Source organism: Chiloscyllium punctatum, chromosome 27, assembly GCF_047496795.1.
Source record: "Chiloscyllium punctatum isolate Juve2018m chromosome 27, sChiPun1.3, whole genome shotgun sequence".
Lineage (NCBI taxonomy): Eukaryota > Metazoa > Chordata > Chondrichthyes > Orectolobiformes > Hemiscylliidae > Chiloscyllium > Chiloscyllium punctatum.
In genome coordinates this window covers 6,061,420-6,312,647 of record NC_092765.1, presented here as the reverse complement: position 1 = coordinate 6,312,647, position 251,228 = coordinate 6,061,420, and the positions used below count along the sequence as shown (strand labels likewise).

General features: G+C 42.2%; 2 protein-coding genes across 11 annotated transcripts; both read right to left on the bottom strand.

The window, feature by feature from the left end:
- Positions 1-4,699: 4,699 nt before the first annotated feature.
- Positions 4,700-21,870, bottom strand: LOC140453381 (schlafen-like protein 1). Its single transcript, XM_072547980.1, has 3 exons — positions 21,535-21,870; positions 14,522-15,199; positions 4,700-5,196 (listed from the first exon to the last, which is right to left on the bottom strand). The coding sequence occupies exons 1-3, from the start codon at positions 21,868-21,870 to the stop codon at positions 5,011-5,013; spliced, it is 1,200 nt and encodes a 399-aa protein (XP_072404081.1). The 3' UTR covers positions 4,700-5,010.
- Positions 21,871-46,282: 24,412 nt separating this feature from the next.
- On the bottom strand, positions 46,283-244,753 carry scmh1 (Scm polycomb group protein homolog 1). Of its 10 annotated transcripts, none has more exons than XM_072547970.1 (17): positions 244,736-244,753; positions 244,191-244,293; positions 241,588-241,803; positions 233,017-233,089; positions 218,670-218,747; positions 174,361-174,431; positions 152,243-152,477; positions 126,725-126,813; positions 124,681-124,924; positions 65,123-65,373; positions 63,956-64,085; positions 62,409-62,609; positions 61,362-61,550; positions 60,553-60,684; positions 60,226-60,426; positions 55,865-56,010; positions 46,283-52,489 (listed from the first exon to the last, which is right to left on the bottom strand). In XM_072547970.1, the coding sequence occupies exons 4-17, from the start codon at positions 233,039-233,041 to the stop codon at positions 52,364-52,366; spliced, it is 2,118 nt and encodes a 705-aa protein (XP_072404071.1). In that variant the 5' UTR covers positions 233,042-233,089; positions 241,588-241,803; positions 244,191-244,293; positions 244,736-244,753; the 3' UTR covers positions 46,283-52,363. The 10 variants fall into 10 exon arrangements, with proteins under 10 accessions (XP_072404071.1, XP_072404079.1, XP_072404075.1 ...); XM_072547978.1 differs by lacking the exon at positions 244,736-244,753 and adding an exon at positions 219,181-219,279 and having other exon boundaries at positions 244,191-244,358; XM_072547974.1 differs by lacking the exons at positions 174,361-174,431; positions 244,736-244,753 and adding an exon at positions 219,181-219,279 and having other exon boundaries at positions 244,191-244,358.
- Positions 244,754-251,228: the final 6,475 nt, after the last annotated feature.

The following is a 251,228-nucleotide window of genomic DNA, read 5'->3' as shown; positions in this document are numbered from 1 at the left end:
GGCATTTATAGTGGCCTGTCTCTGCCGCTTCCGGTTGTCAGTTCGAGCTGTCCACTGCAGTTGCCGGTATATTGGGTCCAGGTCAATGTGTTTGTTGATAGAGTCTGTGGATGAGTGCCATGCCACTATAAATGCCGGAGGAAACAGCATAGAAGCGCTCCACAGGAGGCTCCCAAGCACTGAGGATGTCACCTAGACAGGGGACGAAACGTTTGCAAGACAAATTCCCAGCTCGGCGAACAAAACCACAACATTCTTTTACAAGTTGTGTTTGCAAGTCAGTGTTGTGGCACCTACTCGTCATTTTACTGCTCTACAGATTGAAGAAAGCATTTTTTTTAATTATTAGTGCAGCTTTTCCCCATTTCAGTTTCCAAATCACTGGGTTATTAATGTGTCCAGTGTGCAGATCATATTAAGATATCTGTACTTAAACTTTGATCTTCTCTGATAGTCACTGGGAGAAAGTGAGGACTGCTGGAGATGAGAGTCGTGAGTGTGGTGCTGGAAAAGCACAGCAGGTCAGGCAGCATCAGAGGAGCAGGAGAATCAAAACTTGGATTCTCCTGCTCCTGAGATGCTGCCTGACCTGCTGTGCTTATCCAGCACCACACTCACGACTGAAATAGTCAGTGGTCTGGGACAGACTTTTATAACCTGATGTGTACCTATCCGTAGCACAAATTTTTAACAGCAGGCATTGACTGGTTACACCATAAGTAATCAACCCTTCAAAATAACACGCTGAATTACAGGCAACATGGAGCACAGAAACAAGATATAACCAGACCCTGTGATGTCAAACCTCCTCCAATGTTTCTGTATCTGAACATTCCCCCTCATGTTTTTCTATTGTTCTCCTTAACTGTATCTCTCCTGTTTATCTTCACTACTGTGTTGGTGAATGTCACATTCTACCTGTTCAAGTAAAGAAGGTTTCTTACACATTTCTTATTTCCTAGGGACTGTATATGTGTACACACCGTTTGAGTTATAAAAAATCCTACTTGGGCCCCATGAAAAGTCAATATAGCTCACTTATAGAGTTATAGAGATGTACTGTGGAACATTCAAGCATGTCATTACTATTGCATACTTCTGATTCAAATCAAATAGTTCCCAATGATGTTTAGGAACCTGACCAGTCAGTATTTAGATTAGAGTGGTGCTGGAAAAGCACACAGCAGATCAGGCAGCATCCGAGGAGCAGGAAAGTCGACGGTTCGGGTAAAAGCCATTCATAAAACTTCTGCTGGACAGGTGCTAGGCAGTGGCCAACTCTAAGTAGAAAGAGTCTTAATCAACTTCACTTGAGGCTCAGGGCCATTAACATCACTTAATTCTCCACCACCAACTTGTTACAACTCCCTCGGAGTGCAGCTCCACCAACACATGAAACTCACAAAGTAACCCATTTGAATGGTATCTTATTCATTCAGCATCTTCAATCTTCACTCTTCCCACCAATGACACTGCAATCTATTCCATCTGCAATTCGGTTATTTTTTCAGTCAGCCTGCTCAGAGATGTTATTACACGCTTTTGGAGCAGGAGGGACTTGAACTGAGGACCAGCCTAAGCCTGAGCTGGAGACGCTAACCCTGAAAGAGCCTTTCTGCAATTCATGTTTGATTGTTAGCCTTGATGTCCAATCGTAACTGCATCACCAGCCTCACAAATAAAAACTAACTTTGAGAATGTACTGCACTGAGACTCCTGAACCCCTCTGTTATTTCTATGCCTTCACTTGCTGGGTCAGTAGTCTGGGACAGTACAGTGGTTGCACCAACACCACACACACTGCAGCAGTTCTCCACTTCAAGAATAATTAGGAATCGACAATAAATATTGACCTTGGAATAATGTCCACCACCAGGAATACATTTCAACAAAGCTCTACTATGCCTTGTGACATGGTAGTCATTATGTGATGTATAAGCGTCACTATCTTAAAAGGCGTATCAGTGTTGCTTTTTGATCATGGTCTTTGCTCGATTCTACTGTTGCATCATTCCGCGAGCCCTGTACTTTTACTTACAGAGATCCTTTTGCAGAAATACATGAAAACACATTTGATCTGCAGTGCATTTTTCTTCCAATAAGCTCCCAGTGTCCTGCTTTCAAACTTCTAACTGTTAAAATCTGTTGCTGCACCTAACTCATCAAATCTCATTCGCTGGTCTCCCTTGTGCTCCCTCACATTTATTATGTCCCATTCCGTCATCATCACAATGTGGAAATTTTCACTCTGTACATTTGACACTTCCATGGCTGCTCCTACCTCTGTGTCCCATCCAGTGCCATGATCTTTGCTCTCTGCCAACTCTGCCCTCTTTCAATCCCTGGTTTTCATCATCGCACCATTGGCAGCTGTGCCTTCACCAATCTCAAAAACTGCATAAATCCATGAGAGATTCTGTACACTGGGACACAGACAGACTTTAACCTAACACCTTCAATCCATTATCTGAGCTGAGATGGCACCTATTGTTAAAGGTATCTTGAGAATGTAACTTTAAAAGAGTTCTGGGATTTACATACAAAAGAACCGAAACTAACATGATCATTCTAAAAGATGAAAGACTTAATCTAAATTTGTTTAATATTACATTCCATGACACTGCAACCCTGTTGCTATAAATCTTGATTTGGAGATGCCGGTGTTGGACTGGGGTGTACAAAGTTAAAAATCACACAACACCAGGTTATAGTCCTACAGGTTTAATTGGAAGCACTAGCTTTCGGAGCGACGCTCCTTCATCAGGTGATTGTGGAGGGCTCGATCGTAACACAGAATCTATAGCAAAAGTTTGCAGTGTGATGTAACTGAAATTATACATTGAAAAATTGATTGTTAAGCCTTTCATCTGTTAGAATACAGTGATAGTTTCACTTCTTTCATGTGTAAATCACAAAACCCTTTTTTTAAAAGTTGCATTCTCGGGTTAGCTGTTAACAATGGTGATAGCTAGACAATATGTTGAAGGTAAAAACAATGACTGCAGATGCTGGAAATCAGATTCTGGATTAGTGGTGCTGGAAGAGCACAGCAGTTCAGGCAGCATCCAAGTAGCTTCGAAATCGACGTTTCGGGCAAAAGCCCTGTGTTAGCCCCCTGTGTTCTCTGTCTATGACCTGATGTTTAGATTGATTCTAATCTAAAAAGTGAGATAACAGAGTTTTACATAAATTCATGCAGTTTTTGAGCTCAGAGATCTACATGAATGTATGCAGTTTTTGAGCAAAGTGCAATGTAACTCTGCAAGTACAAATTCACCCCACAAAATATATGTGTGCATGTGGGTCTTTGTCTTTGTCTGTGTGTGTGTGTGTGTGTGTGTGTCTGGGGTGGGGTTGTGAGTGTGAGAAAGTGTGTGTGTTTGTTTGTGTGTGTGTGTGTGGTAAGTGAAGAGTGTCTTAAGTCTGTGAGGGGGTGCATGTGGGAGTGTGTGTGTCTATAAGGGTGTGTGTGGGTGTCTGTGTGCGCAGCAGAGGAAAGTGGCCGAGCAGAGGCTGATAGCTAAGTTCGGTACCCATAAGGAGGGCCTCAACTGGGGGACCTTGGGTTCATGTCACATTACAGGTGATCACCATTACACTACACACACGCGCACACACACACACACACACACGGACACACAGACGTGCACACAGACACCCACACACACCCTTATTGACACACACAGTGCCACACTCATACATGCACCCCCTCACAGACTTAAGACACTCTGCACTCACTATACACACACACACACTTTCTCACACTCACAACCCCCACCCCAGACAGACAGACACACACACACACAAAGACCCAAATGCACACATATATTTTGTGTGGTGAATTTGTACTTGCAGAATTATATTGCACTTCGCTCAAAAACTGCATACATTCATGTAGAACTCTGAGCTCAAAACTGCATGAATTTATGTAAAACTCTGTTACCTCACTTTTTAGATTAGAATCAATCTAAACATCAGGTCATAGACAGAGAACACAGGGGCTAACACCTTCAACATATTGTCTAATTATCACCATTGTTAACAGCTAACCCGAGAATGCAACTTTTAAAAAAAGGGTTTTGTGATTTACACATGAAAGAAGTGAAACTATCACTGTATTCTAACAGATGAAAGGCTTAACAGACAATCAATTCTTCAATGTATAATTTCAGTTACATCACTGTAAGTTTTTGCTATAAATTCTGAGTTACGATCGAGCCCTCCACAATCACCTGATGAAGGAGCGTCGCTCCGAAAGCTAGTGCTTCCAATTAAACCTGTTGGACCATAACCTGGTGTTGTGTGATTTTTAACGCTATAAACCTTGTGCCTTATGATTCTGCTCCACAACCACCTGATGAAGAAGCAGCGCTTTGAAAGCTAGTGCTTCTAAATAAACCTGTTGGACTATAACCTGGTGTTGTGTAATTTTAACTGACCAATCTAGAGCTTAGACTTGGAATTCCCTCCCTAAACCTGACCATCTCCTCTGAGTTAATCTAAAAATCAAATTCATCTGCATTTTCTCGGTCACGTTTTATCTGCTGAATACTACTGAGAACCACCTCGAGATGTCTTACTGTGTTGAAAGAGTTATAAGTTCAACAAATTCAGCTGGAAAACTATAGAATGCATCTCGATTTGTCTAGGGTTTCTTTTGCCCCTGAGCACGCTGGGGCACTTGCTTTTACTACTAACATCATTGGCAAAATACTGAACCCACTGAGATATAAACAAGTAGAACCACAGTTGCTGGAGAATTAAAGTGACAGGGAGGAAATACAAAGTCTCAATCCCCACATTTGGGCCATCAATCCCCATTATCGATAATGACAAAGCTGGGTATAACTCACTGAAATCTGGAGCATCATATTAATGCTTTGAAGTCTATTGAGAATTTCAGGTCTGCGGCAGAGGTTTTATTAAACTGTCATTTCTGAGTTGCTTGTTTTAAGGCTGTTGCCCCTGATGTCTGCAATGTGCTCTGGGTTGGCCTGATCTCTTGTGCGGTTAAATAACGCAGCACAGATTTGACACAGCGATCTTGTCTGAATTCACTGCCTGTAGTTCTTGCTGCAACTGTTGCAGTTCCAGGATTGACTGTTGCTGCTGACGAAGTTCCTCCTGCAAACGACGTTCCTCTTTGACTAAGTTGTCGATTGTGTCTTGCAGTTTCTTGATTTCCACTGTCCATTTCTTAGGAGCAAACAAAACAAAAATGGTAACGGAATTGCACAAAATAAACACAAATAGACCATTCAACCCATGAGGTTCCTCACCTCCTCCCTCACCTCGAGCTCAACAAAACCCTTGATACTGTTCTGTGCAAACATATCTGGGCTTTCGTTCACATCAAGGCAAAATACTATTTGTCTCAACTGCTCCTATGGCATCAAGTTGCCCCTACTCATTGAAATAAAATATTGGAAATCTGAAATAAAACCAAAGTACATGAAAAAAGAAACAGTCTTAACATTTTGAATTAAATACAACTTCTTCATTTTGGGCAGAGATGATGGCGTTGTGGTATTAGCAGTTGTAGGAGACCACTCATTTCTGGAGTGAGCTAAAAATGGCAGAAGACAGTGCTTTAAACTAAGAAAATGGTGTAAGAATAAACTAAAAACAAATCCTGTGGAAGCTGGAAATCTGAAACAAACAGACAAAGTGCTGGAGAAACTCAACTTATCTGATAGCATCTGTGGAGAGAGAAACAAAGTTAATTTTTTTTGACTCCATTACAACTCCTCTTCATAAGACCATTAAACAAAAATTGGAGGAGTAGGCCATTCGGCCCCTCAAGCCTGCTCCATCATGCATTCGTCATTCTTCATTTCTACTTCCCTACACTATCCCCATAACCCTTGATTCCCAACTGATTAAGAACCTATCTCAGCCTTAAATACACACTGGGACTCTGCCCCCACAGCTCTCTGTGCCCAGGAGTTCCAAAGACACAACCCTCAGAGAAGAAATTCCTCCTCATCAGTCTGAAATTGGTGCCCCTTTATTCTGAGACTATGGTCTCTGGTCCTAGACTTTGCCATGAGGGGTAACATCCTCTCAGCATTTACCCTGTCAAGCCCCTGAACAATTCTATACATTTCAATGAGATCGCCTCTCATTCTTCTAAACTCCAGTAGTCGGCGAGGGTGCAGAATGTTCTCAAGGGGGAAGAGGGGCCAGCAAGAGGTCATTTTCCACAATGGAACCAATGTCATAGGAAGGGAAAGGTTAAGATTCTGAAGGGAGATTACAGAGAGTTAGGCAGGAATTTAAAAAGGAGGACCTCGAGAGTAGTAATATCTGGATTACTCCCGGTGCTACGAGTTAGTGAGGGCAGGAATAGGAGGATAGAGCAGATGAATGCATGGCTGAGGAGCTGGTGTATGGGAGAAAGATTCACATTTTTGGACCATTGGAATCTCTTTTGGGGTAGAACTGACCTGTACAAGAAGGACGGATTGCACCTAAATTAGAAGGGGACTAATATACTGGCAGGGAGATTTGCTAGAACTGCTCAGGAGGATTTAAACTAGTAAGTGGGGGGGGATGGGACCCAGGGAGATAGTGAGGAAAGAGATCAATCTGAGTCTGGTACAGTTGAGAACAGAAGCAAGTCAAACAGTCAGAGCAGGCAGGGACAAGATAGGACTAATAAATTAAACTGCATTTATTTCAATGCAAGGGGCCTAACAGGGAAGACAGATGAACTCAGGGCATGGTTAGGAACATGGGACTGGGATATCACAGCAATTACAGAAACATGGCTCAAGGATGGGCAGACTGGCAGCTTAATGTTCCAGGATACAAATGCTACAGGAAGGATAGAAAGGGAGGCAAGAGAGGAGGGGGAGTGGCGTTTTTGATAAGGGGTAGCATTACAGCTGTGCTGAGGGAGGATATTCCTGGAAATACATCCAGGGAAGTTATTGGGGTGGAACTGAGAAATAAGAAAGGGATGATCAACTTATTGGGACTGTATTATAAACCCCCTAATAGTCAGAGGGAAATTGAGAAACAAACTTGTAAGGAGATCTCAGCTATCTGTAAGAATAATAGGGTGATTATGGTAGGGGATTTTAACTTTCCAAACATCGACTGGGACTGCCATAGTGTTAAGGGTTTAGATGGAGAGGAATTTCTTAAGTGTGTATAAGACAATTTCCTGATTCAGTATGTGGATGTACTTACTAGAGAAGGTGCAAAACTTGACCTACTCTTGGGAAAAAAGGCAGGGCAGGTGACTGAGGTGTCAGTGGGGGAGGACTTTGGGGCCAGCGACCATAATTCTTTAGATTTAAAATAGTGATGGAAAAGGATAGAGCAGATCTAAAAGTTGAAGTTCTAAACTGGAGAAAGGCCAATTTTGATGGTATTAGGCAAGAACTTTCAAAAGCTGATTGGGGGCAGATGTTCGCAGGTAAAGGGACAGCTGGAAAATGGGAAGCCTTCAGAAATGAGATAACAAGAATCCAGAGAAAGTATATTCCTGTTAGGGTGAAAGGGAAGGCTGGTAGATATAGGGAATGCTGGATGACTAAAGAAATTGGAGGGGTTGGTTAATAAAAAGAAGGAAGCATATGTAAGGTATAGACAGGATAGATCAAGTGAATCCTTAGAAGAGTATAAAGGCAGTAGGAGTATACTTAAGAGGGAAATCAGGAGGGCAAAAAGGAGACATGAGATAGCTTTGGCAAATAGAATTAAGGAGAAACCGAAGGGTTTTTACAAATACATTAAGGACAAAAGGGTAACTAGGGGGAGAATAGGGCCCCACAAAGATCAGCAAGGTGGCCTTTGTGTGGTGCCGCAGAAAATGGGGGAGATACTAAATGAGTATTTTGCATCAGTGTTTACTGTGGAAAAGGATATGGAAGCTGTAGAAAGTAGCCAAATAGATGGTGACACTTTGCAAAATGTCCATTTTACAGAGGAGGAAGTGCTGGATGTCTTGAAACGGTTAAAGGTGGATAAATCCCCAAGACCTGATCAGGTGTACCCGAGAACTCTGTGGGAAGTAGGGAAGTGATTTGCTGGGCCTCTTGCTGAGATATGTCACAGGTGAGATGCCGAAAGACTGGAGGTTGGCTAACATGGTGCCACTCTTTAAGGAGGGTGGTAAGGACAAGCCAGGGAACTATAGACCAGTGAGCCTGACATTGGTGGTGGGCAAGTTGTTGGAAGGAATCCTGAGGGACAGGATCTACATGTATTTGGAAAGGCAAGGACTGATTAGAGATAGTCAGCATGGCTTTATGCGTGGGAAATCACGTCTCACAAACTTGATTGAATTTTTTGAAGAAGTAACAAAAAGGATTGATGAGGTCAGAGTGGTAGATGTGATCTATATGGACTTCAGTAAGGCGTTCACTGGAGGCCTGTGACCAGTGGAGTGCCACAAGGATCAGTGCTGGGTCCTCTACTTTTTGTTATTTATATAAATAATTTGGATGCGAGCATAAGAAGTATAGTTAGTAAGTTTGCAGATGACACCAAAATTGGAGGTGTAGTGGACAGCGAAGGAGGTTACCTTAGATTACAACAGGATCTTGATCAAATGGGCTAATGGGCCAAGAAGTGGCAGATGGAGTTTAATTCAGAAAAATATGTGTGGTGCTGCATTTTGGGAAAATAAATCTTAGCAGGATTTATACATTTAATGGTAAGGTCCTAGGGAGTGTTGCTGAACAAAGAGACCTTGGAGTGCAGGTTCAGAGCTCCTTGAAAGTGGAGTCACAGGTGGATAGGATAGTGAAGGCGGCATTTGGTATGCTTTCCTTTATTGGTCAGAGTATTGAGTACAGGAGTTGGGAGGTCATGTTGCGGCTGTACAGGACAACATTGGTTAGGCCACTGTTAGATATTGCGTGCAATTCTGGTCTCCTTCCTATCGGAAAGATGTTGTGAAACTTGAAAGGGTTCAGAAAAGATTTACAAGGATGTTGTCAGGGTTGGAGGATTTGAGCTATGGGGAGATGCTGAACAGGCTGGGGCTGTTTTCCCTGGAGTGTCAGAGGCTGAAGGATGACCTTATAGAAGTTTACAAAATTATGAGGGGCATGGATAGGATAAATAGACAAAGTCTTTTCCCTGGGGTCGGGGAGTCAAAAACTAGAGGGCATAGGTTTAGGGTGAGAGGGGAAAGATATAAAAGAGACCTAAGGGGCAACTTTTTCACGCAGAGGGTGGTACATGTATGGAATAAGCTGCCAGAGGAATTGGTGGAGGCTGGTACAATTGCAACATTTAAGAGGCATTTGGATGGGTATATGAATAGGAAGGGTTTGGAGGGATATGGGCCAGGTGCTGGCAGGTAGGACGAGATGGGTTGGGATATCTGGTCGGCATGGACGGGTTGGACTGAAGGATCTGTTTTCATGCTGTACATCTATGACTCTAAGTACAGTCCCAACCTGTTTAATCTTTGCTCATAAGACCATCCCTCCATACCAGGGATCATTCTTGAGAACCTTCTTTGAACTGCCTCCAATGAACTACTATCTTTCCTTAAATAAAATAGGTTCATCGTTTTATTAGTTAATAAGATATTAGACTATTTTTTCCACCTAACATTTCCTGGGTAACTAGTCAAGTAACCAAGTCAGAAGTCAAAGTTGAAGACTTAGTCAGATGGTCCCATGGAACAGGGTTGTGTAAAGTTCACAGGCAATTCCCACAGAAACAGACTATGGGGACAACTGGGAGATATCAATGTCGATAAGTCTGGTTTCCAACTTTATAAACACTGGAAAATCTTTGTAAACAATAATATAAAACACTCATTAAGTATTTCAGCTTTGCTTTGTGCTTTTGGCATTTTTCTCCCTGCAAGGTTTGTAGCTCAAGTTGAGGTTTAGGGTGTAGGTTTGCTCACTGAGCTGTAGGTTTGATACCCAGACGTTTCATTACCTGGCTAGGTAACATCATCAGTGGTGACCTCCAAGTGAAGCGAAGCTGTTGTCTCCTGCTTTCTATTTATATCTTTCTCCTGGATGGGGTTCCTGGGGTTTGTGGTGATGTCATTTCCGGTTCGTTTTCTGAGGGGTTTTTCTCCCTTTCAGCACCAATTGATCCCATTCAATCTATTGACATGGTATTAGAAGATTTTTGGCTTCGCCTTTATGTAACTGTCACTTATTTTCTTGCATTCTCTCTTTCCCTATTATATTCATAGAACAGTACACTGCAGCACAGGCCCTTCGGCCCTTGATGTTGCACCTACCTGTGAAACTAATCTGAAGCCCATCTAAACTATTCCATTTTCATCCATATGACGATCCAATGACCATTTAAATGCCCCTAAAGTTGGCGAGTCTACTACTGTTCTAGGTAGTGTGTTCCACATCCCGACTACTCTGAGTAAAGAAACTACCTCTAACATCTGTTCTATATCTATCACCCCTCAATTTAAAGCTATGTCCCCTCGTGCTAGCCATCACCATCCGCGGAAAAAGGCTCTCATTGTCCACCCTATCTAACCTTGTGATTATCTTATATGTCTCAATTAAGTCACCTCTCAACCTCTGTAACAAAAACAACCTCAAATTTGTCAGCCTTTCCTCATAAGACCTTCCCTCCGTACCAGGTGACATCCTAGCAAATCTCTCTGAACCCTTTCCAAAGCTCCCACATCCTTCCTATAATGCGGTGACTAGAACTGTATACAATACTCCAAGTGCAGCCACAACAGAGTTTTGCATAGCTACAGCCTGACCTCGTGGTTCTGAACCACAATACCTCGACCAATAAAAGCTAACACAACGTATGTCTTCTTAACAAGCCTATCAACCTGGGTGGGAACTTTTAGGGATCTATGTACATGGACACCAATATCTCTGCTCATCTTCACTGCCACGAATCTTACCATTAGCCCAGTACTCTGCATTGCTGTTACTCCTTTCAGAGTGAATCACCTCACACTTTTCCACATTAAACTCCACTTGCCACCTCTCAGCCCAGCTCTGCAGCTTATTTATGTCCCTCTGTAACCTACAACATCCTTCTGAACTATCCACAACTTTTCCAACTTTAATGTCATCTGCAAATTTACCAACCAATCTTTCTACACCCTCATCCAGGTTATTTATAAAAATGACAAATAACAATGGAGCCAAAACAGATCCTTGCAGTACTCCACAGGTAACTGAACTCCAGGATGAACATTTCCATCAACCACCACCCTCTGTCTTCTTTCCGCTCGCCAATTTCTTATCCAAATTGCTAAATCACCCTTAATTCCACTCCTCCGTATTTTGTGCAATAGCCTACCATGAGGAACCTTATCAAACGCATTACTGAAATCCAAATACACCACATCTACCTGTTTGGTCACTTTCTCAAAGAACTCAATAAAAGTTTTGTGAGGCATGACGTACCCTTCACAAAACCATGTTGACTATCCCTAACCAACTTATTCCTCTCTAGATAATTATAAATCCTATCTCTTATAACCTTTTACCACACTTTACCCACAACGGAAGTAAGACTCACTGATTTGTAATTGCAAGGATTGTCTCCACTCCTTCTTGAACAAGGGAACAACATTTGCTATCCTCCAGTCTTCTAGCACTATTCTTGTAGACAATTATGACATAATGATCAAAGCCAAAGCCTTGGCAATTTCGTCCCTGGCTTCCCAGAGAAGCCTATGATAAATCCCATCCGGCCCAGGGGACTTATCTTTTTTATATTTTCCAGAATTGTTAACACCGCCGCCTTATGAACCTCAATCCCATCTAGTCTAGTAGCCTGTATCTCAGTATTCTTCTTGATAATATTGTCCTTCTAGTGTGAATACTGACAAAAAATATTTGTTTAGCACTTCCCCTATCTCCTTGGACTCCATGCACAGCTTCCCACTACCACCCTTGATTGGCCATAATCTTACTCTAGTCATTATTTTATTCCTGATATACCTATCGAAAATCTTAGGGTTTTCCTTGATCCTATCCACTAATGTCTTCTCATGTTCCCTCCTGGGTCTTCTTAACTCGAATTCTTTAGGTCTTTCCTGGTTAACCTGCAACTTTCAAGCATCTCTTCACTTCTCTTAATTGATTACATTTGGTCTGGTTCTCAAGTGAAGAATTCAGCTGATACGGATCTTACACACTGCATTTATTTGTTTAATTTCATCATAATAGCTTCTTTGTCATCCAGTGAGCCTTACACTTTTGGTTCCACTGTTTTTCCATTGTTGGAATGTGCCAAAACTGCAACTGAAGTGTCACTTTCTCAAAAATTATCTATCTTATGTTACAGTTTTTCCTATTGATCTTTGCTTCCATTTTTCTTTCACCCTTGTTACATTGTGTCTCAACACATTGAAGTTCACCTTCCAGTTGCGTGTGCTACTTTAGGTTGTTCCTTACTCTTCTCTCTTGCTACCCTAAACATCCTTCAGCTTACCCAATTGCTCCCCCAGAAAGAAGTTGTGCTGTCGAAGTCTCCTGAACAGTTTTCAAATTTCCTCCTTATTGAAACCCCCCCCCACAATTTCAACAAGCTTTAGTTGATTTCCCTGCTCATTTTCTCTCTATATATCTGTTCAAGACAATTAGAATATCCTAAACATAATCATTCACTTTTTACTCTTTAACTTCAATCAAATAGATTCTAATCTTTTCTCTCTTCCAGGTCAATCTCTCTTTCCAACACTAAACACCTTCCCAACATGTTACATCATCTCCCTTTTGCTCTTGCCCTATCATTAGAATACTGCGTGCAATTCTGATCTCCTTCCTGTTGGACAGATGATGTGAAACTTGAAAGGGTTCAGAGAAAATTTACAAGGATGTTGCCAGGGTTGGAGGATTTGAGCTATAGGGAGAGGTTGAATTGGCTGGGGCTATTTTCCCTGGAGCGTCGGAGGCTGAGGGGTGACCTGATAGAGGTTTATAAAGTCGTGAAGGGCATAGATAGGATAAATAGACGAAGTCTCTTCCTTGGGGTCGGGGAGTCCAAAACGAGAGGGCATAGGTTTAGGGTGAGAGGGGAAAGATATAAAAGAGACCCAAGGGGCATCTTTTTCACGCAAGGGTGGTACGTGTATGGAATGAGCTGCTAGAGGAATTGGTGGAGACTAGTATAATTGCAATATTTAAGAGGCATTTGGATGGGTATATGAATAGGAAGGGTTTGGAGGTATATGGGCCGGGTGCTGGAAGGTGGGATTAGATTGGGTTGGGATATCTGATAGGCACGGACAAGTTGGACTGAAGGATCTGTTTCTGTGCTGTACATCTCTATGACTTGGGCGAGACTGAACCTTCATTTCCACTTTTGCTTCTTATCTGTCTATTCAGTTACACCTGAGTTTGGAATTCTTACATTTTCCATAACTTGACATTGTCCTTCTTCCCAAGGCAGATTTATTTTTACCAACAACAACAACAACAGAAATTGCTGGAAAATCTCAGCAAGTCAGGCAACATCTTTGGAGCAAAGTCAGAGTTAATGTTTCAAATCCTTCAGGACTGTTTTGAAGAAGAGTCACTGGTTCCTGAAATATTAACTGTGATTTCGCACCACAGATGTTGCCTGACCTGCTGAGATTTTCCAGCAATTTCTGTTTTTGTTTCTGATATCCACCATCCACAGTTTTTTCAGTTTGTTATTTACTTTTACTACTTTGTCTTGCTTAATTCCCTTCAATTATCATACTCTCAATGTATCTTAAGTATAGATTCTCCTTGATTTATCTTCTCTTCACCATATTCATTTATATTAAGTCATTATCTGAAGTTGTATACTTAGGCTCCTTTTATGGATAATTAAATTAAGGCCTTGTTCTGTTATCCTGTTGTGAATGTACTTGCTGTCTGTTTTCTTGCAAACAGCCATCCATCTACTATCCTGGCCTCTCACAGTGGAACGATCATCTCTTGGAATATACGATCCAAGGTCTTTTCAGACTCTAGCTGTGCTGCAAAATAAATGTTAAACAGGACATTGGGAGAGCTCTCCTGTTCTTCAAATTGTGGCAATAGGATCTTCCACATTTCCTGAGATGATAGAACGTGGCATTGATTTAATGCCATTGTCAATTATCTATAAAAAGGAGGCTAAGGATATGACTGAAGGTAACAACTCATTATAAATTAAATGATGGGAAGAAGATAAAACAAGGAGAAAATGAGTTTCGATACATTGAGAGGAGGAGAATTGAAGGAGATTAAACAGTATAAAGTAAAAATAAATCTGACATGGGAAGAGGGACAATGCCAAGTTCTGGAAAATCTAAGAATTCCAAACTCAGTATAACTTGCACATGAATAAACTGAGAAGAAGGAAAACGGGAAATAAAGATTCGGTCTCACCCAAGTTACTATCCCTCACAGTCAGACTGAGTGTTGGGAGACTTTTCAAAAACATCACCCATTCTCAACTCAGATTATTATTATGTAGAATAAGGACTTTGCTTAAAAACAGAAAGCAGTTTACATGGCTAAACCCAATGTAGATCAGTAAAAGGAGGGTAAAATGCTCCCGTAGTAACTCACTGAAGCTTGTGCATTACCTGTCTGCACCATTCCTGAATGGAACTTCCTGATAGTGGACCTTGGATGCTACCATCTCGACGAATGTACACTTCACCCTGGTCAGTCTCGTACAGTAACACATCACCATCCTTCTTGGGCGGATGCACAGTTAACCTCATCACTTTGAGAAACATCCCTGTGTCCCCATCCTTGATGACTGGAAGGAAGGTGATAGAGTAGGAATTGGGGAAGAGTGGTGGTTTAAACCCTTTCACAATTGAATCTATCAGAAGTCTAACCCGGTCTTCATCCTTGTGATTGCATTCGACTCCACACACAGTGCCATCGTCATTCACACCCACATACAAACTGCCCCCTTCACTGTTCAGAAACGCACAGACATATTTCCTAACGTGGTTCTTCAGAGCCATGTTCAGGTATTCTCCTCCTCCACGTTTAAATTCAACATTCCTTGTCTCACTCCCCATCAGTGCCCCATAAAATAAGCGCTCCTGTCCAGCAATCTCTCCACCGATGATAGCACTGTCTGACTTGGTACCACTCAGTGGAGTTGATAAATGGTCCATCACTTTGTTTACGAGGTAGCTGGATTTCCCCGCGGTATATCCCAATGTGTCCTGTGTTTGTTCCAGTCTCCTCTTGTCCTTTTGTCCTTGACTGTGGGATTCGTATTTTGATGTATCTGCAGAACTGTTCTGGGAATAATCAAAATGCAAAGGTAAGTGCAAGACCTATACCCTTCCAGGTCACACCATTTAAGTTTTGGATATCAACTTAAGGCAAGATCGATGAATCACAATTGTATGATAAAACTTTTCTTTAATGTTTCTCAAATACACTCTGAACATAAATGCAGACTTTCAGGATAAATTTCATCCTTAACTTGGGCACATAAAGCTGGGAAAAATAAACTGAAATATAAAAGGAATGGCTGTTGACTGTCTTACGAGGAGAGGTAGTGTAGGCTGGACCGCTGTTCATTTGAATATTGAAAAATGCGAGGCGACCTTATTGAAACATAGGAGGCTTGATAGGATAGATGCAGAGAGATCATTTCCCTTTGTAGCAGAGTTTAGGACTGGAGGGCATTATCTTAGAATAAGGGGTCAAATGTTTAAGAGGATGAGGAGGAGGATTTTCTTCTCTCAAACGGTAGTGTATCTGTAGAATTGTTTCCCACAGATGGCCATTCACTTTGGGTCATTAAATATATTCAAGGCTGAGATGGACAGATTTTTAATCAGGAAGGGAATCAAGAGGGAAAGGAAGGAAAATGGAGTTGAGGATTATCAGATCAGCCATGATCTCTTTGAATGCCTGAATCGGCTTGATGGGCTGAATGGCCTAATTCTGCACTTATGTCTTATGGTAATCAGGGAAACTGGAATAGAAACTAATTCCATACAACAGGATTCAATAAGAATGGACCAAGAATGAAATATGTGGATTTAAAACTTCATCTAATAATTGGAAAATTTGAACTAATGTGGCAAGGAGTTGGGAACCAGAGCAGTAGGTCAGTGTATGGAGTGATCGAGAAAAAGGTAGAGATTAAATCAAGTAGTAAGAATATGCTTGGCCAGGTTAATGAACACAGTGGAGCTAATGGTCTGAAGTGTATTTATTTTAATGCAAGGAGTATAACAAGTAAGGTAAATGCACTTAGAGCCTGTATTTGTACATGGAGCTACAATGTCGAGAGAAGGGCAGGATTGGCAGTTTTTTGTTCCAGGGTTTAGATGGTTCAAGTTTGGTAGAGAGGGATTAAAAGGGACAGGGGAGTTCCATTCCTGAGTATTGAGAGAAGATATCTTGGAGGGCTCATCCAGTGAAGATATGTGGGTAGAAACTCAGGAATAAGAAAGTGCAATCACCATGACGGGGTTATACTATAGGTCACCCAATAGCCAGCAGGTGATAGAGGAACAGATGAGGAAACAGATCATGGAAAGTTGTAAAAACAACATTGTTGTAGTGGGTGATTTTAACTTTCCCAATATTGACTGGTACTCCCTTAGTGACAGGGACTTAGATGGGGGAAGAATTTGTTAGGTGTATTCAGGAGGGTTTCTTGAAACAATATGTTGTGGTTCTGTTCGCCGAGCTGGGAATTTGTGTTTCAGACGTTTTGTCCCCTGTCTAGGTGACATCCTCAGTGCTTGGGAGCCTCCTGTGAAGCGCTTCTGTGATGTTTCCTCCGGCATTTGTAGTGATTTGTATCTGCCGCTTCCGGTTGTCAGTTCCAGCTATCCGCTGCAGTGGCCGGTATATTGGGTCCAGGTCGATGTGCTTGTTGATTGAATCTGTGGATGAATGCCATGCCTCTAGGAATTCCCTGGCTGGTCTCTGTTTTGCTTGTCCTATAATAGTAGTGTTGTCCCAGTCTAATTCATGTTGCTTGTCATCGGAGTGTGTGGCTACTAAGGATAGCTGGTCGTGTCGTTTCGTGGCTAGTGGATGTTCATGGATGCGGATCGTTAGCTGTCTTCCTGTTTGTCCTATGTAGTGTTTTGTGCAGTCCTTGCATGGGATTTTGTACACTACATTGGTATTGCTCATGCTGAGTATCGGGTCCTTCATCCTGGTGAGTTGTTGTCTGAGAGTGGCTGTTGGTTTGTGTGCTGTTATGAGTCCTAGTGGTCGCAGTAGTCTGGCTGTCAGTTCAGAAATGCTCTTGATGTATGGTAGTGTGGCTAGTCCTTTGGGTTGCGGCATGTCCTCGTTCTGTTGTCTTTCCCTTAGGCATCTGTTGATGAAATTGCACGGGTATCAGTTTTTGGCGAATACATTGTATAGGTGTTCTTCTTCCTCTTTTTGCTGTTCTGGTGTGCTGCAGTGTGTTGTGGCCCTTTTGAATAGTGCTTTGATGCAACTTCTTTTGTGTGTGTTGGGGTGGTTGCTTTCGTAGTTCAGGACTTGGTCTGTGTGTATGGCTTTCCTGTATACCTTTGTGGTGAATTCTCAGTCCCATGCAAGGACTGCACAAAACACTACATAGGACAAACAGGAAGAGAGCTAACGATCTGCATCTATGAACACCAACTAGCCACAAATCGACACGACCAGCTATCCTTAGTAGATGACAAGCAACATGAATTCAACTGGGACAACACTACTATTATAGGACAAGCCAAACAGAGAACAGCCAGGGAATTCCTAGAGGCATGGCACTCATCCACAGATTCAAATCAATAAGCACATCGACCTGGACCCCATATACCGACCACTGCAGCGGACAGCTGGAACTGACAACCGGAAGCAGCAGATACAAATCACTACAAATGCCGGAGGAAACATCACAGAAGCGCTTCACAGGAGGCTCCCAAGCACTGAGGATGTCACCCAGACAGGGGACAAAACGTCTGCAACACAAATCCCCAGCTTCGCGAACAGAACCACAACAACGAGTACCCGAGCTACAAATCTTCTCACAAACTTTGAAACAATATGTACATAGTCCAACTAGGGAAAGAGCTGTACTGGACTATGTAATGGGAAATAAGCCTACCCACATGATCAAAGTTACAGTGGGAGTATTTTGGTAATAGTGATCATAATTCCATAAGTTTTAAAGATAGTAATGGATAAGTTTAAGACTCATCCTTGGTTACATTGGGGGAAGGCTAATTACAACAGTATTAAACAAGAACTAAAGAAATTAGATAGGGGTGGCTGTTTGAGGCTAAACCCACATCTGACATGCAGGAGTCTTTTAAAGGCCAGTTGATCACAGTTTAGGACCAGCATGTTCCTGTGAGTATGAAAGAGAAGGACAGCAAGATTCAAATACCCTGGATGACAGGAGTCATAGGAAAAGGACAAACATGCAATGTTTATGGAACTGAAAAAAGACCATATTCTACTTCTGTGTACATAGGCTATTCCAAATGGTACTATAATGATGAGATTGTAAAGTCTTCACTGTACTCATTTGAGTCCATGTGACAATAAAGCTAATTCAAATTCAAGGCACTTGAAGAATGTAAAGAAAACGGGAAACAATGAATCAGGAGGGCTAAAAGATGCCATGAAATGTCCTTGGTAAGTCTTATTAAAGGAGGATCCCACAGCATTTTACACATTTATTAGGAGCAGGAGGGTAGCTAGGGAAAGGGTAGGTCCACTCAAAGACAAAGGAGTGAATTTATGTCTGGAATCTTAATGATGTCTTTGCATCGGTATACACCAAGGGAAAGGGTATGGAAGATGATAAGATTAGGGAGGGGAATGTTGATACTCTAAGGCATGTCAGTATTAAAAAGGTGTTGGGTGTCTTGAAAAGCATTAAGGTAGATAAGTCCCCAGGACCTGATTGAATTTATCCCAGGGTACTGAGAGAGGTAAGGGAGGAGATTTCAGAGGGCCTGTCAGAGATCTTTGCCTCAGCTTGAACCACAGGCAAGGTCCCAGAAGACTGGAGAACAACCAAACTTGTTCCTTTGTTTCAGAAGGGCAACAGGGATAATCCAAGAAATTGTCATCAGTAAGCCACAAGGATGTTTCCAGGATTTGCAAGATTTACTCACATTTGGAAAATAATGAACTTAATAGTTTATGTGGGGGTGGTGCTGTCTCAAACTTTGAGTTTTTTTTGAGGAAGATGATTGATGAGTGTCAGGCAGTGGATGATGTCGACATGGACTTTACTGAAGAATTTAACAAGGGCCCTCATGGGAGGTTGGTCCAGAAGAGTAACTCACATGGGATCCACAGTGCATTAGTAAGTTGAATACAAAATTGGCTTGATCATAGAAGACAGTAGTTGTGGAGGGGTATTTTTCTGACTGGAGGGCTGTGACTAGTGTATTTTTCACAAAGATCATTGCTGGAACCTCTGTTTTTCATATATATTTTATATATATTTAGATGAGATTTGTATTCACAAACCTGAAAATATTTGTGGTATGGTTAGTAAGTTTGAAAATGACACAAAAATTGATGGAATTGTGGACGATGAGGAAGGGTACAACAGGATCAAGATCAGTTGGAAAGGTGGGCAGACAAAATGGCAGATGGAGTATAACTCAGACAAGTGTGAGGTGATGCATTTTGGGAGGTCACATGCAAGAGGAAACTATACAACAAATGGCAGGAGCCTTATAAGCAGTGATATCGAGAAGGAGTTTGGGGTGCCGGTCCACAGCTCTCTGAAAGTGGTAACACAACTGGATAAGATGGTAAAGAAGGTATACAGCATGTTTGCCTTCATCAATCACACATTGATATCAAAGTTGGCAAATTATTGTTGCAGCTGTATTAAACCTTAATGAGCTGAAAATATGTTGCTGGAAAAGCGCAGCAGGTCAGGCAGCATCCAAGGAACAGGAGAATCGACGTTTCGGGCATCAGCCCTATTCGCCAGAGCTTCGGCGATGGGGGTGTGAGTTGGGGTGGGGATGGGGGTGTGAGTTGGGGTGGGGGGGGGGGGGTCCTGACCTGATAGAAGTTTATAAAATTATGACATACATGGATAGTTGGACTCTTTTTGAATTCAACAAAATGAAAAATAATCTGGAATTTGAGCTAGTCTCAGTAATATTAACCATGAATCAACCAATGGTCACAAAAAACACTTATTTATTTGTTCTTGCAAATGGATATGTAACTAGCATTTGCTGCCCATCCATAATTAGGATTAAACTAAATGTCTCACTACAGCCATTACATATCATCCACATTGCTATGTATCTGGAGTCACACATAGGCCAGACCAGTTAAGGACCCTAAAGTGAATCAAGTGTGTAATGATAACAATCATTAGTTAATGGTTGGCATTAGTCAAGTTTTAATCCCAGAATTTTTCTCATTGAATTCAGATTCCAGAATCTGTCATGGTGGGATTCTAATGCAAACCAAGAATTTTGGACTGGGTCTCTGGATTACTGGTCCAGTGACATTACCAGTCCAAGACTTTGGCAAATCCCCTTTTGGGAAGGAAATCTGTTGTCCTGATCTGGTTTAGTCCATACGTAGCTCTAGATCTGCATTCAGCAAGGTGGTTGATATAACTGTTCTCAAGGGCTATTAGAAATTGACAGCAAATGCTGGTTTTTCCATGTACAACCACATTCCATGGACAAGTTAAAAATAATAAAGTCATTGTTAAATCATTGTCTCTCTCATGTATATGTGAAATGTGACTTTTTGCAGTACAGACAAAATAAAATCCATACAACTGAGCTGTACTGTCCAGTGTAAATAACCTTTTATTAGATACAGGAGATGCATTTGCCACAGTGTGGCTCTGTAAACTTGATTTACTTATACAGCCTACAGTCAGAGGGCGCATGCTGTTTAAAGCTCACATTAAAATTTGATACACCCAGTTAATTCCACAAAAAAAACCAATGGAAGTTAAAATCTCATTTATGTCAAATTTTATGTTATTATGAAACAATAAACTGGATTTCATGTTACAAAAGTGATTAAGTCATGATATATTTGTAAGTGCTTAGATTTGATGACAATAAAATATGCCAATATGATGTGGGATTTCATTGAAATTACATCAATGCTATTTATAAACACTGTGGTTTCCTTAGAACATTGAATTAATCAAGCACAACAGACTCTTTAGTAATCTGTGCTGGTTGGTCTATCAGTTTCCAATTTAAAGTTAATAATTGATTATCTACTGTTTTACCAGACTTGGCGTAAACAAATGTTTTCTAACATTTTTCCTGAACTGATTCAACCTGTATTGCTGGGTTCAATGCTGAGATTCTTCAAGTGAATAGAGTAATTAATGCATGGTGCATAGTTTATAGCATAAATGAGTCACCAATGGTTCAGCAATGATGTCAAGTCAAGATAAGACATTTACATAGCAGTGAGGAAAAGCAGCACAGTTGCTTGACATGCTTTCCTTTCCTCTGTCTTGGACAGTATTGTAAACACCTGACCCCTGAATCCTTTGACATCAGTTTCTATTGCAAATCAATTGGACTTTTTCACATTTCTGATACCTACTAGCAAACATTGGAGGAGTTAAAGGAATAGGAAAGCAAATGGATAATGAAATTTCCTTTACCTTATCGAAGGTGTAATCTGAAAAGTCACGGATATCCCTTGCAACTTTTAACGTTTTCCCTTTAACTACTAATCCTTTCATGTGGTTTTGATCCAAAATGGCAGGATCTTGAAGTTGTTTCAAGATATTTTGAACTCCATTCTCCGTCTTCATGTGAATAAATGCATGGGCTCGTTTGTGCTTCTTGAAGACTTCAATGTCATGTCTTTGCAGGACAACGTCGATTGCAGCAAGTAAATCCTTCAGCATGTAACTCAGCAGCTCCTTTGAGTAATCCGGATTTAAGTTACCCACAAATAATGACAAACAAGGAGCCTTGACATTGTTGTCATCCATTGCTTTTCACTAAAAAAACATTTTGCAGATTTTCTCGAGGCTGGAGCAAACACTTACATGTTCGGCACTGTCTGTGGTGTTGCCATTGTCCCACAAGATTTGAAGGTCAAAATTTCTTGCTGGGCTTTTCCCTTAACTAAGGGCAGAAATTCTCTACCTGAAAAGAGTTGCACAAAGAACACAGGTCAGTCAGAACATCATAATCAATGGATTGCATTTCCATTCTCCAATCCAAGGCCATTGGCTTCCATTGCGATAACATCCTCCCTCCTACCTATGTCCATCCATTGCTGTCTATGTCTTTGTCATGTCAAGACTCTATTACTTTAGTAATCTTCTAGTTGGCCTCCCAAACCCTTCTTCCAGCAAGCTGCAACTTATCCAAAATTTTAGTTTCAAAGTTCATAGTCTACCCTGCAGCAAATCCCATATTGAACATGAGAACATGAGAACAATTGTGAAACATCTAACCCCTTTAAGCTTGTAAAACCATTCCGCTGGATCATTGCTGATCTGTAACGCAAGTCCAAAGGGGCCTTTGCTTTATGTTTCTTGACACCTCTGGCTGACAGAAAAACCTATCATTTAACAATTGGTCCAGGATCAACTGCTGATGTGTGAATGAAACTTCTAAACTTCACTCCTGAATGGTCTGGTTTTAATTTTAAACTATGTCACAGTCTTAGATTCCCTGGTCAGCAGAAATAGTTTGTTTTTATTGATCTAATTGGCTCTTATTATCTTGAAAACTTCAGTCAAATCATCTTTTAACCTTCTACATTCTAAGGAGTACAATCTTAGGTGGTGTTAATCACGAAAGGAATTCACTCCTAATTCCTCACTGTCTCAAATATATGACATTTGTGTTGATCTACAACTCCTTCTATAATCTTTCCCTCTCACTCAATGAGTTGCCAAATTGGCATGGTGGAGAGGCTTGTGAGTTCTGATGATCCCTTGAATGATGACATTCTTTGCTCCTTATAGGGTCACCCATGGTGACAAGGTTGGGGAGAAGGGAGGGTGGTCCCAGAAAAAATGTGGTCCAAAATGTCCTCGGTGGCAGAACATGTGAAAGGAGACCAGCTACGTAGATGGAAGGAGCTTACAATGACACAGTGGTTCTCTAGTTGTCATGGGTTGACACCTCAAATTACGATCACTAACCTATTGTCCCAATGATAAACAAAGTCATGCTCAGATTCCTACCAGAATGTATTTGCCAAGTCCTGAGGCAATCAAGAATTGGTGATGGAGGTAGGATTACAAACCTGGGAATTCCCTGTGAAGGATCTGCACACAGTTGATAGATGCATGAACGTTGATGGACACTTGTCCAAATGGAGAAGTTACAAAAATTGGCCCAAAAGATGGCAGTCCCATTTTCTCCTGGAATTCACCACCTGCAGGATCACCATCTTAATGGTGCAAGTAATTGAACTTTTCATTTGCATCATGAATACTTTAAAAGATGGAAATGTGGATTTAATAACCACAATTGTCCAAATAGCTGCAGAAACTTAAAGTGCAGTGACCTGAAAGCTACTTGTCTGAACAAATGAATTTCATAGAAGAGTGGTGTGGAGAAACCCATTCATTTACAAGGAGTTGCCAATTGCTGAATCTTAAACTTTATAATGTTGAAGTCAGCATGGGCCATTTGTGTGGACAATGGACAAACAAATACCGTTGTCACCTGAACAAACCAGCTTGCGATAAGGGACATCTATTCTCTCATGTTTTAAAAGCAGCCTGAGAGACAAGGTGCCTCAGAGGCAAGAGATGCAGCCCAATAAAGAAAGGATCCTGTCTCAAATTGGCTCACAGAAGGGGAGGGAGGCTGGGCATTCACCCACCAATTTGAAGAACCAAATCAGAACTTTGCTACAGTGGCTTGATGCACCTTAACTACAGCAAAGCCAGAGCCAGCTGTTGCCAGTGGGAGATATTACTGTGGATGTTTATGATGAAGTAGTCAATCTCCACTTCCCTAAAAGGGAGTCGTCACACCCACAAAATCTCAATCTTCCATCTCAAAAGTCTCAAGCATAACAAGTGAATACATTATTTGGATTTTCTTAAAAATTAAGTGCATGCTAACTCTTTGTAACATCACCTTTCCTTCAAAGTTTTAGAGAAAACAATGAGCAAGACAACAAACTCACCATCTTTCCTCCTGTACATGTGTGTCCATGTGTATGAGTGTATCTGTGCTGTGGTGAATGCACGGTGCTGTTGACATCTAAACATTTATTCTCCCTTTTCTGAAATAGCAGGAAGAGCTGTTTGTGTCTGCTCTTGACAGTCACAACACTCAGAGTTAAAATACTACTTCTATGTCAAATAGGTATGTTGTTATCAGTCAAAAGATGGAAAAAGAAGATTGTGCCATCTCCCTGTCCCTGTCAGTAACACTCTGTGGGAAATCAAACAGTACTTAACAGTTCAATTGTTTTGTGTCTATTTCACTTTAAACTGTATATTTCAAGGTATCAGAACCATACAGAAAAATCACAAAGAATGTTATTCACTGTTTATTGTTTTGACTGACTGGGAACTCGGAATTAACAAAAGCCACAGCAAATAACTGGTGCTGGTGGAGGCATGATGGGCTGAATGGCCTCTTTTAGCATGGGAACACCTCTGTGCTTCCGTCAACATTGATATTCCCCTCTGAAGGCAGGTTGAATGAGGGCAGGTTGGTCTTAGAGAGGAACTAAGTCCCCACCATTTCGGCAATTAAATTCTGAACAAGAAGTTCCATGGTGACATTTTTGAACCAACACCAAGTAAGACCCTTATGTGGTCGATTAATAGGCACCGAAGGAACCCATCTTGCCCCGGCCCAATCACCGACCTTCCAACCAGGCAAAGGGAAACCAGGGCAAATTTCCAGAAGGAAGCAGGAATGGAGCTTTCCCAATCTGGGAGCAGAGATGGAGGGTGAGAGGAAAGCTGAGCACCCCATTCCTGATCCGCATACTACAATGCCTCCTTAAGTGCCATCTGCTCACCAGTGCAGCCCTTCATGACTGAGCAGCTTGCTCTTGCCCCTCCCCAACCCCCCAAATGTCTCTCCAGATCCCGAAGGCTGCTGGTTTCTGATCCGCTGGGAGCTTCAGGCAGGGAAAGACTGCAGTGGTGAGGTTCCTAAATGGACAGCAAGCTTGGGATCACATTTTAAGCACCTAATCGCTACTTGATTTCAATGAGTTTTCCTGCTATGGCAGCAATGGTGAGGATGCAGAGGGTGGGGGGGGGGGGGGGGGGGTTGTGGAATTAATTTCCCCTGAAGGCATCCACCCCTACTGTTAGTGTACAGAGCACTATGCGTCTGTTCTTAAGATTAATCAATTTGGACAGTCCCAGGTGGGGCACTGTACCCAATCAAATCAATGGGTTAACAGAGACTGCAGAACTGGGGCAGAACCATACCAAAGTCAAAGCAAGATATGGCTTTCCAGAGCAATGACACATTCCCAGTCCCAGTGATACTCACCTGTTAACCTGCTCCCCCCCACTCCCTGCGTAACATGCCCATAGATAAGGAGTGAGAGTGTAAAATACAACCAAATATTTAAAAGCAAATTTTTTTAAGAAACTAAGTAGGAGCTGCAAATGAAAACACTCAATGTAATAGAGTCATACAGCACAGAAACAGCACTTTCAGTCCAACCACTCCATGCCAAACATAATCCCAAACTAAACCAGTCCCACCTAACTGCTGCTGGCCCATATTCCTCCAAACCTTTCCTAATCACGTCCTTATCCAAATGTCTTTTAAATACTGTAACTGTACCCGTATCCACCACTCCCTCAGGAAATTCATTCCACACCCAAACCATCCTCTGTAAAAAATGTGCCCCTCATGTCTTTTTTTAATCTCCCTCCTCTCACCTTAAAAATGAGCCCCCAATCTTGAAATTCCCCATGTTTGGGAAAAGACAACAGCCATTAAATCTATCTATACCTCTCATTATTTTATAAACTTCTATCACGCCTCTCAACCTCCTATGCTCCAGTGAAAAATGTCCCAGCCTATCCAGCCATTCTTTATAATGTAAACCTTCCATTCTTAACAACATCCTGGTCAATCTCTTCTGAACCATCTCCAGCTTAATAATATCCTTCTTATAACTGGGCGACCAGAATTGGACAGAGTATTCCAGAAGAGGCCTCACCAATGTCCTGTACAACCTCAACATGACTTCCAACGTCTATCCTCAAAGGACTGAGCAATAATGGGAAGCATATCCAATTCCTTTTTAACCACCCTGTCTATTTGTGATGGAAACTTCAAAGAATTATGTACCTGCGCCCCTATGTCCCTTTGTTCTACAACACTACCCAAGGCCCTGCCATTAATTGTATAAGGTAAAAACAATGACTGCAGATGCTGAAAACCAAATACTGGATTAGTGGTGCTGGAAGAGCACAGCAGTTCAGGCAGCATCCAACGAGCAGCTGCTCGTTGGATGCTGCCTGAACTGCTGTGCTCTTCCAGCACCACTAATCCAGTAATTAATTGTATAAGTCCCACTCTTGTTTGTTTTACCAAAATGCAATACCTTGCATTTATCCAGATTGAACTCCATCTGCCATTTTTCAGCCCATTGACCCATTTGGTCAAGATCCCTCTGCAATCTTAGAAAATCTTCTTCACTGACTCCTCTGACACTAATTTTGGTGTCATCTACAAACTTACTAACCATGCTTCTAGTTTTTCATCCAAATGATTTATATAAATGACAGACAAAACAGGACCCAGAACAGATCCCCATGGAACATCGCTGGTGACAGGCCTCCAGTCTGAAAAGCAGCACCCCTCCATCACCCGTTGTCTCCTACAGAGAAGCCAGTTATGTATCCAATTGGCAAGCTCACCCTGAATCCATTGTGACCTAACTTTACTAAATTAATCTACCATGTGGAACCTTGTCAAAGGTTTTACTAAAGTCAAAGTAAACGACGTCAACTGCTCTGCCCTCAATCTTTTTGATAACTTCCTCAAAAAAAACTCAATCAAGTTTGCGAGACACAATTTCCCCCATACAACACCATGGTGACTATCCCCAATCAATTAATACTTCTCTGGATGTCCATAAATCCTATTTTTGATAACCACTTTCAGCAATTTACCCACAACTAAAGTAAAACTCATAGGCCTATTGTTTCCTGGGTTTTCCTTACAACCTTTCTTTTAAAAAAGGTACATTAGCCACTCTCCAGTCATCAGTCACCTCACCCATACTTATAGATGACATGATTATGAGTCTATACTCACGACAATTAAACTTGTTTCTGACCATTCTAAACAAAATATGTAGTTTATTGTCCCACAGGCAGTAGCAGTTCAAGATGGATAAGGTGCTCCGTGAAACAGACTTCAGCTTCACCTTCTGCTCCACAGCTACCTGATGAAGGAGCAGCGTTTAGAAAGCTAGTGCTTCCAAACAAACCTGTTGGATTATAATCTGATGATGTGTGATTTTTAACTTAGTCTACTCCAGTCCAACTGCAGCACCCCCCACATCATGGCTCCTCAAGAATAGTTTGCCACACCCCCCTTGAACAAGAAAATAATCCATTTTTTTTCTTAACTAGAGGCTTTGCTGAAAATCACAATCCACTTTCGAATTCCTGCAAAAAAATGTTTTTACAAAGTAAAACGTACTCTGTAGACAAGTGACTTTTTTATTTCTCAAATGTTTATCATTTCCTGACGTGAAGTCATAATTAACACACACTTAGTGCAGAAAGTATCAAACGACTTTTTAAAAAGTATTCCATTCGCATGGTGAGTTTTTTTCTTCGACTTCATTTAAAGTTTCTTCAGCTTCCAGCCAAAGTGTAACAAATGTTTGGAAACCAGCAAAAAAAAACTGAATGGCGGTCCTTCAGATCCACATAAAGGAGGACAGTGTGTCCACCAGAGGGCTCAGTCATAATGATCCATGAGTGTTCTCATTCTAACCATTGTTATAGAGGGTCTAATAGCATGGCGGTAGTGTCCTTTCCTTAGAAACAAGGAAATATGGGTTCAAGTCCCACCTACCCTAGAAGCGTCAAATACATCCTTGAACGAGGAAAATGTCTAAAATTACTGACAATTCATTGGGAACACAGGAGGCCGATTTGAAACTAATCTCCCCTTCCCTCCTCAAAGGGCATGTTGAGACAGATCCAGGTTTAGAGAGAAATAAGTCACTGTATAATAATTGGGAAAAAAATAATCTTATAGCATACAAGGAGCTTAAAGCAGACGAAATTTTAAACAGGTGGAGAGGGAAATGGAACATGAAGCAACTCTGGTTGTGCAATATTGCAGTAAATCAAATAGCTTGAATCAAAGAAATACTGCTACATTTTGTGGTTTTTAAAGAAAGCTTTGCATACGATTGTAGAACTAAATACGTATTTCTCAAACTATCTAAAGCTGTCACTACCCCTGGATCATTCATCCAATTTCCTTAGAATCACCCTGCCGGCTAAATCGTAGTTAAAACAGATAAATTGGTCAATCTGGTAACATTATTAATTAATAACATTCATCTGAGGATATTATTGTCTGAAGTTAGTGCGATCAGAAAATTGCACTTGTACATCCGAGAGAACAAACATACCTTTACCATCGGTGTTTTTTCATTTAAGGTCTGAGTGGTTTTCTTTAATTAAAATTAACCTGCTGATTTGATGTCATAAAGGGCGGTGAGATATGATGTAAAATCCTGATGTAAGGTCAAAACGCGTCTTGGCAGAGTGCAGTTTTCAATTCAGTTTGTTCAGGGCGACCTAACTGCAGTGACCTCCCGATGGAGTCGAGTTGAAACTCATGGGTGAGTGAAATAATCAATAATAAGCTTCAGCCTTAAATCAATGGAATGATGATTCGTTGATAAATTGTTGTTCAAACTGTCGAGTGTTAAGTAAAGCCTCAGGTCAGGGCTATTGTGGTGCAGTGGTAAGGTGCTTGATCCTGGAGATTCTGGTCCAACTCCCACCAGGAGACTCTGTGTCAACAGGTGAATTACAGAAAGTATCCACAGTGGCTTCAGTCCCTTCCCAGTAATATGTTCAATGTAAAATCAGTTTTCTGTTCATTCCTCAAGTCTGAGGACAATTCTTAAGAATGGTGATTTAGTATAGGTATCATCCAAAAATTCTGTCTCAAAATATACAACAATTGTACAGGACAGTTATTAATATTTCAATTTTATAAAAGGATTCATGGACATTCAGAGGGGCAAAAATTGATTGGGGATAGTCACCATGGTTTTGTGCGAGGAAATTACCAAAAAGATTGATGAGGGCGGAGCAGTAGATGTTGTTTACTTGGAACTTTATTAAAGCCTTTGACACAGTTCTACACGGTAGACTAATTGGTAAAGTTAGGTGTCATGGGATTCAGGGTGAGCTGACCAATTGGTTACATAACTGGCTTAACTGTAGAAGACAAAGAATGGTGGTGGAGGGTTGCTTTACTAGAATGTTGCCAGGTATTGAAGGTCTGCGTTATAAGGAAGGACTGGATAGGCTGGGATTTTCGCAGGAGCATAGGAGGTTGAGTGGCAACCTTATGGAAGTTTATAAATAGATAGAGTTAATGGTAGTTGACCTTTCTCTCGGATGGGGGATTTCAAGATGAGGGGCACGTTTTTAAAGTGAGAGAAGAGAGCTTTAAAAAAAGACATGAGGGGCAATTTTTTTTAGAGGGTGGTTTGCATTTGGAATGAACTTGCTGTGAAAGTGATGGATGTGGGCATAATTATGTTTTAAAGATATTTGGATAAGTACACAAATAGGAAAGGTTTGGAGAGATATGTGCCAGGAGCAGGTAGGTGGGACTAGTTTAGTTTGGAATTCTATTTGGCATGGACTGATTGGACCGAGGGGTCTGTTTCCATGCTGTTTGACTCTGTGGCTACATTAATTTTGCTCCAGATATTAATCAACATGGAGACTCGTGTTGCATTGGCTGGTTAAGAGGATTCTGGTTAAATTGTAACAAATACAGACAATGCTGGAAAAACTTAGCAGGTTTGCTAGCATCTGTGGAGATAGAAACAGAGTTCACGTTTAGAGTGTGATATTGTCTTTTTCAGTTCTGAAGAACAGCCCTACCAGATCAACTGAATTTCTCCAGCAATTTCAGTTTAATTTCAGATTCCCAGCATCGGCAGTATTTTGCTGTCAATGTATCGCCCGACTAAAGTTGAATGTGGAGAACGCCATCTGATAGGAATATAGACTGGGCAAGCTCCCCACAGGATATGAACAATCCTGTATAATATTTGATATTCAGGAAAGGTTGTTTGGAGATAAAGGTCACTGCTTTGAGTTTAAACTCTTGCCCTAACGATCTGGGGCTTGTTAATTAAAAAACAAAGATTAAACCACGTTGTTCCCTATGAGTAACGTGCTCCGACACGCCATTCCCATTGTAGTAATATAGTAAGTAAGCATACCTGTCTCATTGAGGGCTTTAAGTTTAATTCCTCCGATTGCTTCTGTTAAGAGATCCTTGCTCTTTCCCATACTCTAAGCGTACTCCTTCGAGAAATTGAAATCTAATACAGGGTTTGCAATAACTTTGGCTGTACCGTGTTCTGATATTAAGTCCCAGTGAGTGTCTGGTACTATAGTTCCCCGAGGATGCTTAAAAAAAATCGATTTAAATAAAAATTGCATCCCTGAAAGTTTTGTTTTAGGTAAATCACGAAATAACCTCAAACTACGATGGTTATAGTCGGCGGACCTCTGAAGGTTTCAATTCAGTTTTAGGTACAGTTATAATTTTACAATTGTAGCACAGAAGCAGCAAGATATTGGGAAGGGTCTCAAAACGTAACTCTGTTTCTCTCTCTCTCCACAGATGCTGCCAGACCCGCTGAGTTTCTCCCGCAATTTCGGTTATTTGTCTGTTTCAGATGTCCAGCATCTGCCGGTCTTTTTGTTATTGTCGGGATTAAAGGCGCCGCCACATAATTCCGCAACAGTTTCATGCGAAATATCAAAACCATATTTATGTTAAGAGACGGGAAACATCAAAAGAGGAACAAAACGCCAGGATGTTGGCTGTTTGTTTGTTTTTCCCCCAATTCCCATTGATTTTTTTTTAACCTCAGCGACAGGCTTCCGGGACTAGTTAATAAATGTAGCGGGTCGCATGGATTCTGTAGTATTGTATGTAACAGCCCTGCACATGTAGCTATCTGGGAATATTCCGAATATTGTCGAGTTAAAATGGGATTCACGGGCTCAGTTAACGAGCCAAAGTTCCACTTCTCGCCAAATCTGTTTTAAATTCTAACATCAAAACAACACCTGCTTCAGACATGGCATTTCGAATCAACAACTAAGCAATGCAGGAATCTTTAAACATCACGCTGGTTGCTTTCAATCTGTGAATCTAAACACATCGTTCACTGACGTGGATTTGGCTATTTCTTTTAGTATTTGGAAGGTTAAGGAGTGATCTGAATGAAGTCTCCAGGGTATTAACCAGAAAAGACAGGGTGAAGACAAGTTATTTCCATTGGTTGGGATTCTAGAACCCTGGGCCCGCTCTGAGAATTAGGGCCAGAGCATTGAGGAGAGATGTTAGGAAGCACTTCTACACACAAAGGCTGGGAGAAGTTTGGAACTCTCTCTCACAAATGACAGTGGATGCTGGATCAGTCCTTAATTTTAAATCTAAGATAGAAATATGTATTTGTTAAGCAAAGGTATTAAGGGAAATGGGCCAAAGGTAGGTATATGGAGTTAGATCATGGATCAGCCATGATCTCATTGAATGATGGAATAAGCTTGAGGGACTGAATGGCCTACTCCTGTTCCTAAGATTATACATTATTTCACAGTGAAAAAAAAATGCTTCAGCAGCTTTCATGCTCTACCTATTCAAATCTCTTTAATCTGAGAAATCCCTTTTCAAAAAAAGACTCAATGGCCTGAAATTTAAGCTCATTGAGAAACAGTTATTAATAAAATTTAAATCACTGAAATAGTAGAAACCCAGGAGTTCAGTCAGTAGTGGATGAAGTTTTCAGTGCTCTGCATCATTTTGTTTCCCAACCTGCCCTTGCAGACTGTGAGTTCTTGTCAGTCAATTCTCACAGTACACACTATCCAAGACAGCGCATTTAGACCCTCAGCCATTTGCGTTGGTCACAGAGTGATGACAGGAACTTTACAATGCAGAAGGAGACCATTTGGCCCATTGTGTCTGCCTTGGCTTTCCCAATTGGGCATCACAGTCCGATATTTTTGAAAGTAATATATTGGCATGGATAGAGAACTGGGACATGTGCAGGAAAAAGCAAGTGGCAATAAGGAGTCCTTTGTCAGACTGGTGACCGGGACCTTTTACCCTGTGGTAAGTTAGCTTCGTAATCTTCACCGAGATCTACCACAGGGGTCAGCACTGGAACCATATCTGTTTACAATATATATTATTGACATGGAAGAAGAAAATTAACATACTATAGCCACATTTGCAAATAAAACAAAATATCAGGAAAGGCAGTTTGTGAGATGAATACAAATAGGTTAAGAAAATGTGTGCAAAAAGGCAAACAGTGTTCCCATGCTGGTTGTTGCACTGCTTTTCAGTTCACTGAACAGAAAGATTTGATGGAAAAACAAAGTGCTGGAGAAACTCAGCAGGTCTGATAGCATCGTAGGGGAAAGGTCAAGATTAGAGTGGTGCGGGAAAAGCACAGCAGATCAGGCAGCATCCGAGAAGCAGGAAAGTCAATGTTTCGGGGAAAGGCCCTTCATCAGGAATGAGAAGGGCTTTTGCTGAAACATTGATTTTCCTGCTCCTCGGTTGCTGCCTGACCTGCTTTGCTTTTCCAGCACCACTCTAATCTTGACTATAATCTCCAGCCTCTGCAGTACCCACTTCCACCTACCATTATAGGGGAGGCAATGGCCTAGTGGTATTATCACTGGAATGTTGATCCAGATAATATTCTGTGGACTCAGGTTCAAATCTCCCTAGGGCAGATGGTTAGAATTTGAATTCAACTATTAAAAGAAATCTGGAATTAAGAATGTAATGATGACCATGAATCCATTGGCAATTGTTGGGGGAAAAAAAACAATCTGGTTCACTAATATCCTTTAGGGAAGGAATCTGCCATCCTTACCTGGTTTGGCCTACATGTAATTCCAGACTCACAGCAATGTGGTTGACTCTGAACTACCATCTGAGCAATAAATGCTGCCCAGTTAATGATGCCCTCTTCACTAGGAACTGGGGAAAAGAGAAATCCCCACATGGAAAGGGAAAGGTAGATCTCAGTGAAGATTACGAAGCTAACTTACCACAGGGTAAAAAGGAAACCCTTGAAGGGGAAAGAGAAGTTAAAAAGCTCTGGTGTTTTCACTACAATAAAGTAGGCCACATGAAATCACAGTGTTGTTGGGTTAGGAAAAGCACTGGGAAACCAAATGTAGGAAAACAGGATAAGCCAGTGAATTTTGTTGGAATGAGAACAGAAAGCACAGTGGAGACTAGAAAAGTGTACAATCTGTTCAGAGGTTGGTTAAGGAAGAAGTGCCAGATCTTCTTCAACCATATTCCTATGAAGGTAAAGTTTACTCACGTAGGCCAGGAGCAACAGATAAAGAGGTTACACTATTAAGAGATACAGGAACCTCTCAATCTGTGAGGTGCAAAGATGAGGAGATATGTACTTCTGAAGGATTATTGCCAGAAAAGGTGCTAGTAATGGGAATTCACGGGACAATTACGAGACAAGAAGCACTTGTAAAGTGAGGTTAGAGGGTCCAGTGAAGAGTGGAGAAGTTGTGGTAGGAGTATTGGACAAACTCTCAGGTCCAGGAATACAATTTGTCCTTGCTAACGATACCTGGTTCACCGGTAGGAGTGCTGCGTACTGTGGTTGAAAAGCCAATGGAAACTCAGGCAACTGAACGATTGCAGGACACGTGTCCTCGGATTTTTCCTGACTGTGTGGTAATGAAAACATAAAATCACCAGTTGAAACAGGAGAGATCAAAGAGTACAGATAAGAAAGTTAAAGTGGAATTAGCAGAGACCCTGATTGCTCAGATGGTTGACACAAACCAGGAGCCAATAAATGACAAAGCAGACATCTTTAGCTCAGATAAATTAAATGAGTTACAGCAGAAAGATGAAATTTAAAGCATTTAGAGTCATAGAGATGTACAGCATGGAAACAGACCCTTCGGTCCAACCCGTCCATGCCAACCAGATATCCCAACCCAATCTAGTCCCACCTGCCAACACCCAACCCATACCCCTCCAAACCCTTCCTATTCATATACCCATCCAAATGCCTCTTAAATGTTGCAATTGTACCAGCCTCCAACACATTCCCTGGCAGCTCATTCCATACATGTACCACTCTCTGCGTGAAAAATTTGCCCCTTAGGTCTCTTTTATATCTTTCCCCTCTCACCCTAAACCTATGCCCTCTAGTTCTGGACTCCCCGACCCAAGGCAAAAGACTTTGACTATTTATCCTATCCATGCCCCTCATAATTTTGTAAACCTCGATAAGGTCACCCCTCAGCCTCCGACGCTCCAGGGAAAACAGCCCCAGTCTGTTCAGCCTCTCCCTGTAGCTCAGATCCTCCAACCCTGGCAACATCCTTGTAAATCTTTTCTGAACCTTTTCAAGTTTCACAACATCTTTCCGATAGGAGGGAGACCAGAATTGCATGCAATATTCCAACAATAGACAATAGGTGCAGGAGTAGGCCATTCTGCCCTCAAGCCTGCACCACCATTCAATATGATCATGGCTGATCATCCTTAATCAGTATCCTGTTCCTGCCTTATCTCCATAACCCTTGATTCCACAATCCGTGAGAGCTGTATCCAACTCTTTCTTAAATGAATCCAGAGACTGGGCCTCCACTGCCCTCTGGCCAGAGCATTCCACACAGCCACCACTCTCTGGGAAAAAAGTTTCTCCTCATCTCTGTCCTAAATGGTCTACCCTGTATTTTTAAGCTGTGTCCTCTGGTTCAGCACTCACCCATCAGCGGAAACATGTTTCCTGCCTCCAGTGTGTCCAATCCTTTAATAATCTTATATGTCTCAATCAGATCCCCTCTTAGTCTTCGAATCTCAAGGGTATACAAGCCCAGTCGCTCCAGTCTTTCAGTGTAAGGTAGTCCCGCCATTCCAGGAATTGACCTCATGAACCTATGCTGCACTCCCTCAATAGCCAGAATGTCTTTCCTCAAATTTGGAGACTAGAACTGCACACAGTACTCCAGGTGTGGTCTCACCAGGGCCCTGTACAACTGCAGAAGAACCTCTTTGCTTCTATACTCAATCCCTCTTGTTATGAAGGGCAGCATGCTATTAGCCTTCTTCACTACCTACTGTACCTGCATGCTTACCTTCATTGACTGGTATACAAGAACACCCAGATCTCTTTGTACTGCCCCTTTACCTCAATTGATTCCATTTAGGTAGCAATCTGCCTTCCTTTTCTTGCCACCAAAGTGGATAACCATACATTTATCCACATTAAACTACATCTGCCATGCATCTGACCACTCACCTAACTTTTCCAGGTCACTCTGTAATCTCCTTACATTCTCATCAAATTTCACCCTGCCACCCAGCTTAGTATCATCAGCAAATGTGCTAATGTTATTGCTAATACCATCTTCTATATCATTAACATATATTGTAAAAAGCTGCGGTACCCCACTGGTCACTTCCTGCCATTCCGAAATGGAGCCGTTTATCACTACTCTTTGTTTCCTATCAGCCAACCAACTTTCAATCCAAATTAGTACAGTGTCCCCAATACCATGCGCCCTAAGTTTGCTCACTAACCTCCTTTGTGGGACTTTATCAAAAGCTTTCTGAAAGTCCAGGTACACTACATCTACTGGATCTCCCTCGTCCATCTTCAGAGTTACATCCTCAAAACATTCCAGAAGATTAGTCAAGCATGATTTCCCCTTCATAAATCCATGCTGACTCTGACCTATCCTGTTACTACTATCCAGATGTGTCGTAATTTCATCCTTTATAATAGACTCCAGCATCTTTCCCACCACTGAGGTCAGACTAACTGGTCTATAATTTCCTGTTTTCTCTCTCCCACCTTTCTTAAAAAGTGGTACAACATTAGCCACCCTCCAATCCGCAGGAGCTGATGCCAAATCTATCGAACTCTAGAAACTAATCACCACCGCATCCATGATTTCTCGAGCCACCTCCTTCAGTACCCTGGGATGTAGACCATTAGGCCCCGGGGACTTATCAACCATCAAACCTAACAGGGTCTCCAACACCAATTCCTGACAAATATAAATTCCCTTCAGTTCAGGTCCTTCAGCCACTGTTGCCTCAGGGAGATTGCTTGTGTCTTCCCCAGTGAACACAGATCTGAAGTACCAATTCAATTTTTCTGCCATTTCTTTGTTCCCCGTAATATATTCCCCTGCTTCTGTCTTCAAGGGCCCAATTTTAGTCTTAACCATTTTTTTGCCTTTCACATTCCTAAAAAAAGCTTTTACTATCCTCCTTTATAATTTTGGCCAGTTTACCTTCGTACCTCATTTTTTCTCTGTGTATTTCCTTCTTAGTAATCCTCTGTTGTTCTTTAAAAGCTTCCCAGTCCACTGTTTTCCCACTTATCTTTGCTGTGTTATACTTTTTCTCTTTTAACTTTATATGTTTCTTAACTTCCCTCGTCAGCCACGGCCACCATGCCTCCTCCAAGGATCTTCCTTCCATTTTGAAAAAGTGGTCTAACCAATGTCCTGTACAGCAGCAAAATGACCTCCCAACTCCTGTACTCAATACAGTGGTAGTAGAAGGAAAATATTCTGCCTGGAAGTCTGTGGTGAGTGGTGTTCCACAGGGCTCTGTCCTTGGGCCTCTACTGTTTGTAATTTTTATTAATGACTTGGATGAGGGGATTGAAGGATGGGTCAGCAAGTTTGCAGACGACACAAAGGTTGGAGGTGTCATTGACAGTATAGAGGGCTGTTGTAGGCTGCAGCAGGACATTGACAGGATGCAGAGATGGGCTGAGAGGTGGCAGATGGAGTTCAACCTGGATAAATGCGAGGTGATGCATTTTGGAAGGTCGAATTTGAAAGCTGAGTACAGGATTAAGGATAGGATTCTTGGCAGTGTGGAGGAACAGAGGGATCTTGGAGTGCAGGTACATAGATCCCTTAAAATAGCCACCCAAGTGGACAGGGTTGTTAAGAAAGCATATGGTGTTTTGGCTTTCATTAACAGGGGGATTGAGTTTAAGAGTCGTGAGATCTTGTTGCAGCTGTATAAAACTTTGGTTAGACCACATGTGGAATACTGCGTCCAGTTTTGATCGCCCTATTATAGGAAAGATGTGGTTGCTTTGGAGAGGGTTCAGAGGAGGTTTACCAGGATGCTGCCTGGACTGGAGGACTTATCTTATGAGGAGAGGTTGACAGAGCTCGGACTTTTTTCATTGTAGAAAAGAAGGAGGAGAGAGGACCTAATTGAGGTATACAAGATAATGAGAGGCATAGATAGAGTCGATAGCCAGAGACTATTTCACAGGGCAGAAATGACTAACACGAGGGGTCATAGTTTTAAGCTGGTTGGAGGAAAGTATAAAGTCAGAGGCAGGTTCTTTACACAGAGAGTTGTGAGAGCATGGAATGCGTTGTCAGCAGCAGTTGTGGAAGCAAGGTCATTGGGGACATTTAAGAAACTACTGGACATGGATATGGTCACAGAAATTTGAGGGTGCATACATGAGGATTAATGGTCGGCACAACATCGTGGGCTGAAGGACCTGTTCTGTGCTGTACTGTTCTATGTTCTATACTCTGACCAATAAAGGAAAGCATACCAAACACCTTCTTCACTATCCTATCTACCTGCGACTCCACTTTCAAGGAGCTATGAACCTGCAGTCCAAGGTCTCTTTGTTCAGCAACACTCCCTAGGACCTTACCATTAAGTGTATAAGTCCTACTAAGATTTGCTTTCCTAAAATGCAGCACCTCACATTTATCTGAATTAAACTCCATCTGTCACTTTTCAGCCCATTGGCCCATCTGGTCCAGATTCTGTTGTAATCTGAGGTAAACTTCTTCGCTGTCCACTGCACCTCCAATTTTGGTGTCATCTGCAAACTTACTAACTGTACCTCTTATGCTCGCATCCAAATCAGTTTTGTAAATGACAAAAAGTAGAGGGCCTAGCACTGATCCTTGTGGCACTCCACTGGTCACAGGCCTCCAGTCTGAAAAACAACCCTCTACCACCACCCTCTGTCTTCTTCCTTTGAGCCAGTTCTGTATCCACATGGCTAGTTCTCCCTGAATTCCATGAGACCTAACCTTGCTAATCAGTCTCCCATGGGGAACCTTGTCGAACGCCTTACTGAAGTCCATATAGATCACATCTACTGCTCTGCCATCATCAATTTTCTTTGTTACTTCTTCAAAAAACTCAATCAAGTTTGTATCAAAATACATACACAGAAAAGAAATCAGAATGTATCCTTGAATGTTATTATCTTAAAAGTGATGTCTTAATGAGGAAATGGAGGCAACCACATATTCAGGCAAATGAGAAATGGGCAGAGGTTCATCAAGTCATATTGCCAGTGGGTTAGAGAAAGAAGGTGTTGTCAGTGGCACATGAGCTACCACTAGGGGGTCATGCAGAACTGAGAAAAAGCTAAAATGCAAAAATATTTTTCCTGGATTGGACTGCATGTGGATGTAGCTGAATTTTGCCAGACATGTCAGACATGTCAGGTAATCAGAAAACAATAGGTAATAATAAAACCTGCACATTTAGAAGCCATTGCTGCATTTGAGGAATTTTTTACAAGAATCTTAATAATTGCATAGCCCCCCTACCTCAAACAAAAAGTGGGAATCAGTATTTGTTACCAATAACAAATGTGTCCACTAGATTTCTAGAGGCCATTCCATTACACAATATCACAGCTAAAAGGATTCTGGAGGAATTACTCAAATGTTTCACGGGATACCATCAATTAATAGTAAGATTCCTAGGGAGTGTTGCTGAACAAAGAGGCCTTGGAGTGCAGGTTCATAGCTCCCTGAATGTAGAGTTGCAGGTAGACCGGATAGTGAAGAAGACATTTGGTATACTTTCCTTTATTGGTCAGAGCACTGAGTATAGGAGTTGGGAGGCCATGTTGCGGCTGTACATGACATTGGTTAGACCACTTTTGCATGCAATTCTGATCTCCTTCCTATTGGAAGGATATTGTGAAATTTGAAAGGGTTCTGAACAGATTTGCAAGGATGTTGCCAGGTTTGGAGGATTAGAGGCTGAGGGGTGACCTGAGGTTTTTAAAATCATGAGGGGCATGGATAAGGTAAATAGACAAGGTCATTATCCTGGGTCGGGGAGTCCAGAACTAGAGGGCATAGGTTTAGGGTGAGAGGGGAAAGATATAAAAGAGACATAAGGGGCAACTTTTTCACGCAGAGGATGGTATGTGTATGGAATAGACTGCCAGAGGAAGTGGTGGAGGCTGGTACAATTATAACATTTAAAAGGTATCTGGATGGGTATATGAATAGGAAGGCTTTTGAGGGATATGGGCCGGGTGCTGGCAGGTGAGACTAGATTGGGTTGAGATATCTGGTCAGCATGGACGGGTTGGACTAAAGGGTCTGTTTCCGGGCTGTACATCTCTATGACTCTATATGGACAGAGATACAATCAGATCAAGGATCAAACTTCACATCAAAATTATTTAAGGATGTTATGAACAACTTAGGAATAAAACAATTCAAATCTACAGTGTACCATCCAGAGTCACAGAAAGCGCTAGAAAGTGGTATCAGACATTAAAGACCATGTTAAGGGCTTATAGTCAGGACTATCCAGATGTTAGGGATAAGCGAATTCCATTTGTGCTTTCTGCGATCAGAGATGCACCAAATGAATTGAACAAATTCAATCCATTTGAATTAGCTTTTGGGCATGAAGAGAGAGTACCACTAAAATTGATTAAGGAGAAATCGGTAAGTCAGAATTCAGAGACCACATATTTGGACTATGTGTCAAATGTTTGGGAATGATTAGATAGAGCAGGGGAGTTGGCTAGGCAATGTTTAAAGAAAAACCTTTACAAGCAAAGTTTAGTGGACCTTATCAAGTCAAAAGGAAATTGAGTGAGGTGAACTATTTGATAAGGACTCCAGACAGAAAGAAATCTCACAGAGTGTGTCATGAGAATATGTTCAAAAGGTATTTTGACGGGGAAAGGAAGCTGACTGAGACTGTGTTATTGGTTATGACAGAGTGAAGAACTAACTTCAAAGGATTCTGAATTGGTCATTCCCCAAATTAAATTGGACAATGTGGAAGTTGTCAAAAATTGGGATAAATCTTTGAGTTACCTTCCAGAGGAAAATCGAAATGACCTGAAAGAGTCATAACTGTCACATGGGGAGATATGTGGAAAAGAGCTGGGAAGTACTAAACTAATTATGCATCATGTAGACATAGGGGATGCTGTTTTCATTAAGCAACATCCTTAAAGGCATAGCCCTCTAAAGTAGGCACAGGTTCAAAAGGCGATTGAACGCATGGTCCAAGATGACGTAATCGAAGTGAGTTCCTGTGACAAGAGCTCAACCACAGTCATGGTGTCAAAACCAACTGGTACCCAACGGTTATGTGTGGACTATTGTAAAGTCAATGCAGTTACAAAGACTGATGCATATCCGATTCCACAGTTTGAAGACTGTGTTGAAAAGATGGGACAAGCAACTTATATTTCTAAGTTGGACTTGCTCAGAGAATACTGGAGGTACCTTTGTCCAAAAAAGTGAAGACAATTTTGGCTTTTGTAATGCAAAATAGACTGTATCAGTTTAAAAAAGTGCCATTTGGTATGAAAAATGTGCCTGCCAATTTCAGAGACTAATCAATAAGGTCATTTCTGGATTACCCAATTGTGTCATATATATAGATGACCTGGTGATTTTTAGTTACGCATGGAGGGAACATTTGCAACATTTGTTGGACTTGTTCAATGGAAGGCAGGCTTGGTGGTAAACCTGGCTAAAAGTTAATTTGTCAAAGCCCAAGTCACCTTCTTGGGCCATATTATTGGATACAGACAAATGGCTCCATAAAAGGTGCTTTTATGACCTTTTTTCAGGAGGTCATAAAAGCACAGGTTCTGAAATGTCTGGGGTTGGAGGGTTTCAGGGCCAATTTGATTATAGCTAACAGATACTGCCTCAGGAAAAAGGCTTTTAAGTTTAAAAAAAACACTTGTACAATGAAAGGGAGAGTGGCCAGTTCTCCCAGCTCAGCGTTTGGTCTGACTATTCACTGAAAACAGTCAGACGAATGCAAAAACAAAGGTAATTGGGGCGTTTTCCATACCACTGACAGAAAGAACAGTACTACATTTGAGTGGATTTTTATCAAAAATTCATACTGAACTTTAGCTGTGTGGTTGATCCACTCACTGAATTGCTGAAGACAGGTAAGAGGTTCCAGTAGACAGCGGGCTATCAGAAGGCATTTGATGGCCTGAAAGCTGTGTTAACCACTGCCTTAGTATTAGCCTCACCTAATGACACAAAGCCATTCTATGTTGCCAACGATGCGAGTGATGAGAGTGTCGGTGCTGTGCTCTTGCCAGAAGATGATGAGAAGATAGATAAACCTATTGGATATTTCTCCAGGAAATTGGACATTCACCACCAGAGATATTCAACAGTTGAGAAGGAGATTTTAACTTGGTGTTGGTGTTACAACATTTCAATGTTTATGTTATCAGTAATGTATCTGATGCACTGATCATAGCCCATTGAAGTTTGTGGAGGAATTTAAGGACAAAAATGCCAGACTGTTTAGATGGAGCTTGTTGTTACAGCCATTTAATTTGAAAGTTGTGCATGTGACAGGATGAGAAAAAGTGATTGCCGGTGTATTGTCGAGAAACGGAGACGTTCAGTGGCAGGAGTAAAACAGACTGAAACAGAATATAGTTGTGCATGTTTGCATGTTTATAGTCAATGTAATATATATGGGTATTGTAGAGTACTAACAGTTTAGGATTAAGGGGTTTTGAATTGAAGCCATCTTTGAATATTAATGGTTCTTTTTTTTAAGGGGGAAGGTGTGCAGATGCTGCTCATTTAACAAGGTTGTGGTTGTCCTTGGTTCTTTTTTCAGGAGGTCATAAAAGCACAGGTTCTGAAATGTCTGGGGTTGGAGGGTTTCAGGGCCAATTTGATTATAGCTAACAGATACTGCCTCAGGAAAAAGGCTTTTAAGTTTAAAAAAAACACTTGTACAATGAAAGGGAGAGTGGCCAGTTCTCCCAGCTCAGCGTTTGGTCTGACTATTCACTGAAAACAGTCAGGCAGTTGTAAAAGCTGCTGGACCCAAAGAAGCAGGTCCATGCTGAACCTCCTCTCTCTCTGACATCTCTCCTGTAAGACCCAGGGTTTGATTTTACCTTTTGTGCCAAGGGATGTTTATGGGGATTGTTGCAAATATTTGGAACAGCATCATTAACTTGGATTTTCTGATAGGTTGAGTTATTCAGCATTCTGTTCTTTTTTGTTTGTGTTCCATTCGGTAATCTTGTAAATACATTGTTTTGTTTAAAACTACGTGGTTTGACCAACTGCATCCCTCCTGGAATATCCGCCATACACCAAAACAACTAGCAAATTTAGGGTCTGGGCTACTTTCTTGAAATGTTTTGAGGAGATAGGCCATGTCTGGAATACTGTGATTAGGTTTGAATCCCCTTATTTAAGCAAAGATATCATTGGAGGTAGTTCTGTTGCCATTTAACACAAACATTGGTCAGCCACATGAATCAATTGGAGTTCTCTTTCAATCTGAGAAGGTAGACATTAATGAAGAAACTTGTGGCAGAACAGCAACTAAAATTAAAGTTGGGAAACGATCCTGAAAGCAGCAGTGAGGGAAAATGTTTCATCCTCGAGGATGACTTTATTGAAGCAGGAATGCTAGAGTATTTATTTATGTTAGAATCACAGAAAGAACTCAATGAATTCAACCCAGAAGCATTGACCTGGGAGCTAAATTAACTCACGACCACTTGACACTGACGTAGAAGAAGTCACTGTAGAACCAAATAAAACCTTTTTTTATTATTTCAAATGAAAATTTGGATACAGATGTTGAGTTTTTATTTTTCCAAGATCAATGTTATTCTTAATTGGAGTCAGAGACTGAGTGCACAGAGCTGACAGAAGATTTTAACACCATCAAGATTTGATGGATTTCCTTAATGTCACAGTACATTTTACAAAGAATCTATAGCCATATGTAAAATTGGAAAATAGGACCAGAGCAGATATATTGTCCAGAGTGTGAAAAATGATTGAACAAGTTAAGAATTTAAGATTAAGATGACAAGGAATTGTTGAAGTCCTGTACAGAAGATGAAGGAAGCTGGATGGATGAATATTTCCTGTTGTGTTGTCTACATGCCATCTGCCTTGGAATGAAATTAATTTATAAACAGCCTGTCATTTCTTTTTCGAGGTATGTAAGAGACCACATCTTCTGATTTTTTTTGCACTATGGATTAAAATGAGCAAATTGGACACTGTCACAGTGCTGTCAAGTTCGGGAGGTGCTGACTTCTGACTGGCTGCTCACTCCAGCTGGAAGGGACAGATTGCTCTGGGATTTTAATTGCGATGATAAAGGCACCACCAGCCAATCAGTACCCAGACTGACAGGCGATCCAGCAGGACTTCTGACACAATAGGCCACAAGTATCTCCTCAAAAACATCTTCTGCTTTTGGACTTAGTCTAAGAACAGGAAAAATCCACCCAGAGTCTGTCTGCAGCGGCATGACAGTGATAAATGATGAACTATTTATTTCCAAATTTCAGCATCTAATTTTAATACCTGGCAATTCCATGGACTAAATGCATTTAAACAGCAGATACTGTATATGGAAACACCACCACCTTCGAGTTCCTTTCCAAGGTGACTCACCATTCTGGCTTGGAAATATATCGCCGTTCCTTCACTGTTGCTGGATCAAAATCCTGGAATTCCCTTCCTAAGGGCATTATGGGTCAACTCAAGCCAGATGGACTGCAGCGGTTCAAGAAGGCAGATCACCATCCACCAGTTTCTCAAGGAGTAACAAGAGATGGGCAATAAATGCTGGCCAGCTGGTGATACCCACATGAATTTTTTAGAAAATTAAAAAGGGAAAAAATGACTTTAAATAACTGCAATCACCTAACCATTGACTGGCTTATGTCAGGAAACGCACACATGGTAAACAAAGACAGTCTGAGACACTGAGACCACTCAGCCCAGTCACTACCCCTGTTCCAATCTACACAGGTTTCGCATAATGGAGATGAAAGAAATCACCTGCACTGACCAAGCTACATTTCTGAACTTCATTCTCCTGCCTTTGACCTGGAACCCTTGATCCTCTTAGTAATCAAGAACTTACCTACCTTTGTCTTAAATAACTCAATGACTTGGTCTCCACACCCTTCTATGGCAATGAGTTCCACAGATCCACCACCCTCTGGTTGAAGAAATTCCTCCTCATCTCACCTTAAGGCTGTGCACTCTGATCCTAGTCTTGCCTATTCATGGAAACATCTTCTGCATGTCCACTCTCACTAATCAGAACTCCCATCATCCTTCTAAACACCCCTCCTCAACCACTACTCCTTTGACAGGCCCTTTATTCCCAGGATCATTCTTGTAAAACTCCTCTGTTCCCCTTCCAACGCTACCACAACTTTTCTTAGCTATGGGGCCCAAAACTGAGCAGAATATTCTAAATGCGATCTAATCACGGCCTTATACAGCCTCAGCATCACATTCCTGCTCTTGTATTCTAGCCCTCATAGAATGAATGTTAACGTTGCATTTACCTTACTAACTGACAACTGAACCTGTATATTAACCTTAAAAGGATCCTGAACTAGGATTCACAAGTTCCTTGGTGCTTCTGATTTCCAAAGCTTCTCCCCATTTAGAAAATAGTGCCTGTATTCTTCTGACCAAAGTGCAAATCTTGCTTTCCCACAGTGTATTCCGTCTGCCAGTTCTTTGCCCACTCTCCTAGCCTGTGCAAGTCCTTCTGCAGCCTCCGCACTTTGTCAGCACTAACTGCTCCTCCACCTCTCTTTGTGTCATCTGCAAACTTAGCAACAATGCCCTCAGTTCATTCATTCAGATCATTAATGTATAGTGTGAATGGTTGTGGTCTCAACATGGACATGTGCAGACCTCCACTAATCACCAGTTGGCACCCTGAAAAAGACTACTTTATCCCTACTGTCTGCCTTCTACTAATCGTCTATCCATGCCAGAACCTTGCCCTCACACTGTGGGCTTAATATTGCATTAAATTGCTCTTTCACACCTTGCAATCGGCTCCTTATTGTTTTTGCTGAGCGAGTTAACTAATTGGGGAGAGTTAAAAATCACACAACACCAGGTTATAGTCCAACAAGTTTATTTGGAAGCACTAACTTTCGGAGCACTGTTCCTTCACATCTACCTGATGAAGAAGCAGCGCTCCGAAAGCTAGTGCTTCCAAATAAACCTGTTGGACTATAATCTGGTGTTGTCTGATTTTTACCTGTCCCCAATTAGTTCTCCTGCTCCTCGAATGCTGCCTGACCTGCTGTGCTTTTCCAGCACCACATTCTCGACCCTGATTTTTAACTTTGCCCACCCAGTTCAACACTGGCTCCTCCAAATCAAAACTGGGGAGAGCTGTAGCCTTGTGCTCGAGAAGAATTTTAGACATTTGTGTGGCCAACCAATGAGGTTGTAAAGAGCTGTGCTGACTCACCTGGTCGTAACAACTGGCATCATTGGCTGCCTTCACCATTGTCTGTAAAAGTGAATACCTTGCACCTTCTTCCTAGTAAAACAATTAGGCTTTCTTCAATCTATAAAGAGTCCCATCACCTAGACCAAGTGAGCGGATAAAGGTCATTGGACAAGAGATCAGAAACACCTCCAGAGGTGTAACTATGTCCGAGTGCAATGATGGATCGTGTCATAAAGGCAGGGAAATGGCAGATTCAGATCTTGGTTTGTACAGAGATGGTTGATGACCACAGTGGAGGTATTGGCATCAAACCATTTGCCATGGTCTGTGAAACTGAGGTGAGTCAGAAGTAACCTTTTGAGGGACACAGTGCCTAATATCTAGCATTCCATGTAGGAAAGTACATTAGGCAAAGACAGTAACTGACTGACTTGTGATCATCGTCCTGCTCACTAGCCTTTGCTACACACAGTTGATCATTGAGGAAATATGCTTACCTGCAAGAATCAATAATCACCCAGAAATCATATACCGCGTCTGGAGCAAATGAGAATATGGACGAATGTCAACTGCAGGTTTTACAATAAATTATTGGTTTATTTAATGACCAAAGTCATGTACTGATAATCAATGTACAACTGACATCTTTGTTAAATCAAGTGCATCACATTGGTAGCCATGCCTGATTGGAGTGCTACATACTGGGGGGGACGGGGGGGAGGGGGGCTGCTGCAAGACTGAGAGAATGTGATACTTCGCTCCTGGGTTAGTGTACTACCACAGACAATGTTTGGCAAACTGTACAAACAAGAAGATTCACAATCATCCTGTCCTTAATGAACCTCAGTTGTATGTAGTCAATAGCTTATTGTTTTATCCCAGGCATCTGGTTTTAAAAGTATCCAGGAATAGGTCTCATTGCCTAGACTGATCTTCATGAATAATTAACGCCGAGAGGCTTTCTGAGCAGTTTATCACATATGGTAGACAATGACACTATCACAAAACCGCAGCAGCAATAAGATTCAGTCTTTTAACAGCTTTTTGTTGGCTATTACAGGTCAGAATTAGTCAGAAAGAAATCTCTCTGATTGGCAATCAAGGCAAAACATCTTTTCCATCCTCCTGGTTGTTCTGTATCACATTGTAACAAAAAGAAACACACTTTGGTACAAATCAAACCTGCAATAGTGAGTCAGGCGCTATGAACGTATCCACAAACTTGGGATAATCATTGAGATTAACTTTACCCCCAGGTGTATACTAGTGTGCTAAAACCAAAACATTTTGTCATTCAGTTTTAAAAAAAGAATTTAACACTGGTGTTAATACTTTCATTATGTTATGCATTTAAGTCCAAATTTAAGGAGGATTGTTTTAGGGACTTTTCCTTCTTCTAGTCGCCCAGCCAGTGATACCCACATCCCATGAATGAATTTTAAAAGAAGGTCATCTCATTGCTATGACAATATTTTTGGTCACATATGATGCATTATCTGGACATTCTTGAGCTAACTCTTTCCTGAGGTGACATTTGTTCTCAATTGGCATTGACTGGGAGTCATGAAAAGAATGTTGTAGGTTTTCGAGGTGTTAACAGCTCACTGGGAAATTCACCCACATGTACACCACAGGGACGGAGAGAATCAAGGTTCTGTCTAAAGTGTGAAGTTCGCCAACTACTTGTATTGTAATTAGTCAATGAATAGAATCATCTGTATTAACACTTTCCACTGGGTACAGCCTGAATAGGAATAATTTCTACAATAAATGGCCTTAAAAATAGGACAAGAAATTGACCAGTTAGCCCACTGATACTGTGTATGGAGTTTATTCACCATGCAAGGCTTCCTGAACTATTTTTCCCCAATACTGGCTCCACCAGACAATCTAGCTATCAGATTCATAATCTCTTCCAGAGAGAATTCCGACTCTGAACTGTCTCTGGTAAAATAAAACACCAAATTTAATTAGTTTCAGTTCTTTGATGGGTTACTTTGCAAGACAGGAATAAAATGAGGGAGGAGGGACAAAGAAGATGGATAAGCTAACCATGGATAATCTTGTAAACAGCCAAACTCATGTTTTATACATGGTGAGTGATTGGAGGCAAAAACCGTATTGAAGATCACATACAGTATAAATTATTTTTTTTCTTCAATTTACTCAAAGATGGTGGCTATTCATTGATCAGAATTTAATATATTATTCCAAGCTTTTGACTTACTGCTGCAAGATAACTTATTTTGTTAACTGCAGCTCTCTCCATCTTGTAGATGATGTATACTACTGCTACTGAGAGTTGGTGGTGGAGGGAGTGGATGTTTCTAGAGAGACTTCGTTTTGTAGGGGTGGCTGGGATAGCAGCTAAACAGTTCAGCAGCTCAACCTGCTTAACACATCATGAGCCCTTGTTCTATTTCTCGATGAACACATTTAAACAACAAACTAGAACATAAACAACCGTTTCCCATTCTGAATGGTGTTCAGGTTATTAAATTGATGATTTAAAAACAAGCTCTTTGTTCTCCTCTGAGAATTAATCGCTGGGACATGTAGCCAAAAGGAAGTGGATTCAACAGGATCCCACGACCTACCCCGCTCCACTCAAGACTTTCCTAAGGGTTGGTCTTGAGGAAGGAAGTGGCCGGTTAGCTGTTCCTTAAGGTGAAAGGTGATGTCAGCCACAGGAGGACCTGCCTCCAATAGAGGGGTCTTGTTGGGGGTCCAGTTGATTGACCTCCACGAGAGGTGGGAAAGTGAGAATGGTGGGGCCGATATTGGAGAAATCATTGTGGGTAGAGGTTGTGATGAAGAGGAAACTAGCCAGGGCCTCCTGAGTAGGGAAGATCCTCCAAAGGGGTGGAGTTTGAGGGCATTTTAAGGAGAAGACCCAGTCTGCCAGACAGTGTTTGGCAAACTGCACGGCCAAGCAGAATGCCAGAACTTTCAGAATCTTCCCGTCCTTAAAGAACTGTGGTCAGTTATTCCCAGTCAATAGTGCAGGACTGCTTGGCAGAAGCCTCTTTCACTATTGGTTAGTGACAGGATGGGCCCCATAAGTGGGTTTTGGCTGACCACATAAGGACTTTAATTGCCCTATGGGTGGGTGACATGCCTCATCCCCCACTAGGGATAAAATAGTTTTTATTTTTATAGTTCATCCATGGGATGTTGGGTGTCACTGTCTGGGCCAGCATTTATTGCCTATTCCTAGTTGCTCTTCAGAAGATGGTGGTGAGCTACCTCCTTGAACCACTGCATGTGTGTGGTAAAAAGCCAGAGTATTGACCCAGTGACAGTGAAGGAGCGACGTATATTTCCAAGTCAGGATGGTGAGTATCTTGGAGGGGAACTTGCAGGGGCTGGTGTTCCCATATATCTGCTGCCCTGGTCCTTCTAGATGGAAGTGATCATGGGTTTGGAAAACACTGTGTCAGAGGCCTTGATGAATTTCTGCAGTCCATCTTGTAGATGGCATACACTAATTGTTGTAAGCGTCAGTGGTGGATGGAGTGGATGTTTTTGGATATGGTGCCAATCAAAGGGGCTGCTTTGTCCTGGATGGTGTCAAACTTCTTGAGTGTTTGAGAGGAACTGCTTTTAACCAGGCAAATGGGAAGTATTCAATTACACTCCTGCCTTATACGTAGTAGAGTGCTCTTGGGGAGTTAGGAGGTGAGGTACTTGCTGCAGATTTCCCGGCCTCTGACCTGCCCTTGAAGCCACTGTATTTATATGGCTAGTCTAGTGCAGTTTCTGGCCAATGGTCACCTCCAAAATCTTGATATTGTTAGGATTCACTGACATTCACCATTGAATGTCAAATAATGATGGTTAGATTCTCTCTTCTCAATCATTTGGCATGCATGCGACGTAGATGTAACTTGCCACTTATCAGCCCAAGCCTGGATATTGTTAGGAATCACTAATGGTGCTGAACATAGCGCAATCATCAGCAAACATCTCAAGTTCTGACATTATGATGGACGGAGGGTCATTGATAAAGCAGCTGAAGATTGTTGGGCTGAGGACACTACCTTGAGGAATCCTGCAGAGTTGTCCTGAAGCTGAGATGACTGACCTCCAACAACCACAAACAATAGGAAGCTATGTGTCAGGCATGACTCCAGCTTGCGGAGAGTTTGCTCCTTGATATCCAGTGATTTCAGTTTTTCTAGGGCTCCTGGGGTCTGGGTGGGTTACCGTTCGGAGGGTCAGTGTGGACTGGTTGGGCCGAAGGGCCGGTTTCCACACTATAGGGAATCTAATCTAATCAACTGTGGCCTTGATGTCAGTGCTGTTATCTCACCTCCCCTCTGGTATTCAGCTCTTTTGTTCTAGTTTGAACAAAGGCTATAATGAGGTCAGGAGCTGAGTGACCCTGGCATTGGTCAGCAGGTAAGTAAGTGCTGCTTGATAGCACTATTGATGACATCACTTTATTAATGATCAAAGGAAGATTGATGGTAATTGGCCAGGTTGAATTTGTCCTGCTTTTACTAAATACCCCTGGGAAATTTTCCACATTGTCAGTAGATGGTGTAGCTGTGCAGGAACAGTTGGGTGAAGGTGCAACAAATTTTGAAGCACAAGTCTTCAATACCATTGCCAGAATGTTGTCAGAGCCCATAGCCTTTGCAGTATCCAGTGCCTGTAACCTCTTAACTTGCCCCTACGTCCCTACTCTGCCTTCAAACCCAACAGCTAGAAGGGAGCATTAAATCTAGGCCATGGAGAAATTGAGGCAAATAGCATAGATGTGTTTAGGGGGAAGCTGGATAAACACATGAGGGAGAAAGCAACGGAGGATAGACTGATGAGTTACAATGAGGCAGATGGGTGGAGACTTGTGTGAACTGTTAGACACTGACCAGGTCAGCTGAATGGCCTGTTCCTGTCCCAGAAAGAAAAACCTATAAAATTGGTAAATGAGATATACTGGTCCAACTCATCTTGTATGACTTAAAATGGAGGAACTAGTATGATTATTAATAAAAGCAGAAAATAGCAGAGAAACTCAGCAGGTCTGGCAGCATCTGTACAGCGAGAAGTAGAACCAACATTTCAAATACCATCTGAGTCTTTAGGCTCTTCTGCAATTTTGAATTCAAAACTTGAACTCGAAACATTAACTCTGCTTTCTCTCCACATATGTTGCCAGACCAGCTGAGTTTCTCCAGCAATTTCTGATTTTATTTCAGATTTCCAGCATTGACAGCGTTTTCCTTTTATTTCAGTCCAAACAATATGATCATTTCCAAGCATTGCTGATCTTTCCCTCTGGGGTACAAACTGCACAATATCGGAACAGTCACATAATTAAATCAACAGTAAAGCCTGTTTTGCCCAATAATCCAGTCTGCACAAGATAAACCAATCTCAGCTTAGATGGTCATCTCTATTTTACAATGAGCTTTCGGTGCTTTGGGCTTGGAGGTTGAAGAGAAGTCAGAATTCCAATTCTCAATTATTAACTGGCATCTCCTCCTGGAGAGGGCATGTGGGCAAAGGCAGGGTTGGGCTTCAATGTAACTTCTCCAAAAGTTTAACCACCTGTCAACTTCACAACTGGCAGAGAGTGACCAGCACCCATTGAAACTGTATCCTAGCAACTGTCTTCAGAAGGGTTTTGGGGGGGGTGGGAGGGGAGTGGATGACCATGAAGTATTGGCAAAGCATACATTTTCCTTTCAAAAAAAGAGGCCATTTAAATTATGGATTTCCTTGGATCGACTTAGTTTGCAGTATTAATTGGACATTTGCAATATGCAAAAATGTAGAAACCACAAATGCCACATGTTCAATTCTGCTAAATAATATTTTGTACAAAACTTCAGAGTTGGTCACAAAAATGAAGAAACAATAAAATACAGCGTGTATTAGCAAAAGAAAAAGGGACTGTACATAGTGTTGCAGTACAGAAATTAGATTCTTGCTACAAAAAGAATACTGACTCTTTTTGTCATTAAAGGAATAACAACACCTTCTCTATTTTTCTCCTCAGAGTCTTAGTTTAGAAGCTTGATTTATAGAATATAAAAAATTCCTTTAACTTACTTTTAAAATTTTCTTCTCTGTTTGGAGCAAACTGAAGAAAAATAAAAGGCATCGCTTCATCACTGCTTTTGAGTCTCACTAACTCCTTCCAGCACTTAAAATGCATGAGAGACGTGACCAAATAGCATAAAGTGATTCTTGGTCACTAGCAGATGCCAATCACAGTGAAATGCTTGTACAACATACAGCCGGTCACACTGTAAGGAGGAATAAGTAATGCATAACTGAAAGAATCTTGTAAAATGAAATACAACTGCTACACAACAGCAATATCGAGAGCATTTTCCTAAAATGTTTCACGTCAGCTGGATAGAGACCTCCCCTATCCAATACTGAAAATTCAGAGTGGCTACATTTCATTGTAGGCTGCAGCCTTTACGTAGAAAATCTGTAAGTCCAAAGCTTTTCCTGTCATCAAGCACTGAAAAATCCTGTTCCGCTGGTATCACTGTTTTGCTGAAAGACACAGAGCATTTGAATGCTGAGCCAGAAGTGAGTAAATCCCCATTAATGTGCTCCTTTCAGTAGGGGGCGGGGAGTGGCTCCTTCTGGAGATTGGTAGTTTCCAAGTACCGTTCCGATACGATGAGTTCAAAATCAGAACTTGCCCTGTTTCAGTCTGTCAATGTGGTAGCAAATCTTCAAGGCTGGCCCCAGCTTCAGTCCCATATATTTCATCACCATATCACTCCGTAACAAAAGCAATGCCTTTCCATCAATTTCCTGCAACGTAAAGTACAATTCAGAGGCACAATTTATCCAAGTGAGCAAGAAATCAACTCATTTTATCCTGCAATAGTTGTCTTCAAAACATACACAATAACCAAACCTTAGATTTAGTTTTAGCGATTTTGACAATACTGATGAGTGTCACTCTCCCAGTGACAACACAAAGTAAAGACCTTGAACAAATGAGCATCATTTTCTAAACTGTAAATGCACTAATCTTTCCAAAGTCTGTTGGAATAATATGGGAAACTGATGTTTTGTACTGGGAGCTTTGGAACACTTTGAAACATTGGGTTCCAATGGAGTTCCATTAAATCAGTGCTCCAGGCAAACAGAACCACCAAAACCTTCCTTGGCACTTCGAATAGAAGTGAAGCATTAGTCACTTTGGTGTAGGATTGGGTTCTCAAAGGGGCTCCAACATGCAGCAGTGACATATTTACTCTTTATGTTTCTACAACAGTCTGACAGCCTCTTAATCGCTATGTCTTTTTTTTTGTAAAAATGCCATCAGCTTTCCATTTAAAGGCTTTTAAAACCAAATTCAAATTTTCAAAGTGTCTTGGGAGGGATTTATTTCATTGTCAATACTATTTGATTCTTCAAAAGGAAATGGAAGCAGAGTTTTGATTACTTTGAAGGCGGAGTTAAATGGATTCTTGATAAGCCAAGGAAATGAAAGTTTATTGGAGGGAAGCAGGAATGGAGATTGATCAGAATGGCCATGATTGTATTAAGTGGTACAGAAGGCTTGATGTATAAAGTACTCCTGCTCCTAACTTTTATGCTCCTATGATTAATGCTCCAGGTCTCTGGGCCTTTAGTTCAATAATAGAACCACTACATCTGTAGAGTCTAATGGTATTAGAAATAATCCCTTAAATCAGCCTATTTGCCAGATTTTCATAAATCCGAGGCAGCTACATAACCAGTGAAATAGGCACAAGATAATGAAACCGTGTGCAGTGCTTATGGGGTCCATACAAGGCAACATTTAGCAATCAAGGGCAGCATATGGGATTAAGCTGAAGGCTGTTATAAAACTAGGTACTCCTCATGTACAAACTTTTACATGAAGATTTGACTCTCAAGTGTCATAAATGTTCTGAACCCAAAGATGATGAAATATTCCACACTCTCACTGAGCCTTTAGTAGTTACAGTGGAAGTATAAAATTATGAGGGGTATAGATAGGGTAGACAGGGAGAAACTTTTCCCCTTCATGGAAAGATCGTTGATTGTGGGGGTGGGCATGCTTTTAAGGAAAAGGGCAGAGGATACAGAGGATGTCCTGATTGGAATGAGCTTGTCCAGGTGGATCTCGTTGACTGTGAGTTCCCTGATTGGGCCTGTTAACCTGGGTCAATCAGGGAGCCCTGGCTGACAGATATAAACAGGAGTCTCAGGGGGTCTTCTCATTCTAGGGACTGGCAATGAGCTGGCTGGTCAGAGCCCATGTACTGTGCACATGTAAATAAAGGGTGACTTGGTAGGATACCAGCCTCTGTGCAGTTTTTTCGGGGGATGAGGAAAAACATCTTCACCTAGATGTTGGTCAGAATGTGGAACTCACTGCCTGTAAGGATGGGACAGGTAAATACCCTCAAAACATTGAAGAAGTATTTCAATGTATGCTTTGGCATCACAAGTGCACAAGGGTATGTGCCAAGTGCTGGAAAATGTGATTCGAATAGTTAGATGGCAACAGACTTGATGGCCCAAGGGCCTTTTTCTGAGCTGTAGACCTTAATGATTCTTGGTAGACTCTTTGAAACAGGATGACCATGAGCAACAACATCACAACATTCCTCCTCACAGCAATTATTCCAAGGAATCACGAATCTGTGGAGTTCACTACACCAGAGTATAGTGACACCACAACATTGTGTATGTTTAAGGAAGAGATGGGCAGAATAGTCACTGTAATTAGTAATGGGTTGAAGGGTTACGGTAGCAGGCAGAAAGGTGGAGCTGAGGCTGAAACGAGAAGATCAGCCACAATTGCTTTAAGTGGAGCAGGCTTGAGGGTCTCAATAGCCTGCTCTTAGTTCTTATGTTCTTATTTAAAGGAGCTTATCACATATACTGCATGGCAAGGTTCATGTGGTACAGTCTAGGATATTCCAGACTTCATAATTTCAAACTATTTTATTACTTAACGACCATGGATGAGGAATGCCATGTAATTCTGAAAAGCAGGCTGAACACAAACAAAGTTTCCAGGAGAATTAAGCACACTTGGGTCCCATTTCCTGCAACACACCCAGAAAATCCAGTGTTTTTTCTAATTCCTTCATGGGATCTGGACTTCATTGGCTGGACCTGGCTTGGGTCCCTTTGGGTAGCAGAGTGGCTCAGTGGTTAGCACTGCTGCCGCACAGCACGAGGACAGAGTTCGATTCTGGCCTTGGGTGACTGTCTGTGAAGTTTGCACGTTCTCCCCGTATCTGCATGGGCTTTTTCTGGGTGCTCCTGTCTCCTCTCACTGTCCAAGGATGTGCAGGTTAGGAGGATTGGCCATGCTAGGTTGCCCTATAGTGTCCAGGGATGTGCAGGCTTAGGTGGGTTAGCCATGGGAAATGTGGGGTTGGGGGAATAAGGTTGGGGTTGTGTGGGATGCTCTTCGTAGTTTCGGTGTGGATTCAATGGGCTGAATGACCTCCTTCTGCACTGTAGAGGTTCTATGACAAAAAACGATTGAAGTAATCTTTTTCAAAAATAAGTGCCTTTAGCTACAATTCCCATGAAAAATTCACCTTTAATGTTCTCCAGGCAATACTAAATCTTTGGATTTTGAATTTATTGCAGCATGCAGACATTTGTCTGATTGGGATCAAGATTCTTTCATCAACTGGCTTCAAAAAAAGTGTAACTTGACACAGATACACACCACGCTTCACTGATCTGACGACGCACTGATATTGTACTGCTACAACAAAGCTCTTTGCAATAAATCATTTCTCTGTCTAAACATGGAAACCAGGGAGAAGCAGAAAGGTTGGACAAAAATCTTTAATAGGATTTCGTACTTTTTAATAAAAGAGAACCATAAATTAGGTAGGGAGGAAAATGTATAAATTAAAATGTACATCAAAATATCAGAATGGGAGGACGGATGAAAGGACTAGGGAGAATGGAAACATAACTTAAAAGAACTTTTTAATTAAAAATGTTATTTTGATACTTATGGGTCACTGCAATAACAAAGACACTTCTGAAAATTGACTTGCTTTATTATTGCAATGTTGGTGTTTGTTCAAGCATGATTTGGCTTCAGTTGAAAGCTTACAGACCAGAGATGGCCAATTTCCTGAACCATGCAACTGTTTAAGTGCAGGGCCAAGTGCCAATCCAGTGCTGTATACATACGTGCTTTCGAAATAGGTCTGCGTGAGGGCCCAGAGACTGTGGGTCTGCATCACGAACAAACTGCATCACGTCCTCTACAGTCCAGCTGGTTGGATCTCTGCTGATCAAACGAGGCGGATCCCTTGCTCCCATAAACCTGTCAGAACCTAGGAAACGGTCACAAAATGACAAGTGATTAGAATATGGGATTCCTCACCCTCTCCTCAAAGCCGTTCTGCAGAAAACGACACATTTTCAATGAAGAGTCCCAGTGCTACATAGAATGAAAACTGTTGCAATTCAACTTCACTTCTACTGTGACTAGGTTGAGATTAACCCTTTGAGTAGGTGAATACAATAACAAAGCACCTCCTGGAGCACATTCAGAGAATCCACTGCTTTTTTAAAATTTCATCATGGGCTGTGGACTTCGCTGACTGGACCTGCATTTATTGAGAGTGACTTGGAGGGGAACTTGTAGATGCGCATCTTCCCACCTATTCATGTAGCCCTGAACAGAGACAATGTATTCCTGCAGACTTGGTCTGAGGATACCTTTGGAGTCAGAGCTAGGTATCATTTAGGATGTTTAGCTGCAGAGAAGATTGTGTATAAAAGGTGCATAAGCAGTTGGAACTGTTAAATAAGGTTGCAAGAAATGTCACATCTGTCAGAGACTTGTCAAATTTATCAAGATTGGTCAGCATGTATTCTTTTTAAATGAGAATGCTTTTCTTGATTAAGTTCAGTCACCTGTATTATAGAACTTGAAGTAACAGAATTTTATTTTTCCTCATGCGTGAGTCCTTTTGGAAAAGCAGGAGAGTTGACATGGAGAGCAAAGAGGGAAAGGGTGGTGGACGGATGTTGATATTAAGTTGGCACAGGGTGTATTAGGGCATTGATAGAGGGGAATAGGGAGGCATAAGGAGTAAGAACTGGAGGAATTGTCTACGTTTTATTATTTTAGTGAGTTTTCAGAAGGTTTGTAGCTCAGGTTGAGGTTCTGGATTTAGGTTTGCTCGCCGAGCTGGAAGGTTCGTTTTCAAACATTTCGTCACCACACTAGGTACCATCAGCCAGCCTCTGGATGAAGCATTGGTGGCCTGGCCCACTTTCTATTTGTGTTTGGGGTTCCGAGGGTTGGTGATGTCATTTCCTGTGGTGACATCATTTCACGCGATGATGTAATTTCCTGTTCTTTTTCGCAGGCGGTGGTAAATGGGATCCAAGTCAATGTGTTTGTTGATAGAGTTCCGGTTGTTATGCCATGCTTCTAGGAATTCTCATGTGTCTCGCTGTTTGGCTTGTCCTAGGATGGATGTGTTGTCCCAGTCGAAGTGGTGTCCTTCCTCATTTATATGTAAGGATACTAGTGAGAATGGGTCATGCCTTTTTGTGGCTAGTTGATGTCCATGTATCCTGGTGGCTAGTTTTCTGTCTGTTTGTGGGCTACCATGATGCCAAGAGGTCTGAGCAGTCTGGCAGTCATTTCCGAGATGTCTTTGATAGAGGGGAGAGTGGCTAGGGTTTCTGGATGTATTTTGTCTGCTTGTTGGGGTTTGTTGTGTAGTCCACAAGCCCACCAACAAACTAAAACAGCAGCTAATGAAAGACCATCTTACAGACAACAGATAAAACTAATATCATTTACAAAATACCTTGCAAGAACTGAAACACACACTACATTGGACAAACAGACAGAAAACTAGTCAGCAGGATACATGAACATCAACTAGCCACAAAGAGACATAACCCACTCTCACTAGCATCCTTACATATGGATGAGGAAGGACACTATTTTGACTGGGACAACCCATCCATCCTAGGACAAGCCACCTAGGACAAGCTAAACAGAGGCACGCAAGAGAATTCCTAGAAGAATGGCTTTCCAGCCGGAACTCTATCAACAAATACATTGACTTGGATCCCATTTACCACCCCTGGGCAAAATAACAGGAAATGATGTCACCACAGGAAATAACATCACCAACCCAAGGACACCTAAACACAAATAGAAAGTGGACCATGCTTTCATTCAAAGGCTCACTGAAGATGTTACCTGGTATGGTGATGAAATGTCTGAAGACAAACCTTCCAGTTCAGTGAGCAAACCTACATCCATTTTATATGAATGTATAGACACAGTGCTGGAGACCAAAGGCAGGTTTTCTGATCAACGGAGAGTCCATTGGACTCGAAACTTTATCTCTACTTTCTCTCTCCAGATGCTGCTAGACATGGCGTGTTTCTCCAGCAATTTCTGTTACTCTTTCTGATCAATCTGCCTCTTCAGCTCTTCCTGCCTGGGGAACCCAACCCAACTTCCAATCCAGCCTCCAACAGCCAGGTGGAAAAATGGAATGCCTGGACTGTTTCCACAGGTCGCGTTTGTAGAATTGGGAACGTTCCTGACTGTCCAGGAATAAAAATCAGGGTCATTGACTACATAAACAAGGAAGCAATGGTGAACCTTCATAAGCACTGACTCAGCCACAGCTGGAGTTCTGTGTCCAGGCCACACTTCAGGATGAATGTGATGGCATTAGAGAGGGTTCAAGAAAGCTTCATGAGAATGACTCCAAAGCTGATGGCATTGATTGATTAGAAAGCTGGGGTTGATCTCCTTAGAGAGGGTAGATCGGAGATTTGATAGAGGTATTAGGAGGGATCTGGACAGCTATGTATGGAGCAACTGTTGGTAGAAATGTGGAGAATCAGAGGACACCAACTCACAGCAGAAAAACAATAGGTTTCATTAGGAAAAGCCATTTTTGTACAGTGAGTGATCTGAATCTAGCCTAAGACTATGGTGGGGGCAGATTGAATCATGGCTTCTAAGAGGGAGTAGGATAATTATCTTAAGTGAACACAATTGTAAAGCCACACTAGGAGAATGCAACGAAGGGGCCTGATTGAAACGATCTCACAGTGAACTGACAATTATTTCCACTTTAATCCATTCACAGGGTATAAGATCCACTGGTCAGCCCAGCATTCCTTGCCCATCACTACATGCCCTTGTGTAGGCAGTGGAAAGCTGTCAAATGGCCTCCGTCTGTCTCATCAGACTAATTCCTAGCTCAGCAGGACTGATGGATCGGTTAGGACTATATTCACTGGATTTTGGAAAAACAAGCAGATATATCATAGAAACCTACAAAATTCTAACAGAACTAGACAGGGCAAACACAGGAAGGATGTTCCCAATGACTGGGGAGTACAGAACCAAGGGTCAGAGTCTAAGGATATGGGATTGGCCATAAGGACTGAGATGAGGAGATATTTCCTCATCCAGAGAGTGGTTAGCCTCTAGAATCCACCACTGAAAAGGGCTGAGACCAAAACAATGAGCATTTTAAAGTGGTTTGATATAGTTCTTAGGGATCAAAGGAGATGGGGAGAAAGCGGGAACAGGGTACTGAGTAGGGTGATCAGCCATGATCATGTTGAATGGCCGAGCCCATGAAGGGCTGAATGGCCTACTCCTGTTCCTATTTTCTATGTTTCTATGTCCTGTAACCAGTTTATGTTGCCAAGGAAGAGTTCAGATATCCCTGATGGTTGTAAGGCTATTAGAGAACAGAGATTGGGAGGGAAGAGGATATAGAGGAATTTGTAAACAAGGGGGAAAATTTTGTAATCACAGTTTGCCTAATGGGGAACTAGTAAGGACAGGGATGGGGACTGAATGGGATTTGCTATGAGTCAGGGTCGACAGACAGTAGAGATTTCGGATGATGGCAAGTTTCCCAAATGTGGAATGGGTTTGACCAACCTGTAGTGCACTGCCACAATCTAAACTTAAGAGTAATGAAAGGCACAGGTATTTATCCTTATGAAATAATTATTGTTTAAATTGTCTGCATGAGCCTTTACCAGAACACAACTTTTAATAAGAAATAGGGACGTCACAGTGGTTCAGTGGTCAGCACTGCTGCCTCACAGTGCCAGGGACCTGGTTTCAATTCCACCCTCAGGCAACTGTCTGCGTGGAGTTTGCACATTCTCCCTGTGTCTGTCTGGGTTTCCTCCCACAGTCCAAGGATGTGTGCGTTAGGTGGATTAGCCGTGGGAAATGCAGGGTTACAGGGATAGGATGGGGTGGGAAGCTCTTCAGAACATCGGTATGGACTTGATGGGCCAAATGCCCTACTTCCACACTGTAGGGAGTCTATGAGGTATGATAGCTTGATGAGAATGGTTTCCTGATAAACCTATTCACTAAAACTCAATTTAACTCTAATCCGAGCGTGCAGCTTTGCTAATGATTAGATGAAATACACACAGATTGTGGGAAGCAGATGAACCAGCCTCCCAAAGGTTAAATGTTGAAAGCAAGCAGAGAAATGAGCCATGGGGAACTGGACAGAACATCTTACCTCCAGAACTAAGCTGTCGCAAGGTTCCTGCACTGCTTTGCGTTAGGCTCATTGAGTGATGCAGAGATCGAAAGGCTCGGAAATCCCTGGAATTCCGACAAGGAAGGCTGGACGAATTTACAGAATTAAGGGCAGAATCCATGGGATCTAGCCGGTGTTCCAGGGGACCTGGGTGCACATCTTCCAGTACAAACGTTTCAGCTGGAAAATTGCATTTGGCATGAAAAGTTAGCTTCATGAAAACACACACAGTATTACTAAGGTGAGACAAAACAAATTTCTAAAGAAGAACAATGAGACGCACAGTAGACCCAGTCAAGAACTTACCTTCTGAAGGATGCCGATCGGTTTTTGGTAGTTTGGGTGATAGAGGTGCGCTGAATGGTGGGGAATCCTGTGTGTATCTTTTTGTCCCTCTGCCTGGGCCCTGAACAGCTGCTCCTGCTGATTCGGTCTTTCCTGGTGAAAGATGAACAGCTATTTACTAAAATTGTGCCGTGCAGTTCCCTGAACCTTTCCTTTTCACTTGCTGGACGGGTTCTACTGCACCACGGTTCCCGACCCGCGGCGCACCCAACACATTTCCACCTCTCTTCAGTTCTGAAGAGTTGGACTCAAAAGTGTTAATTCTCTCCACAGATGCTGACAGCCCTGCTGAGTTTCTCTAGCAATTCCTGCATTGACTTCAAATTTCCAGCATCCACAGCGTTTTGCTTTTTTTTGAGCTGGCTTCGTTGTGGCTTCTCTTCCATGAGCTCTCACTCAATGAGAAGCCTCCTCCTCAGGAGGGAAGTCAACAAGTGAACAAATTCACATCTCTTCTCCCGAGCCACATGCATCCTATCCCAGACCTGGAGTATTTCCTCTGTGGTTGCTTAGTAAGGAATTATGTAATAGAAACAAGGAGATACCAGATTTGGTCCCTGCATTTTTGAATTAATATGCTGGAAATGATGATCGCTTATCTTCACTTCTCTTCTAATATTTAATTTTGATCAAATAGAATCTTGCAAAATGCTTTTTTGGACAAAATAAAGATGTGTCACATTTCCAGCACTTGCACAAATACCTTCAGGGAGAAACTTAATCAAAACGTGCTGGGAAAATCCTGAAGGGATCGTTCTTGCAGGCTGTACCTGGCATGAACCGGTCACTTCCATACTCGGTTGTGCTGTGATTAGCTGCACTGATCTGACTGAAAGGCTGATTCCCAAAGAGGTTGTCACATCGCAGACTGTGACACAGTTTCTCCAGAAAGCGCAGGGCGTAGACAACACTGTTTACAGCTGGCAGGTTTAACGTGTGCTGTTCACAGTCAAATGTGGCTAAGGAAACAGAACAAGGCAAACAAAAAAGAGAAAGAGATGAAATTAAGAATAATTCACTGAATTAAGGAACATCACAACGTATTGGTTATTAGTTCTTGTGGAAGAGGTACATTCTGTTTATCAGCCTAGTGATATTATCACTAGACTACTAATCTAAAAACTCAGCTAATGCTCAAATCCTGCTGTTGCAGATGGTGGAGTTTGAATTCAATAAGGAAGCTGGAATTAAGGGTCTAAAGATCACCATGAAACCCATTGTCGAAGAAACAATCTGGTTCGCTAATGTCCTTTAGCAAGGGAATTTGCCACCCTAAGCTGGTCTGGCCTATATGTGACTCCAGACCCACAGCAATGCAGTTGACTCTTTCCTGCCCTCTGGGCAATTAGGGATGGGCAGTAAATGGTGGCCCAGCCAGTGATGCCCATCCCTTGAGTGAATTAAAAAAAACAGGAATAACTACAGGTTTTCAACATATGTGTGAAGAATTCAATGTTACTTATAGCTTGTTTGTTTTAAATATGAACTCTTTGAGTTCTGCGCTAAAGTGCAAAATCTGCAATTAAATACCTGTCAGAATTCCAAACCCTGGGCTCTCAATGATTGCTTGTTGATGTGGTGGCATGCAACTCAATGCTGACATTTCCAATGGAAACGACCTCACGACAATTCCATGCAAATCTCTGTTGTGTAGAACTGTCCTGAGGATTTATCACCATGTCTGAAAGGAGTCAAATTTAGCACTTGTTCCTTCCAGACTATTTTAGGGGAACTGAGTTGCGTACAGAGTCAAAAGAGCGATGGCTGGAAGCAGAGCTTTCAATGGCATCACACTTTTGCGTCGGGGATTTACTTACCAGATATCACCTCTCCACCATGACCTTGCTTCAGGAAGGAGAACACCATTTTCTGGTTGTATGCACAATCGATGCAGGCTTGAACAGCCTGTTGCAGGACGACTGAAGCCCGAGCAGGTCCAAAGTGATCTGGAAGTTGCTGTACCTTTTTTCTGTCCAGGTGTGGTCCTGCATTGCCATTTTTGTTCAAGTAAACACAGACTGAACAAAACATACAGAAAATAGATCATTACATTCCACATCTTCACACAGAAGTCATAGGCAACCAATACTATACAAAGCTCAACACATTTCGGACAAAATAGGTAAGCACTGCAGGACAGGATCATCAGAGACAAGGGATTGTTCCCAATGTGCATCATCAACCCCCCTCCCCAACCCCTCTATGAACTAGGCCGCTCAGTGTGATAATGCAAAACGTTTGTCAGGCCTGAAAGTGCTCTGCTTAAGAGTCGGAGAGTCACAGGGCACAAGACCTTCAACCTTGTGAGTTTGCACCAACCTTCCTACACTAATCCCACTTTGCAGCACTAGGCCCATAGCCTTGAATGCTATGACCCTTCATTTGCTTATTCATGTACTGTTTAAAGGTCGTGAGGTTTCCCATCTCAATTCCCCTCCTGGGCAGTGCATTCCAGACCCCCCCCTCACTCTCTGAGGGAAATAACTTCTCCTAAAATCCCCTCTAAACTGCTTGACTTTAAAATTATGCTCCATCCATTTAAGGGGAACAGCTGCTTTCTATCTACACTGTATATGTCCCTCATAATCTTATACATCCCTATCAACCCATGTGGCATGGTGGCTCAGTGGTTGGCACTGCTACCTCACAGTACCAAGGACCCAGGTTCGATTCCAGCCTGGGGTGACTGTCTGTGTGGAGTTTGCATGTTCTCCCCATGTCTGCGTGCGTTCCCACCCACAGTCCAAAGATGTGCAGATTAGGGTGGATTGGCCAGTGGAAATAGTGTCCAGGCATGTGTAGGTTAGATGTATTAGCCATGGGTGGGGCAGGGTGAAAGCTCTTCAGAGGGCCAGTGTGGACTTGATGTGCTGAATGGCCTGCTTCCACACTGTAGGGATTCTGTGAACTTGTCCGACCTCTGTGCAAAGCTAAAATATAACATCCTGGTGAATCTCCTCTGCAATGCATTCAATCCTTCCTATTGAGTGGTGATTAGAATTGTACACAGTGCTACAGCTGTGGCCTAACCAAAGTTCTATACAGCTCCAACATAACCATCCCTTTTTCTATTTTTAAATAGTAATGCACCACCCATGGAGAGTATTTACCTCTCCACCCTTACAATCAAGACCACATTGATAAAGGCAAATGTCTTGTATATTTTTGTAACTGCCCTATAAACCTGTCCCGTCACCTTCAGGGATCTGTGGACAAGCATTCCAAGATTGCTCTGTTCCTCTGAGCTTCCTATTGGAACAGTAGGTATTAATACTTTAGTAATCTTGAAGACTCAGTTTAACAAATGGGTACTGCCAGCATTCAGAATCAGTTTGACTTAATGTTGAAGGCACTTTCAGCTTACCTGTTGGAGACTGCATAATGGCTGCACTGGGGATAGTGGCTGCATCTTGAGGAACTGTACTTGTGTCTGGTTCTGGTGTACTCGAGGTAGGGGAAGTTGGCACAGGATTCTGTAGGGCACGGGGTTTCCGCTGACAGAACAGAAAAACAATTTAGGGATCAAATCATTTGGGGCTTAATCAGAATTGCTTCACTGCAAGGACAAAAAGAAAATTCTAGACAACTCAAAATAGTTTAATAAATTTTTTTGCAATCCATTAAAAGTGCTGAAATTGCACAATTTTAAAATGCACATATATTTAAATATATTGGTCATTCTACATGAGAAGATGCATTCAGAACTCATCTCAACGACTAAAGATTAGGATCAAGATTCTCTCCCACACTTACAGTCTGCAACTATCTGCCCAGGTACCAGCCCCTATAATGGATCCTATAATTTGTAACTGTAACAGATATTCTTGGGTGACAAGGGGAGTCGATGGCCTTGGGGTATTATCGCTGGACTGTTAATCCAGAGATCCAGATAATATTCTGGGGACCTGGGTTTCAATCCCACCACAGCAGATAGTGGAAGTTGAATTCAATAAATATCTGAATTAAGAATTTCATGGCCACTGTAAATCCATTGCCAACTGTCAGGCAAAACTCATCTGGTTCACTAATGTCCTTGAGGAAAGAAAACTGCTGTCCTTACCTGGTCTGGCCTACATATGACTCCAGACCCACAGCAATGTGGTTAACTTTCAATTGCCCACTGAGCAATTAGGGATGGGCAATAAATGCTGCCTAGCCAGTGACACCCTCATCCCAGGAATCAATAAAGGAGACAAAGGAACACAGTGAAGTTAGACATGAGCTTGAAGAGTAATCAATGCCACAACTGACTCCATGAAGTGATTTAGCATTAGAAGTAGCCAGAGGCAGTGGCAAAGGGACAGGACAGGTACATGTTCCAAAATAAAAACTATCAAATTAACTACCTAGGAGCAATGTACTGCAGATGCTGGGATCTAGTGAAACCAAAAAATGCTGGAAATCACAGCAGGTCAGGCAGTATCCGTGGATGATTTCCACTCTTTTTTTATTTTCAAATTAAATATTTGGTACATTCAGAATGGATGCGCGGTGTGGCAGGCCAGCTGTCACTCTGATGATGAGGTGCTACCTTGGTCCCAGGCTTTGGGCCTCTCTTCTTTGGGATTTTTAAGGGTTCCACTGGCTTGGTGAGCGAGGGGACAGGGTGCTGCATTTCTGGTTTGTGCACACAAGGTGCCTGGCCCACGCGGCTCCTCTTCCTGCCTGGCTTGCGGCCCCGCTGGACGGTGAGTTGCTCCGAAATGTTTTCCACCGAGGTCTGCATGATCTGTTTCTCTGAATTCACCTCCGACGGCGTGGACAGGTTCTTCGAGATGACCACTGCAGGAATAAAACAATCAACTGAAACTTAATTATCACTCAATTATCCGCTGGCTGTCATGGTGAGAGCTCAGTCATTTTCTGGTGCGTGACAGCACCATTCTTTGAAAGACAGCAATCCAGGCTCCCTCTGCAAATGACGGGACAGGATTCTAGATGAGCAAAATAAAACGACAGTGTAAAATGTCACTCGCTGGTGGTGGTGCCTTACATACTGCTACCAAAGCAATAACAATTTCACCAAGACTTCAGTTTTGAGGGCTTAAGACTTTTCTTTGGTGACAGTATGAAGGGATAGGGAACAAAGGAGGCCAAATGGATCAGGTTTGATCTCATTGAGTGATGGAATTGACTTCAGGAGTGAAGGGTTTTTCCCTGTTCTGTGTCCTGCCAATTGACAGATAAAGAAGAGGCTCCTGCCCAAAGTTCATCGATTCTGAATTAATCACTTCAGCTGCTGTATGGTTAAAACAGCAAATGTGAAATCTGGCCATTCAGCCCATCAATTCCACACCAACCCGCCAAAGTGCATCCTATCCAGATCCACCACAGCCCCAATCTTACTACCATAATCCTGCATTTCACATCCCTGGACACTATGGGGCAATCTTCTACAGTCAATCCACCTAACCTGCACATCTTTGGACCCTGGGAGGAAACCAGAGCACCGAGGAAATCCACGTAGACACAGGGAAAACATGTCAACTCCACACAGACAGTCACCCAAGGGTGGAATCGAACCCGGGTCCCTGACACTGTGAGGCAACAGTGCTATCCACTGAGCCACTGTAACCCTGATGACCGCCCCCCCCCCCCCCCCCCCCCACCAAGGAAATATCACAGGCAAAGCATCAGGAGGTTGCGTTGCCTGCTCTCATTCCTAGTTCTTATGCTTTGATGTTCTAAAAGGTCACAAGGAGATCCAACATGGGATCAATTCAGCTTCCTATAACCACAGGAGGCAGTGTGTGACCAAAAAAGACCTTCATAAGCCAACAGAAGACATACTGTGATGAGCAGGCATCCCACACTATACTGCAATGAGACCTGGACTGTATATTAGTGATTCGGAACAGCACTTGAGAAATTCCACAAGCAATGCCTCTACCATATTCTCCAGACTCAATGGGATGACTGTTCAACCAAAGCTAATGTATTTATTGAAGCTAGCTCCATGAACATTCAGGTCAAAGTGCAAAATTCTCTTTGATAGTCTGAATGCTGTGTCCCGATGGCCAAAAAAAACCATCTCTCCCTGTCAGGTCATGTTTTCTGAACTCTCAAATGACCTGTGTTCTGGGGAAGGACAAAGAAAACACTTCAAAGACACAGTGAAGCCTTCTTTAATGCACAGCAGCATTGACATTAATGACTGAGAGCAGGTTGCTGCTCATTGTTCAAAACAACAATGACTTGTACGGCCAGCTACATTAGGATTTAAGTCACGGCATTTTAATTATGAGGCAGAGCAGCAGGAGAAAAGAACTGAAAACGAATCAAATTCTGCGCTCCAGATCCAACTAAATCCTGGGATATCCTGCCCTTATGTCCCTGAAGATATACAGGTCAGAAGTAACGCCTGCAAAGACATGGCAGGAGCTCAACTCTGAATAAACAGCATCCTCAAATTGAGGGACAGTTGACGACTCCTCTTGAACATTTACATTAGTGCAGTGAAGTATTTGATGCAACGAGAAATTTTAAATTCACCTTTAATAAATAAGTAAAAAGGATGCTTGCAGAGAAGTGGCTGAAAGTTAATATGATCATTCAACACAAATCTAAATCTGGGACTCCTGTGGCACAGTAAGAGTGTTCCTGCCTCTAGGCATGGAGGCCCAGGTTCAAGTCTCACCTCCTCTAGAGGCATAGCCAAACAGCCTGATTTTCACAAACAACTGAATCTACTTATCTGAAACTTCTCTCCCACATCTTTAAACAGCTGATGGCCTGATCCACTATTTATGAAATTGATTTAATTCCCTGGCTGCATCAAATACACAAGTTAGTTTTACCTTCATTACAAACAGCATGAACAATGCTAATACAGCCTCCCCTATCCCGCTTCAAGTTGCCAAGACAACAGACTATTATTTCAGCAAAATTCGGCTCGAAACATCATTAAATGGAGTTCGTGCAAGAGAAATTTCATCGCCAGACTACATTGTGAGTGTGTCATTTAATTAATTCCCAAAGGTACTAGCAGCAACAAAGCAGAGAAAAATAAAGATTGTCCTGTAACACAATTGTTGCAGTGAGATAATAAAATACACTGGATCAAAGGCTTAGGTAGAGCACTTTAAACACTCTAATTAAGTGCTTGGATTTGTGCAGATTGTATTGGAAATTAAAATTAGTACCTTAAATCTGCCACAGTCCAGAAGAATTATAATCATCTTCACACATACATTAGCCTTTTGCCTGACCCTTTGATAGGATTTCTCATTAATTAATGCCCTTTTAAAGGCCTCACTGTACTGTCATTGGTACTGTGTTCACCCAACTGTGGGACATGGGGGACCCAATGAGCAAACCATGGCGTGGTCCCCTGGATAAGGGGGTGGGGTGGAAATCCTCATTCTAACTCACAATGTACTTGACTGTGGGACACAGCATTGATTGTGCTGGCCCCTACACACACAAACAAGATGAGAGACGATGGCATTGTGGCGTTATCCCTATTAATCCAGAGACCCAGGTAAGGTTTTGGGGTCACAGGTTCAAATCCTGTCAAGACAATTAGTGGAATTTGAATTCAATAAATATCTGGAATTAAGAATCTAATGATAAATGTAAATTGATTGTTGGAAAAACCCATCCAGAACAGAGAAAGGAATTTAGTTAACAACGGAAATGATACATTTAGAGAGAGCTTCCAGCTTTGACCCTGTTGAAGGGCATATACTTGTATGTTTTATAGTGCTCTCTGACAGTGCTTCCCTTACCCTTTCCCACTATGACTGCACCTCTCGAGATGGGCATACGCTACAGGGCCTTCAGCGAGAACAGGGGAATGCTGGGAGAACTGGGGCCTGTTAGAGAGCGGCAAGGCGGGAGCCATCACAACTTGGTCACAGCTCAATGGCAACCATTCCTGCCTTAGACCCTGCGACCCTAAGATTTCAGCTCTGCGACCTCACTTGCGGTCCCAACCTCCACTTTGGGAAACCCCACTCGACAAGTTTCCTCAGGTCTGTCCTTGACCAGCCCAGTGTCTGCAGTCACTTCCCATTGGTTTCCACTTGCTGCTCTGCGGGGAACTTAGACACAAATCCCTCAGCAAGGTCAGCATAGAAACTTGTGTAAATGAGATTGGGAAAATTCTGGACCTAGGAATGTAAAGATATTCAAAGCAAGCTTTGTATATTCCCAATTCTCTCAGTCACTAATTCTCAAGTCTCAATGCTAAGATCCCCAACATGCAGGGTATTATTTTCTATAAAAATCATAACATTTGGAAGTGTTTGGCAATGATTCCCTTCTTGTGCATGTGTCCTTTATGGATTTTGGTAATGAGTCCAATGTCTACAAAACAGAATAAATCTCTGATCCAATTAAAGAAACAGGCAAACAATGCAAAAAAGCAGGCCTTATCCTTCCTGTGAGATACTCTCATCTGCAGAAGCATAAGTTTGGAGTCAGTCAAAATGATGCACGCCTCATATTCATAAAAAATATAACATGCCATCAGTCTTGGCTGGAAATGTTCACATTAAAAATCACTGTGCCAATACTGGCAGCTCCAAATAAAACCACATTTCACATTAATAAGGAAAGAACATACCAGCCAAGTGCTCAGCTCCTTCATGCGTAAATCTTCAGGGGAAGGGGGAATAAAGACAGGGACAGCACTTTGATGCATGGATTCTTCAGCTTGCACGTTGCTGTCAATGTTTCAAAACAATCATATTCACGGCAATTCTCCTCTAGCGCTCAGAACAAACTTTTCCTTGTAATGGGCTAGAGGCACAGACACTGTAATAGCTGTTTATACGCACGCGGTATGTTAGAAAATGCCTGCTGGTACATTCCAGAGAGATTTATGTATATACACTACAACTAACAGGTTGGCCCTCTTCTAACTGCCAAAACCTGCAGGGGAACAAAAAAAAGTCCTTCATTAAAAACAGCAAAAGGCCTTGAATAGAAGGGGTCAGAACTGAACATGAAGTTACCAAAATAAGGAAAGCACATCCCAACTGTTTATACAACAGTGCTCCTTCTTTTCTTGTGATTTAGCAAATAGAAGTTTATGAATGTTTCTGAGTACATTTGACAGGGAGTACAAAAGGTAAATCTGTCTCAAGTCAGTGCTTCTCATCCGGATTACAATGCAAACACACAGCAAATCAACTGAAATGATGATTAAATCTGACTGGCAAGTTCAGATATCAACCACAAATAACCAATTTAATTTGTTCCATAGTGGCATACAGCAGCCCCAGCTATCACTACGCCAGCAACATGCTACAAATGAAAGGCTACTGTTTGGGAAAATCTCAGCAAAAGGTGTAAGAATCTCTAACATTAGCATGTCAACAATAGTGTTTGCACCACTAAAGGTTTTTTAAATCTACAGATATGAGTAAATCACTCCACAATTCAGCCTAAAGCACTATCCGTCGAGACTATTCAGAACAGGAAAAATTAGCCAGGCAGTGGGGAAAACGCAAATGACAAGCCTCTTCAGAGTGTCAGTGCAGACACGCTAAGCTGAACAGCTTTCTTCCATGCTGTAAATATTCTGTGACTTGAGAGGAAAAGTTACCTGCAGTGGCCAGGAAGCTTATGAACGGCAGAGACAAGTTTTAGAATGTGCTCAAAATTACAAATGGAGAGGTGAAAAGAGCACTTGATTCTACAAACAGAGGTATGCTAGGATGCAAACTATCCAACTAACAGGAAAAGCGAAGACTTACATTTATGTCGCATTTTTCACAGCCTCAGAATGTCCCACAGGTTACAGCCAATCGTGCACTTTTGAAAGACATAACTTTTGCAACGTTAAGAAGCACAACAGCCGATACGGTTTGTTCAATCACGGGCATGGGGGAGGGGCACGTTGCTGGCTCAGCCAGCCTTTATTGCCCATACCCATAATTCAAAAGTGAGGATGAGCTGCCTTCTAAAGCCCCAAAGTTCTTCGGATGTAAGTTTATGCAAAGTGCTGTTAGAGTGGGGACCCAACGACCATGAACAAATGTTGATATATTTCCAAGTCAGGATGAGGAGTAGCTTAGAGATGAACTTGCAGGTGGTGGTGTTCCTATGTAACTAACGGTCTTTTCCTTCTAGATGGAAGAGATTGTGGTTTTGGATGGTGCTGTTGAAGAAGCCTTGGTGATTTAGAGTCATAGAGATGTACAGCATGGGAACAGACCCTTTGGTTCAACCTGTCCATGCCAACCAGATATCTTAAATTAATCTAGTCCCATTTGCCAGCACTTGGCCCAAATCCCTCTAAACCCTTCCTATTTATATACCCATCCAGATGCCTTTTAAATGTTGTAACTGTACCAGCCTCCACCACTTTCTCTGGCAGCTCACTCCAGACATGCATCACCCTCTGTGTGAAAAAGATGCCCCTTAGGTCCCTTTTAAATCTTTCCCCTCTCACCTTAAATCCATGCCCTCTGCAGTACATCTTGTACTGTTGTTACAGTGAGTTGGTAGTTCGGTGCATATTTAAAATAGTTGATGAAGGGCCAATCATTGGGCTCCTTTGTCCTGGATGGCGTCAAACTTGTTGAGTGTTGTTGGAGCTACACCCATCCAGGCAAGTGGGGAGAATTCCATCACATTCCTGACTTGCGCCTTGTAGATGGTGGACAGGCTTTGGGGAGTTGGGAGGTGAGTTACTCACTACGGGATTCTTACCCTCTGACCTGTTCTTGTATTATATGACCAGCCCAGTTTAGTTCCATGTTAATGGTAACCCTCATGATGTTAAATGTGGGAGGAATCAGTGATGGTAGTATCACTGAATATCAAGGGGTGACAATTAGATTATTTGTTGTTGGAGATGGCTATAGTCTGGCATTTGTGTGGCAAGGAAATTAATTGCCACTTGTCAACACAGAACTCGCTATTGTCTGGGTATTGCTGCATTTGCTATACAAAACTTTGGTTTGACCACAGCTGGAGGACCGTAGAAGTTCTGGTCTCCACATTGGAAGAGTTATACCACTGCGCTGGAGTGGGTGTAGAGAACATTCACCTGGATGTTATCTGGGTTGGAGCAGTTTAACTATGAAGACAGGTTGGATGGGCTCAGGTCATTCTTTAAAGCAGAGAAGATTGAGGGGGACCTGATTGAGGTGTACAAGATTATGAGGGGCATAGACAAGTTGGATAGGAGGCAGCCATTCCTGGGGGAAGCATGGTTTTGGGGTGAAGGATAGAAGACTTGGAGGGAATTTGGGGAAGGGTTTTTCACTTGGAATGTGATGGGAGTGTGGAATGCATTGTCTGGAGGGTGGTGGAGTTATGAGATCTCAGTCTTTTTGGGGTATGTGGATGGGCACTTGAGGTGACATAACATTCAAGGCTCTGGGCCTAGTTCTAGAAACTAGTGCAGATAGGTTTGGGGCAGACTTGATTGGTCAAAGAGCTTCTTCTGTGCTGGATAACTAGATACAACATAGTGACTTACATTTGAGAGAGATCATTTAAGAGTCAACTGCTTCATTTTGGGTCTAGAGTCACTTTGTTGGCCAGACCTGGTAAAGATGGCAGATGCCTTCCCTCAAGGACGTGAATGAACAAATTGGGTCTTTGCAACAATATTTCCATGATCTCCATTTCTGTGGCAAGCTTTTTAATTCCCAATTTTCTTTTGAAAATCAAAGAATTCAAATTCTCCCAGCTGCTCTCATGGGGTGTGAACCCATGACCCTCACAGCACTGTCCTCATCCTCTCGATTAAGTGCATTGACAATACCACCTCAGCAGATAGTGAAAGACCACAAACTGCAAAAGTGGTAACTGCTGGGTGAGAGATAAATATCAACCAGGACCCTGCAGAAGAACCCATCTATTCAGCTTTTACCTATTGCCATGAGACATCTGCATGCCTTGATGACAGCAGTCTGATTTAAAAGCCAACATGCCTAACATCTTATTAAAGAAAGTCTCTGACCCAAGGGTTTATTCCCCATTTGGCTGACTAACTGATTGGTGGACTGCCTTTACCACATCAAAGAAATGAGGTGGCTTCTTCAGTCTTTCTAACCAGTGCCTCCCAGGCAAAAGTAAAATGTTTTTTTGTTGAAGTTTCCTTGGAAATCTACACCAAGGTGAAGATGGGGTTCAAAGTAATTAAGGGGCTGGCTGATTGGATCGCCCTATCACTGGGGCCTATCTCATTGGTTCCTGTTACCTGTGCTTCAATTGAGTATTCTATGAATCACAAGGTTTTAGGTTCTATTTCTACACCAGGACTGGATTACAAAAACCAAGGCCACATTCTATACAGTGCAGAGCAAGTGCTATACTGTCAGGGTCCCTGTCTTTCAAATGAGGTGCTACTCCAAAGAACAAGACATAAATGAAAACCCTTTCAGATGGATGCAGGAGTCACAATATAGGGCAATTATCCATGCTGCCCTGCTCAATATTTAATTCTCCATCAACATCATGAAGCAGGTTATCTGCTCATTATTATATTGCTATCTGTATGAGTCTGCAGTGTGCACACTTTAAAAAAAGGTATTGCATTGGCGATAGTGTAACACATTTTGCGATGTTTGATGGTTGCTACATATATACAGAGTATTTTCCCTCACTCTGTGCAAAAAAAAAGCTTTCTCTGTCATATAACTATTACCAGGCGAAAGTGGGTACTGCAGATGCTGGTGCTGGGAAAGCATAGCAGGTCAGGCAGCATCCGAAGAGGAAAACTGACATTTCGGGCTAAAGCCCTTCATCAGAAATGTTGAAGAGCTTTTGCCTGAAACATTAACTTTCCTGCTCCTCGGACACTACCCAACCTGCTGTGCTTTTCCAGCACTATTCTAATCTTGAGTAAAACTATTACCAGTCAAGTTTCCCCACTCCTGGGACTGTTACTGGGATGGGGCTCAATTTTCCAGAGAGCTCTGCAGTAACTTGTCCAAGGGAGCACTCTTCACACAGGTTAGAATGTAGGCTCAACCATGACAGACATCATTGTCCGATCCTTCAGCTCCACCTCATGTCGACATGTCGACATGTCTGTGGCACTCATTAATGCTGGCTGGAAGCAATTAGGGAGATGATTGGTTGTGAATACTCCTCGCTACGTCATGGATACAGAATTCAATTGTAACCCTCTGGTGAGACCAATTCCTTTTGCTGAACATAACTTTCTGGTCCCGAACATAGTATGAGCAGAAAACACATCCTAACCATTCAGCAGACAGGGAGATCTCTATCTAACCTTTTGGAATATTGAGACATTCATTCATCTCCTAGCCCGAAATGGTCAGTTTCCAGTTCAAATCTCCCTGTTAGCCAATGAAGATTCAATCAACGCAGTGATTTGATGATTTGGAATGCTGAATGTTGGAAAGGAGTTGGGTTTGACGTTGATTATCAAATAACCACTTAAAAGTCCAAAAGTTGTAGAAAATTCAGTCTCTCACTTATTCAGTAAATGTAACTGTAGTTTTTATGCCCCAAGTAAAATTAGAACATTTCATGTCAAACAAGAAATTGTTGTTTGCAACACAATACAATCCCAATATAAGATATTCTTCAGATTCAAATCACTGCTAAACTTCCCTTCCTCTACCTACCCATTTCTCACCTTTCAGCTCCTTGACCTGAAGGAACTGATTTCTTCCCCCCCAAGAGTACGGCTCCATGGTTACCTGTGGTACATCAACCTCAGACCATTATGTACATTTGTACCACAATGTATCTTGATCAGAGAGATATTAGGACTGAATCTAATTCTGATGACACACATGTATTCACTCATACATGAACGAGAGCTGGAAAATGATGTTCTAATTTATCCAGCTAGTGCCATAGTGTACTGTCTACTTATGAAAGCCATGTGATCTCTGATAAAAGAACCAGCAGATTAAAAACCCAGTTCAACTTATCGAATCATACAAGACCAGAAATAGACCCTTTAGTCCAACTTGTCCATGCCAACCAGGTTTCCTAAGTAAACTTGTCCCATTTGCCTGCATATCCATCTAAACCTTTTCTATTCATGTACCCGTCTAAATGGCTTTTAAATGTTGCAACTGTACTTGCATCCACCACTTCTTTTGGCAATTCATTCCACATATGCACCACCCTCTGTGTGAAAAGTTGCCCCTCAGGTCTCTTTTAAATCTTTCTCCTCTCACCTTAAAAATATGCCCCCTCGTTTTGAACTCTCCAAACCTCGGGAAAAGAACTTGCAGGAGAAAGATCTGGAAAATACCTCTCAGGTCCACCGAGATAGTTGAAACTAGTCCAGGATATCAGTCTGCTCAAGTATTGAGTTAAGTATCCACTTCCAATGGGATTGCTTGATATTCATCAGCCTGGGCCGATCTACGGAGTACTAAGCCCATGTGTCACACCTCCCAAATCCAATCTGGCTGAAGTCAGCACAGAAAAAGCATCAACCTCAGTAGCTTTTGTGACCGTATTCTAATCTACTCACTAAATGATTGAAGAAAATTTGTTGCTTCATTAAATACAAGTCATGTGCTGCCTTCAGATCAGTATCAAGATCTGTGAAAGATGCTGAAACGGCACATACTGGAACAGCAATAAGCTGAAACTGACAAGTCAGTTCAAGTACTTTCTTTCAATCTCTAATGTTTGTTTCACAAAATCTAAAAAAAAAGGCTGTGTAGACCATGTATTTTGGTCAGAAATATCTCCTCTCAGGGAAGTGGGTTGGATGTAAAAGACAGTGAGGGGGAAGAATGGGTGATCTGCAGAAAGAAAATGAGAAATGCAAAGAGATCATGTTTTAAATTTCTTGTGTTTTATGTCCCCTCTGACATAGAATGGTGGCTCTCGTTTAATAATCGTTTGCCATTATCCTGCACAAATCTTTCATTTATGTCAAAATGGAGTCATAACCTTTTGGTATTGAAAGAGCAATATTTCAGTTTCAAATGCTAAGAACTTCAGCCATCAAATCACTTTGCAGTATACATGCAGCATATCAACCAAGTTCCTCACAGCCCTTTGCTTGATTTAAAAGCAGCTGTCTCAAACTCCAAACCTGTTGGCTCTCAATTGTTTCTTTTTAAAAAGCGGTCCCCATGTGGACACCACTGATGTCAGCCTCAATTTTTGAGTAGGCTCCGCTGCAAAATCTGGAGTGCACATCAGGGAGCATCGTTTTCTGGGTTACGCTTTTTAATTCTTGGAATTCACATAGCAGTGCATGCAAGAGCTGTAAATGGTCTCACTGTATTAATAACCATCAGTTCTAACTCTTTATGGAGCCCCCAAGAAACATCATTGAGAAATCTAATTAGAATTTTAAAGCAGTTGAATAAACTTAAATAGGAGAACAACACAGGCTACTAACAGACTCACCATGTCCTATATTAGTCAAGTACATTTTTTGCATGCTCTCTGGGGCAAAATGCTTCTCAAGAACAGTGCGTGGCTCAGTTCAATGCCATTTGTCAGTTTCGTAGCTATTGCTAATGTCAAATTTCAGCAGCAACATCCATGAATAATCACAGCAATGAGTGCTACCAATTCCAAACAGCCATGCTCAGGTTCACCCGAAGATCACTTGCCACGACAGACAGAGTTAACTGAGAAGCTCAGTGAAGAAAGCAGGGGAGGGTGTGCAGGACACAAAGATACAACAAGAGCTGAAAATTTGAAGACTGTGAAGGTCATACTGCAGAATTTCAAATGCTTGCCACATCCACATAGAACATAGAACATAGAAGAATACAGCGCAGTACAGGCCCTTTGGCCCTCGATGTTGCGCCGATCCAAGCCCACCTAACCTACACTAGCCCACTATCCTCCATATGCCTATCCAATGCCCGCTTAAATGCCCACCACTGCTACTGGCAGGGCATTCCATGAACTCACGACTCGCTGAGTAAAGAACCTACCCCTAACATCTGTCCTATACCTACCACCCCTTAATTTAAAGCTATGCCCCCTCATAATATCTGACTCCATACGTGGAAAAAGGTTCTCATGGTCAACCCTATCTAAACCCCTAATCATCTTGTACACCTCTATCAAGTCACCCCTAAACCTTCTTTTCTCCAATGAAAACAACCCCGAGTGCCTCAGCCTTTCCTCATACGATCTTCCTACCAGACCAGGCAACATCCTGGTAAACCTCCTCTGCACCCGTTCCAGTGCCTCCACATCCTTCCTATAGTATGGCGACCAAAACTGCACACAATACTCCAGATGTGGCCGCACCAGAGTCTTATACAACTGCAACATGACCTCAGGACTCCGGAATTCAATTCCTCTACCAATAAAAGCCAGTACGCCATATGCCTTCTTCACCGCACTATTTACCTGGGTGGCAACTTTCAAAGATCTGGGGATATTTGGGGATTTCACCATTCAAGTAGAGTGTCACATGCACACACCTCATACACTCTCAAACATATGTACCCGTTAGCATGCGCACACACACACACAAAAACTCACACACAAGCTCTCTCATGTGGTCAGATTCTATCTCATTCACACAATGTCACGCACATACACACTCACAATCGCTTGTACATGTACGCTTGCTCCATCATTAGTGCTTTTACCTATCTTACAATAGTGACTACACTTCAGAAGTATTCAATTGGCTATAAAGTGCTTTGTGACATCCTAATCTCATGACAGGCACTATGGAAATGCAAGTCTTTCTTTTTATTGGTAGGATGTGAGGAATTTGAAGAGAGTGTACTGCTAGGGGTCAGCCTTGGTTCATGCCACTGAGTTTGGGGCTTATGGGTTTGAGTCTCAGTCTCGGACATCATCACATCAGTCAGGGCTGAATGTCCAGTGTAGTAGTGAAGGAGGGATGCTCTGATTCTCTACTGAGATGTTAAATTGGCCTTATCTACCCTCCCAGGTAGATACAAGAGACCCCATCGTGCTTTTCAAAGAAGGTGACAAGAGTTATCATTAATGCCCAATAGACATCCTTCAATTAACAGTGCAGAAGCAGACTGTTTGATCATGACTGTGTGTGCTCACTGACTTCACAGTTCTTATGCTGTAGCAGGAATAATACTTCAAAAGGACATCATTGTCTTTAAAGTGCTTGGAAAGAACATTGGTGAGGCAACGTTTGCAATACTGTGTACAATTCTGCTCGTGCCTCTACAGGAAAAATCTTGTTAAACTTGAAGAGGTGCAGAAAAGATTTAAAAGGATCCTGCTGGGGCTGGAGGTTTTTAGCTACAGGGAGAGGCAGAATAGGCTGGGGCTATTTTCCCTGGAGTATCGGAGGCTGAGGGGTGACCTTACAGAGGTTTATAAATCATGAGAGGCATGAATTAGGTGAATAGCCAAGGTCTTTTCTCCAGGTGGCAGAGTCCAAAGCTAGAGGGCATCACTTTAAGGTGCAGGGGAAAGATTTAAAAAGGACCTGAGGGGTAACCGTTCCACGCAGAGGGTGGTGTGTGTATGGAATGAGCTGCCAGAGGAAGTGATGGAGGCTGGTACAATTACAGCATTTAAAAGTTATTTGAATAGGTATAGAATAGGAAGGTGTAGTGATTGGAACCAGGTGGATCTCATTGACTTTGACCCTTGATTGGAGTGGTTAACCTGGGCCAATCAGGAAAGCCCTGGCTAATCAATATAACCAGGAGAATCAGAATCTCCTCAGTTCAGGGACTGACAGTTCAGTTCCGTGTTGCTGGCCAGACACAGCCAGTGTACTGTTTGCATGTAAATAAAGGATGACTTGGTGATAGGATACTGGCCTCTGTGCAGTTATTTCAGCAGGCTTCAGAGGGATACGGGTCAAATGCTGGTGAATGGCATTAGGTCAGATTGGGATGTCTGGTCGGCGTGGACAAGTTGAACCGAAGGGTCTGTGCTGCATGTCTCTGACATCTTGAGATCATGAAAGGTGCTAGTGAAATGCAAGTCCTTCTCTTTGACTCATCCACCATGGAGTAAGAGCAATTGCTATCTCAAAACCAAAAGCTGCGAAATGGATTCTGTACAAAATTAAAGCTGTCTACATAGTAGCCATGTGTGTGCACTTTGTTTGACATTTTCACAAGTTCTGCTCAAACCCATTCAAGAGCCTCACACATCTGGAATTAAACACTGCATGCATCATACTGAATCTAATGTGCTGTGTGAACTCTGCGAGTAGTTCAACAGCAGACTGATTATACCACTAGAGCTTTCATGTGAGGTAATAACCCAGGGCATTCAATCTGAACAAGAGAAAGTCCCCATAGTATTACTGGACCATAGGGCTACTCTCTCATTAGAGAGAGAGGGAGAGAGAGAGATGACTGGTGGTGGTTTAACCTGAGGGTCACCATTGCCTCAGGCGAGGGGAGAGGTTAAACAGGAGAGTTTTTCATGGTAACCTCAGCTGGTGTGGGAATTGAATTCATGCTATTGGCACAACTCATCAGCCATCTTGCCAACTGAGCTAAATGATCCCCCTGTAACAACATCAGGCACAATGAGTCCCAAGGTTAACATGTGAACAAGCTACAAGGGACAAATTCAAAGTTAAATCGAGGAATCAAAATGTATCTACAACAGAAGTGTAAAGATGTAACTTTAATGTCAATGAATGAGTTTACCACCACATCATAATCTCTTAATTGAGATCCTTCGAGAATTAAAATAGCCAGCTGTACTTTACAGGGTGAGGTAAAGCTGTTTGTAGACGATTTAATCCTCCCCCACCCTTTTAAAACGATGGCACAGCTTAGTTTGCTATTTGGGAAACATAACTCTTTCAAGTGACAAGGTCAAGATGTTCTGTAGCAAAGCAACACTCAGTAAGTGGAGTAAGGAAGCTGACTTAAACGGAGAGAAGATATACAGAATCTAGGTGTAAAGCATTACACATGTTATATATAAAATCTGATGTAAAAATAATCAAATGAATACAAGGCTGGGTGTCTTACAGACTAAAACCAAAGCTGTTCACATTATCCATCACAGGTTGTTAGACATTTTGCTGTGAGCATTTAATTACCAGCATCAAGTCTACTTGATACATCACCTTATGTGGATTTCTGGCTCAAAACATGCATCAACCAGCATCATTCTATAAGATACAAATAGGCAGAGTCTGTGCTGCCAGCTGTTTCCAGATTTAAAAAATGCTATAGTCAGCATGCTTCCATAATCAAATGTCATTGTCTGACTTGCTATTTAATCCTACAATATTGAGAGTTTAATTCACTTCTACACAAGGACAGCACTTCATCTTTGCAAACTTGGTGACAGCTCAAGGTCACTTGAAAATGTCTACACACTGTTCAATTTCTCACTGCACTCTCCTGAACAATGATTTAAATTTAATCCAGAAATAGCAGACTGTGAATGAAACTTAAGTCAAGGAGAGATTGAGAAAGAGTCATAGCAATCGTGTGTAACAAAAAATGTTATTTCTGTCAAATGTGCAAGGCTGTATGGCCCTAGAACTGATAAAGTGAGGGACCACTGGCCTCTGGGATCAGACTGGTCAAAATGACATAGCATCAAACATCCCTAGAGATACCACAGTGAGTCATCAGAAAAATAGTATTTGGGTGAGCAAATGTATGGATCAGCAGATCAGTTGGTGTAGACCTGGGGCTGTTGATAGTTCCTCAGGTACAAACGTGAGGCAACGCAGAGCAACTTTGGAGTTAAGAAAGCCCTTCTAAATGCAAGTAGCAGGATTCATCGCACACAACAGCTGCCTCAGGAACAGTAATTCCACATTGATCTGGCTGAAATGATTCCTCGCGTCAGGAAAATTTAGCTCCCGTCAGTCAGGTCAAACAGAGAGATGCTTTTAAATGATCCTGTTTGTTCTGATGGTACAGGGAGAAACATGATTGTTGCTGCTTCTCCTTAGGATTGGGAATTGCCACCACTTCTGAATATTTTATGCACAGAAAGATCCAAACTGCATCCAAACACATTTCACCTGAGCATGGACCCCAAAGGGAGCAGACTAGATGAACTTTCAACTCTCAAGAGTGCAACAATATTCACACTGGATGGGGATGGCTTTGTGGTATTATCATCAATAGCTTTAAATTGAGGGGTGATAGATATTGGACAGATGTCAGAGGTAGTTTCTTTACTCAGAGAGTAGTAAGGGTTTGGAATGCTTTGCCTGCGACGGTAGTAGATTCACCGACTTTAAGTACATTTAAGTCGTGATTGGACAAGCACATGGACGGACCTGGAATAGTGTAGGTTAGATGGACTTAAGATTGGTATGACAGGTCGGCGCAACATCGAGGGCCGAAGGGCCTGTACTGTGCTGTAATGTAATGTTCTATGTTCTATATGTTCTATGTTCTAATCCAGACACCCAGATAATATTCCGGAGACACGGGTTTGAATCCCACATTTCAATAAAACTTTGAAATTAAGAGGCTAATGATGACCCATTATCGATTGTCAGGAAAAACCCATCTGATTCACTAATGCCCTTGAAGGAAGGAAATCCGCCACCTATTTCTGGTCTGACCTACATGTGGCCCGAGGCCCATAGCAATGTGGTTAACTCTTAATTTCTCTGTGGGAAATTAGGGATGGGCAGTTGAACTCATTAACTATCTCCTCTTTGAGCTATGGGAGTTGTGCATCTACATGACATGGGTCAGAGTAATTGTAAATGATAAACAAACTGAGGCAGACAACTCACTGAGATCATACAGTCGTGTGTAGCCATCACTCTCACAAGACTACGTAGAGTCAGAGAGTCAACAGACCCTTTCGCCTAACCAGTCCACACCAGTCATGTTCCCAAACTAAACTAGTCCCACCTGCCTGTGCTCATCCTATATCCCTTCAAGCCCTTCCTATTCATGTACTTATCCAATTGTCTTTTAAACATTGTAACTGTATCTGCATCCACCACTTTCCCTGGCAGTTCATTCCACACATGAACAATTCTCTGTGTAAAAAGTTTGCCCCTTAACATTCTACACTCCAGTGAAAAAGTCCCAGCCTTTCCAGTCTATTTTTACATCACAATCCCTCCATTCCTGGCAACATCCTGATAAATCTTTTCTGAACCCTCTCCAGTTTAATAATATCTTTCCTATAACAGGACACAGTACCTCAGAAGAGGCCTCACCAATGTCCTGTACAACCTCAACATGACGTCCTAACTCCTATGCTGAAAGGTCTGAGCAATCAAGGCAAGCATGCTAAACAACTTCTTAACCACCCTGTCTACCAGTGTGGCGTTAATTTCAAAGAATTATGTACCTGAACCTGGTTTCTCTGCTCTACAACACTACCCAGGCCCTTCCATTAACTGTATAAGTCCTGCCCTTGTTTTTACCAAAATATAATACCTCCCATTTATCCAAATTGAACTCCATCTGCCACTCCTCAGTCCATTGATCCATTTGATCAAAATCTCTTTGTAATCTTAGATAACCTTCTTCCCTGTCCAGTAGACCACCAATCCTGGCGTTATTTGCAAACTGATTAATAATACAGTCTATATTGTCATCCAAATATCCAACAAAGCAATTCAGCATTTCACTTGTTGGTGACATTGCAAACATTATATGAGATAATAACACTTTATAAAGAGAGTTACTAAATTGATGTTGGTCGACTCTGATATACAGCTGGTAAACTTCCTACCTCCCTTACCAGTACAGCTTTACTCTAAGTGACCGTGCATTCTCTATATTAGATGGGTAGCTTTAACCAAACATAGGTGGACAGTATGGAGTTGCAAATGTGGTGCTGGAAAAACACAGCAGGTCGGGCAGCATCCAAGAAGCAGGAGAATTTACGTTTCGGGCCTTAGCCCTTCATCAGGTGAACAGTACGCGAAAATATAGTCATAGAGATGTAAAGCATGGAAACAGACCCTTCGGTCCAACTCGTCCATGCCGACCAGAAATCCCAACCCAACCTAGTCCCACCTGCCAGCACCCGGCCCATATCCCTCCAAACCCTTCCTATTCATATACCCATCCAAATGCCTCTTAAATGTTGCAATTGTACCAGCCTCCACCACATCCTCTGGCAGCTCATTCCATACACGTACCACTCTCTGCGTGAAAAAGTTGCCCCTTAGGTCTCTTTTATATCTTTCCCCTCTCACCCTAAACCTATGCCCTCTATTTCTGGACTCCCCGACCCCAGGGAAAAGACTTTGCCTATTTATCCTATCCATGCCCCTCGTAATTTTGTAAACCTCTATCAGGTCACCCCTCAGCCTCCGACGCTCCAGGGAAAACAGCCCCAGCCTGTTCAGCCTCTCCCTGTAAGTCAGATCCTCCAACACTGGCAACATAAAAGCATCTTAAAGATTAACACTGTAAAAAACATAGGAAACAGAAGCAGGAGGCCATTCAGCCCTTCAAGTGAACAAACCATTCAGTAAGATTGTGGCTGATCTTCTGTGGGAACACTGTTTTTCGTGCACTATCCCAATATTCCTTGATGTTTTTAAATGTGTCTACCGATTTCAGTTTTAAAAATGGCCAATGACTGAGCATCTACACTCTGGTGTAGAGAACTGGAAATGTTTATAACCCTTTAATTAAAGAGATTCCTCCACATCTCAGTCCTCAATGGCCTGCCTCTTACTCTCCCACTCTATTTTCTGCTCGAGACCATTCTGAGCCAGGGGAAATACCCTTCCTGCATCTACCCTGCTGGAGGCTTTCAAGAATTTATGTTCGTAAGAAATCACACCTCATTCTTCTAAAATCCGGAGAATGTAGTCTCAGTCTATTTAATCTGACTTCAGAGGACAATTCCTCCATTGCAGGAGTTAGTTTGATGAATCTCTATGGAAAAATATCTTTTGGTAAGTAAGGAAGCCAAAACTGTACACAATAGAGTAGCTGTGGTTTTATCAAGTCAGACACCATTACTCCCATACTGAGATCCTCTTATAATAAAGACTGACATACCATCTGCCTATGTTAGCTGAGGCATAGAGTTTAAAAGCAGTGGGGTTATGATGGAATAGTGTAAAATCTTGGTTAGGTCACAGCTAGAGTACTGTGTGCAGTTCTGGAATCCACATAATAGGAGGGATGTGATTGTACCTGATAGAGTACAGAGATTTACCAGGATGTTGCCTGGGCTAGAGGGTTTCAGTTATGAAAAGACATTGGACAGACTGCGATTATTTGCCTCAGAGCAGAAGAGATTGAGAGGAGATGTGATTGAGATGGATACTATTATGAGAGGCATAGATAGAGTAGATAGGAGGAACGTTTCTGTTTGGTGGAGGGATCAATGAGAAGGGAACACAGATTTAAGGTAAGGGACAGGTAGTTTAGAGGGGATGTGAGGAAAGCTTTTTGCACCCAGAGGATGTTTTGAATCTGGAACTAACTGCATGTAAGGGCGGCAGAGGTAGAAATCCTCACAACATTTAAGGAGTAATTAGAATTAGGTTTTATCATCACTTTACTTAGATGCTTCACCTGATGAAGGAGCGTCGCTCCAAAAGCTAGTGTGTTTCCAATTAAACCTGTTGGACTATAACCTGGTGTTGTGTGATCTTTAACTTTGTACACCCTAGTCCAACACCAGCATCTCCAAATCATGATTACTTAGATGCGTATTTGTGATGTCAAAGCTCACAAGACTATGGGCCAAATGCTGGATAATGGGTTAGAATGGTGAGGTGGGTGTTTTTGACGAGCGTGGACATGATGGACTGAAAGACTTTGTTCCGTGCTGTAGACCTCTTTCAACTCTGCCTTCTTATTTATTTGTTGTACCTGCATATTAACTTTCAGTGATTCATGAACAAGGACACCGAGGTCCCTTTGAAAGTCAACACTTCCGTTCCTCTCACCATTTAAGAAATGTTTTGTATTTCTGTTTTCTTAAGGATGTGGATAATCCCACAATTTTCCACATTGAATGCCATTTGCCAAATTCTTGCCCATGCACATAGCCTCTCTAAATCCCCTTGGCTCATCTTTGCATCCTCTTCACAACTCACACATCCCCCCCCTAGTTTTGTGCCATCTGCAAACATGGAAATATTACTTAATCCCCACATCCAAGTTATTGATCTAAACTGCAAACAATTAGGGCCCAAACATTGATGCTTAGAGTTCCTGACTAGTCACAGACTGCCAATCTGAAAATGGCCCATTTATTTCTGTCCACTGACCAGTTCCCAATCCATGTCTCAGTATATATCCCCCCCAATCTTATGTGATTTAATTTTATTTACTAACCTCTTTGGTTAGATGAGAGTAAACCAGTTGATGTGGTGTATATGGATTTCCGCAAGGCATTCGATAAGGTACCCACAATAGGCTATTGTACAAAATGCAGAAGAATGGGATTGTGGGAGGTATAGCAGTTTGGATCAGTAATTGGCTTGCTGACAGAGGGTGGTGGTTGATGGGAAATGTTCATCCTGGAGTCCAGTTACTAGTGGTGTACCGCAAGGGTCGGTGTTGGGTCCATTGCTGTTCGTCATTTTTATAAACGACCTGGGTGACGGCGAAGAAGGGTGGGTTAGTAAATTCGCAGACGACACGAAGGTCAGTGGAGTTGTGGATAGTGACGAAGGATGGTGTAGGTTACAGAGAGACATAGATAAGCTGCAGAGCTGGGCTGAGAGGTGGCAAATGGAGTTTAATGCGGACAAGTGTGAGGTGATTCACTTTGGTCGGAGTAACCGGAATGCAAAGTACTGGGCTAATGGTAAGATTCTTGGTAGTGTAGATGAGCAAAGAGATCTTGGTGTCCATGTACACAGATCCTTGAAAGTTGCCACCCAGGTTGACAGGGTTGTTAAGAAGGCATACAGTGTTTTAGCTTTTATTAATGGAGGGATCGAGTTCTAGAACCATGAGGTTATGCTGCAGCTGTACAAAACTCTGGTGCGGCCGCACTTGGAGTATTGTGTACAGTTTTGATCACCGCATTATAAGAAGGATGTGGAAGCCTTGGAAAGGGTGCAGAGGAGATTTACTAGGATGTTGCCTGGTATGGAGAGAATGTCTTATGAGGAAAGGCTGAGGGACTTGAGACTGTTTTTGTTGGAGAGAAGATAATCAGAGGGTTAGATAGGGTGAAGAGGGAGAGTCTTTTTCCAAGTATGGTGACAGCGAGCACGAGGGGGCATAGCTTTAAATTGAGGGGTGATAGATATAGGACAGATGTCAGGAGGTAGTAAGGGTATGGAATGCTTTGCCTGCAATGGTAATAGATTCGCCAACTTTAAGTACATTTAAGTCATCATTGGACAAGCATATGGATGTACATGGAATAGTGTAGGTTAGATGGGCTTCAGATTGGTATGACAGGTCGGTGCATCATGGAGGGCCGAAGGGCCTGTACTATCCTGTAATGTTCTATGTTCTTTGACCTTATCAAAGACTTTCTAAAGATGTACATATACGGTGGGCTTCCGCTTACCTACACTGACAGTCAAATCCTCAAAACATAACAGACTTGCTAAATATGATTTTTCTTTTATAAATCCCTGTTGAGTCTGTCCAGCTCTACCATTGTAACTGACAGCCTGGATGTTACACCATGTCTACAATTAACAAGATGGGGATTAACCTGAGCTATTTTCATCCCAAGTTTAAACTTCACAAAGAATTCAGAACATTTCCACAACCTCATTCCACACCTCAGAAATCAGGCTGTAGCAGGCACAGTTACACATTAATTTGAATAATGAATTAAATCAAGACGGGTTTTTGTCTAATACAAAAAGCAAAACATGGCAGATGCTGGAAATCTGACATAAAAACCAAAATGCTGGAAATACACAGTACCTCAGAAAAATTCTTTGGACCAAGAAAGGGAGTTAACGTTCTGGGATAATAACCTTTCATCAGAATTGAGAAAAGTGTTTATCTCAAGCTTTTTACTCATTTCAAAAATATATTGGATGACAGAATTGTTACAGGGCAGAAGGAGACCATTGTGCCCATTGTACTCACACCAATTCAGAATACTACACTTTAGATAAGTGAATAAGACTCCGACAGGACATTCTGCTATAATGCGTGTTTCGTCAGTGCGAATTGGCGATAATGCAATTGATGAATTGTGGATGCAGTTTGGATAATGCGAACTAATACTATGGGTACAGCGATTTTCTATTGGTGATCTTCTACCACATGATTTTTTATTGTGGCTTTCCATAGTGCAATTTTCTGTAGCATGAGGTTGCAGTGGAACACAACTGTCACATTATAGCAGAATGACCTGTACCAGATAATGACACTCCTGCCAATCAAAAGACAGGTTTCTGTTGCACACATCTGAAGTTGCACTGTTAGCAAAAAAAAACATTAGCACCTTGTGGCTCTGTTAACAATCCAGCACAGGCAGGAGTCGGGTCAAGGAGGATGAAACAGAACTGAATTGTGAGAAAAGCAAAACAATAGAGTCTGAGGCTGATGAACATTTGCCGCAAAATGTTCTTGGCATATCAAAAAAAGTCTACTTCATGCTCCACTTGAAAGGTAACTGATGGTTTTGCATGCAATACAAGAGATATCCCTCTCAGCTTGGGATGCTGCACACAAGGGAAGAAAATGTTACTGAACTAATTAATAAAAGCAGACTGCGAGACTCCCAATTGACAACAGGCATTTGTTTTGACTTAAAATTGATTTTTGAGAAAAACAAGAGATAAGACACGGAATGGGCATACTTGTCCATGGTATCACAAAACAGCAATGGTTAATGACCCCAGGGCAACAACCTGCCAGGTTCTGGCAACTTTACTTCTTTTTGTGCTGTGTTTGTGGGTTCATGTCCCACTCCAGGTCCTGAGCACAAAAATCGCAGGTTGCTCTCCGACGCACTACTGAGGGGGCACTGGATTGTCACAGATGCTATTTTCTGACTGAGACTTTAATGTGAGACCCTGTGTACATTTTTCAAAGAACAGCAGTGCAGTAATGCCTGATGCCCTGGCTAATATTTAGATCTGAATCAACATCACAAACAAACACTTATCTGGTTGTGCTCAAAATACATGAGGGCGGTGGTGGGACTTGAACTGAAACTGAACTGAACTTGCCACATAAACATTCTGACTGGAAGAGTTGTGTCCAGTGACTGTTCTCCAGAATTGACAGCAGCAAGAAAAGGTGATACTTATACTGACAATAAAGTGTGGGGTGTTAACAAGTGAACGGTTAGGTCAAGACAGAGCTGAGACAGAGAGAAGTAAAAGGTAGGCAGACAGAGGGATTGTTGATAGTAAGCCACAGAAGAGGAGAAGCTATTCAGCTGATAATGGGGGGGGCGGGGGGGGGTATAAGAAGTTGAAAATGGGTTGGCTGTGCTAAAAGCAACCCATTTCATGAGAGAACTCTGGGGGTGTGGGGATGGGTAAGAGACATGGATAGAGATGTTTGTGCTCTGACATTGTTAAACTCAATGTTGGGTTCTAAAGACTGTACTGGATTAGTGGTGCTGGAAGAGCACAGCAGTTCAGGCAGCATCCAACGAGCAGCGAAATCAACGTTTCGGGCAAAAGCCCTTCATCAGGAATAAAGGCAGTGAGCCTGCTGAAGTGGAAGATGGGGTGTTGTTCCTCTAGCCTCACGTTGAGCCTTTATAAAAGTTATAAAAGAGATTAGCGAATACACCTGGTAAACAAGAACCAACTGTTGAGAATGCTTTCCTTTTGACAGGACCTCACCATTCTTTAAAACAAAAGTTTCACAGCTGGGGAGGCAGTAAAGGGGAACAAATCTGTACCGTGCTACTTGGCTGCGGAAAGGTGGTGTTTGTCAATTGTATATAGTACATGGAGGTGATTGGAAGGTAAGAGTTGCACTGACAATCTTGAGTCAGTGAGGCAATGGACCTGGAGGATAAAGTCACTTCTTGCTGCTCGAAATGCTCATTAGGTCAAAACTAATAAAGTTGCAAAGTCTCATTTTGAGCAAGTCTTTATTTTGATAGCAATTATCTTAAAGGGTTATTGTTATTAAAATAGATTGTGCTCTGGAATCCTGATTTTATAAAAACATTCACTTAAAAAAACAACATTCAAATTACTCCTTGATTTTAGCCTGTTTTTGCAATGGGTCTCACACTTGCTAAAGTGGAAAGAACATTGGCACGACAGAGAAGATGGGATGGAAGTGGCTCTTGGACTTGTCTCGTTTATCAGGGTATAAGATTTCTTGTGGTACAGCGGTAGCATCTCTACTTCTGGGTTGGGAGATCTGGGTTCAAATCCCATCTGCTCCAATGATAAGCAACAAAGTCACTGAACAGGTTGATTCAGAAATATCTATGATGGGGGAATACTTATATCAAACCGGCCTCCAGTTGAATAGTTTCAATTGGCTGTGTTCATGGCCATTTCTTCAGTGTTATTGAAGAATTTCATCGAAGGGCACAGAATGGAGTTTCCTCTTTAATTTTCAAGAGACAGGTATGCTAAGTCAGATCAACACCTAAATCATAACAATTGTCAAGACCCACAAGTCAACCACAGAATATAACCCATCCAATTACAAAACAGAACAAGCCCATTCAGCCCAACCAGTCTGTGCTGGTGTTTATACTTCACACAAGTCTCCTCAAAATCCATTTACCTCACTCTACAACAGGTCAGAACTCCAAATACTACAAATGTATGTATTAAACTTTGAATTAAAAACCTGTGCATTTTTTTTAAAAAAAGCCTTATTATTCAGTAGCTGTCTTGAAAAAAACTATGTGTGGGATTATCCCGAGTTTCAAGGGAAAGTACAAAATGTCACATCTGAACTGTCAAGGAAATTTCAAACACTGACAAAGGGAGAGATGTCATTCAAAAACTGAGTAATGAATGGGGGTTTTCAGACAGAGAGCTACCATAGATGCAATGGTATCTCTAGCTTATAACAGCCATTCTAAATAGAAAAAGTTCAAAAGCCCCAGTTACAATCTGGATACTAAGATGAGGGAGGTCATCCATTACTGAAGAAGTTCTCTCTTTTTTTATGGCTACATCCTTCCAAATATTTATTCGGAGGAAATTTCTGACATCAGATGGCAGGCCAATAAGTTAGTAGCAGTTGAGGAATTCGGAGAGGTGAGGATGAACTGTGATCCCCTACATTCCCTTCCAAACATCAACCTTCAACAAAAAAAAACAAAGAAGTGTGGATGCTGGAGATCTGAAACAAAAACAGACAGTGCTGGAGAAACTCAGCAGGTCTGGCAGCATCTGTGGGGAGAGAATGAGAGTTCGAGCTTGAGTCCTGAAATTTGATTCTGATCAACCTTCCACATAAAGGTTCTGCATCAAATGGACTTCACAGTCCCAATTCTGGACAATTTCCAAAGACTGGAAAATATTTCAAGAAGCATTGATCAGAACAAAATCAAAATTCTGACTTTTTCCCATGCGGAAAATGAGTTTGGTTGGCATAGTGGCTCAGTGGTTAGCAGTGCTGCCTCACAGCACCATGAACCCAGGTTCAATACCACCCTCGGGTGACTGTGTGAAATTTACACATTCTCCTCTTGTCTCCATGGGTTTCGTCCGGGTGCTCCACAGTCCAAAGGCAAACAGGTTAGAGTGGATTGGCAATGCTAAATTGTTCATAGTATCCAGGGACATGCAGCCGAGGTAGATTAGCCATGGGAAATACAGGGACAGGATAGGTAGGTGGGTCTGGGCGAGATGCTGTTTGGAGGGTCAGTGTGGACTTGATGGGCCAAATGGCCTGCTTCCACACTGTAGGGATCCTAAGAGTCAGCTTTGGATTTTGGACCTTCCTGCTTTATCCCTTTTGGCCCATTTCACAGCGTCCTCAGGGAAATCTGTCACATGAAGTACTTACTAGGAAGTGACAGTAAGCCATGGATAAAGACTGCTCTCTCAACCTGTTTGGTGTAATAATAATACTGTTCTTTTTCACTCTGATGATATGACTGAGATCAGAGCCTCACTTTGCAGCTCCCACACAAAATGTTTTATCAACAGACTGCCATCAGAACAAAATCCACTTAAATCCCGTTGCCTCATTTGATACCTGAAAGAGAAAAGGTCTCAATTCTTTGCCCACAACATCAGAAAACAGGACCTTCTTTGTCACATGATCTGACCTGAACAAAGAACAGCTTGATTAGAAAAGTCAGGATTTAATAAGGATCATTCTTACCTCAGCCTCTCGGAATCAGAAACTACTGAAGTTCATCTTTCAAAACGTATCCTAAGTGTGCTGCATGGACAGTTTTGGCAGGGGGTTGGTGTGAGGAGAAGGTTGTGTTGTGGTACAGGTATCACCACAACACATGGCCCAAGAACACTGACTGTGTTGCAAAAAATACGTAACATGGTGGACTGCTTTAGATTTATAAGGTACACATAAATGAAATAAAATTGTATTATTTGGCACACTTTGCAATTTTCCATGGCCATTGTTAATTACAGCATTTCTATCACAGAATAGAACAAAAATTGAAGTTCTTCGAAACCACACGTATGATTAGGTATTACCTTTCAAATGTTAAAGAAAAGGTTAAATTCAACATTTGACACAGCAAGAGGGAGAAATGAAAATACAATAAAACATTGCTTACTCTCTAGGTTGTGAAAGACAATTTCATCGGCACAGCTCCTACACAATCATGAGAGTGAATACATGGGCTGTTCTGGGTTGAGATAGAATACAGAGCAGTACAAAGCACTCAAACAATACCTGGAGTTCAACAATGTTGACTGAGAAGATACCAAGAAGTCTGTAGCTGGCGTTTTGCTGAACAATTGGGGGATCATCCAACCATGTTCAGATTGTAATCTGTAAAGCTGCTCTCTCCACCACTTCTTAACAAGAGTGTGACCTGGCTCTTTACATCCCGCACCTCCCCCCCGCCCCCCCACCCCCACCCCTCTCTCTCTCACACACACACATTCTCAGCTGGAAATGTGACAAATCATAAATACTGCAAAACAGCTGGCCGTACTATCCAGCCTCATTTAAAACCACTCCCAGTAGAGCCAGAAACTTTGTTTCCTCAAAACACGAGACAGTGTAAATTTGGCTCAAGTGTATCCAACACCTGGATGAGACCATAATAAAGACTGCCGTTATTTCTAATCTATCCTCACAACTGCCTGTGTTCACAGCAGCTCCTTCTGATACATTGCTAGCCTTGAACTGTCTGCTCTAACTGGAGTTATCCATTGTTCCATAACACCCACCTTTCTGTAACCAGTTCAGCATTTATCCAGCCAACTGATCAAAGACCAAATCTGCAAGGGAGAGTCAGTGACAGTGTCTATGTGACTCCCCCCCCCACCTCGCCTAACACGTACACACACAAATCCTGATTTCTCTCCACAGATCCTGACAGGCCTGCTGAGCTTTTCTAGCAATTTCTCGTTTTATTCAGGAGGCCTTTTGCCCGCTCATATCTTCATTTACAACTGGGGGAAATATGAGACTCTGTCGGAAAGGCGTGAAACAGAGAGCAGCAGGAAAACACAAGCTTGTATTTTAATTAAACATTGGCTGTGTTCCTCAGTCTGCTTCTCTGCTGCAAAAAAATGGTCAAGTTTTTCCAGCTTGGTTTGCTCCCCTTTTGGAGCCTGCAGATAAAGATTTAGATTACATTACAGTGTGGAAACAGGCCCTTCGGCCCAACAAGTCCACACCGACCCGCCGAAGCGCAATCCACCCATACATTTACCCCTTACCTAACACTACAGGCAATTTAGCATGGCTAATTCACCTGCCCTGTACATCTTTGGACTGTGGGAGGAAACCGGAGCACTCAGAGGAAACCCACGCAGACACGGGGAGAATGTGCAAACTCCACACAGTCAGTCGCCTGAGGCAGGAATTGAACCTGGGTCTCTAGCACTAGGAGGTAGCAGTACTAACCACTATGCCACCGTGCCGCCCATGAATGCCTTTTAAAACTTATGTCTTTATGTCTTTAGAACTTATGTCTTTTAAAATTCACTCACTTTATTGTCCTCAAGAAAATGGTGGTGAGCTGTTTTCTTGAGTCAATGCAGCCCATGTGCTGTAGCTAGATGTACAATGCATTAGGAAGCGAGTTCAAGGAAGTTGACCCAGTGACAGTGAAGGAATGGCAATATATTTCCAAATCAGGATGGTGAGTGGGTTGGAGGGGAACTTGCAGGTGGTGGTGTTCCCAAGTATCTGCTGCCCTTGTCCTTAGCAGCCACGGGAGTGCTAAGCCTTGCTGAAAAGCTGTAGTTGGTGGTGGGTGTAGTACCGATCAAGCTGCTGCTTTCTCCTGGATAGTGCCAAGCTTCTAGAGTGTTGTTGGAGCTGCACTCACCCAGGCAAGTGGGCAGTATTCCATCATACTGCTGATTTGTGCCTTGCAGATGGTGGACAGGCTTTGGGGAGTCAGGATGTGAGTTACTCACCACAGATCATTCTATATCTGTTTGAAAACTGCATATTTAACTGAAAGCATTTTTCTCTCTTCTTCATGGCCAACACACCTGGTGCATTGCTAATATTTTCCAGTTCTAAAGAAAGGTCATTGATCTGAAAATGTCAACTGTTTGTCTCTCCACAGATGCTACCAGATCTGAATATTTCCAGCATTGTCTGTGTTACTTCAACTTCCCAAAACTTGCACTATTTTGCTTTAATTGTTTTTTTTTATTTTGATTTTCTGTTTTTTCAATCTTCCCCTGTTTCCCAAAGGGTTTCACAACCAATGAAGCACATTCTTACTCCAATGAAAAAATATAGCAGATAATTTGCACACAGCAAGCTCCCACAAAAGGCAAAGTGAGAATGACCTGGGAATCTGTGTTAGTGATGTTGACAGAGGAACAATTTTGATTAGGACATCAGGGAGAACTCGTCTGCCTTTCATCAAAGTAGCACCAATATAGGATCTTTTATACTAACTTTAGAAGACAGGCATGCACTCAATTCAATGAGGTAAAAACAATGACTGCAGATGCTGGAAACCAGATTCTGGATTAGTGGTGCTGGAAGAGCACAGCAGTTCAGGCAGCATCCAAGGAGCTTCGAAATCAACGTTTCAGGCAAAAGCCCTTCATCAGGAATAAAGGCAGTGAGCCTGAAGCGTAGAGAGATAAGCTAGAGGAGGGTGGAGGTGGGGGGAAAGTAGCATAGAGTATAATGGGTGAGTGGGGGAGGGGATGAAGGTGATAGGTCAGGGAGGAGAGGGTGGAGTGGATAGGTGGAAAAGGAGATAGGCAGGTAGGACAAGTCATGGGGACAGTGCTGAGCTGGAAGTTTGGAACTAGGGTGAGGTGGGGGAAGGGGAAATGAGGAAACTGTTGAAGTCCACATTGATGTGTTGAAGTGTTCCAAGGCGGAAGATGAGGCGTTCTTCCTCCAGGCGTCTGGTGGTGAGGGAGCGGCGGTGAAGGAGGCCCAGGACCTCCATGTCCTCGGCAGAGTGGGAGGGGGAGTTGAAATGTTGGGCCACGGGGCAGTGTGGTTGATTGGTGCGGGTGTCCCGGAGATGTTCCCTAAAGCGCTCTGCTAGGAGGCACCCAGTTTCCCCAATGTAGAGGAGACTGCATCGGGAGCAACGGATACAATAAATGATATTAGTGAATGTGCAAATAAAACTTTGATGGATGTGGAAGGCTCCTTTTGGGCTTTGGATAGAGGTGAGGGAGGTGGTGTGGGCGCAGGTTTTACAGTTCCTGCGGTGGCAGGGGAAAGTGCCAGGATTGGAGGGTGGGTTGTAGGGGGGCGTGGACCTGACCAGGTAGTCACGGAGGGTACGGTCTTTGCGGACTCAATTCAATGCCTCTTCTAAGAAACTGTACCCCTAACAATCCAATACTCCCTCTTTACCACCTAAGTCCAGATCACTGAGCTCCTCTCCTGCAGTGGGATTTGAATGTACAACTTTCTGACTCAAAGGCACAAGTGTTACTCACTGAGCCACAGTAAGTTGGCACAGTGGCTAGCACTGCTGCCTCACAGCGCCAGGAACCTGGGTTCGATTCCTGCCTTGGGTGACTGTCTGTGTGGAGTTTGCACATTCTCCCTATGACTGCAGGGTTTCCTCCGGGTGCTCTAGCTTTCTCCCACAGTTCAAAGATGTGCAGGTTAGGTGGATTGGCCGTGCTAAATTGCCCGTAGTGATAGGTGCATTAGTCAGAGGTAAATATAAGGTCTGGGTGGGTTACTCCTTGGAGGGTCGGTGCGTACCTGTTGGGCCAAATGGCCTGTTTCCATATGGTAAGGAATCTAAGTCAGCAATGTATTTGTTCAAATACAGTTTAAGATCAAAAATCACACAATACTGGATTATAGTCCAACAAGTTTATTGTAAATCAAAAGCTGGGCGGTATGGTGGCACAGTGCCTAGCACTGTTGCCTCACAGCACCAGAGACCTGGGTTCAATTCCCGCCTCAGGCGACTGACTGTGTGGAGGTTGCACATTCTCCCCGTGTCTGCGTGGGTTTCCTCTGGGCACTCTGGTTTCCTCCCACAGTCCAAAAATGTGCAGGTTAAGTGAACTGGCCATGCTAAATTGCCTGTAGTGTTGGGTGAAGGGGTAAAATGTAGGGGAATGGGTCTGGGTGGGTTGCGCTTCAGCAGGTCGGTGTGGACTCGTTGGGCCGAAGGGCCTGTTTCCACACTGTAAGTAATCTAATCTTTTGAAGTGCTGCCTCTTCATCGGAAAGCTTCTAATTTCAAATAAACCTGTTGGACTATAACCTGGTGTCGTGTGACTTCTGACCTTGTCCACCCCAATTCAACACTGGCTCCTCCATGTTAAGACAGTCTAAACAGCTGAAAGAGTAGGATAGAAATTCCAGCAGTAAACTGACAAACCACGGCATTCTAATCGTGTTTTAAAGCAATACACATGCAAGATCAATCACTCCTCAATCTTAAACTGGATAATTCCAGTGAGCTTTGAAAGGAAGTACTATTGCTAATATCATTGCTTTCATAGAAATATTATTAATATATGTATGGAAGCTTCTTTTTAAAACCGTGGAAGGCATCATGAGGGGATAAACTGGATTTTTATGCAATAATTGCACAACCAGCACCAAACAAAAAGCTGGGACTTCCAAAAGATATCAAATGAGCTCACTGCACTGGATGTATTGCTTCATGGCATCTAGCCAGTATCACACGAGTTTCACTCTTTGTATTTGACATCTCAGTCAAGAGTGACTGTCCATCAGAGAAAAGTGTGCTGACACAATAATGGTGTAAATTGGTTAGCCCTGAAGATAAATTCCGAAAGTGCAGGAGTCTCCCATGTGTCTGGCGTGGTCAAGACTCAATAGCAGACATTACAGTTTTTTGCAGCCACACCAGCTGAATTGCTCAATTGTGCTTTTGCAGCTTTCTACCCCTGGGCTATCAGAGCACAGGGAACTCTCCAATGCCTTATCCCCCGACTGGCCGTTCTACTGGGAGCTCTTGGAATTCTCCCTCACAATTCTTTTGTCTTCTTCACCTATTTTAACAACACCTTTCCAACACCTAGTGTCCTCCAACTTATTTACTTAGTTTCCAACTTCAGTCCCTGCCTGAATCATTGATATTTTACAGGACAGCTTTCTACCTCCCACAAAGCACCTTACACAGCCACTGCCAGTGACTGGCATTGCATATATTTGCTAATTAACCTGTTCAGGGATGTTCTCACATACTCTGGAGCAAGTAGGACTTGAACCGGGATCTTCTGGTCCAAAACCAGTGGCTCAGTGGTTAGCACTGCTGCCTCACAGTGCCAGGAACCTGGGTTCAATTCCAGTCTTGGGTGACTGTCTGAGTAGACTTTGCACATTCTCCCCGTGTCTGTGCGGGTTTCCTCTCACAATCCAAAGATGTGCAGTCTAGGTGAAGTGACTGTCCTACATTGCCCATAGCGCTCAGAGATGTATAGGTTAGGTGCATTAGTCAGGGGTAAGTATAGTGTAGGTGAATGGGTCTGGGTGGGTTGCTCTTGGGAGAGCCGGTGTGGATTTGTGGGGCCGAATGGCCTGTTTCCACACTGTAGGGATTCCATTGAGAAGCAGGGATACTACCACTGTGCTATAAGAGCCTCTACATTTGCTAATTGAGTCATTTTCTAACCAACCTGTGCAGACATATGATTACACACCTCTGAAGGAGGTGCGACTTGAACTGGCCCTCCTAGTTCAGAGATAGGGACACTACAACTGCACTTCATGAGCCCCTAACATGGCGAATAAAAAAATTATTAACCTACTTTCTAATATGCTAGTTTTTTTTTGCCTGTCACAGGTTGCACCCTGATACTTTATTAACTCCCCAACCTGCCCCCATTTCTGCCCTTTAACCATCTCTCCTGAATGACAGAAAGTAGCTAATGACAACCCACAGAAATATACCACTTCTACTAATAATTCATTGCTGGAGTTAACAATACACAATATTCCACTACCCTGGTTGGCTTTACTCAGCAGTTTTTATATGTATGCTCCAACAAAACATACCTCTTGAGTAGGGCCTGTAACAACATATCAAGCTTGAGATAGACCTGGAACAGAGACCAAATGAAAAATGTACCCAAAAAGAGGCTTATTAAAGCAGCAGTTACTTCGGCAATAAGGCATTTTCCGTACAGGCTTCCTAAATTGACAGTTTGCAGTTGGCTCTTGGATCAAAACAGAGCATGGTACGGTGGCTCAGTGGTTAGCACTGCTGCCTCACTGCCTCAGGGACTGGGGTTTGATTCCAGTCGCAGGAAATTGTCTATGTGGGTTCCCACAGTCCAAATACGTGCAGGTTAGTTGGACTACCTGTAGTGTTCAGAGATGTGCAGGTTGGCTGGATGAACCATGGGAAATGCAGGGTTACACGGATGGGGTGGGATGCTCATACAACACAAACCTGTGCACTTAGACCATAAGACATAGGAGTGAAAGTAAGGCCATTCAGCCCATCGAGTCCACTCTGCCATTTAATCACAACTCCACTTACCTGCAATCTCCCCATAGCCCTTAATTCCTTGCAAGATCAAGAATTTATCAATCTCTGCCTTGAAGACTTTTAACGTCCTGGCCTCCACTGCGCTCTGTGGTAATGAATTCCACAGGCCCACCACTCTCTGGCTGAAGAAATGTCTCCTCATTTCCATTCTAAATTAACCCCTTCTAACTCTAAGGCAGTGCCCACAGGTCCTAGTCTCCCCGCCTAATGGAAACAATTTCCCAATGTCCACCCTTTCTAAGCCATGCATTATCTCATAATTTTCTATGAGATCTCCCCTCAAACTTCTAAACTCTAATGAATACAATCCCAGGATTCTCAGCCTTCCATCGTATGTTCGGTTTACCATTCCAGGGATCATCCGTTTGAATCTCTGCTCCAGTGCCAGTATGTCCTTCCTGAGGTGTGGGGCCCAAAATTGGACACAGTATTCTAAATAGCTTTATAAAGCTTTATAAACAGCTTTATAAAGTCTCAGAAGCACATCGCTGCCTTTAAATTCCAACCCTCTTGAGATACATGACAACATTACATTTGCTTTCTTAATCACAGACTCAACCTGCAAGTTAACCTTTAGAGAACCCTGGACTAGCGCTCCCAGATCCCTTCGTACTTTGGACTTATCAACTTTCTCACCGTTTAGAAAGTAGTCCATGTCTGTATTCTTTTTTCCGAAGTGCAAGACCTCGCATTTGCTCACATTGAATTTCATCAGCCATTTCCTGGACCACTCTCCTGAACTGTCTAAACCTTTCTGCAGCCTCCCACCTCCTCAGTACTACCTGTCTGTCCACCTAACTTCGTATCATTGGCAAACTTCACCAGAATGCCCCCAGTTCCTTCAACCAGATCATTAATATATAATGTGTACAACTGCGGCCCCAACATTAAACCCTGCGGGATATCACTTTTCACTAGCTGCCATTCCAAAAAAGGATCTTTTAATCTAACTCTCTGCCTTCTGTCACACAGCCAATCCTTAATCAATGCCAGTAGCTTATCTCGAACACCATGGGCCCTCATCTTACTCAGCAGCCTCCCGTGAGGCACCTGATCAAAAGCCTTTTGGAAGTCTAGGTAGATAACATCCACTGGGTTTCCCCGGTTTAATCTACTTGTTACCTCTTCAAAGAATTCTAACAATTTTGTCAGGCCTGACTGCCTCCTACTAAATCCATGCTGACTTGTTCTAATCTGACCCTGCACTTCCAAGAATTTAGAAATGTCATCCTTAACGATGGATTCTAGAATTTTGCCAACAATCAGGGTTAGGCTAATCGGCCGATAATTTTCCATCTTTTGTCTTGATCCTTTATTGAACAAGGGGGTTACAACAGTGATTTTCCAATCATCTAGGACATTCCCTGACTCCAGTGACTTTTGAAAGATCTCAACCAGCGCCTCCGCTATTCCCTCAGCCACCTCACTCAGAACTCTAGGATGTAGCCCATCAGGCTACATTTTAGACTTTTTAGCTTTTCTAGCACTTTCTCTTTTGTAATGGCTACCATACTTGACTCTGCCCAAGTCTCCTTAACTGTTGGGATATTACTCATGTCTTCCACTGTGAAGATTGATGTAAAGTACTTATTATGTTCTTCAGCTATTTCCTTATCTCCCAGCACCAGCCTTCCTGCATCAATTTGAAGTGGCCCAATGTCTACTTTTGCCTCTCATTTGTTTCTTATGTATTGAAAGAAACTTTTACTATCATTTCTAATATTATTGGCCATCCTACCTTCATGTTTGATCCTCTCCTTCCTTATTTCCCTCTTTATTATCCTCTGTTTGTTTTTGTAGTTTTCCCACTTTTTAGGCTCTCTTTCTTTGATACATTTTCTGATTTCCTTTGTCAGCCATGGTTGTCTAATCTCCCGACACAAGTTATCTCTTAGCCACAAGTTTTACTTCCCTAATTTTCTTATCCCTATGCCAATTAGCACGTGGCTCGGGCAGTAGCCCAGAGATTGTGACCTTCGAGGACCTGTTCTTCAATTTCCTTCCGAGTGTTTGATAATCCCCAAACAGGTCCTCCTTCCTAGCCTTGCCTATGTTGTGTGTGCCAACGTGAACCACAACAACTGGATCCTCTCCCTCCCGCTCCAATATCCTTTCAAACCGTTCGGAGACGTCCTGCACCCTGGCACTGGGCAGGCAACACACCATGCAGGACTCCCGATCCGACTCACAAAGGATATTATCTGTCCCTAATTATAGAATCCCCTATAACAACTACTTGTCTTTTTGCTCCCCCTCTTGAATGGCCTTCTGTACCATGGTACCATGGTCAGCTGGTTCATCCTGTCCACAGCCCTTTTCCTCATCCATACAGGGAGCAAAAATCTCATCCATTTCACATCAACATTTGACAGATGATTATTTCACAATTGCAAAGTCACTCACAGTTTAGAGCTTGTTCAGCTTCTGGCTAATGTCAGAACGCCTAGCACTTTGCCTTCAGTGTGTTGCACATTGGCATGTTAGCGAAACACTAGCACGTGAAAGGCAACATCTGCAGAGCCCCACTTACAACAGGTTGTATCATGCACGTCCCCCAAGATTTCATCATGCAAATTCAGCCCTAAAAACAGAATCGTGGCAGCCAAATGTGTTTTGACCATAAATAAAAACAGGAGACAAGTGGAAGGATGCAACTATCATGTTCACACTCCCAGGAGGCTGACCGTTTTGAGGGAGTCATTACAAAGGTTTGAGCTGGCAGTTAGAAGACAATTAACATAAGGCTGCAGGCCTCATTTCCCATAGCTCGGGAGCAAGCCCCACTGATGTCCCTCTGGGATGACAGATGTAAAGAGTAATTTGTCCATCCTGCTACAGTGTGGTTTCCTCCCAAAATATTCCTTCCAACCAGATATCCCAACCCAATCTAGTCCCATTTGCCAGCATTTGGCCCATATCTCGCAAACCCTTCCTATTCACATACCCATCCAGATGCCTTCTAAATGCTGTAATTGTACCAGCCTCCACCACTTCCTCTAGCAGCTCATTCCATACACGCACCGCCCTCTCTGTAAAAACAATTGCCCCGTAGGTCCCTTTTAAATCTTTCCCCTCTCACCCTAAACCTATGTGACCAACATTAAAAAGGCGAGGAAAGAAATCAGGGAGAAGTGACTGGCAGAGCTTGTGTTTTTAAACCTCTATGGATTGTAGGACAAAGAGAAGATTGCAGGTATCAGAAACACTCATATCTTACTGATCAATGAGCTAAATCTAGGATCTGAAGACAGTGAGGACTGCAGATGCTTGAAGCCAGAGTCAATAGATGTGAATCTGGAAAAGCACAGCAAGTCAGACAGCATCAGAAGAGCAGGAAAATCGACGTTTCAGGCAAAAGCCCTTCACCAGGAATCTGACCTAATATCTGGGATCATTCCCTGATTCATTCATTCTTTCATCTTTCATAATTAGTTCAAAGTTGTAAGCAACAGCCGTTGTATATTCACACTTCATAAACCTGGCAACCACTTCTGTCTTTTCAAATCCTCCGCACAAGATTTCTTCCAGTCCATGTAAGAATTGTGAAACAAAAACACAAATTCCTGGAGAAACTCAGCAGATCTGACAGCATCTGTGAAAAGAAAGCAGAGTTATCTATTCGACTCCAGTGACTTGTCATCAGAAACATTAACTCTGCTTTCTTCCCACAGATGTTGCTGAGCTTTACCAGTAATTTCTGGCTTTGTTTCAGATCACCAGCATCCGCAGTTCTCTATTTCATTTTGGGGTATGGATTGTGTTTTCTTACAGCATTCACCCATTCTTGATAGTTTTTAATCACAATTTTCTAAACTGGAAAGTTATAATTTTAAAGATTACTTTATTGTAAAAATAAATGATATGAGTGAACAAATATTTAGATGTACAATTATTAAATACCACAAAACCATGCTGATTTTAAACTGAAACAAGTCGAAGATTTAAAACACTTGAGTAAAAATAACTGCGTAGATGGACAGCACACATTATTTCATAAATTTTACGCTTCAGCTACAGAGCAACTAATTTTACAATACCTCAAAGAAATCAGAGATCCTTTTTGTTCGCTAACAGCAGAGAGGTTATGCTGGAAATGTATGAAATGCTGGCTAGGCCACAACGAGAGAACTGAGTGCAGTTCTAGTCCCCACACTGTTGGAGGATATAGGGGCAGTCAAGAGAGTCCAGAGGAGATTCACCAGGATGCTGCCTGGACTGGAGGGCCTGAGCTCGAAGGAGAGATTGGATAGGTTAGGGTTATTTTCCTTGGAGCGGTGAAGATCAAGAGGGAATCCAATAGAGTTGTATAAGATTATGACGGACATCAATGGTGTGGAGAGGAAGACACTTTTTTTCGTTAGTATAACGGGGAATAACCAGGTGTTAGATGGCTAACCAAGAGATAGATGGCTAAGCAGAGAGTTAAGGAGAATTTGTATCATTTAGAGGGTAGTGGGTGTCTGGAACTCACTACCTGAAAGGATGATTGAATCAGAAACTCTCATAACATTTAACGACTACTTAGAAATTCACTTGTGTTGTCACAGCCTCCAGAGCTATGGGCAAAAAGCTAGAAAATGGGATTCATGCAGTTAAATCTTTGATTACTGACCCGGACATGAAGGGCCATTGTCTTCTACTGTACAGTAAATGATTGTGCTTATATATTGAAATTTAGCTTAACAGGACATTGATCTTAAGTACCATATTACATAGAAGGTGCAGCACAAACTGCCTATTCTGTTGAACTGGTCCAGGCTTTATGTTCCACATTAGCCTTCTCTCCCTCTCTCATTCTCTCTCTCTCTCTCTCTTCGTCCTATCCTATTAGGATCACTTTCCATCCCATTATCCTTCATGTGTTTACGTAGCTTCCTCTGAAAAGTGTGATTACTCCATGTGGAAGCCATTTTCACATTCTAATCTCTCTCCCTTTAAGACATTTCTCTTCAGGATTAATGAGTTACCATGTTATGTTTCATTGGCCTGAGCTTTGATGATACCTGCAAGTGGAAACACCCTATCAAATTCTTCTACAACCTTAACAACATCTACCTAACGGCAGAGGAAAAGGTTTCAGCCATTTCAGTCAGAATTCAGTATTTGCCCTATTCTAATTCCGCACAATAATCCAGGGCAATATAGTGGGCTCAGTGGTCAATAATGCTGCCTCACAAATGCCAGGGACCCAGCTTCAACTCCACCCTCGGGTGATGGTCTGTGTGGAGTTTGTACCTTCTCCCCGTGTCTGTGTGGACTGGCCATGCTAAATTGCTCACAGTGTCCAGGAATATGCATTTTTGATGGATTAGCCATGGGAAACGCTCTTCAGAAAGTCGGAGTAGATCGGTGGGCTGAATGGCCTACTTCCACACTGCAGGGATTTTATGATGCTATGAACATCTGTTTGAATGTGGACAAGAGTAATGTTAATACAGTGACAGTGATAAGCAACATAAGATACAGAAGGATAACTAGCCCTTTGAGTTCTCTCCACCATTCAATGGGATCATGGCTGATCTGATATTCCTCAATCCACTTTCATACCTTTTCCTATAACCCCTGACTCCCTTTTTCATTAACAATCTGTCTATCTTAGCACTAGCACCTGAAGAAGGAGCGAGGCTCTGAAAGCTTGTGATTTCAAATAAACCTGCTGGCTGTAACCCAGTGCCATGTGATTTTTGACTTTACCTTTGCCTTAAGTGTGTTTAATAAAACAAAAACAGAAATTGCTGGAGAAACTCAGCAGGTCTGGCAGAGGATGTGAAAAGAAACAAGAATTAACGTTTTGAGTCTAGTGACTCTTCTTCAGAATTATTCAGAAATATATCACTGTCACTGGGACAAAGTCCTGGAATTCCCTCCCCAAGGGCATTGTGGATCTATCTACAGCACATGGACTGCAGCAGTTCAAGAAGCCAGCTCATCCCCACCTTCTCAAGGACAATTAGAGACGGGCAATAAATTCTGGCCCAGCCAGCGACACCCACATTTCACAGTGACGCCTTCCAAGCTTCACTTCTCAAAGTGGAACCCAGAATGGCCATCCCTCCAAGATGACGTCAGACACTTTGATATTTCAGCCTGAAGGTTATGGACTGAAGCCATTTTAGAACATAAAGAATTGCAGATGCTGGAAATCTGAAACAAAAACAGAAATTGCTGGAGAAACTCAGTGGGTCTGGCAGCATCTGTAGAGAGAAAGCAGAGTCAACGTTTCAGGCCCTGTTCTTAAGAAGGCTCAGTGGATTCAAATGTCAAACTCTGCTTTCTCTGCTGCCAAACCCGCTGAGGTTCTCCAGCGATTTCTGTATTTAAATTATTCTGTTAAGTTGTCTTTCTCTTTTAGATCACTGGGAAACAGAAATTAAATTGGTTTACCTAAACGACAATGAAGAACAGCACCCTCACTGTGTTGCTGGGTTAGGAAAACTTGCGGAAATTCCACTTTAAAGAAAACCACTTCAAATTGTGGAGGGTTCATGAACGATGAAACAGGAAGTCAATAAACAAAACCAAAAGGCAGTCCAACACAAGACTTTGCCTCGACTCGCGGATCTGGGCCCCAAACCTAGTTTATTTGATGAGTCAATCTATTATGATGAACAGATAATTAAAGAATTGTGGCAGATGTTGAAACACTGCAGAGATAATTATCTGTTAAGTGAAGATCAAGGATAAAACTTCAATGGGATTAAGCTAATCAACGGGGAATGATCTTACTGACTGTTCAAATCAACTCCCTCAGGTTGAACAATACAAACTCAATAAATACCACCAATATCGTTCAACAAGCAAGTCCTGTCTTTAAACAAACAAAATAGATCAATTCGCTTTAACTGAAGATTGTAAAAGAATACATTTACTCATTTATACTTTAAGATTTTAATTAGAAATCTGAGCTTAAAAATCTTGGTAATTAGTTTTAAAGACTGGTTTAGGGTGGCTCAGTGGTTAGCACTGCTGCCTCAAAGCACCAGGGACCTGGGTTCAATTCCAGCCTCGGGTGACAGTCTTTGTGAAGTTTGCAAATTCTCCCCTGTGTCTGCGTGGGTTTCCTCCAGGTGCTCCGGTTTCCTCCCACAGTCCGAGGTTAGGTGGATTGGCCATGCTAAATTGTGTTCAGGGATGTGTGGATAAGGTGTGTTAGGCATGGGAAACGCAGGATTTTAGGGGGATGAGTCTGGGTGGAATGCTCTTCAGAGGGTCAGTGTGGACCTGTTGGGCCGAATGGCCTGTTTCCCCACCATAGGGATTGTCTAAATCAAACTTCCTTCATGTGGTTGAAGGAATGTCTGGCTTCAGTTAGTGGTGTACAGGGGCTTGACCAGTTCAGCTGCTATTGTACCTACCATACAGTACTACTACTGTCAAAGCTGTCTAGTATTAAAGTGGCACTCTTGTTTACATAAGCTGCTGCAGTATTTGGAACTTTGTACTCTTGCAAGTTGAGACAAAGGATTGACTTGGCCTGTAACCAGTGAATATGTGATCTGAGTGAGTAGGCTGCATGAATGCTGCCATTGAATACGCAAATGTAGGAACTGACATCCATCAAAAGATGATTCATTTTGGTTAATGAAACCAGTGCCACATATTAAAACTATCTGAAAGCAGTCTCGGTTTTGCAAAACCTGGTCAGTATGTAAGTGCGCTAACGCCAGAGCTACTTGGTTGGCTACTTTCGGAGAAGGTAGCCATGATGTGGAGGTGCTGGTGTTGGACTGGGGGTGCACAAAGTCTGAATTCACGCGACACCAGGTTACAGTTCAACAGGTCTATTTGAACTCACAAGCTTTCGGAGCGCTGCCCCTTCCTTGGATGGAGTCAACACTTCAAAGGAGCAGAGCCCCGAAAGCCTGTGATTTCAAATAAACCTGTTGGGTTATAACCTGCCGTCGTTTGACTTCAGACTTTAGGAAATGACAGGAAAACTTAACTCAGAAGAACAATTCATTATAGACTGCAGTATGTTTTCCTGTATCTGTCTCCCTTTCTCTCAGCCCCACACTCTTTTCATCTCTCTTACATGACCATAACCTCTTTTAACAGGTTGTGCATTTGTATTCTTTTGAGGGAGTGCTGCATTGCTACAGGTAAGCTATCTGCAATCCCCCCCATCCCCCAAGTGAATGAAAAGATCCCATAGCACTATTCCAAGGAGAGTAGGGGAATTCACCACAGTGTCCTGGACAACATTTATGCTCAACTAACATCACTAAATCAGATTTCCTGGTCAGTAGCTCATCGCAGTATGTGGGAGCTGGCAATGTCCAAACTGATACAGGGCCTTCCTTTACAGAAACAGTGATTACATCTTAAAAGTGCTTCATTCAATGTGAACTACTTCAGAATATCCTGACAGGTGATATATCAATGAATGTTATTACTGCTTCCTTCAAATGTTGACATAAAAATATTGCCAGAAATCATGACAAAAGGGAGTAGAACAGGAACTGGTCCAGTTCATTCGGAGTTCAATTGGTGTAGTCTACTTATCAGAACTCTATTATTTTTTTTCCAAATTCATTCGCCTCTCTTTCTTTTAAATTAAAAATCAAGAAGTCTGACCACTTAAGTCAGTTCAGATGCTTCAGACATCTTGTATCAATAAGTGAGGGTAGGCACTGAAGAGACTAAGACAGTCTGGCATGTCTACATACATTATCGATCTTGCGTGGCATTGCTCAGTTGGCATACTAACTCAAAACTTATTGAAACACAGAACATCCGGAAGAGACTTGGCAGAGTGGATGCCAAAAGGATGTTTCTACTTCTGAGAGGCTCAAGCTAGGGAACATAGTTTAAAAATATGCTGTGTCCAATCGAAGACAGAGATGAAGAGTACATCATTCTCAGAAAGTTCTGAGCTTTCAGATTATCTCCCTCAGAGTGGTGACTATTTTTAATGCACAGTTAGATGGCTTCTTGACCAAGCTGGAGAGGGCTCAGAAATGATTTACCAGGATTTTGCTAGGAATGGAGAGTTTGAGTTTTAAGGAAAGGCTGGATAGGCTGGGACTTATTCACTTGGAGTGTAGGAAGTTGAGAGGGGTGACTTATAGCGGTTTATAAAATTGTGAGGGGCACAGATAAGGTGAATGGCAGATGTTTTTTTCCTTAGGGTGCAGGATTTCAAGACTAGGGAATATACTTTTAATGTGAGAGGAGAAAGATTTAAAAAGACACATGAGGCGCAATTTTTTTACACAGAGAATAATTTGTGTTTGGAATGAACTTCCAGAGAAAGTGATGAATGTTACAACATTTAAAAGACATTGAGGTAATTACATGAATAAGAAATATTTGGAGACATGCGGGCCAAACGCAAGTGAGATGAGTTTAGTTTGGGATTATGGTTGGCATGGACTGGATGGACCGAAGGGTCTGTTTCTGTGATGTATGACTCTTTGACTCTGCAATAAGGGCATCGATGGTTATTGAAGATGAGTCAGAATTAAAAACCTTAATCAGATCATGTAAAATCATTTTGATGCAGTTAAGAGGGGCCAAAGGGTCTATTCCATTCCTAATTCATGTGTGCATATAGGAGGATATAGCACCAAAGGAAGCCACTCTGCCCATTTTTGGTAGTGCTATCCAAGTAGTCACACTTCTATTCCCACATAACCTTGTAAACTGTTCTCTCACAAGTTTCCTTTGAAAGTTTGTAAACATCTGAATCCTCTCCACTACCAAGGTTACTAAACACCACGAATATAACAAATCTGTTTTGCCTTTCATTTATTAGCCTGTATTTTCCCACAGACAATTAATGTGCGGTTTTTGATTCTTGTCTCTAAAAACTTTCCCTCCGCCAGCATCAGAGGGACTGACCTGGAAACACCAGGTTAATTCCCTTTCTCTTTTTTTGGCAGAATTTGTAAATCTCCATCACCAAGGAGAACAGGACAATGCTTCAGTGGCCTTCACAGCTTTCACCTTCACTTATCTCAGTGCCATGGGATGCATCTTACCCAGACTTGGGGAGTTATCTCAATCAAGTACGCAAACAACGTTAAATACTTTCTCTTTATCTAGTTTTATCTTGAATTCAGAATGGCCACAACCCCTATTGTTACTGCTACTTTAGTGAAGACAGATGCAATGAACACACCTCAGCCAGCACTGTTGTGCAAGACAGCCTGTACCTGAAAGGGTTAAGTGACATCATAAAATAAGCTCCATTCATCAGTGCATTAAGGACTGTTCCTGCTAGGCACTAACCAGTTGTTAGCGGTTTGATTTCAGTAGCTGTTTTACTACTCAATCCATATCACTAACAGTCATGGTTACCTCCTCATAAGTCTAGCCCTCTTTATTCTTACTCTAATAAGCTACTAAGCAGCTCAGTTGGCTTGACAGCTGTGTTGTAATGTAGGGTAGTGCCACAGAGAGAGCGTGGGCTCAATTCCCACACCAGCTGAGGACTCTCATTCTCAAATCCCCTCACCGAAGGTGTTAAACCACCACCAGATCTCTCTCTCTCCAATGAGAGAGTGAGATTGTGGTGATTTCACTCTTACACTGTTTATCAAGATTGAGTTGTGTTTCTGCTGAAAGTGTTTTCAGGGCATTTTCCAACAAACCCCCTCCTACAACGCCTCCAGTGGCAGTGAACTGACCCAAGGCATCTCAGATGGCTCTGGTGGACATTACCATCTACGTTCTCACAATCTCATTTTCTGTGGCCCTAAATGAATCCACTTTTCTTCTGCCTACCCTTTTATTATTTGATATTAAAGTTAAATCCCCTTTTGTACTGGCACTGATCTACTATGATACACTCGCTTTGTTCTCTCATACTGTTTACTTCCATACTATAATGGTTTTGTACAGCAGGATACTTGTAGCAGCTGGACATACTCCTTTCATTATCAGTCCTTCTCCCCTTTGTGTTTTATTTTGGTTTTTGATCCATGTAACATTCAGTTTGTCCAAAATATCAGTATTTATGTTTTAGATCACCTTTATGAGCTCTTTCAGTTTCTTGCTTTTTCTGTGCTGGGACACAAGGATATTGGAAAGAAACTAACCATCAGCATTTGCAGAAGGTATGAGCTGTGTAAAAAGAAACATGGGGACCCTAAACAGAATTTATCCAACCATCACTAATTTTACCAGCTAATATTCCGATGACACAAGATAAGCAGCCAGATAGACCCAACTTCAAGCTTTGATCTGATATTTGCTGTCACAACAGATCACATCCAGGGTAGAGGCTAGGATGTTGAAGTTGGGGAGCTGATGGTTCAGTCATAACATTCCATCAGGTCAACAAGAAGTGCACATGAACACACAACGCAATATCTGGGAAAGAACAGGGAGGAGCCCTTTCTCCAACAGAATAGCCATGACAGGCCAACTCTACTTGTGACTGCGTCACAACAAAGACCACACACTGGGGCATCCGGAGTCATAAAGGCACTATACAAATGCAAATCTTTTTTTCTCTGGTGTAACCCCAGCTCTTGGAAAAGTCAGCGCATTGAATAGGGAGATGGGGAAACAAATACTACCCAATGAAAATAATTCATTTTGACATTACTGAATGGAAGTCTGTTTGCAAAGTCTACTCAGGTATGATATATATATGTGTCATGATTAGGAGTATTGTTTAAACATACACACCTCATGTTTCAGTCACTCCATCACTGTCTAAACTCCAAACATGTCTCCATAAACCCCTGTGGACCTTCTTTAAGACACTCCTTCAAATGTGCATCCTTTATCACGCCACTGGGGACTGCCCCAACATTTTGTTATGTGGCTCGGCACACAATTTGTGGTGAAAGTGCACACAGAGTGACAAACATAGACAATAAACCCAGACTGTTAAATCAGCAAAAGCTGCAATAATCACTGTGAAGCTTTCAATAGCCATTACTAGATCAGTGAAAAATATTTGATAGAAATTAGCTCTTACCCTACAAACTGTGGTCAGCTGCTCTGCTTCAATAGCGATACTTACAAGTGTGCACTTTAACATCATCTTTTGTGCAGATGAGATGAAGATGAAAAATTAGCTTTAGGAGATGAATACTGGAGAAACAGCTGGAGTATTAATGCACCATATTTGCAACATTTTTCTTGAAAAAGTCAAAACGCTTTGCTTTACTTTTTTATTTTTTCATGAATGTGTGCATCACTAGCTGGGCCAGCCTGTCCCCCTTTGCCCCTTTGATAGTGAGTTGCCTTCTTGAACCACTGCCAGTCCATGTGCTGTGGGTAGATTCTGGGTTTCTGACCCAGAGTCACTGAAGGAACGGTGATATATCTCCAAGTCAAGATGGTGAGTAAATTGGAGGGGAACTTGTAGGGGTGGTGTTTCCATTTATCTTTTGCCCTATCCTATCAGATAGACGTTGTCATACATCTATTGGAGCATTGTGGTGAATTGGGGCTACCACAGTCCCATATTTAGATGTGGGATACAAGCCAAAGGGTGGCCTAGCCATTTCCACCTCTCCTTATGATGCTAGCAGTTCTAGAGGTAGCAGGTGACATTTCTACTTGGCCATACATGTATCTTTCACACAACAAGCCACACGATTAGCCTCAGAAGGTACTTAATTTGCTCTGGGATGAGATAAGTGAGGACTAAAAGGGACATGTCTGCTCGTATACACACCCACATATGTACAGGGCCTGGACACACACACACAAACATACACCTGCCCCATCCCCACACACAATCCTCTCGCTCTCTCAACACTCCCTCCAACCCACCACTACTCCGCCCCCAACCTATCCCGTCCTGCTTTGGAACAACCTATCACTTCAGAGACACACACTCCCCTTCCCTACCACATCCAATCTCCCGCTCCCCCGAAATACTCCCTTCAGAACACACACTCGCCTTCCCTACCACACCCAATCTCCCGCTCCCCCGAAATACTCCCTTCAGAACACACACTCCCCTTCCCTACCACACCTAATCACCCGCACCCCCGAAATACTCCCTTCAGAGGCACACACTCCCCTTCCCTACCACACCCAATCTCCCACTCCCCCGAAATACTCCCTTCAGAACACACACTCCCCTTCCCTACCACACCCAATCTCCCGCTCCCCCGAAATACTTCCTTCTCATACCCACCCCTCTTCCTTCCCCTCACTGGCACACGCACCCACCCCCTCCCTGACACAATCCCCTACCCCCTCCCTGACACATTCCCCCACCCTCCCTAATACACTCCCGAACAAACTCCCCACCCCCTCCCTGACAAACTCCCCCACCTCCTGACAAACTCCCCACCCAATCCCTGACACACTCCCCCACCCCCTCCCTGACACACTCCCGGACACACTCCCCCACCTCCTGACAAACTCCCCCAGCCCATCCCTGACATACTCCCCATCCCCTCCCTGACACACTCCCCACCCCATCCCTGACACACACCCCATCCCCTCCCTGACACACTCCCCCACCCCCTCCCTGACACACTCCCGGACATACTCCCCCACCTCCTGACAAACTTCCCCACCCCATCCCTAACACACTCCCCACCCCCTCCCTGACACACTCCCCACCCCCTGCCCGACACACTCCCCACTCCATCCCTGACATAATCTGCCACCCCCTCCCTGACACACTCCCCACCCCATCCCTGATACACACCCCATCCCCTCCCTGACACACTCCCCCACCCCCTCCCTGACACAGTCCCGGACACACTCCCCCACCTCCTGACAAACTCCCCCAGCCCATCCCTGACACACTCCCCATCCCCTCCCTGACACACACCCCATCCCCTCCCTGACACACTCCCCACCCCATCCCTGACACACTCCCCACCCCCTCCCTGACACAATCCGCCACCCCCTCCCTGACACATGCCCCCACCCTCCCCATACATTCCCCACCCCCTCCCTGAAAACACAGCGTGCTGGAGAAACTCAGCAGGTCTGGCAGCTTCTGGGTAGAGAGAAGCAGAGTTAACGTTGAGTGCGGTGACTCAGAAAAGAAGGGCCATTGGACCCAAAATGTCGACTCTTCTAAATTCAAGTGAATATAGTCCGAACTGACGTATGTCCTTCTCATACATCCCTGCCATCCCAGATGAGAGTCTGGTGGATGAAAGAAAGATCCAAATGGAGAAAGAGTGGGGACAGACTTTTCAAAACTTAGGAACAAGGCAGCTGCTAACATGGTGACCCATCATGGGGGACATACGCATCTTGCATGCCCTCCAACACTGACCAAGGGCATGTATGATCTGCATCATCTGCATTACACACAGGAAAAAGTTGAAACCCACCAGGGCTTACCATCCTACCTTCACTCTGAACAAGCAGACTGTCTTTCTCGCTGTTGCAGCTCCTAAACTTTAAGCAGAGTGTTCATGTAACAAGCATCATTCACAATCGATGACTGTGGCCAATAGAGCAATACGCGTCAATGTACAATGGGAGGAACTGGAGGCTGCGGAAGGGACATGAAAGGATTCTGATTGCGAGTACTGCTGCCATTCCTGTTATGCAATCCACTGGCAACTGCAACTCCTCCAGATTTTAACCATCTCCATCCTCAAAGCAGCTGAAAAGCATTTCCTGAAAGTATATCACTTCTGGGAGAGACCAGGACTTTTAAATTATTTATTCAAAGCAATCTTCTTCCTTTTCACTGACTGTAATAAATCATAGTTTTGTTTCTTGTCACACAGGTTTAGAGCTGCCAAAAGCCTTGACGTTTTGACAGGGACAGGCTTGTAAAACAGACAGGCAAGCAGCAAATTAGCTTTAATAAACGAAATCCAAGGATAACTTATTTTTAGGAAGTTTGAAAAAAGCTGTGATCATGTTTCAGAGCAGCAAGAACACTTACGGAGCACAATTCAAAAGAGGATGTTATATAAAAAACATGTTAAGTCACTATTGTCTTATGCGACCAGAGGGTAACTCTCTCATTAGAAAGAGAGACAATGGTGCTGGTTTAATCTGAGAGTCACCACACCTCAGGCAGGGGGAAGACTGAGAAGGACAGTCCTTCATGGTAACCTCAGCCAGTGCAGGAACTGAACCCATACTTTTGGTGTCACTCTGCCTCAAAATCCAACCATCCAGTCAACTGAGCAAACGAGATTGAAGGAGGTAGGCATGTTGAGACAGTGTTTGAAAACTGTTAAAAGGCAAACTGATCTCTATGGAGACAGACTCTACTAAAGCAAGGCAATCATCTTTAAAACACTGGTTTGACCTCAATTGGAGAAAGTGTGTCCGATTCCAGGCACGAGGTTGGGTGTGGAAGAATGGGAAATCATGCAGAAAAGATCAACACAATGAATTCCAGGGATGACAGACTGCAGTTACACAGAAACATTGTTGCTACTCTACTTCTTGAAGACAGGGTGAAGAGGAAATTTGAAAGAGTAGGTGAAAACCATGATGGGTCTGTCTCGGATATAAAGAAAGAACATTGTCATTGGTGGGAGGATCGATAACACTTTCACTGCTGCCAGTTCCATCTGCTCTTTCTGTCCTATGTTCACAAGTGTGACTGTGTGGGCAGCTGCCCGTGTGATTACAACAATCACTGGACACTGTCATCAGTTTTCAATGATACTTGTGGTTTGATGTTCTCACTAATGTCAGCACCATTGTGGACAGCCATTGAGTTGGAGGCCCAAGTGCAGCGGGGACGGTTGTTGGACTGGGGACTGGTGCAGATGGTTAGTGGCTTGCAAACCTGGTCAGACCACGTGTGGAGGCCCCTGCACTGATCTATTCCAGGCCCTTTACAGAAAGACCCTAACATTTTTCTCATTTTTCTAACATATGCTATGAGTAACTGTAAGATAATGTAACTTTTTTTCTTTATTTCTCTATTTTGTATCTAAGATTTGTACTGAGGTACTTTATACCTGAGATGGTGCCACGTGTGTGAGAAGATTTTTAGCTTGGGTGCTCGGGGTCAGATGAAACCTTTGTAATGATTAAAAACACAGAAATAGAAAACACACACCGGATCATCAATGCCACACTCACAGGAATCCGATTCACTAGAGAGGAAGAAAAGGACAACTAACTCCCATTCCTAGACGTGATGGTACAGAGAACACTAAACGGAGAACTCACCACAAAGGTATACAGGAAAGCCACACACACAGACCAAGTCCTGAACTACGAAAGCAACACACACAAAAGAAGTTGCATCAAGACACTGTTCAAAAGAGCCACAACACACTGCAGTACACCAGAACTGCAAAAAGAGGAAGAAGAACACCTCTACAATGTATTCACCAAAAATGGATACCCCCGCAATTTCATCAACAGATGCCTAAGGGAAAGACAACGGAATGAGGACATGCCACAACCCAAAGGACTAGCCACGTTACCATACATCAGGAACATTTCTGAACTGACAGCCAGACTACTACGACCACTAGGACTCATAACAGCATACAAACCAACAGCCACTCTCAGACAACTCACCAAAACAAAGGACCCGATACCCAGCATGAGCAAAACCAACGTAGTGTACAAAATCCCATGCAACGACTGCACAAAACACATAGGACAAACAGGAAGACAGCTAACGATCCGTATCTATGAACACCAACTAGCCATGAAACGACGTGACCAGCTATCCTTAGTAGCCACACACGCAGATGACAAGCAACATGAGTTCGACTGGGACAACACTACTATTATAGGTCAAGCTAAACAGAGAACAGCCAAGGAATTCCTAGAGGCATGGCACTCATCCACAGATTCTATCAACAAACGCATCGACCTGGAGCCAATATACCGGCCACTGCAGCGGACAGCTGGAACTGACAACCGGAAGCAGCAGAGACAAACCACTATAAATGCCGGAGGAAACAACACAGAAGCGCTTCACAGGAGGCTCCCAAGCACTGAGGATGTCACCTAGACAGGGGACGAAACGTCTGCAACACAAATTCCCAGCTCGGCGAACAGAACCACAACAACATGGTGCCATATGGCATCATATTGTAAACTTTTCACTATACTCCTGTACTTGAGTACACATGACAAGAAAACAGATTCTAATTCTAATCCTAATTAATTTCTAACTCCTCAGATACTAAAGTAATCTGTGTTCAAATGCAGCAAGACCTGGACAATAGCCAGACTTGGACTGGCAGGTGGGAAGTACCATTCACACTGCACAGGTGCCAGTCTATGACCATCTCCACGACAAGAGAATCTAAACATTACCCCTTGAAATTCAATGGTGTTACCATCACTGAATCCTTCACTATCAACATCGTGAGGGTTAGCATTGACCAGAAACTCAACTGGATTAGCCATATAAATACAGTATTTAAAAGGGCAGGTCAGAGGCTGGGAATCTTGCAATGAATAACTCACCTCCTGACTTCCTAAAGCCTGTCCACAATCGAAAAGGCACATGTCAGGAGTGTGATGCAATACTGCCCTGTTTTTGCAGCTCCATTCACTCAAGAAGCTTGATGCCATCCAGAACATTTCATTGGCAACACATCCACAAACATCCACTTCTTCCGTCACCGATGCTCAGAAGCAGTAGTGTGTACCGTCTACAAGATGCACTGCAAAAATTTGCCAAAGATCCATTGACAGCACTTTCTAAACCCACAACCCACAACCACTTCCATCTAGAAGGACAAGGGCAGCAGATACATTGGAGTACTTAGCCCCCTGCAAACTCCCCTCCAAGTACTCACAGAGAACATAGAATATAGAATAATGCAGAGCAGTACAGACCCTTCAGCCCTCGATGTTGCGCCAACCTGTGAAACCAATCTGAAGCTCATCTAACCTGCACTATTCCATTCTCGTCCATTTGTTTATCCAATGACCATTTAAATGCCCTTAAAGTTGGCAGGTCTACTATTGTTGCAGGCAGTGCCTTCCATGCCCTTGCTACTCTCTGAGTAAAGAAACTACCTCTGAGGTATGTCCTATATCTATCATCCTTCAATTTAAAGCTATATCCCCTTGTGCTAGCCATCACCATCTCAGGAAAAAGGCTCTCACTGTCCACCCTAACTAACCCTCTCTTTATCACATATGTCTCACTAAAGTCACCTTTCAATCTTCTTCTCTCTAATGAAAATAGCCTCAACTCCCTCAGCCTTTCCTCATACCAGGCAACATCCTCGTAAATCTCCTCTAAACCCTTTCCAAAGCTTCCACATCTTTTCTATAATGCGATGACCAGAACTGTATGAAATACTCCAAGTGCAGCTGGACCAGAGTTTTGTACAGCTGCAGCATGACCTCATGATTCTGAAACTCAATTCCCCCTACCAATAAAAGCTAACACACCATATGCCTTCTTAACAACCCTACCAACCTGGGTGGCAACTTTCAAAGATCCATGTACCTTGATACCACGTATCAAGGACACCAAGATCTCTCTGCTCATCTACACTACCAAGAATCTTACCATTAGCCCAGTGTTCTTTATTCCTGTTACTCCTTCCAAAGTGAATCACCTCACACTTTTCCACATTAGACTCCTTTTGCCACCTCTCAGCCCAGCACTGCATCTTTTCTATGTTCCTCTGTAACCTACAACATCCTTCATCACTATCCAAAACTCTACTGACCTTAGTGTCATCTGCAAATTTACTAACTCATCCTTCTACACTCTCATCTAGGTCATTTATAAAAATGACAAACAATAGCTTGTGGTACACTGGTAACTGAACGCTAGGATGAACATTTCCTATCAACTACCACCCTCTGTCTTCTTTCAGGTAGCTAATTTCTGATTCAAACCGCTAAATCACCCTCAATCCCGTGTGCTATTTTGTGCAATAGCCTACTGTGTGGAACCTTATCAAACACCTTACTGAAATCCATATACACCACATCAACTGCTTTACCCTCATCAACCTGTTTGATCACCTTCTCAAAGAAGGCATCCTGACTTGGAAACAAATCGCCGTTCCTTCACTGTCGCTGGGTCAAAATTCTTGACATCCCTCCCTTAGGGCATTGTGGGTCTAGCTACATGGGCTGTAGCGGTTCAAGAAGGCAGCTCATCCCCACCTTCTCAAGGGTCAACTGGGGATGGGCAATAAATGCTGGCTCAGCCAGTGGTGCTGATACGCCATGAATAAATTTAAAAATTTGAGGGATAAATAAAAGAAATAAAAGTTGACATGAGAGAAATCCTTTTTTAATCAGTGAGCAACACTCCCTCTAGACTATATTTCTTCTGTGCAGACGTCTGAGATCCAGGTTCAGCAATGGCATCTAGAACTGGAAGAAGTCAATGCTGTAATCGGCATTGGCATACCGATCATCATGCATGGAACATCAGAGCAGCTGAGAGTGGGAACTGGAACCCACTCAATGAGAAAGTGTGGTGGAGGCAAAGTTAATCATTCTTTCCAAAGGAACTTATTAATTATCTGATGAAAGAAGAGAAATATCCATGGTCACAGGGAAAGGAATGGAGGTTGGGATGGATGGAAATTGCTCCTGCTCTGTAACCATCCTCATTGTGAAATTCCCATCCTTACTTTCAAGTCAAACCTTAGTTCCGGCCTTCCCCATTTTTGGGATCTCCTACAACCCTCCAGGACATCTGTTCTCTAACAATCTTGGCTTGGCTCTTACTGTTTCCCCCCCCTCCTCCCCAAAGGGAACTATGCCTGCAGCTGCCAAGGGACTAAGCTCTCGAATTCTCTCCCTAACCATCCAGGCACTATCCCCAAAGAGCAGGAGATTTGCACGATCTAGTGATACTCATTTGAAGAGTCAGTGCAGAGACAATGGGCTGAATGGCCTCCTTCTGCACCTCGACACTTTTGTGAAAGTGCTCATAAAAAATAGAATCTGCCACAATAGCTCCCCATGTGTCCCTGAGGCAAATTTTGTTCCATAACATACCTTTGAAGCACTTTGGAAGTTTAACTACATTGAAGACATTATATACAGAACAACCTCAATTATCCAAACATCAATTACTCAAATTTCGGGTTATCCGAACAAGATCTCAATGTCCTGTAAAAAACGCTGTCCATAATCTGTCCACAATCTTATCAAAACTCTCAGTTATCCGAACTAAATATTCCCCGCCCGTCTCATTCAGATAATCGAGGTTGTTCTGTAATTGAAATGTTTGTGGGGCTAAATTTTTTTAAAACTGCCTTTTTATTTATGTGCCTTTTTAACACTATGGACTGCAATGAAAAGAAATGGCTTTGAAAGCCAGGGATTGACAAGGGTGGTTGTTTTTGAAAGCAAGCAATTTGTGAATCCTGTCCAAGTTGCTGTGGGTCCCCACAACATGCAGACGAACTGGAGCTGTGAGGCTGTTTACAAAGGAATAATTGGTTATTGGTCCACAAGTCAAAGGTCCTCTGCCTGCCAACAGCCACGTGATTGGTTGTCATGTAGCATAACAGCTTGGACTGTGGCTAAGACAGACTGAAGTCAGTCAGACCAGAGAGAAATCAGCATGTCTGCAGCAGCCAAAACCTCTCTCCCTCAGTTCTCACATCTTGAAAATATTGTCTGAGCTGAAATGTTACCTTTTTTTATCCACTGATAAAACCTTAAGTTATCTTGGGGCTATGACTTGAAAGAAATTCTGAGATTTATCTATTAATCAATCAAAACCTGCATCCCCATTCTAAGTCATTACAGATTTAACAGCTTTGTCTAATACATCACATCAGTTGAATGACACTTTGATCTTTTATTTTTAGAATCTATGAGAGAAAGTGAGGACTGCAGATGCTGGAGAGTCAGAGTCGATGTTTTGGGCAAAAGCCCTTCATCAGGAATGTGATCTCTGATGAAGGGCTTTTGGCCAAAACGCTGACTCTCCTGCTCCTCGGATGCTGCCTGACCAGCTGTGCTTTTCCAGCAACACACTTTTCGACTCTTTTAAATTCTGTGTCCTATGTACCTGCCCCACTAGCTACCTGATGAAGGAGCAGCGCTCCGAAAGCTGGTGTTTCCAATTAAACCTGTTGGACTATAACCTGGTGTTATGTGATTTTTAACTTTTTCCACCCCAGTCCAGCGCCAGCACCTACACGTCTTCACTGCAGTGGCCTACTTTAAACCTGCTAAAACCAGCCTATCTTACTTTCAGCAGATGCTGCAAGTTGTGGCTTTGAATCGGATAAGCCTGAGTCCTTTCATCAATGAACCAACCACCCTGTGCCTCTTTCAAACCAGTGAAAGCATCAGAAAAAGGCAAGTCGAGGGGAAATCTTTGGATTTTGGGAACAAAGAATTCAGAACTGTTTTCCCAGTGCTGATTCAGGACTGCTCACACATAAAAACAGCAGCTTGTGAACACGATACCTGAGTCCTAGTCATTGGCTTGTGCAGGCTGGAACCAGTTGGAACTAGCTCGACTCAGTGGAAAATAAGCAAAGTGCACAGGGTATAAATCCTTATTTGAGGAAACAGTACTGAGGTAATATTCCCCATGTCCTTGGGCTGGAGCATATCACAGAGGAGCAGCAGAACCAGCGAGAATAACTCAGCACAGTTAGGAATCTTAACCAAATGATTTGGAGATGCCGGTTTTGGATTGGGGTGCAAAGTTAAAAATCACACAACACCAGGTTATAGTCCAACAGGTTTAATTGGAAGCACTAGCTTTCGGAGCGACGCTCCTTCATTGGGTGGTTGTCCTGATGAAGGAGCAGCGCTCCGAAAGCAAATGCTTCCAATTAAACCTGTTGGACTATAACCTGGTGTTGTGTGATTTTTAACTTTAACCAAATGGTGTGACTTGTTTTAACTAAACTAATAAAGTTGTTAATTGATATACAGCTGAAAATGTGTTACTGGAAAAGCGCAGCAGGTCAGGCAGCATCCAAGGAGCAGGAGAATCGACGTTTCGGGCATCAGCCCTTCTTCAGGCTGATACCCGAAACATCGATTCTCCGGGTCCTTGGATGCTGCCTGACCTGCTGCGCTTTTCCAGCAACACATTTTCAGCTCTGATCTCCAGCATCTGCAGTCCTCACTTTCTCCTGTTAATTGATATAGACTTGGCCCTTCTCCTGTTTGTGAAAGGCCAATAACTGTTGTTGAGGATGGTAACCGAGCAACACCAATTTCATTTCCCGTTTATGTTTGCCTGTCTGCATGTGTAAGGGGGAGTTTATAAGGAGTTTAGAAATTTCATTTATGGAGTTTACTTAATTTTGTTTAACTGTTTACTTGTAGTTAGAATTTAATTGCCTGTAATAAGTAGTGATTCCTGTTCAATAGCGAAACCTGCTTCATGCTTTCTGTTAACCTGGATCTAAAAATGAGTTATTTTAGAATCCCTACTGCGTGGAAATAGGCCCTTCAGCCTAACAAGTCCACACCGACCCTCTGAAGTGTAACCCTCCCAGACTCATTCCCCTACCCTATTACTCTACATTTACTCCTGACCAATGTACCTAACCAACACATCCCTGAACACTATAGACAATTTAGCATGGCCAATCCACCCTAACCTGCACTTCTTGGACTGTGGGAGGAAACCGGAGCACCCGGAGGAGACCCACATGGGGGGGGGGGAGAATGTGCAAACTCCACACCGACAGTCACCCGAGCATGGAATCGAATCAGGGTCCCTGGCGCTGTGAGGCAGCCGTGGTAACCACTGAGCCACTGTGCCACCCAAGATATTTTACATACGTAACCTTTGTGTGACTTTTGTGCACACTCCCCCAGTGAGTCATGACAAGTTTCACACAGGAGTTTACATTTCTTTGGCTTTACCTTAGACCAGGAGTTAGAGGGATAAGAGTTGGTTAATGGACACAGGGTGAATCAGAAATTTTATCTTCTGAACAAAATTAAAATGGTCAATATGGACTTTAGCTTGAAGCAGGAAGTATGGGGATTTGTTGAGCGTAATGCAAAATTAGTCAGGAATTCTGAAGAAATATGATTATCTGAGTACTTGACCTATCGTCAACCATTGCAACCTGTAAAGTGTCATTGATATATCTTGCTGCATTTTCTGGGAACAACAGAAGCCAGCTTCGATTGCCTTTCAGAACAAAACTGAAATGGCGTGAGTGTAACACTTAATTGTCTAATTATAGCATTTAACTGCATTAATTGGTTGCTACCTGCAAGCAGGAACTTGTTTAAACTCCTTTCTGTCTGCAGAAGTAGGCAAATAAAGCCTTAACTCAAAGTGAATTTGAAGAAGCTCCAAGAAAGGGAGTGAAACAAACATTGCCTTTGTTAATCCTGTCAGTTAATGTTCCAAAAGGATCAATGATCAAATCCCACCCTAGTCTCTCAGGGAACTGCAATACAAGATCATAAGAGCAGAAGGAAGCCATTCAGCCCATCGAGTCTGTTCAATGAGATCTGGGTTGATCTGATAATCCTCAACTCCACTTTACTGTCTTTACCCCCATTACCCTTCATTTCCCCGTACTGATTAAAAATCTCTCTCCTTCAGCTTTGAATATATTTACAATCCAGTCTTGACAGCTCCCAGGAAGGAATTCCACAGATTCACAACCTTCTGAGGGAGGGTTCTCCCACTATCAGTTTAGCAGACATTTGAGTTGATGTACGTTCAGATATTGTTCCTAGGGTCACATTGACACATTGCAAGTTACTTATTCGACATAAATGGAAACAGAAACAGTGAACCAAACAAAGCTTTGGTATCCAACCACAGTCTCCCACTCCTCAGTGTGTTGCAATCTGAAAATACTGCATGAGGACCTTCCGTCAGTCAGATAAATAATGATGATGTTACTTGACAGACAAATGTTGCTCTGCAAACCTAGTCTTCTTTAAATAGCATTCATGAATTTTACATCATCTGAACATGCAAATAGAACTAGTTTAACTTCTCATCAGTAAGGATTCAAACATGACCTTTTAAGGAGTTCACTCATCCAATGCTAATTCTGAGCCAAGTCTAAAGCTGACTCTTATTTTGCACAAATGGAAAGATCAGAAATTATATTTCAATCCAAATGGAGCAGTCACCTCTGTGACATCAGAGGATGGTTCATTACGAAGTGTGAGGTGATGCACTTTGGCAGGAGGGACATTGAATGGCAACGTAAAGTAGGAGTATAATTCTAAAGGGGGTGCAGGAGCAGAGAGACCTGGGCACAGCTCATTATAAATGGCAGGACAGCCAGAGGGAATGGGCAATAAAACATACACTGTCTCCATTTGTAGTGTGCCTATCTCTGAGCCAGAAGATCTGGGTTCAAGTCCCATCAGCTCCAGAGGCATGTAATAACCTCTCTGAACTGGCTGATTAGAAAATATTTACGTAAGGCTATTAATAAAGCTGAAGACATAGAGTACAAGAGCACGGAGGTGATGTTGAACTTGTGGAAGACGTATTTTAGACCTCAGCTGCAGTACTGTGTACAGTTGTGACGCCACATTATAGGAAAGTTGTGAATGCATTGGAGAGAGAGTACAGAAGCGGTTTACAAGAATGGTTCCAGGAATGAGAAACCTCGGCGATAAGGACAAATCGAAGAAGTTGTTCTCCTTGGAGAAAAGAAAGCTGACAGGAAGTTTGACAGAGATATGCAAAGTCTTGATTGGGCTGGAGAGAGTAGATGGGGAGAAACAGTTCCTGCCTATTACAGGAGGGCAGAGATTTAGAGTGATGTGCATAAGAAGCAAGGGTGATGTGAGAAGGAAACATTTCCACACCGTGAGCAGTTAGGGTCTGGAATGCACTACTTGGGCGATTCATTTGAGACATTCAAAAGGGTATTGGATGATTATTTGGATAGAAATGTGCAAGGGTATGGGAAAGAAGCTGGAGAATGGCACGAGACCCCATGCAGAAACAATGGGTTGAATGGCCTCCCCTGTGCTAGAACAGTTCTCTGATTGTGAGTAAACAGGAGGAAAAATACAACTCCCTCCATAAATAGAACAAGATTACTGTAACTGTAGCAAAGTGAACAGGCTCAATTTTACACCGACAGTTACAAAATACACAGTGCCTGACTCCTGCACAAAGCAGCATGTTTAACTGGTATCAAATCCTCTATCTTCAATATTTATTCCTTTCAACATCGATGCTCAGTAGCAGCAGCATGTACCATTTACAATGTGCACAGCAGAATTCACCAAGGCCTCTTAGACAGCATCTTCCAAACCTACAACCTCTATCAACGAGAAAGATAAAAGCAGGAGACTCCACCCCCTGCAAATTCCACACCAATCCGCTCACCACCCTGACTTGGAAATATATCACCATTCTTTCAGTGTTGCTGGTTTAAAGCCCTGGAACTCCTCTGGGCCAACCTACAGTACACAAACTTGTTCAAGTTGACAGTTCATCATTTTTTCTTGGGCAATGAGGGATAGACAATTCCTAGCCAGTGACTCCCATGTCCCACACAAACGAAAAAAAATCTGAAGTCCATGTTTGACCTGATCCTAAAGTGAAGATGAGACACACACGTTGGTGTTACACTCTAAATCTTTGCAGATTATCAGCTGGACCTCAGTATCTGAATTATCCTACACGAGCGCTTCACATCAACACTAAACTGGACTGTGCAACTGAAGGAACCCTATGCCTGGAGGAAGAACGCCTCATCTTCTGCCTTGGGACCCTCCAGCCACACTGCATCAACCTCAACTTCACCAGTTCCCTTATCTCCCCTCCTGCACCTCATCCCAGATCCAATCCTCCAACTCAGCACCGCCCTCTTGAACTATCCTACCCGCCATCTTCCTTCCCATCTATCCACTCCAACCTCCCCTCCAAATTATCACTATCAACCCCCACCTGCATCCACCTATCACCTTCCCAGCTATCTTCCCCCCATCCCTACCCCCTTATTTATCTCTCAGCCCTTTCCCCACCTTCCTGATTGAAGGGCTCATGCCCAAAACGTTGACTCTCCTTCTCCTCGGATACTGCCTGTCCTGCTGTGCTTTTTCAGCACCACGCTTTTTGACTCTGACCCTCCAGCATCTGCAGTCCTCACTTTCTTCTGTGCAACTGAAGGGTTAAAATGCTGCTCCCTCCACAAGCAACCAGTACAAACTCTTTATATTCCTTCCGTCTGCTGAGCAGATCTCTCAAAATGATCGTTAAAATTTCTCCTGAAATTCTGGCAAACAAAACTCACAATTAGATCCAGCACCATAAAATGCAAAACAACCCCCTTACAAAGGTTTTGTAGTTAAAACTGCAATTCCAAAATATCATTTTCTTTGCTATTACCACAGCAACAGTGTCATTAAAACACAGGCTGCTACTTGACTGAGAAGTTAATATTGTTAACCTCTTCTGTGCTCTGTCACATCAATCACCTGATGAAGAGTAACCATCGGGGGTAGTGATCTCTTCAGATAGGGCTGACTTCAATGGAACCCCTTTTTTCTTGCTCCACAACTCAGGTTTCTCCTTTATGACATTTGATCAAACATTGCGCTTAGCCTGTGCTCCACCATTGTTCGACCTGAGACTGTGATACTATGAACTCAGACAGTCCATATGCTTTCATGTTCAAGAGTTCCAATTATTGGTCTTAAGTACAAAATGGAGGGCAACTTTGAAGTAGTGCTGTCACACAACTAGGCAAATAGTGACACTTAGTGGTCAGTTCCCAAAATTACAGCAATCACCCTCAGAAAATGCTGGGAGCACTCACTAAGTCAGGCAGCATCTGCAGAGAGAACAGAAGGCTATCTTGTCTGTTTCCCACAGAGAAGTTGCCAGTATGGAATGCTCCCTTTTCTATTTGCTCAACCCAATCGCTGAACAATCTTTATTATTATTGCCATGATTTGGAGATGCCGGTGTTGGACTGGGGTGTACAAAGTTAAAAATCACACAACACCAGGTTATAGTCCAACAGGTTTAATTGGAAGCACACTAGCTTTCGGAGCGACGCTCCTTCATCAGGTGGTAGTGGCATCTGATGAAGGAGCGACGCTCCGAAAGCTAGTGTGCTTCCAATTAAACCTGTTGGACTATAACCTGGTGTTGTGTGATTTTTAACTTTATTATTATTGCAACAGTGTAAATTTTTCTTGCAATGTTAAAAAGGAATATTTCAGGAACTGAAGACAATAAGAACGGAAGTCTGTTTTAAAGTACTTCAATGTCCAGCTCCTGTTGTGTTCAAAAAGATTCAGCTTAAAAGGAGAGTGTCCCAGAGCCGCAGGACCCACTGGCTCTGAATTGCGCAACATTCTTATAAATTCCTTGCAATAAACTTATAGAATATAACTTCCAGAAGTCCCCTTGCAATAATCAAAGCTTTAGTTCAGTGTTTAAATCAATCTTACCCTTTGTGCCTGGTGGCTGCAGGTTGTCTCCGGTCAGAGAACACCATCCCACAGGGAACATGTCCCGAGAGTCATATCGACACCAGTAATCGAAAGCCCCTCGCCATCCGTCAAACGTCACCAACACTTCAGTCCCTCTCACTTCTCCAATCGTTGCTGGGCAAATAAAATGCGGATTCTTCCGGTCGACTGCCTCCAGTTTCATCCCCACTTTGTAAAAGTTCTGGGAAGGTGATGGTGGTTCCTGTTTAATGTAAAGCACTGATCAGTGACTATCAGGACCATGGGCCAGGTCATGTCTGGTCATTTTGAGGATACTGTATACTTGGTTCTGAAAACACTCTCGCTGGAAGGTCACACCATTCTGCCGCTCACTTAAAATGCGACCTGCATTTCTCATAAACAACTAAGGCACACACCAGTTGGGAGCCAGTCAATTTGTGCAGCTTTTATGAAGTACTTGTTGGCAGTGAAGCAGGAATGACATAAAAGTGACTTAAAAAGGGGCCAGTAAAATCACTGAGAAAACTCAGAGGCAATTTTCCAAATCCATAGTAGGGTACTCATCCTTCAAACAAATTGTTTCTCTTCCCAACTTGCCTCTAATTAATTTCTTCCCCCACCACCATGTATCACCCACCCAACCACCCCCCCTGCCCCCGCCTGCTTCCCCCCCCCGCCTCCCCAACCTCACCGGCTCCTCCAGGAACCCCGCCTTGATGATGTCAATAGGCTATTTGACTTTGGGGGGCATCCTGGTCAAACTCAGCACTTTGCTGTGGCCAAAGCCGTTCTAGATTCTGTCAAGAGTCAGAAACATAGGCTGATTCTCCCCTTTCTACTTCACAGTTGAGAGACAATTTTAGTAACTTTATTGTAGACCCATCATCATTCACTGATAAGATGGGGCTCATGGATAAAACATGAGCCCCATCTTATCAATATGGTCCCATATTCGTGGAGAGGTTGGGGAGTGTAGAGGCATTAATAATTATATTTAAACTGGTAACAAGGTAAGGGGCAGGAGATATTGTCAGTTATTTCGCAAGTGTCCTTTAACAGACCAGTCTGCAGCATCAAAAGATCTTCACTCCCAAAACTGCAGTCTGATCGAAGATATTGCAAAATAACTAAAACTCTTTAAGGCTGTACAAAGTTAAAAATCACACAACACCAGGTTATATATGACAGGTTTATTTGGAAGCATTGGCTTTCAAAGCGTTGCTCCTTCATCAGGTGGTTGTCTGAAGTACCTACCTGATGAAGGAGAAGTGCTCCGAACGCTAGTGCTTTCGAACAAACATGTTGGACTATAACCTGGTGTCGTGTGATTTTAAACTTTGTACACCCCAGTCCAACACTGGTGTCTCCAAATCTTTCAGGCTGGTAAAGGAAACTTCTGACCTCAATTTAACACACGCATCTAACAAAACTCAGGAAGAAAGTGTATTGCTCCGATTACCCGAGAGAGAAAGCTCCACATTACAGTAACAATTGACTCAACCCAGACAAGGGTATTTCTCATGAAACATCAATGACCTGAAATGTTAAATTTGTTTCTCTCCCCAAAGATGTTGCTTAACCTGCCGAGCGTTTCCAGCATTTTCCAATTTTATTTAATAATATCTCAGGATTCCCAGTGGGAAAAGGAAGACTGGAGCACATTAAAATCCAACAGTTTCAGGTTCCTCTTGAGGAGGATACAAGGTTTGAGCTGGTAGGTAAAGACCAGGTTTCTCTGCTGTCACGGGAGGTGAGCAGAAACCAAACAGAAACAATGCAATTCCCCTCGGGATAGAAAAACTCAAAGAGGGAGTAATTGCAAATTTGAGGTTCAGGTATCTCCCAAACGCTGAATCAAAATCAGTCCTTAGCCAACCCAAAGCATTCCCAGACACATTCAAGTTCATGAAGATATTCTGTTGGAGCTGATGACGTTAAAAGGAGTTTAACAGCGAGATTTTTTTCCAAAGTGGAAACCCCCCTGTAGAAATGTCAAGGCTCCACACAAAGACAAGGGTGAATTGGAGGAAAGAATGCCTACCTTGTGAAATATTCTGACAGGTGCCATTTCTGCTCCACTTAGAGTTTTCAGCAAGAACATGGGCCATGAAGAGGCATTCAGTCGAAATCCTACAGATGCCATTACAAAGGAAAACACACAAGCAGGTTAGTGTTCACTGCACAGTATTCCACTCACACACTCACACTCGGGATGAATGCAGGAAGCCCCAGTTGGTAAATAACATGACAGCAAAGATAATTCACACCCAACTCTAACCTCGCAACCAAATGGTGCTAGGTCACACCTTGGAAACAGAAGCAGATTCTCAGTCTCACTTCTGCAACAGCCACATCACTGGGACAAGGAGTTTTAGATCTAAATGCTGACGCTCTGATGTCTATGTTACATGTACAAAGTTAAAAATCATATAACACCAGGTTTAACTGGAAACACTAGCTTTTGGAGCACTGCTCCTTCATCAGGTGGTTGTGGGATAAAGGAGCAGAGCTCAGAAAGCTAGTGCTTCCAATTAAACCTGTTGGACTATAACCTGGTGTTGAGTGATCTTTAACCTTGTACACCCCAGTCCAACACCTGCATCTCTAAATTATGTTACATGTGACTACATTTGTAAGCAGCCAGCTTTGACAGAACGGTGAAGAATAGAGTATTATCTTAACCCTTAGAGCCAGGACTAGTATTGGGTGATGGTAGGATGCATTTATTCAAACAGAGGGTCGTGGAGATCTCACACACTTCGCCCTCCAAAAGTATAACTGAATAGTGGGGATTCCACTGAAATGATAAAAATGGAGATTGACAGATTTTTGTTAATGGTTATTGAATCAAAAGTTAAGATACAGTTCAGCCACGGGGTTGATCCGCTTACTGTTGTGTTCATGTTATAATCTTTTTTGAGCTGTTAAAGTTCACAGCATCTTTAAACTGGTTAATGGTTAAGGGAGCTGCTAACTGATTTGAATACAATTACGAGCAGAAACACAGGCTTCTTCCCAATGAGAATACTATGTCTCATTACAGTACTGAAATACAAGGTGATCCTAGAAAGCTGATAGCATGCTACTGTAGCCCACAGCTCTGAATTGCAGAGCCAGACTCCCCCTGGAGCCAACAGGAATTCACAGAAACATAGAATAGTGTGGAAGCAGGCCACTCGGCCCATCAGGTCCACATCGAACCTCTGAAGAGCATCCCATCCAGAACCACCTCATCCCTCTAACCATACATTTCCCACAGCCAGTCCACCTAACCTGCACATCTATGGACTATGGGAAGAAACCGGAGCATTCGGAGGAAACCCGTGCAGACACGCAGAGAATATGCAAACTCCACACACAGTCACTTGAAGGTGGAATCAAACTCAGGTCCCTGGAGCTGTGAGGCAGGGATGCTAACCACTGAGCCACTGTGTTGCCTTTGTAGGTCTCCCACCTTACTTTGAAACAGCAAGAAAAGCAAATAATTTGAAAAAGGAGTTTGGGAAAGTTTATTCAATTTGGGTAAAGTTGCCATAGTCCCAGAGGACCATAGGACTTCTCTCTCATTGACAGAGAGAGAAAACAACAACTTATGGTGGTTTAACTAGGGTCACTGCACCTCAGAGAAGGGGTGAAGATGAGAAGGCAGGATAGGAAATGTTGGTATCACTCTACGTCACAAACCAGCCATCCAACCAACTAAGCAAACTGACAGAGAGGTGCAAAATAACAGGTGCAACATAGAAGGCCTACAGTGTGGAAGCAAACCATTTGGCCCATTGAGCCCACACCAGCCCTCCAAAGAGTGTGATACATGATTGCTGTACACTACTGGACACACATTGTCAGGAGCTTATCCTCCACAACTATTTGAACATTTATAAACAATGAAGTACTTATAAATTTATCCACAGAAGAACATGCCAGCTCTGGATGGCGTGCAATGAGAGCTCATTAGACTTGTTGCTGAGATCAGGTGGTTGTCGTATGAAGTATAGGGAGGTGATGACAAAGCAGTACTGCCAGCAGACCAGTCTTCCAGAAATCCCTGGCTGATATTCTTGGGACAAAGCAGATACTGAGATTTTATATCAAGAAAAGAAAACATGTGGAAGTAAAAGCTAGCTTAATGACAATGATGTCACTATTTAATGAGTAACTGACATTCACTGACTGTTTCAACTAAAATACTTGCAACTATCTGTTTAAAGTTGATACTGTGGGAGATCTTCAGACCATTAAGGACTGCAAGAGTTTCTCTCTATCGCAAACACACTACAGAGGATTTTCCTCAATTTCACCTTTAGTAGAGCACTAAAATGTAAAGAAAACCCCTGAGAGGGCAAGGTTTCAGCAAGACTGCTTACTGTCATTATCAACTGTTATTGTCATTGATTTCTGAACAGGACATGTTAGCATTGTTGCAACCTAATCACTGCTCCTTGATATTCAATGCTGTTACCATCATTGAATCCCTCGTTATCAACATCCTGGGGATTATCGTTGACCAGGAGCTCAACTGGACTCACCATATTAACAAAATGGCTACAAGACCAGGTCAGAGGTAAAGAATATTGCAGCGAGTAACACACCTCCTGACTCCCCAACACCTGTCCACCATCTACAAGGCACAAGTCAGGAGTGTGGTGAAATATTCCACACTTGCAGTTTCAACAACATTCAAGAAGCTTGACACCATCCAGGACAAAGCAGCCCCCTTGATTGGTACCAAATCCACAAGTATTCACGATGTCCACCACCGACACTCAGCGGAAGCAGTGTGTACTATCTACAAGATTCACTGCAGAAATTCACCAAAGATTCTCAGACAGCACTTTCCAAACCCACAACCACCTTCATCTAAAGGACAAGGGCAGCAGATACATGGGAACACAACCCCCTGCAAGTTCCCCTCCAAGTCACTCACCATCCTGATATGGAAATACATCAATACTCCTTCACTGTCACGAGGTCAAAATCCTGGAATTCCCTCACTAATGGCATTGTGGGAGAATCTAAGCAGGTGGACTGCAGCAGTTCAAGAAGGCAGCTCACCACCACCTTCTCAAGGGACAACTCGGGACAGGCAATAAATGCTGGTCAGCCAATGACACCCACATCCGACAAATGAATAAATAAATTCAAAAAAATATATGGTTAGGACACACCAAAATCCAGTTTAGGGATTGGAGAAGGACCAGTAATCATATGAAAATTCCGCAAAGACCATTCTCTCCATGACTACCTGGTCAGGTCCAAACCCCCCAACAACCCTCCCTCTCCTCCTGGCACCTTCCCCTGCCACCGCAGGAATTTCAAAACCCACGCCACACCTCCTCCCTCACCTCCATCTAAGGGCCTTCCACATTCATCAAAGTTTCACCTGCACATCCACAAATGTTACTTATTGTATCTGTTGCTCCCGATGCGGTCTCCTTTACACTGGGGAGACTGGATGCCTTCTCACAGAGCGCTTTTGGGAATATCTCCAGGACACCCGCACCAATCAACCTCACCGCCCCGTGGCCCAACATTTCAACTCCCCATCCCACTCTGCCGAGGACATGCAGGTCCTGGGCCTCCTCCACTGCCACTCACTCACCACCGGACGCCTGGAGAAAGAACGCTTCAACTTCCACCTCCGAACATTTCAACCCCAGTGCATCAATGTGGACTTCACCAGTTTCCTCATTTCCCCTCTACCCACCTTACCCCAGTTCCAACCTTCCAGTTCAGCACCATCCTCATGACCTGTCCTACCTGCCAATCTTTGTTCCCACTATTCACTCCACCCTCCTCTCTGACCTATCACCTTCAACCCCACCTCCATCCACCTATTGAACTTATGGCTACCTTCTCCCCAGCCCCACCCCTCTCCCATTTATCTCTCCACCCCGGAGGCTCCCTGCCTCATTCCTGATGAAGGGCTTTTGCCTGAAACGTCGATTTTCCTGCTCCTCGGAAGCTGCCTGACCTGCTGTGCATTTCCAGCACCACTCTAATCTTGACATCATATGAAAATAGGCTATTGCTCCATATATTGTAAGGAGCATGTATTTTTATTTTAGTGTTTTTAACAACTGTGGACTGCAATGAGAAATAGCTGTTTTAAAAACCATTGTTTGAAAGGGTAGCTGTAAGTTTTGAGAAATGCATAACTTTCCATCCATTACAAGGCATTGTATAAACAACGAAACGAGCAGCTGTTTCAGAATTACAGATGATTTGCCGGCAACAAAAGATCAGTGGGCTACTGACCTGTTATCGATGATAGAGATCTTTTGCCTGCCAACAACTATGTGACTTGTTCTCAGGCAACTGAACAGCTTAGAGCTGGAACAAGCTTCAGAGTCAGAGACAGAGAGAGATGTTCAGTTTATCTCCATCTCAAAAGCAGTCTATCTGTTCTTTGCAGTCAAAGCTCACTGTAAACTTGAAGCAAATCAGTTTATTTTTCCTGCAACCGTTATTGTAAGCTGTGATTTGCAACTGATAAGTCAGCAACATTTTATAAGTAAACCTCTCACCAATGAATGGAAGAAACTGGAGAAAGAGAATTGAAGACACACTGGCCAATGAAAAAGTCATAAGAATCATCTCAATAACAGAACCTGGGAACAAAGACTACTGAACTGTTTTTCCCCCTCTGTCCATCATCTGTTTTCTCCTATGAGTCTGTAAGGGGGAGTTTATAAGGGCATTACAGTTTTAATTTGTGGTGTTAAATATGAACTCTTTATAGCTTCATAGCTACAGCCTAATTACCTGTAATAACTAGTCATTCTGGTTCAGTACAGTATCTGCTCTTTACGTTCTAACAATCTTAGTCTGAAAGTCAGGTAAGTTGGGGAACCTTGAGTACTTAATAAAAGTTTTAAATTTTGTGATGAATCAGCGAATAGGGGGGCTCGAACTCAAATGCATTACCCCAGTGCATTGTATCAATGTAAGTGATTAAAGTGTATTTTAACAGTTTATCCCTTCCTAGTAATATTGCCATTGATTTTCAATGGTTCTGATACACAGACGGTGACTGAGTGAGGGGACTGACCTTGAAGACTCATACAATGCAGTAAACTAGCAACCAGAGCTCGCAATTACATTACCATCGATGGCAGAATAAAATTGAACAGGAACGGGATGATGTAGCAATTTATAATGTTAAACACTGACAGAATAACGTTCTTCAAAATGACTACAACAGAGGTATCTTATATGGAAATATCAAACTTGTAAACAACTGCCAGTCTTTTCAATAACTTTTTGTTTAGCCTTTAGTCCGATAAAGAAAATTACCTCTAGCAGTATCCACAATATCGTTACGCACACTATATTCTTGACTTATTGAACGGTCTCACCAGAACTGCAAACACACAGATCAAAGTTAACAAACACAAAATAATGTTGATCAAGTAAATATTGAGCTATGTGAACGATTCAATCACCTTTTAGGCTTTACTCTGCATTAGTAGGAGAAGTCCACTTCCATGATAGAACCAGCAAGTCTCCTGATAAATATTACTGAATGCATATTCAGTATCTTTCCAAATACAATTAGCCAATCAAGAAATCCACAAATATTACATACAAACATCAACAGAGTTCTGTGCTGCATCAAACACTAGCAGTTGTAGGCTCAGAAGAAACTATTGCAAACTTACTGAAAAACAGACATTACTCTCTGCAGTTAACAAAATCCAGGAGAAACACTTTAAAAAGCTTATCATCACTAACTTGTTAGAACATAGAACATAGAACAATACAGCACAGAACAGGCCCTTCGGCCCACGATGTTGTGCCGAACTTCTATCCTAGATTAAACACCCATCCATGTACCTATCCAAATGCTGCTTAAAGGTCGCCAATGATTCTGACTCTACCACTCCGACGGGCAGCACATTCCATGCCCCCACCACTCTCTGGGTAAAGAACCCACCCCTGACATCTCCCCTATACCTTCCACCCTTCACCTTAAATTTATGTCCCCTTGTAACACTCGGTTGTACCCGGGGAAAAAGTTTCTGACTGTCTACTCTATCTATTCCCCTGATCATCTTATAAACCTCTATCAAGTCACCCCTCATCCTTCGCCGTTCCAACGAGAAAAGGCCGAGAACTCTCAACCTATCCTCGTACGACCTATTCTCCATTCCAGGCAACATCCTGGTAAATCTTCTCTGCACCCTCTCCAAAGCTTCCACATCTTTCCTAAAGTGAGGCAACCAGAACTGCACACAGTACTCCAACTGTGACCTAACCAAAGTCCTGTACAGCTGCAACATCACTTCACGACTCTTGAATTCAATCCCTCTGCTAATGAACGATAATACACCATAGGCCTTCTTACAAACTCTATCCACCTGAGTGGCAACTTTCAAAGATCTATGTACAAAGACCCCAAGATCCCTCTGTTCCTCCACCTGACTAAGAACCCTACCATTAACCCTGTATTCCGCATTCTTATTTGTTCTTCCAAAATGGACAACCTCACACTTGGCAGGGTTGAACTCCATCTGCCACTCCTCAGCCCAGCTCTGCATCATATCTAAGTCCCTTTGCAAATGACAAACGCCCTCCTCACTGTCCACAACTCCACCTATCTTCGTATCATCTGCAAATTTACTGACCCACCCTTTGACTCCCTCATCCAAGTCATTAATAAAAATTACAAACAGCAGAGGACCCAGAACTGATCCCTGCGGAACTCCACTTGTAACGGGCTCCAGGCTGAATATTTACCATCTACCACCACTCTCTGACTTCAACCGGTTAGCCAGTTTTCTATCCAATTGGCCAAATTTCCCTCTATCCCATGCCTCCTGACTTTCCGCATAAGCCTACCATGGAGAACCTTATCAAATGCCTTACTAAAATCCATGTACACTACATCCACTGCTCTACCCTCATCCACATGCTTGGTCACCTCCTCGAAGAATTCAATAAGACTTGTAAGGCAAGACCTACCCTTCACAAATCCGTGCTGGTTGTCCCTAATCAAGCAGTGTCTTTCCAGATACTCATAAATCCTATCCCTCAGTACCCTTTCCATTACTTTGCCTACCACAGAAGTAAGACTAACTGAACCTGTAATTCCCGGGGTTATCCCTATTCCCTTTTTTGAACAAGGGCACAACATTTGCTACTCTCCAGTCCCCTGGTACCACCCCCGTTGACAGTGAAGACGAGAAGATCATTGCCAACGGTACTGCAATTTCCTCTCTTGCTTCCCACATAATCCTAGGATATATCCCGTCAGGCCCGGGGGACTTGTCTATCCTCAAGTTGTTCAAAATGTCCAACACATCTTCCTTCCTAACAAGTATCTCTTCTAGCTTACCAGTCCGTTTCACACTCTCCTCTTCAACAATACGGTCCCTCTCATTCGTAAATACTGAAGAGAAGTACTTGTTCAAGACCTCTTCTATCTCTTCCGACTCAATACACAATCTCCCACTACTGTCCTTGATCGGACCTACCCTCGTTCTCGTCATTCTCAGGTTTCTCACATAAGCATTAAATGCCTTGGGGTTATCCTTGATCCTATCCGCTAAGGATTTTTCATGCCCCCTCTTAGCTCTCCTAATCCCTTTCTTCAGGTCCCTTCTGGCTATCCTGTATCCCTCCACTGCTCTGTCTGAACCCTGTTTCCTCAACCTTATGTAAGCCAACCTTATGCAGTGGTTTAATGGTATTGTCACTGGCCTAGCATATAAAAGCCCAGATTAATGCCTTGGTATCATGGATTCAAATCCCACCAGGAAATTTTACTTCAATACACATCTGGAATTAAAAAGCCAGCCTAAAGGTGACCATACAACTACTGCTGATTGTCATAAAAACAATCTGTTCGCTAATGAGTCTTACTAGATTGGGTTGGGATATCTGGTCGTCATGGTTGAGTTGGACCAAAGGGTCTGTTTCTGTGCTGTACATGTCTATTACTGTATGACTCGAAAGGAAATTTGCCATCCTTACTTGGTCTGGCCTACAGGTAACTCCAGACCCACAGCAATGTGGTTGGTTCCTAACCGCCCCCTGGGCAATAACAGAGGAGCAATAAATGCTGGCCTTGCCAGTGACGACCATGCTGCAAGATTAAATAAACAAAAAATTTGAATCGGATATGATCTGTATGATTTATGGTATAAGCTAGAATGACTGAATAACCAATTTCAGCTGGGTTACTGTCTCTGTGGAGTTTACACATTCTCCCTGTGTCTGCGTGGGAGATGCAGATGTGCAGGGTAGGTGAATTGGCCATGCTAAATTGCCCATAGTATTCAGGCATGTGTAGGTCGGATGCATTATTCAGGGCTTAAATGTAGGGGAACGGGTCTGGGTGGGTTACTCTTCAGAGGGTCGGTGTGGATTTGTCAGACCGAAAGGCCTGTTTCCACACATTAGGAATTCTATGATTCTGTTCCTACCACATGGGAATGATATTCTCCATTTTGCCTCCTTTACACATTACCAGGTCATTCAGTATAGACTCTGATGGAGTTGGGATATGTCTCTATTGTGTTTGACACTACATATTGGTCCAGACTGACCTAGTCTCAAAGATACAGCTGTGAGTAGCTTCATTAAATACAGGACAAATCTCCTGCCCTTATTAGACCTCAGTCTACAAACATTCAAATCCGGCTCCACAAGTGCTTAACCACTAAATAATTCAAGTTAATTAATTTAAAGATATGCCTATTAACTCAAAAACCAATTGTTTAATCTATTCTTCCAAATCATGAACCTGCAAACAAACTGAGAATTAGGTTTGATCTCATTTGGAAATACATAATTTAATTATGATTTTTATTTTAAAACTTCATTTTTATTTAGTAATGTTTATGGTCCTTCTGAACGCAATTCTGGTGCGGGAATAAATATTAAGAATTTAAAATCAGTTCATGAGAATTCAATTTTTAAAATGCAAAGACTCCAATTTAATGTAATCATGTAAATTATTCCTTGCACCATCAATGGTGTTATAGAAGCCGTGTCCTGTCCTGCACAGTCACCCTCAGAGGCTGGAAGCGAATGTTCCATTCCATCCAGCCTGCAGATGTGTGCAGAGGTTACTTCGATAATAGTTGCATTAATTAGCCTCCTAGATCAGGTCATGCAGGCAAAAAAGCAGGACTATCCAAGAGGCTGAGGGGGTTCCACAGATGGATGAGTGTAAATGAGATCTTGGACATTCTCAGGTGGCCAGCTCACTGCTGCTTGTAGACTGTAATGTGTGTACCTAATTACTCACACCCACTCACTTTGTTTCACTGTTGGAGACCAGTCAGCCATGTTACTTTACTGTAACATGTGGCCTCTCAGTGTTGGGTCATTTTAATCTGAATGGGTATTGGATTTTTAATCATTGTTGACATCATCTTTTGTTAAGAAAGAGATCATTTGGTTCTTTGGTAGCCCAATTGTAAACGCATTATGTACTGCACCGTAATGACTGGGTGATTCTCAAGTCTGCATAGTTACCAACGAAATAATCAGGGGAACAATCAGGGTGTTCCAATGGTCTCACGGGAAGGAATTTTAATCCCCCCAAAATGGGTAGGTTTGGAAAATGTGGGGGGTAAAAGTAAAAAGAATCTAAAACCTGGCCACATCTGGTTTTAATTGTTTTTAACTGAGATGGAGCACAAATGGAAGACTTTAAGCAAGTAGCAATATACTCATTTAAAGATGATAATGAGGTTATAAACCTCAGGTTTTAATTGGTCTTCCAGATTTACACCTGACCATTTGGGGATTCCCAAGCTGCAGAGGTGCAGTGAGGATCTTTTGCATGAAGCTTCCAGCACAGCTTGTGGGCCCACAGCAACACGGGTGCTTCTCCTCATCTCTCCCAAGATTGGCAACAAACAACAGGGTCTCCTCCCCTCACGCATCACCTCCTCATAAGACCCACACAAACACAAGTTTGCATACATGGATGGCGCAGTAGCCTGCCAGTGCCCACTTTCCAGACTCTAGACAGATCGCTGCTAGAACAATCTGAGATGAGGTGCCTAATGTTAACTCTGTGTACGTGGATGGGTTTTGAGTAGGTTAAACTCTTGCCCGAGGAGCCAGTTATGGGACATATCCCAAAAAAGTGATCAGCTGAGTGGGAAGAAAGTTGGGGCTATTACAATGATTTCTGGGTTACTTTTAAGTGATACTTTCAATATTACACAAGAGGTAAGCAGCATGAAAACAATAAATGTTGGAGATCACAGCAGCTGATGCCGTGTCCATGAACAGGGAGCATGCTTATGTTTCAACTCTAGATGACTCTTCATCAGAGTAAGTGGTATGTTGAATTTCACTCCATTTTAACATAAATTCTTCGAAACCCAGACATGTCTTTGTGGATTGCAGTCTGAAAATATGGCATAGAATAAGTCAGTGCAAGCGATTACTGGAGTTTCATGGCCCATTGTCCATCAAGAGAACCTTTTGACAATTATCGTACATTTCTCAGAAAAATACATGGAGTTGCAAAAAAGACAGAAATGGGGGACTTTTCAACAAATCTGGGCTACAAATAGATGGGTGTGCGATACATTAGAAATGAATCGTTTGAAAGATCTAGGTTTTATAAGTTCTGGGTAAAGTTCAGTTCCTTTTAGGACCTTGCCAGGGTGCTAGGGTTGGAAGAGAGGGGAGGGTCAAGGCCGTGAATAGACTTTGTCAGTTTTGCAGACCTGTGTATGGATTTTAATTTGCTAAGGTAGTTACCTGGCTGCCTTATGTTTGCATTCAGAAAATTACCGCCTGAAATTTGTCACCCTAGCCTTTACTTTACATCCCAAAAACAGATGAAGCAACGGCAGATTTCACATGCATCTCACCTGTTTCCAATCAATGTTTCGCTCTTCTTGGTGTAGCCCAACACTTTGCAAGAGAGGGGCTATATAAATGAAATTCTTTGTTGTTTGCTTTGGCTTCCAATGTACATTCAATTGAAGCAGCAAGCAGAAGGTTTATTTGGAACAAATACCTCAAACCCACCACAGGACAACCCTTGCATCAACAGATGAACACACCACAGGGGAATGTATTATAGATAAAAATAGGTATGTGGACAAGCTTAATCCTAGAACAACCACAGGGAAGCTTCAGAGAGCACACCACACCGATCAAAAACACACAGAGGGGAGCTTCTGCCGTTTGCTCATCTCTGGAGTCAGGGAAAGCAGCTGGTGCGACACATTTCGCCTGGGGCTGAGATATGATCCAGTTTAAGGAAATATCAAATACTTATTGACCTCATGAGAGAATATGGAGTAGATGGTCACCCCTCCTCAATCGCTTATATTTCTGACCTTCGTCAAATCTCTCTCTGAGGCACAGATTTATGGCTTGATAGGAAGCAGCTTTCATCTCTGGGGTTGTAAGCTCGGGGAACATGATGATAACACCTCATAACTTCTCTGAAAAACCACCACTAAGAGAGAAGGCAATTAGAAATCAATTATTTCCAATTATTTTAACAGATGATTAACAGTGTTATGATCCCACCTGTTGTTATTACTGGACTATTCAAATCCCAGACTGAAATCTGACTTGATAGATCCTTTTTCTTTGGTCTTAACAAGGTTGTGTTTCACTGAAAAACAGGAGAAAGTGAGGACTGCAGATGCTGGAGATCAGAGCTGAAAATGTGTTGCTGGAAAAGCGCAGCAGGTCAGGCAGCATCCAAGGAGCAGGAGAATCGATGTTTCAGGCATGAGCCCTTCTTCAGGAATGAGGAAAGTGTGTCCAGCAGGCTAAGATAAAAGGGAGGGAGGAGGGACTTGGGGGAGAGGCGTTGGAAATGCGATAGGTGGAAGGAGATCAAGGTGAGGGTGATAGGCCGGAGTGGGGGTGGGGGCGGAGAGGTCAGGAAGAAGATTGCAGGTTAGGAAGGTGGTGCTGAGTTTGAGGATTGGGACTGAGACAAGGTGGAGGGAGGGGAAATGAGGAAACTGGAGAAATCTGAGTTCATCCCTTGTGGTTGGAGGGTTCCTAGGCGGTCTTCCTCCAGCTGTCGTGTTGCTATGGTCTGGCGATGGAGGAGTCCAAGGACCTGCATGTCCTTGGTGGTGTGGGAGGGGGAGTTGAAGTGTTGAGCCACGGGGTGGTTGGGTTGGTTGGTCCGGGTGTCCCAGAGGTGTTCTCTGAAACGTTCCGCAAGTAGGCGGCCTGTCTCCCCAATATAGAGGAGGCCACCCTGTCTCCCCAGTATAGAGGAGGCCACCCTCTCTCCCCAATATAGAGGAGGCCACATCGGGTTCAGTGGATGCAGTAAATGATGTGTGTGGAGGTGCAGGTGAATTTGTGGAGGTGCCTGACAAAGGAGCAGTGCTCTGAAAGCTTGTACTTTCAAAAAAAGATAACCTGATATTGTGTGATTTTTAACAATCTAAAGCAAACTGCAAAACAATATTCGAGCCCATTTACTGACACTAGCTTTTCCAGAGGCTTAAGTCTACAGGAATGACACAGCTATCTAAGCTCCTTAGGACTTACTTAACTGATTCCTGGCAGTTTCCTTAGCATGGGCTGTGGAGATAATCCAATGAGTCTTTTCTAAATCTGCCACCATGAACTTTTCCACAAGTCTGAGAGCCTAAACTTTCACAGTTCTAATAGCCCCCATGTTTCTGACCAAAGTCTCCACGTTTGGAAATTTCACAAACTAAAACCTTCTGCTAAGACAAAACCGAAAGAATCTGAAACAAAAACTTAAGTTGCTGGAAAAGCTCAGCAGGTCTGGCAGCATCTGAGGAGTTGATCACTTCTGAGGAAGGGTCACCAGACCTAAAACGTTAACTCTGATTTCTCTTCACAGATGCCACCAGAGCTGCTGAGCTTTTCCAGCAATTTCTGTTTTTGTTGTTCCTTCTGCTAACTAACTGATTCTTCAATGACTTTGAATTGCTCCTGGCAGAGAAACTAAACTGACTTCTAAATGCAATGCAATGCAATCTTCTGAACAGAATTAAACTTGCTAATCCTACATTCTTATGAATTGAAAACAAAGCTTACTAATGATTTACCAACCTGTTGTACACAGATTTCATAAATATTTTGCTACTAAAGCCACAGGAATTTAGAATCACCCGCTCTCTGATACATACTGGATCAGGCCAATGTTCCAGGAAGAATCTCTGACCAAAAGCAATCAACAAGGCTGAAGGTATTTTCCTGGACCATCAGAGGCTGAGGGGTGACCGTATAGAGGTTTATAAAATCATGAGGGGCATGGATAGGATAAATAGACAAGATCTTTTCCCTCGCGTAGAATTGTAAACTAGGGGACCTATGTTTAAGGTGAGAGGGAAGTATATAAAAGGGACCTAAGGAGCTACTTTTTCATACAGAGAGTGGTACATGTTTGGAATGAGCTGCCAGAGGAAGTGGTGGAGGTAGTACAATTACAGCATTTAAAAGGCACCTGGATGAGTCTATGAATAGGAAGGGATTGGAGGGATATGGGCCAAATGCTGGTAAATGGGACAAGATTAATTTTGGATATCTGGTTCGCATGGATGAGTTGGACTGCTGTTTCCATGCTGTATATCTCTGTGACTCTGACCATATGCCACTATTCTGAAATCCAAACTTCAAAAATATTTATACATCTTTTATTACAAAGTGCAGTTAGAGAGACATAACTGAAGAGGGCAGAGATTTCTCAGGACCTTAGAGTTGAGGTTTACAAAATTAGGAGGGGCGTGGATAGAGTAAATAGGCAAAGTCTTTTCTCTGGGGTCGGGTAGTCCAGAACTAGAGGGCATAAGTTTAGGGTGAGAGGGGAAAGATATAAGAGAGACCTAAGGGGCAACTTTTTCACGCAGAGAGTGGTACATGTATGGAATGAGCTGCCAGAGGAAGTGGTGGAGGCTGGTACAATTGCAACATTTAAGACGCATTTGGATGGGTATATGAATAGGAAGGGTTTGGAGGGATATGGACCAGGTGCTGGCAGGTGGGACTAGATTGGGTTGGGATATCTGGTCAGCATGGATGGGTTGGACCAAAGGGTCTGTTTCCATGCTGTACATCTCTATGACTCTATGAATCTTACATTTTGTGTCTGAGCGCAAGTTGCAAAATGTTTTTTGGAGAGATTCCACTGTGGGGCCCAGTGTAATTTCTCGCAATATCTTACCAACTACCTCCTCAGAGGAATGATTTGGAGGTGCCAGTGTTGGATTGGGGCAAACAAAGTCATAAGTCACATTACACCTGGTTATAGTCCAACAGGTGTATTTGAAATCACAAGCATTTAGAGCACTGCTCCATCGTCAAGTGAAGTCTTCAAAAGCTTGTGATTTCAAATCAACCTATTGGCCTATAACCTGGTGCCATGTGACTTCTGACTTCACTCAGCGTGAGCGCTATGACAGTGAGCAAAGAGTCCTGTCCAGTTCTTGTACTGGGTGCACGTCCCTGAATGTACAGTGTCCTTGTTGTAGCATTACAAAGATAGCTGTTGGTGTAGCATAAAGGTACAGAAGCATCCTATAAATGGATCAGAGATTTACCATGAAAGCTCTTAGAGACTGGTACTTGTCAGATGCCAACACACTGACTTCTGGTTTTGGAATTAGCTGCTATGCACAGACCTCAGAAATCTGCATATCGAAGAAACCCACTAGTGGGAGAATTACTCATGCTCGGCAAAAGCAAAAACAATGGAATACGATGCTCTCAATATCGCGTTCTTGTTAGTCTTCTTGTCTGACTCTGTCACAAACCACACCATAGCCCATGTCGCTCAGACCCCAATAAAATTCTCCCTGTTTCAACAAATCATGTACACTTCAATGCCCAGATTCCCTTTGCAGCTTCTTTGAAAGACAATCTGTAAAAATCAGAAAAGCATTGTAACAAAATCATAGAGATGAAAGCACGGAAACCAACCCTTTGGTCCAACTCGTCCTCGGATGCTGCCTGAACTGCTGTGCTTTTCCAGCACCACTCTAATCTAGACCCTTCCTATTCATATACCCATCCAGATGCCTTTTAAATGTTGTAATTGTACCAGCCTCCACCACTTCCTTTGGCAGCTCATTCCATACACGCACCACCATCTTAGATCCCTTTTAAATCTTTCCCCTCGCACCCTAAATCTATGCCCTGTAGTTCTGGACTCCCCTACTCCTGGGAAAAGACCTTGTCTATTTACCCTATCCATGCCCCTCATGATTTTATAAACTTCTATAAGGTCACCCCTCGGCCTCCAACGCTCCAGGGAAAACAGCCCCAGCCTGTCAACCTCTCCCTATAGCTCGAATCCTCCAACGCTGGCAACATCCTTGTAAATCTTTTCTGAACCCTTTCAAGTTTCACAACATCTTTCCGACAGAAGGGAGACCAGAATTTGAACACCATATTCCAAAATTGGCCCAATCAATGTCCTATACAGCCGTCATTAATGTCATATTAATTTGGGGGCATATCAAACTCTTTTCCACTGATACATCATTTATTCTGCGTACATCACACAGCTAATAAACAAATGAAAATAGGAAGGGTGGGACGGTGGATTGTCATTGATTAAGTTACCTCAAAGTCAATGGAAATAAATCCACCAACAATTTGAACATCATGGGTCCTGCTCAGAAATGTATCACGTGGGTTAACGAGTGCTGGTAAGCAAAGGCCTGCTATCACAGGAGAGAGACAGCACCATAAGATTAGCAGAAGTAGGCCATTCACCAGATTGAGTCTGTTCCATTATTCAATGCACTCATGGTTGATCTGACAATGTTCAACTCCACCTGTCTGCTTTTTCCCTAAAAATCTTGATTTCTTTACTGATTAACAATTTATCTCAGTCTTTAATTTAATTAATGACAGACACATAGCAACCCTCTATGATAAAGAATTCCACAGATTCATTACTCTCTGACAGAAGAAACCCCTCCTCATCTTTGTCTTAACGGTGCAACCCCTCTTTCTGAGATGCTGTCCTTTGGTCCTAGACTCTCTTACAATGGGATGCAACCTCTTCACACCTACCCTGTCAAATCCCCCCAAGAACCTTGTGTCTTTCTGTAAGGTCTGCTCTTATCCTTCCCAATTCCAATGAGTAAAAGGCCCAACTGACTCAACCTCTCCTCCTAAGACAGTCACTCCATCCCTAATATCAGTCTAATAAAACTTTGTTGGTATATGTTTCCTTAGATAAAGGGACCAAAACTGTTCACAGTATTCCAGGTGTGGAACAAGCACACACCAATTTAATATACAAAGACCACCATCATTATTTTAATGATGAAAATCAAGAGAATGAGCTGTGGGTGTCTACCCAAAATATCAACTAGAGTCGAGGAAGCATTCTCCAAAAACAGAACAGGACAAAATCCTCACAATTTCTGTTTGCCACTCCATTCAGAACCTCCACTTAATACTTTGGAAGCAACCAAGCGTTTTCACTCCTTCTAGTACAACACACGTTTTGTCATCATTCCAAATCCTGGAATATGGTTGTAGTCCAATTCATTGAGCCATTGAGTGGAATTCCATCCTCCGGTTAAGTGCACCTGAGATTTCATCAACAATTACTTTATAGAGCAATCCTAAAACAAACAATGCTCACTTTCAAACTCTAAGTTATTAATGGCACACTCAGCCTATTTAGAACAAAGGTTTTTTAAAAAATGCAAAAATAATTCATTTGAAGGAAAATGCACAGGCAAAACAGGATCTGATCTGAAAACAAATCCTCCAGTTGTATTAACATTTGCAACTAAAAAACCAGCTTTCAGCCTCTGAATCTTTACAAACTGGCTGATTCTGTTTGTGGAGAAACTCAGGAGCCACAATTAATGCACCCCAGATGTGTTTTCGCAGATCCGAACGGATGGGTGGGGGAGGAGAAAAAAAACAACTGAATTCGTCTATGTCTTTTTCATGCCCATACTTAGATCGTAGGAAGTGCAGATACTTCTCTGCCCTCCAAAAATTAACATCGAAACCTGTTTCTGACAACCACATTATTTTAAAAAGGTGCACACTGTCAAGAACAGCTATACCAACAATGGCAGGTATACTCCATGTGTTAATGGGGTCCTCACAAAGGTGCTTGTTAGTCAGGCTCGGCCATTACTGCAAATGGGTAAGTGGCACGTAGCATCCCACTGCATATAAACACAGAACCACACACCCAAAGCCACAAGTGACTGCTACTTTTTGGCTTCCTTGGGGTCTTGTTTGTTTAACTCCAACTCTTTTACAATTGTTACAGAAGCATCGTTGTAGAACAAGGTTGGATTGCCTCTTTACAGAGAAAATGACAAAAGTCAAACTTTGTATCTGAGGGAAACAATGCACAATGAAGACACCAGAACCTCTCAGAAGAAGACCAGTAATGTATCTATAAGACTGTCGGAGTAAAACTAAATGATTTGAGCATCATAATCAATAAAAGTGACAACAAAATTGTCAGACTGTTTAAAAAAATAAAGAAAATAGCAAGCTCACCATTTTATAGAAGATCTTACTTTTCTTTAAACTGGCCCTGTTAATTTTTTGAATTTGAATTTGTGGAGACCTTTAACTGATGATGGGGAAGTGGTGTCAGTGTTGCTCAATACTGGATATACACACCTCCTGTAGGTTTAGACTCATAGACTCCAAATAGTAAACAAATTTGTAGATTTTCATTAAGGTGGGTAGAAATGTGCCAGGGTTCTGAAGTTCCCTATGAGTCTTTACTGCTGATTACTTATGGTTGGAGAGGGTTAATTGAGCATGGTAAACAAAATTACTATTAGAAATTATGGATGCCATTGAGTTTCTACACACTATTATGTAGTTTGTTACTACTATTTTACACAGTATGTTCATTCCTTGTCTTATGAAAACAGTGTTACAGACTGACCCCCCACTTCACACTCCTTCAAACATTATCTTATAATATGAACATCTTTGACACTCACAATTAGAGGATGTAATAACTGAGAGGGGCTAGCGACATGGTGAGTCTAGCAGCTACATTAAAACTTTTAGTTCCAAGAGCATTTAGGTGGGCTTGTGTGCATCTTGCCTCGACTCATAGCCGCCATGAGATACCTGAAAAATCCCTTCTTTCAGACGATCAGCAGACGTTCAGAGATAGTGGAAAATGGCAGGAAGGGACAACTGAGGCTGTTAGCAACAGCAACGATTGCATTAAAATCTGCAAACTCCAAATGACTACAGGTGTCAGACACTTGCTTATTGCTTCTATTCTTTGCCTTTCAACTAAAGTGCATGTCTAATGAGTCTCCAGCTGACGGTACAGCTCGGAGGCTCAGTCCAGAAGATGGGACATGGAGTAGCTGCACAATGGGGAGGTGGTTTTGGCAGTTGAAGGGAAAGAATCTGCAGTGGGACATTGTAAAATGAAACATCTGTTCTTCCACAGGCCTTTGAAGAATGTGTCCCTGTAATTGCAGAATGTATATGAGTATGGGATCCTGTATGGCCCCATTCCTCTCTCCACAGATACTGGAAGACCTGCTGAATACATACTGCATTTTCAGCATCTGTAAGGCTTGCTTCTGGATAAATTAGCACATGACAATAATTGTTCTTGCAGTGCTCAAGTGAGCAGGGTAATTAGGGATGCACAATAAATGCAAGCATTGTTGGGGACACCCATAACCCCCCAAGAATAAATACAGAAGGAAATTATGGAATCACAGCAGCTTAAAATACTGAGCTCCAAAACATACAAGTTTAATGCAGTATTAGTCCCTTAATAAAGCCTGAAATGCCAAGCAGGGAACTTATATTACCACTTAAACCCAATAAGCAAGCACAGTGAGACACAGAGCAAATCAATCACTGCCTGAGCAAATGTACTCATTTAAAATACCCATTAACTGCAGCTATGTGCAATGTGTTCTGGGAACATTAAACTACTACCAAAATTTACAGTAATACCAACAGCCAATTAGACATTAAAAATCAAAGGACCCAGCCTTTTGAAAGATGCATGCCCATAAGTTTGTTCCACAAGCTTTTCAGCCTCATGTAAAAGGTTCTTATGTTACTGCTTGCTATTTTGGAACTTGAGCATAAAACGCACAATTTACTTTCAGTTACCTGACCTGAATCCCTCGTGATATGAAACACCTCGGCCAAATCTGGGTTCCAGCCTTCTCTGCTTATCTCTGATGTTGGGAGGACATTGTGTGGAATCTCGTGAAGATTAATGGGGTATTGCTCCCAAGCTGAGGAGCCAGCAAGAACCCATGTCACCCTATGCTGAAAAGGCCCCATTATATCAGATCCACTCATGCATTGGCAAGAGTTCAACAGACCCCAATCCTGTGGATCAAAGGTGCCCAGGGTTGCATCAAGAGGTCCTGCCAAACAAGAGCTGCCAGCAAGCACTCCATCAGTCTGCTAGTTAGACAGTCAACTATGCACGTAATGTCATACTAATCTAAGCATAAAGCCCAAACTGCATATGCAAGTCTGTGATGATGTGTCAGTGCACACAGTTAGCTGTTCATAAACTTCCAGATATCTGTCTCAATACAATCCTAATTTTCTGTGGTATATGTTGTATGCTTTCACATATAGAAAACCACAAGAACATCATGATGGCACCAAATGGTTACTAGAAGCTGGTTAGCAAATTGACACTGAATTCTGAAAGAAGGTAAGAGCGGTCACCCATTACCTGCCCAAATTCAGATCTATGGTTCATATTTAACAACAGAGACTGAAGGCTACGAATGTTCTTAAGCAAGACATATTTGACAGTACACTCTCTCCTCAAAAATGAAACAGGAAGCTATGGCTGATTTGCTTTAAAAGAAACAGTTCCAAATATGCTGAAGGACAACTCAAATTTCTAAGAAAGTGATCCTAGAGAAAAATACAGATAAAAACACAACTAAACTGTTCTTATATTAGTTGATTCTGCCAGTTGATTCTGACACCTTGTTTCTCAAAAATGGCATGAAAATAAAATAAAGCACGATTTCGGCACAAACTATAGGCACAATCATACTACATAAAAGCAGAAACCCTTTAAATCAAAACAAGAATAATGAGAACAGAAGCCAACAAAAACACAGAGGGAAAAGAACTGCATTGCAATGTAGATTTTTAATCTGACCATAAAGCAGCACAGTCAGAATGAAAAGGAAGGATCTGAATCTGGACTGGCTATCCAGTAACATTCTGTCAGAAATCCAGTTACTGAAAGAACAACAGACCTTCACTTCATAGATCAAACGGTCACTAAGAATAAAATTATTTTGAGAGATTCTGATAAAATTTTCCAGTTTTTAGAGAATCAGTTTAAGGTTCAAGTCAACTTCAGAACTTATAGGCTTGAGTTAATGTCATATCACCAACAGCCAAATGAAAATATTGACCAATTGCGGGCTGATGTCATACAGAATGTGATTTCATAGAGTCAAAGAATCATACAGCCATGAAGACAGGCTCTTCAGTCCAACCAGTCTATGATGACCATAATCCCAAACCTAAACTAGTCCCACCTGTCTGTGCTTGGCCCATATCCCTCCAAACATCCCTTACTCACATACTTAAACTAAACGTCTTTTATAGAGTCAAAGAGGTTAACTTAGCCGAAAGACTGGTGGAACCAGTCCTTGATTCCACACCTGTCAATTCCTTCAGAAAAGCACATCTCAACAAACCCATAGGAAAGGCCACTGATGCACCATTTGACCAATGCAAGTTTGAAGTAATTGAAGCAGAATATCAGCAGCTGACTCTCCAGAAACTCTCACCACAGTGAACAGGGTCAGTATTGTATGAGATGTTGCTTGCTTCATCCATCCAAACAGTGGGTCCATGCAAGCTACGTTCTACATGAAAAACATTGAGCAAAATGTGCAAGTTATCCAAGAGTTCAGAGAAACCCAATGTGCCATTCTATGCTCTACAGCTGAATGTGAACAGCCAACTAAGGAACAACATTAAAGACCGATCCAAACGCCTATCCATGGAACATAAGCATGTCAATGATGTTCAGGAGGTAACTGCAACATTGCATTTCAAACAGACAGAGTATGTCAGCAACTTGACATGCCAGAATCTGAAATGCTGAAGCCTTTACCTCCATCTAAGTGATAAATCACAAAAGGCATGCACGGTTATATCCTTGGTGGTGGGGTCTGTGTGGAGGAGATGCGGTGGAGAGCGACCGACTCCCGTAGCTACCTAGATTACACCTCCTCCCACCCTGCCCCCTGTAAAAACGCCATCCCATATTCCCAATTCCTTTGCCTCCGCCGCATCTGCTCCCAGGAGGACCAATTCCAATACCATACAACCCAGATGGCCTCCTTCTTCAAAGACCATAATTTCCCTTCAGACGTGGTTGACGATGCTCTCCACTGCATCTCCTCCACTTCCCGCTCCTCGGCCCTTGAACCCGGTCCCTCCAATTGGACAGGCCAGAACCCCACTGGTCCTCACCTACCACCCCACCAACCTCCAGATACATCGTATCATCCATCGTCATTTCCGCCACCTCCAAACAGACCCCACCACCAAGGATATATTTCCCTCCCCTCCCTTATCAGCGTTCTGGAAAGACCACTCCCTCCGCGACTCCCTCATCAGGTCCACACCCCCCACCAACCCAACCTCCACTCCCAGCACCTTCCCCTGCAACCGCAAGAAATGCAACCTTGCACCCACACCTCCCCCCTCACTTCCCTCCAAGACGAAGGGATCCTTCCATATCCATCACAAATTCACCTGCACCTCCACACACATCATTTACTGCATCCGCTGCACCCGATGTGGCCTCCTCTACATTGGGGAGACAGGCTGCCTACTTGCGGAACATTTCAGAGAACACCTCTGGGATACCTGTACCAACCAACTCAACCGCCCCGTGGCAGAACACTTTAACTCCCCCTCCCACTCCGCCAAGGACATGCAGGTCCTTGGCCTCCTCCATCGCCAGACCATGGCAACACGACGGCTGGAGGAAGAGCGCCTCATCTTCCGCCTAGGAACCTTCCAACCACAAGTGATGAATGCAGATTTCTCCAGCTTTCTCATTTCCCCTCCCCCCAACCTTATCTCAGTCCCAACCCTCGGACTCAGCACCGCCTTCTTGACCTACAATCTTCTTCCCGACCTCTCCGCCCCCACCCCCACCCTCACCACCAATCTGGCCTATCACCCTCACCTTAACCTCCTTCCACCTATCGCATTCCCAACGCCCCTCCCCTAAGTCCCTCCTCCATACCTTTTATCTTGGCCTGCTTGGCACACCCTCCTCATTCTTGAAGAAGGGCTTATGCCCGAAACGTCGATTCTCCTGCTCCTTGGATGCTGCCTGACCTGCTGCGCTTTTCCAGCAACACATTTTTCAGCTCTGATCTCCAGCATCTGCAGTCCTCACTTTCTCCCTGTTACAAATAGGGTCTGACATCCAATGCACTGGCATTAGCTATCTTACAGCAGGACTTTCCATGACTTGTCTATCAACCTGCACACATCTGTGTATTGTCACAATCCAGGAGGTAATGAATATATCACTGTGGATAACACATTGACTGTGACATTCAGGACATTTGATGTTCCTCAAGATATCATAACCAACAATGGACTGTAGTTCACTTGCATACCATTCCAAGAGATGTCCAGGAAGGGTGATATTTGACATATTATTTCTGCTCCTCACTATCTCTTCCTCTTGTGCTGGATTGAACTGGATACCCACATAGCACACCACATGCAGAGAGAAGCTACACCACAGAGCAGAGATAAAATTGTATGAGGACCAGATCTGATCATGTTGTATGTCTATTGCACTTGCAGAGTGCAATGTGTATGAAGCAAAATTCAAATCATTAAATACAAAGGTACTTGCCAAGATTTTTGGCTGGCTGTGTTAAATCCAGGAGCGACCTCTCCAGGCAATGGTCTCCCCTCACCAGCAGTTCTCATTTTGAGAGACAGGGCTACCCAGTTCTTCAATCACACACTCTTCCCAACCAGCCAAATGTACATGACGTAATGTTAGAAAGAAGGTACAAGGGAAAAATCAACAAGCATGCAGACAATTATCCAACTTGAAGCAGGTCAAAGCAGCAACATGTGGGTTTTTTGTACAAATACACAGGCTCCTGGAAAGACACTACGACATTGTGTTCAGCCAGCTCCGACATTGTCACAAACCACTGTGAAACCCTAGGATGAAACAGACGACACATCTGCATTGTACATAATCAACCATCCATCCTGCAGGATGATGACTCAGATACTGAAAATATTAAATCAGACTATAACCACAAATCTAATCCACATGATACGCATCTATCCACAACAACAGACAGCACACTACAGAGAGAAGCTATACCGCACAGTGGAGATAATTGTATGAGGACCAGATCTAGTCATGTTGTATTTCTGTCAACATGTTATTGTAATGTATAAAGAAAATGTACCAAACTGTGTAGTGGTATACATTCACCAGAACAAGTTTCTTATTCTTCAAAGGAATAAATGAGACTGTGTGGGGAGGAGTTGCACTATTAAACAGCAAGGTGCTATACTTTTAAGACAGCTTGATGACACCAGAATAAGCCAGTACAGGAGGTATTCATTCATACACTCCACTTGTCCCATCAGCAGTTAAGCAAAACAACCATCCATCATGCAGGGTGATGACTAGTCAGTCAGCCATTCAAATTGTGTAATACACTAGGAATCTAAGGAAGCATATAACCCAAACTAGTCCCTAATCACTAAATCAGGAGGCCTGGTTCAAGTCCCATCGCCCCGTAAGTATATATAACATCTCTGAACAGGTTGATTAGAAAATATCTATAACCTGGATGAGAGGGGTTCTTAAGGCACTCCAGTAATGTCCCCAACCTTGAGCCAGAAGGTCTAATTTCAAGTTCCCACCTGCTCCTGCCACATCATAACGTATCTGATCATGTTACTAGGGACAGCTTTATCTCAAAAGGAAATTTAGTGAAATAGTCAGTCACCAGGATATCGTTGTATCCTTGGATGTGGAAGATATCAGTCACAATCTGTAGAAAGATCCCTTCCACAACACTGAACCTACCCATGCTCTGATATAACCTCGACATGAACCTGCTTAATCCTATTGAATATTTTTAAAGTGGTATAGTGTTATATCCGAATGATGATATCTGATCCAGCATTAGTCCTCCTCATAATTACCCTATTTGCACTCAGCATAAACTCAACTGGAACCGGCTTCCATTGTACAGAGTATCATCATTTACACAGTTGGGTGTCACACTGATTGGTGCAGCACCATCACTAGCATTTAAAGAAAGGAAAGGCCTCTCTATGTGCACAGTTAGATACAAGGCAACTGAACATTTCACAAAAACAATGGCTACAGAAGATTCCTGCGGTGGAAGAACTTAATCCCAACTCTTCATGTGCAAAAGCATCTTTCCCCAGGTTTGAACACCAAGAATGTCTATTCACCCATTCATCACTCCCCAGAGTCACAGGAACTGACATTTATAAAGTTGTTTCAGACCTTTTCCCAGATTTCTTTTTGGGCTGTCTGTCAAACAGGATATATCCGAAGCTGGATGTATAAAGCAATTCTTGAGAAAAGGAGAAGATATTTTAGAATTGTTAAAAATGCAATATGTCACTGTAATGGGTTTAGTAAAAGTTCCAGAGCAGACATGTTTGTTTAAACACTGAAGGTGGTGGAGGCTGGTATAATTGCAACATTTAAGAGGCAGTTGGATGGGTATATGAATAGGAAGGGTTTGGAGGGATATGGACCAGGTGCTGGCAGGTGGGACTAGATTGGGTTGGGATATCTGGTCGGCATGGACGGGTTGGACCGAAGGGTCTGTTTCCATGCTGTACATCTCTATGACTCTCTATGACTCTATCTCTATGACTCTATCCCAATAAAGGAGGGACAGCCCAATCCCAAATACCAGCCAGTTACAGGGAGCTCCCCTCCAAATGATAGCATTCTCCTGGCAACCCAGGGGTTTAAATCCCAATGTCTGCTGGGGTAAAATTCAGCCATGGGACATGGGTGTCAGTGGTTAGGCCAGTGTTTATTGCCTGTCCCTAGTTGGCCTTGAGAAGGTGGTAGTGAGCTGCCTTCTTGAACTGCTGTAATCTCGGTGTTCAAGTGAGAATAGAAAGTTAATTGGAGAAAGTAAGGTACAGGTGAATGAAATGAACAAATATTTTGCTTTTGTCTTCACTACGGAGAATACAAAAACATCCCAGTAATAGCTGTAAGTCAGAAGATGGAAGGGAGAGATGAATACAATGAAATTACAATTACTAGGGAAATGGTACTAAGCAAACTGATGGAACCAAGGACTGTCAAGTCTCTTTCTGGTCCCCAGACAGGAATGTAGCAAATATAACCCCTCTCTTCAAGAAAGGAGGGAGGCAGAATATAGGAAACACTTACAGCAGGTTCTTGTACTGGGTCAGTATTTGCAGGGACCCCTTGTGAAGGGAACTTTGACAGCTCCCTGAGCGAATGTGCCTTGAGCTGCCAAGGACTGTCGCTCTGGGAAAACCTCCCAGAAGCTTCCTCCTCCCCAGTGCTTCTCACCTAGAGGTGGCTGAAGCATTCCCGCGTTCTTTTCACAGTTTCCAATTGGTTGAATTTCAGCCGAATCCACCAGCCGCCAGAAATCGTTTTTGTTGTCACTGCCATCGAGACGCAGTCGTAGGCGAACGCCTGTGATTCCAACAACTGTAGCGATGCAGGTTGAGGTGACATTCCGAGGATCCTGAGCTTCCAGCTTCATTCCGATCTTGAACTCATTTACAGGAGGAGTAAATGACTGGCGGGGGAAGGTGAAACAGGAGAGAAACGAGAAAGGTTTCCATGTCAATATTTAAACTTCACAACAGCAATTTATTCACATCCCAGAAAACTGGCATTTTTAATTAATGAAGCTTTTCCTCTTCCTAAAAAAAAGGAGCTGCAGGCCATGGAGAAAATCAGCAATTTTAGCATCCTGTGGGAGATGATATACCCATTTAAGAAAAGAGATAAGGAACACTCAGAGGGTAGTGAATCTGTGAAATCCTTTACCACAGAGACTGGGTCATGAAGACTGGGTCATCAAGACTGTGCGATGGACAGACTTTTAATCAGGAAGGGAATCGAAGGTCATGTGATAAGGCAAGAAAGTGGAGTTGAGGATCAACCATGATCTTATGGAATGGTGAAGCAGATTAGATGGGCTGAGTGGCCTACTTTTTCTCCCTTGTCTTATGGTCTTCCTCTTCCCAGGTGACCTGTACTTCTTTCTATTTCCCAGTTACTTTTATTCTTCAAACAGGGTTAGAAGCAATTAGTCATCATCTCCACATTGTAGATGGTCACAGCACAAAGAACAAAAACTCTGATACAGTTGACCCAAAAATCAGCCAAAACAACGCAAAAGATCGATTTTGATTTTTCTTTTACTAACTGTGTCTGTTTGAGGACGCTCCAAAATTTAATTTGTTTATTAGTACAAACCTATCAGGGATCTCTTAAAAGCTTTTAATAATTAAAACACACATAGATTATGAATCAATTGATGACTAGCTAACTGACCCAGTTTGTGCTGTAGAGTTTTTGAATGTTTATAAAGCTTTGAAATTGCTCTGGTGAGTTGTGAATGTCTTTTTGCCATTTAAGAATTGGGTATGACTTTACAAATCTCTATAACATCACCCCTCAGCCTCCAACGCTCCAGGGAAAATAACATGAAACACTTATTTCACACGCTTTCTACTTTGTGACAAATCCAGTTCCACTGATATTACAATAAAGGGACCAGGTTACCAAGGACTATTCTTTGAAGCAAGAAAAGACACAAGTTTTTCAACCAATGCCCAACTGCACTGGCTCATGGAACATCTTACTCTTGATGTTTTGCAAGTAAGTGTGAATGGAAACCAGAGCAAAAAATTTCAACTTAGAAAATTAGTGGAATATTTGCCCAAAGAGAACCCCCCCATGGGTTAAAGATGTCAGAGAAGACAAGGAGATTATTGAGTCATAGAGTGTGAAAATAGACCCTTCCGACGAACCCATCCCGGCTGACCATGTTTCCCAAACTAAACTAGTCTTATTTGCCTGTGTTTGGCCCATAGCCCACTAAACCTTTCCTATTCATGTTGCTATCCGAATGTCTTTTAAATGTTGTCACTGTACCTGTATCTCCTATTTCGAGCTATGCAGTCATAGAGATGTACAGCATGGAAACAGACCCTTCGATCCAACTCGTCCATGCCGACCAGATATCCTAAATGAATCTAGTCCCAATTGCCAGCATTTGGCCCTGTAAACCCTTCTTATTCATAAATCCATCTAGATGCCTTTTAAAAATTGCAATTGTACCAGCCTCCACCTCTTGCAGCTCATTCCATCATGCATCACCCGCTGCATAAAAAAGTTGCCCCTTAGGACCCTGTTAAATCTTTCCACACCATCCTTAAACCTATCCCTCTAGTTCTGGTCTCCCCCACACTGGGGAAAAGACTTTGTCTATTTATCCTAGGTATGTCCCTCATGATTTTATAAACATCTATAAGGTCACCCCCTCATCCTCCAATGTTCCAGGGAAAACAGCCCCAGCCTATTCAGCCTGTACCCATAGTTCGAACACTCCAACATCCTTCACAATGTTTTCTGAACCCTTTCAAATTTCACAACATCCTTTCTATAGCAGGGAGTGCAGACTTGCACACAGTATTCCAAAAGTGGCCTAACCAATGCCCTGTGCAGCCACAACATGACCTCCCAACTCAATGCTCTGACCAATAAAGGAAAGCATACCAAATGCCTTCTTCACTATCCCATGTACCTGCGACTCTACTTTTAATGCAGTGCATTCCGCATACAAACTACCCTCTTTGCGAAGAAGTTGACCCCTAGATCCCTTTGAAATCTTATTCCTCTGACCTTAAAAATATGTGTCTAGATTAGAGTGGTGCTGGAAAAGCACAGCAGGTCAGGCAGCATCCGATGAGCAGGCAAAACGACATTTTGGGCAAAAGCACTTCATCAGGCCAGGAATGTTGATTTTCCTGCTCTTCGGACACTGCCTGACCTGCTGTGCTTTTCCAGCACCACTTTAAATCTAGACTCTGATCTCCAGCATCTGCAGTCCTCACTTTCACCTTAAAAATATGTCCCTAGTTTTGAACTCCCCCAACCTGGGGGAAGACCTTTGCTATTCACCTTATTTGTGCCCCACATGATTTTATCAACCATTGTATGGTCACCCCTCAAGTTCCTATTCTCCAGTGAAAAAGTGTCCCAGAAACCCCTGCTCCACCAAAGCTTTGTGGATCAAATTTCTAATTGAGCCCATGCCCACTAGCTCTTTCAAAACAGAATTAAATAATAATGGAGTGCAAACAACGGGTTTGCAAACATTGTAGGTTCGGCCTATTTGATCTTATTCTCATAGCCATGTCCCTACCTTTCAGGCAGAAGACCTGGGATCAAGCCTCAGCTGCAGGATAACACACCTGAACAGGTTGTTTCAAAAATATACAGCCTCGTCTGATGAAGTCCCAACCCTAGAGTTACCATGTCACTCTTTGATGGAATGTCAAAAGCAGCTACCCCCCACCACACTAAGTCCAGGAATCCTCTCCCAACACCAGTTTGCAGCAAGATTTGAAACGCATTGTTGGGCTGAACCTTTTTGAACATTTCGAGAAACTAGGCCTTTCTGAATAATACCAGCACTTTGAAGATGAAGTGACGATGACAAGTTGCCTGAACTCAGTTCACGTTCCCTCAACGTTACATGACTAAGGATAATTTCATAGATTCTGTACAGTGTGGAAGCAGACTATTCGGCCCATCAAGTCCACACCAACCCTCCAAACAGCATTCCACCCAGATCCACCAACTTAGCCTATCCCTGCATTTCCCATGGCTAACCCACCTAGCCTACACACTCCTGAACACTATGGGCAATATAGCATGGCTAATCCACCAAACCTGCACATCTCTAGATTGTGGGAGCAAATCCATGCAGACATGGGGAAAATGTGTAAACCCCACACAGACATTTTAAAGGAAAAACACTTCCAGTGATTAAAAAGTACCACACAATAGAAGGTAAACCTTGCATGAAAATCATAATGTGTGGTCCTATTTGAAATTAAATGGCTGCTGATTTAAATGCTTGAGTTCAAAACAATGAGCGTGACAGCCCAGTGAAAAGTTGTTTCAGACATGAGTGGGGATGGAGGAACTTGGTCTAGTTGCCAGTGAGACTACGGAATTGAGTAAGTATAAAATAGCTCATAAAAGACCGCAAATAATTTTGTAAGAACATCTTGAGATGCTGAGAATGTGGAATTGAAGGAGATGAGAGGAGAATTGGATGATATGGAGCAAAACACAAAGAGGAATTGAGAATTTGATGGGGTTTATGTGGAGTGTAAACTCCAGCAAAGATCAGTTGGCCCAGATATTTAAATGAGCTGTGCATTTTAAATGAGCATGTTGCAATCAATGGCATCATCTTGGAATTGTGCCAGGGGCCTTAGCTGTATGTAACATTTTCATCAAGCTGAATATAACTTGCATTTTACTCCATTTCTACTTTATTATTGGATTCAAATCACAATCATACAAGGAATCTCAGCTTTGCCATTTCTGCCTATAAGAAAGTTAATAATTCTGCCAACAACACAATTGTTCTAAAAATGCATTTCAAGAGAAAGGTGTGCCTGTTCTTGCTGGGACCACTGCCAGACCACAATGACTGTTTTGAAGAGTCAGTAAAGTTCTTTAATCTTTCAACAACTCCGTTTTAAGACAGGGCCAAGCTTAAAAATCGGGCTGGAGGTCTGCCCAAAGAATCACAGAAATGTTCATCATGGTTTTGGCGCTCATTCAACTTGCTGCACCTTCGCTTTCTCCGAGGGGCAGGTAGTCAGCAGGAAAAGAATAACAAACAAACGTTCCTGCCCAATGCACAACTCATTTGGGGAGAAAAATGGTTCCTCTGAAGCTGAATAAGATCCAAGAAGATTTGAGCTACTCCCCACCCCACTCAACGATTTTATACTTTGAAAGTCAACATTTGCCAACACTGGAAACATGCAGAAGAATAAACCTTGCTCACAAATCTGTAGGTGCCTATGATGTGGTGAAAATCCATTTTGGGGTTTGTAGAAATATTGGCATGACTTGACAGGATTTTTTTATTCTTTTGTGTGACACGTGTAGCTAGCAAGGTTAACATTTGTGGCCTATCTCTAATCATCATTCTTGAACCACCAGATGGTGCAGGGACACCAGTGAAGGGAGTTCCTGGATTAGGACCCAGTAACACTGAGCAATGGTGATATGCTGCTGCTCTGTGTAAGGAGCAAAAGGAAAATGGATTAACTGACTGGGGAACTCTTGGGAAAAATACAACCCTTGTGATAACACTCTCCTTAAAAGACAATTAAGTCATTAGCTGTAAAAATATAAAAAAACACCATTGCCAAATTTTCAATGTGCTGTACAATCTCCAGCTCCCTCAGTCAGAATCATTGTCTAATTAGGGAGGCTTTTGATCAAACTGTTTTAAATTACTAAATTACCTCTCTAATTAAATAATGCAGTAATCCAAGCAGTGGAGAATTCAACTTTTTTTATTTAAACACTTTTAAACTTTTAATTATTAGCAGTCAACATCTGTTCAGATTTAGACTGAGCCAATTGGCTTCAAAAAGACTGTTATCCTGTAACTTGTACGTTATCAATTGAACACTAAAACCTGACTGTTAAGTCAATTTTCTTTTACCAAACGCTGACTTAATTAATATATGACGAAAAATGATAGCAGGCATTCGTTGTCATGATTATGTTGACATAGTTTGAAAATAAACATTGTAAGGCATGATATCAAATGGTGAAGATATTTTAACATTAATCTGGAATAGGATTCAACAAATATCGACAATTCAATCCAAATTCTAGGGTTCTAGTGGCTAGTTATTTGAAGTGTTTAGTTATGTGTCAGGGAGGTACAGCTGTGACAAAAATACTGTTCAAAACTGGAATATACACGGAAATGATCCCTTGTTAGACAGGAACTTTAGCGAAGTTAGAAGAGCTAATATTGGAACAGATATTCAGAGGCTAGGAACTATACCATGCACCTCTGTCTCCCTTGTGCCTGACCACTATCTATAGGAGAATAATGGAACACTCTAAACTTATCTACAAATGTGCAGCCTCCAACAACACTCAAGAATCTCAACATTGTCCAGGATAAAGCAATTCTGCTTTATTGGCAAGTCATCCACCACCTTCAACGTTCACTACCACAATCACCGACACACTCAGGGTGTACCATTAGCTTGATGCACTGCAGAAATATGTCACCAATGCTCCTTTGAAGCATCTTCCAATCCATAACCTCTACTGTCTAGAAGGACAAATGTATCAGGATGCATGGGAACACCACCATCCACAATTTCCCACCATCACTCACCATCTTGACTTGGAAATATATCACCACTCCCTCACTATCACTGGGTCAAAATCATGGAACTTGCTTCCTAACATCACTGTGGGTATACCTAATCCTCATGGACTGCAGCAGTTCAAGATGGCAGCTTCCCCATTTTCACCAGGGCAATTAGGGGCAGACAATAAATGATGGCCCAGCCAGTGATACCCACATCCTGTGAATGAACAATAGCAATCAGAGCTGGAAGCCAAAATAGAAACTGATCCAACCCGTCCAGGACTGAACTCATTTGAATGCATCTGGTTTGATTTTGCATTCTGTTTGGTGTTAAATTCCCAACAAAGACATACGTCAGTGAGATTGTGCCAAGGCCTCAAGTAGCAGGATGCACAAACACTTCAAAATCCATAAACCTTTATAGAATGAACAACTTTTAAAAAGCAAAGGTTCAGGATCACAATCACAATCTCTCCACCCACTGCGTTATCAACCAAAGCTGAGCAAAGGGCAAGTCAAGACCTGGCATTTCTTCACGTGGCAAGGAGGGAACTGAAAGACAACTCCTGCTCAGGTCACAGCGATGTCTGGAGCAACAAACTATCTGCAGACAATTCAAAATCTAAGGGCAAGTGTTGACCACGGCATCCATTGTTTCATTCATTACTAGGGGCGGCGTGGTGGCTCAGTGAGTAATGCTGCTGCCTCACAGCGCCAGGGACCCAGGTTCAATTCCACCCTCAGGAGACTGACCATGTGGAGTTTGCATGTTCTCCCCATGTCTGTGTGGGTTTCCTCTAGAGGACTGAGGTACAAGGGTATAGAAGTTATACTGCTGTTACATCTATAGAAGGATGTATTGACCTTGGAGAGAGTGCAGCATGGAAGTTACCTGGACGTGCTCCTGTTTCCTCCCACAGTCCAAAGATGTGCAGTTTAGGTGAATTAGGCACGGGAAATGTAGGGCTATAGAGGTAGGGTGGAATGCGCTTTGACGATTTGGTATGGACTCAATGGGAGGAATAATCTGCTTCCACACTAGGGATTCTATGAACATTTGCTAAACAGAAAATACCATTCAACACAGAGGTAACTGGAAACTTCAAACTTTCTACCTTTAGGGCTGTGGATGTTGGGTTAATCAAACACCCACAATTGAGAATGGGACTTTTTTTTTCTTGGACACTGTTATCAAGGTACAAAGAGAGCACGATTGGGTAAATAGAGCTGAGATTCAGCTCAGCTATGGTTATCTGAATGATAGAATCAGTTCACGCGATGAATAGTCTAATCTTGCTTTTTGTTCTAAACTTCAAAATTTATGGTTTTTTTCCCATTGTCCCTGGTAACTTGCTCATGAAAACATTGTTGAATTACGTTGGTTACTTTTCATATTTTGGCTCCAGTTCTTTCAGGTTTTATTTTAGGATCAGTTTTAAAAGTGTAGGGCAGATTCCCTTCAAGAAATGGTCAGAAATGTATGGACCAAAGTGATCTAACTAAAACCTAAAAGAGCGCACTTCAAAATGTAAAACAGAGAACCACAATGTTCGAGCCACATGGATGTAGGAAAAAAATGGAAGAAATGACAGAAAGAGGAGACAAAGAGAAAGGGAAAAGGAAGGAACTTGGTTTTAAAAACACTAATATCAAATTGTAAAATGATTTCACGATCTGAAATTATTTTAAATAGTATTTGTGAAGTTGGATCTTTCAAGGTTAATCATAACAGAATAAATGATGAATATTGATAGAAAACAGTTCAATTACAGAAGTGATTTGCCAAATATTCATAAAGTATTTAAAAATAAAAGCTAGGTTTGTAATTCAAATTGTGTAACATATTTTGAAATTGCTATGGAAAAGGACAAAAATACTGGAAACATTTTCTGGATTTGTACTTGAAATCATTGATGACAGACTAGGCAGAAAGTTTGCAGAATATAAACTGCACGAACAAAATAATTAATTATCACAGAGATGCTGCTGGACTGTCGGCTGCAAAAGTAATATCTAAACAAACAGAAAAGCACGAATCTCATGAGCTGAATGTGGGGCAATACTAATGAACACATGAACAAGGGGAAGCTATTCAGCCTCTCGAACCTGTTCCAACATTCAATGAGATCATGACTGATCTGTGACCTAACTATACACACCTGCCTTTGGCTTAAATCCCTTAATATTGGTGCTCAACAAAACTGTATCTGTCGCAGTTTTAAAATTAACAACAGAGCCAGCATCCATTGCTGTTTGTGGGAGAGAGTTCAAAACCTCTCCAACCCTGCATGTGTGGAAATGCTTCCTAACATCGCTCCTGAACAATCTGGCCCTAATTCTGAGATTGTGCTCCTAGTTCTAGAATCCCCAAACTGTGGAAGGGATTTATCTTTATCTATCCTGTCTTTTCCTGTTAATGTCTTGAAGATTACAATCAGATCACTTCTTTACCTTTTACATTCCAGAGAAAAAGGGGCTAATTTGTATAATTTCTCTTCATGACTTAATCCGTGATGTCCAGGTAACTTCCATGCTGCACTCTCTCCAAGGTTAATACATCCACCTCCAGATGTGGAGCCGAGATCTGGTCTCAGTGCTCCAAGTGAAGGCTAAACAGCGTCTTGTATAACAGCAGCATAACTTCTATATCCTTGTACCTCAGTCCTCTAGATATAAAGGCCAACATTCCATTAGTTTTCTTGATTATTTTCTGCATTTGTTCATGTGATATTTTAAAGATCTATGCACCTGAACCCTCAAGTCTCTTTGGATATCCACTGTATTTAACTTCATACCATCTGGAAACTACTCTGATCTATCCTTTCTTCGTCTGAAGTAGAAAACAATGAAAATGATATGACAGGGAAACGTGAAACACTGGAGAGGTAGAAACTTTGCTCAATCATCTGTGAGAGCTTTATGGTTTGAAAAAATTCAATATTGTATTACTCTGAACTTCTAAATGTTTTTCAAAAGAAACTTTACAAACTTTACAAATGAAAACCGGGATAAAATGTATACTGGATAAGGAATAGGGTGAAAAAGGAAGGTCAGTGGAGTAATGAATATGAATAATATTAAAATGAATAGCAACAATTATCAGAGATCTTGAACAGTATGAAATGAGGTTCATGATTAAATTCTTGTTGCTTCTCATCTAAGTGTTTTATCTACTGCAGGAAACAAAATGCAGGATTGCTCATTTTACAGGAAAACACTAAATCGGGAGTGATGTAGGGACAGACACAGAGTGGGTGGCAGTGATGTATTGCTTTGAGTGGTCTTAACTAGCAGAAAGTAAGAGACATCCTCCCCTCAGTGCAAGGAAATCCTGCTCTTGAAAACATGCCCCAGCTGGGGGGGCCAGGAAATCCAGTCTGCGGTTAGGATTTTACAGAATGATAGCCTTTGTATTTATGCTGAAGTCCCTGAAACGTACTCTGGGAAGTTTTATATGGCTGGTTATAATTAGTTCCATTCATTCCAAATTATGTCACATGCTTTTGTATTCTCAAAGAAAAATCTTTCATTTGTAAAGCATTTTTGGCTTCCTCACGTTGTCCCCAGTCAGTTTGTAATCAATGCAGTGATTTCTGGAGTGCAGTCATCTTTGTAATCTTGGCAAAAATGGCAGCAAATTTATACAAAGCAAGCTGCCAGGAACAGCAACGAATAACTCATTTTGATAATCACAATTAATGGATAACTGTTGGGAAGGACACTGGGAGCACTCCCCTAATTATCTTCAATGGAAATATATTTTATGTTTGTAATATCATCAAGAAGATGGCAGCTCCAAAGTACTGCATGAAACAGTCAATCTTGATTATGTTTGTGCCTCTCGCATGGGATTTGAACCCATGACCTTGTAAGGCACCATTTTATGAGGTACTGCAGATTTTCACTTTGATTAAAACAACTACAAAAACAGAGTTGTACATCAACAAACATTTCTCTAAATATCACACAGAAATTTCAATGAGTTTAATTGTCTTATTCCACAACAATCATTGGCTTGGGTTTCAATTCCAAGATCCATAAATTCAGAAATGTAAAACAGATTTTGAGTCGTCTTTTAAAAGTTCTTTTAATTCTAGTTTCTACATTTTATAAGATGGAAATAATTTTGTGACTATTACAGGAGTTTTCATCATGAACAAAGCTAACATCATAGTTATATCTGTATTGTGAAGTTTAAAACTGAAGAACAGGACAAGGAATGGACAAGTAGTTGGATTGATTAGTGCACCCAGATTGTAGCTCAAAAATATTCCAATCACAAAAATCCACCAATTGTTATGACCAAATGTGGAGAGTGAATTGGGTCTCCTCTATTTAAGTCTCTTCATGGGTCACAACTAAGATTTTTAAGTATGACCACACCCTAGATTATTAGTCAAAATGAAGGAGTTAATTACAACATTGTCTCAAAAGAATGAGGAATGTTATTACTTAATAACCCTGAGAATAATAATAATATCGAACACAGACATAAAAATGGATCTACTACTGAAAGAAAGAAGAAGAATAGGCAGTTTAAAAAATCCTTCGGTGTTAATTTTAAACCGAGACCGTGATTGTTTAGTTGATGTGTCCTCAGCAGTAATATAATATGTATCCTTAGGTTCCCGGTGATTGGATGCTTCTCTTATTTGCTTTCTCACTCTAGCATTGCCTGCGAAGATGCTGGCAAAGACAGGGAAAGACAGAGCAAGCCTTCCAGCTCTTTCGTGAAAAGAAGCAGCATCTTCTCTTTGCACTGCTGCCGAACATGCATTTCCTTTGTGTACCCCCAAGTCTGCCCTCACTTTGGTTTTCCTCAAGTTTAATAATCTGCACGAACTTTCACCCCAACATGAAACTTCAAAAAAGGTGTAAACCAGCCATAGTGACTGCTTTCAGTCATTTTGATGGGGTGTTCATTTCAGTTCCAGGTTTTGTGAGCTTCAGTCCACGAAAGATTCCACATGTTAAAATCAGACAATGGTCTATTTTTATGAACATCAAAGGAACATAGGAACAGAAATAGGCTATTCAGCCCTTAAGCCTGCTCAACCATTCAATGATTAGATTCCTTACAGGCCCTTCAGCCCAATAAGTCCACACCAACCCTCCAAAGGGTATCTCAGACCCATTCCCCTACATTTACCCCTGACTAATACACTTAATCTACACATCCCTGATCACTATGGGCAACTTAGCAGGGTCAATTCACCTAACCTGCACATCCTTGGACTGCGGGAGGAATCCCACACAGACCGTCACCTGAGGCAGGAATCGAACCTGGGTCCCTGGTGCTGAGAGGCAGCAGTGCTAACCACTGAGCCGCCATGCCACCCGGATCTGATGCCTAATGGCAAATAGTTACATTTGGCCCATTTCCCTTAATTCCTTTGCTAAACAAAATGTGTTTATCTCAGATCTAACAACTGATTCAATATCTATTGCCATTTTTGGGAGAGAGCTCCAAAGTTTCAAATCATACTAACTTGTTTAGGCCCATTTACAACTACCAGGGTTATTGAATAGAACTTACTTGATAATTTAGAATGTCAAAATATCTCAAATGCGCTTTTGAATTGTTGGGACTTTAGATTTCAAGCATAAGATGAAGAACTACGGACTTTTTCTTTCTGCTGGTAGTGGATAAAGGAACAATATTTGCAGAGACCTTGGAGTGCTCTCCACTCTCTTCAAGATCACTCAGTTCAAACTGAATAGGCAGATGGATCTCGGTTATAATTTATATTTAGACAATGCCACTTCTGATGTACTCGACTGTCAGCCGAGATCACATGTAGTCAGACAGACACTGAAATACTAAAATACTGAAAATAGGAGGAGAAAATGATTTGGCCCTTGCCCAGCATTCAATATGATTGTAACTGATTATCCAACTCAGACCCCTGTTCCTACTATCTCCCCCATAATCCCTTTAATCCCTTTAGCCCCAAGAACTATATATAACTCCCTCTTGCAGATATTCAATGCTTTAGCCTTGACCAGTTTCTGTGGCAAAGAATTCCACAGGCTCACCATGAAAGAACTTTCCCTCATCTCAGTCCAAAATAGTGTATCGTGTATCATCAGAAGACTGAGGTGCTCAACGTACATCCTGTTAACCCAAGCAGTAAGTTTTGTATTCTTACTTATTAAAAATTAAAGCCAGGGATTGTGCAGTTGAAAAGTTGAACTTAGGGCACAGGTATATATTTTTGTTTGGGAATTAGTTTAACTCTGTATTAGTTTTAACAGGATGAAGCATCTTTGTTCGACACATTTAAAATTCTCAGTGTTGCTTTCAAATCCCTTTGTGACTTTGCTCCTTCCCATCACTGTTATCCCTGTCAGCTTCATAACCCTCAGACATAACCAGGTTCATCCAATGCCATCTGTCCCTGATTTTAATCACTCCAGCTCTTGGTAACTCCTGTTTCTTTCAGCATCCTGGGTTCGAAACATCAGAACTCACTCTCTAAACCTCTCAGCTTCTCTTTCCTGCTTGAAGATATTTCTTAAAACCTACCAGTTTGACCAAACCATTTGTCACCTGCCCTCATCTCTATTTGAAATTAAAATCAAAAGAACTGTGGATGCTGTAAATCAAAGACAAAAACAGGAATTGCTGGAAAAGCTCAGCAGGTCTGGCAGCGTCTGAGAAGAGAAATTAAAGTTAATGTTTTGGGTCTGGTTCTGAGGAAGGGTCACTGGACATGAAATGTTAACTTTGATTTCTCTTCACAAATGCTGTCAGACTTGCTGAGCTTTTCTAACAACTCCTATTTTTGTTTCTAATCTCTGTGTGACTGAGTGTCAAATTGTATTTGGTAATACTCCTATGAAGGTTCTTTGACCATTTACATTAAAGCCAAAAGATAAATACAAGTTGAGGGTTCTTGGGGCACAGTTGTAGCGTCCCTACCTCTGGCCAACCTCTTGAAACCTGTGATCAAGACCCACCTGCTGTAAAAGATGTCTCATACCACAGCAGAACAAATTGATTAAAAATATCCACAAAATACACATTGTTAGTGCTATTTTTAAACATTTGTTTTTAAGATTTTTCTGAAGGCAGATGGTTTTCAATTGGCTTAAATTGGCAGCAATAATAACTTTGGAATAATAACTTCCAGTTTTCTCTTACTGTATTTAAAATTACTGCAACCCACTTTAAGGCTGTTAAGGCAATCATTGAACCTTCCTTTGAAATGTAGTCCCATCCTTTGAAATGTTCCAATTATTCAGCCAATCAGTTATGAGGAGAGAGGTATGCAAAGGAAGCCCAATAAGGTCACAAAGAAATTGCCAAAGTTATTCTTTTGAATTGTTCTTGGGACTTGGATGTTACTGGCTAGGACAGTATTTATTGCCCATCCTTAATTGCCCAGAGGGCATTAAGAATCAACCACATTGCTGTGTGTCTGAAGTCACATGTAGGGACATTCCAATAGGTCGAGGTGAGTGGGGGTGGTGCTGGGCTCTGTTCAGCTTCCTCCATGCTGGTGACCATCTCTCCATTAGCCTGACTTTCCGATGGGAGGAAAGACAGGAAACAGCATCTCAGAGAAATGAGCTCAAACAGTTTCAGTCCACAGCTCCGTCTGGAACTCAGCCATGAAGTGAAACCAGTGCCTTCAACATCCAAGGATTGTGAAAGGGAAACTTATTTGCTCTGCCTACCCTCAGCACAATCAAATGGCATTTGTTGTTACCACATGTCTCGGGGCTATGGTTGCAAGACAGAATTAGTATCAGTTAGATACACATCATAACCCAGAAGTCACCCACCCTCAGACTCTAAGCTCGGACAAGATTGGGCTCTTTGAGAATGTTCCATTGGACTGGCAGAAGTTAATGCAGTCGTCAGTCAAGCCCAACAGCAGAAAATGGCACAAAATTCTCATAAAAACCACAATTTGCGAATCACTCTCCAAGTATCGATGTGGAGTGCAGCTACCTCAGTGGGTTGTAGGACTGCTGAAGGTTAGAGAGATAGGAATCGTTGGTGTGTACAGTTTGGAGTACAGTCCCCTCAATTGAAAGCCTTGACTGATAAGGTCTCAATTGAACTTGGGCTCTGTTATGGCTGATTTAAGGCAAGACTAAATTAAAGCCCCATGTGGAAAAATGCCAGTCTAAACAAACCCATCAGACTGGTAGAAGGTTAAATTGAACTTTGACTCCTTTCTCCTCCAAAGCTATTTCCAATTTGTTAGAAAACAGCAATTAAGGCAGCACACACAGAAATGACCAAGTTGAAGAACGTTGCTCTCTCAGCCTCTGTGTAGCCATCATTTGGGACCCAAACTTGAGCAACTGTCTGGGTCTCCTTCAATTTACAATCAGGCTGTAAATCTCGCTGAGGTAGTGTCTGGGTCCTGCTGAGGAGTTGGTCAGAGTTGGATGAGGTATGGAATGTAGCCAAGTGTGTGAAAAGAAACAAACTCAGAGATGACCCAGAAGCTTTTTAATTTTGTGAATTGACAACCTCTGCAACAACCCACTGCATCACTCATCTAATCAGAATATGGAGACTCAAGAATAAATACGGCCACCACCAAAACCTACCACACGGGGAACAACTAAGAGAAGGAGAATTCAAACCATTACCGATTAATGATCACATTACACAATTAACAGTGAACCGTAACAATTATGGACCATGAATGTGACAATATACTGCATCCAGAGAATATATTTTTAAAAATCACTCTAATTGCAAACTGAGTTTTGTTTTTATTTGTTACACTCACACATTGGTGATACAAGAAGGTTTCTGCTCAAAACAAAATCCAACAAGTTAGGAGTGATAAAAGTCAGATTGAAGTGGGGAGTTACAAATCATATTAAAAGTAGCTGCAGCTATAGACTTTGATAAAAGGTACACATTACTAAATCCAGCTTATGTGGGAGTAAGCCAATTTCCCAAAACACTTGCTAAACTGCTGTGAAGCAGTCCACAATTTCATTTTGTCAAGGGTCATTAACCAATCAAGAGTCTAAGTGTATTTGAAATCTGCAAATTGGCTCTCTGTACAAAATAGTCACACCAGCCATCTCCTGATAAACTCTATCAGATGTTATACCATATTTAGCCATGCAGATTTATTTTTGAACCACTGGCTTGTGATATTTCCAAGAGGTTCAAGATGTGCAAACAGAATGTCAAATCATATAATTAAGATTTCAAAAGTGGCTCACTTTTATTTTGAAAAGGCTAAGTTTCTCTGTTTGAATTTTTTTTTAAAAAGGTGTCAGCAACAAGCTTTAGAGAAATGATGATCTAAACCAAAGGAGAGTAAAAATTCAAAAGAAAAATGATGAAACTCAAGAATTGTACAAGGTCAAACATCACACGACACCAGGCTATGGTACAAAGATTTATTTGAAATCACAAGTTTTCAGTGCTCTGCTCCTTCATCAGTTATTAACGCCTGAGGAAGGAGTGATGCTCTGAAAGCTTGTGTTTTTAAATGAACCTGGAGCTGTGTAATGTTTGACCTTGCCCAACCTAGTCCAACCCCAGCACTCTGCATCAATAACAGTACCCATTTCTGTAAAGTGATAAACTGTGTCCCTCTGCCATTTCAAAATGCTTATTTTTCTAAGTTGTCAGCCCATCATGATTAACTTTATAACCAGCCTGTCTGTCAGATTTGGCATTCACAAATTAACTGTGGCTTGGTTGAGATGGATCAATCCCTTCATAAGTTCATGAGTTGGTGCGTTTGAAAGTAAATCCACTGGAAAGTCAAATGTCAATCCAGGTTCAATCTCTCCCACACCTATTATATCTACCTTTAGACAATGCTTGTGTAACTTATAACTCACTGAGTGTCCATTACTCAGCATTATGAGTGCTAAATACTGGTAAGAAACTTAGAATGAATCAATAATTTTATTGTTACATGTTTTGAGAAAATGCAGTGAAAAGTGTTTTGTTGCCACAGTCCAGAGCCGTTTTGGATTAGAAAATGAATTAAAAAGAAATTATTTAAATAGAGCTTCATCTTCTGCTCAATTCACTGAAAAAATATAAAGGCAGAAAATTAGGAAATAATGTTCAATTTTTACAGTCCTTCTTGTCAAGCACCGGATTTTCTTAAGGTCTCCGGGTTTCTGGTCTCCAGGCCACAATAAGTCCCAGTTCCAGCCGATGACCCAAGAGTACCCCATCTGTTATTGTTTTGCCTCGCCAACATCATGAGGAATCCCTGCTCTGGGCCAACACACTATGAGCCACTGCTGCAGCTGCTGCCTCACCGACTTCACGAGAAGCCCTCCTGCAGTCTCTTCTGCGATGAAAAGGTAGAATAAAGACAATGAAAAAGAAAGAGACAGAAGGCTGCAGCCGACCGGGAGCAGATGGGCTCAGGAGCCCAAACGCTACCCACTTTACCGGCGCCGCCATCTTGGAATTGTGATTGGTATTTGTAATCACATCTAATCAATGTCTTATGGTCTCATTGGGGAGAAAGCAGGAGAAAGGGGTTGAAAAACTTATCAGCCACGATTGAATGGCAGAACAGACTCAATGGGCCAAATAGCCTAACTTCTGTCCTTATGTCTTATGTCTTTTGTACTGTAGAATTGTGGTGTCAGAGTCACACAGTATAGCAACAAACCCTTCAGTCGAACTACTCCACGCCAATCATGCTCCCAAATTAAACTAGTCCCACTTTCCTGCACTTGGCCAATATCCCTCCAAACCCTTCCTCTTCATATTCTTATCTGAATGTCTTTTAAATGTTGTAACTTTATCAGCATCCACTATATCCTCTGGCAGTTCATTCTACATACAAACCATTCCCTGTGTCATATAGTTGCCCCTCGTGTCCTTAATAAATCTTTGTCCTCTCAGCTTAAAAATATGCCCCCTAGTTTAGAATTCACCCAATCTAGGGAAAAAACCTTTGTTATTCACCTTATCTATACTGCTCATGATTTTATAAACTTCCATAAGGTCACCCACAGCCTCTTATGTTCCAGTGAAAGACGTCCAGCTTCTCTTTATAACTCAAACCTTCCATTACCAGCGACATCCTGGTAAATCTTTTCTGAACGCTCTCCGATTTAATAATATCCTTCCTATAGTAGGGCAACCAGAACTGCACACAGTACTCCAGAAGAGGCCTCACCAACATCCTGTACAACCTCAACGTGGTGTCCCAACTCCTACACTCAAAGATTTCAGCAATGAATACAAGCATGCTAAACACCTTTGTAACCAACCTGTCTACAAAGAATTAGGTCTCTTAGGTCTCTCTGTTCTACAACACCACTCAGGGCTCTACCATTAATTGTATAAGCCCTGCCCTTATTTGTTTTACCAAAATGGAATACTTCACATTTATCCAAATTAAATCCTATCTGCCACTCCTCAGCCCAATTGTTCAAGATCTCTTTATAATCTTATATAATCTTCTTCACTGTCCACTATACCACCAATTTTGGCGTCATCCGCACACTTGCTAACCATGCCTCCAATATTCTCATCCAAATTGCTTATGTAAATGACAAACAAAAGTGGACTCTGTACCAAAATATGTGGAATACTGCTGGTCACAGACCTCCAATCTGAAAAATCCTCCATCACCTCCCTCTGTCTCCTACCATCAAGACAATTTTGCATCCAATTGGCAAGCTCCCCCTAAATTTCATGTGATCTAACTTTACTAATTAGTCTACCATGCAGAAACTTGTCAAAAGTTTTACTAAAGTCCATGTAAACAATGTCTACTGCTCTGCCCTCCTCAATCGTTTTGGTTACTTCATTAAAAAAATTCAATCAAGTTTGTAAGAAATGATTTCCTTCACACAAAACCATGCTGACTCGTCTTAATTATTCCTTGTCTCTCCAAATGCATGTAAATCCTATCTTTCAGAACCACCTCTAACAACTTACCCAAAACCGAGGTCAGGCTCACAGATCTACAATTCCCAGTCTTCTCCTTACAGCTTTTCTTAAATAAAGGCACAACATTAGCCTCCAATCCTCTAGCAGGTAAAAACAATGACTGCAGATGCTGGAAACTAGATTCTGGATTAGTGGTGCTGGAAGAGCACAGCAGTTCAGGCAGCATCCAAGTAGCTTTGAAATCGACGTTTCGGGCAAAAGCCCTTCATCAGGAATAGGCTTTTGCCCGAAACGTCGATTTCGAAGCAACTTGGATGCTGCCTGAACTGCTGTGCTCTTCCAGCACCACTAATCCAGAATCCAATCCTCTAGCGCCTCACCCACGGTTATAGACGGCTAGAAACCCCACAATTTCTTCCCTAACTTTCCACAACATCCTGGTATACACTTGATCAGGTCCTGGAGATTTATCCAGGTTTATATTTCTAAGACCTCCAGCACTTCCTCTTCTGTAATGTGACCTGTTTTCAAAACATTAATGTTTATTTCCCAGAGTTCTCGAGCTTCCATTTCTTTCTCCGCAGTAAAAACTGATGCAAAATATTCATTCATATCTCTCCCATCTCCTGAAGTCCAACACATAGATGACCTTGTTGAACTTAAGGGGCCATATTCTCTCCCTATTGCTCTTTATTTACCTGTAGCATCTTTTCAGATTATCCTTAACCTTTTCCGCCAAAGGTATCTCGTATCCCCTTCTTGCCCTCCTGATAAGAATATACCTTCAATCTCTTCAAGAGATTCATTTGATTCAGTTGTCTGTAACTAATATACGTTCAAGATGTACTCAAATTCTGATGCTCTCAAGGTGGATTGACTGAATTACAAGATCTGCCTTTACAATTCTTAAGCATCAATATTCTTGCACCATTCTGAACAACAGGCTGTATTTAGTCCACAGCTGTCTAATAATCGAAAACATTGCACAACTTTAAGTCCTGGTGGATCGTGTCGATTGACTTAAGAAAGATATTTCTAGAATGTGAAAAAAAGGCTTCAGGTCATATTAATGTGAAAAAATGAAAGAACTGCCTATAAAGCATTGAAGACAGGCAGAAATAAGGTGAACCATTACCTCAGGCCAACCCCAATCAGAATTTCGACACTAAGTAGTTTAGATGACTAGAGTTGTCTGAAGTTGGCTCATTCTGAAACTATTAAGGCAGCAGTGAATCACCCCATCCAAGCATTCCAAACTCCTTTTGTCACATGTGCAGGAGTTTACAGCAAGCATTGCAGGGTGCTCACACAATCACTTAACTTCTGTTTCGGTGTACAGGCCACAGCGATAAAAGTACTCAATCAGTAAAGGGGATTAATATTTGCTGACCTTCCTTCCATCATTAGGTCAGAAGTCGGGATGTTGATATTTGTACAATGTTATTCACCCTTTGTAACTCCTCAGATACTGAAATATCTGTGTCTATCGTCAACAAAATTTGAACAATATCCAAGCTTTAGGTAATAAATTGCATGTAACATTCATGTCACACAATTGCCAGGCAATGACTATCTCCAACAAGAGAGAACTTAACCACTGAGCTTCGACATTCAATGGCATTACCATCTCCATGACTATCAACATTGACTAGAAAGTGAACTGGGCCAGCTATAGAAGTATTGTCAGAGCCTGGGACAAACATAGACAATGCTGGAAAAATTCAGCAGGTCTGGCAGCATCCAGAAACAAGGTATTTTCTTCTCTCCATAGATGCTACCTGGCCTGCTGATTTTCTGCAGCATTCTCTGTGTTTGTTTCAGATTTCCAGTATCCACAGTATTTGGCTTTCATCAGGGGGTTAGGAATACTGCAGCAAATAACTCACCTCCTAACTTCCCACAGCCTGTCCACTATCTCAAAGGCAAATGTCAGGAGGGTGATAGAATACTCCCCACTTACATAGATGAGTGCAGCCCCAACAACACTCAAGAAGCTTGACATCATCAGTCTGAAGCTTAATTGGGACCACATCCACAAACATTCAACTTCACCATCAATGCACAGTAGCAGTAGTGTGTACTATATACAGGATGTGCTATAGTTTCTTACCCAATGCTTCTCTGACAGCACCTTCCAAACCCACAACCATCAGCATCTAGAAAGACAAGGGCAGCAGATGCATGAGGGCATCACTACCTAGAAGTTTCTGTCCAAGCCACTCACTATCCTAACTTGGAATAAAGTGCACTGTTGCTCCTTCAATGTCACTGGGTCAGAATCGTGAAATGCCCTCCACCATATGGATTACACACAAGAAGGCAGCTCACCACCACCTTCTCAAGGGCAATGTGGAATGGGCAATAAATGCTGGTCCAGCCAGGTGATGTCCATATCCTTTGAGTAAATATTAAAAACAAAATCCTTTTTAAGTACCATGACCCATCTCCATTGACTAAATTAGATGTAGCTTCATCTGATGTATCTGATTTCAAACCAATAAAATAATAGCTTGTGCAGTGCTTTAATATACTGAAGCAATAAGAGCATTATGAAACAAAACTGGACTGAGCCACATATGAAAATATTAAGCAGATGATCAAAACTTTGGTCAAGGAGAATATGTTTAAGTTGGACACTACAAATAAATTTGTGATCATTACACGCTGAACTAGTGCATACACACGTGCAGACTGTAAAATCACCATAGTTCACTCATCGGCTTGTGTAAAAGGATTTGATTTATGTTTAAACCACAAATGTGAAGCTGAAGGTTTTACAGATTTCAAGTTTATTTTTACAGTTTGATGATCTGAGAGACTATGTTTCCTTGTTATTGGACTCATAGAGCCATAGAGATGTACAGCACGGAAACAGACCCTTCGGACTGTTCCCAATCCCAACCAATTTTACATCTCCCATTCTTATTTCCGTTCATCAATTAAGTTTCTTCTCCCCAGCTTCCCCCACCCCCCCCCCCCCGCCCCCATTTATCTCTCCACCCTGGAGGCTCCCTGCCTTCATTCCTGATGAAGGGCTCTTGCCCGAAACGTCGATTTTCCTGCTCCTCGGATGCTGCCTGACCTGTTGTGCTTTTTCAGCACCACACTGATCTAAACTCTGGTTTCCAGCATCTGCAGTCCTCACTTTTGCTCAATTAAGTTTCTTGCTCAGTTTACTTACTAAAAATAGATTGATTTATTTATTCTTTCATCCTTGTGGGTTTCACCAGCATTTGTTGTCCATTCCTAACACAGGATGGTGTGTGATTCAAAAGGGAATTCACAGATGGCCATGCTCCATGCACCGTCTGCCTTTGTCATTCCATGTGAACAGAGGATGTTGGCTTGGAAGATGCTCTGAAATAAACCTTGGCAACTTCCTGCAGTGGATCTTGTCGATGGTACACACTGATGCCACTGTGCTCTGGTGGTTGGTGGACTGAATATTTACATTGGTGGATGGAATGGCAATCAAATATCTGGTAATCGGTTCAAACTCAGTGGACTCAAAGCAAGGAAGCAGCAAGTAGGGTTTGGTTGGGATGCTTGAGACCAGCTGGAGCTAGGAAATAGATGGCTGTGGTTATGTATTAATTAAGGGGTAACTGTGTGAGCATTTGACTGGGTGCATATGTGGAGAGCAGGAGCCCGGCTGAGGCACAGTGGTAATGTGGACCAGGAGGCTCAATTTCAAATCCCACCCACTCTAGTGGTAACAGCATTAATGTCAACAAAGAACTGCAGATGCTGGAGACCTGAAACAAAACCATAAGTCGCTGGAGAAGAGATGAAGAGTTACTAGACTCGAGACGTTAACTCTGTTTCTCTCTCCACAGATGCTGCCAGACCTGCTGAGTTTCTCCAGCAATTTGTGTTTTTGAGTGTTATAACATGTCTATAGCAAATGGTATACAGAGAGGGGCAGCAAGTAATCAGGTTTTCTTGGAGTTTGTGAATGTGATGGATTAAAACTGATTAGAAAAGTATACAGCTGTAGTCTAGCTAACCAGCACTTAATGAGTGGGATTTAATATTCCAACCTCCTTCCTTTATGCTGAGTATGATTCCACCCAGTGAGGACTTATCCCCCGATTCCTTTTAATCTTAATTAATTTCTCATTATCACCCAAAATCTTTTGCATAATTGAACAGAATCAAATAATAGTTCAGCACCCTTCTGAGATCAAATGAAAGGCACATCATAGTCTTACTGAGATATCGCTGGTGACCAAACAGTTATCAATTATGGCTCACTTCACTCATTTTCATAATTAACATCATACATTGTAAGAGGTAACATTTGCCGATTTTCCCTGTGAATGCCACAACCTCAACTCGATACAAATTATCACAGCACTAAAATGAAATAAAAGCCTATTTCACCTGCTTAAAGCAATGGGGAGGGGCAGCAACAGCACCTGTCTCCTTAAGGTATTTGTCCCAACTGAAATGACCTGAAAGCAGAAATAAAATGGTGAGTAAATTAAATTCAACAACAACAAAAAAAGGAAAGAAAAATGGGAAGGAAACATTATTTAGTCTACAAGTTCCCAAATCTAGCCACAAACTCGTAAATGCAGAAGTAGACTTTGTGCTTCCTTCAGTATAATAGGATCAAAAACCATTTTGGAAAGTTTCCCTTAAAAATGGGCTCCATTTGTTTCCAACGACTCCTCTGTAAACAGACCTGGTGTGTGTGTTCAGTGTTTACTTATTTAGAGAATCCAGCCAGAAGCAAAGACTGCAGCATAACTGCATCAGTACCTTGTCAATAGTGAGTAATCAATTTAAAATTGACACGGGGGCTGAGATCAAACTGGGCTGATAACCTGACATGTCATTGCAATTCAAAATATTTGAGAAACACCGAAATAGTAGATCAGCATTTTAGAAAAAATATACAGAAAGGTCGAGGAGAATTGGCAGAGAGACTCCTCAGTAGATTTCATCAGACAGACCAAGTTAAAACATTACTGAAACAAGCTAAGAATTTTGATATTGATTCACTGACAATACAAGCAGATATGATTGTTTGCTTTAATCTTAGTTTTGCCAATTTTTCTTTACAAGTCACTGCACTATCAAAATGAATGCAGATCAGAGCTGGGTGACACAAAACCATAAACATTTTTATTATGTCCTGAATTATTATTGGTTCAGAACACAGAAAAAATTGTGGTTCAATGCTACAACTGTTGAACACGGGGATTGTTGCAGGGAACAAAAATCTAATATGCTGCTTCCATGAACAAATCCATTCCAAGTCCATTCCAAATGCAGGTTGGATTAAAAAGGAATATTTTCAGTTTTAGTTGCGGCTGAGCTACAGAAAAAAATCACATTTAATGACACTGTTTATCTGGACAGAGACACATATTTGTGACGTTATTGCCTGAAGACAATATCTACCAGTTTGAAAATCAAATTAAAATCAATAAAGTTTAAACTTTTAAATAGATGCATGCTCATAAAATCAGTGGATTACCAGCCAGCTGGTTTAAGATAATTTACTCCATGATAATCCAACAGACTGAAGGTAATAAATGGTTGGAAGATTAATTTGAATTTGTTGCCAATTGCTATCAATAGATACATTCTCTACTTTTAAGTCTTCCACAAATGATTGTACAACCACTGAGTCACCATGCTGCATTTCTGATTAGCATCAAATCTGAGTGTTAAATTCGTTGCTCTCTTTGAAATTTTGAATTCTTGTCTCTGCGCTAATGAGTGCAAGGTGAGATGGTTCGATGATGTAACTTTCATTTCAGCCATTATTATTCGCTTGTCAAGACATGCTCGAGGTCTTTTTGGACACCAACATTCTTATCGGTGTTCAAATTCAGATCAATCCTTCACACAGCGAGTGGCTCATGTCTGGAATACACTGGCTCAAAGTGTGATGGAGGCATTCAAGAGGGCACAAGATGCTTATTTGAATGGAAAGAATAAGCAGGTTATGAAGAAAAGACACTGAGGCATGAAAGGATATGGCGGGGGAGGGGGAGGCGAGACAGAAATACAGAATTCAAAGCACAAACATGTTAGCCATGACCTTATTGAATGACTGAACTGGTGTGAGATTTTCTTCTACTCTTATTGTGTATGTTCAGAGAGCAAGTGCAGACATGATGAGCAGACTGGCTTCTTTCTGCAATACTATGAGTCCTTTAAATTGATGGCATTTTTGTGGCCTATTTTATGATGGTAGTATTGATGACAGTGTCTTCAATCATTTCAACCTCAAACTTGGATCTCACTGAACCTCACCATCTCTCTTCTTCTTCCATCAAGATGTCTATACAAACCAATCCCTTAAACCATGGGCTGGATTTCATAGTTGCCTGCTGGCAGGATTGAAAGTCCAGGGTGGGGGGTGGAGGGGGGGGGGGGCAGCGGAGCAGAAATGGTGTTATTCATCCATTGGATGTAGGGGTCACTGGCACTTTCAGTACTTCTTGCCCACCTGGCGTTGCAAGTCCCTTGCATTGTTGTGGATCTGGAAACACATGCAGGTGATGACCATAAGGCCATGAGTGAACTGGGTGGATTCTTCAGATAATTGACATGGTCATCGTTAGATACTTAATTCCAGATTTTGATTGAATTCAAATTCCACCACCTGGCAATTTCCCCATACGTTACCTACCTCTCTAGATTAGTGGTCTAACAATGACACCATGGATCACTACCTCCACTGGAATGGTGTCACAAAGTCTAGTCAGTGGCTTCCCATAAGACCTTAAGACATATAAGCAGAAATTAGGCCATTCGGTCCATTGAGTCTGCTCCGCCATTCAATCCTGGCTGATAAGTTTCTCAGGCGGCACGGTGGCACAGTGGTTAGCACTGCTGCCTCACAGCGCCGGAGACCCGGGTTCAATTCCCGCCTCAGGCGACTGACTGTGTGGAGTTTGCACGTTCTCCCCGTGTCTGCGTGGGTTTCCTCCGGGTGCTCCGGTTTCCTCCCACAGTCACAAAGATGTGCAGGTCAGGTGAATTGGCCATGCTAAATTGCCCGTAGTGTTAGGTATGGGGTCGATGTCGATGTAGATGTAGATGTAGATGTAGGGGTATGGGTGGGTACGCTTCGGCAGGGCGGTGTGGACTTGTTGGGCCGAAGGGCCTGTTTCCACACTGTAAGTAATCTAATCTAATCTAAAAAAAACTCCATTCTCCTGCTTTCTCCCCATAACCTTTGATTTGTTTGACAATCAAGAACTTATCAATCTCTGTCTTAAATATGCTCAATGACCTGGCGTCCACAACCTTCTGTGGCAGTGAATCCCACAGATTCCCCACTCTCTGGCTGAAGAAGTTTCTCCTTATCTCCGTTCTAAAAGGTCTTCCCGTTCCTCGAAGGCTGTGCCCTCGGCTTCTAGTCTCTCCTACCAATGGAAACATCTTCCCAACATCCACTCTGTCCAGGCCATTCAGTATTCTATTAATTTCAATTAGATCCCCTCCAATCCTTCTAAACCCCACCAAGTATAGACCCAGAGTCCTCAAACATTTCTCATATGTTAAGCCTTTTATTCCTGGGATTATTCTCGTGTATCTCCTCTGGACCTGTCACTCCCTTGTCCACCTTGAACCTGTCTAAAACTTTTAGGGAGGGTCCTTGTGCTAACTGAAGACCTTTAACAGGCTATGAATCATCAACTTAAGGCCTCAGCATACCCGTGCCAGCCTTTTCTCAGCTTTACCTACACAGACTGATTTTGGACAAAATGTGAGGGAAACCTTCCTTTGCAGGTTTCCCAGAGATGTGTCAGGTGTAACCCTTTCGAAGCCATTCTCCTGTAACCATTAGCCCTCCTCTCTGACCTTTTCAACTCACAAACTCCAAACAACTCTGCTTGGTGGGATTCAGCCACACTGACTACAATGTGGCAAAAAAAGGCAGCTCACCACCAAAGGACAATTCAACATGTGCAATAAATTGTAGCTAGCAAGCTCCAGGTCAATCCATCAAATTACAATTAAGCAGCTTCCAGAAGAATTGGCACTTCTGAATTGCTACATAAGAACAAGTTTACAGTCAACTCTTCAATAACAAGTTGCCAATTCAAATGTTTTCCCGATTTCATGCCAGTCATTGCCAAGGCTAATGGAACCGTGTTGAATGGAAGGTCTTATTTCATAGGAACTCATGTAACATCTCAAACACATACAGTCCATTCTTTCACTAAACAGTCAACTCTGATTGCAAATTCCAACTAGAAACTTGGGCAGCTCTCAAAAGCCTTCTTGGAAAAAATGCCAAGTTAGAATTAAAAACAGAAAGCCTTAGAGAAACTCAGTAGATCTGGCAGCATCTGCGGAGACAGAAACAGAGTTAATGCTTCAAGTCCAGTATGACTCCTGTTCAGACCTGAAAAATGACAGTTTTTAATGCAGTTAACAGATGGGGAGGTGGAGCAAGTGGAACAGATTGTGACTATACCCACAGCAAAAGACAAAGGCAGTGGACATGGTGGTGAAGGAGAGTGAGAGTGTTAATAGTAGCTGTGTAAAGGAGAGCTGGGTTGTTGATAGTAAAGGAGAAAGTGAGGACTGCAGATGCTGGAGATCAGAGTCAAGAGTGTGGTGCTGGAAAAGCACAGCAGAACAGGCAGCATCAGAATGATTCCTGATGAAGGGCTTGTGCCCAAAATGTCAATTCTCCTGCTTCTCGGATGCTGTCTGACCTGCTGTGTTTTTCCAGCACCACACTATCCACTTGTTGATAGCAAAGCCAACAAGCCACAACACTGAGACAGTGGGGGATGTAAGAAAACTGGAAGTCAGAGGTCATACTCTGAAGTTGTGGAACTCATTATTGAACTCTAGAGGCTTTAAGAATGTAAGCACAAAATGAGGGGTCATTTCTCTAACTTGTATTGTACTTCATTGGAGGGCTGACCTAGGGCAAGATGGAAGGTTGTACATTTCCAAAAAATGTTAATATATTGTTCCTGCCTTCAATGCTCACTTTACCAGCTCCAGGACCTAGTCAAAACCCTTCAGAATCTGAAGTCAGGTAATTAAAGTTTTATTTAACTCCTGAAGGTATTCGTACCAAGGTTGCACAACCACAATGGGCACTCAACACAAAGTAACAGCTTACCACAGCCAAGCTCCAGAGACTGTCTGATTCTGGTTTTATTTCAAAGTTTTGAAAGGGGTGCAGAGGAGATTATAACAGAACTATTCCAGGGATGAGGGGTCATGGTTACATTGATGAAGCGTAGAAACTGAAGTTGTGAAGAAAAGGTGCTTAACATTATGAAGGATTTAGATGGAGCAACAATGAGAAACTGCTCCCAAAAGCTGAAGGGCAGAAGGGGACTGAAAAAGAACTGAATGAAGACACAAGGTAAAACGATACAATTCATCATAAAAAAAAGTTAGAATTTGGAATGCATCACTTAATACTGCGGTTAGTCATTCAAAAAGAACTCAATAAAGTCTTGAAAGAGAAAATAAATTGCAGTGAGGGGTATGGATAGGATAAATAGACAAAGTCTTTTCCCTGGGGTCAGGGAGTCCAGAACTACAGGGCATAGGTTTAGGGCGAGAAGGGGAAGATATAAAAGAGACCTAAGGGGCAACTTTTTCACACCGAGGGTGGTAAGTGTATGGAATGAGCTGCCAGAGGATGTGGTGGAGGCTGGTACAATTGCAACATTTAAGAGGCATATGAATAGGAAGGGTTTGGAGGGATATGGGCCAGGTGCTGGCAGGTGAGACTAGATTAGGTTGGGATATCTGGTTGGCATGGGCAGGTTGGACCGAAGGGTCTGTTTCCATGCTGTACATCTCTATGACTCTATGAATACAGGGAAAGTGTGAGGAAATGGGGCTAAATAATTTGACTTGATTCAATTTGATCTATAACTATCATGTGGACTGAGGTACAGTGAAAAGTGTTGTCTTATGTGCTTTACAGGCAGATTGTACAATACTAGTGCATCAGGGTAACAGAACAGAGTGTAGGATTTATGGTGTTATAGAGGCTGAGAAGGTGCAGACTGAGATCAAAGTTAAAAATCACACAACACCAGGTTATAGTCCAACAGGTTGAATTGGAAGCACAGTGGCTTTCAGAGTGCCGCGCCTTCATTAGGTGATTGTTCTGATGAAGGAGCGTCGCTCCGAAAGCCAGTGTGCTTCCAATTCAACCTGTTGGACTATAACCTGGTGTTGTGTGATTTTTAACTTTGTACACCCCAGTCCAACACCGGCATCTCCAAATCAGACAGAGATCAACAGTAACATCAAAGAGGTCTATTCAAAACTCTGATAACAGCGGGGAGGAAGCTGTTCCAGAATCTGTTCTGGAATGTGTTCATATATGTATACAAACTTTAATATCTTCTGCCTGACAGAAGAGTGTAGAAGAAAGCATAACCAGGATGGGAGGATATTTGATTATATTGATTGTTCTCCTGAGGCGGCAGAATGTATAGATGGAGCCAATGGATGGGAGGTTGGTTTGTGTGATGGACTGGGTTGTGTTCACAACTCTCTGTAGTTCCTTTTGATCTTGGGAAAAGCTGTGATGCATCCAGATAGGATGTTTTCTACGGTGTATCTATAAAAATTGCTAAGTGTCTTTCAGGACATGCTGAATTTCCTTAGCCTCCTGAGGAAGTAGAGTGGTTGCTGTTCTTTCTTGATCATGGCATTAACGGGGCAAATGAGGATAGACTGTTCATGATATTAATGACCAGCTCCCTTGTGTTGCTCATGTTGATGGAGAAACTGTTGTCTTTACACCATGCTGCTAAGCATTGTATCTCCTTCCTGCAGTCTGTCTCATCGTTGTTTGAGATCCGAAGTACAATGGTGATGGTCATCTGCAAACATGTAAATGGAGTTGAGGTGGAATTTGGCCACACAGTTATGAGTCCATAAGCAGTATGGGGCGGAGTATGGAGCCTTGTGGGGCACTGATGTTGAGGATTATGATGGAGATGGTGTTGTCGCCTATCCTTACTGACTGTGATCTGTGGGTCAGGAAATTGAGGATCCAGTTGCAGAGGGGGGCAGCAGAGTCCTCGGTCTCAGAGTTTGGAGATGAGTTTACAGAGGAACCTCGATTATCCAGCATTTGGTTAACTGAATTTCGCATGATCTGAACAAGATGGCAAGATGTGTGGCTAACCGATTAACTGAATGAAATACTCCCCAACCGTGTCCTTCGGATAATCGAGGTTCCTCTGTATTTGGAATTATACTGTTGAAAATGAAGCTGTAATCAATAAGTAAGACCCTGATGAAGGTATCCATGTTATACAGGTGCGCCAGGGATGAGTGTAGGGCCAGGAAGATGGCATCTGCTGTAGACCTGTTGCACCGATAGGCAAATTGCAAGGGATCAAGGCAATCTGGAAGGCTGGAGTTAATGTGAGCTATGACCAACCTTTCGAAGCATTCCATAGTGATGGAAGCCTGAGGGACTGAGAGTAGTCCTTGAGGCATGTTGCATGATTTTTCTTTGGCACCAAAATGATGGTGGTCTTCTAAAAGCTGATGGGGACTTCCAATCTGCTACAGGAGACATTAAAGATGTTTGCAAATACTCCCGCCAGCTGATCCACAAGGGATCTGGGTTCAAGGCCAAGGACTCTAACTGAGTCAGTCACTGTCCGAGAGTTCACCTTTAAGACGGCAGTCTAATGTCTGCAATGGTGACTGAGAGTATAGCTACCTCCGAGGTTAATGGAATAGGTGACATTGTTTCACTGCCCTTCTATTCACAGTGAGCATAGAATGCATTCAGCTCATCAAGTTGGGATTTTTGTACCTGCCCCCTACAAAGTGCAAACTAGATGGGAGGAATGGTCTCGTTATGTTGTATTCTTCTGATCAGCTCTCCTCAAAAAGGTGCCTGTCAGGAACCTTAAATATCCAAGCAAGCTTTACAAATGCTCACGACTTCCAAGTGAAAGCAGAACTCCAATCACTTCATTCCGCTGACCTGAAGTCAAGTTCACTAAAAATCATAATGTTCCACACAGCTTCAGATTCCCGCAAAGTGAACCTTGAGCTGTAAAATAAACAGCCGTTTAATCACCATTGAATTCTCACAGCTGCAAATTATTGCTGCCAAGAGTTTATTTTCAGCAAACACTAGCGCGGTGTATTGTTTATGCTGTTGATTTGCATTTTTGCACTCTATCATAGCCACACACCATTAAAAATAGTTCATTCAAAGGCAGTGACAAACCTAAAGGCTGCAGGGGAAATGGTTTTTAAGAAATTAATTTTCAGTGAGGGCTGCTTTGTTTTCTAGAAATTGGTGTGAAGTAGAATTATAATCCAGGCCCTGATCACCTCAGCCTCAGGGTGAAGGGACGACCGTTTAGAATGGAGATGAGGAGGAATGTCTTCAGTTTGAGAGTACTGAATCTGTGGAAGTCATTGCCACAGAGGGCTGCGGAAGTGAAGTCATTGAGTCAGAGATAGATAGGTTGTTGATTAGTATGGGGATCAGGGGTTACGGGGAGAAGGCAGGAGAATGGGGTTGAGAAACCTATCAGCTATGATTGGACGGCAGAACAGATTCAATGAGCCAAATGACTGAATTCTCCAAATAATGTTGATCTTGCTTTATGCATTTCCTGTGCAGTGTAACCTGTATGCCTCCTTCTGTCTACAATCCTGTGATCTGTATGTCTTTGTTGCTATGATCTGCCTACGATATGCAAAACAAAGCCTTTCGCTGTACTTAGGTACAAAAGACTACAATAAATCAAACATCTTATGGTCTTACACAAAATTTTTCAAAGTATAGATAAGTACAGATAATCTTGGTGTCCCTACATTCAAATCCTTAAAGGTGGTAGGGCAAGTTGATAAAATAGCTTTTAAAATACCATCCGGACTACCTGAGTTTTAAAAGAGAGAAGTTAAATCTAAAAGCAGAGTTCTAAATCTCTGAGTAGAGACTCTTCTAGACCATGGTGTGCAGTATGGACTGACATTTCAGGAAAGATGTAAAGTTCCTCGAAAATGTACAGAGGAGGTTCATCAGGACAAAGGGTTTTGTTGATGGGGAGAGGTCTAAAAGGTTAACAACACTCGCAGAAAACACTGCAGGAACTCAGCAGGTCTGGCTGCATCTGTGGAGGGAGAACAGAGTTCATGTTTCAAGTCCAGGGTTTATTTTCTTCAGAAGTGAAGATGAAAAGGTGATAAGTTTTACACTGCATGAAATCTTGGCAAGGAGCAAGCAGAATAGAGGAGTAGGTCAGGGAATGGTTACAGCAAGGGAGATTAGAGATAACAGGTGTCACAGAACAAAAGACAAAGAGAGTATTGATAAGCATAGCATACAAAGCTACAGACCAAGTGCAGGTAGATAGTTGGAAAGTGAGGACAGCAGATGCTGGAGATCAAAAAGTGTGGCACTTCCTGATGAACAGCTTACAAACTCTTCTGTTCCTCAGATGCTGCCTGACCGGCTGTGCTTTTCCAGAGCCACACTTTTTGACGCAGGTAAACAGTTGGATGTTTGCTGACCAGCACAGACATAATGGGCCAAATGGCCACTTTCAGTGCTGTAAAGAAAAAAAATCTATGACTCTGGGAGAAACAGTAGATAACGTAGGGTCTGCTCCACTATTCGACATGATCATGCCTGATTATCCACTTCAATACCTTTCTCTCCCACACTACTCCCACTCTTTGCACCATTCACTCATTTTGAAATGCCTGTCTCTGGTTTAAATATTCTCTGTGACTGGGCTTCTACAACTCTCTGTGACTGGGCTTCTACAGCTATCTGTGACTGGGCTTCTACAACTCTCTGTGACTGGGCTTCTACAACTCTCTGTGACTGGGCTTCTACAGCTCTCTGTGACTGGGCTTCTACAGCTCTCTGTGACTGGGCTTCTACAGCTCTCTGTGACTGGGCTTCTACAGCTCTCTGTGACTGGGCTTCTACAGCTCTCTGTGACTGGGCTTCTACAGCTCTCTGTGACTGGGCTTCTACAACTCTCTGTGACTGGGCTTCTACAACTCTCTGTGACTGGGCTTCTACAGCTCTCTGGGTCTGGAATCCCAAAGACTCTCAATCCTCTCAGTTAAAAATGATGTAGAGAAGAGATGATATGTGCTAAGTAGGTGTAAATAGTAGACATTAATGCTTGTGGTTGCCATGGACTAATATTATGAAGATGTATAGGTACTGTACCTTTAAGAAATTTGAAGGACTTAGAGAAGCTCACAGAGTGGAGAATTTACAATGTAACATTTGGTCCAGTAGCTAGTAGTACTTGGGTTGCTATGAGACAAAAACAAATTCAAATTCGGCCAATCAGTTTAAATTATGCCCCAAGATACTACCCTCCAATTAAGTTTGAATTTGGTATTTTCACAATATTAAAACTAATAGAATGATCCAATGCTTTGGGATATAAATACTAAACAAATTGAACAGTTAGGGGGTAACTGCCAAGCCACCAGCATATGCAGAGTGCAAGCAGATTATCTTTCTTAAAAAGTACCTTTACCTATCAATGACCTGAGAAACAAAAACCCTAAGAAGAAGACGACAGAGGAAGATACAAAGAGAAGATTCGACAGCTGGCTGGTTTTGAAATTTGAATTTTTTGGTAAACCTTAATCAGGGGTTTTATAGGACCAGTATTATAGAAGAGAAAGTAAAAGATAGGTGAGAAAAAGGAGTTGTAAATAGTTGTTAGGTAATTATTCTCTGTTAAACTTTTTAAAAACTGGTTGTTAGTTTTTACTTTAAATTGTGACCTTCAGGATAGTTCTTGGCCTCTGCAATTTTCACAGATTACCACACGGGGTAAATCTTTTCTGTGTTGCTGGTTTAAATGACTGCGGGGGGTGGGAGTGCGGTGTTACCCCATGCCGTATAGGGGGTTTTTGTGACAATCAACAATGACACAGATTCAAGTCCCATCATGATGAATTGCAACTCAGTAAGAATCTGGAATTAAACGCTGGTCTCATGGTGATCATGAAGAATAATGTGGGGTTTTGGATTACGGGTCCACTACTCTATCACCTCCCCATTGTTGTGGGTCTGGAGTCCAATTTATAAAAGACTGCATTAGTTTGGCAGATTTTGTTCCCTAAAGGATATTAGTGAATCAGATGGAATTTTATATCAGTGATAGTTTCATGGTCACCATTACTGAGTCTAGCTGTCAATTCCTGATTTATTAACTGAATGTAAAATTCCACCAATTGCTGTGGTGGGGTTTGAACCCCATGCCCCACAGACTATCAACCTGGGCCTTTAATAAAATGATATATCACTACACAGCCATCTTTCCACATTTTTAAAATTCACTCTTGAGACATAGCCAGAATTTATTGCCCATCTTCAGCTGTCCTCGAACAGAGTGGCTTGCTAGGTCATTTCAGAGGGCAGTTGAGAGTCAACCACACTGCCGTGGGTCTGGAGTCACATGTAGGCCTGATGAGGTGAGGATGGGTTAATGAACCAGATGGGTTTTTATGACAGTCAGTAATGATTCCATGGTCATTAGTAGGTTCTAAATTCCAGATGTTTCTTTTCATTGTTGAATGCAAGTTCCACCAAGTGATATAGTAGGATTCAAACCCAAATCTCCAGTGAGTTTCTGCATGAATAGTGATAATACTACTAGGCATTGCCTCTGCACAACTTGGCGAAAGGCAAGAAATAAGCAAACAGTCAGCACAGAGAATGAGGATGAGTGAGGAGATGAATACACAGAAAGTAGTAAATAATTTGCCGAAATACCAAGTGAAACATTTCACACTTGAACAGTCAGTATTTCTCCACTCATTTTTCATCAAACCCCAAGAGTAAGACACTGAAAGCATAAACCTAAAAAAAAATGAAATCCAAATAGGATGTGATTCACTTGAAAATATTTCCTCTTGTTCTCACTGATCATTTGAGCATGGAAAAATGTAAATGCTGAAATTAGGCAGCCAGAACAACAGCTGAAGTTGAAAACAAATGTCAGGATTTAGCAACATCTAAGCATTAGAAAGGAGGTGGTGAGGACGTTGGGGAAGAGAGTGCATTTTTTTGCAGCAACTAGGGATTGGAGAAGAGACGCGTGAACACATTGCATCTGTTGAAAATCCAAGTAAATCTCATCATGGGAGAGTCAATGGATGAGCTTTACTTGGCCAAAGTGTCTTTGCAAATCTGACTTAGGAAAAGGAAAGGAACAAATGGCCTGAGCAATTAGAAGGTGCTATACAAAGGTTCTTCATGGTCAGCAAGCTTTTTGAAATCTTGCTTGCTTTTGGTAATAGTGGCTGTAGGATAATTGTTAGGCAGGACTCGGATACAAATTCCCTGCTCTTCCTTCAGTAACATTTTAAAAAAAATTCATTCATCTGATATGGATGTCACTGGCTGGGCAAGAATTTATTGCCCATCCCCAATTGTCCAGAATTATGGGTCAACCCCATTGCTGTGGGTCTGGAGTCACCTGTAGGCCAGACCAGGTAAGGACGACAGATTTCCTTCCCTAAAGGACAATAGAGAACCAGGTGGGTTTTTATGACAATTCCCAGACTTGGTCACCATTAGAGCAGTTTTATTTAATTCAAGATTGTTACTGAATTCAAATTTCATCATGGACCCTAGTGGGATTTGAACATTAGACTGAGATTCAGGAATACCAGTATGCCACCCTTTCCCCCAGAATTGTTTTACATCCACCTTGAACAAGCAGATTGATCATGTTTAATGTCTCATCCAACAGACAGTATCTCTGACAGTTATGATGATCAAAAACACAGACTACAGAACATAGAGCATGGAACATTACAGCACAGTACAGGGTCTTCGGCCCTCAATGTTGCACTGACCTGAGAAATCAATCTAACCTACACTATTCCATTTTCGTCCATATGCCTATCCAATGATCATTTAAATGCCCTTAATGTTGGTGAGCCTACTACTGTTGCAGACAGGGCATTCCACGCCCCTACTACTCTCTGAGTAAAGAAACTACCTCTGATATCTCTCCTATATCTATCACCCCTCAATTTAAAGCTATGTTCCCTCGTGCTAGCTATCACCATCTAAGGAAAAAGGCACTCACTGTCTACCCTATCTAACCCTCTGATCATCTTATATGTCTCAATTAACTCACCTCACAACTTCCTTTTCTCTAACTAAAACAACCTTAAGTCACGCAGCGTTTCCTCATAAGATCTTCCTTTCATATCAGGCAACATCCTAGTAAATCTCCTCTGAACCCTTTCCAAAGCTTCCACATCCTTCCTATAATGCAGTGACCAGAACTGCAATATTCCAAGTGCAGCCGCACCAGATTTTGTACAGCTGCAGCATGACCTCATGGCTCCAAAACTCAATCCCTCCATCAGTAACAGCTAATGCACTGTATGCCTTCTTAACAACCCTAACAACCTGGGTGGCAACTTTCAGGGATCTATGTACATGGATACCAAGTACTCTCTGCATTAGCCCAGTACTCTGCATTCCTGTTTCTCCTTCCAAAGTGAATCACGTCACACTTTTCCACATTAAATTCCATTTGCCACCTCTCAGCCCAGCTCTGCAGCTTACCTATGTCCCTCTGTAACCTACAACACTATCAACAACTCTACCGATCTTAGTGTCATTCACAAATTTACTCTACCATCCTCTACGTATTTTATGCAATAGCCTACTGTGGGAAACCTAGTCAAATGCCTTACTGAAATCCGTATACACCACATCAACCACTTTACCCTCATCCATCTAGAACATAGAACATAGAACATAGAACAATACAGCACAGAACAGGCCCTTCGGCCCACGATGTTGTGCCGAACTTCTATCCTAGATTAAGCACCCATCCATGTACCTATCCAAATGCCGCTTAAAGGTCGCCAATGAATCTGACTCTACCACTCCCACGGGCAGCGCATTCCATGCCCCCACCACTCTCTGGGTGAAGAACCCACCCCTGACATCTCCCCTATACCTTCCACCCTTCACCTTAAATTTATGTCCCCTTGTAACACTCTGTTGTACCCGGGGAAAAAGTTTCTGACTGTCTACTCTATCTATTCCTCTGATCATCTTATAAACCTCTATCAAGTCACCCCTCATCCTTCGCCGTTCCAACGAGAAAAGGCCGAGAACTCTCAACCTATCCTCGTATGACCTACTCTCCATTCCAGGCAACATCCTGGTAAATCTTCTCTGCACCCTCTCCAAAGCTTCCACATCTTTCCTAAAGTGAGGCGACCAGAACTGCACACAGTACTCCAAATGTGGCCTAACCAAAGTCCTGTACAGCTGCAACATCACCTCACGACTCTTGAATTCAATCCCTCTGCTAATGAACGATAATACTCCATAGGCCTTCTTACAAACTCTATCCACCTGAGTGGCAACCTTCAAAGATCTATGTACATAGACCCCAAGATCCCTCTGTTCCTCCACCTGACCAAGAACCCTACCATTAACCCTGTATTCCGCATTCTTATTTGTTCTTCCAAAATGGACAACTTCACACTTGGCAGGGTTGAACTCCATCTGCCACTCCTCAGCCCAGCTCTGCATCATATCTAAGTCCCTCTGCAGCCGACAACAGCCCTCCTCACTGTCCACAACTCCACCTATCTTTGTATCATCTGCAAATTTACTGACCCACCCTTCGACTCCCTCATCTAAGTCATTAATAAAAATTACAAACAGCAGAGGGCCCAGAACTGATCCCTGCGGAACTCCACTTGTAACTGGACTCCATGCTGAATATTTACCATCTACCACCACTCTCTGACTTCGACCGGTTAGCCAGTTTTCTATCCAATTGGCCAAATTTCCCTCTATCCCATGCCTCCTGACTTTCCGCATAAGCCTACCATGGGGAACCTTATCAAATGCCTTACTAAAATCCATGTACACTACATCCACTGCTCTACCCTCATCCACATGCTTGGTCACCTCCTCGAAGAATTCAATAAGACTTGTAAGGCAAGACCTACCCTTCACAAATCCGTGCTGGCTGTCCCTAATCAAGCAGTGCCGTTCCAGATACTCGTAAATCCTATCCCTCAGTACCCTTTCCATTACTTTGCCTACCACAGAAGTAAGACTAACTGGCCTGTAATTCCCGGGGTTATCCCTATTCCCTTTTTTGAACAGGGGCACAACATTCGCTACTCTCCAGTCCCCTGGTACCACCCCCGTTGCCAGTGAAGACGAGAAGATCATTGCCAACGGTACTGCAATTTCCTCTCTTGCTTCCCACATAATCCTAGGATATATCCCGTCAGGCCCGGGGGACTTGTCTATCCTCAAGTTGTTCAAAATGTCCAACACATCTTCCTTCCTAACAGATATCTCTTCTAGCTTATCAGTCCGTTTCACACTCTCCTCTTCAACAATACAGTCCCTCTCGTTCGTAAATACTGAAGAGAAGTACTTGTTCAAGACCTCTCCTATCTCTTCCGACTCAATACACAGTCTCCCACCACTGTCCTTGATCGGACCTACCCTCGTTCTCGTCATTCTCAGGTTTCTCACATACGCATAGAATGCCTTGGGGTTATCCTTGATCCTATCCGCCAGGGATTTTTCATGCCCTCTCTTAGCTCTCCTAATCCCTTTCTTCAGGTCCCTTCTGGCTATCCTGTATCCCTCCACTGCTCTGTCTGAACCTTGTTTCCTCAACCTTATGTAAGCCTCCTTCTTCCTCTTTACTAGACATTCAACCTCCCTCGTCAACCAAGGCTCCCTCACACGACCATTTCTTTCCTGCCTGATCGGTACATACATATCAAGGACACGTCGTATCTGCTCCTTGAAAAAGTCCCACATTTCCACCACATCCTTCCCTGACAGCCTATGCTCCCAACGTATGCTCCTCAAATCCTGTCTTACAGCATCGTAATTTCCCTTCCCCCAATCTGTTTGGTCACCACCTCAAAGAACTTAGTAATGTTTGTGAGGCATGTCCTACCCTTTACAAAACTGTGTTGATTATCCCTAATCAACGTATTCCTTTCTAGATGATTATATACCCTATCTTTTATAACCCTTTCCAACACTTTACCCACAATCGAAGTAAGGCTCACTGGTCTATAATTACCGGTGTTGTCTCTACTCCCATTCTTGAACAAGAGAACATTTATTATCCTACAGTCTTCTGGCACTATTCCTGTAGACAATGATGACATAATGATCAAAGCCAAAGGCTCAGCAATCTCATCCCTGGCTTCCCAGAGAATCCGAGGATAAATCCCATCCAGCCCAGAGGACTTCTTTATTTTCAAATTTTCTAGAATTGCTAACACCTCCTCCTTGTAAACCTCAATACTGTCTAGTCTCGTAGCCTGTATCTCAATATTCTCTTCGTTGGGATTTTACTGAAAAGCCTTGGACTTGTATTTGAGAGATAACAGTTAAAACTGAGTTTGAACCAGTTACCAAAATCATCTAACCTGAAAATACCCAAATGCAGCAAGGAAGCTACAAAGGAATATCAAAATAATATGGTCAATTGACATGCAATATTGCAATGCACGCACACCATGGCATGAAGAAAAGTATGAGAGAAGCTTATAGCATAATTAATGAGTTTTCACTATGAACTATGAATATTTTACCATAGGGATGAATTCCAAATTTGTTTTTCCATGAGATAGCAACAATGACATGGTGCCACAGATGGAAGGGAGAGTGAGAGAGAGAGAGAGTGAGAGAGAGAGGGATCCAGTCCCACATTTTCATGGAATTATAATCCATCTGCCGTGATAAGGTGGCTCATAGCTGCTCACTCATCATACACCTCTGAACACAAAGCTGGAGGTGAGCAGAGGGTTGAATTGTTCGTTTGCCCTTTCATGCAGATGAAACAAAGTTTAGATGCAAGGTGGGACCACAAGAGAGGGAGTCACACTGTTTACGAAAACATGAATAGGAAAACTGGGTGGCAATAAAAGAAGAATACTGAACAAAATTGGATTGAAATATAAAGGTGAAAAATGTCAGGTCAGTATGAAAACTTTTCCCAAAATGAACTTACACTCAAGATATTGGTAATATTGCACAACAGAAAGAGACAGAGGGGATATAATAGTTGTCCACAGCACTGATTCTAGAAAGAGAGGCCTGTCCAAGGATTAGAGATGATTATGGGGAGTGGGTTGATATTAAGAATGATCAGAAATAAGAATGAACAGTGATCTCATTGAAATGTCTGAAATTCTTCCAAAGCTTGGCAGAGTAGATGCTGAGAGTGCATATACATGGCTGGAGATGTGTGAACCGAGGCAATAGTCTACAGAAAATGTCTCCATTGTAAATGCCCCATCAAGAAAAGGTATGCACTCAAGTGGAAGTGAATCTTTGGGATTTTTGACTCGAAAAGAGTGTGAATACTTCATTATTCAGTTGATTCAAGGCAGAAGCTTCACAGAATTTGGAAATCAAAGGATATGCCATGAAAGCAGAAAAGTGGAATTTATTTAGAAGTCAATTTACTTCCTCCCTCCTCATTATCCATGCCCCCTAACACACCTTACCTGCAATTCATACAATCTAATATACAAATTCACTGCTCACAATGTGGTTTCCTCGATATTGGGAAAAGCAAGCGTCAACTGGGCGACCACTTTGCAGGACATCCACTTTCCATCTGCAAAAATGACCGTGAGCTTCCAGCTGCCTGCCAAACGCCTCATCTTCCGCCTCGAAACACTTCAACCCCAGGGCATCAATGTGAACTTCAACAGTTTCTTCATTTCCCCTTCCCCCACCTCACCCTAGTTCCAAACTTCCAGCTCAGCACTGTCCCCATGATTTGTCCGGACTTGTCCTACCTGCCTATCTCCTTTTCCACCTATCCACTCCACCCTCTCCTCCCTGACCTATCACCTTCATCCCCTCCCCCACTCACCCATTGTACTCTATGCTACTTTCTCCCCACCCCCACCCTCCTCTAGCTTATCTCTCCATGCTTCAGGCTCACTGCCTTTATTCCTGATGAAGGGCTTTTGCCCGAAACGTCTATTTCGCTGCTCCTTGGATGCTGCCTGAACTGCTGTGCTCTTCCAGCACCACTAATCCAGATTTCAACACCCCACTCTGTTCCCAGGCCAACATCTCTGTCTCAGGCTTGCTGGAGTGCTCCAGCAAAGTTCAATGCAAGCTGAAAGAACAGCACCTCATTTTCTGCTTCAGAACTCAGCGGCCTTCAGGTCTTAATATTAAATTCATCAATTTTCAGGCCTAAGCACCTTCCCCCATGTCTTTATCCCAACTCCCAAATACCAGGCCTTGTCGTTACACAGCGTTGTTACCACACACAACCCATTGTCAGCTTCTAATCATCTCCATGAGCACTGGTCATTCTCCCAGGCTGACCTTTGACCAGTCCTCTACCTGTCAAACTGTTTTTTCTCTCTCTCTCTCGGCTCTATTTCTACCCATTGTTTATTCTACACCTTCCACCCCCTCGCCCCCCCGCCCCCGCCCGTGATGTTTTTATCCTGTTCGCTGTTTGACCTCTCGTCAACGGGAGTGATACCATTTCAAAGGATTTTCACCAGCTACCTCACCCTCCGTTCCCCAATCCCCAAACCTTTCACATTCTTTCTGATCAAGAACTCAGCACATCCCCTCTTAAATGACACCTCTATCTCAAAGATCACTCGCGTTATGAAAATATTCTGGGAAATAACAGATCTTTTAATGTCACACTTTGTTTTTCTTCTGACAATCATTAGTGGTAAACATTTTAATTCTTAAAATATTACCAAATCAGTTTACATCAAAGTTTACAGAAGCAGAATAAATTAATATGCTAATTCAGATTAAAAAGGATTCACTATATATGTACACTTTGCATCTATGTTTTAACATACTGACAGTGAACCGAATGCTTGTATTCACAAGTGAGCTAGGTTATAGTTTACCTGTCAACAGGAAACAGCATCACTTAATCAAGGAGTTAAAAATCACACAACACCAGGTTATAGTCCAACAGGTTTAATTGGAAGCACTAGCTTTCGGAGCACTGCTCCTTCAACCACCTGAAGGAGCATCGCTCCGAAAGCTAGTGTGCTTCCAATTAAACGTGTTGGACTATAACCTAGTATTGCGTGATTTTTAACTTTGTGCACCCCAGTCCAACACCGGCATCTCCAAATCATTAAACAAGGAATATAATCAATGTTTTGGCTGGTGTCTCGCAGCATAGCAGCCCAGAGGCAGCACCAATAAACTATAATGGAAAGCCATTAAGCACACAGCCAAATAGGAACAGGTGACCCCAACTAGTTCAAACTGCAGTACCTTCACATCTATAACATCCATTCCCCTCTCTCTGTCCACAAAGGCACTGCTCAATCCCTACTCTGTCCTCTGTTCATTACGACAAAGATGCTGACTTTCTCAGTCTTTTTCTAACTGGGCTTTATAGATTGAAGCAAAAGGATCACAATAAATAATCAGCCAATGCAATGGGTTCAAAAGGACACAATACTGAAGAAATTCTCCATTTGATAAAGTTCAACTCTATCCCCATCATCTTGAATCAAATCTGTAAAAATTGGCTGTCAGAGCACATTGTTTTAATTCTCTACCAAATATGTCAATTCTCTTTTCATTCACAAAACATAGAACATAGAACAGTATGGCACAGTATAGGCCCTTTGGCCCTCAATGTTGTGCTGATCCTTCATCCTACTCTAAGATCAGACTAACCTACATACCCTACATCGTTATCATTCATGTGCCTATCCAAGAGTTGTCCCTAGTGTCTCTGGCTCTATGACCACTTCTGGTAGTGCATTCCACAAACCCAACATGCTCTGAGTAAAGAACCTACCCCTGACATCTCCCCTAAACCTTGCTCCAATCACCTTAAAATTATGCTCCCTAGTGATAGCCATTTCTGCCCTGGGAAAAAGTCACTGGCTACCCACTCTATCTATGCCTCTCATCATCTTGTACACCTCTATCAACTCACCTCTTATCCTTCTTCAGGATTAGTGGTGCTGGAAGAGCACAGCAGTTCAGGCAGCATCCAAGCTACTTGGATGCTGCCTGAACTGCTGTGCTCTTCCAGCACCACTAATCCAGAATCTGGTTTCCAGCATCTGCTGTCATTGTTTTTACCTCTTATCCTTCTTCGCCCCAGTGAGAAAAGCCCCAGCTCCCTCAACCTTTTCTTCATAAGACCTGCTCTCCAGTCCAGGCAGTATCCTGGTAAATCTCCTCTGCTCCATCTCTAAAGCTTCCATATCCTTCCTATAATTCAGCTATGCATCAGTGGTTACCACTCTTGATCAAGTTAAAAGGTTATAGCTTTGAATTCTATGATAGGGAAATGAGTCCATTATCTAGGTTGACGCTCCAGTGCAGTTCTGAGATAGTGCTGCACTGTTGGAATCACTGTTTTCCAAATGAGACATCAAACTGAGCCTCTATCTTCTCACCTTCTCAAACGGATGGAACAGATAGCTTGGCCAATGTTTAAAAGAACAGTAGGGGAGTTATTTCCAATCCTGACCAATCTTTATCCATCAATCAACACCACTAAAAAACAGATGATACATCTTTATTTTCATAGGTGCTCAAGGGAGCTTGTTGTGTGCAAACTAGCTGCCACATTATCATTTCAGCATTTTGGGTGAACCTGTCATCATAAAAGGTGCTAGAAAAATGCAAGTTATTTTTTCCTGTTTCTATAGGCATTATCCATCAATACCAATTGGAGAAGTCAGGGTGTGACACCCTCAATAACACAAACTAATTATACATTAATTAATAACTACAGGAATAATAAGAAACTAAGTACAGTTACTGTTTTCTTATTGCATAGGGTCCAGACCAGTCAACAAGTACACCTTTTGTAAATAAGACAACAGCACAAGGTCCTGTTATAAAAGTAGTCATGGTGCAATGAAGCCAGTCAGCTACATCTAGTGTTACGTCATATAATGTGGTCATTAACGTCAATGACCTCAGCACACAATGTTCAATCTGAGATTTTATAACTTTGCAAATAATTAATTTTGTTAATAAACGTCAAGAATGCTGTCTCAACCCTAACACAGTCTTTGTGGTTTCTGACACAGGATAACAGATAGGGAAGCAACCCAGACTATTTCATAATGACAGTGGTGTTCAACCCAAGAAACCACATCAAGATGGTAATAAATACGCACCAAGAGCTTGTGACAGTTAATGGTATTGAAGGCTGGGAAAGGTAATGGCAGTCATCAAGATTTCCTGCTCCTAATCCTCATTCGTCATCTATCCAAGCTCAGAGCGGAGGTTTATAACCATCAACTAAGACCACACAATGCTACAACCTATAGTGAAACACAGTAACCTCAACATTTTGGGGGACACATATTCTTTCTATCATTTATAAAAATAAAATTAAGAGGCCACGTGTGAACAATCAAAATAATTGCAGCTCTGAAACAGAACCTGGCAAGCTGCAATATGGCAAGTCAATCCTAGGTCAAACTTCTAATAAAAATTCTGTTAAATATGGTACTATGATTAAGGCCATATCTGTGTCCAGCCATTAGTTAATTATCAAACACAAACCTAAAGAACTGCAGATGCTCTGAATCAGAAACAAAAACAGAAGTTGCTAGAAAAGCTCAGCAGGAGAAATCAAAGGGACACTGGACCTGAAACATTTCTCTTCACAGATGCTGCCAGACCTGCTGAGTTTTTCCAGCAGCTTCTGCTTTTGTTATCAGTTAATTATCATGTAACTCTGAAGATGGACGAGGGAGATCCAGTAGATGTAGTGTGCCTGGACTTTCAGAAAGCTTTTGATAAAGTCCCACATAGGCGGTTAGTGAGCAAAATTAGGGCGCATGGTATTGGGGACAAGGTACTAACTTGGATTGAAAGTTGGTTGGCTGACAGGAAACAAAGAGTAGTGATAAATGGCTCCATTTCAGAATGGCAGGCAGTGACCAGTGGGGTACTGCAGGGATCAGTGCTGGGACCGCAGCTTTTTACAATATATGTTAATGATATGGAAGATGGTATTAGTAATAACATTATCAAATTTGCTGATGATACTAAGCTGGGTGGCAGGGTGAAATGTGATGAGGATGTTAGGAGATTACAGGGTGACATGGACAAGTTAGGTGAGTGGTCAGATGCATGGCAGATGCAGTCTAATGTGGATAAATGTATGGTTATCCACTTTGGTGGCAAGATCAGGAAGGCAGATTACTACCTAAATGGAATCAACTGAGGTAAAGGGGCAGTACAGAGAAATCTGGGTGTTCTTGTACACTAGTCAATGAAGGTAAGCATGCAGGTACAGCAGGTAGTGAAGAAGGCTAATAGCATGCTGGCCTTCATAACAAGAGGGATTGAGTATAGAAGCAAAGAGGTTCTTCTGCAGCTGCACAGGGCCCTGGTGAGACCACACCTGGAGTACTGTGTGCAGTTCTGGTCTCCAAATTTGAGGAAAGACATTTTGGCTATTGAGGGAGTGCAGCGTAGGTTCACGAGGTCAATTCCTGGAAAGGTGGGATTACCTTACACTGAAAGACTGGAGCGACTGGGCTTGTATACCCTTGAGTGTAGAAGACTGAGAGGGGATCTGATTGAGACATAAGATTATTAAAGGATTGGACACTCTGGAGGCAGGAAACATGTTTGGACACAGCTTAAAAATACAGGGTAGACCATTTAGGACAGAGATGAGGAGAAACGTCTTCACCCAGAGAGTGGTGGGTGTGTGGAATGCTCTGCCCCAGAGGGCAGTGGAGGCCCAGTCTCTGGATTCATTTAAGAAAGAGTTGGATAGAGCTCTCCAGGATTGTGGAATCAAGGTTTATGGAGATAAGACAAGAACAGGATACTGATTAAGGATGATCAGTCATGATCGTATTGAATGTTGGTGCAGGCTCCAGGGGCAGAATGGCCTACTCCTGCACCTATTGTCTATTGTCTATTCTGTTTTGACAAAAGCAGTTTAAAAGACATAGGTAACATGACCCTAATATTTCTTTTCATGTGAATGCCACAAACAGGCATCAGTTTTTTTATTTAAAATCAATAATATTTAAAGCAGCGGCAATAAGGAAAAAACCAAAAAACTAAGCCAATAACAAACTCAGAAGCATAACACTACCATTCAGATTTTTAAAAATACTGTCATTTTAAAGAGCATAAAGATGCATAGTAAAGATGGAATTCAAACATTGGCATTCCATTGACATTCTATCAGAGTTTCAGTTATTTGAAGAAAGAGTCAATCTTTACTTCACTTCAAAAAAAAAGTTGCTGACAAAAGAAAGACAGGCAGGTGACCTGTTAGTTTTGTGAAAAGGACATTGAGAGAATAAATTCCTCAGGAATTTCTAATGGATGATCACAAACATCCCGGCAAAATTTTCCAGCTTTTCAAGGTTCAGCTTAAAGTTCAGGATAAACCGGCTCAAGTCCATGTCACATCAATAACAACCAGGTGAAACAAACATCAATTCATAAGCAGGGGTGGTTACAAAAGGTGCGGAATGTGGTTTAACTGAAGCTAATTTAGCTGCAAGGTTTATGGAACTGGTCATTGCTGCTACATCCATTACATCCTTCAGAAAAGCGTTCCAAGACAAGTCTGAGAAGAATGCCATCGATGCACTATTAGATAAAAGACACAGGTGTGAAACCACAGACTGGGCCAGCTGCATCTTCAGCTGCTTTAATCTGGAATGACTATAGCAGCTATTGACAGGGTCTAGGAAACATCCAAATCTTTTTTGAGACGTGGCTTGTTTCACCACCATGAAGTGGCAAGCATTTTGTGAAGTCTACAAGCAATGTTCTTGCAAGAAGACAGTGGTTTTCTTGTACACTTTGCCCAGAAAATCTAAAGCACAACACAAAGCTCCACAGTGACATGTGGAGAAGAGTCAACTAAAGAACCAGAACAAAGACATTTCCAAAATTCCATCAGTGATACACAGGCATGTCAGTGAAACCCAATAGGCTTCTGCTGTGTTACAACTTTCAGGCCCCAATCAAACAGGACGTGGTCAATTTGACACACCACACCAGAAAAACTGAAACCTTTCTCTCTATCGAAGTGCACCAAAAGGAAGATATGGCATGCATCAAGACTGACACCGGTGCAAGTGCAAATATCATCCCTTCATGCATCCTGCTCAGATGTATGCAAGAAACTGGCACTGTGTTGTGCAGTTCTCAAATGGTAAGGTAACTACTTACAGTGGCTCTGACATCCCACACATTGGCATTGTTCACCTTAAAATGTCAATACAGCTCCTCAGGGTGGATAATTGAAACCTTTCACATCAGTAATTTTCATCAATAGGATTGACTGGTTTAGGAGTGTGCATAGATCTGCATATTATTGTGATCCACAACGTAACAAATCTGGTAAATGCAACACCAAAGATTCCAAGCAGCAACAGTGATCTGATACATTTTGATCACAACCAAACAGAGCAGATTCAGCCAACTACAACAGCCCAGAAAGGTCAGCTGTAACGGGATACCTTAACATAGCCAGCAGAATCCTGAGCTAGTATGCTGCTCTGACCATTCAATGATGAACTATGATATTCCAATAACGTAACTGTTAACAGGAAACAAGGGATAATTCTTCAAACCCAACATCAAGTCATGCTAAACCAGATACTTCTGGTTGGACGGGTACATCTCTTGGCCATCTATTGATCTGGCATCAATAAACATCAAGCTGAATGAATTCCATCAACCTCAATAAACAGGAGAGCCTCCCCTTCTACACGAGATTCCTCCTGAGCCTTGGTGCAAGATTGCAAATGAGACTTTCATGTCCAAGCACATGATTACATGTTGGTCAGGGACTATCTCACCAAATTCGCTTTTGTGTGACAAATCAGGAAGTCACTAGCACAGTGGTTGCTGACACACTGACTGCCACATTCAGTACGTGTGACATTCCTCAACTAATTGTGTTAAACAATGGTCTGGTGTTCCAAAAGGTGCATGAAATGAAGTGTTCAGCTTATTATTTTGTCGCCTCACTGTCCTCGATCTAATAGTTTTGCAGAGTACACCGTTTTTACTGTAAAATGCATGACCGTCAAGTATAAAGCTACATGCCAAGATTTTTGATAACCATGTTAAATCTATGTTACACTCCTCAAGGCAATGCTTTATCTTCACTAACAGGAGAGGCAATGGCCTAGTGGTATTATTGCTGGACTCTTAACCCAGAGACCCAGGTGATATTCTGTAGACCTGGGTTGAAATCCCACTCCTGCAAATGGTGGAATTTCAATTCAATAAATGTCTGGAATTAAGAGTCTATGATGACCAGGAACCAATTGTCGATGGTTGGAAAAACCCATCTGGTTCACTACTGTCCTTTAAGGAAGGAAACTGCCATCCTTACCTGGCCTGGCCTACATGTGACTCCAGATCCACAGCAATGGGGTTGACTCTTAACTGCCTTCTGGGTAATTAGGGATGGGCCATAAATGCTGGCCCAGCCAGTGATGCCCTCATCCCGTGAATGTTTAAAAAAACAGCTCTCATGTCTGTTTGGGAGACAGATCCAAGCCGTTCATCGCTCCCACACTTTCTTCACTCAGTTACATTGTAGCAGTGATACAAAAGCACAGTCAACATGTATTCAGTCACTTCTCCCAAACTGAACATGAATTAGAAGAGTTACTGATTGTCATAAAACCATATGGGTTCGATGTGATGATGCGGTGTCCAGCCTGGGTCATAGAACATTGTAACAAGGGTCAACTGTGAAAATATAGGGCAAAATATCCAAATGGCATGTAATTGGTTAACTATCACAAAGGATAAGGACTCGAGTACTGTATGTGACATGCTAGATACCAGCTGCATATCCATTCACGATGACAGCACATTGCAGAGGGAAGCTGCACAGCCAAATGGAGATAACTGGCTATGTCATACATCTATCACACTATGTAGAGATTAGTTATCTCTCTGCATCCTTGTATATGCTTACCAGAAAAGGGTTCCCATTCTTTAAAGAGAGATGGCAGGGGTAAGGGTGGGTTGGTGGAATGTTGTATGACTCCAGACAAGACCTATACCTGTAAGACAGTTAGCTGTCATTAAGACATTTGACATATACAGGTCCACATCTCATCTTCAGTCATCACAGTGGCTCCATCCTACTGCATTTCAGTCAGCGACATGTGGTATAACATCCATGTAATGAAGCCGTAACATCAGTATGCACAGAACCCAGACCGACCACATCCAAATCTGAGATCTTAACAGTGCTGTTAATAAACTTCAAGACATCTGTTTCCATAAGAACCCATTCTTAATGTATACATTACATGAGATAACAAATAGGCAAGCACTTACACCACAACACACTTAGTGCTGTCTGACCCAAGAAGTCACATCAATTTCATCCATAATATGCATCCTAAGACTCCAAACAGCTAAAAATGTTAGCATCCCTTTCAATAACAATGAAACTAAATTAAACAGTGAAAACCAAAGATCCTAATTATATTGACCAGAAGTTTGTAGAGTTTTTGATGGTGATCACAGTGCTCACTGTCAATACCACTTGGAAATTGTCAGATTTGAGGGAAGTTCTAAAGTGATGATCTGTCACTCACTGCTTTACCACAGAATATTCTATACACCCTGAGAACCACAACTCTGTGAATGATGTAGCAGGAAATTCCTCTTTTCTGCTCTCACACTGTGGTTAGAAACCCAATTAAACAGTTACACCCTGTTCAAGATGATCCAAGTAATAATGGCTGTTGAACAACAGTTCTAGCCCTGAATAAAAATTACTGGACATTGTTTAAGCAAATCATATTGGAGGCTTATAAGTCTAGCATGCTTCTAATTCACCACATTTGTATGTTTGAATCTTCATTCCACTTTGCCGAAAATTTTATAAAAGTTTTTTGATTCGAATACCAAATAAAGGAAAAACCAAGAACGACAGATGCTGGAAATCAGAAACAAAGATCAGAAATTGCTGGAGAAACTCAGCTTATCTGGCAGCATCTTTGAACAGAAAGAGTTATCATTTCAGGTCCAGTGACCCTTCATTTTCTATGAAAATAAGCCATTCAATCCATTGAGTCTGCACCAATTCAAGCATCGTACCCAGCCCCACTCCTGTCGGCCTATACTTTCCATGGCTAACCCACCTAGCCTGCGTATCCCTGGACACGCTGGACCATTCAGCATGGCCATTTTTGGACTGTGGGGGTAAACTGGAGCACCCAGTGGAAACCCATGTAGACCCATGCAATACCATGCAGAATGTGCAAAAACCACATAGACAGATGCTGGATGGTGAAATGGAACCCAGGTCCCTAGTGCTGTCAGGCAGCAGTGCTAACCACTGAGACATCTTGCTGTCCATGGATGGGCATTGGGCAACATTAGGATTAAACATGCTTCTGCATAATCATGCCAGGTGAGCTGAATTCCTGGAACAGGTAAGATCGAAATATTGAAGTTTGTGTTTTCTAGAAGTCATTAACACGTTATTGTTACCATTTCTGCAAATGCCTCTGTATATCTTCCTCCAATCCCAATAACACCAGCTGTTCCAGAGCTGCTGAGAAACCTACACTTTGCAAAGATATGTTCAATTCTGGTCTCCCTGCTACAGGAAAGATGTTGTTAAGATTAAAAGGGCTCAGATGTTGTCAGGATTACAAGCTGCCAGAGGAAGTGGTGGAGGTTGGTACAATTACAACATTTAAAACACATCTGGATGGGTACATGAATAGGTATGGTTCAGAGGGATATGGGCCATATGCTGGGAAATAGGACTAGATCAGGTTAGGATAGCTGGTTGGCACGGACGAGTTGGACCGAAGGGTCTGTTTCTGTGTTGAACAGTTCTGTTACTCTGTGTGGATTGGAAACCTGATGTGATGCAAAAGGAGGTCGGAAAAATGTTTGCTTGGAAACACTCTTATACTTTTTCCACGTCAAAAACAGGAATCTATTCCTGCACATGTTTTCTAAAAGGCTGCTTTATTAAGCTATTGGCTGGACTGCACATGGTTGAGCAATAAAGCCACAATTCAAGGAGAGAGAAAGAGCAAGCACACTTGAATTTCTAACAGCAACCCTACAGATAAATATCAGTGTCAACAAAATAAAATCCATGGCAATGACAATGTGCAAAAATCCAATGACAGTAATTACCCTCAACATATCTAAATTATAGCTTTGCACCACATGCAGTTGGATACATTAAGGAGCTACCTTTACTGTACTGAAGACAGAATTGCATTAATTCACAATAAAACATCATTTGTTAGATATATAATTGGCATAATAAAAGATTACTGGGGATCTACACATCAGAAAATGATGGAAAATCACAGCAGACCAATTATTCAGAACATAAACTACAAGCTCATGCTACAGAAATGAATTTTCTCTCCACTGATATTTGACCAGGCAGCAATGTGCTCCTAACATTCTTTTCTTATTGTAGATATTGCCACATTTTCTTGTCTTTTTTTTCAGCCACCAGTCCTTGCTGTCAGATGTTCAAAGCAATTAAAAACAACATTGAATGGATTCCTTTTATACAAGCAATTAGAAATCTACACTTGCAAACATTCATTTTAAATACTCTTTTCACACACGCTGTTACACATCTCTGGGACCAGGGGGACTAGAACATGACTCTTTCTGACACAGAGCTCGGTATGCTATCACTGAGAGACAGGACCGTAAAACAGGTTTGGATTTGCCACATTTCCATGACCATCATATCCTCAGGTGAGACCTTAACACATTCCTTCTGTCTCTGAGGTAGGGATACTACCACTGCAAGACTCCTTTTGTTCAGGACACACAACGTTAATAAATCAGGCATGTTAATCAAACTGAGCGCCAAAAGCTGCAATGGAATTTTTACATGACAAATTCAGGTGTTCCACTTCAACATTTATGTAATTGAGATAGTTCCTTAGGAAAAAATCCAAAAATCATACCCCATGCGCCTTAGAGCTATTTCAAACCTAACACAATAACCGCCAAAGAAGTTCCTTTTTAAAAGAGGAGTGAATAAAAGGGAGGAAATTATAATTTTGTGAGGTTAAACAACAGTGAGGGAGAAAATGATTTCCAAAGACCAGTTAGCCTAACATCATTGGAGTGAAAGTGCTCAAGGAGAAAGTGAGGACTGCAGATGCTGGAGATCAGAGCTGAAAATGTGTTGCTGGAAAAGCGCAGCAGGTCAGGCAGCATCCAAGGAGCAAGAGAATCGACGTTTCGGGCATGAGCCCTTCTTCAGAGTACAGTGAAAGTGCTCAAGTCTACTATAAAAGAATGTGACAACCGCACATTTAGAAAATGCCAACAGGACTGTACAGCGTTAGAAATCACACAACACCAGGTTGTAGTCCAACAGGTTTAATTGGAAGCACACCAGCTATCGAAGCACTGCTTTTTAACTTTGTATACCGCAGTCCAACACTAGCATCTCCAAAACAGGACTGTACAGTGTCAGCGTGGATTTGGAAAGGAAATTGCATTTGACAAACCAACTGGATTTTTTTGATAGGATGTAAGTAGCAGAATAGAGGATGGGGAACAAGTGGGTGAGGTGCATTTGGATTTTCAGGAAGTTTTGAATTAGGTCCCACACAAGAGTTTAATGTGAAAAGCCAAAGCACATTGGACTGATTGGAATATTGTTGCATGGAATAAGAATTAGATAGCAAACAGGAAACAGCTGAAATAAATGCGTTATTTTCAAAATAGAATGTAATGATGAATGGGGTATCACAAAGACCAGCATTTGGGCCCCAGCTATTCACAATATAGAACAATTTAGTTGAGGAAATCAAATGTAATATTTCCATAGCGACACAAAAGAAGTAGGTGGAATTGTAAAGAGAATACAAAAAAAATCCAGTGTGATTTAGACAAGCTGAGAGAGTAGTCAAATGCATGGAAGGTGCAATATACATGGAAGGTGTAAAGGTGTCCAATTCAGCAGGACGAGCAGACTGGCAGAGGTTTTGTTGTTGCTCCATTCAGATCCTACTGTATTGCTGATCTGGAAATATTATCAAGACATCCACTGTGGTGGCAGTGAAAATAGGTCACCCAAGTTCACAGATGTGGTGACAAACCAATTCTGATTCAGCGTGAGTGACTGTTGAGATCACTGACAAATTCATTGACAAAAAACTACATGAAAGCATCTGTATACTGCCATTGCTGGCACCAATGGAAATGTGCCTTAAGGTGCTGATACCAACTGAACCATTCCTCTAGTACATAGTGTTAATCAACCTAACTTTATGACTTTGAGGTGAAGAAGGATAATTTGCAATGATCAGACAATTGGCAAGTCACAATATTTGACACAGCTGAAGTGCAAAATTCCTCAGTATCCTTCACATATCTATCTTTTGAAACTAGCTAAAATTTGTTTGTTTTATACTAAGTAATACCGTGATAATGCTTTCGCTTTAACAGGTATATTTTGTCCTGGATTTTTCAATTAAGATTGAGACAGGTGCTGAGTGATCTGCTCAAGGCTATTAAAATAAACAATGTGAGGCCTGGGGTTTTTTTAAAGTTGAAACAATAGAAGTAGCCTGAATGGGTGCGGTCAAGCTCCCACAGAACCAGGATTTTGTTAGCTTTCAACAGTTGCTGGGGTCTTGAGCTGGATGTGGAAGCTGCTATTCCCCTCTCTATTGCAGCTAGAAGTTGGGGTTCTCTTCCTGCTGCTAGAATTGCATGTGAGACTTAATTTGCATTTGCTAAGGATGTTCATGGGATGTTACTATAATAGAACAGTTAATTAGTATTTACTACATTATTTCATTAAAACATTTCAATAGAGTTACAGTTAAGCCAGTTTTGTTTTTATTTTATCTGTATTTAACTTGTCTCAAAAGCGTTTTGCTTGAAGTCAAGTAGTTTGACCAATCAAATTGCATTTGGGATGCAATGAGTTACACTTTAAGATAGAAAAGGTTAGGGTCTAAGTTGTCTTAATATATTGAGAATGTTTGGTCTACTCCATAATACATTCACGATAACACTGGTTAATTTGAATACTGGAGAATATTTTTGTTAAATCAATATAAATTTGAGGACAATGAAAAGACCAAAAATTCAAATGATCCAGTTACAAAACATTGGATTAAGCCAAACAGCTGTCTTCAATGGAGTGCACTGACCTACAGCCCCTCGTAGATATTCTCCTGGTTAACCTGTTCAGAAATGTTATTATATACCTCTGGAGAAGGTAGGAATTGAACCCAGGAGTCTCCATCCAGAGGCAGGGATACTACCATAGCACCACCAGTGCCCTAGTGGAGTGCATTGAGGATTCTTAGACAACATCAGGATCCAGTGTCTTCACTAGTCCCATGTGGCTTGACAAGCCTCATTAGATCAGAATCACAAATGCCTCCCTCTTATAGACCGATGCAGAGCTCCAGGCTCAATCAAAGAAAAAATTGAGACAAACAGGTTCTAAGTAGTTCGCACATTATAAAACTCGGCAGGGGGCCAATCTCACTGGTTGAACCCTACAAACTGAATTATAACTTAAGAATGGTAAATTAAGTTCAAGTTAGCCCATTACTCTGAAGAAAAACATGTAATCAGCTGTATCAATTTATAAAACTTTGCACTTTTGAAAGACTAGCCAGTTAGTTGGTTGCTGTTAGTCATGACCATTCACTTCCAAACCACAACAGTCTTGTGTAAGATAAACAATGTCCAATGTTCATTACAGCCCTGAAAAAGATTATGGTCAAAGGCAGCAGAACTGAAGCATGGATCATATAGCTCACTGACAATAGACAATAGACAATAGACAATAGGTACAGGAGTAGGCCATTCTGCCCTTCGAATCTGTACCACCATTCAATATGATCATGGCTGATCATCCTTAATCAGTATCCTGTTCCGGCCTTATCTCCATAACCCTTGATTTCACAATCCTTGAGAGCTCTATCCAACTCTTTCTTAAATGAATCCAGAGACTGGGCCTCCACTGCCCTCTGGAGCAGAGCATTCCACACAGCCACCACTCTCTGGGTGAAGAAGTTTCTCCTCATCTCTGTCCTAAATGGTCTACCCCGTCTTTTTAAGCTATGTCCTCTGATTCGGCACTCATCCATCAGCGGAAACATGTTTCCTGCCTCCAGAGTGTCCAATCCTTTAATAATCTTATATGTCTCAATCAGATCCCCTCTCAGTCTTCTACACTCAAGGGTATACAAGCCCAGTCGCTCCAGTCTTTCAGTGTAAGGTAATCCTGTCATTCCAGGAATTGACCTCGTGAACCTATGCTGTACTCCATCTATAGCCAGAATGTCTTTCCTCAAATTTGGAGACCAGAACTGCACACAGTACTCCAGGTGTGGTCTCACCAGGGCCCTGTACAGCTGCAGAAGAACCTCTTTGCTTCTATACTCAATCCCTCTTGTTATGAAGGCCAGCATGCTATTAGCCTTCTTCACTACCTACTGTACCTGCATGCTTACCTTCATTGACTGGTGTACAAGAACACCCAGATTTCTCTGTACTGCCCCTTTACCTCAGTTGATTCCATTTAGGTAGTAATCTGCCTTCCTGTTCTTGCCACCAAAGTGGATAACCATACATTTATCCACATTAGACTGCATCTGCCATGCATCTGACCACTCACCTAACTTGTCCAGGTCACCCTGTAATCTCCTAACATCCTCCTCACATTTCACCCTGCCACCCAGCTTAGTATCATCAGCAAATTTGATAATGTTATTACTAATATCATCTTCCATATCATTAACATATATTGTAAAAAGCTGCGGTCCCAGCACTGATCCCTGCAGTACCCCACTGGTCACTGCCTGCCATTCTGAAATGGAGCCATTTATCACTACTCTTTGTTTCCTATCAGCCAACCAACTTTCAATCCAAGTTAGTACCTTGTCCCCAAGACCATGCGCCCTGATTTTGCTCACTAGCCTCCTATGTGGGACTTTATCAAAAGCTTTCTGAAAGTCCAGGCACACTACATCTACTGGATCTCCCTCGTCCATCTTCAATGTTAAATCCTCAAAATGTAACACTAATTTGATTATTAACTAATCAAATTAACTAATTTGATTATTAACACTAGCTGGAATTAGAAACTGGAATATGTTGAGTAGTATTTGGAAAAATTAGAGCAATCTGATGCAGAAGGCGGCCATTTGGCCCATTGTTTGCACTGGTTTGTCACTTGATGAAGGAGCAGTGCTCTGAAAGCTTGTGATTTCAAATAAACCTGTTGGACTACCACCTGGGGTCATGTGACCTGACTTTTTTCACATACAGTCTAACCAGATTTAGACATCATTACTTTCTGTCTTACCCTGACATCAATTACTACCTTACGATATATTTCAGAGCTATTTGCCTCTTTAACCATTGCAGGCACCCTGGCAATAGTTCCTACTATTCTCTTTTGGGCCCTTCCCACTCACAAGTAAGCAAGTCTAAACCATCCGCAGCAAACACCCTGCTAGAACACAATAGCTCTCACTGTCTCCAGCAGTCATTAATTTTCAAAAATGACCTATACATTTCCCAACTGTTCAATTTTACATAGCATTAAATGAACATGAAAAGAAATGTTCCCCATATGAGTAGCCTTAAAGAAAAATGACCAGCATGGCAACCTGTCTCAGCAGTAAATCTCCTTACTTAGTAGCAAGCTGCATAAGCAAAAAGCCTACTCTAAGAAGTAGCATTTATGTAGTTTAAGTGGGTCTACTTTTCAGAAGAAAATTATGGACAGAGATTTGATCTTTCAGAAACCTGCCAGAACGCTGACAAAAGTGATTTCACATTTGAGCTTAAATGTTCCCTCTCAGATATCAATTCACTTAGAGCAATGAGACAGAACCACCGACAGGGTCTTGCAATTAATAAACTAGCTTTTCTATTACAGGCAGGTCCTTACAATCTCTTCTAAATAATCACCATAATAATCAATTTGAATAATCAAAGAACACAATGGCATTACTCTTGACATGAATAACATTTTTAAAGATTAAAATCAATCCTCACATAGGAGCAGAGTCCTTTCTTCCTTACAGTAAACTTCCTCATAGCATGGGACACTTAATCTTCGGGATTGTGAATAGTTCTAAAAACCAAACAAAAACAAGTGGCCACCATTGCCATGATTGGAACTTAATCTCAGTGTAAGCGTGACTTCAGCTTAAATTGAAGGTAAACAGACTGCATACTCCTTTTGATTTTGTGCCTATTGGGAATGAAAATAAACTAGCCCAATTAAAAAAAAATCGTACTGCTACATGGAAGCAGAATAGGAACATCATTGTGGGGTTAATGCATCCCAGCACCCTGCAATCTCACTCGCTAGTCAGAATCATTAGGGGCAGAATGAGGTCATTCAGTCCATCACACCCACCCTGGTTCTAAATATTCTGCCTCTGTGCCATTCCCCAGCCTCTGCCCCATGACCCTGTACATTATTTCTATTGAAACGATCATTTTAACTGTGACGATAAACTGAAACAGAAGTTGGTTTGCCAGAACAGAAATACCAAGAAAGTTTTGGAATGTGAGAATCATGTGCTGCATTTTATTGAGTTGCCTTAGGACAGTTATCTATTAGTACCATATATCAAAATCCCAGATGGTAATCTGTACCTGTAATTCACCAATCACATTAACTATACTCTATGCAATCACATCCATGAAATGTGGCCCGTTACTTTCTGGGCTTTTCCTGCCTGCACCTAATACCTTACGCTGTTGTATTTTAGTGTCATCTACCACAGAATCATAAAATTCCTAAGTTGTGGAAACAGGCCATTCAGCCCATTGAGTCCACACTGACCAACCACTCCCCTTACCCTGTAACTCTGCATTTGCCACGGCTAACCCCACCTAGCCTACACATTCCTGGACACTATGGGATAATTTAGCATGGCCAATCTACCTATTTCTGCACATCTTTTGACTGTGGGAGGAAACCAGAGCACTCAGAGGAAACCCACACAGACACAGGACAATTGTCACCCGAGGGTGGAATCGAATCTGGGTTCCTGGTGCTGTGAGGCAGCAGTGCCAACCAGAGAGCCACTATGCTGCCCTTCCCAGTATTTCGCACAGCCCAATTTTACTCTTTATTATTCTCACAGATGCCTACATCTCTGCGTCTGTTTAAACCCTCCCAAACAGAATGAGTTAGAGTCCCTGCAAGGAACTCAGATCCAGGTCTGCTCAGAAGCAGCTTTGTCCAGCTTATACAAATGCTCCCTCCCAAGACTTGGCCATTTTTTTTGAGGAGAAAGTGAGAACTGCAGATGCTGGAGATCAGAGCTGAAAATGTGTTGTTAGAAAAGCACAGCATGTCAGGCAGCATCCAAGAAACAGGAGAATCGACGTTTCGGGCATCAGCCCTTCTTCATCTTTTTTTTGAAACCACTAAGTCAGAAACCAAGGCTTCCTTTGATTGTTGGATATTGTCTGGGATGGAATATTTCAATGATGAAGAGAGATTGGATAAGCTCAGGTTGTTTTCTTTGGAACAGAGAAGGTTGAGGGGGGCTCCTGATAGAGATTTAGAAGATTGAGGGCCATAGACAGGATGGATAGAAAGCAATTGTTCCCCTTAGTCAAATAGAAGGGTCAATAACAAAGGGGCATAATTTTAAATTGAAAGGCAGGAGGTTTAGTGAGGGTTTGAGGAAATGGCTTTTACCCAGAGAGTGGTGCGGGTCTGCAATGCACTGAGTGAATGAAGTAGGGTGGGCAGATAGCTGAGGCAGGGAACCTTTCAACCTTTTTAAAAAAATACTTGGATGAGCATTTAAAATGTCAAAACATTCAAGGCTGTAAACTGCAAAGTGGGACAGTGTAGGTAGTAGAGTATTTTTGGAGGTACAGAATCGATGGGTCAAAGGGCCTTTTCTGTTCTGTATGATTCTATAATTCTAACTCGGTCAAAGCAGACTTGTGTGTGAGCCAAACCACTAATCCCAGGCAAATAAGTTCATGGAAGGAAATAAACTCATTGTAAGTTTATGAACAAAAGTCCTTACTTCAGATTTTCAACTATTTTTAATCAATCATGGGCTGCTTTTTAAAAATAACATTCAGGCCAGCATTTATTACCCATGCGTAATTGCCCAGAGGGCAGTTAAGATTCAACCACATCACTGTGGGTCTGGAGTCACATGTAGGCCAGTTTGGGTAAGGATGAGTGATTGTTTTCTCTGAAGGTCATTAGTGAACTAGATAAGATTCAATAGCAGTCGGTGATTACACAGGAGCCATTAGGCTTACTTTTTTTAACTTATTTTGAAAGTACAGATTTTCATTGAATTCAAGTTTCATCATCTAAGCACAGCCTTGGAGTAAAGGGAAGACCTTTTAGAACAGGGTTAAGGAGAAACTTCTTTCACCAGAAAGTAGTGTAGCTGTGGAATTCATTGCCATAGAAGACTGTGGAGGCCAGGTCATTGAGTATATTTAAAACAGAAATAAGTTCTTGATTGCCAAAGGGATCAAAGGTTATGGGGAGAAAGCAGCAAAATGGGATTGATAAGTCTATCAGGCATGATTGACAATAGACAATAGACAATAGACAATAGATGCAGGAGTAGGCCATTCTGCCCTTCGAGCCTGCACCGCCATTCAATATGATCATGGCTGATCATTGAATGGCAGAGCAGACTGGATGGACCGAATGGCCTAACTTCTGCTCCTATGTCTTATGGTCTCATCCGTCAGACTGGGAATCAAACCCAGATTTTTGAACATTCATCAGTATCCCTATGAAACAGAAACCTAGAAGATAACGGACTCTAGCATCTTCCACACCACTTACGTCTGACTCACTGGTCTTTAATTCCCTATTTTTTCTTTATCGTCTGTTTTAAGTAGTGAAGTTACATTAGCTACTCTCCAGAGTGTAAAGAAACTTGGAAGATGATCACCAATGCATCCATTATTTCTAGGGCCACTTCCTTAAGTACTCTGGGATATAAATTATGACGCCCCAGGGATTTACCAACCTTCAATTGCATCAATTTATCAATTATCTCCACTTCCACCACACTCATGTCCAGCAGGTTCCAGGGCACTACCATTTGTGCCATTAAAATAGCTTTCTAGACATTCCCCCGCACGTCTTTCACAAAATTAAATCTGTTCTGCTAGTCCTTATATTGTCCCCAAATGGGAATAGCTTTCCCTTGTCTTCTTTATCTAAATCTGCCACTTTCATGTACAGTTCTAATAAATCTCCCAAGATGATCTTTACTCTTGAGAATAACTCCAGCCCCACCCTTCTTATTGATGGAGCCAATGCCCTCAACCCTCAAACCATTCTGAGAGAATGTTCTGCAACCTTTCAATGACACTGAAATTGTTCCTAAACCGTGGTGACAGGAACTGGATTGGACTTGGTTATCACAGACATGCATCCACTGTGAGTAGATTGAAAGGGCCGAATGGCCTACATCTGTTCCTATATTTTGTGCTTGCCGGTGTGAAAAAGGAAAGATTCACAATGAACTTTTAGAACAATCAAGTTGAAAATAGTCTTGGTCCAAATAAATTGGTTATCAACTCCAAACCAAACTAAGAATTAAAACCATTTAGTTAAATCTGAATTAATTCAGGCTTCAAAAAATACAATTGCCTCTGCCGACTTTAGATGAGACTTCCAGTACTGATCCACAAATCTGTCCAATCCAATAAAGAAACTTCAATTCCAACTTCATATTATTTGGACAATTAAGTGTCAAATTCAAAAAAATTTTGACTGTCTAAACTAGATGAAAGGCTCTACACTCCACTGAAATTAGATCTGCAGTTACTTCTAGGGTATGGGAGTAATTCAGCATCACTCCATCTCCTTCCAATTATAAGATCAATTCATTAGAGAGACAAGGTTAGAGAGACTGACATAAACTATCAAAGAGATACTACTGTTCCACAGTGGTCTCAAATGCAACAATGCACCCAGCTATGAGGTCAGTTTCAGAGTAAATAAATGCCATTTTAAATACCCCAGTTCATGCATGAAAAATGTTTGCATCCATGCAAAGCAAATCACCTAATATCTTCAAATTAAGGTCTTTTTATTCAGTCACAGGATGAGGGCATTGCTAGCTAGGCTAGCATTCATCACCCATCCCAGAGGGCAGTTATGAGTCAACCCCATTGTTGTGGGTCTGGAGTCACATTTCGTCCAGACCAGGTAAACATAGCAGTTTTCTTCCCTAAATGACATTAGTGAACCAGGTGGGGTTTTACAACAAGCAACAACGGTTTCATGGTTGCCCTTAGACTTTTAATTTCAGTTTTTTTATTGAATTCAAATTCATCTGCCATGGTGAGATTTGAACGCGGGTCCTTACCTGGATAATTGGTCCAGCGATTATTCCACTAGGCCATCCTATGAGAATTACTATAGTCAAAGACGGCATGTCAAGTTAATAAAGAAAGAAAGTCATGGCATTCATTTTGCCAAATCTAAATTGTTTCTCTGTTTCATTTGCCTATTCCCTCACTGCTTCCATAAGTTCATGCTGGCAGGGAGTAAGTGGCAAGTTGAAAAGAACGATAGGTGTAACGTCAATGTCAGAATTATAGACAAAGGAGGGCCATGATAGCCTTTTTGTTTTAAATGCAGGTTTGAATCTTGAAAGTTTGACACCAAAATATTGACTTCGAATTGGTGTACCAACTGCCAACAAAGTACCCACTACAGGGTCAATACACAGAAAAACAAATACTTAATAATGTTTTCAAAAGTGTGCTCACTGACTCGCACTGATTCCTGGATGAACAAAGACCATGATGTGAAGATTCTCACGCGTGTTTTCAAGTCCCCATTTCCGTAAACTCCTCCAGCTCTCCCACCCTCTGATACTGACACGCATCTAATTTTGACTTCCTGTGAAACTCATAATAATTGTTCCACCATTGGCATTGATCCTTCTGTTGTCAAGGCCCTAAGCTTTGAATACTCTTGGTCTTGCTTTCCACTTAAGATGCTTCAAACCAACACTTTTGATCAAGATTTTGGTCACCTCTTCTAATCTCTGCATCTGCAGCTCAGTCTCTGTTTTGCAGGACTTCTGTGAAATGCCTTGGAATATTTCATTTTATAAATGAAAATTCTTCAAACATAAGAACAGGAACAGAAAACGTTGGAACTATTCAGCATGTCTGGCAGCGTCTGCAGAGACTCAAACAGACTAAACACATCATGTCCGTAAACTCTCACTAATTTCTCTCTCCACAAATCTAATCCGTTGTTCATAAAATCCCTACACAGTGTGGTAACCGGCCATTTGGCCCATCGGGTCCAAGCAACCCTCCAAACAGCATCCAACTAAGACCCTCCCCCCCACCTTATCCCCATCACCCTGCATTTCCCATGGCTAAACCACCTGCACATCCCTGGATACTAACCCACTCATCTTTGGACTGTGGGCAGAAACTGGACCACCCGGAGGAACCCATGCAGACACGGGGAGAACGTGCAAACACCCCACAGACCCGGGTGGAATCGAACCCAGGTCCCTGGCGCAGAGAGGCAGCAGTGCTAGTGCCCTCGTGTTGTTGAAGTTATTCATTTTCTGCCTCATACAACGGCAGCCATGAACTGCTGCTCACATCCCTGTGGTACTTTGCAGGAATGGAAGAAATTCTGCTTCCTAATGTAGGGTGATGTTTCAAAACACAGGCGCTTTCTGGTGAACAGAACGTTCTGCACTTCCTGTTACACTGGTTCATTCGTCAAGGATAGGGAGAGGACAGGGCATCAAAAACCCAGCATTCATCAAACATAAAAGAACAGAAGTAAGGATCTTGTTACTGGGGTTGGGACAATTGGAGACAAAGTGTTCCATGGTACCATTTTAAGAGCTTTTTAAATCACAGCAGAGGAAGGAGAAGTCAGTGAAAGCAAACAGAACTGAGGTAATGATAAAAAAAATTAAACATTTCCAACTCCCCAGAGCTTTAAGAAAAAAACAGAACCTCGAGAAGAAAAAAAAACACTGTTGGCCTGCGAACACTTCAAACAGAAAAGCCATCACATTAATAACATGACTTGACAGTAATATTGCACATGAAACTCAAATGTGAGCACAAGATAAATTAATGGCATGGCATGTGGAATCTAAAGAATCATAAAAGGTTTAATCAGCCACACTATGCATTTAACCTCAGAGCTAAATGTTCCATCATGGTCCACTGTCAATCTCACTCCTGCCTCTAAAATGTTTCAATTTTTAAAAAGGAAAATTCAAACACATGAATTAGTTTTCTGATGAATCAATGTTCAGCTGGCACAAGGGCACTGACATTGCTGTTCAAATTGATTCAGCACTTGTTCACATGTTTGTTTAAAAGACCAAATGTTGGTGTTACTCCTGCAATTCAGCACACAATTAGCTTGACAGAGCCAACATAACCTTTTGCCTCACATGTCTAATATATAGCTCTTCCGATAACTGAACAATCAAAGATTTAGCTGAAATCCTTAACTCATAAAGGCCGAATAGAAATGTATTGTTATGGCTTGGGAGGTCAACATTATCTAGGTTTCATATGATAATTCAAGGGACAATATCTACAAGATGAGATGGACTTAATATTTCATTTGTTGGAATCAAGCTAAATTTTAAAGAACTACTGAACTCAAGACCAAAAGCAAATTTTTCTTCATTCTTATCACCTTTAGCAAATAGACAATTATTGTCACCATTCAGCACGCTACTTAAGTAAATCAAATTCTTTCTAGTAAATCTCTAGCTGGCAAAATAATTACAGCTACAGAGATGCTGGTATGTGACGTTCTAATACACTTTTAATGATTCATTAAAACTAATGGCATTGAACAGCTGTGATGGAAGTTTATAGTAAGACCTACTTTTTAGTAAGTAAGAAGTTAAGAAATCTTATTCAATAGCCCCAAAGGCAAAGTGCTGATTTGTCATTATTTTATTGGTACAACTGGCAAGGGTGGCTTTTGTTGTCCATCCCTAACTGTCCTTGAATTGAGTAGCTTGCTAGGCCATTTCAGAGGGCAGTTAAGAGTTAACTACATTATTGTTGGACTGGAGTCACATGTAGGCCAGATGAGGAAAGCATGGCAGACTTCCTTGCCTAAAGGCTATAAATGATGATATAATAATATTAATTTTTTTTAGAATCCCTATGGTGCAGATAGAAGCCATTCAGCCCATAGGGATTTGCACGTAACCACTGAACAGCATCCCACCCAGACCCACAGCATCACTGCATTTCCCATGGCTAACCTATCTAGCCTGCACCTCCCTGGACACTATGGGCAATTCCCCATGGCTAATCCACCCTAACCTGCACATCTTTGGAACGTGGGAGGAAACCCATGCAGACACAAGGAGAATGTGCAAACTCCACACAGATAGTCACCCGAGAGTGGAATCGAACTTGGGCTCCCAGTGCTGTGAGGCAGCAGCGCTAACCACTGAGCCACCAAACCTTTTTTTGAAAAACAGAGACCAGAATTCAGTTCCAGATTACATCAAATGAATTTAAATTTCACCAGTGGCTGCGCTGGGATCTGAAATGCATTCTTAGCTTGACCCTCCGGTTTCCCCAGTACAATGATATTACAACTTTGCTAATGTCTCTCTCCAACGAAATACTCTCCCATAAAGTATTCAAGTCTCCACATGTCCCAGTACTGTTCTGTTCGAAAGCAAACAGAGGTGATGCACAGCTCCCTCAAAGAGCTCCAGAAACAATGACCTTATTTGAGTGAAATTGCTGCAGAGATCAGCTGAAATCAGCTATCATGGAGTGCAGGCATTAGCAATCATTGCATGCCATGGAGCTGGTACATCCGTACCCCTACTGGGAGCTGTTGATGGTTCTGAAGTGAATCACAGATCGAAAGAGGAAAAAAACATCAAGTAAATATGCGGGTATGGGAATGTTAAATAGAAAGGGAGAAGACGAAAAGAAGAAGGAGACAGAGAAAGTGATTGTCATGAGGTCAGCACACTATGATCTCAAGTGAGATCTGGTATTGACATGTGGTGCCTCCCCGTATGGCATCAGGGTAGTATTAGCTCATGGGTGGCCCAATGCAGAGGTACACCCAATAGCGTCAGCGTCTAGGACTTTGGCTCATGCAAAGCGAAAATACACTCAGATAGCGAAGAAAGATTTGGCGGTCATCTTTGGCGTCAGCAAGTATCACCAATGCCTTTACGGATGTGAATTTGTAAAGCTAACAGACCACAAACACCTGCTGGATCTACTAAAAGAAGTCAAGGCTGTGAGGCCCATAACTTCTGGCCACATTCAGTGGTGGGCTCTAATACTAAATGGATACACTTCAAAGTTGGAACACCATCTGGGAGGCCAAGTAGCAAATGCAGATGCATTGAGCCACCTCCTGTTGGAACAGTCCAGAATAGTTTTCAATTTTCTGGACACACTTCCAATCACAGCTGACAATATCAGACTTTCGATGCAGAAAGATCCAGTTCTGGCTAAACTGAAGCAGCTGGGAACCAAAGGGCCATCACAATGAAAAATGAAACCTTTTTGGACCCGGAGAGATCAGATCGCAGTAGAAGCAGCATATTAATATGGGAAACAAGAGTGACTGTCCCGAGCAAAGGTCACCACTAGATACTGGCTGAACTCCACCAGGGTCATCCAGGGGAGTCCAAAATGAAGATGTTGGTGAAAAGTCACGTCCGATGGTCAGGACTAGATGCAGACATAGCTGTGTTGGTGAGGAAATGCCCAGAGTGCCAGCAAGGAATGGCAAGGTAAACCCTGGACTTGGTTACATGTTGACTCTGCAGGTCCTTTCATGGCAAAAGTGAGGAGTCCAGAAGCTGGAGATCATTCATTCCTGATGAAGGGCTTTTACCTAAAACGTCAACTCTCTTGCTCCTCGGATGTTTCCTGCCCTGCTTTACTTTTCCAGCACTGCACAGGTTCTTTCTTGGGCTCAGTGATCACAGATTATGGTCCATTTTTAACCATCAGGGAATTTGAGTATCTCCTGACATCAAATGGTATTTTTCATACAAGGATAGATCCATACCATCCATCATCCAATGGTCTGGCAGTCCAAACTTGAAAGGCAGGCTTAAAGAAGCTGTATACAGCTTCACCCAATACCAAACTGCCTCGGTTCCTATTTGATTATTGGACCATCCTTCATGCAACTACAGGGTTAGCTCCAGCAGAGTTGCTAAAGGGGAGAAGACTCGGCACCAGGTTAAATCTGATCTTCCCAGACCTGAGGGGAGGGTGAAACAGCAGCAGGAGCATCAAATACAGACACAACACTCCGCTAAGCAAGACAATTGGTTTACTTCAGGGGACCAAGTTTAGTGTAACAGCCATGGGAATGGTGCTGCATGGGTATGAAGTATGTTGGTGATGTCCGGTGATGTACAAAGTTTTGGTAGGTGCGATGGTCCTGAACAAGCACGTGGACCATATGAAAGTTTCAAACTCACAAACGGGGCAGGAGCAACCCATGCCCAGCTCCTCGACAGCCTTTCCAACTGGTCCAGAACCCATGGCTCTCCCTCTCCATCAAGTGTTGAGGATCCCTTGGAATCTGAGATGGACATGGCAGATATTGCTGCCTTGACAACTTTGCCAACTGAAGCGGAGAATGAATTTTTTCCGAGACACTCTGGGCTCTAAAGATGAACTACTGTGTGTTATACGCCGCCCGTATCAGAGACAGGTGCTAAAATGCCCCATGAAGAGCTACAGAAAAAAGAACCGGCCTATGTCCTCGGACTCAGAAGGGGGAGGGATGTAGTGAGCGTGACGAGGTCAGCCAGATAGACCTCATAGAATATGAGTTCCCTGACTGGGGCTGTTAACCTGGTACACTCAGGGAGCCCTGGTTGACAGATAAAAACAGGAGTGTCAGAGATTCTGTTCACTCCGAGAGCTGGATCAATGTCAAGGACTCTCCACGTTTAAATAAAGGGCGACTTGCTAACACGTTACGGGCCTCTGTGGAATCATTTCAGAAGGACAGCAAGAAAGCGAGAGAGAAAGACAGAAAGAGAGACAGAGAGAAACAGAGAGACTGAGAGAAAGGAGAGAACAAGAGGTACACAAGAGAAAGTAGATAGTAGAGACTTCAAGTTGATTTCAATCAGACTGTGCTCAGATCAACCATATTACAATTAACTTCCTATTGTCAAGAGTCCCTAATGTAAGTGTTCTCTTGATTCTTCAAGTTAAAATAAAACTTTAGGAGGCCATGACATCACAAACATACACAATGCTCTTATTGAAAGAAATTACCCAATGATTGTTAAATGGAGTGGTGAGCTCCTAACTTACAGACAATATATTTGAAACTATGGGAAATTGCATAAAGGGCAGAAGAAAATACATATACACAATTGTTTTGGATCAATTCTAATATGCTCATGGAAAAAAAAACTCCTGACAGCAAGATTTTTTACTGCTGCTGCAACATTCTGTGTAAGGCATACACGGCAATGCAGCCCATAAAAAATGAGGAGGCCAGCCCAGTTTGTTCAAGGACAACTCTTTTGCTTGGCACTGTTCGTTCCAGAAGAAATGCCACAAAAGGACTTTGTCTGACGGACCTGGCTTACAATCCAGAAACAGTCTGCCAACTCCTTGCATACTTGAGGTAACATTTCACTCGAGTCGAAGTATTTACCTTGATATGGAGATGGAGTATTCGATGGGCGACCACTGCGAGCATATTTTTGTCGTTTTCCATCTTTCCAATCTATAACTAGAACAAAGAGAAAACAATAGCTTATTGTTCTCAAGACAATGGCTCTCACTGCAGTTTATGCAGAAAAATGGCATATTCCATACATCCGTCTTTCACATTGATGGAAGTGGGCCTCACACAGTTAGTGGTTGGAATAGAAAAGTTAATACACTTCTCAATAAATATTCACTTCCAGTCCAGAAAATTGCACTGAGTACACAGTGGGAATTGGTAGCAATCTGGTCACCAACTTGAAGAGTAAATGTATTTTTGGTTTCTTAGATACTTCCCTCTGGAATACAATTAAATTCTTAAACATTCAAGTTGAAAAACGTAGATCAGCAAACAGTCTATTTGACTGTTTTCCTGATTCATATCACAGTACGCTACATAGCTATCCCACTGCACTTGTCTGCAATATACAAATTAAAAAGAAGGATTGCCTTAATACCTTAAATTCAAGAGAATGTCTCAAACAGTAGATGGGATTGTGTTAATACTCCTGTTGACAGCTGTGCTCATATTTCAGACTGTGCTGGGACATCAAACACTGCAGAAAACAATAGCATAAAACATTTCAATGAAGGATTCTCTTCAGAGTTGGGCGGTATCTACTATATTAGAACACTGGGCTCTCAAAGTGGAGACTCTGGTTCAAATCAAAGACTTGACTGGTATTCAAGTTAGGGTCTTCCTCAGGGAGTTGGTTCAAGGGTCTTGACGGGAACCTCTCTGCAGGGCAAAGAAAGATGAAAACAAAGGAAAACAGAATCATCTGCGCAAAATGAAACATCACCAACTAATGGCTTGGCTGGTTCCTAACGTCTATTAAACCTGACCCATCTTGTAGGCATAATGTGGATTACAGGGAACTAAAAGGAAGGAATCAAGGAACAATTAAACAAATGGTGAACCGTACCATGGAGTTTCAGAGAGAAAGAAAGGATTTTACACACCACCTACTTACCTGCAGAATCCAAATACCTAAGCTGCATAATAAGTATTGTCAATAGGGGAATAAAGAGATTGCAAATAGACTTTAAAAACCTTTAGTGGTTTTATGAAGAGCTTGTGATAGCACAACAGCAGTGCGCCAAGGAAACAAGAGAAACTGTAAAATCAATGTTGCTGTGTTACCAACGCAAAGAAACAAGGCCACTTCATATGTACTTCTTGAGGCAAAATCTATAGACGGCAGCTGGATAAAATTACTAGAAATCCATCATTATTCTTTCCAAAATATTGATTTATATCTGGGTAAGTGACCTATTCAAGATCATTCTGTACTAGCTTTATGTTCTTGCATTTTTACTAGAGGTTGCATCAAAACTGAAAACTCTAAATGCTTGCAACACTGAAATTTAACCGTGCTGTTTATTTCCTGCTGACAGCATTGATACCTCTCAGACTATGGTTTCATAGTCACCACAACACTGCAATACCTTACACAGCTAGTAATACACTAAGATTTGATGACAACATCAAACTGTTCCACCAAGACTGAGCATTGCAATTCTCATCCCACTCTCCTGAGACAAACACACACTATTTAATGTAGATGAATGAATGGCTGATGTTCTATATTCACCATTCCATCTCTATACTGCCTGAGAGCTCACCACAAACTGGGAGAATGAACTTTGCCCACCTATTTACTGTTGGTGCAGGACAGCATGAATAGCCTCAACCTTAAGTGCTACTGAAACCATTTTGTGTTGCCAGTAACAAAGCCAGAAGTTGCTGGAAAAGCTCAGCAACTCTGGTGAAGAGAAATCAAAGTTGACATTTCGGGTCTGGTGACTCTTCCTTAGAGCTGAGTTCTTTTGATTTTTATGGTGTTGTCAGTGCTTGCCAATGCAAAATACAAAAAATTTGAGGGAAAAATTTCATTAATTAGATGTTTGAGACAAACACATAAAATGCTGGAGAAACTCAGCAGATCTGGAGATAGAAACAAAGTTAATGTTTCAAGTCCAACATGGCTCTTTTTCAGAACAAGTTAGAGTAAAATTGGATCCATAATGGTAACTCTGTTTCTCTCCCCATAAATGCTTCCAGACCTGCTGAGTTTCTCCAGCACATTTTTGTGTTTGTTTCTGATTTCCAGCATCTGCAGTAGTTTACTTTTGGACAGGTAATAATTTGCAAAGGTAAATGCACCAAAGTTGGGGAAATAGAATTGTGATGTAAATGAGTCACAGTCGACTTGAATGACAGTGAAAAAGACCCATAGGCTGAATGACCAATCTCTCTTCCCAACACCAGTGCTGAATTGAGATGTGTTGAATATTTTCTTGGAAAATGGCAGCACAGGATTGGGGAGACAGGCCGCCTACTTGCGGAACGTTTCAGACAATACCTCTGGGACACCCGGATCAACCAACCCAACCACCCCGTGGCTCAACACTTCAACTCCCCCTCCCACTCCACCAAGGACATGCAGGTCCTTGGACTCCTCCATCGCCAGACCATAGCAACACAACGGTTGGAGGAAGAGCGCCTCATCTTCCGCCTAGGAACCCTCCAACCACAAGGGATGAACTCAGATTTCTCCAGTTTCCTTATTTTCCCTCCCCCCCACCTTGTCTCAGTCAAATCCCTCGAACTCAGCACCGCCTTCCTAACCTGCAATCTTCTTCCTGACTCTCTGCCCCACCCCCACTCCGGCCTATCACCCTCACCTTGACCTCCTTCCACAGATCACATTTCCAACACCTCTCCCCCAAGTCCCTCCTCCCTACCTTTTATCTTAGCCTGCTGGACACACTTTCCTCATTCCTGAAGAAGGGCTCATGCCCGAAACGTCAATTCTCCTGCTCCTTGGATGCTGCCTGACCTGCTGTGCTTTTCCAGCACCACATTTCCAGCTCTGATCTCCAGCATCTGCAGTCCTCACTTTCTCCTTGGTTAACCAGAGACCAGGTTGACCAAAGAAAATATTCCAGTCCCTGACTGGTGCCTCCCAAGTAGATAAATGTGCAGCTTATTAGGAAAGTTCTTCAATATTTATTATAAATTGCTGCATTAAACATCAACCTTATCATGAAAATATAAAATATTTGGAATTTCATGAATACCTTGACAGAGATATTATTCATTGAACTTCTCAAATGGCTCAACTACATAGGAAATGTGTTCAAATTAGATCAACAATGGCTTAAATCGTTGTTTAAAACAGTTGAATGCTTGCAAAATTGAGGACAGAAAAGCAGTGTTTTGTCAAGTCCTTCAGAACAATTAACTTAATCCTGAAGGAAATTATTGCCATTACAAAGAAAATGAACTGCATTCATTAGGAGCTCATGTTCTGGTATTTGTATAGAATCTGAGATTGTAAAGGAACACTGAATAATTATTTTCCAAACAAGCTGGACAGGATTCCTGTTAGTTCATTATTCACTGAGTTATACCCCACTGATGCTATGAACTCCCCCTTCCAACATCACTTTGAATTATTCAGTTTGAAACTATGCCTTGTTCTGGAGCCAGGCAAGTGGATATGTTTGTACATTCTTAATATTAACACAGCTGCAGCCCAGGTGACCCACCTTTCAGCCTTCAGAAAAGTAGCTCTCATTTAGCCTGCCCTTTCTGCCCACATACAGCCCTCCATAGACAAGGCTACATATGCTTAATCAGGAATGCAATCTTTCCTCTACCACTCAGTGCCTGGGGAGGAAGAGTCGGTTGTTAATTATACGGCATGGTGGCTCAGTGGTTAGCACTGCTGCCTCACAGCACCAGGGACCCGCATTCAATCCACCCTAGGGCCACTATCTGTGTGAAGTTTGCACATTCTCCCTTTGTCTACATGGGTTTCCTCCCACAATCCAAAGATGTGCAGGTTAGATGAACTGGCAATATTAAATTGCCCATAGTGTTCAGAGAAGTGTAGGCTAGGTGCGTTGGTCAGGGGAAATTGGGAATGGGATACTTTTCAGAGCGTCGATGTGGACTTATTGGGCCAAATGGCTTGTTCCCACACTGTTGAGATTCTATGATACATGTTTAGGAATAGTATTCCTGTTACATCACTAACTTTTCCAAGTCCTGTTGATTTGATTTATTATTGTCACATGTACCTAGGTACAGTGAAAAGATTTGTTTTGCAGTTCAACAGTTTTGCCCAGGGTGTGAAATCATAACCACTGGGTCTTCAGCATGAACACCATTTCCCTCGATAGGTGCTAAAATGCTATTTTTACCTGCGGAGTTTTTTCCGTACATTATCTTTTTGTTCCGGATTTCCAGCATCCGCATTTCTCTGTTTTACTCATCCTTAACAGAAAGCCTGATGAAGCACCACTGTTTTCGGTTGTAAAATTTGAGGAAGTTTCATGTTGTCAGTCATTGCCTGTTGGACAATGCCAAACTTATTTCATGCAATTATAACCCATTGGAGAAAGGGTAGGGTTTTGAAGACTGCTAAATGTGACTAGCAGCCCCAACTGCTCCATTTTCATTTTGTAAAAGTCATGGAGTTCTCACATTGAATTGACTGCTAACCACCAGCAACATGACAGTTGAACCACTTTTATGTCATGACATTTTGTTTGAAAGTTTGTTGTGGGATTCAGTGCCTGAGTATGGGTTAAGTCAAGGTAGGGGTTTCCTTAGAAAACACCTTTGAGTCCTCGGGGCACCTTGAAGTTCTTCATAGTCAACGAATCACTGAAACAGTGCTTTGTAGGTAATTGCATATAGCAAGCTGCCACAAATAGCAGTTATTATTTATCTTTTCCCAATTTGATTTCACTATGACTCTCACTTGTTCTCCCTTTAACCCCCTTCCCACCAAATTGCTGATCACCCAATATTCCAAAATTTCCAGCACCACTCTAATCTAGACTCTGGTTTCCAGCATCTGCAGTCATTGTTTTTATCCACCCAATATTCCTGCCAACCATTCATTCAGACACTCACCAAAGATCCTTAGACAGCACCTTCCAAACCCATGCCCACTTCCATCCAGAAGGACATTAGCAGCAGATACATAGGAACACCACCACCTGCAAGTTTCCCTTCAAGCCACTCACCATCCTGACTTGGAAACATATCATCATTCCTTCACTGTTGCTGGATCAAAATCCTGGAATTCCCTCCCTAAGGGCATTGAGGGTCTAATACAGCACAAGGACTGCAGCGGTTCAAGAAGGCAGCTCACCCCCACCTTCTCAAGGGGCAACTAGGAATGGGCAATAAATGCTGGCCCAGCCAGTGACACACACGTCTCATGGCTGAATACAAAATAAATTTGTACTAACAGACACTGAAGCAGTTCCTTCTTCTCAGCTGTACCCCTTTCCTTTCAAAACTGCCATCACTCCTCTTAAATACCCAACTTACAACCCCTTTCTCTTGCAAGCAACACATATTTCCCTTTGTAGTGATTATAATGAGGTCAGCCAGGTGGACCTCATAGAATCTGAGTTCCCTGATTGGGGCTGTTAATCTGGTCCAATCAGGGAGCCCTGGCTGACATATAAACAGGAGTGTTTGGGGAAAAATAAGCACTACCGCAGTTAGACGGTAGTGTGGGGGTTAAAAGAAAAAAAGAAAAAATAAATAAACAGGAGTGTTAGACATCCAGATCCCTCTGAGAGCTGGCTCTGAGGGAGCTAGTTCAGTAGCAAGGACTCTCCACAGTTCGTAAAGGGTGACTTGGTGACGGGAATTCTGGCTTCTGTAGAGCTGAAGGCCAATTGGACTTCAAATAGGCACTACAACAGGCTTTGTCATTAGAAAATGCAGCAAGTGGAGCTTACGAGTTACAGGGTATTCCGATGGAAGTGGACACCCTTGCCAGGCTGACTGAGCTTGAGGAACACCACTTGAGTGAAAGTAATTGCACAGCCCCACTCAGGACATATACTGAACAGAGGGACTCTAGGTCATCCCACAGCAAAACCCCCAAACTAAGTCAAGTCTTGATCAAAAGGTTAAAATTTTCCTCAGGGTCTGGGCCAGCAAGCCATTGTACTTGCTTCCAGAATGCAGATTCGAGGTAGCAAAAGTCCCATCAGGCTTGAACTGAGTCAGTGAACTCACAGGCCAGTATCCAGGAGAGTGCATACCCTGGAAAGTCCACTGGTATCTGGTTTGGAACAGTTAAATTGCTTAGCAACATCCAAATCAGAACCAATCAAAATAAACATCTGGTCTAATGGAAGTTGATACTGGCACAGCTGTATCAGTGATCACAGAACCAGTCTTTAACAAAATTCGTTCTGGCTTCCAACCATTGGTTTGTGTAAGCTCTCGGCTAGACTGACAACCTATACCGGGGAACCTTTCCAGATTAAGGATAAAACTTTGGTTCAGGTCTCGTATGAGAAGCAGCTGTTCAGTGACCTGTACAAGAAGGACGGATTGCACCTAAATTGGAAGGAGACTAATATACTGGCAGGGAAATCTGCTAGAACTGCTTGGGAGGATTTAAACTAGTAAGATGGGGGGGGGGGGGGGGGGTGGGACCCAGGGAGATAGTGAGGAAAGAGATCGATCTGAGACGGGTACAGCTGAGAACAGAAGTGAGTCAAACAGTCAGGGCAGGCAGGGACAAGGTAGGACTAATAAATTAAACTGCGTTTATTTCAATGAAAGGGGCCTAACAGGGAAGGCAGATGAACTCAGGGCATGGTTAGGAACATGGGACAGGGATATCATAGCAATTACAGAAACATGGCTCAGGGATGGGCAGGACTGGCAGCTTAATATTCCAGGATACAAATGCTACAGGAAGGATAGAAAGGGAGGCAAGAGAGGAGGGGGAGCGGCATTTTTGATAAGGGGTAGCATTACAGCTGTGCTGAGGGAGGATATTCCCAGAAATACATCCAGGGAAGTTATTTGGGTGGAACTGAGAAATAAGAAAGGGATAATCACCTTGTTGGGATTGTATTGTCGACCGTCCAATAGTCAGAGGGAAATTGAGAAACAAACTTGCAAGGAGATCTCAGCTATCTGTAAGAATAATAGGGTGATTATGGTAGGGGAGTTTAACTTTCCAAACATCGACTGGGACTGCCATAGTGTTAAGGGTTTAGATGGAGAGGAATTTCTTAAGTGTGTACAAGACAATTTCCTGATTCAGTATGTGGATGTACCTACTAGAGAAGGTGCAAAACTAGACCTACTCTTGGGAAATAAGGCAGGGCAGGTGACTGAGGTGTCAATGTGGGAGCACTTTGGGGCCAGCAACTATAATTCTATTCGTTTTAATATAGTGATGGAAAAGGATAGACCAGATCTAAAAGTTGAAGTTCTAAATTGGAGAAAGGCCAATTTTGACGGTATTAGGCAAAAACTTTCAAAAGCTGATTGGAGGCAGATGTTTGCAGGTAAAAGGGCGGCTGGAAAATGGGAAGCCTTCAGAAATGAGATAACAAGAATCCAGAGAAAGTATATTCCTGTCAGGGTGAAAGTGAAGGCTGGTAGGTATAGGGAATGCTGGATGACTAAAGAAATTGAGGGTTTGGTTAGGAAAAAGAAGGAAGCGTATGTCAGGTATAGATAGGATAGATTGAGTTACTCCTTCGAAGAGTATAAAGAAAGTAGGAGTATACTTAAGAGAGAAATTAGGAGGGCAAAATGGGGACATGAGATAGCTTTGGCAAATAGAATTAAGGAGAATCCAAAGGACTTTTACAAATATATTAAAGATAAAAGGGTAACTAGGGAGAGAATAGGGCCCCTCAAAGATCAGCAAGGCGGCTTTTGTGTGGAGCCACAGAAAATGGGGGAAATACTAAATGAATATTTTGCATTAGTATTTACTGTGGGAAAGGATATGGAAAATATAGACTGTAGGGAAATAGATGGTGACACCTCGCAAAATGTCCATATTACAGAGGAGGAAGTGCTGGATATCTTGAAACAGTTAAAAGTGGATAAATCCCCAGGACCTGATCAGGTGTACCCAAGAACTCTGTGGGAAGCTAGAGAAGTGATTGCTGGGCCTCTTGCTGAGATATTTGTATCATTGATAGTCACAAGTGAGGTGCCGGAAGACTGGAGGTTGGCAAACGTGGTGCCACTGTTTAAGAAGGGCGGTAAAGACAAGCCAGAGAACTATAGACCGGTGAGCCTGACCTCGGTGATGGGCAAGTTGTTGGAGGGAATCCTGAGGGACAGGATGTACATGTATTTGGAAAGGCAAGGACTGATTAGGGATAGTCAACATGGCTTTGTGCGTGGGAAATCATGTCTCACAAACTTGATGGAGTTTTTTGAAGATGTAACAAAGAAGATTGATGAGGGCAGAGCAGTAGATGTGATCTATATGGACTTCAGTAAGGTGTTCGACAAGGTTCTCCCTGGAATACAGGGAGAACTAGCCACTTGGACACAGAACTGGCTCAAAGGGAGAAGACAGAGGGTGGTGGTGGAGGGTTGTTTTTCAGACTGGAGGCTTGTGACCAGTGGAGTGCCACAAGGATCGGTGCTGGGCCCTCTACTTTTTGGTCATTTACATAAATGATTTGGATGTGAGCATAAGAGGTATCGTTAGTAAGTTTGCAGGTGACACTAAAATTGGAGGTGTAGTGGACAGCGAAGAGGGTTACCTTAAAATACAACAGGATCTGGACCAGATGGGCCAATGGGCTGAGAAGTGGCAGATGGAGTTTGATTCAGAAAAATGCGTGGTGCTGCATTTTGGGAAGTTATTGAAGTCTATATAGCAGGACTTATACACTTAATGGTAAGGTCCTAGGGAGTGTTGCTGAACAAAGAGACCTTGGAGTGCAGGTTCATAGCTCCTTGAAAGTGGGATGCAGGTAGATAGGATAGTGAAGAAGGCGTTTGGTATGCTTTCCTTTATTGGTCAGAGTATTGAGTACAGGAGTTGGGAGGTCATGTTCCAGCTGTACAGGACATTGGTTAGGCCACTGTTGGAATATTGCATGCAATTCTGGTCTCCTTCCTATCGGAAAGATGTTGTGAAACTTGAAAGGGTTCAGAAAAGATTTACACAGATGTTGCCAGAGTTGGAGGATCTGACCTACAGGGAGAGGCTGAACAGGCTGGGGCTGTTTTCCCTGGAGCGTCAGAGGCAGAGGGGTGACCTTATAGAGGTTTACAAAATTATGAGGGGCATGGATAGGATAAATAGAAAAAGTTTTTTCCCTGGGGTCGGGGAATCCAGAACTAGAGGGCATAGGTTTAGGGTGAGAAGGGAAAGATATAAAAGAGACCTAAGGGGCAACTTTTTCACGCAGAGGGTGGTACGTGTATGGAATGAGCTGCCAAAGGATGTGGTGGAGGCTGGTACAATTGCAACATTTAAGAGGTATTTGGATGGGAATATGAATAGGAAGGGTTTGGAGGGATATGGGCCAGGTGCTGGAAGGTGGGACTAGATTGGGTTGGGATATCTGGTTGGCATGGACGGGTTGGACTGAAGGGTCTGTTTCCATGCTGTACATCTCTATGACTCGATGACTCTAGTTCCCACTGATTGTCGTAAGGCTTGGGCCCAATCCTATTGAGCCAAAATTAGTTGAGAAAGATTCACCTTGCTTGGTTCAATGCTTTTCAATTAGAAAATGGCTGCCTAGTGAAGTCCTATTTAAATACCTGGACAGTTTTAAGAAGCGTCTAGGGACAAGCAAAACAGCCAAGACCATCTTGTATGTTGAGCAGGAAACAATTCCATGATCTGCAAAGTCTGCCCAGAGCCATTTGCCTCACGGGCAAATGTAGAGGCAGCAATCTGGAGATTAGAAAGTGAAGGAATTATAAAACCAGTCCAGTTTGCTGAATATGCAATACTGGTCATATTGATTGTGAAGCCTGATGAGTTGGTTTGCCTTGGTGGGGATTTTAAACAAACAGTAAACCGTACCTCACAGTTGGATAAATACTCAATCCCTTGCATAGAGGACTTATACACAATGCTGGTGAGGATGGGTGGGGGCTGGGGGGATGTCCTTCACAAAGCTGAATCTGAGCCATACATTCTTGCAATTGTGGCGAGATGAGGATTCCCCAAAGTATGCTACAATTTTTACCCATAAGGGTTTGTACCGATATATGAGACTGCCATTTGGGTGGCACAGCGGCTCAGTGGTGAGCACTGCTGCCTCATAGCACCAGGGACCCGGGTTTGATTCCAGCCTTGGGCAACTGTCTATGTGGAGTTTGCACGTTCTCCTTGTGCCTGCATAGGTTGCCTCTGGGTGCTCCAGTTTCCTCTCACAGTGCAAAGATGTGCGGGTTAGGTGAATTAGCTCTGCTAAATTGTCCATAGTTTCAGGGATGTGTTGGTTAGCTGCATTAGTCAGGGGTAAACATAGGGGAATGGGTCGGGGTGGGTTACTCTTTGGAGGCTGAAGGGCCTGTTTTCACACTGTAGGGATTCTACGATTTGGGATATTGTCAGCTTGTGGCATTTTTCAGGAGACAATGGAAAACACTTTACAAGGTTCATCCCAAGTCACGATTTATCAAAATGATGTGGTAATAACAGGGAAGATTGATAAGGAGCACTTAGAGAATTTGGACATAGTCTGTAGATGTTTCTCCACAGTATGTGTATGTCTTAGAAAGGAAAGATGTGTGTTCCAAGCACTCCAAAATGACCTATTTGGATGACTGAGTTGACAAGGCTGGGTTACACACAATGGAAGATAAAGCGAGGGTAATAAAGTATGGCTCCGAAGTCTTACCAGAGTTTAAGTTTTTCTTTGCATTGGTGAATTATGACAGAAAATTCATCCATAATCTGGCCTCCATCCTTGCACCTTTACATCTACTGTTGAAAAAGTGTCAGCCTTGGAAATGGTCTCGTAGCCAAGATGTAGCCTTTAGGGGAGTGAAGAAGTAGCTATCATCATGTAAGGTGTTGACACACCATGATCCCAAACAACATCTGGTGCTGACATGTGACGCCTCTCCATATGGTATCGGGTTAATGTTGGCTCACAGGCAGCCCAATGGAGAGGAACACCCAATAGCATACCCAGGACTTTGGTTGATGCAGACTGCCAATACGTCCAGATAGAGAAGGTTTGGTGGTCATCTTTGGTATGAGAAGGTTTCCACAGTACCTTTATGGATGTAAATTTGTAATAGTAACAGACCACAAACCCCTCTAAAGGTACTCAAACGGAACAAAGCCATGCTATCCACAGCTGCAGGTTGAATTCACTGGTGGGCTCTCATTTTAAGTGCTCATGATTACAAATTGGAACACTTATTCCTGATGAGGGGCTTTTGCCCGAAACGTCGATTTTGCTGCTCGTTGGATGCTGCCTGAACTGCTGTGCTCTTCCAGCACCACTAATACACTATCCGGGAGGCCAAGTAGCAAATATGGATACCCCTGCGAGCAGGTATACCACCAGTGGGTCCACCACTGGAAGAGTCCGTTCTGGTTTTAAACTTTATGAATACCCTTCAAGGCACTGCTGACAGTATCAGACTGCAGTCACAAGAAGATCTGGCCCTGGCAAAACTAGTGGTAATGGAGGAAACAGGAAGGCCATCTCAACCAACGTGCATATAGTTCATTCAGCAAACACAGGGACAACAACAGAAAAACTGCCCTCATCTTTTGCAATACGCCGGCTCCTGGAGATGTTAGTCATAGACAATGGGCCATCACTTATCAGCAGGAATTTGAGTAGTCCCTAAAGTCGAATGGCTTTTGGCATGTCAGTACAGCTCCGTACCATGCATCATCCAATGGTCTGGTGGAAAGAGCAGTCCAAACTTTGAAGGCAGGCTTAAAGAAACAGCCTACTGCTTGATTCAATTCCAAACTGTACCGGTTCCTATTTAATTATCAGATCACCCCTTGTGTAAAGCCAATGCTGGGCACAAGACTCCTCTACATGAGAGGCAGTTTACTTCAGCGGATAAAGTTTGGTGCCGAAACCATGGAAATGGCTCTACATGGGGAAGAGGCATAGTCAACATGAAGATAGGTCCTGTGACATACAAAGTTTGGGTAGGTGAGGTGGGGAACAACCAAGTGGACACATGGAAGCTGCAAACTCACATACGGGGCAGGAGCAAAATGAATGTAGTCCTTCAGAACAACCACAAAGGCTGTCAGAACCTGTGGGTCCTCTCCCTCTGTCTGGTATTGAAGAAACTTCAGAATTTTTGATGGACACAGTGGCTGTTGCACTCTTGATGCCTTTTCTGCCTTAAGAAGGGATTGAAATTCCTCTGAGATGGTCCAGGCACAAGAGGTGGGCACTGATCCAGTACATGCTGCCCATATCCAAGGCAGAGTCAAAGAAATTGAACCTGGCATGAAACTGCCCCAGGAGAGGCTATAAGGAGAAGAACAGGTCTGCATCCCTGGACTCAGAGGGGGAGGGTTGAAGTGAATGCAATGGGATCAGCCAAGTGGACCTCATAGAATGAGTTCTCTGACTGGACCAGGTTAACAGTCCCAATCAGAGAGCCCTGGCTGACAGATACAAACAAGAGTGTCAGGGGCTCTGTTCAGTCTGAGAGTGGGCTCTGAGGGAGCTGGATCAGTGTCAAGTACTGTGCATGTACTGTAAAACGGTTACTTGGTGACAGAAAACTAGCCTCTGTGGAGACATTTCATCCTTACCTCTCAAGCTCTTAGACGTTTATTCCTCCTTTGGAAACTCTTCAATTAGGTTATAATCCCTTTCCTAACAGTAAAATAGCCAAAAATGACAAAAGCTTCTGAACGTGTCCACCTCGCTATCCCTCAGTTGTATTTCTATAATCTTTGACCTGGTGGACAATGCCATCCTTCACCAAGACCTCTTCTCTATTGTGCAGTTTTGGAGACTGCCCTGGCTGAATTCCAATTTTACCCATCTCAAAGACAGAACATCTTGAGTAATCATTATACTAGTTGCAGATCAATTCCTGCTCCCTTCCTCATTCTATCTTGGTTACATGATTGGAAAAACGTGAGCTATGGACAAGACACATTTCAACTCACTCCCTCACAAAGTCAGTGAACTCACAGCAAACTTGAATATTTGCTAATTACTCTTTGGCCAGTACCTTGAACTGAGCCAGGCTGTTCACAACCTCAAGGACCTGTTCAACTCCAAGTTGACTTTGACTCTACAGCTTTATAGCTCCATGATGACCTGCTCTTCCTCTATCAATCACTGTCTATCTCAGCCTCTATTGTAAAACCTTCATATATCTCTTCATCACATCCAGACCCAACCATTCCAATGCTTTCTTTGTTGATTTGTAATTCATCCAAAACAGTGATCTCCATTCAAATCCATACCAAATCTCCCTTGCTACATTAACCATTGTCTCTGTTTACTTAGATTGCTTTTTAATCCTCCAACTTTAGTTCAGTTGCTTGTGCATTTAAACCCCTTCATATCCTTGCCTTCCTTATTTCAGGCGACTTCTCCAGCCTTACATTAAAATAGTACCAAATTCATTACTCTTCAGTCTGCAGCTTCTCATGATTCCTCTCTCCACCACCCCTCCCTCACATGCTCTGCACCCTTTGATAATTTTTATTTTCAAAATAGAATTCAGTGCAGGCTCAGGAAGCTTCTTCCTCTCTTACTGCCATGATATAACTACCAATAATAGTTGAATGACGAATTAACTACTTTTGCCTGTTACTTGAGTGATAAACTTTGGTAATGGCACATTGCAAAACTTGGTGTTCTGCTTTCAGCAAATATTATTAGTTAGCTTTTGTGCTGTTGGGAATGAAATCCCTGGTGTAAACCACATCAAGAAGGCAAAAACTCTCAATTAACTCTCAGTTAACATGTGTGCAGTCCATCCTGTACACATTATCAATGGTTTAATCTGTTTCCTGCATCGCAGTTTTAAACTCTGCTCGTATACCCACTCCTCCATGTTTTAGATTTACGTTATCTGCTTACCATTGACTACTACTTTAGATAAACACTGTATTACTTTGACAACAATTTAAAACACAAATCTGTATAGGTATACTATTTTTCTTTACCTCATCAGAGATCAGCCTTGGTAAGTGTATCCATTAGTCTAACGTGTATCCAGATAGTTTCCTCTTACCCCACAGAATGCTTGAATTCTACTTTGAATGTAATACTTACAGACCCCAACAACCAGAACCAAACCGATCCACCGCATGGCGCAGATTCTGTTAGTTCAATTCATTGCAACTAAACAGCAGTTTCAATATCATTTTTCTGAAGTCAGGCTCTACACTTAGATGCTGCAGCATTTCAAATCTCTTGTTCTGCAGTTCTGTCCATTTTTCTGTGGAACCTGCAACCCTCAAGTTGATAAAGAGAACTTTTTATCTTAGCAGGTTATCAGCACTCACCTTTTTGAGATCCCGGTTTTCTCATTGTCCAGAACACACGGTTAATGTACTCAAATCAGCTGGGAACTGAATCCTGCAAAAGAAGAGAAAAAGAATAAGACCAGAGGATTACAAAGTCAGCTATAATTTCCAACTAATTGGGCTCAAAGTCCCCATGATTTACATGACCAAGAGGCGGGATAAAAACTGGAAGATACATAAAGAATACAAGTACCCTCCTTGGGCGAAGGTAAGAAAGAAGAAAGATGTAGAAACTTGGATTTTACAGACAAAGCCAAAATAGAAGTAAAATGTTGTGGTTATTGCAACCAAATATAAATCTTGTGCATCACCTAAGAGAAAAAAAATGGAATGGGACAGAACACAAACAAATAGAGCAAAAGACATGAAGAGGAAGACACAGTTTCTCTTCATCTATTCTATTTCCACTGACGAGGAATGTAGGATGAGGGAAATGGTCAAATAAATTGGATCGGAAGCAACGCAACTTCCTGTAAAGTGTAGAATACTTTGGGAACTTTCCACACTACATGGCATTTGATGCTTATCAATTATTACTTTCAAAATTGGGATTGACAGATTTGGCCAAAGGGATTAAAAGATAACAGACAGAGGTGAGTACATAGAGTCAATCATTGATCAGCCATGATCTCACCAAACGGCTAAACAGCATCAAAAGGCTAAATTGTCCACTGCATTGTTTTTTCCAAAGCAAAACTTAAAGCTGGGATCACAAAAGTATCAACACTGGCAACTGCTTCTTGCTTCCTCTTTCAGCTTTTCCCATATTCCATGGAGTTGCCACACTTGTTTGATTACCATCATATTTGGAACACTTGAAGATCAACACAATGGCAGCATCTACAAGACGCAGTGCAATAAGTTACTAAGGCTCCTCCAGCAGCACTTTCCCCTGAACACTGCTCTCTAGAAGGACAAAAGGCAGTCATTGGATGGGAACACTATCCCTATCATGTAACACACCATCCTGACTCAGAAAGATAGTACTATTCCTTCACTGTCAGTCCTTCAAAATCTCGGAATATCCTTCCTCTGGGTGTGCCTGAGCCACATGCATTGTTACCATCACCACTTTCTCAAAAGCAATTACAGATGAGCAATAAATGTTAGTCTACCCAGCACTGAATAATGAAGAAACTTGGACATTATGCACAAAGCCAACAAAACAAAAGTGGAAATATGTTGCAGTTATTGCTTTTGAGTAAGTCAAAAATTAACGTGATTTTATAACTAAATATCTTTCCGATTATTAACCCTTCCCCATTCATCCAGGCTGGAAGGTGGCACTAATGTCGGCTTGCCTTCCCCAGGATTCTCTCATTGCCAAGATCCTGCTGGTTCACAGCAGGTGACCTAACAATAGAGTCAGTGCAAATGCCTATACTGGAAAATCTGCTCCAATTAAAAAGTCCCTGTAATAGAAAAAATATTACTATTAAATTGAAAGTAATTGAATATATTTGATCTGTTTTGCCTATAATAGGTAACTGGTGTGGTACTGTCTCATCCATATCTTAATTTGAGCCAACCATACAATCATTTTTGGTGAAAAGTCCATAAACATTATTTGTAAACTATAACTGGGTTTGACAGTCACTTTTTAAAAAAAATTATATACCATAATAACTTTACAATAAATTATAATTGGTATAGACAAGTGTAAATCTTGGGAGTTCCATCTCAAGATTTCCTTCTATAATGAAAGGTCAGTTTACTTTAGGATTCCCGTTGTCAAGAGGTTAGTTCTCCCTCAGGACTGGAGTACTCATCTAGATGGTGAATTGAATGAAATACCTACACTGTTTTGTGCTGAATTTGAGATGTTAAGGTGATCAAAAAAAATTCCAAAGCACTGTTCAGTCAGGAAATTCTGAAGATTCCTGACTAAATTAAGACTTGAACTGATTACATAATTAGTCATTTCCATGGGACCCTGCTGCACAGATGCCTCCTAACAATTTAACTACCTGACAACATTAATGACCTATTCTGAAACATTAACAATCAACTTCAGTCAACGTTTGGCATAGCCCGGAGATATTCCAAGGAGCTGGATACATGCAAGTCCCTCCTTTCATAAAACTGCGGAAGTCTCTACAATTAAATTAAGAAAATGGCTTGGAAACATTTGTACAAATCAGACACAGGACACTAAAATGTAATGCCTGGAGGGCATAATTTCATCATAAATTCTGTAAGGTGTCAATGAGAGGATGGCTTGGTAAATCCATTTTATTAGAAACTCCCAAGCGTAGTTTTGTCATTGGATAATCATGTTAAACTGCCCTGGTCATTACCTTTAGCACAGCTGAACACCCACAGCTATAACAGCAGAAAGGAGCAGGCATGCTGCTGGATTTAGCGTCTTTATTTTGATACTTAGAAAAGAAGTTGATACTTTCAACATGCCATTCGGCAACAAAGGGAAAAAGAAATGATCATTTATCACAGCAGCTTATTAAAAAAAAGAGAACCAGCCTCCCAGTGGATCACACGCTGTGGCACTGAACAAAGCGCGTTTGGCAGGAAGCAGCTTCCAACCATGGTCTGCACTGTTAGCTCAACCAAAGCAACATTTTTGTGATTTCAAGTGGCCTGCCTCACTGTTCTGTAAGAGTGAAAAATTGTTTGCTTCTGATCTAGCCAATGCACCCAAAGACCTGAGCGTTAATATGATTTCTAAATAATGCAGAAACATTCTGTCCCTAAACTTACATTTGAAAAAGGGTACAGCAGAACACAAGAATTAGGAGCTGGAGTAGGCTATTTTGTCCTTCAAGCCTTCTCCACTAATCAATAAGATCACAGGTCAAATCTCACTCCACTTTCCCACAATATCTGCATTTCCCTCAACTCCCTTAGTATTGAAAATAACTATCATCCATTTGACAGTGGACTGCAAGTTTACCAGAATCTATGAGTCTGAATCACAGCAGGTGGGCCCCCAATATCATCACCTGATCATAGGTCAGTATCTTTGCACTGAGCTTCCCCCCAACATCCCCCTGCGGCACATTCCAGTATCAATGTAGCTATTTCCCAGAAGAACTCTGGAACATCTATAACACGTGCAATAAGAGGAAACAACAATAGTCAATTGCTACAAGGAACACTTGGTCCTGAAGCTCAATGATCAGGGATATCACAGGGACCTAGAGTTAATAAAGAAACCAGAAACTGCAGCAACTCAGCAGTAAAGAACAACTTGGCAATAGAGACCACAGATTGGCATATTGACAGAGAAGAGAATGGACTTCATACAAGATCGAATCCGAGTGGAATGGGGTGGAGTGGAGATCGCTCAAGATGGAGGAAAGGAAAATAACATTTGCAGAGAGGCATCCCATTAATAGGGTAAAACAAGAGATCAAAATAGGTCTCATAGGAGAGCAAGGATCAGAGGAAGGTCAGCTCCTAATGTAATAAAGACAAGTGAAACCAAAGTAAATGAACAGGTGTGTAAAAAGTGAACAGGAAAGCAGGGTTCATTAAAAGTATCAACCAATTCAATTAACATATTTGCAGGAGGCAGGTGAGAAAGGAAACAGTGAAAAACCTGAAACAACTTGGCACGGTATCAAGTTATTAATAGGTTGCGAGTTTGTTCAGCAAATTCTTTTCTATGTCCCCAGTAAAGACAATGGATTTCCTAAGAAAGGCAGAGTTACTACGAAAGTAAATCCAAACCGGCTGAAAATACAATTACTGCATTAGTTCATCGAAGGCAAATGCATCACACTTGGATGTTCTGCATTAATGAATATTCCACAAAAACATTTAAATCCAAGGTAAATAAAAGGTAACATTCAGACAAGTCACAAAAGAGGCTATAGTTTTACCATAAGTTCTTGGTCATTCAGGCTTGACGTGATGAGGAAGTATTAATGGGATTAGCATCCTTTAAAGCGGATAAATTCCCAGGGTCAGATGAAATGCATCCCAGGTGGTTAAAAGAAAGCAGGACAAAAATAACAATTCTGTGGCCATCATTTTCCAATCTTTACAGGATGCAGAAATGGTGCCAGTGAATTGGAAGATGCTAGCATTTTATTTTTGTTTAGTAAGGGAATGAGGGATAGAGTAAATACTTCCAAACCAGCTAATCAAGGCTCGGTAAAAGGCAGATTATCGTAATCAATTCTGAGACATAGAATAAACTGCCACTCAGAAAGGCATGGAATAATCAAGGACTGCTAATGCAGATTCAATCAGGGAAGATAGAGTCTGATGAAATGATTAACTGAATGTTTTGAGAAAGTAACAAGGTGGATTAATGGGGTAGTGTAACTGATACCCTCTACAAGAATTTACTTCCCACACGGAAGTCTGCTTAAAATAAAACACGTGGAATCCAGAGGAATGCAGTGCACTGGATTCAAAAATTGGCTGGGTGGCAATGGCATTTTTGCAACTGGGAGGTTGTTCCACTAGGGTTCTGCAGGGTTCAGTTACTAGTCTCAGACTTTTCTGTGATCCTTACTTATGATTTGGATGTTTGGGGAAGTGACAGCCTAGTGGTATTGTTGCTAGGTTTATTAGTCTAGAGATCCAGCTAATGTTCTGAGGACCTGGATTTGAAACCAAACATGGCAGATGGTGGAAAGTGAATTTAATGAAAATCTGGAATTATGAATCTAATGATGACCATGAAACCATTGTCGATTATCGGAGAAACCCATCTGGTTCACTATAATGTCCTCGAGAGAAGGAATCTGCTGTCATTACCTGGTCTGGCCTACACGTAAATCTAGATCCACAGCAATGTGGTTGACTCTCTACTACCTAATGAGCAATGAGGGATGGCACAGCTAGCAATACCCACATCCTATGAATGAATTTTAAAAGTTGTAGGGTGCATGAGCAAACATTATGCTGACTGCCCAAAAAATAGGCCAGGTAGTTGATGGCAAATAGGAAGGCTGCAGACTTGAGAAAAATTTCATTGAACTGGTCAGATAGGCAGAAAAGTGACCAGTGGAATTCAGCCAAGAAAAGTGAGAGGTGATCCATTCGAGAAATTGAAACAAGGGAAGAGAATACAAAATATATGGCAAAATACTGAGTGGTGAAGAGGAAGTGAGAGAAGCCTTGGCGTGCATGTCCAAAGTTCCTAGAAGGTAAAGGGACAAGTCAATATGTGGCCAAGAAGGCGTTTTCTTAATTAGCTATTACAGAGAATATGAGAGTAGGGAGGTTAGACTGTCTAAAGCAACACAGTGGCTCAGTGATCAGCACTGCTGCCTCACAGGCCAGGGACCTGGGTTCAGTCCCTGCCTTGGGTGACTGTGTGGAGTTTGCACATTCTCCCTGTGTCTGCATGGGTTTCCTCCCACAATCCAAAGATGTGCAGGCCAGGGGAATTGGCCATGCTAAATTGCAAATAGTGTTAGGTGGATTAGTCAGGGGTAAATATAGTGTGGGGGTAAATATAGTAATGGTTCTGAGTGAGTTGCTCTTCGGAGGGTCGGACTTGTTGAGCTGAAGGGCCCGTTTCCATACCGTAGGGAATCTAATCTAATTTCTAAATAAAAAGCGTTAGTACGATGGCGTTCTGGTCACCTTATCACAAAAAGAATGGAGTTGCAGTAGAGAAGATACAGAGGAAATTTACCAGGATATTGCCAAGACTAGAAGTTTGCAGCTGTGAGAAAAGATTGGATAGACTGAGGTTGTTCTCCATTCGGTAGAACAGAAGATTAGTTGGCCATTTGTTTGAGATGGACAAGACTGCAATTGACCTGGATGGAGCGCACAGGAAAGACCTGTTTACCAGAACAATGAGGTCTGTGAATAGGAAGCATTTGGTTAAAGTGATCGATAGAAGGATTAAAAGGAGAAATTAGGAAAATCTTTTTCACCCAGAGGATGGAAGGAATCTGGAACTCCCTGCCTGAAACAGTAGAAGAGGCAGACTCATTTACAAAGGTGCCTTAGACGCAATTAATACTGGCCATGTCAGCAATCTGTGGATAAATGAAAGGAAATCTGCCACTCCAGAATGATGAAGTTTGTTATTTTGGGCCAGTCAGGCTGCTGAGTAAAAAGAATGCACTTAGTAGCCCATTTACATAGTCGGAAGAGAATAACCCTTATGCAAGGATTTGTACAATGATACTGTTAGCCCACAATGAGGCGAACAGCCTATGGGAACATGTACAGCACATCCATTGGAAAAGCCCAGATTCACTGGCATCAACCTCTGCATTTCTATATTATATCACACATGTCCAAACACCCAGAGACACAGTCAGTTTCTGTCCAGTGCTGACAGTAAAATGTGACAACTTCACCCGTCATTACTGCAACAAATTCCAGGCTGTAAGTGTTAAGAAGCAGAATTTCGTTGATAAATATCAGGAGTTAAAAGCTCTGGTACCTCAACATCCATCAATTGTTTATGGCACCAGAACATTTAACAGCCTGTAAATTCCCCTCCAACATATTGATCATTCTATAGAATTTCATTACAACTATTGAATCAGCATTTCTCTGACAATGTTATGCGCATGTGTAAATGTCAGCTGATAGACAGCCCACCTAGGTTTTCATTCTCTCCTTGCAAATGTACAATCTCTGCCTGTTACAAATAAATTTGCATTGAAACAAGAGTTGTAAGACCATCACCAAAAGGTAATCTCCTACTGCTTGCACTACTCGTAAACTGTAAAGATAATCAAAATCAGTATAGCAGAACATTTCAAAACTTTCTAGCAGACCAATTAAGAAAAATGTAAAAATTAAGTATGAAAGATTCCTGTTAAGGAAAGTAAGTGTGTCAATTTAAAGTTTACCATGTGTTCAAGAGCACAAAGATAGAACTTAAAATTCACTAGTCAAAGGTTGTCACAAAAGTTGATGTTACAGGGATGTGCCAGTAACTAAAAAGGAACTAATCTCGTAACTACAGTACCATGTCTGCAGATTGCAATGTCTTCATTCCCTTAGATTGTATCCCTAATCTGTGCTCCCATCAATATGAAATACCTAATATTTGATGTATTTTCACAACAAAATGCAAATTTGGAACAGAGATACGAGATAACTGGTGGGATGCATTGTTGAATAGATGAATTTTAAGAATTCTTTTTACAAAATGGTGAGGAGAAAGTTAGCAAAGTTATGGGGCAATTGGAGAGCAAGTGTAGGATTTATCATGTTCATGAAATAGGAAAGAAAAAAGCCAAACAATTAACTTTTCTTCAAATTATGGCAAAATTGAGAAGGGAGATTGGATAGAAGGTTAGAACTGAGCTACCAAGTTTCGGAGACAGGAACAGGTTTGTCAGCAGTTACATAGTTTGGCTAAGGGAAGGCAGGAAGAGGGGATTTGTAGATGGGATGAGGATACTTGGTATATTGCTGAGCAGTAGAATGGTCCATGTGAAAAGTAGTAAAGCCAAAAAGCCAACCAAGGTCATGAGGCGAAAGCTAAAGGGCAAGTGAATAATATGGTACAGAACATGAGCAGAGATTTGTGGGAGCTGCAACTTGTGGATTCCCATGTTCAGGAAGCTGATGAGAAATGCTTTGGAGAAATTCAGAACAGTGTAGGATGAAGGGTCATTGTCTTAGGATAGGGAGCAGCAAAATTAAAACAGAGTTAAGGAGAAGCTACTTCTCTCAAATGTTTGTGAATCGGTGGAATTCGCTACCCCAAAGTGCAATGAATGCTGGGACAGTGAATATATTTAAGAAGGAGTCTGCCAATTAAAAATACGTCAATGGTTTTAAGGCTTGTGCAGAGAAGGCAGGAAAATAGGGTTGAGAAGCTTATCAGCCATGATCAAATGCGGAGCAGACTCGATGGGCTGAATGGCCTAATTCTGCTCCTATATCTTATGAACTAGAACAAAAGGTGAGCATTTCTATGAGAGCACAGTAAGGTGTGGTAAAGGGGGTAGATGATGTGAGTTGAAAATAAGTGGACCTGGTGATGGACTAGATGTGGGATTTGTAGCTGAACTCAAGATCAAAGAGGACTCAAAAGTTGCGTATCTTTCAGTATCGCAAGAAGGAATGGTTGGGGAGAGAGATGGAGTTGGTAGGGCAACAATTATACCCTTAACTGCATCACAGTGCTCACTCCTAATTAGAAATTGCCAATATAAAACATTTAGAGGATGAAAATTATTTGTTCATTATTTGCAGTGGAATGATAGACTTTTTTCCTACTAAATGACTCATTGCAACCTGCATTTTTGCATTTACTTCAACCAGCACTTTGTTTCCCCATGCAAATGATTACAGATAACAAAAGAAACTTTCTTGAATGGAGCTGATTGAGATCATTAAAACCTGTGGGAAATTTCTTGTAAATCTAATGAGTGTTGAGTTTCAGGTTTCAGATGAAGCATCAACAAGAGGAAAAACAATCAGTCGAAGGACAGTAATCGAAAGGTACTCAGATGCTTAGTCATGGGAGAGTCATGGCTTTAGGGGTGTTGATGTTTAAACTGCATTGTGGGTAATCTGGTTTTTTGGGGGTTTAAAAGTATCTGCTCTGACTGGTTAAGAAATTACATTTATGAAGACCATCAAATCGTACTATACCTTCAAAAGATTTGTGCTTTTGTGAAGGACAAATTGCTGGTGATTTAATACTGGTCCAAACACATTTAGACTTCAGTCCCCATCACAGCTCTGAAAGCTGCAATCTCCCTTTCTCCATCATTCATCAATTCCAAGTAATTGTCAAGTTTTAAATCCAATTAGTGACCTCAATGCCCAGCATGCCTTAGGATCAGGAGTCTCCAGGGACAATGATATCTGCAATTAAAGGAAAGCACTATTTATTTAAAAAGGAAATAATTCAGGCAGGTATAAACTAAGCACACCACAGCTTTCACACTAATCACTAAGACTCTACAATGGGACACTGAATGCTAGTTTTTCTTTTCTCTCTGCTCCACACCCTCTGCCTAAAGTCCTCCTGTCCCACTCAGCCTTCCCAATTTTCTAAAGTGCCCAGACCTGCTCCTTTCATAACAACCCGGAAAGTCTTCACTCTCACTGTTCCCAAGCAATCCTAGTCTGCACTGTCTCTGATATACATGGTGATAAGTGGCTCTGTGAAGGTGTGTGATGGCACTTTTTTTTAGTGGATGCCAAGGTGACTGAACAATCCAAAGCTGGACCCACACACTCTGCCATGGGTGGTGGAGTTGGTCTTTGAAGACCACCTTGGTTGGGTTGGATGCTCATGTTTTTCCATATTTAATCCTGGACCTGTCAGACCACTCACCCCAAGTGAATGACACCATCCGACACACTGGAGAATGTTGCACATTTAACAGCTATGAATGGAAGAAGACAACTACAATGTCACAAACACCATTGCACAGAGTGAAGGTCAGCAAAATTGCATCTCTTCTGCACAAAACTGGACATAACCTGTGCAAAATGGTAGATAACAGGGCCTTACAATGGGAATGTGTGGTGCTGGAAAAGCACAGCCGGTCAGGCAGCATCCCAGGATCAGGGAAAGTTGACGTTTCCCAGCTCTTCACCAGGAGCTTATGCTCCAAACGTCGATTCTCCTACTCCGCGGATGCTCCTTTTCCAGCACCACATTCTTTGACTCTGATCTCCAGCATCTGTAGTCCTCACTTCCTCCCGCCAGTGGAAATGGTTGTTGTGCAGTGTGGTACCCTACCTCTGAGACCCAGCTTCAAGTCCCACCAGCTCCTGAGCTGCGTAATAACAACGCTGTACAGGTCAGTTGGAAAATATCTACAAAATACTCCAGTCGCCACGCTAAACCGTTGGGCTGCGCAGTGCTGTGAACAGATTTAACAAATTCATTCACGTGTGACTTCGTCCTCCAGAAGTGTACATCTCTCTCTCTCTTTCTCGCGCACCACACCTCCCAACTCCAAAACTGGCCCTGTTTAGAAATGTTTCCAAACTTATTCATCCCAGGGCTGGGAGAGAGGTGTCCAGTTAAAGAGATGGGGGAACAGGAGAGAGCATTTTCTGTTATATTTCTCCCGCCAGCTCAGTGTGGGGAAGAGAGAAGCACAGACGCTGCACTGTATCTAGGGAGAGATTCAAGTGGCTGCAGCAGTGCGCTTTGCAAAACCACAGAAAAACTTTCACCAAAATCTCCACAACAGAACTAGCGACGGGGAGACAACTGTCAAAATACTGGCCCGTTCAATCTCAATGGCGTTTTACGAGGAAGGTACGAGCAGTTTAACACAACGAGGAATCCCCGGGGGAGAGATGGGAGCAATGATGTCACGGAGAAACAGGCAACGTGTTCACCGAGGAGCAGGAGGAGACCCTGTGCACACACACTTTCCAGTCAGTGTGTCCTGTTCTCAGGTTGATCAGTTTATCCACCGACTCCCTCCAGAATTCCTGCACGGAGCATCTCAAAGTCAGGATCTGGGGCTGGAAGGACCTGGGGTCCCCTGGGTCGCTTTGCCACCTGCTTTTCATCTGCCTTTTTAGTCCAGCTCACCCCCCATGAAAAAATAAAAGGGTGAAACATATTGTTGTCCCCCGCCTCTTAGCCTGCGGTCAGAGATTGACAGGGCAGCACTTTGCTGGCAATCTTGAGAAGACAGTGAGAGAGTAAAAAAATACCCAGCACACAACACCGATCTGAAACTATAGTGCATGTGTGTGTGTGTCCTGGCCCGAGGTTTGGGGGGGGGGGGGGGTGGAGGTGGAGAGAAGAGACAGGCAGACAGAAATTGACAGCTAATGTTCAATTTCAGTCTCTGGAACCTACAAGGCCCCAGACACAGAGAGCGAGAGAATGAAATCGGCAACTCACAATGAAAACAATCCCAGCGCCAAACAGCCCAGACTTGGGGAGAGAGAGAGAGAGGAGACAGAGAAAGGAAGGCTGTTGAAGGATCGCCGGGGAGAAGGTTTCACTCTTGGATACACTGCATTGGATACAAAGCGCCGGGGGATACACTCGATCCACACAGCGCGGTTACAATGTATCCAGCGCGGTTACAATGTATCTAGCGCGCCCCGGGCTCCTGAATCCACTTCCAAACGCTCCTGCTTTTGTTTCTCCACCAACCCCCTCCCCTCTGCCAACGAGGGTCGGTGTGCGATGTTTTGGCTCCGGTGATTCCCCCTCCCCACGCACACTCACACCCCTCAGTTCCCCATCTCCACAGGGATCCGGTACTTACTTGTTCCAATCGAGGGCTGCCTTTTTTTGTGTGTGTGTCTTTCCCCTCCCCTCTGGCGTGTCTCAAAGCTTAGATTTCAATCAGTCTCCGCCATGTTTGAGGACTGCGCAGTCAAAGGAGAGCGAGAGAGAGAGAGAGAGAGAGAGAAAGAGAGAGTGAGACCCCCATTTAGATCTGACTCTATGAAAGTACAAACATTGACACTGCACGACCCCTACTGATCAAAGCAAGGAAGCGCCCGCTGGAAACTGCCAGAGGACCAGAGGTTCCCTGCATTATAAAAAAATCTGCTGTCACAGGAGCCCGAAATCAAAGCCATTTAACTGCAACTTCAGCAGTTTCTTGCTGGCATCGATTTTTTCAGTTCTGTCGCCCACGGGCCGTCATTGTGGGAGAGGGAACCGGTCACGCTGACTCCGAGTTTATAATGGGACTGAATATTATTACAGCCAGGAGCTTGGAGGCTCAGTCCAGTTTTAAGTCACGTTCTCAATTCAATTGCAAAGCCGAACGAAAGTTTCCGGAACAGAAATGTCTACTCTCACCTCAATTATTTTGCCTGGGTAGGGTCCATCCCAGGTAAAAGCAGTGACACCCGGGTAGTGGGGCTTTGCTCCGCATATGACCGAGCAAGTTTCCAGCAGTTGGGTTAATTCATTAAGCCTCAGCTCAGTTGCTGGGGATTCTGTGGAGACAGTGAGGACTGTCAGATGCTGGAAGCCCAGAGTCAGTAGATCTAAAGCTGGAAAAGCACAGCAGGTCAGACACCATCCCCGTGAAGCAGGCAAGTCAGGTGCTGTCTGACCTACTGTGCTTTCCCACATTGATATTGATGTCGGGGAGATGCTGTGTTCTGATGTAAGATCATCGACCTGAAACAGATATTGAACCAGTTTCCATAGATGCTGTCTGATATGCCGAATCTCCCCAGCTGTATTTTTCTTTTCTTAATATTGAATAAATGACTGTGCGTTGGTTGCAGATGGGATGGGTGTCACCTGCTCTCGACTCTGCTTCTCGGAATGAAATTTCTGAATCTGCAGTAACAGGTACATGGGAATTACTTGCAGCAATGCAATGTTACTGCATGGGATACTCTTAAATTATAAGCCAAATTCTCCACCCTTGCTTCTTAAAATTCTGCTCAAATTACATGATACTGGGTAGAAGATGTAAAGCATGTTTGGACCACCCAAATGTCAGAATGCCTGCTCAATTTCTCCTCCAAAGGAGTGCAAAACGCTATGTTTATCGTCAGCTTGATTGTTGGAGTTGCAAGAAAGTTGACGTAGTTAGACATCTGCCTTTGGGTTTAGAACATAAGAAATGGGGCAAGAGTTGGCTTTTGCAGCTAAAGGAATAGAATGTAAAGGTAAGGAAGTATTCTTGCAGTTATACAAGGCATTGGTGAGAGTGCACCTGGAGTATTCTGCACAGTTTTGGTCCCCATATTTGAGGAAAAATGTAGTGACATTGTAGACAGTTCTGAGGAGGTTCACTAGATTGATCCCAGAGATGTATGAAGACAGATTGAACAGTTTAGGCCTATACTCTCTGGAATTTAGAGGAATGTGCAGAGATCATATTGAGGTCTTCAAGATGATAAAAGGTCTGGATAAAATAGACGTGGAGCAGATGTTTCCTCTTGTGGGGCATTCTAGATCAAGAGGTCATAGTCTTAGGATACAGGGTAACAAATTTAAAACAGACAGGAAGAGAAACTACTTCTCCCAAAGGGTTATGAATCTGTGGAGTTTGCTACTCCCAAAGTGCAGTGGATGTTGAGACAGTGAGTAAATTGAAGGAGGAATTAGACAGATTTTTAATTGGTAATGGGTTGAAGGGAATGGGGAGCAGGCAGGAAAATGGGGGTGAGGAGTATATCAGCCTTGATCAAATGGTGGAGCAGACTCGATAGGCCGAATGGCCTAATTCTGCTCCTATATCTTATGAACGTATGAACTATTATGAAGGAGTAGGCCGTCTGGCCTCTCGAGCCTGCCCTGCTACTCAGTAAGATCATGGCTGATCTTTTTGTGGCCTCAGCTCCACTTACCCACCCACTCACCATAACCTTTAATTCCTTACAGTTCAAAAATCTATCTTTGCCTCAAAAACATTCAATGAGGTAGCCTCAACTGTTTCACTGGGCAGGGAATTCCACAGATTCACAACCCTTTGGCTGAAGAAGTTCCTCTTCGATTCAGTCTTAAATCTGCTCCATACTGCCTGAGTTGTGCGGCCCGTGTTTTTCCAGCCTCCTGCTTATCTACCCCCTTATTTTGAGGATATGCCCCCAATTTATAGTTCACTGCAGATTTTCTTGCCAGGGTTTACTCCCTTAGCTTTTGACTATCCCAAGGGAGTGAAGTACATGCCCAGAGCAGGGGTATTGGTTTGTGTGTGCCAGGGTGTGTGCACATGCCAATGAGCCTGCACGCTGTATGTCTAAGGGTCAAACATTCTCCAAACTCCTCTGAAGCTTTAGATAGGGCTGCAAGGAACTTAGTTTCAATGTGTTACCATGAGGAGCATGGAGGACTCTACACTCGAGAGGCTGTGTACTGACAGTGAGAAACTTATCTGTATGATTTACCTTTTTCAGATTGCTGTTATTCTGAAATGTGGGCCAAAACTAAGAAGCAAATTAGCACAGAAAGCAAGAAGCACTCTCCCTCTTTTCACTCGTGCAGTGGATATATCATATAATATACTGAACACACTTTGTTTACAGAGTTCACCATTATGTACAGACCCTTGAATTCCCAAAATATTCTGTGAGGATGAAATATGGAGGAGCATTTTAGTTTATGGCAGATTAATATAAACATTAAGCTAAAAGAAATCAATAACATACTCACAACATATATTAATCTTAGCTTTGCTACAGTCATGAAATGAATCAATGTACACTTGATTACATGCCTGTAATTTTCCTTGATCACATTATCCTTTTGTATAGCTAAGACCTAGGACATCTGGTTATTAGTACAGTGCAGTTATTCTCAAATTGAATGAATGGAAGATAATATTGTGTATTGATTCCAAAATCACATTCAAAATTAACAAAATTGTGTGTGAAAAATAATCAAACATTGTTCTGAATCTTGACTGAAACTCAGTGATGAGAATAATTTCCTTTTATCAGAATTTCTTTTATCATATTGCACTACACATTTCCAGCCCCTCTTATTTCAATATATTAACCCCCACCTGAATCCCCAAAGCAAATCTCCTATCCATTAAATACAAATCAGGAATCTGATGGAATCATTTCCACGTGCCAGGATGAATGCAGCTCCAATAACTAAAAATACTGGACACCATTAAGGACAAAACACCTTCTTGAACTGAGCTCCATCCACCAACTTAAGCATCATTGTCTTCAATGAAAAGTGTGGCGCTGGAAAAGCACAGCATCCGAGGAACAGGAACATTCCTGATGAAGGGCTTATGCCTGAAACATTGATTCACCTGCTTCTTGGATACTGCCTGACCTCCTCTGCTTTTCCAGCGCCATGCGTTTTGACTTTGATACTCTGGCATCTGCAGTCCTCAATTTCTCTTATTCACCATTCTCTACCTCATCTACAAGATGCCCTGCAGCAGCTCACCAATGCTCCTTTAATAGCATCTTCCTGACTTGTAACCTCTACCATCCAGCAGCAGATAGAAGGGAACACCACTGATCGCAAGATTCCGTCCAAGCCACATACCATCCTGACTTGAAAAGACCTCACAGTTGCTTCATTGTCACTGGGTCAAAATCCTTTCCTCATGGGACTGTGGGTTTCCCAACAACCAAAAGACTGCAGTTAAACAAAAAAAAAGACAGTTTGTGACCACCCTCTCAAGGACAATTAAGGATGGCAATAAATGCTGGCCTTACTAATGACATCAATGTCACATGAACAAATAAAGTAAAAAATGAGCAATTGATCGGCTAGTTCCATATGCAAATATGTGTTGAAGATCCACCCAATAATCTTACTCCTGAAGTTGATAGTTTGAGCTTGATCTCTCCTTTATTTGACTGACTTGGCTACATAAGTCAAAATTCTGTTTGCTTTGTTAATTATGCATTGTTTTTGTTTTCCCTTGAAAATAGCTTGAAACGGGTAATCTTACAGAATATGAACAATGGTTTGCTATCCATTATTTCAAACCTCTCTGCACCTTTTATGACTTCCCCTTCTTCTCTGTCCTTTTACTGTTCAACTATTGAAATATGTTCCTACCATCATGTTTTGCATCTACAGTCAGACAGTTTTTCAAATTCTGCTTTACACCAATGACCTCCCTCTGAATATAATTTTGCAGCCTCATTTCAGACAGCATCGCCCTTTGCATACCACAGGCTGTGGAGAGGGTAATATTGCTCCATAGTTAATTTATCACTTGTTTAAATTCTAGGAATATATTTATTCTCATTACTTAGCATATGTCATTAAAGAGATTGAACTTGTCCTGTGTTTAGATGTTTTCAAACAGCATCATCTCCAAAAACTTTCTTTCATTTAATTGAATTTAACTCTTTATGCAATATCTTATTGTTGATCATTGATTTTTTTTAACCCCTGATCAGTTTGAACTTGGTCCTTCTGTGTTCACTGTTACCCAAGGGGCCCAAGCTTTTTTGTTCACTGAGTCACTTATGACTCCCAGCTCAACATGCTCAAAGTGATTTCTCATGACTTTCGTGATGCCCCAGCGACAAAACAATCCTGTAGTACATTTATTAACTCTAACTGCAAACTGGAAAGGAGAGGGAAAATCGCTTGCCTTTTCCAGGTTTGTATTTGGTGGTTAGACCTTCCCTATTCCAGCTCAGCACTGTTCCCATGACTTGTCCGGACTTGTCCTACCTGCCTATCTCCTTTTCCACCTATCCACTCCACCCTCTCCTCCCTGACCTATCACCTTCATCCCCTCCCCCACTCACCCATTGTACTCTATGCTACTTTCTCCCCACCCCCACCCTCCTCTAGCTTACCTCTCTACGCTTCAGGCTCACTGCCTTTATTCCTGATGACGGGCTTTTGCCCGAAACGTCGATTTCGAAGCTACTTGGATGCTGCCTGAACTGCTGTGCTCTTCCAGCACCACTAATCCAGAATCTGGTTTCCAGCATCTGCAGTCATTGTTTTTACCCCTTCCCTATTGCGACAACTTCCATGTTCTCACTTACCCTTCTGATCTCTTCATCAAGCAAGTTTCCTTTGTACTAGTGGTGACCTATTGGTGTGCGTCCTGTCCTTAATATAATTTTCTTTGAACCTCCAAAAGTAATTATAGTAGCAGAGGACTGCTCTCTCGACAACTGGTTCTTGACAATCCTAAGGGTCATCACACTTCAGGCGAGGGGTAAAGTTGGGAAGGAGAGTCCTTCATGATAACCTCCAGCTGGTGCAGGAATTGAACTCACACTGTTGACATCACTCATCACCAACCATCCAACCAACTGAGCTAAACGACCCCCAAAATATCAAACAAGAGCAAGGAATTGTGTAATTTTTCATTTTGCACATAGTCAATTTTATTTGCCTCTCAGGGTTTCCTGATATCTTAGCTCAACGCTGATTAAACAATTATTTCCATTAACTCCCAGTATCAATGTATTTTTTTAAAGAAGTTCCATCCAGTAAATTATTATTTTGATTCACTGTAACACTTGAAAAGTAATTCCATCCAAATTATATCTGTTTCTGTCACAGATGCCCCAAAACTTAAAATCAAGAATTATTTTCATTTTGCCAAAACAAAACTGAGATGGCTAAGTATCTGATTAAACCAAATCTCACCCGAATAAGGTAGATGGTCTGGTTAGTAAAGTTTAAATTTAACCCAACAGAAAGAAATTCCACTCTTACAAGTAAAACTACCAATTCTGTACAAATAATTTATTCAGCTAAACAGCCCAACTGCCTGTTCAAGGTTGATACAGAAGCTCATGTAACACCATGAGAGAAAGCTAAGGAAGACGCCCAGTCTCCTGTTCAACATACATCCCTCAACTAACAGGAAATAGATTAACTGACCGTCCATGGTAGTTTTAGCTTGCTGTGTATAAATTGCCTGATTCTTTGCTTATAATAACCATTGAGGAACTTCATAAATAATTTATTGAATATCAAACCCTTTATATTAATCTGAAATCATGATCGAGCATCTTATAATTGCAGATTTCATTCAAATGATATAAGCAGATGTTTAAAAAAGTTTGCTGTGCCAAATATCACAACGTGCTGTGCCAGTGTGAGTCAGCAAAATAAATAAGGCCATTCTGCTCACTCCAACCTTCAGTATCTGCTTGGTTTAGCATAGGACACACATAACAAAGCTGTAAGAACCTTTAAACCAAATTGCAATGAGGGAAATCAAATTACTCTGTTATCAACACCATTACCGGTATGTCAACTTTGTATGAATAATGGATTACTTAATATAAATGCTGACCTCTTAGTGTTGCTCTTAATAACTTCATTTCAAGACATTACAATTACTTGCCCTTTTTAAATTTTCTTCATGTGAAACAATTACCAATGTGAAACTAAAAAACTACTGAACACAACCTAATTGAATGGCTAGTTATGTAAAATATTTTTCATAACGAAGCAGATTCCAATATTTTATTTTCTTTTAATTATAAGATATCAGTAAATTAGCTCTCTACTTCATGAGATACATCCTATGAAGGACAAATAAGTCTCATTCATTTGCTGCCCATCCCTGAGAGCACACAAACTGTTTGGCCGCCAGGCCTTTTCAGAAGTGCTTTTGGAGTTAAGTGTAGGCCAGACTGAGTAAGGATGGCAGAGTTCCTTCCCTAAAGCATACGAGTGAACCAGACAGGTTTTCACAATTATCAATTGTAGTTTCGATAGTTACCATCACTGACCCTAGCTTTGTATTCCAGACTTATTAATTGAATTTAAATTCCACATCAGGGAGCATTTGAACCTGTGCCCCGAAAGCATTAGACTGGTCTCTGGATTGTTCCTCTATAACATTATCTTCTTGGTCATGGTGACCCATTCA

Coding starts and splice junctions, on each gene's coding strand:
- LOC140453381 (XM_072547980.1), bottom strand. CDS start 21,870: ATGGATGACAACAATGTCAAGGCTCCTTGTTTGTCATTATTTGTGGGT. Junction 15,200..21,534: donor CAGATTACACCTTCGATAAG/GTAAAGGAAATT, acceptor GATTATTCCCAG/AACAGTTCTGCAGATACATC. Junction 5,197..14,521: donor TTCAGGAATGGTGCAGACAG/GTAATGCACAAG, acceptor TTTGCTCCTAAG/AAATGGACAGTGGAAATCAA.
- scmh1 (XM_072547970.1), bottom strand. CDS start 233,041: ATGAGAAAACCGGGATCTCAAAAAG. Junction 152,478..174,360: donor CTCCCCATTGCTTTAAGCAG/GTGAAATAGGCT, acceptor TTCCCCCGCCAG/TCATTTACTCCTCCTGTAAA. Junction 52,490..55,864: donor CAGACCTATTTCGAAAGCAC/GTATGTATACAG, acceptor TTTACGTTGCAG/GAAATTGATGGAAAGGCATT.